General features: G+C 42.9%; 3 protein-coding genes across 4 annotated transcripts; 1 reads left to right on the forward strand and 2 right to left on the reverse strand.

The window, feature by feature from the left end:
* Window positions 1-7,940: 7,940 nt before the first annotated feature.
* On the forward strand, window positions 7,941-9,249 carry TSHB (thyroid stimulating hormone subunit beta). The gene is made up of 2 exons (XM_075262669.1): window positions 7,941-8,102; window positions 8,989-9,249. The coding sequence occupies exons 1-2, from the start codon at window positions 7,941-7,943 to the stop codon at window positions 9,247-9,249; spliced, it is 423 nt and encodes a 140-aa protein (XP_075118770.1).
* A 5,615-nt stretch (window positions 9,250-14,864) lies between these two features.
* On the reverse strand, window positions 14,865-36,526 carry LOC142194720 (mitochondrial glutamate carrier 1-like). Of its 2 annotated transcripts, XM_075264033.1 has the most exons (11): window positions 36,446-36,526; window positions 31,789-31,833; window positions 27,018-27,115; window positions 25,538-25,663; window positions 25,400-25,455; window positions 23,010-23,100; window positions 21,855-21,973; window positions 20,770-20,974; window positions 19,616-19,770; window positions 19,378-19,453; window positions 14,865-16,864 (listed from the first exon to the last, which is right to left on the reverse strand). In XM_075264033.1, exons 3-11 carry the CDS (start codon window positions 27,035-27,037, stop codon window positions 16,702-16,704), a joined length of 1,011 nt encoding a protein of 336 aa, XP_075120134.1. In that variant the 5' UTR covers window positions 27,038-27,115; window positions 31,789-31,833; window positions 36,446-36,526; the 3' UTR covers window positions 14,865-16,701. The 2 variants fall into 2 exon arrangements, with proteins under 2 accessions (XP_075120134.1, XP_075120135.1); XM_075264034.1 differs by lacking the exons at window positions 27,018-27,115; window positions 31,789-31,833; window positions 36,446-36,526 and adding an exon at window positions 24,801-24,872 and having other exon boundaries at window positions 25,538-25,597.
* A 47,644-nt stretch (window positions 36,527-84,170) lies between these two features.
* On the reverse strand, window positions 84,171-215,293 carry TSPAN2 (tetraspanin 2). The gene is made up of 8 exons (XM_075264048.1): window positions 215,154-215,293; window positions 156,415-156,520; window positions 104,581-104,678; window positions 102,411-102,485; window positions 101,238-101,333; window positions 98,577-98,657; window positions 97,790-97,873; window positions 84,171-84,399 (listed from the first exon to the last, which is right to left on the reverse strand). The coding sequence occupies exons 1-8, from the start codon at window positions 215,220-215,222 to the stop codon at window positions 84,334-84,336; spliced, it is 675 nt and encodes a 224-aa protein (XP_075120149.1). The 5' UTR covers window positions 215,223-215,293; the 3' UTR covers window positions 84,171-84,333.
* Window positions 215,294-243,123: the final 27,830 nt, after the last annotated feature.

Here is a 243,123-nt window from a genome sequence, read left to right on the forward strand (position 1 = left end):
AATTGTGGGTGCATGTAACCCCCATATATTCTTTGAATTCCCAGTGAGACAATGGCACTGTATACCAGTATTAAAAATTGTGGGTGCACATAACCCCCATATATTCTTTGAATTCCCAGTCAGACAATGGCACTATATACCAGTAGTAAAAATTGTGGGTGCACATAACCCCAATATATTCTTTGAATTCCCAGTCAGACAATGGCACTGTATACCAGTATTAAAAATTGTGGGTGCACATAACCCCCATATATTCTTTGAATTCCCAGTCAGACAATGGCACTATATACCAGTAGTAAAAATTGTGGGTGCACATAACCCCAATATATTCTTTGAATTCCCAGTCAGACAATGGCACTGTATACCAGTAGTAAAAATTGTGGGTGCACATAACCCCCATATATTCTTTGAATTCCCAGTCAGACAATGGCACTATATACCAGTAGTAAAAATTGTGGGTGCACATAACCCCAATATATTCTTTGAATTCCCAGTCAGACAATGGCACTGTATACCAGTATTAAAAATTGTGGGTGCACATAACCCCCATATATTCTTTGAATTCCCAGTCAGACAATGGCACTGTATACCAGTATTAAAAATTGTGGGTGCACATAACCCCCATATATTCTTTGAATTCCCAGTCAGACAATGGCACTGTATACCAGTATTAAAAATTGTGGGTGCACATAACCCCCATATATTCTTTGAATTCCCAGTGAGACAAAGGAACTGTATAGCAGTATTAAAAATTGTGGGTGCACGTAACCCCCATATATTCTTTGAATTCCCAGTCAGACAATGGCACTGTATACCAGTATTAAAAATTGTGGGTGCACATAACCCCCATATATTCTTTGAATTCCCAGTGAGACAAAGGAACTGTATAGCAGTATTAAAAATTGTGGGTGCACGTAACCCCCATATATTCTTTGAATTCCCAGTCAGACAATGGCACTGTATACCAGTATTAAAAATTGTGGGTGCACATAACCCCAATATATTCTTTGAATTCCCAGTGAGACAATGGAACTGTATAGCAGTAGCAAAAATTGTGGGTGCACGTAACCCCCATATATTCTTTGAATTCCCAGTCAGACAATGGCACTATATACCAGTATTAAAAATTGTGGGTGCACATAACCCCCATATATTCTTTGAATTCCCAGTGAGACAATGGAACTGTATAGCAGTATTAAAAATTGTGGGTGCACGTAACCCCCATATATTCTTTGAATTCCCAGTCAGACAATGGCACTGTATACCAGTATTAAAAATTGTGGGTGCACATAACCCCCATATATTCTTTGAATTCCCAGTGAGACAATGGAACTGTATAGCAGTATTAAAAATTGTGGGTGCACGTAACCCCCATATATTCTTTGAATTCCCAGTCAGACAATGGCACTGTATACCAGTAGTAAAAATTGTGGGTGCACGTAACCCCCATATATTCTTTGAATTCCCAGTCAGACAATGGCACTATATACCAGTATTAAAAATTGTGGGTGCACATAACCCCCATATATTCTTTGAATTCCCAGTCAGACAATGGCACTGTATACCAGTAGTAAAAATTGTGGGTGCACATAACCCCCATATATTCTTTGAATTCCCAGTGAGACAATGGCACTGTATACCAGTAGTAAAAATTGTGGGTGCACGTAACCCCCATATATTCTTTGAATTCCCAGTCAGACAATGGCACTATATACCAGAATTAAAAATTGTGGGTGCACATAACCCCCATATATTCTTTGAATTCCCAGTCAGACAATGGCACTGTATACCAGTAGTAAAAATTGTGGGTGCACATAACCCCCATATATTCTTTGAATTCCCAGTCAGACAATGGCACTGTATACCAGTATTAAAAATTGTGGGTGCACATAACCCCCATATATTCTTTGAATTCCCAGTGAGACAAAGGAACTGTATAGCAGTATTAAAAATTGTGGGTGCACGTAACCCCCATATATTCTTTGAATTCCCAGTCAGACAATGGCACTGTATAGCAGTATTAAAAATTGTGGGTGCACGTAACCCCCATATATTCTTTGAATTCCCAGTCAGACAATGGCACTGTATACCAGTATTAAAAATTGTGGGTGCACATAACCCCCATATATTCTTTGAATTCCCAGTGAGACAATGGCACTGTATAGCAGTAGCAAAAATTGTGGGTGCACGTCACCCCAATATATTCTTTGAATTCCCAGTCAGACAATGGCACTATATACCAGTAGCAAAAATTGTGGGTGTATATAGCCCCAATTCTATTGCTAGGGGACTTGCAGGGTATTTCTGAGGTGAAGGTGGGGGGGCACACCGTTGGAACGGGGATTTGGGGTGTATATATGGGGTATACGGGAATACACTGTCAGTGTGTTCCATTCAGGATCCTGGGAAAGCTGGGTTGCGGCGATTGAGCCCGTCAGTGCCACGTTACACTGACAAGCTTCTCCCTGGAATTGAAGTTATATGTAAGCCCAATATATTCTTTGAATTCCCAGTGAGACAATGGCACTATATGGCAGTAGCAAAAATAGTGGGTGTATATAGCCCCAATCCTATTGCTAGGGGACTTGCAGGGTATTTCTGGGGTGAAGGTGGGGGGGCACACCGTTGGAACGGGTATCGGGGGTATATATCGGGTATACGGGAATACACTGACAGTGTATTCCATTCAGGATCCTGGGAAAGCTGGGTTGCGGCGATTGAGCCCGTCAGTGCCACGTTACACTGACAAGCTTCTCCCTGGAATTTAGCTCTTACAAGAGCTGTTGGTTGTCTTCTCCTTCCTATCCTAGCCTGTCCCTGCCTACCCAGAATCTAACCCCTAGCTAACTGGACGGAAACCTCCGTCCTCGGTGAATTGCAAGCTCAGAATGACGCGAAGCTGGGCGGCGCTGTTCTTTTAAATTAGAGGTCACATGTTTTCGGCAGCCAATGGGTTTTGCCTACTTTTTTCAACGTCACCGGTGTCGTAGTTCCTGTCCCACCTACCCTGCGCTGTTATTGGAGCAAAAAAGGCGCCAGGGAAGGTGGGAGGGGAATCGAGTAATGGCGCACTTTACCACGCGGTGTTCGATTCGATTCGAACATGCCGAACAGCCTAATATCCGATCGAACATGAGTTCGATAGAACACTGTTCGCTCATCTCTAATCTCCAAGTGTTTTTTAGTGGTAATTTACCTGGTTTTAAAGGGATTCTATCATACAAACGTTATTTTGGGTGTTTTTTCTGAGTAACACGTCAGAATAGCCTTAAGAAAGGCTATTTTTCTCCTACCTTTCATTGTCTTCTCCGCGCCACGGTACGCCTAAAATTCCAGTTCTTATCAGTATGCAAATGAGTTCTCTTGCAGCATTTGGGGCAGGCTCCAGCGCTCAAACAGCACTGGGGGCGTGCCCAATGCTGCAAGAGAACGCTCTCCAACGCCGCTTCCATCTTTGTCAGCAATGGCCTCTTCATCCTCTTCTTCCGGTGAAGTTTCAGGCTTCTAGACCTCGGGCAGAGCAGAATGCGCATGCCCACAGGCCACGAGAAAATGGCCGCTTACAATATTGTGTAAGCGCCATCATGACAGTAATCAATGGAAGTGAGGGCTTAGCTGCTGCTTGAGCTTGAGACTGCTGAATTCCAGGCTGCTCTAATACAGAATTACAGACATACGGACTGGACAATTAACTCAAAACAGAGCCTAAAAGTATCTTCATGACCAGGCCTCATTTTTCAAAATTGACGTGTTACTTTATATGACAATAACTTTAAGACAATTTAACTTGCACAAATGATTTCAAGATTGTTCTTTTGTGACACATTATACTTCATGTTAGTGGTAAACATTGATCAATATTTTTGTATTTATTTATTTAAAAAAATCAGAAATTTGATTGAAATTTTGAAAAGTCACAATTTTTAAAATCTGAAATGCTCTGCTTTTCAAGCAGACAGTCATACCACTGAAATACATTACCGTATATACTCGAGTATAAGCCGACCCGAATATAAGCCGAGGCCCCTAATTTTACCACAAAAAAACTGGGAAAACGTATTGACTCGAGTATAAGCCTGGGGAGGAAATGCAGCAGCTACTGGAAAATTTCAAAAATTAAAATGGTCGGAGTTTTTGGGTGCAATAGTTTCTGGGTGCTGGGGAAGGGGAGGGGGTGTTTTGGTTGTCTGTCTGCCCCTTCCCTGAGCTTGAGGACTGTTTTGTCTTCCTCCACTTGGAATTCAAGTTCAGATATCCTATATTCAGCCAATTCTGGCTGAATATAGGATATCTGCAGTGCTCCTATTAACCCCTTCCCGACGGAACAGGAGCACTGCAGATCCTATATTCAGTAGACCGGGCACTTTCAGACACAGGGATACCTAATGTGTATGTGTTTCACAGTGATTTTCTACTTTTGTATGTATTCTAGGGAAAGGAGTGATTTAGAACTTTTTATTTTTTTATAAAACTTTTTTTTTCTTGCATTATTTTATGGGAGATTCTATACATTGATATTTTGGCTGGTCATAGACCCCCCTCCTAAATATATATATATATATATATATATATATATATATATATATATATATATAAATTTTCTTTTGCTGACTTGAGTATACCGTATTTTTCGGACTATAAGACGCACTAAGGTTTTAGAGGAGGAAAATAGGGAAAAAAAAAATTCTAAGGAAAAAAAATTGGTGAAATATTTAATAACCTAATAATATAATATTTCACCAATGTAAATAGAACCGGGGGCTTTCGGACACAGGGATACCAAATGTGTATGTGTTTCACAGTAATGTTTTTGTTTTATATGTATTCTAGGGATATGGGGGTGATTTGAACATATCTATCTATCTAATCTATCTGTCTGTCTCTCTATCTAATCTCATCCATGGATGGAAAGAGACACCCTGCAGTGAAGCTATGCAAGAAGAGAAAAAGGGGCGGGCCAGACGGGTGAAGGAGGTGTGGTTTTCTAAGCAAACTTGAAAACACGCCTCTTTCACCCGTCTGGCTCGTCCCTCCTTCACTGCCTCTCAGATCTTACTCCTGCAATGAAGCCACACTGGCAGGGAAGTAGGGGCGGGCCAGACGGGTGAAGGAGGCGTGGTTTCAAGCTTGCCGAGAAAACCACGCCTCCTCCTCCCGTTTGGCCCGCCCCTCCTTCCCTGTCTGTGTCGCGTGTTTGCAGGAGCCAGATCTGAGAGGCAGTGAAGGAGGGGCGGGCCAGACGGGAGAAGGAGGCGTGGTTTTCTCGGCAAGCTTGAAACCATGCTTCCTTCACCTGTCTGGCCCGCCCCTACTTCCCTGCCTCTCATATCTCGCTCCTGCAAACACGCGACACAGACAGGGAAGGAGGGGCAGAGCAGGCAGGCACCGTGCTGCTCTCCTTTTGATTCTCATAGACAGGACACAGACGCTGCACACGCTGCATTCGGACTATAAGACGCACACACATTTTCCTCCCATATTGGGAGGAAAAAAAGTGCGTCTTATAGTCCGAAAAATACGGTAAGTCGAGGGGGGCTTTTTCAGCACAAAAACTGTGCTGAAAAATTTGGCTTATACTTGAGTATATACGGCAATACCTATTATCTTCTATATCTTAGCTTTATATTGGAATACTCTTTTTATATCTATTTTATTTATTTTGGACGTTAGAAGTGTAACAGCAATTTTCCAGATTTACAAGAATATTTCCCAAACTAATTTTTTTGGGACCACTTCAGTTCTGAAGGGATTATAAAGGCCTATATATTAGAAACTCCCCATAAATAACCCCATTTTCAAAACTGCACCCACCAAATAATTCAAAACCGTATTTGGGAAGCTTGTTAACCCTTTAAACATTTCATGGAAATTAGCAAGGAGAGAAAGTTCTCCAAAGTTTGTTACACAATTTCTCCTGAACACAGCAATATCCCATACGTGGTTGTAATCTTCTGTTTGAGTACATGGCAGTGCATGGAACGGGAAGAGCACTATTTGGCTTATACAGTATAGTTTTCAGGTGGCATGTCACATTTGCAGAGCCCCTAGAGTACCAATTCAATGGAAACTCCCCTCAAAATGACCCCATTTTAGAAACTACACCCCTCATAAAATTTATCAAAGGGTATAGTGAGTATTTTTACTCTACAACTGTGTCACAGATTCTATTAGCATTGGGACGTAAAAATGAAGAATTGCTTTTTTCCAATAAGCCGTCCATTTAGCACCGTCCTGCCCTCATGCCCGACGCTACTGCTTAGCCATCCATAGGATTACGCAACAGCTTTTTGGACAGTCCTTCCCATTTCAAGGCTCCATATTTCTCCTTAACCTCAAACTTTCTAATTTAAAATATGCACAATATAAGCTACTCCAATATATTTTAGTAGCCATCCATATTTACATCACCTCCAACTGGAGAAAATGATTTCTCTCAGTGGCTGAGGTTGTGCGAGCAGTTGATACCATTTTACGACAAGATTAACTCCATTATTTCAGACATCCACCTAATCTTTGATAAGGTTTGGGCACCCTGGGTTTGCAGGTCTCACATCCCAGGCCTTCCATTTTGTCTCTAGCTTTAGTCCTGTGGCTGGATTGAGTTGGCACTTTGGCTGCCCTTGCCCTTTGTAGCGCTACTTTCCTCCTTTTTCTTCCTCGAGTCAGGTTTTTTTTTGCCTTTACTTTTCCCTTGCTTTATCCTTTTCCTTCTTTTATTTGTATGCTACCATTTGATGTTTGACATTGTCTTTGTTATTAAATGCCTACTTTTTGTTAATTTACCACTTGCCTTGTTTGAGATGTTATTTTCTATGGTTCTTATGGTACTGTAATTTAATAAATACCTTTGAAACTAAATAGTGAAGGAGTCACGGCGCTCACAAAAGCATCGCAGTACCATCAAGCAGCTGATCAGCAGGGACCCCGGGTGTTGGATCCGCACTGATCTCTTACATCTCTCAGCTGTTTCCCACAGCACTCAGCTCCCAGTATTGTGGACACGACAGGCTCTGCGCTGCTCATTTACCGCATTCTTGATAACTGCAGTTGTGTGTACTATAGGGTTGTATCTGTTTCAAGTATCTGAGATATTGCTGCAGTACTCTATAATGTCACTATCAAGAATATGCTGTATGGAGGGGGTAGGAGGCCTTATACAAAAGTTTGCCCCAGGGACCACAAAACTCTAGTTATATCACTGCACATGACAGAAAATGAGATATTCCTCTTAATTTTCTGCTGCAGTTTTCTGTTCAGGGGCCACCCATGGCGGGATGCTGATGCAGGGCATTGGCATTCAGATGGGGCTTCCTACTGATGATTGGGCCCAGATGAACGGGCCAGATGAGTCTCGAACTCTAGACTCCGTGGCTGAATAGCCACAGCATTTGTGGATCAAGAAAGACTATTTTTTTAGTGTCTAGCTGAGATACCTGCTTCTCATTGAAAGCAGCGGAAAGCAGACTCTGGCTCCGTTCCCACGGAGTAACGCGCTGCTCATTTAGACTCGTAAACACATATCAGAGCGAGGCGCTTCAAAATAGATCCCATTGACTTCAATGGGTGCCGGCTTACGCGCACTACACATTGAAATCAATGGGAGGCTTTATAACCCATTGATTTCAATGTGTAGCGCACGTAAGCCGGCACCCATTGAAGTCAATGGGATCTGTTTTGAAGCGCCTAGCTCTGACACGTGTTTACGAGTCTAAATGAGCGGCGCATTACTCCATGGGAACGGAGTCTCTGGGTGGAATCTGCCACTGATTCAGCATCAAATTCCTACATGTGAACAGTCCCTTCAGGTGGAGTCCACTTAATAATTCCCATTGAAGTGAATGGGAGGCAGAAAAATTTTGTAGCTAGGAAAAATTCCACCATGTGAATATACCCTATTTATTTCTATATTTGCTAATATATAAACATGTTTATTTTATAGGATGGCAACCATTTTCATGGTATCACTTCTCTTGTGCGTTGCTTTTGGACACGCTTTCTCTCTGTGCATGCTGACGGAATATATCATGTATGTGGAGAAGGAGGAATGTGCTTACTGTATTGCCATCAACACCACCATATGCTCTGGATACTGCAAGACAATGGTATGGGTTTATTGTCATATTTATATATGGCTAATTCTTATTGAGATTAATACCTAATATAACCTTAATATTTTTATACATAGAACAATTCAGTCTGAGATCAGTTTAGCTTTGGGCTATGTAGGGTATATGAAGAATTTTCCCAAGGGGCAGGTTTAAAGAGGACCTTTCACCATCTGGGGCACATGCGGTTTAATACACCGCTAGAAAGCCAACAGTGTGCTGTCGGCCTTCCCGTTCTGTGCCCCAGTGAAGAGCCATTGGTGCCGGTACAGTAGCTCTTCACTGTCTGAAGGGTGTTTCTGACACTCAGTCAGGAAGACCCTTCCTCACAGTAGCGTCTATTGTGCTGTACTATGAGAGCAGTGAAGAACGCCTCCCACCCCTCTTGACAGTACTCATCCATAGATGATTACTGGGGGGGGGGGGGGTTCAGAAGTGCTAATGACAGGATATCAGTATCATAAACCTAGAAAACCCATTTAAATGTTAATAAAATTGTTTTTGAAAAAAAAAAAAACCACAAGAACCAAGCTCTAAAGAATGCCCCGTCTGACAGTGCAGCGCTATGGACACTACTCTCAGGAGGGGCATTCCTCACAGTCAGAAATGCCCATCTGACACTGAAGAGCTACGGTAACGGCATCAATAGCTCTTCACCAGGGGCACGTAATGGGAAAGCCGATTTCTAGCAGTATACAAAACAGCATGTGCTCAAGGACATGAAGGGTCCTCTCTAATAACATTACAAAATATAAATCATGCTGGGTGCTCCCTCCCAACGAAACTTCCTATTAGCAATGGATGATTTGAGGTACACATATTTTAAAAAGTATTTGGTAAAAGTAACTTTCTTTGTAGTTAAGATTCTTATTATTTTCTACAGGATCCAAATGTGAACGGAAGACAACTAAAGACCATATCAAATCAGAATGTTTGCACCTACCATGAATATATCCACAAGACTGTCTCTGTTCCTGGCTGTCCTGTCCATGTAAACCCGTTGTACACTTACCCTGTAGCTCTGAGCTGCAAATGTGACAAATGTAACGCTGAGTATATTGACTGTGTACAAGACAGAATCGATTCCAATTATTGTACTAAACCAAGAGATCCAAAATATCTTCTCTACAAATTCCCGCAGTAATAGAATCAATCATTTCATGATCTTATGTGCCTTTTATGGTATTCACAGCGTCTTCATTTGATTAGATTACGGGATGTATACTTATATATTTGTATTAGTCAACTAGTTTGCAAGTTAGGGTGCCTGTACACGTAACAGTGTATACTGTACATTTATGAACTGCGCCACAAAAACTGCTGTGCTAAGGCTTCGAGGTGTGGTTTTCCGGCATGCAACACCTATAGATGAAACACATGAGGAAGAATTCATCCACCCCTCTACGCCAGTTATTTGTTGTAGAAGAGTGAAAGTGTGTCGCATCTTTGGCATGAGGCCCCTTCTTGTGCCAAAGAGGCAACATTCCCCATTCTATGGCTCGCTCACCACTTTCCATGAAAGCGAGCCAAGTGTGGATAGACACAGCTTGGGCCAACATATTTATTATAACTGATGACAATTTTGTGGTGTGAGTTGTAATGGAAATCTAACCTAGTTCCTATACGGTGCAAGCCTTTACTGTGGCATATGGGCAACTAGAAGCCAGAGCCTCTTCATAAATCAGCTGTGCCTTACGCCTGTTGGAGACTTTCTTAAGACTGGCGTATGAAATCGGACCCATGGTTTTTATGCTTTATCTGTGCTTGTCTTGCAGTCAGAAACTGCCTCTTTTTTGGGGCAAGACCTTATTTACAAATGAAAAGTAGGGTTATATTCACATGGCTTTCTTAACAGACCTTTGAAAGTCTGTAAATAAAAAAAAAAAAAAAAAAAAGGATGCGTCATATTTCTGGAACTCACAAATTCAACCCCATGAATAATTCCTGAAAACTTGCCACATGGATGCAAAACTTTGGAAAAAAAAGTAAAAACAAAAAAAAAACCTGCTTCTTCCATTTTTTTTTTTTTTTTTTAAAGATGGCCATGTGAATATAGCCTAAAGCAACATACATTATTTTCCAAACTTTCTTGATGTGTATGGGCACCTTTAAAGAAGACTAGAGATGAGCGAGTACTGTTCGGATCAGCCGATCCGAACAGCACGCTCGCATAGAAATGAATGGACGTAGCCGGCACGCGGGGGGGTTAAGCGGCCGGCCGCCGTCAAAGCGGAAGTACCAGGTGCATCCATTCATTTCTATGGAGCGTGCTGTTCGTATCGGCTGATCCGAACAGTACTCGCTCATCTCTAAAGAAGACCCATCAGCTGTCCTGACATGTCTGCTAAAGTATAATAGACATGTCAGAAGACCTGGTAGATCCTCTTCAAGGTGAATAGTTAATTTGGGAATACTTAAAATACATTAAATGTCTGGTCTCTCTACTATCTCTATTATAACAATATTCTAAAGCAAATCTTTTCAGAGATGTTCTTTGCTTCTTTCTTAAAACTAATGATTTGTTTGTTTGTTTTTTTATTTTTACGCATAGAAGGAAAAAAAGTCACTCTGGGTGCCGAGAAAGCATTCAGAGATACCTCACATGTACCAAATTTCTATGGGTTTTGCCACAGTAAGAAACTGTAGTGAGCAGGGTGTGTAAAAAAAACACAAAACAAAAACAAAACACAACTGCTTGCATAGAGCAGAAGGCAGCCACACATTTCATAAACACAAAATAAATGTTGCATTATTTCCAAATAATGGAGTTGTTAATTCTTAAAGGGTTTTCATGGATTTTACCGCTAACCAGGCTCAACCACTACAGAGTACGCCAATGTGCTTCCAGTCAGGCCCTGCAGTCAGCTGCAGTAACAAGGCAAGGACGCTACACAGTGTATGGTGCTGGTGTACACGGTATTAGTGTAGCATGTCTCCACACGTTTTTGCTCTAGTGTAGCATGTCTCCACATTCGAAAAACGCATTTTTACTTAAAAAAAGATCACATTTTTTGCTGCTCGAAATTTCCGACACTTGGAGCACTGAAAACCATAATATGCTTTTCCTCGATTTCCATAGGCATTTTTTGCTGCAGAGACCACGCAAGTGCAGCCTTGGGTTCCCAGCAGACAATGTTGTTGTTGTTGTTACTGCTGTTGATTAAGCCGTTGATCCGACAGAAGTAATCGATTTTGTTTGGCAAATTCAATAGCCAGATCTGCAGTCGACGTTGGATCCAAATATTTACAAATTCTGTGAGCTAAGTCCAACTGTCCGCAAGTGAAGATGTCCGACTTCTCAAGCGGACAGAAAAACCCGACATGTAGGTTTTTCTGTCTGCTTGAGAAGTCGGACATCTTTACATGCGGACAGGGAAGGAAGGGCACGGAGTGCAAAAGAACGCACCCGATGCCCATTCAAGTGAATGACAGGTGTCACGGACACAGCTAGTGTCCGCTCCTAATGTCCGTGACAGCTTTTTGAGCGGACACTACCTGTCGGACACTGACGGTAGTGTGAACGCTCCCTAAGCCTGGTATGTATACCTACTCTGCACTTTCGCGATGTGGAGAATGACAAGGGACCCCCAAAGCAGGCTTGCTTGGGGGACACATGGCGGCATGGTACCCCAAAATGTGTGGTAAATTAATAAAATATACTTTTTCTCCTCAGGTTCACTCAGGGAAGTAAAGATAGTGTAAGCTGTGCACTGCAATTCAAATTTCCCGCCTTTTTTCACTTACCTCAGCTGATGTGTAGTTCAGGGTCAAAGGTCATCACTAGGCAGATTTCACTGGTTCTTCTGGAAGATGTGGAGAATGTGGAGACATACTGCACTACGATACACATTATGTGGAGACGTCTGATCATTTTCACATGCTTTCGCGATGTGGAGACATGCTTCACTAATACCGGTGTACACTGTGCTGAAGTTCTGATGCAAACAGTCTGAACCAGAACTGGTCGTCTTTTACTCTGTGGGCTCTTCCGACGCCAGGGTATAATTAGTGGAGGCAAGGTAACAAACAGACTTCAGCGCTCATCCTTTTCCATCCTCCTGATGGACTTCAGAGTGTATAGAATACCACTACCACAATGAATGCTGTATACAAAGAGGTATTCATCAAATCATTGCTTCTTAGATCAGGCTCTAGACAAAGCATGGTACGTCAGCACACTGTATAACGCTGCATGGAACTCAAGAGTCACACAGAGAAATAACGTTCAAGTCAGACCATAATCTGATAGTATCTGCCAAGTCTTCTACTAACAAACTGGTAGTCCCCAAGCCAAATGGGATGTACACCCAGTTTTATAAGACTATGCTAGCTTGGATGACCTATATGACTCTCCTCTCCAAGGAGAAACCATACTTCAGATGCCCAACTTTCAAAAGGTCTCACATCTCAGTCAACCAGTACGGTTTGTTTTCAGCACGGTCTAGTTTGGCGTTCCTCCTAGTCACCACTAGCCACTAAAATGTGCTTTGAACATAAAAACATCCACAAAGTTTTATCATCAAAATGCGACTTTATTGTAAATCACATATCAGTAAGATGACATTTGCCTTACAATACAAAATAACCGATCGTTTTCCAAAACGAATGTTCACTGGATCTTGCCAGTCATTTTAAAGAAACTGTAAGGTTATGTTCACATCTGCATTGAAGTCTGTTTTGTGACTGTCTAGAGTGCGCATCTAAAATTTCAATTTAAAAGAACGGACACCCTGACAGATCCCACTACAGTCAATGGGGTCCATTGGGCATTGTGGTGTCCTCCCTTTAGCAATCCGTGTGTCAGTTGTTTTGGTCCTCTCAGAAAACCAGAACAGATACAGCAATGAAGATGTGAACAGCGCCAACCATATCTTCAGTGATACAAACTGCAGTAATCCCAGGATTTACAAAATACCCACGCAAAGCAAAAAAAACACATGAAAGGATATATACATAAATACTTTTGGTTTGCATTTATAACTATGTGTATGCCGCCAGTTTTTGTAAGACAGGTCTTCTACATACAAAAACACAACCATACAAATTGAAACAGTGTTAAGTTTAGAAACAACTGATACAACCCAGTCTGCAGCACTCTAATGAAAGGAGTCTGATATAATGCAAACACAACATTTCTTATTTTCTTAAGGCTACATGCTGTCAAACTTGTCCATGTGCCTGGTCCATGATAAAACTACACAGAAGACACATGGTCTGTACCTCTACGTCCCCAGCCTGGGCCGCAAAAATAAAAAAAAATACACCAGGTAGAGGATCTGTCCTTAGGCTCACGATACTACATGGGCATGTGTATGGGGCCATAAAGACAAATGAGTGTGGTAATTGTGAAAAACGCATCTTCCACACATACAAAGCACACAGTTATATGCACAGAGCCCAAGAAAAATATGTAAGAATTATTTGCGGTTGGAGTTAGGATTTTTTTTTTTTTTTTTTAGAAATGTTTCACTGATCCAGACATACTCTGCACCAGAAGCATCTTCCCAAGGCTCCACATAGTTACAAATTTAAACACTTTATGTTCACTTACGCTTGAAAGGATGTCATGGATTCACAGTATATACTACGTAGTACGAAGATGTGTACCAGCTGTCTGCTACATAGAACTCTCTACCTGAATTAGATGGATCAGAAAAAGCTGATTTACTTAGGACTCAAATTTGCAAACAATTAGACCAGCAGTAGGATCATTATACATTATTTATTAAAGGGGTTTTCCAACAGAGCCATCAATTTTAAAAAGCACTATGAAGCGCCCACATACCTTTCACGCTAAACCGATTTTTATTTTTCTGTCCAGGTGCGTTTACATTGAAAACATTCAATTTTCTAAAATCACGGCCTAGCACCGACATCTAAGCCAGCTGAAGAGTTTCTGACAACTCTAGGCTCTTATTAGTCAGGACTCAGAGTACATAGCACATGCATGTGTGAGCCTTTAGCTGCAGATGGGTGAAGGAACTGAATACTGAAAACCTGTAGGGCAAACTTCATGTATTTGAACTCTGCATGCTCAGAAGATGGAGACAAGGATCTGGCCCACTGTGTACGTGGTGTCAGTTCAAAGTACAACAGAATGGAGCACTGAATGGGGATGAATGACATGCACGCTGAAGCTGAAAAATTCAGTCTGGGTGGTATACAGTGACCCAGTATGTGGTCAAAGGAATTTATAGATATATTAAATTGCAAGTATATTGGAAAGTGGCTTTTAAGAAGCAATTGGTGGTCCCTGAAAAACCCCTTTAAGTAATGTAATGCTCTACATAAGCACCTCCTGTTCTTACAGAAATGCAAACAATGTTCATGAACATAGTTTTGTTGTGCTAAACATACCTTGAAAAAGAAATGAATTCATATTAGTGCAATGTTGCTACTGTCATATCAAATGGCACTGCTGTGGTCTGCATCCCAAAAAGGTATTTTGACCCATAGACTGCTGGTCTAACACAAACTCATAACATTACAGATTGTTGTGATGCTTCTAGTTTTGCTCACTGGACCTAAAATTGGTAAGGAAGTTGCAGCCATAAAACAGATACTCAAACACGGCCGCATTGCAGTCACTTGAATTTGTTACGGTAGTAAATAAGGCCTTAGGGTGGCATTTTTGTAGGACCATATACCCAGTGTAAACACACCCATAGTAAGAGAGGAGTCACATTTGCATTTGGGAACCAAATATTTAGCACCTAAAATGGGATTGAAATGAAGTTCTAAGAAAGTCCCCAAGGAAGGTTTTGTATATTTTTTTTTTTTTTTTAACATGGAGATTTTATTGTACTTTTGGCACCCAATATATAGCTGTTTAATGCAGACAGCATTTAAACTGGATGCACATTACAAATACATGTCATCATATGCAAATAGACCCAACAAAAAAAAAACAAAAAAAAAACCATATATATATATAAAAAATATTACATAAAAAAGGAGCATTGAAGTTAAGGAGTATTCATAAATACAAAACAAGGAAACACTATCATTTTCTGCTTGAGATTGAGAGCTTATCACTTCAATTTTATGGGATTTGGAAAAAGAACTGGTCTGGCTGGTTATTCCCATATGTGAACGTAGCCGAGATACAAGAACAGATGAACCTTACAGCTCAAGACTTGCAAAACCCTACAATATTTTTTCTATGTTCAATTCATTTGCTTCCATAGAAAAAAGTTAATAGGCTGTTTAAAGTATGGTGAAAAGAGCCGACGGCTAAAGCCATGGGGCTTCTTATAGGGAAACTGTTATATGGGTTCTCTCCTCAGAGCTCCCGACACCCTTAGTAAAGGGTAAAGCTTTGTCTGGGCAGACACTTCTCATGCAATAGAGAAAATGCAGTATTATATTGCAGCCATTACGATGGATTGAACGCATCCATGATGCTTAAACAGGGCATATGGCCTGGAGGTATTTTCTTTGTAAAACTGAAGTTTTTTTTCTTTTTTTCAGTTATTGTACAATTGTTCTCCAATTACACTAGGAATTGCTCATAGAGATACACTAGTGTAAAATTGCAATACATTTTCTTAAATTTACAAACAGTGAAAATATTTGCTTTTCCCAGAGTTGTCCATGATTTGTTTTTAAAACCCATCATTAGGATTGACTGTAAATATCTGAGCAGAAGAGGGTCCATAGGCTGGCCATAACAAGCAATGGCTGCTCGGGGTCCATCTAGTCTGTGTACCACACAGTACAAGGAACCGGAAGCACATAGCTTTGTGCCCTGAAAGGACAAACTCCCAAATAGCTGATCCATTCAGCTGGCTAGCCGTCAGTCCCCATTGATCAGAAATATATGGCCTAACCTAGTAATGGGCTATTAAAGAAAAGAGAAAAAAAAACAAAAAAAAAAAACAAACAAAAAGGACATCCCTTTAATAACCAGGAAGATTCCCAACACAGAAATATATACAAAGTATATACAATGCTAACCTTAATATTTTCCTGTAGCTGCACAGAAGAATATTCAAGTGTTGACATTAGAAATGTGTACTAAATATTATACAGAGTGGCGTTGGCCCCATTATCTCATTCATTTCCACGGACTTGATATCAATCTTTTACAAAAAAATAATAGTTTATAAGTTTTGGGAAAATGACTTGAATTTCAAGTACAATCATCCAGACCTATAACATTCAAAACACACTACACATACAGTTCTCAGCAATGGCCAAGCAAACTGTATGTGGAAGTTATCAGATCGTGACCCTTTAGCAAAACCCTCAGAAACCCTCTTATTTCTTCTTTTAACATACAAGAGTGACCCTCTGATATAAAAACAGGGAATGCATAGTAAACTGACAACTCCCCAAGTACCTATATACCCCTGACATGTCTCTACAGCAAACAAATGCTGCTTCACATTCGTAAAATATAGACAATGGAGGGCAAAAGTGCTATAAAAGCAGAAAGGAAGGGCTAATATCTATAATTTAGTTAGGTCCTGATGGTTCCTTTTGCTTCCCTTCCCCCCCCCCCAAAAAAAAAAGTTCAATACTATTTTCCAAGGTGATGATAAAAACACAATCTATGAGTGGTCAGTTTTCTTCAAGTCCTGTGGAATGCTTGAAGTTATTGGGATGTGAAGCTTCTGAACTGGGCAAACTCCACAACTGCTTCGCCCACACCAAGGAAGTAGACCACCTGAGCTATACCAAAAAGGGGTGCGATAACCAAGGCTCGACAGCCTGATCCCTTCAGAAAGGCAGATGGGCCCTCTTTCATCCAGATTTTCCTAAAATTGAGAAGAAAAAAAAAATAAAAAATACAAGATTAAAAGGATTTATGGCCAGTCTTCTCTGTAGCTGTCTAAAATCTGTTTTTAGCAAAACTGTATGGCAACGAGGATGGCAGGTTTCACGACTCATGAAATTGTAAAGGACTTTTTATAGAGTTCACATATTCACACATCCAAAAGCATCCCCAGCCAGTGCAGGAGATAAAGCTCTCACAATACAAGTACAACTACATGGCATATAAAAGTATATATTTAGGACACACGTTCAGTGTATATGTAAAATATGATCTAAACAGAGCATGAGATTAGTAAATATAACTTGAATAAAGAGTAAAGCAAATGATCACACAGACCTATCAATGGGTGCATATGTGATCTGATCATGACAAACATTTGTCATTCACTATTCTTTCCAAAGGTAAGTGTTGTGGACCGGGGGAGTTAGTGGCTTCCATACAGGTGCTCATCCCCAACACTCACAAGGGTCAGTTTTTATAGTAAACCAATTTTGCCATCAGTAAGTTTTAGGTCCTTGCAAGGCAATAGTGATATATATATATATATATATATATATATATATATATATATATATATATATATATATATATATATATATACATACATACATACATACATACATATACACACACACACCGTATTTTCCGGACTATAAGGCGCACATAATATACTTCGATTTCCTCAGAAATCGAAAGTGCGCCTTATATAAGGCTTGAAGCGGCGGCACGCGAGGAGTTAAGCGGCGGCCGCCGGCAAAGTCTCCATGCCGCTTCCATACATTGCAATGGGAGCACGCTATTCAAATAGTATTCGTTCATCTCTAACTATTTGAATAGCGCGCTCTCATTGTAATGTATGGAAGCGGCATGCAGACTTTGCCGGCAGCCGCTACTTAAAGGGATTCTACTAGAGATGAGTGAGTACTGTTCGGATCAGCCGATCCGAACAGTACTCGCTCAACTCTAGATTCTACCATTAAAAGAACTTCTTACCCCTGACCACGTCGGAATAGCCTTAAAAAGGCTATTCGTCTCTTACCTTTTCTATAGCCAGCGCCGCCTTCTCCCTGAGCTGTGTTCGCGCCTTCCGTGTCCCCGTCTGTGTTGTCTTCTTTGGGCCTCATGGATGACGCATGTGCAGTCGGCTCTGGCTGCGAGAGCCTGTTAGAGCCGACTGCGCATGCGTCATCCATGAGGCCCAAAGAAGAAGACAGAGACGGAGCTGCGGAAGAAGGCGGCGCTGGCTATGGTAAAAAGGTAGGAGACGAATAGCCTTTTAAGGCTATTCCGACGTGATCAAGAAGGAAGAAGTTCTTTTAATGGTAGAATCCCATTAACTCCTCACGTGCCGAACGCTTCCATTCATTTCAATGGAAGCGTGCCATTGAAATGAATAGAAGCGACTGGTACGCGGGGGGTTAAGCGGCCACCGGCAAAGTCTGCCGGCCGCCGCTTTCAATCACATATAAGGCGCACCGGACAGCGCTGCGCCTTATAGTCCGGTGCGCCTTATAGTCCGCAAAATACGGTATATGTGTATTAAAATAAAATTGTAAACATAGGAGTGGAAATCCACAAATCTACACACATTTTATATTACATAGCTTTTATTAAAAAAAAATAATTTATTATGATAGCATATAGAAAGATTAGATGATAGTTCAGGGGGGCAGAAAGAGTGATTGGATATCGAGGCATCATTAAAAAACAAAAAAAAAAAAACAAACAAACATTTAAAGAGGTTGTCCCACTCCAGGACCCTATCTATACTGCTTTATCAAAACTGCTTTGTTTGGCTATTATCTGAGATTATTCACTTCACTGATTACACTGCGTTTCCATAACCAAGGACCTGGGGATGATCTTATCTCTCTGCCCAGGACAAGTGATGTAGCTTCCTGCTCTCAGGAGGGAGGGGGAGCTGAGTGCTCGGGAGCAGCATGTATTTCTGAACTGTTTATCTCCCTCTTCCAGTTATCAGTCGGCTAATTGAATTTTGCTGCTAAGGGCTGAGACAGGGAGTCTGTTACCTCTGTATATAAACACAGACTTAAAAGTGAGTTTATCGCAAGCTGACTCTTGTTCCTGTAGCATGTAAATTTGGGATTCTCATCACCTAACAAATCCAGCTCTGCTACATCAGCTTCATATTGTGCATCTTCCAGTGATACTGTGCCAATTTATTTAAAACCATCCCTCATTACTGACTGCAAACATGTACTGCTATGAAGAGAGCTAGCAGAGCTGGCTTTGTCTGGGAGACAGCAAGTGAAACCCTGCCCACCAAATTCAACGAGAAAACCAGGAAGTTAACAGAGTGCACAGCACTCTGTTAGTTGGTGAACAGGCAAGTTGGGAATACCCCTTTAAGACATTTATGAAAGTCAGTGAAAAAAAAAATCCCCTAAAAAGGTGTTCATAGTCTTCTATAAGCTTGAAATGTATTTCCTATCAGTGGGGATACAGTACAGTACTCACAAACCGCTTCCTTACCTGGCACAATCTATAATTCCACTATAGGCCTCTTCATTGGCTCCTTTATGCAATGATTGAAGACGAGTCTTTATCACTAGAAAGGGAAATTGCACAGTTAAGATCTAACCTTACACCTAAAGAAAAGCACAGCAAGTCAGATATAATTTGTTCGTTAGTTAACACACACTGCACGTCTTGAAGGTCCACTATGGTTAAAAATAGATAAAGTCCACCCAACGTGTGAAATACACCTTACCATCACAAGGATTGACAGCCACAGCTGCTGTGGAGCCAGCAATACAGCCTGCGAAGAAGGAGTGATGAAATGGAGCCTTCCCGTCTGGAGATGACATTCCCAGTTTATTAAGGTGGGAGAACAATGGGAAATAGATCACTGAAAATGGAACATCCCTATAAGAAAACAGGAGTAAAACCTCGGATTAGCAGTGCTTATAACTCTTAGGCAGTCACCAATGGTTTAAAGGCCACTGTATTTATTTCAATTCAGAAATAAATTTCTGTGCATAAAACAAATGGATTTGTGATCTCGGCAAAATATACACGGTATATGTTAACTAGCAGGTAAAGTGACATTTATCTAGTAGAGACCACTCAGCAAAGTAATTGTTTCTGGTGACTACATAGTCACCGCGATCATGAAATGAGGAGAAACATGGGTATCAGGACCACCCCCCTCTAGTAACTCTGGGGGGACCTCTAGTGACCACACCTCAAATGCAAGATGAAATGCAGCTCAAATATCATCAATCCATTGGGGGTTGTCTTTCTATAGCTTTCAAGGTGTTCTTATTAGAGACTATCTCTGTCAGAGCTGATATAGGAAGACAGTCATCTCCATCTTCAGGTCCCCAAGAAATCTGCTGAATTTGCTTGGTGAAGCTGTGGACGGTGAGACATTACCCCCTACAGCAGCCACTGCAAAGGAAATGTGGAACGCAGCCAATCAGATGAAAGTAATATCAGGAAAGTGAAGTATGCCAGGGCAGCAGCTGATATAGAAGGCATCTGTTTGGGCTCATAGATGGAGGGGTGGGGAAGAGTCCACACGGACTACAGCTTTTCTTCATTGGAGAACCTGTTAATAGTTAAGCCCACCCAATCCTCCCCCTGAATAGAGTATGTACCATGTGTAAAACATGAGATCACTGTAAACGTATATGAGTAAAGCTATTCCTACCAGTATTCTTTTCCAAACCTCTTCAACCCCCCCCCTCCATGTAGAATGCTGACACAGGGATCTCTCCGCCTGCCTGCCTTCAGACCCCTACTGGCAACCAAACAGCTGGGGTGTGTAAAGTAAAAAGTTGAGCTTGGGTCTTTTCTTTCAAGCCCCTAATCTCTGTTAAAACTAACGAATTCTAAAAAGGATTTTGATCAATAAATCCATACCTCAACAAAGTCGCTCCCAATCCTTTATACAGTCCTTTTACACCCTCAGTCCTTAGAAGTTCAGTTGCAATCTGCTTAGCCGACAGCTTCTGTGTCACCATTGCCGGCCCAACATTATAAGCCCTTGAAAGTACAGGAATGGTATTCAGATGCTTTGCACTCTGAGAAAGGCTCTGGATCCCAGTAGCAGCTTTCTGACAAGATGCTGAAAAAATCAAAGTCATGCCAAATTAGTACAAAGGGTTTCACTGTACAGATCAAAGCAAAAAAGACAAAAAATAAAAAATAAAAAATGCAAAGACAACACTGTTATCTTGATGTTTAACCAGTTGCATTAAAATTCGAAACACAAGTTTTCTGAGATGTAAGATACGTTGGAGCTGTGATTCTGTTGGCGGATCCGTATATCTTATTCTCTGGACATTACGTGGGCTTCTGCCCCCTATTGAGCCATTCTGAGCAGAAGTCCAGCAATAGATTTCTGACGACAAGGGGAAGTCTCTATCTCAGCTTTGCTCCCAAAGTTCTGGGGAAGAAGACTGCTCCTTCATATGCTGACAGCAGCGAAATGTGTTATTGCTTTATTTTGTATGGCGGAGGCCTTTCCCCATGAATTAGATCTTCTCTATATGACAAAATATATACGCTCTATGGAATATCTTCCAGCTACTAGCTATGGAAGCACTGCTAACTTCTTGGTGGCCTGGACTACCTGGGACCAATACACTAACGGACTGATCCACCCCTTTTCCTAATCCATCTATTTTGGTTTTCATATCACTGCTAACCCTTCCCCCATACCTGCCCTTCCTCTTCGGAATGTCTTTTTATATAATGTTACTGAAAAATCCATTTAAATCCATTGCAAAGCAATTTATCACCTTCCCTGTGCAGTGCAGGTCCTGATCGGGAGGAAGGTGACAGAGAGACTCTCTCTTTGGTGTTCTTTGAGTATGTCCCCCATACTGCCCCATCAGACTCTGCATAAGATCATAACTAAAGCATCCAAAGTAGTTTTCTTAGCTTTTTATTTTTTTTATTTATTTCAAGTAAGTTCCTGTAAATGTGGTAGGAAGTATACATACCCAGTCTTCCTGCATCTTGCAACTGAATCTTCAGCATTTCCATAGGAGTGGTTATAATAACCTGACAGGTCCCAGCACCACATCCTGCTAACATTTCTTTGACCAGTGTAAGCTTCTTGCTAAAAAAAACAAAACAAAAAACAAAACAAAACACACAACATAAATAACATTTCTAATTTACTGTATCGAAAGGACACATCTACCAATGAGCTATTTTATCAGTGTCGTACAGTATCGTATAAAGTATTCACTGTGATGCTATTTTTAGCCTTAGAAAGACAGGTCCAAAGACCTTTAACAGATGGACACAGCGTCCAATTTCCCAGAGTGGAAAAAATCCTAAAGGTAGCTGTCAGTACATACTTTTACAATGTAGGTAATGGTCTGTTTGGTTTTAAGCAAACGAGGGAGAGGAAAAAAAACACGAACATAACAAAAACCAAAACACATTAACGCCCTACACTGCAGGAAGACTGGATTTTTAGGAGAAAAACTGGTGTGATTTATAATCACAGCATAGTAAATGAGAGTTTGATGTCATCCCCACATAGCAGGGGGGAAAGCACTCCATGATAAAAGAAAATGGCCATCATCTGGTAACAAGCATGATATTCTATCAAAACACAAACACTGAAAACAGATCAAATTCTGTAACTACTTACATCTCAATGATTATCATTACCAGCCCACCTAGTACAACAGTTTAGCCAGGTCCCCACTGTGTAATATTTTCAGCAGCAATGAATTTTGTCACCTTTGTAAGATCCTATCAATGATGCTGAATTTATGTAAAGAGAAGTATTTGCCTATCATGAGGGGGCATGAACAGAGTCAAATCTGTGTGACCAATTCTCCATTCACAGCAGCTGTATCACCAGGAATGGTCCCAGAGGATCAGACATTTACGGCACATCCCATGATGACATGATAAGACTCCTATAAGCATGCTATAAAAGAGAGAGCACTTCTGCAGTACCATTATTAAAGGAAATCTGTCACCAAAATTCAGCGGAGGAACAGATTCAAAAGGGTGATCTATCTATCCGAGTTGCTGGGATGGTATGTGCGTTCTGTTGGCAGACTCCTTTTGATCAGGTTTTAGAGTACCTTGGTTGGGAATTAGTCTATTAGTCTATTAGTTTCTAATTGACTTACCCATCTTGGGACAAGTGGTGTCTGAAAAAGTCATTGGCAGCCAATTTGATCGCCTTTTCTGGAGTTACTAGAGTCAAATTCACCGCAGCGCCTATAAAGAAAGCAGCCGTGTTACAAAGAGTAATGTTGAGCACTTGTAACTTTTTTTTTTTAAAATAATATTTATAGCATTAACAGATGCTACATTTAAAAAAAAAACAGAATCTTTGATACACTATGTATCTGGCTTGTCAAATAACATGTAATAGTGTGTGTGTTTCATGTCTCAAGCCATCTTCACGTGATAACATTACTAATGTATGTGCAGTGTAAAGTTGGCAAGTATAACTTATAGATTATTTCTGCATGTGCTTCAATTTATATAAGTGTTTCCACAGCTAATGATCTCAATTGTGCTACAGCGAAAGCAACATCTGAGGGGGGGGGGGATCTTAAAGTCTACCCTCACAGTGAGTGGTGTTCTAAGAGATCATGTGGTGTTCTCCAACTAGGCTATCATGTGAGTGGTTAACAGTCATTATTTCAGTAAGGTACTCTGGTACAAAACAATGGATGATAGAGGAAGAAAAAGCAAAGACAAGAAATAGACTGCATTAGTGAGAATCCAAGAAACAGGAGAGAATACAACAGAGAAAGAAAAAGGGACCGTGCACAGCTACTTATTTAAAAGAACTTCTGTCAAGACAGTTCATGAATTTTCCAGTAGGGGACAGTAGAATTCAAATCCAACAGCTAGGGCAGGGGTAGGCAACCTTCAGCACTCCAGCTGTTGTAAAACTACAGCTCCCAGTATACATACACGCTCTGTTATTGGAACTCCCATGGAAGTGAATAGAGCATGTCAGGAGTTGTAGTTTCACAGCAGCTGGAGTGCCAAAGGTTGCTGACCCCTGACCTAGACCATAACTCTCTGTAGTCTAAAAAGGAACTATTATGAATTTGGTGTGGGGGAGGGGAGTCGTGGCAAATGGGGAGTGCATTCACTGCGGCAGTCACTCAGTATACAAATAGAGAAGAGACAGTGATGGTCGTCAGAATGCAGGAGAGAATGCAGAATGCATTTTTATTTTCCAGCCCTCTCCTACTGCCTGCGTTTAGTTTTAAGATCCTGGGCAACCCCTTTAACACATTCCAGACATCTGCCATACATGTACGTCAGATGTCAGAACGTCAAGAGTCTGCCACTTCCCCCAAGTTACATTACAGTGAGCATTATAGAGAAAAACAAGAAGGTTTTGTTATCCATGTAACTTTTGTAAGTTTGAAGAAAACCCCACCCTGTGAGAACGGCTCTTGCTGCAGAAGTAGGATGGGTGATGGGAAAACCAACCCACTACAGAGTGCTGCAGGTAAAGAGGGTAGGGGGCTGAGAGCAAGATACGTGCTCTAGGGACCTGAAGGACCCTACCTATATAATAGATGAAAAGTGTCACCGATAACAACAGGGAATCTTGTGCCCCCTGCTGGAATTTTATGACAAGCATGCATCTGCTTTTTTTAAAGCCTATGGGACTGACAAAGATTGTACAGAGCCATCAAAGGCAAGTCCACTAGATATGCACCTGAATTACTCTAAGAATTGACTCCTGATCGCTAACATTCAATGAACTGTCTTGGAGAAGCATGGAAGAAAGTTAATACACACATAGGAAAAGCAAAAAAGCCAAGGCGGCCTAACTGATACAAAAAAGGGGGGAAAAAAATCCTTCACAATAATATATATATAAAAAGTAAAGCAAAAAAAATATATATATATATATATATATAAACAAAAGGTATTTTCCTAATTACAATTGGAGTACATTTAATGATCCATCGTGGCTTCGCCACATCGGCTAGCCCTCAAAATCCATGGCGATAGGTCTGCAATATGAAAAACACAGATGCAACAAACAACATTCTACATATAACAGTCTGGCATGTTAAATCTGCACTACTGAAATTCCTATGGACTCAAAAGTATTAGCATCCTACAAAGGTAAACATTGCATATATAGTATAGAAATTGCTAAGCTATTATTTTGTAATTGTGGTCAAATCTGCTACAACAACAAGTATACTATAATAATAAAATATCTAAAAATATAATTTAGCCACAAATGAGCAGGAATGTTTAAGTAGACAACACATTTATGTACATTTTAATATCAGGCAGCATACAGTAACAGACATGATGCACCAGTAAATATATCACTGTGTAACAAGCTTATGGTCACATATCATGTATGGCTATGAAGACTAAAATAGCTCCTTACACCAAATTATCCAATATCATAGTCAATCATTTCAACATAGCTTGATATACAATATACGTACTAGCAAGGTCAGTACATAACCTATTCACTATACTTTACTAGCTCCTTTAGGAGTCCATGAGATTAAAGACATACCTCTATACATTCCAAAGTATCCTTCCGATCGTATAGTCTTTCCCAAACAGTCCCATCTGAAATACACACAAGAGGGTTTACAAACATTCCCATGGTATACAGATTACACCTTTTGCTTACACCTTAGATTTTACTCACATGCTTTTGTATATTTGTTGACCGTTCCTCTGGTTTTGGAGCCTTGTCTTGGTCAAGTCAATTGGAAAAACGCAAGTCACACCAATAATTCCGGCAATGCCACCATTTATAAGCTTAGCGGGCAAACTAAAGGAAGAAATGTTCATACATAAGCTTATCAGCAAACAGTGTAACAACCAGACTTTTTACTATATTAACAACCACAGGTCTGTAAACACCTTAAGCTAGGTTCACACTATCGTTCAGGTTTCTGTTTGGGTCCGCTTGGGGAACCAAAAAAGGAATTGGCGGAGAGGAGTCCTGCTTGCAGGATTTGTCGCTTTTCATGTTTTAAGCAGTGGGGGGGGGGACGGAGTTCCCAAACGCTAGTGCAACCACAGCCTTATTGTGTTATATTTGCTGAAGGCATTTTACAATACACAATCTATATATAATAGAGCAGCACAGCAAATGCAGACGTCCAAAGAATCCAGGAACGAGCTATGGTAGATGGGGATAACCAGCACCAGAAATGTATACAGCCAGTTCTGTCAATGTATACAATAGAATTCAACCTGTTGCATCTAAATTGTCCATTTTACATTAGGGGAGGGTCTGTCTGCCCTGATAGACACACAGTTAAAGGACCAGATCTGTATGGACAGCTCAAGTCTAGCCAAGAAATAACACTATTAATAGAATATGAATGCCTGCTTCAGTCTATACTTTTTCTGCTCTAAATTTTATTAACATTTTTTAAGTTTTTGACAAAGCTGACTCATTTAATTCTGTAAATGGTCTCAGTTCTGAGATCCATGGACTTTACTGTAAACTGGCACTGTATGTGGATGGAGCACAGACCAGAGTCTTCATAGGATTCACAAGACAGTGTCACCCAAGAAGGTGCCAGATTTTTCTGCCTGATCAGTGTGCAGGGAGAGGGACTCTTAGCAATATGGTTATCTATGTTCCTAGGAGTCCCTGATTATAGTGCAGAATACTATGTCAATGGATGGCAGGGACTCCTAGCAGCATAAATAAGTGTATTGATAGCCACTTCTGTCCCCGCACAGTCTTCAGGCCGATACATCCAGAGCACACATGGACAGAGATTCATGGGTCAAACATGGCCATGCCAATCTAGGTTAATAGATAAAAAGAAGGAATGCGTCACCAAAATGACACTACAATAGAAGATTACACCTCTGTAGTGGATAGCCATAGAGATTCATTGTTGCATCGACTGCTACAATAGATAATGTCACAGCTTATAAACTGCCCTTCTCAGTACAGAACATATCGAGAAAACTCTCCCATAGACCTCAATGAGTCAACTTCAGACTATTGCTGCCTAGGGCCATCACTATGCTATAAAACATATCACTAAATGCTGTTATAAGAGCATTTACTTTACATTACATACTGATTTATGAAAAAAATAAAAGTACACTTTCAGATTAAATAAAAGATAACAGATAAAACCAAGTGATAAAGAAATTACCTAATCTGCTTATCAGCCATTTTCAAGTATTTTCTTGTGGAAAGCGAGTTTGGTCACAGGAGTACAGGCTCTCTACGGTGCGGAAGCCCAACTGCGCTCTACAAAGAGATGGTACAGATTAAAATACTTCAGCTGTCCATCTATAAATACACCATTGGCATCCACTCATGTAGAAAGATCAATGAACCCAATGACTCACTTACAGCTCACTGCACAGACCACTCATCCGCATGTGAATAAAGCAACTTGCATCACCCAGCTTAACAGATAAAGGGGTCACATGCTCTCTATTAAAGTACGTGGAAAACACAAACGTGCTAGAGTTGGCGTTTACCATGAACAATGACAGAAAGGGATTGCTGGTTTGGTCACAGATTCAGAAAAAAATATTAACCCTGTAATACCACCCACTGTCTACTGAAGAAACATGGCAGAGGTCCCAAGTCTGTAGCAACTTCTTTTGGCAACACTGCCCTAAAGCTCCTGCAATCTGACAGCTGGTAACCCCAAATAGATGACAGAAGCATTGTGTAACCTATCTAACCTCTTCTGTCTTCTCTTCCCCATCCTATTTAGTGCTCAATGAACACTATGTAGCAGACAGAGGTGGCAGCAATGCCCATAAACAGACAAATGTTTTGCCTCGCCCCCTGAAATTGATTATGTGAATGGACATCCGCCATCTCTCACCAAGCATGAGGTGTTTAGGGGAAAAAAAAAAAAAAAAAAGTTTGGGTATGTTGGACTTCACCACAACTTGCCTCTCCCTTTGGCTGGTCTTACAGGACCGTAATGCAAGTCCGCAAATGGTCCGCAATTGAGGGTTTTCAACTGCGGACACATTATATTCAATGTGGCCTCTTACACCACCGGATATTTTATCCGTGGTGTGGCCGCAACCATGGTCCGCAATTTATAGGCCATGTCCATAATGGCCGTGAATTGCGGCATTGCACGGACTTGCCCGTAGAACTCAATGGGCGAGTGCGGCAGGACATGGACAACTGCGGAGCCCATGTTGACGATCAGCAACTTGCGGACCGTACATTCAATACGGTCGTGCAAGACCAGCCTTTATTGGCACAGCTATTGGGAAGTTTTTTCCCGATACTGACTAAAAGCAGGTGACCATCAACCACCGTCCTGCTGCCTGACCGTCACCTCTCCTCCCCCCTCTCCACTTGGCTTACTCATAAGTGATACATTGCTAAAATGCGAACTTGTGAGATGATTTATGTTGTCATACTAAGCAGGATAGGACAGAGGTTCCCAATGACTAAGCCACAGACTAGTACAGGGTGCCCCCCGTGTGATGTACCCCCCCCCCCCCACTTATATTTTATTAAAGGGAGCTCTCTCCATATCACTCCTAACTGAGTGAGAGCCCCCTTCCTACCCACACTTTTATTAAGGGAGCTGTCCATACCACCAATAAATTATGCATAATATGGAGATAATATGCACTAATGTATTTTCTTATAAGCCACCCAATCACCCCAATCCTGCCCCGCCACTGAAAACGCCAACCCCACTGGGCCACGGGAAAATTGGCTTGCATGAAAGTGGGCCTTGCTACAACAAAAGGTAGGGGATTTAGAATATATTGTTTTGCATGGCTTGAAGAAGGATTTCTGGGGAAAAAAAAAAACTCCCAAAAAAACCAAAAGTAAATCTTAACAGGATTCTTAGGGTCAGTGCACACGGAGTTTATTGTCGCAGATTTTGATTCTGAATCCACCTCAAAATCAGCATCCAAAAAAAGCCTCCCAATAGAGCTCGAGAGCTGCCGAAACGCCGGAGCAGGTGGGTCATCAACACCAACAACCCGCTCATTATATGATGTTCCAGCAAGGTGCTGAGATGCCAGAACAATCACTGGCACAGTGCAAAATCAAGTTCAGTGGCAGGCCAGCTTGAGAGCTGCCGAAACACTGGAGCATGCGGATCATCGGCACCATCAACACGCTTATTATATGGCGTCCTAGTGAGCTGCTGAGATGCTGGAACAATTACAGGCACGGTGTGAGGAACAAGTTCAGCAGCAGGACAGCTTGAGAGCTGCCGAAATGCCGGAGCAGGCAAACCATCGACAGCAGCAATTTGCTGAATATAGGCGGATCAACAACGCCAACAACCCGCAGACGAAGTAGCGGGCAGAGGCTAGATGAAGATAAAGTGTGCATGCAGTAATTTTCCTTTCCTTGCAAATGTAAACAAACATGATGGAAGATGGTGTCCTTCATATTGTTTACATTAATATCAATGGGAACAGAATCAGCCCGTGTCTGTTCTCTGCAACAGTTTGTTAATATCCGTTGCTGTCATCTTATGATGTAAGACAGCAACGGACATTAGCAACAGCAGTGTGAATCCAGCCTAATTCTCTCACATTATAAATGGATAAAATACAAGAGACAAGTGTATCACTAATGTGCATGTCTTAGTTAAGTCACAGAACAGTTTGCGTGTCCTATCCTAATACCATATCAATGAATGGAATTTCTATCAAATCCACTATGAATAGGAAGCAGTGAAAAGTGCATGCAAGCCCAAATGAAGCTTAAGCGTCACAAAAACACCATGAAACAATGGGGAACTATAATCCGTTTAAAGTAATACCATTCATTGGACCAGAAAGTTAGAATTATACATGGGCTCTTCTAGCAAATGTTTTATTTCCGACAGTTAACTATAATTCAGTTATTCAGCCATCTATAAATGACCAGGACAGAAAACTCTGATACTTATTCTGCAAAAGCAGATCACACCAACAAGATATTAACAGGTTAAAAAGAAGAACATGAGCAAATGGGTTGTAAAAGACAGTCCTGCAATTGCATGTTTACCTGTGACCGCCCGTGTGTATCTTCTGCCTGTCCGCAGCAAAACAGTTTTGTTTTTTAACCAGACACAAAGTCCTGCATGTCAGACTTTGTGTCCAGTTAAAAAAAACAAACTGGTTTCGCCGCTGTCATGCAGAAGACACACACAGGCAGTCACTTTGCAAACCCACTCAAGTGAACGGGTTTGAAAACTGACTGCCAGGTTTCCGTCCCCTGTCCAGTTTCTCGGAGCAGAAGATGGAAAACCGCCGGATTGGCTAAAGCAGAGACCTAGCGCAGGTGTGAACCCTTAGCGTCCTACTTGCTCTTGCATGAAAAGTCTCCCCACTAATTCAGCCAATTCATCTGGGCCTAATTAGTGGCAAAAAAAACAAACAAACATGATTGCCCATGGAGAGTCAGGGCAGAAAGTGAAGAGGAATCCAAGGCAGATATCCTATTCAAGGTCTTCTTCATTTCCCCACGTCTGAAGGGCTTTTTTGGCCCCTTATCAAATATCCACAGGATAGGTCATTAGCATGTGACTCTGATGAACTGCAGTGACACTCCTATTACTTGAATACCTGATACCCAGAGGCTTCTAGAACGGCAGATATACGTGGGAATCAGGTGTCAGACCGTGACATATCATGAAAATTATATTTGAGGCTGGAAATCCCCTTTAGGCTGGGGTCCAACGTTGAGAAGATGCAGACATGCAACAACAAAAAATGCTGCATTTTACAGTACCTGCAAATTGGACACTGCACACATTGCAGAAAAATAAAATAAAATTCAGCAGCAGAAAGGCACACATTTTTGAAAATCGTAACATGTCAATTATATCTACAGAAGCACTGGCATTTTTTGGATATAGGTATAATAGGGGAAGAAAGTCCACTGAGAAAAATTCTGCTGACTTTCTGTGAAAAACACTTTCATGAGTTTCCACCGCGATCTTTTCCGCAGTGTTTTGTTTTGCAGCAATTTGCTTCATGGGGCCTTAGCCTCCCTCAAATGCCCTAGGAGCATTAGTGCCATAACAATCCATGACTGTGTAGGGAAAAAAAAAAAAATGACCGCTACTTGCTACTTTTGCAACTACTAGCTGTAGTTACAGAGCGCCAAATTCATTGCTGCCCACGGTCTCTTGCTTTACATATCATTGGAGTCCTTTGAAGGGAATGAGATGAAGGCACATGTTAAAGCAAGGAGGATGCTCCTTTAGGGCAGGATTAGGCAACCTTCAGCACTCCAGCTGTTGCAAAACTACAACTCCCAGCATGCATACATGCTCTGCTGTTCTTGGAACTCCCATGGAAGTGAATGGAGCACGTTGGGAGTTGTAGTTTCACAGCAGCTGGAGAGCGGAAGGTTCCCTACCCCTGCTCTAGAGCAATGCTATGCTAGATATGCGCGTGGTAGAAGACACATTCTGCAGAATTCTGTCAGTTGAGTTGCGTGCTCTATTCAGAATTTAGTCTATTCATTCATGGTTTAACTTCTTGGAAAAGTTACATCATTCTGTGACTGACCCATTGGCAAAAGGAGTGCCGCGCGCACACACACCAGAATGACTCAGCATCTGCTATGTCATGCTTCAGTCAGCCAATCATGAAGCTGCGTTACACGCTTCTCCAGCAGATACAGAATGGCTTCTTATACTTAGACACAAAGATCTGAAATAACTTAGCAGATCTGAGAGCAAAAAATTCTTACAGAATATAGCGCTCTCATTTAGTATGCCTAAAACAAGTAAGAATATGGAAAACTAAGAAACCTTTGGACTAATGTATACAACAAATTGTCAAGACTAATGTCAAACATATAAAGATGAAGAGTATTAATAAATTAAACTGTGCATAAAAAAAAAAAAAAAAAAAAAAAAAAAAATCACACCTGAGTGATCCTACAAATCCTACTTAAATAGATATAGTAATATTTCTTACCAAAAGATGTTTAGAGGTCAGGTTTCAAGATCCTTCAACACGGGCCTAAAACATAAAATATAAGTCATTGATATTTTTGAAGATACACACACTATATTATGTATATAAACAACAGAGTTCGCTGGAAATCAAGGAATTGCCGACTCTGCAGTTTCTTAACATTATTACAACAAATTAAACAAAACCATATGCTCAGAATACGCCAATCTAAAAGCAGCACCAATGTGTGCCAATACTACCTGCCAACGTGGTTTTCGGCATTGCAGACACACCATGTACACTATGTGGGATTTTACCCTTACAAGCATAGGGACCCATCAGTATAATATAAGTACCAGTTCCATTATATTCGAGAATGAAAAGAATACAAGAGATGACGACATAGCAGATTTCTTCTGCTCTTAATTTACATAGCATGAATTCTGTTAGAAATGGGATTTTTCACTACACCACCTTTCTGCTGTGAATCTATTTGGAACAGGACTAACTTGCATATTATTACTTTTTCCCCCAACTGCAACCCCCTCCCCCCAAAAAAAAAAAAAATTATGGTATACCTTCAATTATAAGACATTTCAGAAATGAATAGGACTGGTGAATAAAATATATTACAAAGTTTCTTACATTAAAGAAACATTCTTTGCGGATACGATTAAGAGTAAATCTACAGGGGAATAAGAGGATTTAAGTAACTCAACAAGGCACATTCATTGCTGTTGCTATATCCTTGTGGGGTTATATCAAGAAAAAGTTTTGGGTGTATACAGAGGATCCTGTGGACGTAAACAACTCATGGATGAAAGGAGTCCAGTTTATGGAAGTGGGATAACAGTGTTTGGTGTAATGTTTCATGGCACACCCTGGCTCTCTGGACTATCAGCCACTTGATGAGGCTGCAGTGTTTGGGGAAGCGCTGCAGCCTCTTCACTACTTACCAAGAACAGCGTTGTACATTTATATATATATATATATATATCAGCTGAGCTTAATATCAACAGCTCAACCCATTCAATTAAATGAGACTTAAATGCGACTATATACACTCACCGGCCACTTTATTAGGTACACCTGTCCAACTACTCGTTAACACTTAATTTCTAATCAGCCAATCACATGGCGGCAACTCAGTGCATTTAGGCATGTAGACATGGTCAAGACAATCTCCTACAGTTCAAACCGAGCATCAGTATGGGGAAGAAAGGTGATTTGAGTGCCTTTGAATGTGGCATGGTTGTTGGTGCCAGAAGGGCTGGTCTGAGTATTTCAGAAACTGCTGATCTACTGGGATTTTCACGCACAACCATCTCTAGGGTTTACAGAGAATGGTCCGAAAAAGAAAAAACATCCAGTGAGCGGCAGTTCTGTGGGCGGAAATGCGTTGTTGATGCCAGAGGTCAGAGGAGAATGGCCAGACTGGTTCGAGCTGATAGAAAGGCAACAGTGACTCAAATAGCCACCCGTTACAACCAAGGTAGCCAGAAGAGCATCTCTGAACGCACAGTACGTCGAACTTTGAGGCAGATGGGCTACAGCAGCAGAAGACCACACCGGGTGCCACTCCTTTCAGCTAAGAACAGGAAACTGAGGCTACAATTTGCACAAGTTCATCGAAATTGGACAATTGAAGATTGGAAAAATGTTGCCTGGTCTGATGAGTCTCGATTTCTGCTGCGACATTCGGATGGTAGGGTCAGAATTTGGCGTCAACAACATGAAAGCATGGATCCATCCTGCCTTGTATCAACGGTTCAGGCTGGTGGTGGTGGTGTCATGGTGTGGGGAATATTTTCTTGGCACTCTTTGGGCCCCTTGGTACCAATTGAGCATCGTTGCAACGCCAAAGCCTACCTGAGTATTGTTGCTGACCATGTCCATCCCTTTATGACCACAATGTACCCAACATCTGATGGCTACTTTCAGCAGGATAATGCAATGCCATGTCATAAAGCTGGAATCATCTCAGACTGGTTTCTTGAACATGACAATGAGTTCACTGTACTCCAATGGCCTCCACAGTCACCAGATCTCAATCCAATAGAGCATCTTTGGGATGTGGTGGAACGGGAGATTCGCATCATGGATGTGCAGCCGACAAATCTGCGGCAACTGTGTGATGCCATCATGTCAATATGGACCAAAATCTCTGAGGAATGCTTCCAGCACCTTGTTGAATCTATGCCACGAAGAATTGAGGCAGTTCTGAAGGCAAAAGGGGGTCCAACCCGTTACTAGCATGGTGTACCTAATAAAGTGGCCGGTGAGTGTAATGTGACTGATGAACATGAAGTTACATGGCCTGTGAAGTATAAATGGCACTTAGGCAGTGCTGATGGTCCAAACAACTGATCCACAGGGTTCCAGGTAACAAATCCCGCCTGTTCTATCCTCTGGCTGGGTTACGCTGGGCTCACACCAACATTCGGCAGTCTGTTCTCAGGTTTCCGTCTTCTGCATGCAGAAGTTGGAAACCTGTCATGTCGAGTCCGGCCGTGAGCACCAGTGAGCGTTTTATGCTCTCCAAGCCGAAACCGTTTTTTTTAAAAAAAAAATCGGACAGAGTACTGCATGTCAGACTGTGTCCGGTTTAAAAAAAAAAAAAACGGATTCGCCGCGGAGAGCATAAAACGCTCACCGGCGGGACACCTTTCAAACCCCTTCAAATGAATGGGTTTGAAAGAGTCCTGCAGCTATCCGTCTCCTGCTCTGTTTTGTGCAGGAAACGGAAATCTGCAAAACGGAGACCAGGTGCAGATGTGAACGAGCCCTTAAACTGACGGCCATCATAGTGATCCATCCTCTGCACTTGTGTCATGAACCTGGCTAAGTGCTTATAGAGGCAGTGCCCATGCAGTAACTACATAAGTACTGCCGCGTTGTAGAATAGACTTCAATGGGACAGTGCGGCAGTACCTACCCTAGTCACCACACTGTACAATGAGTGAGCACCATGGCTGTGGTGAGCAGCACACTGTCAGCTTTCCCGATCTGTGCCCCGGGTAAAGCGCTATCAGTGCTAGTACTGTAGCTCTTTACAGTCAGAAGGGCGTTTCTGACACTGTCAGGAATGTCCTTCTGTACAAGCAGCTCCTTTAGCGCTTTACAGTGTGAGCGGGGAGGAACGCCCCCTCCCTCTGCTCACAGTGCTTGTCCATAGACGAGTATTATCAGGAGGGGGGGGGCGTTCCTCCCTGCTCACACTGTACAGCGCAATAGGCGCTGCTGTGAAGAAGGTTGTTCCTGACAGACTGTCAGGAACGCCCTTCTGACTGTGGAGAGCTAAAATACCAGCACCGATTGCTCTTTACCCGGGGCACAGATCGGGAAAGGCTATTCAGGCATATCTTTAACTCATCCTACTAATATTATAAATGTGAAAGTTTGGATGGTTGTGTGTTTGTTCCTCAATCACGCAAAAACAGTTGTACGGATTTGAATGAAATTTGCCACATAGACAGATTGTAATCTCAATTAACACATAGGCTACTTTTTATCCCGATAAATGACATGGCTTCACGACTGTTCTGAATTTAATTTTCACATACTATATTACACTGTTCTTATCGCAACTTCTGAGAAAGCCAGGGTTGTTATCTCTCTGTGTAAACACACTTAACCCTCAGTGTTCATGCATTTGCATATTATCTGATCTGCTCCAGGCACTGCTGACACACTGACATGGGCAAACACCTTTAATCCATATTGGCACTTTGTCAATTTTAAACATGCCTGGAAAAAGAGAATCTAATTTGTCGCAAACGAGAGCTATGAAGGTAGCCTACAGTCAGACTTCTCCTCAACTGGAGCTGAGGGAGATCATTAATGCCAACAACACGCTCATTATATAGCGTTCCAGCGAGCTACCGGAACAATCACAGGCACGGTGCGAAGAACAACTTCACTGCCAGGCCAACTTGAGAGCTGCTGTTGAACGCCGGAGTCGCCGGATCATCAACGCCAACAACACGCTTATTATATGGTGTCCCAGCGAGCTGCTGAGATGCCGCAACAATCACGGCCACAGCGCGAGGAACGAGTTCAGCGGCAGGCCAGCTTGAGAGTTTCCGAAATGCCTGAGATGCCCCAACAATCACGGTGCGAGGAACAAGTTCAGCAGCAGGACAGCTTAAGGAGCTGCCAAAACGCCGGAGGAGGCAAACCATCGACGGCAGCAATTTGCTGAATATAGGCGGATCATCCACTCCAACAACCCGCAGACGAAGTCACGGGCAGGAGCTAGTAACCCATAAATCTGCTGATAGAGCCCCTTTAATATATAGAGAAGCTGTAAACGCTGTGTAGAGAATACAATTGAGGGTGTATTGGGGCCTAAAATAAGCCACAGAAGTTTGAAACTGCTTTCACCAATATGACTGTGACCCTTCCCCAAGATTTATTCACCATGACGTCATTCTCAGGACAGCCAATCACTGGCCAGAACAGTCATGTGCTATAGACCCCATCCTTAGCTGCCTTAGTTATGTGCTGGGACATAGGACAGACCTAAATGGCTGCTAACGGGGAACAATAACTGCACACCACACTACATTTAATTAGGATGACTGTCCCTTTAAGACGTAACAGAGCTGTGAGAGAAGCCGCGCTGCCCCGCACTGGGCTCATGTGCCATGTAATATAATAGACTCGGAGCATTACTCACCCAGTGCTGTGCTATGACGGGTAACTCGTGTGTATGAGGCAGCGGTCAGGCGCACAATGTACCGGAGCTCCGCGCTGCTCAGTCACCTAAAGGAGAAAGAGAGACTCTAGAGAATTCCAGAACTCCATACCGCTGGGGGCGTGACTAAGAACCTGCAACCAATCCCCTGCTTCCTAACCTAACAGCTGCGGTGTCGGATCCAATCAACAAACCTGTAATACCGGTTAAAGCCACGCCCCTTAGTGTACGGAATTTAAATTGTGTCTCTCAATCTATGTCCGCAGGGCTGAGGGGCAGGGTAAGTATTCCGTCCGTACATGCACACATTGGTGGGGGAGGGGAGCGCGTCCGGTGCTGTATCCTAGTATGGATGTCATGTACACATACACATAAACCTGCCATGGAGCTTAGCCACTAATACTGCCTCGCTTTGTAACTCAGCGGAAAGAGTTAACATTTGCAAATAAAGTAATTTACATGCAGCCAGAAAATGAAAAGTTAGTCATGAGTTAGATTCTTCCCGTCATACATCAATGAATTAGCAAGTAGACATTACCTCCCCTGATATGGGGGCCTCAGCTGCTGTGTTTGACTCTTGCAGAATTTGTGTATCCACCATAGGCTGTACAAGAAACAAAACTCCCTGGCCCTTAAAACCTGGAGCCCATTAGTCAAAGCAAACACTGTATATTTGTATTGCAATCTGCTATTGTTTAGTATACAGTAGTTACAATGTAGAAAGTTAGTGTTGATTCATCATATGGAGCTTATATGTGTAAGTGAATGGAATAGAGAAGAGCATGTAGTAAGCACACATTGTATACTGGCGTCAGATTGTAGTTACCTCTGCTTGGATACAGAGGAAAGGAATAACAGTCGCTGACCGAAGTGTAAATGATAGGTTTATTCTTAGAACTTGCTGATAGTGACGTGCATGTGAAACTGATTCCTAGAACAGTGTATTAGGCCCCATTCTCATCTGCGTTCAGGGCTCCCAGAAGCGGACTCCCCGAATGGAAACCTATACGCATTAAAAAGCTTTTACCTAGACTATAATGAGGTCCATGTGGTTTCCGTTCGGTTTCCGTCTTATAATAATTAATTCAAGGTTCACAACTGCGTTGGGGATTTCCATTCTTTGGGTCCCCAAGCTGACCCAAAAAAGTGAAACCCAATCCACTTAAAGAGGACCTTAGAGCTCGCTTTCACAGGTCCTCTTTAAAAAGTGGTTACCTGCTGAAACCCATGGACTCCATCCTACTAATATTATAAACTAGGTTCTGCCCACAACTTCATCTGGTTCTGCAGCAGGCTTGTCCTTGTTAGTCGGGAGAGCTGGCAGCTTGCTGTTACGAGGGAGCTGACATTTTATCAGAGGAATGAATAGACCAGCGTTGATTGGCCAGTGTACAGCATTCGGCCAATCAACGCTGGTTCTGCCGGAGACTCGTCTGTGAGGAGGCGGAGTCTAAGATCAGACCACAGCAGTCTCCATTGTGGTCCAATCTTAGACTCTATCTCCTCGCAGACGAGCCTCCGGCAGAACCAGCGTTAATTGGCCGAATGCTGTACACTGGCCAATCAACGCTGGTCAATGCACTCCTATGAGAAAAAAAGTCAGCCCCTCGTAACAGCAAGCTGCCAGCAATCCCGACTAGCAAGGACAAACCTGCTGCAGAACCAGCGTTGATTTGCCGCAGGCTCGTCTTTGCTAGTCAGGAGAGCTGGCAGCTTGTGGTTACAAGGGAGCTTACTTTTTATCAGTGCAACTGCAAGCGCTGTGCAGTTAAAGCGCACGGACCCCATTATAGTCTATGGGGTCCGTGCGCTTTAACTGCACAGCGCTCCTCCTAAACACTCTGCTCCTGCTACTTGTGGACTTGGTGACTCTCCTTTAGTCGAATAGAGGTTTCCCCTGAAACGAGCATTTTTCCCCATAGACTATAATGGGATTCGATATTCGATCGAGTAGTTGAATATTGAGGATCTACTCAAAATGAATCTCGAATCTTGAATATTTCACTGTTCACTCATCTCTACTCAATTTTTCAAAAAAACCAAAAAGCAATTCATACGTAGAATATACAGTCCTATGAAAAAGTTTGGGCACCCCTATTAATCTTAATCATTTTTAGTTCTAAATATTTTGGTGTTTGCAACAGCCATTTCAGTTTGATATATCTAATAACTGATGGACACAGTAATATTTCAGGATTGAAATGAGGTTTATTGTACTAACAGAAAATGTGCAATATGCATTAAACCAAAATTTGACCGGTGCAAAAGTATGGGCACCTCAACAGAAAAGTGACATTAATATTTAGTAGATCCTCCTTTTGCAAAGATAACAGCCTCTAGTCGCTTCCTGTAGCTTTTAATCAGTTCCTGGATCCTGGATGAAGGTATTTTGGACCATTCCTCTTTATAAAACAATTCAAGTTCAGTTAAGTTTGATGGTCGCTGAGCATGGACAGCCCGTTCTCAAATGATCTGAAAACAAAGATTGTTCAACATAGTTGTTCATGGGAAGGATACAAAAAGTTGTCTCAGAGATTTAACCTGTCAGTTTCCACTGTGAGGAACATAGTAAGGAAATGGAAGACCACAGGGACAGTTTTTGTTAAGCCCAGAAGTGGCAGGCCAAGAAAAATATCAGAAAGGCAGAGAAGAAGAATGGTGAGGACAGTCAAGGACAATCCATAGACCACCTCCAAAGAGCTGCAGCATCATCTTGCTGCAGATGGTATCACTGTGCATCGGTCAACAATACAGCGCACTTTGCACAAGGAGAAGCTGTATGGGAGAGTGATGAGAAAGAAGCTGTTTCTGCAAGCACGCCACAAACAGAGTCGCCTGAGGTATGCAAAAGCACATTTGGACAAGCCAGCTTCATTTTGGAAGAAGGTCCTGTGGACTGATGAAACAAAGATTGAGTTGTTTGGTCATACAAAAAGGCGTTATGCATGGCGTCCAAAAAACAGCATTCCAAGAAAAACACTTGCTACCCACTGTAAAATTTGGTGGAGGTTCCATCATGCTTTGGGGCTGTGTGGCCAATGCCGGCACTGGGAATCTTGTTAAAGTTGAGGGTCGCGTGGATTCCACTAAGTATCAGCAGATTCTTGAGAATAATGTTCAAGAATCAGTGACGAAGTTGAAGTTATGCCAGGGATGGATATTTCAGCAAGACAATGATGCAAAACACCGCTCCAAATTGACTCAGGCATTCATACAGAGGAACAATTACAATGTTCTGGAATGGCCATCCCAATCCCCAGACCTGAATATCATTGAACATCTGTGGGATGATTTGAGAGTGGGCTGTCCATGCTCGGCGACCATCAAACTTAACTGAACTTGAATTGTTTTGTAAAGAGGAATGGTCCAAAATACCTTCATCCAGGATCCAGGAACTGATTAAAAGCTACAGGAAGCGACTAGAGGCTGTTATCTGTGCAAAAGGAGGATCTACTAAATATTAATGTCACTTTTCTGTTGAGGTGCCCATACTTTTGCACCAGTCAAATTTTGGTTTAATGCATATTGCACATTTTCTGTTAGTACAATAAACCTCATTTCAATCCTGAAATATTACTGTGTCCATCAGTTATTAGATATATCAAACTGAAATGGCTGTAGCAAACACCAACATATTTAGAACTAAAAATGATTAAGATTAATAGGGGTGCCCAAACTTTTTCATAGGACTGTATATGCTCCTTTCTCATAAGATTAATATTGGCCTTAAGACCTAGAAAGTGAGATAAAGTATGTAAAGCCAGTTTAAGGCCTGCAGGCTGTATGGTTGTACAGTGCATAGTCAGATGACATATGTATGATAGCAATGCTACACATGGTATGTACAAATATTTGTACTGGATCAAAAAGAAAAGACCTTTGTATGACTTTGCTATTGTAGGCATAAAAATGTACAGTAATACTGGTATGCACCTCCATGGATACATTATTACGATTCTGTAAAACTAATTGACTGTGTCCTTACATATAGATACAAGGACTAGTGCTATGCAGCAAGATCTTTTACTGACTAGGTGGTTAGAGCATGATCACACATGTCATTATGTTGTATATATTGTGGGACTGTCACCTTCTTGAATGAAGGTATTCTACTTGGCCACCTTACGGCAACTAATTATGAGCTTAATGGACAATGTCTGTATCTGATAATTGCTGCTTGGCTGTTTTTAAGAGAAATATTTAAGAATATGTAGTCAAGCAGGAGGAGAGGAATCTGCTGGTATCCACACTAATGTGACTAATGTAACAAAAACCTACAAATTCTGACAAAATGCAAGCATTGATTGTGCAAGAATGGACTGCTATTAGTCAGGATTTGGTCCAGAAGTTGATTGAGAGCATGCCAGGGAGAATTGCAGAGGTCCTGAAGAAGAAGGGTCAACACTGCAAATATTGACTTGCTGCATTAACTCATTCTAACTGTCAATATAAGCTTTTGTTACTCATAATATGATTGCAATTATATTTCTGTATGTGATAAAAACATCTGACAAACACATAAAAACCAGAGGGCAGCAGATCATGTGAAAATATAATATTTATGTCATTCTCAAAACATTTGGCCATGACTGTAATACACAAAATAGACATAAAAAGTAGAAGGCCAAAGCCTTACAATCTATACCATCTTTAACTTTCATTGTTGCACTTCTGTGTTTTAACTGCTGTTACAAGCATAATACCGAATGATAATGAGACCCAGCACTCACTAATTCTTCCTGATGCTGTTTATACACATCACTCCATTAGACAGTAAATGGTAGAGCAGACAGACTATAACAGACTCCCTCCCCTAGACCATATAGTAGAAGGAGCCTACCATAGCCCATGTGCCTAATGGACTAAAGTGATACAAAGATGCAACTTGAAACCCATTGATCCTAATGCAAAATCTGTAAATGAGTGGCCCAGAAGCAACTTCTATCACTGCACCCCTATAGCTACACCCCTGGATGTGAATAAACAGTATTAAGAACTGTTGAGTGTTTCATTTTCACTTCCTTCTTTTGGCAGTTTTGTAGATTGCCACACAGTTGCAATACATGTGGGATGCTCTCCCCTCTTTCCTTCACTTCCAGCTGTAACTTTTGTATGATACAACATTTTTCCATGTATCTTTACCAGTGGTCTAACAAGTGTCTTGTAAGCCCGGGTGCAAACTTTTGTATGGGGCCAGGGCCCCTTTTCATTTACAATATGCGTAGTGGTCATGGAACAAGGCTTTCCCCTATCACTGTCATAGTGGTACCGGGCCACAGACATCTCCCAGTTGGCTGTGAGCCCTGTACCTCACCGGGCCCGGTCTCCCCTGATCTTTACAGATTACATGTTCTACTATTATGGGTTTTTTTTGCATGTCAGTGGAGTCAAGTACATAAATCCTTATAGCACATTGTTGCTCTTTTTAACATTTTTGTGACATTTATTTGGTATATACTTTTGCCAGCCTCAGTATATACCCCATCTCTTTTATTCTGTGTTATCTATACAGTGTGGGGAATCACTCAGGTAGATACTTGTAGCAGTGCAGGAAACATGGACACAGACACTGGATTGCACACAGGTTCAGGCTTTATTCACATGTAACGCATACACTGCTTTTGCAAAGCCACAGGATAAACAAAACAAAATCCTTCTCGGCTGAGAAACTAACTTAAACGTAAGGAAACTTTTCTGACTATACAGGAGACTGGCTTCCAGTCTCCCACCTTGGCAATAACAATGGTTGGCACAGTACCTGCTTTGGAGGTCCGGCCTGGACAGTTCAACTCTGTCTGTGTGGTGCCACCCTGCTAGTCTTCACACACAGACTGTTATTAGGGCCTGATTAGTCAGCTGACCTCCCTGGTGTGAGTTTTTACCAAACACCCTTTAGCTGCCTGGTTGGAATACACTTGTCTTCCCAGACTACACCCTTCACTCTCTCACACTAGATAGATAGATAGATAGATAGATAGATAGATAGATAGATAGATAGATAGATAATGTAAATGGAATTACACTGTAACTGAAAAGTTCTAAATTAATGAAAACTACCTTCTATTTTTTCACACTTTTGGCTGCCACCCTAGTTGCTTTTTCAGCTCAGACAAAAAACTGAACAGAAAAGACCGCGGAGAAATCGCATCACAATTTTTTTCTGTTGACTTTTGTTGACGTTTGTTTTGGTTGGGGTAGACAATAAAGGGTTAATTTTCTCCTTTCTGGGAGTTGAAGGCTGTTCCGCTAGTGGAAAAAAAGCTAGCAGAATCCATTGAAATCAATGTGAGGCTTTTTTTTCGGCACTGAAAATTCAGCGCCAAATAAAGCGCCATTTCCTCCATTTGAATGGACCCTTTAACTTCTCAATTCAGCTCACCAGAGGGCATGGCATCAAAGAATCTGAGATTGACACATGGGTGCGCCCTGGCTTCTGGGCCCAGATGCAGCTACGACCCATATAATCATGCCAGTGACAGCGAGTATTCAATATTGGGAAGATACTGAAATCATAGTCATGAGACATGGAGAGAAGTCAGCGCAGTGCATGCTACTGGATGGTTTTGCATGGCAACAACCTTTTTAACTGCAAAAACCATTGAATGACCGTATTTATGGATTTCTTCCAGCATCTCTTTCAGCCTTCAGTTGCATTGACCCTCTCTAACGCTCCAATATCCCTTATACAGTTTGTAACCTAACATTGAACACTATATTCAAGTTTAGGCCTGACAAGGAATTTATAGATCGGCAAAGTTTTATTTTGATCTTGTACTTGGTATTTCCAGCGAGCAGCTATGTATAGCAGGAAAGCACAGCTGCCTATGGCAGATAAAAAGGTGTAGCTGTTCAGTGGATATAGAAAAAACACTCTTTTCATCTGTCGGGTCTATAGACATCAGTGTAATTTATAATATGATGAATACCTAAAAAAAAAAAGTAATATAAAAGCAAACATTCATTTATATTTGCACATTTTCTTAGTATTGAATATACCTTGAGAGAAATCTTATTACAGTTTACCTAGAATTACCCTAAGGTATCAAAACGTCAGTGCGAGATTAGATAGATTAGATAGATGAAATATTTTTCAAGTATTGCAAAGCCTTTTGTAAAAAGAGTTTTATGATGATTAAATATGAGGCAGATTTATTTGCATTGTGTAATATTTATATTGTGCAAATTTAGGCTGCACGTCATGAAACACGTCAGATCATTTATCACAGTGACTGATGATGGATGATAAGTCTGCTACATATTTAGATAAATTACGCCTATCATATGACTTACTTTAGGATAATTAAAAAGTTGTGTCCCATTTCCTCTAAGTCATACCCCCTTTCCACTAAACCTGTGCCCCTTATCAGAAAAAAAAAAGTCTCAAACAGATAATAAATGTATAACACAAAATATATTCCAGTCCGCACTCCTGAGATGTCCTTTTTCTTAAAATTTAACTTTTAATTTTCCATATGTAAAAATGGGTAAATATAATACATACAAAACAACGTGACGGTGAAGACACAAAAAGTGTTTTAAAATCCCATTATTCAAGACCTGGCTGACGCGTTTCCGGGTGCGCTTTACCCCTTAGTCATAGCCTTCCGTTTCACTAACCTGCTAGGTTTTAAATACACAGCTAAATCCCTGATTACACCTGAACCACATCAATATGTTGGTCAATCAATGCCTACTACTGCACCATAGAACCACACAAAACAAAACATAATACCTAATACTTGTTATGTCAGTCCAGGTAGCTGCAACGGGGCTAAGGGATAGCAGTAGGGAATCTCGCCCTGCACTACTCCCACTAGCTATCCCGGTCCCTGCCTCACGGGTGTGGGTCGGCTGTACTAAGGCTAAGCCTGACCCCGACAGCTCCTCTCTCACTGATTCCGTAGGCCTAGAGGGAAGTGGGAGAAGGAATGCCCTATAAGACCTCTAGGGACTGGAGACTAAAGGGGGTCACCCCTAACGAACAAGTGAAGCTGCTACTGACAGGGACTGACAAGGGTGTGCACTGACTAACAACACAAGCAGCACACAGGAAAAATGTGGGAAAGGATTCCCCCAAACCAATATGGGAAGGAACCATACACTAGGAAACAAACACAGGGAAACTGAGTAGAAATCAAAGGATAAGGCAATTCACTCACACAGTCAATTATACACAGAGGGAGGATTGGTGAACACAGAAGGGAAAACACACAAACCAACTCGTTCACCCAAACCTCCCAAAAATCAACCACGGAACTTCCTCTATCCCAGAACACCACCTACTCCTCCTGCTAAGGCCTAGCTCTGTAAAAGCGACACTCAGCACAGAACCATGGGAGGCATGGGTTTAAATACAGAGTAGAGACCCTCCTCCCAGGTGCAAATGGGAGGACAGACTAATCAACCAGGAGATAAAGCTGCCTACCATCAGTGCGTACGTGCAAGTCAGAAGGTGTGCACCAATACTCACGACAGGACAACCCCGCAGCGCCAGGATGCCACCCCAGACACTGCGCAGCCAAAAACTCCCCAGGTAAGAAAAATAGAAATTAAAGAACCTAAATACTCCTAACAGGATCCTCCCCTCAAGGAGAAGACTCCGGATTCTCTAGGAGCATCCTTCTTCGGGAACTCCTTGTGGAATTTCTCCACGAGTCTGGGAGCTGACACATCCGACTCCAGGACCCAAGAATTATCCTCAGGACCGTATCCCTTCCATGCCACCAGATACCATAGCTTCCCCCGAACATATTTGCTATCCAGAACTCGGGATATCTCATACTCCCCGGACTCAGGAACTGGTGGAACCTTAACTGGAGACGTTCCCTTCTTGGCCTTCTTTAACAAGGAGACATGGAAGACCCGGTTTATCTTCCACCTTTTAGGTAGTTGCAGCTGCGCCGCCACTTAATTTACCATCTTGATGATCTTAAAAGGACCCACAAATCTGGGACCCAGCTTCTTGCTAGGAACCTTCAACCTGATATTCTTGGTGGACAACCAAACCATCTCACCAGGGAAGAACTGCAACTCTCCTCTCTTCCGATCCGCCTGGACCTTAGCCTGGTGCGACGCCCGCACCAGATTCTCTCAGATACGGGACCATACCCCTTGCAGCTTTTTAGAAAATAGCTCCTCCTCCGGAACTGGGGAAGAAATGGAAGAAAATACTCCGAAAACAGGATGTCTACCACCGGAGCAAAAAAAAGGTGTGGTACCTGTGGCATTGGAATCATGGTTGTTTACGGAAAATTCTGCCAGGGGGAGAAAGGCAGCCCAATTATTCTGGTTCTCTCGAACAAAACACCTCAAAAACTGTTCCACATCCTGATTCTTCCTCTCTGTTTGTCCGTTAGACTCTGGGTGAAACCCGGAGGAAAACGACAGTGTAACTCCTAACCTGCTGCAAAAAGCCCGCCAGAATTTAGCCACAAATTGCGGTCCCCTGTCCGAAACGATCTCCTCAGGAAGACCATGCAACCTTACAATCTCTTTAATAAACGCCTCAGATAGTGTCTTGGCACATGGCAGCCTGGAAAACGGGATCAAATGGCACATTTTCGTGAAGCGGTCAACGACTACCCAAATGACCGTGAAACCCTTAGACACCGGAAGGCTCGTGATGAAATCCATAGACAGATGAGTCCAAGGTGCCTTAGGAGGTTCCAATGGATGTAGAAGACCGTGGGGACGGGTATGCGACGCCTTGGCTCTTGCACAGACCGAACAATTTTGAACAAACTGCAAGACCTCCTTACTCCACCCTGGCCACCAAAAATTCCTAGACACCAATCTCATGGTCTCTGAAACCCCCGGGTGACCAGCAAGAACCGACTCATGACACTCCCTCAGGCGACTTTGTCGGAGAGTAGTTGGGACAAAAAGCTTGTTTCTAGGTATCTTGGAAGGTGCAGCGTGTTGCGCTTCGATCAAGGCCTTCTCCAATTTCGCGCCCAATACTGCTACCACCACTCCATCCCCAAGAATAGTGGCAGGCGCCTCTCGTTCCTCCTCAGTCGACATATACCGGGATAAAGCATCAGCCTTAACATTCTTTGAACCCGGCACATAAGTCACGTTAAAATGGAACCGCGCAAAAAATAGAGCCCATCTGGCCTGCCGTGCATTTAATCTCTTCGCCGACCCAAGATAAATCAAATTCTTGTGGTCAGTAAATACCTGGACTGGCCTTCTGGCCCCCTCCAGGAAATGACGCCAATGTTCGAACGCTAGTTTTATTGCTAGTAGTTCCCTATCTCCGATGTCATAATTCCGTTCAGAGGCAGAGAATTTCTTAGAAAAGAAGGCACAGGGATGTGTACCCTCCTCGAACTCCTGAGAAAGTACTGCTTCCACCCCCACCGAGGAGGCATCCGCCTCCACTCGGAAGGCCAACCTCTCATCCGGCTGTCTCAAAATGGGAGCGGATGAGAATCGCTTCTTCAGTTCTTCAAACGCAGCTAGCGCCTCTGGCGACCACTTAGCACAGTCAGCCCCCTTCTTAGTCAAGTCCGAGATAGGTTTCACAACCTCAGAAAATCCCTTGATAAACTGGCGATAATAGTTGGAGAACCCCAAGAACCGTTGGACCGCCTTTAGGTTCTCGGGTCGCGGCCACTCCAAGACTGCCCTGACCTTCTCAGGGTCCATCTCGAACCCCTTGTCCGATAGGATATAGCCAAGGAAACATAATTTATTGACCGTGAACACACATTTCTCCAGCTTAGCACTTAATTGGTTAACCCTCAGGAGATCTAAAACCTCTCTCACTCTCTCCCAATGAGTCTCCAAATCCGGGGTGTAAATGAGTATATCGTCCAGATAGACCACAACCCCCCCTCCCTATGACGGCACTTAGTACATCATTAATAAAATTCTGAAAAAACGCAGGCGCATTGGTTAGACCGAAAGGCATCACAAGATTCTCAAAGTGTCCTAGGGGTGTGTTAAACGCTGTTTTCCACTCATCCCCCTTCTTGATTCTCAGCAAGTTATACGCCCCACGTAAATCTATTTTACTAAACCAGCGGGCTCCCGTAATCTGGCTGAATAGATCCAAGATCAACGGAATGGGATAGGGATTCCGCACCGTGATTTTGTTAATCTCCCTAAAATCCAAACAAGGGCGCAACCCTCCATCTTTCTTCTTTACAAAGAAAAACCCCACTGCTACTGGGGACTTAGATGGGCGAATATGCCCCACCTCTAGACTCCCCTCAATATACTCTTTGAGCGCCTCCCTCTCCGGAATAGTGAGATTGTACAACCTTGTCTTGGGTAACACTGCATTAGGTATAAATTTAATCGAGCAATCATAGGTGCGATGTGGTGGTAATGTCTTGGCTGCCCTTTCCTCAAAGACCTCCCTGAACTCACATATTTCTTGAGGCAAATTGTCTATAGACAAAGACATAACGGATATGGGCAGACATCGACCATTACACCCCTGCCCCCAAGAAACTACTGACTCGGTCTCCCAGTTGATAATAGGGTTATGCTGCTTCAGCCAGGGCCACCCCAAAACTACTTGTGCTGGTAACTTAGACAACAAGAACAAGTCAATCTCTTCCCTGTGGCCACCCACAATAAACTCCAAACCCTCCACCTGTTTGGAGATGACAGCTTGCTGTAGAGGGGTCTTATCAATAGCCCACACCGGTATCTGAGATTCCAAGACCAAAGGACTCACCCTTAATTGCTCACAAAACTCTGAGTCAATAAGGTTGACTGCCGAACCACAATCAACCAAAATCCGGCACTTCTGCCCATTTACCCATCCTTCAAGGGTCAACCCGGCAGTCTGAGTACAGGAAATATGCACACCTCCCTCCTTAGTAGGTTTTCTCCCTTTACCCTCAATAGACCTGGGGTTATTACTCTCCTTGGCGAACCATTCTCTGGAGGGGCATACCCTTGCTACATGTCCCATCCCTCCACACACAAAACAGCGTACTGTGCGGGACCCTTCACTCTTGGGTCTTGCACTTCGCACAGTGGCCCCAATCTGCATGGGTTGGTCCCCCGGGTTCTCTCTAAAAACAGAGAATTGAGGAGGGCTAAGCCCCCCAGGACTCGTCTCCACGCTCCCGGAGGCGCCGTCCAACTCTAATTGCCAGCTGCATGGCCTCATCTAGATCTCCCGAAACAGGGTGAGAAACTAGATGGTCTTTAACCTGGTCCGAGAGCCCTGTCTCAAACTAAGTAGAGCGGGGTCATTCCAATGTACTTCTGCTGCCCACCTACGAAACTCTGTGCAATATTTCTCTATAGCGTGATCCCCTTGCACCACACGTCGTAGGTTATACTCAGCCGTGCGTACCCTGTCTGGGTCGTCATACAGTAACCCCATTGTGGAGAAAAACGCCTCTACAGTTAGTAAGCAAGCTGAGTCGGCTGGTAACGAATGTGCCCAGATGAGGGGATCATCTCTCAATAAAGTAATAATAATCCCAACTCTCTGTACCTCAGAACCGGAGGAAAACGGCCGTAGCCGGAAATACAAAAGACAGTCCTTTTGAAATCGGAAAAAATCTGACCTCTTACCTCGGAAGGGTTCAGGTAAGCTGACTTTTGGCTCCAGAGGCCGACCCACAGGGGCGCTACTCACCTGCCTCTGTATGCCCTCCACCTGAGAGGCTGTGTGTTGAGCCAACTGCTGTACTTGAGATACGCCAGAAGCTTGGATGGCATCCATTCGTAGCTTGATCCCCTCCATCTCAGTGGAAATCTGCTGCACCGCCTGGTACAACTGTTTCAGGTCCGTCATAATGCAAACAAACCTTTTTTTTTTTTTTTTTTTTTTTACCGGCTGAGTGTACTGTTATGTCAGTCCAGGTAGCTGCAACGGGGCTAAGGGATAGCAGTAGGGAATCTCGCCCTGCACTACTCCCACTAGCTATCCCGGTCCCTGCCTCACGGGTGTGGGTCGGCTGTACTCAGGCTAAGCCTGACCCCGACAGCTCCTCTCTCACTGATACCATAGGCCTAGAGGGAAGTGGGAGAAGGAATGCCCTATAAGACCTCTAGGGACTGGAGACTAAAGGGGGTCACCCCTAACGAACAAGTGAAGCTGCTACTGACAGGGACTGACAAGGGTGTGCACTGACTAACAACACAAGCAGCACACAGGAAAAATGTGGGAAAGGATTCCCCCAAACCAATATGGGAAGGAACCATACACTAGGAAACAAACACAGGGAAACTGAGTAGAAATCAAAGGATAAGGCAATTCACTCACATAGTCAATTATACACAGAGGGAGGATTGGTGAACACAGAAGGGAAAACACACAAACCAACTCGTTCACCCAAACCTCCCAAAAATCAACCACGGAACTTCCTCTATCCCAGAACACCACCTACTCCTCCTGCTAAGGCCTAGCTCTGTAAAAGCGACACTCAGCACAGAACCATGGGAGGCATGGGTTTAAATACAGAGTAGAGACCACTCCTCCCAGGTGCAAATGGGAGGACAGACTAATCAACCAGGAAATAAAGCTGCCTACCAGCAGTGCGCGCGTGCAAGTCAGAAGGTGTGCACCAATACCCACGACAGGACAACCCCGCAGCACCAGGATGCCACCCCAGACACTGCGCAGCCAAAAACTCCCCAGGTAAGAAAAATAGAAATTAAAGAACCTAAATACTCCTAACAATACTAAACAAACTCATCCGTAACAATCCCTATATAATACCCCTGCATAAATATACATAACCAATGTTGTACTTCAGATCTCATACCTCTATAAGCTCTTTTACTCGGGTACAGCCTTCCCGTCATGTTCTCTTAATCTTAATGGGTATTCGTAATACTCTATAGCAGGGGTCTCAAACTCGCGACCCGCGGGCCGCATGCGGCCCGGCAAACAGTTTTGTGCGGCCCGCAGAAGCATCCTACGACGCATAATACAGTTTAGGACAGGTCCTACGTCAGCGGTTCTCAACCTGTGGGTCGCGACCCCGGCGGGGGTCAAACGACCAAAGCACAGGGGTCGCCTAAAGCCATCGGAAAATACATATTTCCGATGGCTTTAGCCGCTGAGAAGCCGCGCTGCCTTTGCAGCAGGGAAGATCCTAGTGGAGTGAAGGACCTGTGATGACGTCGGGACCATGTGATCGGACTCTGGTGTGGGCAGAGCTACTCAGTACAGTGCCGAGTTACACAGGAAGAGAAGGCTGCAGTGAGTGGAGACTGGAAGGTAAGATGGAGGGAGGAGACAGCAAGTGTAAGCAAGGGGTGGGACGTGGATGCAAGCAGTGTTTGAGTATGATAGGAGGGGATGCAGGCTGTGTGTGAGCATGATAGGAGGTTCAGGCTGTGTGTCAGCAAGATGGGGGACATGAATCTGGGGGAAGAGATGGGACATGATTCTGGGGGCAGAGATGGGGGGGACATGAATCTGAGGGCAGAGATGGGGGACATGATTCTGGGGGCAGAGATGTGGGGACATGAATCTGGGGGCAGAGATGGGGGGACATGAATCTGGGGGAAGAGATGGGGGGGACATGAATCTGAGGGCAGAGATGGGGGACATGATTCTGGGGGCAGAGATGGGGGGGACATGAATCTGGGGCAGAGATGTGGGGACATGAATCTGGGGGCAGAGATGTGGGGACATGAATCTGGGGGCAGAGATGGGGGGACATGAATCTGGGGGAAGAGATGGGGGGGACATGAATCTGAGGGCAGAGATGGGGGACATGATTCTGGGGGCAGAGATGGGGGGACATGAATCTGGGGCAGAGATGTGGGGACATGAATCTGGGGCAGAGATGGGGGGACATGAATCTGGGGGCAGAGATGGGGGGACATGAATCTGGTGGCAGAGATGTGGGGACATGAATCTGGGGGCAGAGATGGGGGACATGATTCTGGGGGCAGAGATGGGGGGACATGATTCTGGGGGCAGAGATGGGGGGACATGAATCTGGTGGCAGAGATGTAGGGACATGAATCTGGGGGCAGAGATGGGGGGACATGAATCTGGGGGCAGAGATGGGGGGACATGAATCTGGGGGCAGAGATGGGGGGGACATGAATCTGAGGGCAAAGATGGGGGACATGATTCTGGGGGCAGAGATGGGGGGGACATGAATCTGGGGCAGAGATGGGGGGACATGAATCTGGGGGCAGAGATGGAGGGGGGACATGAATCTGGGGCAGAGATGTGGGGACATGAATCTGGGGCAGAGATGGGGGGACATGAATCTGGGGGCAGAGATGGAGGGACATGAATCTGAGGGCAGAGATGGGGGGACATGAATCTGGTGGCAGAGATGGGGGACATGAATCTGGGGGCAGAGATGGGGGGACATGAATCTGGTGGCAGAGATGCGGGGACATGAATCTGGGGGCAGAGATGGGGGACATGAATCTGGGGGCAGAGATTGGGGGACATGAATCTGGTGGCAGAGATGTGGGGACATGAATCTGGGGACAGAGATGGGGGACATGAATCTGGGGGCAGAGATGGGGGGACATGAATCTGGGGGCAGAGATGGGGGGACATGAATCTGGGGGCAGAGATGGGGGACATGAATCTGGGGGAAGAAATGGAGGGACATGAATCTGGGGGCAGAGATGGGGGGACATGAATCTGGGGGCAGAGATGGAGGGACATGAATCTGGGGGCAGAGATGGAGGGACATGAATCTGGGGGCAGAGATGGAGGGACATGAATCTGGGGGCGGAGATGGGGGGACATGAATCTGGGGGCAGAGATGGGGGGACATGAATCTGGGGGCAGATGAAGGGTGTATATGTAACTGGGGGAAAGATGGAGGGGGGACATATAGTTTATGGGTGACTGTAGGAGGATTATACAGTGTGGGGGCACATGAAAAATGAATGGGCGGAGTCAACATAAAAGTGGGTGGAGCTAAATTTGCCGCGGTGCGGCCCGCCGACTGGCTGGGATCTTGCTCTGCGGCCCACATGCTGAGTTGAGTTTGAGACCCCTGCTCTATAGTTTCTTTTTCATGAATGGAGCAATCACATGGTGTTAAAGATCCAATAAAAAGACACCTCCATTCATTGGTTGCCTAAGTCACGTGACACGAATTGACCAATGGAATATCCCTTTTGCCGATCTCATACACCTATATTATAACCCAACCCAAACTAGATATATTGGTATATGTTGACAGGCTTAATGCAAGATATCTAATTCCTTCCATATAAGTCCTCAAATTCAATGAAAGCCGTAAAAATTATAATTACAAAACATTCAATAAATGAACATTAAATCTGATCTTAAGTTGAGTCCATATGGGCTCCGGCTATTGAATTTGAAAATATAGAAAGCCTCCTTCTCCAACAGAACTTTTCTATCATTACCTCCCCTAACTGATTCTGTAATTTTGTCCAATGCAAAAAAACGCAATGATTCTAAATTGCCCTTGTGAATTGACACAAAATGCTGAGCTGCTCCTGATGCGCTTTCGGTCCCTAATTTAGTACTATCTCTCAGGTGTTCAGCTATACGGACCTTCAATTTACGGGTTGTACACCCAATGTAATCTTTTGTACATGTAGTACATCGGATACAGTATATAACATTTTCACTGGTACAATTTAAATGTGCCTTCACTTTCACTTTGAAGTCTGAAGCGCTACTGTTGAATTCAACTGAAAACAGTGCATACTTACAAACTCTACACTTCGGGTTCCCGCAGCCCCAAAAACCCGCATTGTGTGTATTGGTCTTTATATTAATCGGTAAGTAACTAGGGGATAGATCGTCACCTAAGGTTTTGCCTTTTTTCGCCACACAGCGAATACCCTTTTCTAGTATTTTATTGGAAATCGGATCTGTTTGTAAAATGGGTAAATTCCTTTTTATAATATCTGTTATTTTGTTATATTCCAAACTGTAAGGAGTAGAAAATACAACCTTTTTATTATCTAACTCATCTTTTGTTGTTCCTTTACTACCTTCCAATAGTTCTATTCTCTCTCTAAGTGCCACTTTGGACAAAGCTTTCTTTAATATTTCTTCCGAATAACTTCTATCCTTCAATCTGTTGGTTGTCTCCATACTGAGTTCAGCATAGGTTGACTCCCTACTGCATGCCCTTTTACATCTAATCAGTTCACCTACTGGTATACTATTTAGTGTATGTCGAGGATGACAGCTGTTACCTCTCAAAATTGTGTTGCCCGAAGAGGGCTTTCTAAACAATGTTGTGACCACAGTTTTTTCATCCACTGCGCCCGTGAGTTGAACATCCAAAAAATTAATATTAAATAAATCATGAACAAAAGTAAAACTTAAACCCAAACTATTATTATTCAAATATTTGATGAATTCTGGTATGGGCGCTACATCTCTGACCCAAACGATGAGTATATCGTCGATGTAGCGCCCATACCAGAACAAAAAAGAAGAAAAGGGGTTGGACAAACTAAAAATAAAATTCTCCTCCCAATACGCCAACACTAAATTAGATAAAGAGGGAGAAAATGGGGCACCCATGGGTGCCCCACATATCTGCAAATAATATTTTTGTTCAAACAAAAAATAATTATGACTCAATAGAAAAGCTGCTATGGAAATTATATATATCATTAGATAAGAAATGTGCTGCAAGACTTGTACGATAGATTTCTGGCCCAATTTTATTAGTAAATTTGACTCACTGTTCACAGTTGTTCCATCTGTACTTTTCTGTAATATATCCAAGCAGTGGTGTAACTAAAGTCTTGAGGGCCTGGGTGCAAACTTTTGTCCGGGGCCCCTTACCCCCTTCCTAGAGAGAATTCTTGATAGTGGCAGTTACGGGTGCTGAAGCGATATCTCAGATGCTTGAAAGGGGTACAGCTTTAGTACTGAAGCCCCCATTCCTCCCTCTTACTCACACACAGCCTATTCTCCCATATACCCTCTTGACCACACAAGCCTACACCCCCATTCCCCCCTCTTGATCTCACACAGCCTGCACACACATTCCCCCCTCTTGCTCACACACAGCCTGCACCCCCATTCCTCCTCTTGCGTTCACACTGCCTGCACCCCCATTCCCCCTATTGCTCACACATAGCCTGCACCCCCATGTCCCCCTCTTGCTCACTCATAGCTTGCATCCCCATGTCCCCCTCTTGCTCACACATAGCCTGCATCCCCATGTCCCCCTCTTGCTCACACAGAGCCTGCACTCCCATTTCCCCCTCTTGTGCACACACAATCTGCATCCCCATGTCCCCCTCTTGCTCACACATGTTCTCTTCTCTCCTCCTTACCTTCCATCAGTCCCAGCAGCTTCCACGCTGTCCTGTCCTGAATAGGTATAGCGGTCGTGAAACAAAGCTGTTCCGACCATTGTAGTCCAGGTCCCTGGCCATTCCCAGTTACCCCTCTGGCCCAGTCACAGTTGCACTACCTGCGACCAAGATCATTACGCCCCTGTATACAAGAACCACATTTTTTGGCATACAGAAACCAAACTTGTAAACAAATAAGAAGGCATCAAACTGTGGCAGGTTGTATCTTAAAGTCCCAATTAGAGATGGGTGAAGGGATTTGTTCTGAGCCCAGTGTGATCCGAATATTCCAAAAGCGAACAGTTGGGGATACATCTCTGATAAAATAAAATGGCTGCTGTGACACGTATTGCGGTAAATTATTATATATAATAGTAAAATAGTTGGAGGCCCTGAGAGATTAAAAAAATTTAATTATACTCACCTTCCCACACTTCTTTCCTGCCTCCTGGTCACATCATGCCCCCTGGGTAACCTAGCACACTGAAAGTGAGTGCCGGATGCCACTAGTAGGGTCAAAATAGGTGAGGGAAGTTAAGTATAAATTGTTGACTTTGGTGTGACTATCTCACTAGCTCTGTATGTGGTCCTCCTGATTCCCCCCCCCCCCTCCCCGATAGAAGATGCTGGGGGAAGGAAGCATTAGCTATTAGATATTCAGTTTCAATGCCTGATCCTTTGGTTTTGTTGTGTTTGCATTATAAGGAATGTATGATGGCATATTTGTTTGTACTGTAGGAGACCTGAATAAGACAAAATACACTAAACATCCTATGCATCTTCTTCTCCTACTAGGCACTTCCTGGAGTATGGGCGAGGAGTTATAGACTCCATTACTTCCAAGAAACTGCATTAATCAAATATATTCATCTGTCAATTGACTCCCATTCATATCAGCTATCATGAAACACACATACATGCTGCAACATCTAGCCGTCAATACAGGGACAAGTGTATTTCACCAATATAAACATGGAAAAAGTATCTTCTACTGTATCTGTATAGTGGTATGTACACATTATGCTTAAAAAGTTTCTGATACACAGTGCATCGCAACTTTCTATGTACAAGACTGGGTAACTAACTGCAGAATGGTGACTGATAATGCCCATGTGACGCCTGTCGATTGTCAAAAGCACCTACAAAGGGCACCAGATAATGGACCACAGAGCAATAGAAGAAGGTGGTCTAGTGTATTGAACCCCATTCTCATCTCATTCTCTTTCACTTGTGGATTACCAGGTGTAGCTCTGGTCTTTTACCTACTATATTTGAAGAATAGGAGTTCCTGACCCTGTCTCATGGCTACTGAGAATAGAGACATGACTGCATATGAATGGCTCTTTCCATTCACCTCTATGGGATTTCCAAATATATCCAAGCAATTGTGGGAATAGGAAATATCTGCTGCTAATGTCTTTGTGCAGAAATCACAGGACATTTTCAGGGGTCATGTGGAATACATGCCTGTAAGGGTCACAATAATATATCATAGTATCATATGGTGCCAATCCTATCTGAGAAAAAAACTGTCATGTGGCCCAATGTCATGTTTTATTAAATAAATGTTACACATTTACATTAGAAAGCACCAGAAAAAGCACAGCTTGAAATTGTGTAAATTATTTATAAAAGAAAATGCATTCTTGCATATATTAGTATACTCTGAAAGAAAGCCGTCAAGTTTTGGTCTTTGCTGTGGCCTCTGGCAGTCTGTCATATGTTGTACTGCTATGTAGTAAAACTAGTTTAACCTTCAGTTTTGATTACAAAGGTCAAGACTGAAAGCGATATGTAGGGGTTATGAGGTTAGTGTGTTAAGTCCATAAAACTAATCCAAAGAAAGCATCTGGATGTTCTTATGTAGATGTCTCCCATGTGCTCCATTTATGGTATTCCATTTGTTTGCCATTTTTTTAAGAGCGGGGCTGTCGTCTAGAAACAGTGTGGAAAAAGCCCAGATGACACAATTTTTCTATTGATGTCTAGGGAGAGATACATTATGCGTCACTCATAAAAGGCTTCAGTGGTTCTTGTTCTTGTATGGTATTGTACAGGTGGGACCGAAACTTCTATCACAGTTATTGCTGATGAAGAGGCAAGCTCCGGTAACACTGATATAATGACAATGATCACAGGTCAGCCTCCCTAACAAAATACATATGACTTTAAAAAAAAAAAAAAACTATGAAGAGGAGGAAAATCACTGGGTACTCCAGGCCGACAGAGGTCAGAGAATTCATCTGAAGCTGTCTGAGGCATTATGGAATTGATAGCAAAACAAAGCAGGGGAAATGTATCTTCTTTAACATACCAGGGTTGAGGGTCAGGCTATGGTTTCTTGGGCCTACTAAAAGTTTTTTGAGGACCCACCCTTCATCTATAGCTACGGCAAACTTTAACTTGACACCACAGTACGGTAATGTCATTTAAAAAAAAACATGCAAGGATTAGATATAAATGCTATATACTGTGAGATGAAAGCAAAAGCAGTATAAACAGCATGGTGGATGTCTTTTCTGATTATAGATATGTCTGCTTTCTCTTTCTCTTCCATCTTGACATTCATGAAGATCCTTGTAACCTACAGTACATAGTTTGCTATGTAAACACATTTGGATCCTCTGGTATTAAGAATATCCCACCCTATCTGGCAGCATGTATCTGCCCCTCACTGGCAACACTATCTCACACTGTCAGCTAGTGTAGAAATACAGCACATACACACATCAAGCAAATGCAGTCATCTTGACGCCTAAAATGTAGCTTCTTATAGTCGGATCCTGGTGCAGAGGTTAAGAATAGTTTTCGTCACAAAAGATCCACAAAAAATCCAGCTTCATTCAATTCAGCCTTACTCAAGATGTGGCTACATTTATAATGGCCCCATATATTGATAAGCTACTGTTGGTGCTCCTATATATTAATTATGCCTCTTCTGTGCCCTATATATTAATAATGCCCCCTTTGTGTCCATCATGTATTAATAATGTCTGCTTTGTGCCCCCCTATATTTGTCAGCACCCATAGCACCGGTAAATAGCTGTGAAAAACCGGAAAGGAGGAAGGAAGTGGAGCAACTTGGAAAGTAGGACGTAGGACTTGGGAAATAGCGGTTGGTTCTTATCAAGTGACCCAGGGTCAGAACCAACACTGAACCTCCAGGTCCTGCATAACGAAACCACCGGCAAAAGTAAGTTAAAGGGATCCTATCATGCAAACACATTTTTTATTAAGTAACATGTCGGAATAGCCTTAAGACTGTGCATGCCCACAGGCCACGAGAAAATGGCCGCTTACCTAGTATTGTAAGCAATTTTGTCATGGCCTGTGGGCATGCCCAGTGTTGCGAGAGAAGATCCGTGATTCTTATGGAACGGCAGCGCGGAGAAGACAATGAAAGGAAGGAGACGAATAGCCTTTCTTAAGGTTATTCTGATGTGTTAATAAGAAAAAAATGTGTTTGTATGATAGGATCCCTTTAAATAGAAGTCTCTTAAACACTTTCACTAAATCTTTGCTGAGGAGTGACTATTAAGTGACTGACATCATTCCAGTATGTAAAGTCATACTGTACATGGAGGCTTTAAAGAGAACCTTTCAACTTCTGGGGCACATGTGGTTTAATACACTGCTAGAAAGCCAAAAGCTTTCCCGTTCTTTGCCCCCGGTGAAGAGCTATCGTGCTGGTACAGAAGGATCTTTCTGACAGTCAGTCAGGAACGCCCTTCCTCACAGTAGCACCTATTGCTCTGTTCTGTGAGAGAGGTGAGGAACGCCTCCCTCCCCTCTTGATAGTACTTGTCCATAGACGAGTACTTGGTGGGCGTTCCTCGCTGCTCAGTGTCATCACTGGGCTGTAAGCAACAACCCCTCTTACAGTACAGAGCTATAGACACTACTGTGAGGAAGGGCATTCCTGACTGACTGTCAGAAACGCCCTTCTGACAGTGAAGAGCTACAGTACCGGCACCGATAGCTCTTCACTGGAGACAAAGAACATGAAAGCTGATAGTGCGCTGAATTCAGTGCACTGTTGGCTTTCTAGCGGTCTATTAAACCGCATGTGCCCCAGATGGTGAAAGGTACTCTTTAAGACAGTAAATAGGACCGCCCACATGACTACTGATCCTTGTGTAAGAAGAGATCTATATTGAATCATTTCTCATAAAATATATCAATCTGTTCTGCTCCTTTTGTTCTATAACATGATAAGATAAAATAGATAAAACTGCATGTAAAATGTGTTAAAGGGAGTCTGTCTATATATGTAGTGCTGGGCTTTTAATAGACGCAAAAACATGCATTTCTGGCCACAAACCAATGAAGAAAAAAAATAATAATCTTTTTATAGAATCAGTCTGCAAGCTCTTCAGAAAGGTCAGCTAAAGGAGTAGCAATGGATCGTGATTCCTATGGAGAGCGGCAACACTTGGAGCTGTCTGTAGGCAAATCTGGCAATATCGGTATATCTATACAATAGTTTGTGGATATAAAGGTATGTTTCCGATCCTATGAAATGTGACGCAGCATTATCATTGGTTTAGGAAGCAGTTTGGACCTGATAGACTTATATATAACAGATGATAATATAAGATGTATATAAAAAAGAGCTGGAATATTCTGGGTAAGTCAATGTCATCCAATAACTCTAGTTGATCTTCCATCTGCCATTGTAAAGCCCCGAGTCAAACAGTCATTAAGAAAGCATTTGTTATACAGGCATGTCATTGTGGTGAGCTCATGAGTTATATTATGTTTCATTAGAACAAAATGATCTCTCTTACATTACTGAAAGGTCATGTATAAGACGTGACGGACATGGGGATGATAACTCCATTCCAAAGGTAGAACTTCAGTCAGTGGGAAATTTCCATAGTCCATAGTGTGGAGTCAACATAATATGGACATGTAAGAAATATCTTAGCAAGTGTAATACAGTACTGTGTTTTCTTAACAACCTTTATGTCGAGAAGACTATTGATTTATAAAGATTTTTGTACTGGGAATAATTTTAAGAAATGGTGCAAGAAACAGGAAAACTGAGCATCTGTCATTTCCACCTTCTACTCCTTCATACAAGACTTGATACTACATGGGGCAAGCTCTTATAACATTCCATTATACAATGTTTACCAGTGAATAATATAATCATTTACATATTAAATTCTGCTACCTTTGTACATATGGATTGTATCAACCTGCAGAATACAGAGCCCAACAAATATACTATACTAATGTTTACACCGAACACAACAGCATTGTTTATGCATCAGATTAGTATTGTATACGCAACACAATGTTTAAGCTCCATTCACACAACAGTGACAAATATGTTTGTGAGAGCCTGAAGGACACAGCTCTTTCTGACCTTAAAGGGGTTGTCTGGGGAGTTAAAATTGCCTTAATTGATTCAGTGGATTCTTGATGATGGACCTAGGCGTTCCAGGCATTGTCTGACCTCACTTTATTATAGTCATCCAGCCCCCTATAGTATAGGTAAATTACCTGTGACATCAGGGATGGAGGGAGGGGGAAGAGCAACGTAAGGGTTCCATCATCAAGAATTTGTCGGACAATTAAGGTAATTTTAACTCTCCGGACAATCCCTTCAAAGGGTGCACTGCCATCTGTACAGTCTCCCCCTCTCCTTCTGTTTCTATCCCCCTTCCCTCATAGATTGTAAGCCCTCGCGGGCAGGGCCTTCTACCCTACTGTGCCAGTCGGTCATTGTTAGTATTATATCTACCCGTATATTTTGTGTATTGTATGTAAACCCCCCAAATGTAAAGCACCATGGAATTAATGGTGCTATATAAATAAATAATAATAATAATAATAATAAATAATAATAATAAAGGGTGGCAACCAAGTGTGCATTTGTCATAAAAACAGCAGCTATCCTTATAAGATGACATATTAATAGCGAATTTGCTGTCACTAACCTCCTCAGTTACGTTGTGCAGTGTGCTATTTCTCCATCACCACTGTTCTGGTAACACAAGCCGCTTAAGCAGCTTCTCTGGGCACTCTGGGTGGTCCTGCAACATGGCACACAGACTGTGCAGCACAGTGTTAGATGTACGATACAACTGACATCTATGGCTAATGGTGCAAACTCAGCTCCCGAATTAGTGACATTCCAGCACTGTAAATTTAAGGCAGTTTGTAGGGACATTATACTGTATGGAGGGGCCTCTGTGGCACATTATATTACATTATGTGTAAAGGGGCCACTAGAAAACAGTAGAGGCACTCTGAAGGGGGGCATTAAAGAGTGGGGGAAACTTGGAAGGGGAGGTGAAACTGTGGAGGCAACTAGAGGGGAGACATGAAACAGTGGGGGCAACATGGATGGGGACATAAAACGGTGGGGACAACCTGGAAAGGGACGTGAAACTATGGAGATGGAGGCAACAAAGAGTGGGGCTTGAAACTATGGGGGTAACCAGGAGGGAGAAATTAAATTGTAGGAGCACTGGGAGAGGGACTTTATGCTGTGGAGGAAGCAGGAGTGGATATTATAAAATAATGTCTGAGGGGCAACTGGGGGCAAGTTAATGTCTTGAAGGACAGGTTAATGTTTAATGCCACGACACGGGCATTATACTTTGCGAGGGCCACAAAGGGGCATTGTAATTTGTGGGGGTCAGGTATGTCTAAGTGTTGGTGAAGGGGGGGGCACTTATGAAACCTTTGCACTGGACCCACCAGTGTGTTAAAATGGCCCTGGTTGTTCATGTATTTGGATAGTGGCCATACGATACAGTTTGTATCAGACAAGCAATGGCAGTCTAAACTCTAATGTGTATTGCCAGCTTAAATTGTATGCTCAGACATTAGTTTTGTTTTCAACCGCAATTTACTTGACTTGACTGTATTTTGTTACTTACAGGAGACGTCTTCCCACATTTCCAGGCTCCATCATTTCCAGACATCTTCCCTTTGGACCGCCATGACCACTTCTTCTAGCTGTAACCTGACTCTGTAAAGTTTGCAACACAGACATCTTTGACTCCTCAATTCTCCACGCACCCAACCCCCATATATATACCTCTATTATGCCCCACAGTTGCCCACCCAACTCTATTATGCCACATGGTGGTCCACCCCTGAAATGTTATTATACTAGAGGGTCTTTTCAGACCTCTGAGTATAATAATCAGAGCCCCAGGGGAGGTGAGGGAACATAATAAACACTGTTAGTCACCTCTCCGGGATCCGATGTTACCCCTAGCAGGCTTCGGGCCTGTATCGTAATATCCCAGACGTCATGTGGTCTGCCACCACATTATAACGTTCCCCTCCAAATGTCCCATTATTAAGCCCCTCTCCTTGTGTCCCAGTTGAAACTGCCAGAAACTAGAGGGGGACATTAAACTGGGGCAGCTGGTGGTAATAAAACAGAACAGGAAGATACCCATGTAAACAAATGCAGAGATGCCAGATGTTCCCTTAGAAACCCAGAAATCACTCAAAACACTGCTAAAGGGATTTGGATGCATTTGTTAACCTATAAACAGCACTAACAGATCTTTTTTGAAAAAAAAAATATTTTTATCCCAGAAAACCCCTTTAAAAAGAACCAAAATATGTGAAAACTGTAGCAAAATATTGCTGTAAAATTTTCATCTAAAGCAAATGAAACAATTGATGTAAGGTATGTTTAGCAAGAAGCTATGGTGTATCTTCTGCTTGCCTGGTCTAGTTTTACCAACCAATCACCCTTTACGGTACTACCAGGGGGTAAGAACAGCTGTCTGTTGGTATGGATGGGTTGAGATACATCCACTAGGTGGCTTTATAGAGATACCTTAGTCTAGTTTTAAACTGCCGAAATTTAAGACTCCAACAGTAAATCTCCTGCATTGTTCCTGTTATAACCAAAGAGTTTGTATATGGGTTTTGGAAAGCCTGTTTATCCCCTTAAGCTTCGCTACGAGATGAAGGTTTTTATCTGTATTTAAACAAATTAAAAAAAAAACAGTAAAAGATGGGAGAGTAGGGCTTATAAGAAACAAAGGGTAAGAAAAAATGGTTTTCCATTTTTCCAGTGAAATAGGTTATATCAGAGACTGTTATATAATATAATCTTCTAACTTCTTGTTTTTCTGATGGTATCTTTACATTAGCACAGCTATACAGATTAAAAAGTGAAATTTAATAGCCTAAATAAATTAAAGGAATTTGATACTGAGGCTTAGGCAGGCAGACGGCAGATCACATGGTATGTGGTTTCCCAAGCTCAGCACTCTCAGCAAGGGGATAGCTATCATTGGATGCATATGCAGAAGCATGGGCACATGTATTTATGGTATGCATGTAATATAAATAAATACACGCTCAGAGCTCTTCGTGACTTCAAGACTAATGTGTTTGTAAATATGGTCTGCAGGTTTTTTTGCATTTATTTGTAAACTTTATGGTACATTATTTGTATAATTTTGACATGGGCTTTTTACATTTTGAGACAACACTTTAATCCCTTCCCAACATCCACCGCACTAGTACAGCGAATGTCAGGTATTTAAATATGGCGACCACTAATGAGTCAGGAGGCTGCCATAGCCGTTGAGTTTCTGCTGTTTTATACAGCAGAAACCAAGCGCTATTGCTTGTGATCAGTGCCTGCACTGATTGCGGGCATTAACCCCTTTGACGCGTGGACGCCACCATTTTGCCGAGGATCGCCGGCACCTAGAGCAAGCTCCGGGGCCGGTGTCCCGTTACCGTGACAGCCAGGAACCTTGTGTCTTTTTTTTAGTTTCTATTGCAGGCTACTCTATCCAGAGCTGGATTTTTCAAAGCATTTAATGAATGCAAAAATAAATAAATAGTAAAAAAAATAAATAATTAAAAGTTCAAATCACCCCCCTTTCCCTAGAATATATATAAAAGTATTTAAATACTGTGAAATACATACACATTAGGTATCCTTGTGTCCAAAACTGCCTGCTCTACAAATCAGTAAACACTGTAGCAGAAAAAAAAAAATCAAAAGTGCCAAAGCGCCGTTTTTTCACAGTTTCGCCTGGTACAACTAAAAAGGACACCTGATGCTGCAAAAAAAGATGTCCTATACATCCCCGTACACGGAAGTATAAGAAAGTTACAGGTGTCAGAATATGGCAACTTTAAAAAAAAAATAAAAAATTTTGCACAGTTTTGGATTTTTGTTTTCATAGCTGTCGTTGTTTTAGAATTTTGCAACAAATTATACTTTCTTTTTCCTGACATGTTTAAAAGTAGCAAACTGCCAATTTGGAGTAAAGGTGTTTTCCCATCCTGTGTGTCGGCATGTTGCCTGGAGCAGATCAGATATTATGCAAATGCGTGTACACAATCCACTGAGGGTTAAGTGTGTTTACACATAGAGATAACAGACCTGGGACCTGAGATAAGGGTGCTGCAAGAGCTGTGTAATATAGTATCCTATTAATATTGTGAGTTTGTTGGTTTGTGGGTTTATGTGTTTGGATGTTTGCATGTTCGGATGTTTGTTCCTCAATCACGGAAAAACTGCTCCACCGATTTGGCTGAAATTTTCCACAAACATAGTTAATACACCTGATTAAACAATAGGCTACTTTTCGTCACAATAGCGCACATACGTTTGTGCCAGGACCCCCACAAAACCCAAACTCACACCACCATCTCTGCAATCTCACACACTTTGGACCATAGCAAGCCACAAAATTCATATTGCCCTCTACAGCCTAGCCCCTAACCCCACACAATCTCATATATATATACTTTACCACTTTGCCCCTCACCTTAACGATACTCCAGGAGGCTCTCTTTAACCCTCCGGAGCAGCCATGTTTGCCGACCCCCACCGCTCTGACAATCCGCGACACCGCCCACCCATGTCAATACCCCTAGGCGGTCTAATAAATGCAAAAAAAAGTTTAAAAAAAGTTTAAAAAATATAAAATAAATAAATAAAAAGGATTAAAAATTCAAATCACCCCCCTTTCCCTAGAACACATATAAAAGTAGTTAAAAACTGTGAAACACATACATGTTAGGTATCCCCACGTCCGAAATCGCCCGCTCTACAAATCTATACAAATACTTTTCCTCTTCGGTCAACGCCGTAGCAGGAAAAATGGTCAAAAGTGCCAAACCGCCATTTTTTCACTGTTTTGATTCTGATAAAAATTTGAATAAAAAGTGATCAAAGCAATAACATTTCCCTAAAATGGTACAACTACAAAGTACACCCGGTCCCGCAAAAAAAGACGCCCTATACATCCCCGTACACGGACATATAAAAAAGTTACGGCTGTCGGAATATGACGACTTTTCAAAAAATAATTTTTTAACACAGTTTTGGATTTTTTTTAAGGGGTCAAAATGTAAATAAAACCATATAAATTTGGTATCCTCGGAATCGTAACAAAACACAGAATACAGGGGACATGTCATTTTGGTTGCACAGTGAACGCCGTAAAACCAAAGCCTGTAAGCAAGTCGCAGAAATGCATTTTTTCTTCAAATCCACCCCATTCTGAATTTTTTCCCTGCTTCCCAGTACATTATATAGAATAAATAATGGTGGCATCATGAAGAAAAATTTGTCCCTGGAAAAATTAAGACCTCATATGGCTCTGGGAGCGGAGAAATAAAAAAGTTATGGGGTTTAGAAGGAGGGGAGTCAAAAACGAAAATCAAAAAATGCCATTGGCGGGAAAGGGTTAACTTCAAATACTTCTGTCCCAAAGTCACTATGTAAAGTTTCTCACAACACCGTATATATAGCAGCTCTAATACAAATTAACTTCAACACAAAAGTCTGACATATTCTCTGAATTACAGCAAAAACAAGATACAAAGTTACATTTCATATCCCATACCTTATACACAGTACGAAAACCTTACCCACCCCTGTATATACCCACTTCTACAATCACCGCAGACGAAGTCGCGGGTAACAGCTAGTGTGAACATAAATTCATAACAGTCATGAAGCCATGTCATTTACCGGGAAAAAAAGTAGCCTATTTTAATCGAGGTTACAATCTATGTGACAAATTTCATTCCAATCTGTTCAGTAGTTTTTGCGTGATTGAGTAACAAACACACAAACATCCAAACTTTCATATTTATAATATTAGTAGGATTAGCGCAAAAATGATCTGTGAATAGATATTTTAAAATCTAAAATGCATCAAATTATGATAAGGAGCAGGAGAACAGCTTAGTAAGAGGTGAAGGAAATAGATCTCCATAATAAGATATATTGCAAAGGAACAGGTTTTGTTGCATACTTCTTTGCCCTTGCTCACAAGATCGTGGGGCTCAGCATCAGGATGCTGTATGTGAAGGCACATGCAAAGTTCCTGAAGCTGAAACATACAACATATGAACGTTCTTCATCACCTCTTTTTGTGGTAGGGTAGTCTATGGTACCCCTGGATCTTCTGATATGATGCTTCTGGGAGTGACATACTAAAGTGAGTATAGGCAAAACATTTTATGACTGGGAGTTACATAAAGGTTTAGTTTGGTTTGGGGCCTGTATAAGTATGTTCAAGGGTTAACTGATCAAAGGCCAGTATAAAGGGGTAGTTGGTTCTGGGGTTTGACCTTAGGTGTCTGGTCATAGGTCTGTAGTGTAAAGTAATTTGGGGATCTAATTAAGATAAGATAAGATATTCCTTTAATAGTCCCACAATGGGGAAATTTCAGTGATACAGTTTCATAGATGGTACAGTAGTATATAACAAGAGAGAGACACATAGAAGCTCATGGCAGATAGAGAAATCCTAGGAATCATAGCAACTAAAAAAGAAAGAAACACAGACATACTGCAGGATCATTTAGTGCAGATTGATGTTAATAATAATAATTATAATAATAATAATACAGCCGACTTGGTTGTAGGACATGAGGAGGGGGGTCACAGCATGTGGATATAACAAGCAGAAATTTTGCAGAGGTGGGGGACATATCATGATAACATGTGGTAGTTCCTTTGGTAGGTGGTGAGATCTCCTCATTTCCACCTTCTACTCCTTCATACAAGACTTGATACTACATGGGGCAAGCTCTTATAACATTCCATTATACAATGTTTACCAGTGAATAATATAATCATTTACATATTAAATTCTGCTACCTTTGTACATATGGATTGTATCAACCTGCAGAATACAGAGCCCAACAAATATACTATACTAATGTTTACACCGAACACAACAGCATTGTTTATGCATCAGATTAGTATTGTATACGCAACACAATGTTTAAGCTCCATTCACACAACAGTGACAAATATGTTTGTGAGAGCCTGAAGGACACAGCTCTTTCTGACCTTAAAGGGGTTGTCTGGGGAGTTAAAATTGCCTTAATTGATTCAGTGGATTCTTGATGATGGACCTAGGCGTTCCAGGCATTGTCTGACCTCACTTTATTATAGTCATCCAGCCCCCTATAGTATAGGTAAATTACCTGTGACATCAGGGATGGAGGGAGGGGGAAGAGCAACGTAAGGGTTCCATCATCAAGAATTTGTCGGACAATTAAGGTAATTTTAACTCTCCGGACAATCCCTTCAAAGGGTGCACTGCCATCTGTACAGTCTCCCCCTCTCCTTCTGTTTCTATCCCCCTTCCCTCATAGATTGTAAGCCCTCGCGGGCAGGGCCTTCTACCCTACTGTGCCAGTCGGTCATTGTTAGTATTATATCTACCCGTATATTTTGTGTATTGTATGTAAACCCCCCAAATGTAAAGCACCATGGAATTAATGGTGCTATATAAATAAATAATAATAATAATAATAATAAATAATAATAATAAAGGGTGGCAACCAAGTGTGCATTTGTCATAAAAACAGCAGCTATCCTTATAAGATGACATATTAATAGCGAATTTGCTGTCACTAACCTCCTCAGTTACGTTGTGCAGTGTGCTATTTCTCCATCACCACTGTTCTGGTAACACAAGCCGCTTAAGCAGCTTCTCTGGGCACTCTGGGTGGTCCTGCAACATGGCACACAGACTGTGCAGCACAGTGTTAGATGTACGATACAACTGACATCTATGGCTAATGGTGCAAACTCAGCTCCCGAATTAGTGACATTCCAGCACTGTAAATTTAAGGCAGTTTGTAGGGACATTATACTGTATGGAGGGGCCTCTGTGGCACATTATATTACATTATGTGTAAAGGGGCCACTAGAAAACAGTAGAGGCACTCTGAAGGGGGGCATTAAAGAGTGGGGGAAACTTGGAAGGGGAGGTGAAACTGTGGAGGCAACTAGAGGGGAGACATGAAACAGTGGGGGCAACATGGATGGGGACATAAAACGGTGGGGACAACCTGGAAAGGGACGTGAAACTATGGAGATGGAGGCAACAAAGAGTGGGGCTTGAAACTATGGGGGTAACCAGGAGGGAGAAATTAAATTGTAGGAGCACTGGGAGAGGGACTTTATGCTGTGGAGGAAGCAGGAGTGGATATTATAAAATAATGTCTGAGGGGCAACTGGGGGCAAGTTAATGTCTTGAAGGACAGGTTAATGTTTAATGCCACGACACGGGCATTATACTTTGCGAGGGCCACAAAGGGGCATTGTAATTTGTGGGGGTCAGGTATGTCTAAGTGTTGGTGAAGGGGGGGGCACTTATGAAACCTTTGCACTGGACCCACCAGTGTGTTAAAATGGCCCTGGTTGTTCATGTATTTGGATAGTGGCCATACGATACAGTTTGTATCAGACAAGCAATGGCAGTCTAAACTCTAATGTGTATTGCCAGCTTAAATTGTATGCTCAGACATTAGTTTTGTTTTCAACCGCAATTTACTTGACTTGACTGTATTTTGTTACTTACAGGAGACGTCTTCCCACATTTCCAGGCTCCATCATTTCCAGACATCTTCCCTTTGGACCGCCATGACCACTTCTTCTAGCTGTAACCTGACTCTGTAAAGTTTGCAACACAGACATCTTTGACTCCTCAATTCTCCACGCACCCAACCCCCATATATATACCTCTATTATGCCCCACAGTTGCCCACCCAACTCTATTATGCCACATGGTGGTCCACCCCTGAAATGTTATTATACTAGAGGGTCTTTTCAGACCTCTGAGTATAATAATCAGAGCCCCAGGGGAGGTGAGGGAACATAATAAACACTGTTAGTCACCTCTCCGGGATCCGATGTTACCCCTAGCAGGCTTCGGGCCTGTATCGTAATATCCCAGACGTCATGTGGTCTGCCACCACATTATAACGTTCCCCTCCAAATGTCCCATTATTAAGCCCCTCTCCTTGTGTCCCAGTTGAAACTGCCAGAAACTAGAGGGGGACATTAAACTGGGGCAGCTGGTGGTAATAAAACAGAACAGGAAGATACCCATGTAAACAAATGCAGAGATGCCAGATGTTCCCTTAGAAACCCAGAAATCACTCAAAACACTGCTAAAGGGATTTGGATGCATTTGTTAACCTATAAACAGCACTAACAGATCTTTTTTGAAAAAAAAAATATTTTTATCCCAGAAAACCCCTTTAAAAAGAACCAAAATATGTGAAAACTGTAGCAAAATATTGCTGTAAAATTTTCATCTAAAGCAAATGAAACAATTGATGTAAGGTATGTTTAGCAAGAAGCTATGGTGTATCTTCTGCTTGCCTGGTCTAGTTTTACCAACCAATCACCCTTTACGGTACTACCAGGGGGTAAGAACAGCTGTCTGTTGGTATGGATGGGTTGAGATACATCCACTAGGTGGCTTTATAGAGATACCTTAGTCTAGTTTTAAACTGCCGAAATTTAAGACTCCAACAGTAAATCTCCTGCATTGTTCCTGTTATAACCAAAGAGTTTGTATATGGGTTTTGGAAAGCCTGTTTATCCCCTTAAGCTTCGCTACGAGATGAAGGTTTTTATCTGTATTTAAACAAATTAAAAAAAAAACAGTAAAAGATGGGAGAGTAGGGCTTATAAGAAACAAAGGGTAAGAAAAAATGGTTTTCCATTTTTCCAGTGAAATAGGTTATATCAGAGACTGTTATATAATATAATCTTCTAACTTCTTGTTTTTCTGATGGTATCTTTACATTAGCACAGCTATACAGATTAAAAAGTGAAATTTAATAGCCTAAATAAATTAAAGGAATTTGATACTGAGGCTTAGGCAGGCAGACGGCAGATCACATGGTATGTGGTTTCCCAAGCTCAGCACTCTCAGCAAGGGGATAGCTATCATTGGATGCATATGCAGAAGCATGGGCACATGTATTTATGGTATGCATGTAATATAAATAAATACACGCTCAGAGCTCTTCGTGACTTCAAGACTAATGTGTTTGTAAATATGGTCTGCAGGTTTTTTTGCATTTATTTGTAAACTTTATGGTACATTATTTGTATAATTTTGACATGGGCTTTTTACATTTTGAGACAACACTTTAATCCCTTCCCAACATCCACCGCACTAGTACAGCGAATGTCAGGTATTTAAATATGGCGACCACTAATGAGTCAGGAGGCTGCCATAGCCGTTGAGTTTCTGCTGTTTTATACAGCAGAAACCAAGCGCTATTGCTTGTGATCAGTGCCTGCACTGATTGCGGGCATTAACCCCTTTGACGCGTGGACGCCACCATTTTGCCGAGGATCGCCGGCACCTAGAGCAAGCTCCGGGGCCGGTGTCCCGTTACCGTGACAGCCAGGAACCTTGTGTCTTTTTTTTAGTTTCTATTGCAGGCTACTCTATCCAGAGCTGGATTTTTCAAAGCATTTAATGAATGCAAAAATAAATAAATAGTAAAAAAAATAAATAATTAAAAGTTCAAATCACCCCCCTTTCCCTAGAATATATATAAAAGTATTTAAATACTGTGAAATACATACACATTAGGTATCCTTGTGTCCAAAACTGCCTGCTCTACAAATCAGTAAACACTGTAGCAGAAAAAAAAAAATCAAAAGTGCCAAAGCGCCGTTTTTTCACAGTTTCGCCTGGTACAACTAAAAAGGACACCTGATGCTGCAAAAAAAGATGTCCTATACATCCCCGTACACGGAAGTATAAGAAAGTTACAGGTGTCAGAATATGGCAACTTTAAAAAAAAAATAAAAAATTTTGCACAGTTTTGGATTTTTGTTTTCATAGCTGTCGTTGTTTTAGAATTTTGCAACAAATTATACTTTCTTTTTCCTGACATGTTTAAAAGTAGCAAACTGCCAATTTGGAGTAAAGGTGTTTTCCCATCCTGTGTGTCGGCATGTTGCCTGGAGCAGATCAGATATTATGCAAATGCGTGTACACAATCCACTGAGGGTTAAGTGTGTTTACACATAGAGATAACAGACCTGGGACCTGAGATAAGGGTGCTGCAAGAGCTGTGTAATATAGTATCCTATTAATATTGTGAGTTTGTTGGTTTGTGGGTTTATGTGTTTGGATGTTTGCATGTTCGGATGTTTGTTCCTCAATCACGGAAAAACTGCTCCACCGATTTGGCTGAAATTTTCCACAAACATAGTTAATACACCTGATTAAACAATAGGCTACTTTTCGTCACAATAGCGCACATACGTTTGTGCCAGGACCCCCACAAAACCCAAACTCACACCACCATCTCTGCAATCTCACACACTTTGGACCATAGCAAGCCACAAAATTCATATTGCCCTCTACAGCCTAGCCCCTAACCCCACACAATCTCATATATATATACTTTACCACTTTGCCCCTCACCTTAACGATACTCCAGGAGGCTCTCTTTAACCCTCCGGAGCAGCCATGTTTGCCGACCCCCACCGCTCTGACAATCCGCGACACCGCCCACCCATGTCAATACCCCTAGGCGGTCTAATAAATGCAAAAAAAAGTTTAAAAAAAGTTTAAAAAATATAAAATAAATAAATAAAAAGGATTAAAAATTCAAATCACCCCCCTTTCCCTAGAACACATATAAAAGTAGTTAAAAACTGTGAAACACATACATGTTAGGTATCCCCACGTCCGAAATCGCCCGCTCTACAAATCTATACAAATACTTTTCCTCTTCGGTCAACGCCGTAGCAGGAAAAATGGTCAAAAGTGCCAAACCGCCATTTTTTCACTGTTTTGATTCTGATAAAAATTTGAATAAAAAGTGATCAAAGCAATAACATTTCCCTAAAATGGTACAACTACAAAGTACACCCGGTCCCGCAAAAAAAGACGCCCTATACATCCCCGTACACGGACATATAAAAAAGTTACGGCTGTCGGAATATGACGACTTTTCAAAAAATAATTTTTTAACACAGTTTTGGATTTTTTTTAAGGGGTCAAAATGTAAATAAAACCATATAAATTTGGTATCCTCGGAATCGTAACAAAACACAGAATACAGGGGACATGTCATTTTGGTTGCACAGTGAACGCCGTAAAACCAAAGCCTGTAAGCAAGTCGCAGAAATGCATTTTTTCTTCAAATCCACCCCATTCTGAATTTTTTCCCTGCTTCCCAGTACATTATATAGAATAAATAATGGTGGCATCATGAAGAAAAATTTGTCCCTGGAAAAATTAAGACCTCATATGGCTCTGGGAGCGGAGAAATAAAAAAGTTATGGGGTTTAGAAGGAGGGGAGTCAAAAACGAAAATCAAAAAATGCCATTGGCGGGAAAGGGTTAACTTCAAATACTTCTGTCCCAAAGTCACTATGTAAAGTTTCTCACAACACCGTATATATAGCAGCTCTAATACAAATTAACTTCAACACAAAAGTCTGACATATTCTCTGAATTACAGCAAAAACAAGATACAAAGTTACATTTCATATCCCATACCTTATACACAGTACGAAAACCTTACCCACCCCTGTATATACCCACTTCTACAATCACCGCAGACGAAGTCGCGGGTAACAGCTAGTGTGAACATAAATTCATAACAGTCATGAAGCCATGTCATTTACCGGGAAAAAAAGTAGCCTATTTTAATCGAGGTTACAATCTATGTGACAAATTTCATTCCAATCTGTTCAGTAGTTTTTGCGTGATTGAGTAACAAACACACAAACATCCAAACTTTCATATTTATAATATTAGTAGGATTAGCGCAAAAATGATCTGTGAATAGATATTTTAAAATCTAAAATGCATCAAATTATGATAAGGAGCAGGAGAACAGCTTAGTAAGAGGTGAAGGAAATAGATCTCCATAATAAGATATATTGCAAAGGAACAGGTTTTGTTGCATACTTCTTTGCCCTTGCTCACAAGATCGTGGGGCTCAGCATCAGGATGCTGTATGTGAAGGCACATGCAAAGTTCCTGAAGCTGAAACATACAACATATGAACGTTCTTCATCACCTCTTTTTGTGGTAGGGTAGTCTATGGTACCCCTGGATCTTCTGATATGATGCTTCTGGGAGTGACATACTAAAGTGAGTATAGGCAAAACATTTTATGACTGGGAGTTACATAAAGGTTTAGTTTGGTTTGGGGCCTGTATAAGTATGTTCAAGGGTTAACTGATCAAAGGCCAGTATAAAGGGGTAGTTGGTTCTGGGGTTTGACCTTAGGTGTCTGGTCATAGGTCTGTAGTGTAAAGTAATTTGGGGATCTAATTAAGATAAGATAAGATATTCCTTTAATAGTCCCACAATGGGGAAATTTCAGTGATACAGTTTCATAGATGGTACAGTAGTATATAACAAGAGAGAGACACATAGAAGCTCATGGCAGATAGAGAAATCCTAGGAATCATAGCAATTAAAAAAGAAAGAAACACAGACATACTGCAGGATCATTTAGTGCAGATTGATGTTAATAATAATAATTATAATAATAATAATACAGCCGACTTGGTTGTAGGACATGAGGAGGGGGGTCACAGCATGTGGATATAACAAGCAGAAATTTTGCAGAGGTGGGGGACATATCATGATAACATGTGGTAGTTCCTTTGGTAGGTGGTGAGATCTCCTGCTGATAGTTCGGTATCTTGCATCAGCACTATTGTCCTTTTAACCACAAAAAATGCCCCAAATGTCCTTCATCACAAGCCCTCCTCCTCTTCCTTACCATAGTGTTCTACTGCCCCAAGGAAGTCAGAGACCATCCAGGTAGACATGTTGCTGCTCTCTTGCCAAGCTTCCATAACTCCTGGGGTAGGTGGGTGATGGTAGGTTCCCAGGTTGTAACAGTGTCCCACGTGTCCACAGTAATAGAAAGAAATACCAGTCAGCTGTAGCATCTTCACACATCAGCAATTGACGCCAGAAATCATCTCCTTGAACGAAGAAGTCCGCATTTCCATGTAGGTTTCTCTTCCATGCCGCATGTTGAGCCATGCTGTCCTAGCTGGGGGGATGGTAACAGGCACATGTGGAAACCAGCTGAACCAGGTCTTGAGTCCATGCTTTACAATGGAAACAAAAGGAACAAAAAAAAAACTCCACAGGGTCTTCCATTCGATTTATAGTTGCTAAATTCATAGTGCTAGATTGCTTGGTTACCGGATTCTTGAAGATACAGAGAAAAAGAGTGAAAAAGGAAAGAAAAGTTTGCTCCCAGCTTGGAGCACTGCATCAAGGCAGCCAGCCTCTCAGGGGGGCGGTGCCTAAAAAAAAAAAAAATTAGGAGTCTGATATAAGTTTAGGTTCTGGTTTAGATCTGAATTAATTTGGGGATCTAGTTTGGGATCTACTTTTGGGTTTGAATTAATTTAGAGGTCTAAAATCTGAGTTAATTTGGGAGTCTGGTTTGGCATTTCAATTACTTTTGGGGGTGATTAGGGGGTCTAAATTAATTTAGGGGTCTGGTCAGAGCATTGAATTCATTTTGTGGTCCAATTGAGGGTCTAAACAGTATCCACAGATCCCCTAGTAACTTTTCCTGGACACCTACCTCCCGTCCCTGGTTTTCCACAGATACCTTATCGAGTTGCATCTCTCCTTGGCCATTCTCCTACCCCTAGCCCACCCTGCACAGAGGTAGGGCCCCATTCATAATTTTGCTACAGTTACACCCCTGCTTTTGGAAATTAATTGTGCCAAGTGCAAACGAAAAGCTACATTGCAGGGAAATAGAAACTTGATAAGTATGGCATTATCGGTATTATGACAGTAAAAGGTTATTAATACCAACTTTACTGAAATTGTATAAAGCAAATATTGTGCTAAGTAACTGTTGAAAATCAAGGCTTGTAAAGACCTAGAAAATGATTAGTTTTAAAAAAAAAGTAAGCTAAAAGTGTCAGTGACATTGCGTTGGTACAAAATGAAGTTGTAATGGTGACTGTAATAAAGTGCAAGAAGGAAAATACAGTAAAAAGGTCCAAACCATTGACAACGTCTTAGCGATCCTCAGTGCTGCCCCATGTCACAAAAGTTGCACAATAGTCTCTATAGCAGCCACCAGCTAGGAGACATATACTAGGGGATGATGAACCACATGTAGCTCCTGAGAAACAAGCTGTCATTTTACAGATCTATTCTACTAACTTATTAATATATTAACATACATATTAACTGCACTGTAAGGTATGCAATATTTCATTCATATTACATCAGTTGGCCACTGAAAATTGGATTTGATGTTAGAGCAGTCAATTGCTGAGCACTGAAGAGTAGTCTGATAGAAAGCTGGCACGATATACCGAGGTCTTCGCAATGGCAAATACCTTGCTCATATTCTGTTACTCGCAGTCTATCTTTTACTTAGTTCTTGCTTTATATCTATTATTAGATAACATCATTTAAGTGTCACTAAAGTTTGGTTGATGCTAGGCCACACATTTGGAAAAGCTGTGTTTTTTTGTTGCAGATTTTTCTGCACTTTTTTGAGCCAAAGCCAGAAGTGTATTTAGCAGAAGATGGAAGTATAAACCTTCCTTTATAGTTCCCATTCCTTAAATTTGGTTCAGAAAACTGTAGCAAAAACTGTAAGGGTCAGTTCACACGTGAAAACCGCCTAGCTTATTTGTGCGAGGTAAAAAACCTCGAGGAGTTTTTTTGACGCTGTTTTTTGCATTCCGCGCGGTTTTTGACGAGGTTTTTGACGCGGTTTTCGCTAGCGGTTTTCGCTAGGGTTTTTTTTCCTATATGTGCTATAGAAACTGCAGGCGAAAACCGCGCGGTTTTTTGCAAAAAACCGCGCGGTTTTTGTGTGCAAAAAACCGCGCGGTTTTTTACCGCGCGGTTTTCGCCTCCCATTCACTTCTATGCAATTCTTCAGGCGTTTTCCGCCTGAAGAAAGGTCATGTCGCTTCTTCAGGCGGAAAACGCTAGGAGGAAAAAAAAAGCTAGTGGTCTACATAGACCACCATGTTAAAGGAGAGGTTTTTGAAGCGAATTCCGCTGTCAAAAACCTCCCCTTTGCCCACGTGTGAACTAGCCCTAACAAAATGCATCTTTTCTACAGCCTGTGGCCTCAGCCTGAATGGGGTTTCCCCACAAATGACAAATGATATTAGCAATCTCAGACATGTCAACTGGGAGTCCAGGTTTTCAGGCCCCCTCACCCAGTCACCCAATGACTAGTCTCACTCGGCTGCCGACTCATTAGGTTTTACTGCTCTGTGACATCTTCTAAGTGCAGAGAATATTAATGAGGAGGTTGCCAGGGGATCCTCTATTAATTTACAGTTTAACTTTATTCATTTTGTTCATTACGTATTACCCAGGAAACAGAACACACAAAGCTGTTAAAGGGGTATTCCCACCTCACATACTCAGCAGTCTTCACTCTTGTAAAATCTTCTTTCTTCCTGGTTTCTTGCATCATTTGGTGGGCGGGGTTTCACAGGCAACCTGCCGTTTAGCTCCGCCCCAAATTAGCGTGTAGCTCCGCCCACCCACATTGGACTATGAAGTACAGGCAGCAGCAACTCCATTCTGTGTTACATACAGAGACTGCCTGTCTCTGCCATAATGAACACAACTGGATTAGCTAGCCTGATAACTGGGAGAACAGAAGAAATGAAAGCAGCTCCTCTCCCCTATCTGAGTGCAGGACCTAGGTCACATGGTGTAGACACAGGATTAGCTAGATACACAGGCTCGCTCCCTGCACTTAGCCCCTCCTCCCTCCTCCCTGAGAGCAGCAGATACATCACTTGACTCAGGAGCAGCTAGGTCAGGGCTGTGGCCACAAAAAATTGAATAAAGTAAGATAGTGGACAAACAAAGCAGTTTTGCTGAAGCAATGTATTTAGGAAAAGTCTTACATCCACATTAACCAGCAGTATAGATAGGATCCTTGTGATGGGGCAACCCCTTTAACTCTACTAAGTCACAAGTTCTATTAGTTTCAATAGGAGTTTTTTTTCTTAGACCATACTGTACCAATAGTATTGTAATGTGCCTACATGATGTATTGCTATATGTGAATCACCCTGTGAAGGACTCTCCAAGGTTGATTTCTGCATTTAACAGCATATGTAAAAAAAAATGCTAGCATAGACTAGGATACTCAACTGGCAGACCGTGGTTCAAACCCAGACTGTGGCCACCAGCTTTCTTTTATCTTAATCTCCTGTCCCCAAGCCTTGATCCCTTGCACTAGCAGCAGCAGGGATCAGCAGTCATCCCTGGTGCCTTCACATGTGAGGGCTCTTGCACAGGCTCATGATCACTAAATGTTAATTATGTGTGGGGGCACTAATTATACTGTGGTGGGGTACTAAGGAGCATACCATGAGGACACACAATAATTGGGCATTATACTGTTGGAGACTAGTGCCTCCACCTCAGTATAATGCTCCTTAATGTCCCAACCAGCTGTATACTGCTCCCACTCACAGTATAATGTTCCTTAGTGCCCCATCAACAGTATAAGGCTCCCACTTACAGTACAATGTTCTTTAGTGCCCCTCCCCACAGTATAATGTTCCTTAGTACCAGCGCCGCACCTCCCATGAGGCGACCTGAAGCAACCACTTCAGGCGGCACTATGCCGGGGCCCCGGGGGAGGGCGGCATTTTTGCTGACCTAAGCCAGTCCAGGACAAGCTGTCCTGGACTGGCTTAGCGTCACCGAGCAGTGGATTGGGGCGGCCCTGTGGACGCAGCGCTGCTCCAGCGGCCGCCCCTCACGCTCAGGCAGAAAGCAGGTCCTCTCCCTGCCTGCTCTCTGCCTGCTAACGACGCTCGCTCCGCTTGGCCCTACCCTTTCTGACGTCCGCCTCAGGCGGCAGAAACCCTAGGTTCACCCCTGCTTAGTACCCCCACCCACAGTATAAAGTTCCTTAATGCCCTCACTCACAGTATAATGCTCCTTAACACTCACACCTATGGTATAATGCTCTTTAGTGCCTCCACTCTCAGTATAATGGCCTTTAATGCCCTCACTCACAGGATAATGTTCTTTAGTTCCCTCACCCACAGAATAATGCTCTTTATTGCCCCACCCACTGTATAATGCCCCTTAGTTCCCCCATCTACAGTATAAAGCTCCTTAGTGCCCCTACCGACAGTCTAATGCCACATTAATTGTCTCCTGTACAGTACAATTTCACATTAGTCACTCCTGGCACAGAATAATGCCACCTTAGTGCCCCCATACAGTAAACTGCCACATTAGAAAATATTTTTTCCTAATTTTTCTTGTCTAAACCTGAAGTACGTCTTATAGTCAGACACGTCTTTTTGTCTGAATAATACTGTAAATACTGGACATGTTTAGCTGCTGTTCAGCTCTGACCTTTACTTGATGGAGAAATAAAGTCAACGGACCTTTACTAAAGTAGTTGAACACCCCTGGTATAGACCATCAAGTATTAGATAAGTAAAGTCCAATACGCAGGACCTCCATCTCAAGGCCGGTGACAACATGTCTCTTGGTCACATGGACTTTCTGCAGCTCAGTCCCATTCAAATAAATAAGGCTGATCTGAATTACCAAGGTCAGCCGCTACAGCATTGTGTTTGGTAACTACTGAAAAAGATACTGAACTTCTTCAAATGCTGCAGCCCCTTCAATAAGCTGATCAGTGGGGGTTCTATGTGTAGGGTCTCCACTGATCTGACACTAATGACCCATCCTAAAGAGAACTGTTTAACATCATAGTCGCCATAAACCCATTTAAGTTACAACAAAAATGTAAACTTTTTACAATATAAGCTACATACCAATACATGGTCACTCGAAAGGAGGACATGACTCTTTAAATGTTACTAACAGTAATAACACATCTACTGTGACATGGGGGAGGCTCACCTGCCAATACAGGTCTCTTCCTAGAATTCACAGGCTCAAAGAAGGGTGGACATTTCACACAGTGTAGCTGCAGGTATATAAATGATTGATAGCGTCTGATATTGTTGTAACTAATGTTATAACTGCGCCATCTAGTGGCCAGACTGTGTATCTTTCAAAGAGTCCACAGATGTATTTGCCACACATTACTTCTGTATCAGGTGGGAATTTTCCTGCTGCATACAAAATGCATAATAAAAGCACAAGGTTTGAGGCCAAGTAAACATGGTGGGTCCTGGCCCCTTTTCATAAACATTTCCACATTAATTTTTTTTTTGAAGGACTCTAAAACGTGCCATCATTACACCCAGTGCACAAAAAAGTAGGAAGTACCACTAAAAAATACATGCTAGGATGCATCTACTATGGCTCCCAACACTCCCAAAACTACTGGACCAAAAGATACCAAGTAGCCAAGGGCTACAAATGCCTTCTGCCGAAGCAGAGAGGCAACACTGTTCAGTTGTCTCCCAGGCTCCCACCACCAGGACTACTCCTGATAATACTGACCACAAATGTCCCATCTACATTCCACCAGGGTCCCCGAGATATCATCTGTTTCACACCTATATCTCATGGTACTGGCTAGATGGGTGAGAGGTCATAAATATGGAATGGTCAGAAGAGTTATCATGTCTCCTTAAGGAAATGTTGCCTTTGATGCTGTATAAGTTAGTAAAATAAATAAAATAAAATATTAGGCCACCTATTAGCAAACTGGTGTTTATTAAACCATGTACGCCCTACTAAGAATTCTGGGAAAGGGATATGTAAATACGTCCTCCTTGCTGGAAAAAAGGGGAACTTGTTCTAGGACCAGCTTTTGGAAAATAGCTCCTTATCCAGGTGCATCTCAATAAATTAGAATATCTTCAAAAAGTTATTTTTTTAGTAATTCAATTGAAAAAGTGTAACATATTATATTATGTTATTACAAACAGAGTGAACTTTTTCAAGTGCTTATTTCTGTTAATGTTGAAGATTATGACTTACTGCCAAGGAAAACCCAAAAGTCATTATCTCAGAAAATTAGAATATTATATAAGACCAACGGTAAAAAGATAATTTAACACAAAAATGTTGGCCAAATGAAAAGTCTGTCCAGTAAATGCCCTCAATACTTGGTCGGGGCTCCTTCTGCATGAATGATGGCATCAATGCAGCAATGTGGCATGGAGGCGATCAGCCGGTGGCACTGCAGAGGTGTTATGGAAGCCCAGGGTGTATGATAGCAGCCTTCAGCTCATCTGCATTGTTGGGTCTGGTGTCTCATCTTCCTCTTGACAATACCCTATAGATTCTCTATGGGGTTAAGGTCAGGCGAGTTTGCTGGCCAATCGAGCACAGGTATACTGTGGTTATTGAACTAGGTATTGGTACTTTGGCAGTGTAGACAGGTGCCAAGTGCTGTTGGAAAATGAAAATTCCATCTCCAAAAAGCTTTTGGGCAGAGGGAAGCCTGAAGTGCTCTAGAATTTCCTGGTAGATGACTGTGTTGACTTTGATCTTGATAAAACACATTGGACCTACACCAGCAGATGACATGGCTCCCCAAACCATCACTGGTTGTGGAAACTTCTCACTAGACCTCAAGCAGCTTGGATTGCGTACAGCAGCCTCTCCACTATTCCTATAGACTCTGGGACCTTGATTTCCAAATGAAATGCAAAATTTATTTTTTATCTGAAAACACCTTTAACCACTGAGCAACAGTCCAGTTCTTTCTCTCCTTGGCCCAGGTAAGACACTTCTGGTGTTGTCTATTGGTCATGAGTGACTTGACACATTGAATGCGCCACTTGTAGCCCATGCCCTGTATATGTCTCTGTGTGGTAGATCTTGAAGCACTGACTCCAGCAGCAGTTCACTTCTTGTGAATCCCCCCAACCTATCAAGGCTGCAGTTATCCTGGTTGCTTGTGCACCTTTTTCTAACACAATTTTTTCTTCCACTCAGCTTTCCATTAATATACTTTGATATAGTACTGTGTGAACAGCCAGCTTCTTTAACAATGATCTTTTGTGGCTTACCCTCCTTGTCAATGACTGCCTTCTGGACATCTGTCAAGTCAGCAATCTTCCCCATGATTGTGTCGCCTACTGAACCAGACTAAAAGACATTTTAAAATGCTTAGAAATTAGGGTTGAGCGATTGTGTTTGGAAAAGATCGGATTCCGATCGGCGATCGAGAAAATTTCTCGATCATGATCGAAATTCAGAACACGATCTTTTTATGTGGGATCGAGATCGGTGATCTTTTCCCACAATACTTTGTTTAGCCTTCACACTGAGTATACGCTGTATACTCAGTGTGAAGGCTCCGCTGCAGGTCCATAGGAATGAATGGAAGCAGCCGACACACAGCCTTAACCCCCTGCATGCTGGCTGCCTCCATTCATTCTAATGGGAGACTAAACTAAACATCTGTAGTAGCTACTTACCTCCAGAAATGGCTGGTCCGGTGCCCGGTGTGTTCTCCTTCTGCCTCTTGCTGCCGCTCCAAGCTGGTCTTCTCGCTGCCCCGCCTCCTTAGTGTTTAAAGGGCTAGGAAGGCGGGGCTTGTGGCTTAGGAGAGTGTGGGTGGGTACGGGGCAGGGAGACGTGACGTCTCCCCTACCAGTACCCGCCCACACTCTCCTAACCCGCCCACACTCTCCTAACCTGGCAGGGAGAGGGCAGCGAAGCGAGAAGAACAGCGTGGAGCGGCAGCGAGAGGAAGAAAGAGAACACACCGAGCACCGGACCAGCCATCTCTGCAGGTAAGTGGACACCAGGGGGGACTAAGTAGCCAGAGGATTGAAAAAAAAATCCTCTGGCTACTTTAGTAGAATAATCTAGGACTAAAATCACGCCAGAATACCTCCAGACATTTCCAGATATTTTGACCACTATATGGTCATTCACAAATACTTAAAAACAGACGGACAAGTAAACTTGTTTTTTTTTATTGTTTGATACCCTTAATAATCAAATACATAAAATGGTCTCAATGATATACACGCATCTACTTTCTTTACAGGAACTTTACAGTAATATTGACATTTTCAGTTAAATAGGTTGTAATAGTAACTGTATATAAACATAAGGCCTCAGTCATCTTACACAAAAAAGGAGCACAGTAAATTTGCACAGTAGTAAATGACATAATGCTACATCTGCACTGTATGCTATGGCATGCTATGTGGCATTACTTCTTTAAAGGGCCACATTAAGCGGTCTACATCATTCACCCATGATAAAACCCCTGTGGGACACAGTGATGATCTGGCTTGTAAAGTATAGAATGTGCATATTCCTTATGTGATGTATCTCAATAATATCACATGATCGTGTCCAAATGACATTTTATAATCAATGGGATTTGAGCTGCAGTTACAGCATCCAGCCACTATACAGAGCATGGAGCTGACTGCTTCTGGGTCTGAACAGTGTATAGTATGGGGGTGAGCAGTGGCCCCGAAAAGATGATCCAGCCCCCCACTTATGACATCCTAAGGATAGGCCATATAAGAAAAATTAATGGACAACCCCTTTAATTTCTTATTAATTGCTTGCAGTTAATACTTCATCAACCGTTCCAGACCCTTCTGACCTCCAGAGCTCTCAGTGATTCTTCACAGAGCATCTACTCTCCCTCCAGAGATAACATTCACTTACAAGTGTAGTCGGCATAGAGATATTCACCTTTACCAGGTTTGTTGCAAAAATTACTCAAAAATTGGTTCCATACATCCGAATGGGGCTATTTCAGCAGCACATACAGATCATTGCTGCCCCCATTCAGGGAAATAGAACAATTATAGAAATTTCTGCAAGAAATATGCTGTGTGTGACCATACTCTTAGACTCATAGATCAAGAAGTCTTCACAGTAAATACAATATTGCATAATGGGTTGTCAATGATTAGAAAAAGGTTTCTAGAAACAGCGCCACTCTAGTCCTTGGGCTGTGTCTGGTAGTAAAGCTCACTCTTATTCACTCGAATGGGGAAGAACTGTTAACCCTTTCTGGACCAAGCGTCATCGATGCCCCAATGCTCAGGCCAAATTTATCACTTTGGTATGATTTACTTTACACAGTAATATCTTTTAAGTGGCTTTGCATATCTCAACTATTTTCACAATATTTTTTCAGGACAAATGAGGCTTGAAATAACTAGTCTTATTTGTTAAATAAGTTCAATATTCTTTTTGCTAGAAGTAGAAGAATGGTATAAAATGTGAAAACTAAAACTAAATTGTTTTTATATATAATATTGCACATAAACATGTTAAAATTTGCTTTCCTAGTTCTTCTGATCATAGGGGCTACACATTTATATAGTTTCAACATAAATACGGTTTTATTTTCAGCATGGCTTATTTTCTGGACCTCTGGTCCATGTGTAAATTAACCAGTAGTTTAGTATAGTAGAGGGCTGTGAACTACTTGTATTATCTCTGGCTAGGCTCCCTGCTGAGACAGAGCAAACACCATGGAAGTAGGTGATGGTGGGGGCTGGAAGGGGAGCAAGTTCTGCTAGCACCAAAGTGAATGTCTCTAAAGTTTCACTTTACTATCATCACTATAAAGAGTTACATTTTGTAGATAAAAGTGATGATAAAAGTCCTAAAAGCTTCCCTTATCCCGGTGTAACTACATCAGCATAGAGACACTGATCACTCCTACAGGAGCAGCTGTAAATCACAGGCGTGTGGACTTCAATTCACATACGTGCTGCACCGGGCATCAGTTAAAGCAATGTAAATAGCCAGATTAGAAACATCCAGGGGTTAAACTAACTCATGGACAGGAGTGGTACTATTTCCAGGGAGAAAGGAGACCCTTGTTTTCTAATCCCTTTCATAAAATATATGGCAGATTTAGAAGAAGTGATCTACCTTCTTGTAACTTTCATCTGAATTAGGAAGTTTGACTACACAGAATAGTTCATTTTGAAACTAGAACAAGATGACCCTCAGACCCCATGTCTGACCCAAACTACTAATGTTGCTGCATTCACAGCAGACTGCTATTGGAAGGTTGCTTACACATGGTGGATTCCTGTGAAATGCCGCTTGTAATCTAGTCATAGGAAGGACTTCTGACTCTCAGTGACAGGGCTGCATTTCATTCTGGTTTCAAAGTGGAACATTTTTCATGCCTAAAGCGTAAACGTGTATTTCTCTACAAGCAAATTCAATGAAGCTTTAGCAAAACTGTAGCTCCATAGGGAACATTTCTTTAACCGTTGTTTTCTAGAATATTGCATAGCTTTATACAAAGCACAACTTATAGCACTTTGCTTATTTTACATAGCTTGGTTGCAAAAACAGATTGTCCAAGCTGACGTGTCTAACAGTCCCTGTGCCAGCAGGTATCGCTTTATCCAGATTGGGAGAAGGCACATCAGGCGATCACAACATATCTCTTGAGTTACGGATGGCACAACAGAGGACCATACTGAAGATCATGCCAAAGATCTGGAAAAGAAATTTATATATAACATGTAAGTAAAAGTGATAAGTGATTAAATTGCCAATTTATTTATTTGTACACTGAAAAAAAAAGTTAAATATACGTGGAAAGATAATTCTTAGTATTAATGGCAGTTTCAAATAATCATTCAAATGTCATTAGGGTGTAGAGCAATATTGACGGCCACTATATAAATGGGGTACACAGGGACATTATTAATGTAAAGGTGCACTTAGCAGTTATTTTTTATTCTGGGGGGGATATCAGCAGGTTGGGGACTATGTGTAAGTGAGAACAATTTAGGTCATGTTGCAAAATATACATAGACAAGTCACAGCTGGAAGAAGTGGTCATGGCGGTCCAGATGGAAAAGACGAGAAGGTTGAATAGCAGTCAGAGATGTCACCTGCAAGTCACTACATTTGTCCTGTGCTGTTTTTACTTAAATAGTCTTCACAGACCTGTGTAGAGCCACTATCGACCACTATAGGATCACTGCATAGTAATAGTGGTGGTATACCTGAGCTGGGGGGCCACTTACACATGTTTTTCCCCACTGTGGTGAACTCCTAGCTGTGCCTCTCCATAGTTGTGATTCCTTGAACCTGTATTACTGCATAACTACACAGATTGGTGGTTTAGAGCTCCTATGACGTCTATAATGATTGCCACTGAGCTTCCCCAGAAGCAACAAACTAGTGGCCGATAAGATGAAGGGGCGATCACATTTGCATCCCTGTCTGCCCTTTGAGTTTCCATCCTAATCCCCGTAGAAACTGCATAGAAGACGACTTGCCAGCGTTCAGTTTGAAACCCCATTAATTTGAATTATTTTTTTAAAGCAAACCACCAGTGTCCGTATGTAACATATCTGCCGTGAAACTGATTTTTTTTTGCACGGACACAAAGTCCTGCATGTCCAACTTTGCATCTGTGCAAAAAAACTGTTTCACCGCGGAGAGGTTGCATACAGACACCGGTGGATTGCTGTAAAAACCCATTCAAATGAATGGGTTTTAAACTGACCACCGGCAAGCCGTCGACTAGGCAGTTTCTCTGGGGATCAGGACAGTATCCCAAAGGGCAGACAGGGACGCAAGTGTGAAGGCCCCCGAAATCAGTTTAGCAGAGGTGACAATTATGCAAATATGAAAAAAAAAATGTCATCATTAATTTGATATATCAAATCCCAAACCTGAACATCTTTGATTTATTGTTTTTTTTAGGATCAATAGGTCTTTTCTTTTTGTTGTCTAGACAGGATATATGTCTCACAGACCAGAAGACTTCAAATTACAACAAAAATGAATCATAACCACCCAGATGATAGTCAGTTTTATTACTTAGCGGTATTTGTGGTTTCAGACTTGAGTAATATCCAAAGGCTGAGCAATGGGATGGAATTAGACAAAAGTGTATCTAATACAGCAAAAATGTCTAATAAGGTAACCAAGGGCAGACATAGCCAGCAAAAAGCCTACGTATCAAGATTCACTGAGCAATGTGGAAAATATACCTAAAATGTTTACCTTTTTAATACATATGTAAAGGGTCAGAGAAAGACATATGTCCCAATATATTCAGTGCTGATAATGGGGAAAGACACTTTGGAGGAATTTTACTATTAAAGCCTTTTGGTTTCCAATAACTGGTGAACATACACTCACCGGCCACTTTATTAGGTACACCATGCTAGTAACGGGTTGGACCCCCTTTTGCCTTCAGAACTGCCTCAATTCTTCATGGCATAGATTCAACAAGGTGCTGGAAGCATTCCTCAGAGATTTTGGTCCATATTGACATGATGGCATCACACAGTTGCCGCAGATTTGTCGGCTGCACATCCATGATGCGAATCTCCCGTTCCACCACATCCCAAAGATGCTCTATTGGATTGAGATCTGGTGACTGTGGAGGCCATTGGAGTACAGTGAACTCATTGTCATGTTCAAGAAACCAGTCTGAGATGATTCCAGCTTTATGACATGGCGCATTATCCTGCTGAAAGTAGCCATCAGATGTTGGGTACATTGTGGTCATAAAGGGATGGACATGGTCAGCAACAATACTCAGGTAGGCTTTGGTGTTGCAACGATGCTCAATTGGTACCAAGGGGCCCAAAGAGTGCCAAGAAAATATTCCCCACACCATGACACCACCACCACCAGCCTGAACCATTGATACAAGGCAGGATGGATCCATGCTTTCATGTTGTTGACGCCAAATTCTGACCCTACCATCCAAATGTTGCAGCAGAAATTGAGACTCATCAGACCAGGCAACGTTTTTTCCAATCTTCAATTGTCCAATTTCGATGAGCTTGTGCAAATTGTAGCCTCAGTTTCCTGTTCTTAGCTGAAAGGAGTGGCACCCGGTGTGGTCTTCTGCTGCTGTAGCCCATCTGCCTCAAAGTTCGACGTACTGTGCGTTCAGAGATGCTCTTCTGGCTACCTTGGTTGTAACGGGTGGCTATTTGAGTCACTGTTGCCTTTCTATCAGCTCGAACCAGTCTGGCCATTCTCCTCTGACCTCTGGCATCAACAACGCATTTCCGCCCACAGAACTGCCGCTCACTGGATGTTTTTTCTTTTTCGGACCATTCTCTGTAAACCCTAGAGATGGTTGTGCGTGAAAATCCCAGTAGATCAGCAGTTTCTGAAATACTTAGACCAGCCCTTCTGGCACCAACAACCATGCCACGTTCAAAGGCACTCAAATCACCTTTCTTCCCCATACTGATGCTCGGTTTGAACTGCAGGAGATTGTCTTGACCATGTCTACATGCCTAAATGCACTGAGTTTCCGCCATGTGATTGGCTGATTAGAAATTAAGTGTTAACGAGCAGTTGGACAGGTGTACCTAATAAAGTGGCCGGTGAGTGTATAAGGAGGAGATCACTATCTGAGATATTGGCAAATGCTCATTTGTTGGGTGAGTGCATCTTATATGCAGCATGAAGCACATTGTGTTATTGGGCAATGTGATACTGGCAAACATTCAGTGTATTTGGGAGTGGAATTATAGGGAATTAATGTTCTTAGAAACGTGTAACATAATGCCTCAAGGGACCAGAGTCCACTCCACCACATAAGAAGACACTGCCTACCACTCTCTACCTGTGATATACATATGTATTTGAGCTACATGTATTATACAGTACTTCTATTTATACTACATGTTCTGTATTCTTCTCAACCTGAGCTACATGTGCTGCACTGCTATATGTCTTTAGCACCTGTACTATACATCTACTGTATTTACCTGTACTACATACACTCTACTGCTCTCTACCCATATTTCATGTATGGTACTGTGCTCTGCTTCTACTTATTGTAATGCTAGTACTGTACTTTCCTCTACCTGTACTATATGTACAGGACTGATCTCTACATGTTCTGTACTCTATCTGCACTATACCATTATCCACCTGTACATCTACTGTACTGTCCTCTAACTATACTACTTCTACCATACTGCCCTCTACCTGTACTATATCTACTGTACTGCCATCTAACTGTACTACATCTACCATACTGCCATCTAATTGTACTGCATTTACCATACTGCACTCTACCTATACTACATCTACCGTACTGCCATCTAACTGTACTACATTTACCGTGCTGCCCTCTACCTGTACTACATTTACTGTACTGCCAGATACCTGTACTACATGTACTGCACTGCCCTCTAACTGTACTACATTTACCATACTAACAAACTATATTAACCATCTAACTGTACTACATCTTCTGTAATGCCATTTACCTGTACTACATCTACCATACTGCTATCTTCCTATACTCCATCCACTGTACTGCCATCTACTGTACTGCCCTCTACATGTTGTACATCTACTGTACTGCCATCTACCTATAGTACATCTACCGTAATGCAATCTAGCTGTATTACATCTACTGTACTGCCATCTACCTGTACTACATCTACTGTACTGCCATCTACCTGTACTACATCTACAGCACTGCCCTCTAACCGTACTACAGCTACTGTACTTCCATCTACCTATATTATTATTACTATTATTATTTTTTATTTATATAGCACCATTAATTCCATGGTGCTTTACATTTGGGGGTTACATACAATACACAGAATATACAGGTAGATATAATACTAAGGGTGCATTCACACTACGGAACACCAGCGTGTATCACAGCCGTACACGCCGGCGTTACAACAGGGCTGCCGGACACTTCCCATTCATTTCTATGGGAGCCGGCATGCAAGCGCTCCCCATAGAAATGAATGGAAAAAAGCAGTCCATTCATTTCTATGGGGAGCGCTCGCATGTCGGCTCCCATAGAAATGAATGGGAAGTGTCCGGCAGCCCTGCTGTAACGCCGGCGTGTACGGCTGTGATACACGCTGGCGTTCCGTAGTGTGAATGCACCCTAACAATGACTGACTGGCACAGTGGGGTAGAGGACCCTGCCCGCGAGGGCTTACAATCTATGAGGGAAGGGGGTAGAGACAGAAGGAGAGGGGGAGAATGTACAGATGGGGGTGCGGTGATAGTGTTATTGGAGGTTGTAGGCCTTCCTGAATAGGTGAGTCTTCAGCGCCTTCTTGAATCCTGTGATTGTGGGGATCAGTCTTATGTGTCGTGGTAAGGAGTTCCAGAGTATGGGGGATGCACGAGAGAAATCTTGGAGACGGTTGTGTGAGGAGCGGATGAGAGCAGAGCGGAGTAGGAGATCATTGGAGGATCTGAGGTTACGTGTGGGCAGGTAGCGGGAGATGAGGTCAGAGATATATGGAGGGGACAGGGTGTGGATGGCTTTGTATGTTAGTGTTAGTAGCTTGAACTCAATTCGCTGGGCTATTGGTAGCCAGTGGAGGGACTGGCAGAGGGGAGCAGCTGATGAAGATCGGGGGGTGAGGTGGATTAAGCGAGCAGCGCAGTTTAGGGTGGACTGGAGGGGGGCGAGGGTGTTAGCTGGGAGTCCATGGAGAAGGGTGTTGCAGTAGTCTAAGCGGGAGATTATGAGGGCCTGGACGAGCATCTTGGTAGTTTCCTGGGTGAGGAAGGGGCGAATTCGGTGGATGTTCTTGAGTTGGAGGCGGCAGGAGGTGTTGAGGGCTTGAATATGTGGCTTGAAGGATAGTTCAGAGTCCAGGGTTACCCCAAGGCATCGGGCCTGTGGGACAGGGGTAATTGTGGTTCCATTAACTTTGATAGATGGGTCAGGTGGTGGGGCCATACAGGATGGGCTGAAGATGATAAACTCTGTTTTCTCCATGTTGAGTTTGAGAAAGCGGGAGGAGAGGAAGGAGGCTACGGCTGCTAAACAATCTGGAATTCCGGCCAGCAGGGAGGTAATGTCTGGTCCAGAGATGTAGATTTGGGTGTCGTCGGCATAGCAGTGGTACTGAAAGCCGTGAGATTCTATGAGTTGGCCCAGGCCAAGGGTGTAGATGGAGAACAGGAGGGGTCCTAGGACGGAGCCTTAGGGGACACCTACAGAGAGAGGGCGAGGTGAGGAGGTGGTGTGCGAGTGGGAGACGCTGAATGTGTGGTCGGTGAGGTATGAGGAGATCCAGGAATGGGCCAGGTCTGAAATACCAAGGGATGAGAGAATTTCTAACAGGAGGGAGTGGTCAACTGTGTCAAAGGCAGAGGAGAGGTCGAGGAGAAGGAGGACAGAGTAATGGCGCTTGGCTTTGGCGGTTAGCAGGTCATTGGTGACTTTTGTTAGGGCAGTTTCAGTGGAGTGCCGGGGTCTGAAGCCTGACTGAAGTCTGTCAAAGAGCAGGTTGGATGAGAAATAGGAGGAGAGTTCAGAGTGGACATGCTGCTCAAGAAGTTTTGAGGCGTACGGGAGCAGAGAGATGGGACGATAGTTGGCAGGAGAGGACGGGTCAAGGGATGGTTTCTTAAGTATAGGAGTGACAGTGGCGTGTTTGAAGGCTGAGGGGAAGGATCCATTGGTTAGGGATAGATTGAAGAGATGGGTTAGGGCTGGAGTAATGACTTCAGCGAGTTTGGGGATGAAATGTGACTGAATTGGGTCGAGCATGCAGGAGGTGAGGTGGGATTTGGAGATAAGGGAGGAGAGTTTTTCGTCAGTTATGGAGGAGAAGCAGGTCAGGGATGAGGAACAGTAAGTAGTTGGGTAGAGGGGTTGTCGGGGGAGTAGGGTGAGACTGTCTCTGATGGTGTCAATTTTAGTTTTAAAGTAAGAGGCAAAGTCGTCAGCTGAGATAAGTGATGTCGGAGGGGGGGCGGGAGGACGGAGGAGGGAGTTGAAGGTGGAGAATAGCTGTTTGGGGTTGCGAGAGAGTGAAGATATGAGTGTGGTGAAGTAGACCTGCTTTGCGGAGGTGAGTGCGTTCTTAAATGAGAGAACTGCTTCTTTGTACCTGAGGAAATCCTCCTTGGAGTGGCTTTTCTTCCAGAGGCGCTCTGCAACCCGCGAGGCACGTCTCAGTTTTTTAGTCAGGTCAGTGTGCCAGGGTTGTCTATTGATCGGTTGGGCTCTGGTGTATGTGTAGGGGGCTACAGAATCAAGGGCTGAGGTAATGGTGTTATTATAGAAGGCAGCAGCAGCGTCTGTGTCCTGGAGTGAGGAGATGTCAGCGAGTGGTAGGAGAGAGTCTGAGAGGGTGCAGGTGTCAAGGCGGTTGAGGTTCCTGCGGGGGCGTGTTGGTTTAGAGGTTGGGGAGTCTATTGGAGAGGAGAGGGCAGAGAATGTCAGCAGGTTGTGGTCCGAGAGCGTGGATGGAGAGTTAGAGAGGTTGCATATGGAGCAGAGGCGGGTGAATATTAGGTCTAGTGTGCCCCCCTTTGTGTAGGTGGCAGACCAGAGGGAGAGACCAAAGGAGGCGGTGAGGGACAGGAGACTGGAGGCGGAGGGGTGGTCTGTGTTAATGGGGATGTTGAAGTCGCCCATGATGATGGTGGGGGTGTCTGTGGAGAGGAAGTGTGTGAGCCAGGTGGTGAAGTGGTCGATAAAGGCAGCGGTAGGTCCTGGCGGTCGATATATGACGGCCAGTTGGAGGTTGGAGGGTGAGTAGATACAAACGGAGTGCACTTCAAAGGATGGGGGGATGAGGGCAGGTAGCGCCTGGATAGGGGCAAATGAGCACTTGTCTGACAGGAGGACACCTACACCTCCACCAGGTTTGTTGTTGGGGCGGGGGGTATGTGAGAAGTGCAGACCTCCATAGGTGAGTGCAGCGGGGGAGGCAGTGTCTGCGGGTGTCAGCCATGTTTCAGTGAGACAGAGAAATGTAAGTTTGTTAAGAATAAAAAGGTTGTGGATGTAGGCAAGTTTATTACATACGGAGCGGGCATTCCATAGTGCACCAGGGAGGGCAGGGGGAGGGGTAGGAGTGAGTGTGTTTGGTAGGAGATTTCGGAGGTTCCGTGTGCTAGCACCAGGTGTGGGGATTTGCTGGGGAGGTCCAGGGTTAGGAGATATGTCACCAGAAGTAAGGAGGAGTAGGGAGAGTGACAGCAGGTGTAGGTAGGAGAGGCTGTGGGGGGGTTGTATGTGTCTGGGGCGGAAAGCCTGCAGGTTTGTGAGGAGCTGTGCAGAGAAAGTTATATGGTGGGGTAGGAGAGAGGGAGAGATGAGGATTTCTTTCCTGACAAGGCTGGTTTGAGGTGGAAAAGTGGTTTTTACAAGGAGTGGGAGAACAACAGTGATTAAAATGAGAAGCATTTCTGTTAGAGCAGTTTACAGCAGTTAGTTTGTGTTACCTTCTGTTCCCTTCTGGTTCAATTCTGGTATAATTCTGAAGTCTACACTTAGATGCACTTGGATTGCATGCTGGATTGCCAGATAGTACATCTACCGTACTGCCATCTACCTGTAATACATCTGCGGCATTTCCCTCTACCTGTACTACATCTACTGTACTGCCATCTACCTGTACTACATCTACCGTACTGCCATCTACCTGTACTACATCTACCGTACTGCCATCTACCTGTACTACATCTACTGTACTGCCATCTACCTGTACTACATCTACAGCACTGCCCTCTAATCGTACTACAGTTACTGTACTTCCATCCACCTATAGTACATCTACCGTACTGCCATCTACCTGTAATACATCTGCAGCATTTCCCTCTACCTGTACTACATCTACCGTACTGCCATCTACCTGTACTACATCTACTGTACTGCCATCTACCTGTACTACATCTATTGTACTGCCATCTACCTGTACTACATCTACTGTTCTGCCTTTTGATTATTTACCAAAAATTAAACCAAAATGGAAAAGTCATGTGTGAGAAACTAAGTACACCCCATGAATCAATAGCTAGTAGAACCAACTTTAGTAGCACTAACCTAAAGCAATGGTTTTCTGTATTAGTATCTCACATTGTTCTAGAGTAATTCTGGCCAACTCTTCTTAATAATAAGAGTTCACTGAGGCTCGTGAGCATTGATTTATGCCCAGCTCTCATAAAGTCCTATCACAGTGTGTCCATTGGGATGAGGTCTGGTCTATGATTGGGTTATTGCAGCAACTTGATATTCTGTTGTAGATTTTCTGGTGTCCAGAACAGCTTTAGCTGTTGGATAGATGGTTTCTCATCTGACTGTAGAATAGATTTGTATACAGAAGAGTTCATGGTCAGCACAATGACTGTGAGGCGGCCAGATCCAGTGGCTGCAACACAAGCCCCAAATCATCTCCACCTCTATAGTCCACCTCTGTGCTTGATAGTTGGTTTGAGGTGTTTGTGCTGATATGTTGTGTTTTGGTTTTCACCAAATGTGGCGCTGTACATTGTTGCTACTCTACTTTGGACTTGTTTGTCCATAGGACATTGCTTCGGAAGTCTTGTAGCAGTGCTATGTTCTTCCTCCTGGCAACACTTCCAAACAAGCCATAGCTGCTATACTGTCATGTGCTTATCCTGAATCAATCGTATTAGTTTCAGTGAACATTTTGGTGACTTTGGAAACTGCATGCTCTTTTGACAATGTATGCTCTTTATTTCCATTGTTACCAAGTTACAATAGTGTGCTGGAATGAATTTATATTGTAACATGGGGGATTTCTGTACATAAATCATTATACTAGGTAATTTTTAATTGGTAATAGCTAAAATAGAAGTATAAATAATGTACACATAGGGTACCAAGCCAATGAATCTGAGTCATTTAAGCACATTACGACTAAGGCCCGGTTCATATCTGCTTTCTGGTTTCCATTTGGGGAGTCCACTTATGAACCCCCTGAACGGAAACCTATACACCTAAAAAAGCGGTTACATGTGGAAACCTGCGGACCTCGTAGACTATAATAGGGTCCATGTGGTTTCCGCTTGGTTTTCACACAAAACATTCAGAGAGAAAACTGCTGCTTGCCATGGGGTGCGGTTTATTGTAGATGAGTGGTATTTGACCATTTTAGCATGTGAGAAAGAATCAGAATTATTGATATATCTCCCTGTTTAATAACATCTAATAATCATTTATTTGCTTTGTGTAATTGCTTTCAATGTTGAGAGCTTTGCTTAGACCTGTTCACCAAGAACCTAGGAAATCCCCAGATTGGACCTGCCAGTGACAACAAATTGTTATTTGATGTCTAATTTCTCATGTACAACTCTTACAACTAGGTGTCACTGTTGTGCAAGAGGAAAACTCCCACTACTTGTCAGTCTGCTTTTGTAGGGTTATACTGAGCTTTTTACGTGTGCATATGTTTTTTCAACCTCCTTGTGCACCATACACTATATTTATGGTGCCGGAAGATTTAGTTCCCACATTGTAAATGTAATGAACACAGGTATGAGCTCAGGAGTCATGCGCACATCATCCATAGTAGGTGTTGGTTGTTACATACATCTGACACCATGCTGCAATAGCTGGGATCAGAGTTACAGAAGTTTTACAATTTATTATCTAAATCATCCAAGGAATGTAGGGTCAAGTCCCATAGTGGGGACTAAATAAAAATTGAAAAAATATTTCACCTCTAAAAACAACTCTGTAGGGACTGAAAAAAATTTGATGATTACAGAATATTATATGGTGCCTATAAAAATGTCAGCTCTTCCTATAAAAAAAAAAGTCCTCGTAAAGAAGAGGGATCCTGTATACAAGGCCATACATTGTGCTGAAGACCTATTTAGATGAGTGCTGAATAGGTCTTAGGCTAAGTTCACACTGGAGTTTTTTGGGGCGGAGGCCGCCTCAGATTCCAGACCAAAAAACAGCTATCCACGACTGATGCCGATGCAGTGTATACAGCGCACCAGCATCCAGTCGCGGAATTCCGCTCCAGATTAGGCCCAAATGAATGGGCCTAGTCCGGAAGGAGTGATGCGCCGCGGAAGATAGGGCACGACGCTTCTGTTTTACGCGAGCGGAACAAACCCGCTCACAGAAAAACAAAATGCCCAGCTCCCATTGAATTCAATGGGAGGCAGTATTTTAATCTGGAATTTGACGCGGAATCCGAACCAAAATCCGCCATGTGAACTTAGCCTTAACCCAACACCAGACATAAAAGGTCTCCTGTTATAGCAGTGGGAGCATATCCTGCTCCGAAGTAACAGGATGGGCTGCAGATTGAATACAGGATAGTACTGGAGAAGCAGAGTTGCTGAGGAAGTGAGGATGGCCATTGTAGGGAGGAGTTGTGTAGTGTGCCCCAGGAAGAAAAAGCAGGACTTAAAATCAACAATCAGTAGATGCCCCCCTCCCCCCATATGGCACAGTAATAGACATAGTGGGCCAAGTAGAGAGACATCGGTATGTGATGACTAGGTGACAGAGAGTCCTTTGCTCAGACTGGAGTGTATGTATTGGGCCATGGCCGCTGTTGTGAATTTCTAAGGAATAAAACAATCCGTGGAATACAATTGTTTCTATGGACTATGTTCTATTCTACCAAGTAGTGTGCCCCTGCACAGACATGTAACCTCCAAGACCTGTGCCATCTAATGCGCTGAAACACCCATTGCCATGATCTGTGGGGGCCCCAGTATTTTGTAATTATGGAATAAATTTGGAACTTGGGCCAACACCTTTAGTCTTATTCAGTGGGCTATGTTATTTCTTGGTTTAGTTGATAGGAAACACCTTATCTAGTAACTTCACTCTTGCACTGGTACTGTTCTAATTAAAAATCTGTCTACCAGTTACGCCAAGAATGTGACATGGATTGAGCACATGAAGAATCACTTGATCACTTTAACAGACACTAATATATTTTCTAACTTTTTAAATGTCCAAGATCTGCCCAGACAAGACATCATACCCTATTCTAGGCAGCTGGCTATTAACTATGGCACGGCTTCTCTATAGCTATAATATGTTGATATTATAGGTATATAGTTAGAATATGCTGATAACAGTTATACGCTGACATGCTATCTGTTATGTCTTTAGTACTGTGTGGACAACTAAAAACTAGGTAAAAAGAATTGCAATTTAAAATAAAACAGTGAAAGAAACAGAAAGAGAACTGCTGGAAATGATGAGGAGTTACATCGGTGCGCCCATCAGCCTACATCAGGTGGGGAAGGTCAAAATGCTTTGTAATTATGTCAATGAGTCAGTTCTAAATATATAGACAATGCGCAACTGTCTGTATGACCTGCTTACAAGTTTCTCTAAGTGAAAGATAAAGCTTATTTTGGAAAGAAATTATATTCACTCTTGGCTGGAAATGAGAGGTTGTCTATTAGTTTAAAGGAAACCTGTCAAGTGTTTTTTTTTCCACCCTAAACTTGCCCCTAGCATATGTAACATTAAGCGATGAGGTTTCCTATGGTGTAGGTATGGTAGGGTACCAGGCTGTTTTCATTTTGTTGTCACTGTATTCTTAATCTGAACTTTTTTTATTTTTCTAATGATGGAACTGTGTGAGGGATTGTTTTTTGTTGGATTAGCTGTAATTTCTATTTGCATTTTGAGGTATACTGAACCTCATGAATTGTCATAGAAATGAAGCGGCTCCAAGGCTCCAGAATATATTATACTGGGGGAAGGGTGTTCTTGGATGTATTTTATACTGTGTGGCCATTGTGGGGAGGATACTATACTGTGTGGGGTCACTGTTGTGCATTGTATGTGGGGGGGAAGGTAGTCTGCGGAACAAATGATACTGTAAAGTGCCTCTGTGGAGTACTATACTGGGGGTAACTCTTTGGAGCATATTTACTGTCTTGGGGACACTGTGGAGCATTATACTGGGGTTAGGTTTGGGGGAGCATATTATACTATGTGGGATCCCTTTGCTATTTACATTGCACGCCATCTGTTTTAAAGCAGTTGTGTGATGTTGTTCCTCTTTGAAATTACATTGGACAGTCATTATAAAACAGATACTGTGGGATGTAAATAATGAAGGGGTCACAATGTTCACAAAAGCACCACAATTTCTTCAAACAGCAGTTCCCTTCAACAGGGGTCTTGGGTGTTGGACGCCCCGCTCATCTCTTGGTTTTCAGGCAGTTAGGGCCCCTGCAGATCAGTTGTTTCCCAGACTACACAGCTCTTAGTATTGTTAACATGATTGGATCTGTGTTAGTTAGATCCCTTTCAAGTATCTGAGATATCGCTGAAGTACCCATATCTGACAAATTGGCATTGAGCCCACAAGACTTTGGTTAAGCCACTGGGTCTAGAGTGTATATTTATTGTGGAGGTTGAACCTAAATTTACTTTAGGGTCTGGCCTAGGTTAGATATATATTTTTAGGGCCGCGAAACAGGAGTGATACGGTTAGTCTTTTTTGAAAGACATAGCCTACTGTATGTAAATGGACGGCATTTGTTAAAAATTTCTGTAAATAAGAATTTTCCTGATATAGCTATGGAAATGTAGTGAATGACTAAGTGCATAAATATTGCTTATATGCTGTACTGTATACATAGTATGTCTGTATGTTTATTTTGGAATATAGAGAATGTGCTTTAGACTGTATGAGATTATTAAAGGGAATCTATCATTGGCTATAGTAATTTTTAACTAAGCATATATTTGCATAGGCTTTAGAAAGGCTATTCCAGACATACCTTATATTCAATAATCCTCCCACCCATTTTTGAGCCCGCTTTTTATTGATATGCTAATTAGACAGCACGGTGCACCCAGGAAGTTCACTGAGCACTGTCTGCTGTGTGTAAACAGGGGGAGATGAGAGCAGGGAAGGCTGCTGATGCTGATGGCGGCGACTCACCTACCCCTGTATACACATAGCAGATAGTGCTCAGTGAACTTCCTGAGTGCACTAAAACTAGTTGAGGAAGTCTTGGCGATGTATCATATTCTCAGCTGGTAATTTCCAACTGCAAGATTTCATGACAGTCCTACATTTTGATGTGCAGTAGTTCATAATGGAGGCTATACTGCGTATGTTGGACAGCTCAACTGTTTGGGTTTGGTAATACTCACAGTTATTCCTGCTGTAGCAACTGCAAGAATTCCCACAATCTGGAAGTGATAATGTAACACCTTCTCAATCTCCTGCAGGCAGTCCTGTGAAAAGCCAGATATAGACAGGTAAAGTCTTTCTCTGCAATTCTCAATAAATAATCCAAATAGTTTTTATATAGTTTATGCTAGTTCTCCCTGGTCTCCCCTGTGCATTGCCATAAAAAGAGCAGACCACTGTAAAAATATAACCAAGTCTGAGTCTTTTTTTTTTTTTTTGCAATTGCCACAAGGTTGCTTGACACCTTTATTCATAGAGAAATATTGATATTACCAATTCATCTGTGATTGGCAGGTGATACATACTTATACATACTAATCCTATGCGTATTACACCTCTTGTGTCACAAAGCTAAGAATATATCACTGGACACAGTACCACTGAATAAATGGGTTTCCAGGGAGCATACTTCTATGTCATACATACTAATATTATGGTACACCTTTCGGAAAGGATGCATGTACTTTAAAAAATGGTGAAATCTGATAACTCTTTGTTATACTTTTTACGCCAGTTTTCTAGCATACAAGAATTCGCCATTTTTCCAAAAAGGGTATGCAGAAATCTGGTGTAAATCATATGAGTTGGCATGCACATTATCATATAGGAGGCCCACCCTCTGCTGGCTCCAGGACTCTGAAGACTAGCTCAAGTAATGTGGTCTTCATAAATCTGCCCCATTGGTTTTGTAACTGGCTAAAGCCTGCAGGTAGAAAAACATCATGGGACAACATACAAGAAACCTACCTTGTGCTCCTTATGTTCCTCTAAGCAAAGGCTTTTCAAATTGTCTACACTCTTGGGGTCTTCAGTCCCGCAACATTTTGCCTGCAAGTATAATCAGACTCTTAAATATGAATGTTAAGTGTGCATAACATTATCCACATAGATCTGCTGAAGATACTGTAGTAATAATAATAATAATAATCATAATAATAATACATTTTATTTATATAGTGCCAACGTATTCTGCAGCATTTTACAATTTATATATACTATAAACCAAATTGCATCTAGTAACACACATCTGGTTCAGCCATAATACTCCACTATACAGATTTCTAAGTTCACTCTATGTTTTGTTACCACTGTGACGCCTATAGCTACGCCACTATCTATACTACGGAGAAATTCTGATAAGATTTCCTGTTTGATTCTAATCATACAGACATTTTTGTGGATTAAAATGACCAAATATGCCAATGTACCATGTTACTGTTAATATTCAAGTCAGGTAGGATATACATTCACTATACGGACAAAAGTATTGGAACTCCTACATGTTACACCTAATGGAGAAGTCATGAAATCCCATTCTTAATCCATAAGTATTAATATGGAATTGGAGCACAATTTGTAGAAAAAATAGCTTTAATTTTCCTGGAAAGAATTCTACAAGATTTTGGAGTGTGTCTGTGGGAATTTTTGCCCATCCATCCAGTAGAGCATTTGTGAGGTCAGACATTGATGTAGGATGACAGGACCTGGATCTCAGTCTCCATTCTAGTTCTAGGTCAGGGCTCTGTGTAGGCCGGTCAAGTTCATCCACACCAAAGTTATCCAACCATGCCTTGCTTTGTGCTCACAAAGCTACAAGCAGACAATTGTCCAAAATGTCAGGGTACGCTGACGTATTAAAATTTCTTTTCACTGTGACTAAGGGGCCTAAGCCAACCCCTTAAAAACAAGCCTTCCTTCTAGAATTTGGCAAACCCAGAATTGTCCATGAGACTGCCAGATAGACAAGCATTATTTGTCACTCAACAATACATTTTCACATCTTCAGAGTCCAGTAGTAGCGGTATGCTTTACACCACTCCATCTGATACAATGTGTAAAGTTCTGTGGAATACATTGGCGCTATATAAATAAAACATATTATTATTATATTATCTGACGCTTGTCAATTTGATTGGTGATGTAAGGTTTGCATTCTGCTGTTCGGTCATGGAACTCCATGAATATTCCCAATAGAGGTGGTTTTGCTATCTGCAATTTGGTATCTACGATGTGAGGCTGATTTGTCATGACTTAGTCATCAAAAATGTAGTAAAAGTCATGGAATGTTGCAATTATTGTCATAGGTCAGAATTGGAGATTATAGCGAGTCAAAGATGACGAAGTGGGATTTGATCCGAATTTTAGGAAATATTAGATTCACTTCGAATCCAGATTTCCTAACACTTCATGGTAAGGAATTACTCAGCTACGATGGGAGTTTTAACCCCTTGGGTGCCAAGAGGTTCAGCCATGCTACGTCCTCTTCGGCACCCCCTGCAGTGTGATCAGGGGGTGCTGTTGTGATTAAAAAAAAAAAAAAAAAAATACTGACATTCACCTTATCCTGGGCTCAGCATCCACTACGGAGCTCATCCAGCCGGTGACTGAGGCCTGTTTCCCAGCAAGCTGGCATAATGACGTCATCATGCTGGCGTAATGACGCCATTGCGTCCCATATGAACGCTGAGGCCCAATCACAGGCCCCAGCAGTGGCGTCTGCTGGACCTCACTCACTCACCAGCCAGAATTGCTCCAAAGTGGATGCTGAGCCCAGGACAGGTGAGAATCGGTATTTTTTTTATTTTTAACCATGACGGCACCCCCGAAAACATTGCGGGGAAGAAGCTGATCCAGATCCAATATATAATAATACCCCTGAGATGCCGCGGTCAGGTTTGACTGCGGCATCAAAGGGGTTAACACCAGTGATCAGAGCTCAGCTCCGAATGAGGGTGTTAGAGGACAGCGTAAGCTGTAACATACGCCTGATGCCCGCAAAGCAGGGTACGCACACAGTTTCGGTGTGCACACCATGCTTCCGCGTGGTTTGCAGGAAGTCCTTCGTAGGGGCAGCGCCATACTATTAGGGCGGATGTCAGGAAGGGGTTAACATAATTCGCTGCAAATTAATTTGGATCTAATTGAATAGTATCTGAAAATTAGGCGAAGCTGCCAAATCGAATTTTTGAAAAATTCACTCATCTCTAGTCAGAACTTCTGCCCCAAAATTGAGTTTTTAAGTTTTGGGCCCCATATACCACTTTCCTCATAAGGGGCATGGCGAGGGCTTAGTAGGGCTGGGACCATTGGCCCCATCAGATTTATTATACTAGTTTTCTGGTATAAATGATGCCAGAAATCTAAGTCAGCAATGATCTGCCACAGATTTCTGATTAGAAGCATGGATCCCACAGGATGTGCCTAATTTATGGCATAACATCACCTAGTCATAAGTTAGGCACAAACTCCAGCGTGGAAGGGATTATCAAGACCCTATCATTTCACAAACTGACATCCTATTACAGTGCGTCCCAATACTTTTCTCCATACAGTATATTGTGCTTGATGTTGTTACTTCTCCAAAATCCAGTTTGTTTCTCAGACAATCAGAACAAAGTCAATACTTACATAAGTATGAAAATCCAATAAAGTTGTGTTGTCTTTGTTATCGACCATAAAATTTTGGTAAGCCTCTGTGTATATTTTTTTCGCCTGATTAACAGCCTGATAAAAGAACATGATAAATAAAATCACATCCAATATACTCATCAGGTCACATTCTTGGCTTGGAAAGAATAGAAAACATCTCTATTTTAACTCTATTGTAGGCCCTCGCGGGCAGGGCCTTCTACCCCACTGTGCCAGTCGGTCACTGTTAGTATTATATCTACCTGTATATTCTGTGTACTGTATGTAACCCCCAAATGTAAAGCAGCATGGAATTAATGGTGCTATATAAATAAACAATAATAATAAATAATAATAATAATTCATCACACAGATTGGTATCAACCATGATTTTTACTGACACAAACATTGATATGAAAGGACGAAGCTGAAAATATGGGCAGGTATATTATCTGCTGGGTTTTACCATGATGGAATCTATGCAAAAAGAGCTACATGTATGTATATAACTCAAATGAGGAAGATTCTATCAAGATGAAGGGTCTAGTGTTTATTCAGAGAGGATTTGTGCTGAAAAGTGGAAACTCTCTAATGGAGCTTCACCAGTTACCCCTGGTTCACATCTGCATTCAGATCCGTATTCTGATTGGGGAGTCCGCTTGGGGACCCCCTGAACGAAAACCTATACGCATAATAAAGCGGTCACCTGGGAAAACACAGACCCCATAGACTATAATGGGAATCCGTGTGGTTTCTGCTCAATGTCCACATGAAACATACAAAGAGAAAAGTCCTGCAAGCAGCACTTTTCTCTCCACATGTTTTGTGCGGAAACCACAAGTACTTCATTATAGTCTATGGGGTCCGTGTATTTTCCCAGGTCACTGCTTTTCTTTGCGTATAGGTTTCAGTTCGGGGGGTCTCCAAGCAGACTCCCCGAACGGGATACCAAACGAAGATGTGAACCAGGCCTTACACACTTCATTCTTGCTACATATAACTTATGTACCTATAATAATTTTTCTTGCTCCTTGTTTTTCATATTGTGTTTCTCTAGTAGAGAACGGTTCTCTTTTATACTTCTTCTGCTTCCTGAGCGGATGTTCCCAGTGCATCTTATAGTTACATTGTATTTGACAAGCAGATAGTAACCCAGTGTAAAAAATATTTTACCTCTTGTTTCCCCAAAAATGCAATGACTCCCGCTGTAACTTCTGCAGCAAAAATGACCAGTAAACACACAAAGAACTGTAATAGAGGGGGAAAAATATTACTGGTAAAACAAATATACAGGTCAGCTATATAGACAGAACAATTATAATAGTTACTCCATAGCTCATATTTTCTCAGAGATAGGTATTACCTTGAAAATGAGGAAAACAGATCTATGCATTGTATGAGGTTAAGTTACACTTGTATACTAGGAAATGGTATATACTGTACATAATGATTTTGGATACTTCTTTTCTCTGGGTTCAGTAAGTTGAAATTAAAGCAGGGCAGGACTGGGGGGCAGACGCTGATCTTGCAAGAGAATACAGGCTGCAGTTAATAGTATAGTATTGTCAAGGCTTATCAAGGCAGTGTTATACAGTGTTGGCCAAAAGTATTGGCACCCCTACAATTCTGTCAGATAATACTCATTTTCTTCCAGAAAATGAATGAAATCACAAATTCTTTTGTATTATTATCTTCATTTAATTTGTCTTCAATGGAAAACCACAAAAAGAATTGTCAAAAAGCCAAATTGGATATAATTCCGCAGCAAACATAAAAAAGGGGGTGGACAAAAGTATTGGCACTGTTTGAAAAATCATGTGATGCTTCTCTAATTTGTGTAATTAACAGCACCTGTTACTTACCTGAAGCACCTAACAGGTGGTGGCAATAACTAAATCACACTTGCAGCCAGTTTAAATGGATTAAAGTTGACTCAACCTCTGTCCTGTGTCCTTGTGTGTACCACATTGAGCATTGAGAAAAGAAAGAAGACCAAAGAACTGTATGAGGACTTGAGAAGCAAAATTGTGAGGAAGCATGAGCAATCTCAAGGCTACAAGTCCATCTCCAAAGACCTGAATGTTCCTGTGGCTACCGTGCGCAGTGTCATCAAGAAGTTTAAAGCCCATGGCACTGTGGCTAACCTCCATAGATGTGGACGGAAAAGAAAAATTGACAAGAGATTTCAACGCAAGATTGTGCGGATGGTGGATAAAGAACCTCGACTAACATCCAGACAAGTTCAAGCTGCCCTGCAGTCCGAGGGTACAACAGTGTCAACCCGTACTATCCATCGGCGTCTGAATGAAAAGGGACTGTATGGTAGGATACCCAGGAAGACCCCACTTCTTACCCAGAGACATAAAAAAGCCAGGCTGGAGTTTGCCAAAACTTACCTGAGAAAGCCAAAACCGTTTTGGAAGAATGTTCTCTGGTCAGATGAGACAAAAGTAGAGCTTTATAGGAAAAGGTATCAACATAGAGTTTACAGGAAAAAAAAAAAAGAGGCCTTCAAAGAAAAGAACACGGTCCCTACAGTCAAACATGGCGGAGGTTCCCTGATGTTTTGGGGTTGCTTTGCTGCCTCTGGCACTGGACTGCTTGACCGTGTGCATGGCATTATGAAGTCTGAAGCCTACCAACAAATTTTGCAGCATAATGTTGGGCCTAGTGTGAGAAAGCTGGGTCTCCCTCAGAGGTCATGGCTCTTCCAGCAGGACAATGACCCAAACACACACTTCAAAAAGCACTAGAAAATGGTTTGAGAGAAAGCACTGGAGACTCCTAAAGTGGCAGCAATGAGTCCAGACCTGAATCCCATAGAACACCTGTGGAGAGATCTCAAAATGGCAGTTTGGAGAAGGCACCCTTCAAATCTCAGGGACCTGGAGCAGTTTGCCAAAGAAGAATGGTCTAAAATTCCAGCAGAGCATTGTAAGAAACTCATTGATGGTTACCGGAAGCGGCTGTTCACAGTTATTTTGTCTAAAGGTTGTGCTACCAAGTATTAGGCTGAGGGTGCCAATACTTTTGTCCGGCCCATTTTTGGAGTTTTGTGTAACATGATCCATGATTTGACTTTTTTTTCATTCTCTTTAGTGTTTTTTCATTGCAAGCAAAATAAATGAAGATATTAATACCAAAGAGTTTGTGCTTGCAATCATTTTCTGGAAGAACAGGAGTATTATTTGACAGAATTGCAGGGGTGCCAATACTTTTGGCCAACACTGTAACATTATTGTCTTTTGATTTTACAGACGGGCAGGATTGTTATACAAAATGAAGTGTTAGCACAGATGTAGAAATACAGTACATTGCTGAATGATCACATCTACTTTCTTACCGCTCCAAGCAAACACTGAGATTCCCGAGCTGCACCACAGCAACCAAAAAAACCGATAAGCATCATCAGAGCCCCGGCTCCTATCAGCACATAAAGACCTAAAGAAGACATAGAATAAAAACACAATCAACAGAAAATATATAAAGAAAGTTGTCTGGTTGTATAAGTTGTGTAATGAAAGATCAAAGGTTCCATAGTTGAACAATGTTAAGAAAGTTAAAAAAAGGTACAAAGGGTTAATCCTCTGCACTCAAGCAGAACTGGACACACCAACGTGTGTGAGCGACCCACATTTTCCTGGCTGCAGGGCTGGACTAGAGGTAACTGAGAGGATCCAAGACAAAGATTTCCCTATAACCCACAGAATATGTGTGTGTGATGTGGGAAGTCAGGCAGCCCGCTGACAACTATTGTCTGCACTGTCCAAGCAGATTCTCAAAATTATCTGTTGGGACGTCGTGGTATTTGCTTCTTCAGTATAACTGGTGCTTCACAGAAGCCTAAAAATAAAACATCCTGAAACTTTACACAGGTTGGCGAGGAACATCAGTCAGATTCCTGGAGAAAAGTGAATTTTAATGATTAACGATCCTTTTGTAACAAATCTGATATTTCATAGTCAGATGTCAGAAGCTTTGTTAATGTCCAATTCCTCAAATGAAGGGTCAGAAGAGCTGAGCTTGTGCCCATTTGGCGCTCATTGGCTCTCCTGGAGACCAAACAGAACAATATATAGACTTTCAGTGAACCCATACCCCATTCCATGGACTGACTTGGAAATGTTGTCTTTTTAAGACAATTCTGAACGCCATTATTTTAGCAAAGGGTTTTATGGATTAATATAAAAAAATTCCCAAGTCCAGAAAACACCACACTTAATGCTTGGTTCACATCTGCATTCGGTAATGCTGAACGCAACTGCAAACACTGTGCAGTAAAAGCACACAGACCCCTTAGATTATAATGAAGTCCGTGTGCTTGCCGTGCGCTGCCCACACGAATCCTGCAGACAGGAAAGTAGATGGTGAACTATTTTCCTGTTCGCATGATCCCTGCGGAGATCTGGCGGTAAGCACACGGATCCCATTATAGTCTATGGGTATTCCGTTCAGGGGGTCCTCATGCGGAATACAAACGCTGATGTGAATGAGGCCTTACCCACTATTGAAAGTATACTATCATGGTATATAGAATTAACTCAATAATTACCTTCTTTAGTAAATTCCATGTGCCTTGTCATATAAATAACAAGACAGATATATACTGAACCTCCACATAAAGGCCTCTATAGACCAAATATAGGACCTGATATTACTTTAATCAGTGAAAAGTGTGTGCCAAATACCAGGATTGGAAGCTATCCAACACTCTGTACGTGGTCCAAATCTTATATAGCTTGGGTTAAGGCATGACATTTATACAGTATGGAGGACAGCTGTATGTGTAGTGTTTCTGCAGAACCGATCAGAAGCGTAATGTGTCCCAGGGGATGTCCCAGGTCTCTGCTGTCTTCACACCCACCTCCTGCCAGTTACTTTGTGTCTGAAGTGAATGCTATTTTAGCCATTGGTGGCTAGTACATTTATTCACAGCTGCTGTCTGTGTCTGCAATATTAACTGTCAGCCATATAAGTTCTCCATTCACCCAATAAAATGGATTTCTTTTGCTTAAACATCTTTATAAGGCTACAACCTGCAGTAAATTAAGATATATTAAGGTAGACTTTAAGATTGGAGCTGTATGCAAATCCTCCTCAATGTACATTGCAGCAACTACTGGCATTTACAATGTTAAAGAGGACCTTTCATTAGATCGGGCACATGCAGTTTTATATACTGCTGGAAAGCTGACAGTGCGCTGAATTCAGCGCACTGTCGGCTTTCCCGATCTGTGCCCGGTGTAAAGCGCTATCGGTCCTGGTAAAGTAGTGCTTTACAGTCAGAAGGGCGTTTCTGACACTTAGCCAGGGACGCCCTTCTGCCCAGCAGCGCCTATCGTGCTGTGCTCTAAGACTGGGGAGGAATGCCCCCTCCCTCTCCTGATAATACTCGTCTATGGACGAGCTGTGTGAGCAGAGGGAGGGGGCGTTCCTCCCCGCTCCACAGTACATTGTGATAGGCGCTGCTGGGCAGAAGGACATCCCTGGCTAACTGTCAGAAACGCCCTTCTGACACTAAAGCGCTACGGTACCGGGACCGATAAGGTTCCTCTTTAAGGGCTCCTTCACATGGAGTTTACGCTCTGTGTATTCTGTCTACGCTCGGTGTATTCTGTACGTTTTGCACGTGTAAAAATACACGTGTAAAATGTAGTTAGCCATTGAGTTCAATGGCATGTTCGTATAACACGCTTTTTTTGCGTCTACAGGCTCAATCCCTTTAAAAAGAGAAAACACAGAAGCTTGACAATAAATGGCTTCAACCAACTACTAACCATGAGGGGGGAAAAAGTTTTTGTGTTATCATATTCTCTGGAAAAAGGTCAAATAATCCAAAAATCTTCCGAGGTATGTAAACTGTTTAGTGCAATTGTATAATTGACATGCTTTGATATCCAAAACCACAATGGTTTCACGTATTTCTCTGCAATGTGTGAATGGGATTCATTACAATCCCTAAAATGCTGTGTATTTTCCTGTGGCGTTTACGCCACATGGGGCCCCAGCCTTAAAGGGTTTTTTTTCCATATTGAAGACATATCCTTAAGATAAGATAATCAATATCTGGTCAGTGGGAGTTCAACCTACACAGATCTGCTGCTCAAAGTGGCCGTGGTGCTTCTGCTTCACAGATCAGTGATGTCACACGTATTCAACAGGCTCAGTCCAGTTCAAGTGAATGAAGCTGAAATGAAATACCAAACAGAGCCCCTACACCATGTACAGTTCTGTGATTGATATTAAATAAAGATGCCGCCATACTGAACACTTCAATGTCTTCAAACAACTGGTCTATAGGGGCCCGGGTGTTGGATCTCCACTGATCAGATATAGATGACCTATACTAAGGATTAGACATCAATATGCAAGTTCAGGTAATGGGAAAACCCATTTAAATCAAATTTTGGAAATTTCACAGTTTTTCTTTTATTAGTACTTTGTCAATTCTACCAATAGAGGGTGTTACAATATACAGAATCTGGGTCTTTTTATCTACAGAGAATTCACTGTCAATGAAGAAAATAATAGCATGGACTTGTACAGCCTAGAGGCGGTCTTATGGGCAATGGAATGGTTAATACATATATCATCTAATAATATTTCTATGACCCATTATTCCAATATACACAGATATATTTAAACTTCATACAAACTATTCCAAAGTTGTTCCAAAACATCTGGAATATGCTTGAAGGGTTTCCTATACTATGATGCTCATTTATCTTGTACAGCTCGGGGCGAAACATGAGAGATCAGCCTTATACAACTTATATAATTGTTTTACTGAATGCTAAACTACAATGTAAATAATACATGCAATATGTATTAAGCCATTTCACATATAGTTTGTGATTAAGACATTAAGACACTATAGTGTACATAACTAGGACAGGGGCTGAAATCGCACCTAAGAATAAGCCACAGTTCCTCTGGTTTTCAAGTACATAAATAATAATACAGTAAAATGAATCCAGAATGTGGTGGTTCAGAAATGATACTAGTAAGTGCTAAAACCTTTACTTTGGGTGCTACAGAAAGCCCCATGTGTTTGGATATTACTCATCTTGGTATCTTAGGGACAACCCAAAAGAATAATACTGGGAAACTCTTCTGACTCCCTAGAGTTTGCTGATATAGTGTAGAAATCATATGCAGCAAGCTGGAATATTCATTTTTGCAAACGTGTATAGAAAGATTACCAATTCCGTAATATGAAATCAGTACTGGAAACACTCAAAAGTCTAAATAATGACAGACATGATTTGGGAAATCATATCTGTTCAGCTGACAATCTAATGTGTATTGCCAGCTTTAGACTAGACAGTGTAACAATGCAGCAGATTTAACACAGTAGATATTGCTTGCAGGGCTGTGAAACTACCAACTCCTCTATTTTGCCACAGCCTGCTCCGACTCCTCCTCTGATTTCAACCCCTTCATAAACGACTGACAGCCATGGGCAGTAAGAAGCTCCTCTACTTCATTAAAAAGATAGCGGTTGCATTTATATGAAAGTAAATGTATTACAAACTCTTACTCCTCGTTCACATCTGTGTTTGGTAATCCATTCAGGGAGTCCGCATGGGGACCCCTCGAACGGATACCAAACGCAATTGCAAGCGCTGTGCAGTAAAAGCACACAGATCCCCATAGACTATAATGGGGTCCGTGTGATTGTAGTGAGATCTCCGCAGAGAACATGTGGACAGGAAAGTACTTCACAGTCTAATTTCCTGTCCGCATGAGTCGTGCAGAGATCTCGCAGCAAGCACACGGACCCCATTATAGACTATGGGGGTCCGTGTGCTTTTACTGCACAGCTCTTACAAATAAGTTCAGTAGTCCATTCGAGGGGTCCCCATGCAGACTCCCTGAACGGATTACCAAACGCAGATGTGAACAAGGGGTTAGGCTAAGGCCAGTTGTGCACAACCGTATGCTAGCCATGATCTATGATTGAACAGCACAGTTGGCGCACGGGTGGCACATGGAAGTAATCCACATGCCACACATGCACCGGCCGAACTTCTGAAGCCCCATTCATTCATTCACTCATTCAATGAATAGGAACAGCAAAAGCACGGCCGTAAAATCGGCAGGGACCTGTCCAGAGTTTAGCAGCCCAGACTGTCGTCCCTCACGCGGGACCGTGTAATTCAGGGTCATGTGTGCGAGAAGACAGAAATTAATGGGTCAGTGTGCTATCCGGGAAAAACCCGGATAGCACACTAACTCATTCCACAGTCGTCTGCTAAGGTCCCACGTAGCGAGTCACAGAAACTGTGGGAAAAAGCGTGGCAGAAACGCACTGTGGTTTTTCCTATATGTAAAATGCCAGCATTTCCGTAGGTATGATTGACATGATGTTATTTACAAAGACACAAGCATTTTTGAAATCACCGCATTTCCACTGCAGATATTTTTCTGCAATGTGTGCATGGGGTTAGCCAAAATAATGATTTTTTTTTTTAATGTCTCTGACTCCTCCCAAAATTGGTCTTACTCCAACTCTACGACTCTTACTCCACAGTCGTGGACATACACTGGCACATCAAATGAAGCAAAAAAAGTGTCTAAAATACAAGTTAGCCTAAGTCTGCTTTTAAAGACATACATGCTTAATATAATTAATGAGAGAAAGGATATCAAAAAGGGAATGGTGACAGGTTCCTGCTCAGAGATTTATTTCATAGCCTAAGTACAACTTGCAGTCTGTCCTCACTATAATTTAGAATGTAATGTACCCAGTAATATTTTATTGGCTCATACTTAAATGAGACAAATGCCTACGTCATATGCTCTCAATGTGATTAATACAGAAGAAAGGACACATCTAAGCCTTGCAACATGAAAACACAGAAATGACATCCAAAATGAAATAAAGTTCTGCCAAGAGTTTGTACATGAATCTTTGGGAGTGGATCCTATTACTTCTAAAATACAGAGAGAGGGAAAACAAGTTATACATTTCTATCATTACATCAATCAAAACTCAATGGAAATAACTGTTTTTGGTGTAAAAAAAATCACAAACTTGCAACTTTTTAAATGCCATTTGCGCCAATTTTTGTTGCAAGTGGCGTTTTACGCTGTCCACACCTTTTTACTCAAAAGAGGCACCCCTGAGGTTAACGATCAATTACACCAGTTTACTGGCATAAATGATATCTGAAATCTACACCAGCTATAAGCTAGAATAGAGTTCAGTGCAGTTACAGCACCAAAAGAGGCTTTCAAGAATTAAAACAAAAAGGCTAACTACAGATCTGATAAAAAATAAGCAATGCTCACCTATTTGTTCCCTTTCAAACCCCAAAGTACTATGATTGGAGGCCTAGGGGAGGTGACAAACATAAAAAGCATTGTTACTTACCGCTCCTGGGCTCTGGCACACTTCCTGCTATCTTCAGACCTCTTTAGTGATGTCATAGGCATCATGTGGGCCAAGCCAGAGTCGTGACACATAATGATGCCATGTGACCCATGTCTGTGCCGACCCAGAAGAGGAACGAAAGCATACAGAGTGCCCAGGAAATGTAAGTACAACTTTTTTTTTGGTTTGTCGCCTCCCCTGGGCCTCCATGAAAAGCGTTTTTTTGCAATAAAGCACAGCTATATAGCTCATAGTTTTGTGCGTTTCAGGCATCATTTATACAAGTAACTCCTGGCAGGACTCCTAGAAGACATAGTGATAGTCTTCATCCCTCTGGCTATATACAGTGATTGACAGCTCTCCTTGTGTAAGTGTAAGTAAGTAAATGTAAAATATTTGCCAAACATATAATATCCCTTTAATTCGAGCATGAAAAAAAATTGCAATTTTTGACATACGTGATTGTTCTTTAAACAAAATTATTCTAACATGCCGGGAAGATGTCGCATGTTACAGCTGAAAACTGCAACAGCTTTCAGATTGGTGTAGGTTTTAAAGAGTATGTCCAGTTATAAGCAACGTTTCATATCTGAATACTACAGGTGAATATAAGAAACTTTATAATATATATCTTTTCTTCTCTACTTTTCAGGGAGAAGAAGAGGGAGAAAAGAAACTTAAATATTTGCTGCTTCCTCACTCTGTTAATCTGATCTCTTTTAACACTACTGGATTGTGGATAAGGGGCTATTAATACACAGAATGAGAAAATAAATTACCGATAAATAACCAGCTGACAGGAGCACCCTACTCCATCCTCCCTTCTCCATAGAGCTGTATGTGTGAGGCAGAATAATGAAATGAATCTAATGTAAACAAGCAGACAGATTGAAGATAGGGCACAGGAGAACAGCTTTATAAGTGAGACAGGGAAGGGAAAGAGACCTCTTTAATAAAGTTATATTACAACATTTCTTATATTCAAATTTGCTATTCATTTATGAAAAGTTGTTTGTACCTGGAGACATGCTTTAATTCCAGCATATGGGATTTTCTGAGATGCATCTGCATTATTTAGAGGCTGGAGCCTTTTAATAATTCTGTAGCATTCTGCATAGTGATTAAAGGGGTTGTCCAGGCAAAAATGTTATACTTTAACTAGGCCGGGGGAGGAGAAAAAAAAAATCAAACTCCCCTCACAGCTCAGTACGGTCCTGTTGGTCTACTGTTGTCTTCCACTGGAAGTCTACGCCACCCAAGACCTCTGAGACCAATCAGTAGCCTCAGCAAAGGGCACATGATGTCACTATTTGCGCATATGATTTTATTTATATATTTTTTCTCCTCCCTGGCCTATTTTCAAAATATTTATATATTTAAGTATAATTATAAAATATATTTATTATATATAATATAATATATAAATATTTTTAAACATATGTATATCCCATCTGTAATTACACAAGCATACAGAAGTAGATACAAGTACATAGAAGACTTTTCCTACATTATAAGAGGTGAGAGTTGCAGAATCTTCAGACTTTTGTACAGAGCAACAGTTTGTAGATGTGTGTGTAATGAGAATAAGTTTTCTGAAACATTGGTGACCATTAAAGAAATCAGCCTCATAGTATTTCATCCCTTGTTTACTATTAATTATATATATATATATATATATATATATATATATATATATATATATATATATATATTTAATACAGACAATGTAACTTGAGGGATAGATGACCTTATTCTTGCTGAAAACCTCCCTGAGTTACATGAAACCTTATCAGCATATATGCTATTTCACATCTATTAATGGCCAATACAACAGTTTCTATGTAATCTGAGCCTCAGTAAATGTATTAGAAATTCAAGTAGATAAAAATATTCTTTTGCCTCTCACATGGAAAATGAGCTTCATGGGAAATTCTACCAAAGTCTTTGAAACGATTAATTACATGTCTTTCAAACATTTCAGGCCTATTTTGGAGCTTTCCATGTTATGCTAATGACAAATCACATTTAAAGCTTCGCTCCGAGGACTGGGACTCCGCTGCTTTGTTTAGATTTCCTGCCTGAAGTCTATCCTGACATGGTTATACAATAGTTACAAGATCATCAGATCTTCATATTAGATTTTCACTCCTTCCATGGGTCTTAAAGAAACATTCTAGGCAAACTCTGCACCAATCTTACCGTAATGAAGTCCCAGCGTGTCGCTAACTTCGCCTGAATTATTGAGAGGCATACATCCATACTGATAGGTGGTGCTGTGTTGTCATGTCAAACAGAACCATCTAGCTCATACACTGGAACCAAACCTTACTGGACTTGATTGAAGAGTGCAGAACAGATTTTAGCATAAAGAGTGTCACAGCACTCTAATACACAGTGCTTGCACTCACATCCAGAGACTCTGCTCTCTACTGTTTAAGATGCATCAGATTGCTACCCAGGACAACAGGGACCGGACAGAAACAACATGTGACCCGTTATTGCTTATGCAGTGAGTCCTCACACTGGATAACAGAGTAGTCATTGTGGGACACACAAAATAACTCCCCCCATGGTACAACATCTAGGTGAAAAAAAGGTTCTAACTGTCAAGAGAAGACAGGAGACAACACATCACATTACAAATCGATAGCAAAGTACCTCCAACAGTTTGCACAATGATCAAACTTCAGTCAGTAAAGCAAGCATAGCGCCAAGTATAAATTGGTAAACAGGGGTTGCTAACTCATCTAATGTAGAGACACAGAGTGTTGCCATCAACGGTCACCTACTTAAGGCTACTATCTAGAGTATGTACCCTGCACTTCAGAAGAGAACGTCTCTTATTAGGGAGAGATGGTACAGAGACTTAATAGACCTTGCATTTGCTGCTAAGAATTATGGGTAAAGAATATGTAAATATTTAAATTTACTTGAGAAAGGAGCCTAGAGTTCCGAAACTTTGTAATCTGTCATCATTATTAGTTAGCCATTAAAAAGGTATCAACTACTGAAGACTATCAAGTTTTTTTGTTTTTTTTATATTTCTTACCCACTGGCTAACACGGTACAAGAGCAAACATTTTCCTTATAGTAGCTACAGTTACTTTCCTAAGTATAACCAATGTTAGATGTAAAATGTAATTAACCTTTATACCATTTTGTCAAAAACAACTTTCAACCGTGGAAAACAGCTGTTTTTCTTTACAGCTCTATAACCAATAAATTTTAGTTTTAACTCATGACTCCTTTAATGCCTTTAAGTCTGGTATATGGTCACACTTGATCCAAGCATTTTTGGCCTTAATATACAGGTCAACTTTTTATCGGAGCTACTGAGTCTCAGGCTTTGAAATAGATACTTCATGATACTCGGAGACATTTAAAAGATATGTCAAGCATGTGTACTATGTGACAATCACAACTTGCTGCCAGACATTGTGTACAAAGCAGATACAAGTACATGGAGATTTCTAGCTGAAAGCTCAGACTTTTCTTAGTCATAAACTGTTTTCAAACACAAAATGAACAATGTTCTGCTGAGAAAATCTACAAAGAAATGTTTATTTCACTTTGTTTTTCTTGATGTTTTCAGGATTATTTTCCCCAAAATAATACACATATTTGGACACTGAAGAGAGCCAGACTGAGTGAGGATGCTCAGGAGAGCTGACACAAGGTTTGTATAAGTGTTTATTTTTAATGACTCCCCCTGGGCCTCCGCTTTTTATACTCTGGCGCTGCAGATATACTCACCCTGTTCAATGTATTCTTGATAACTGCATTAGTGGGTATGAGAGCTGTATCCCTCTGAAGATACCGCTGCAGCACCCATAACCGTCACTATCAAGAATTTGCTGTACTGAGGGGGTAGGGGGCCCCAAACAAAAGTCTGCACCTGAGCCCACAAGATTTTTTTTTTTACATCCTGTTTGTCTCAATGATTTGCCTTGTGGCTTGTATTTCTGCCTCTGGATCTGTTGTCTCCTGATGATCACCCAGCTCTGACCCATGCCTTCCTTCGGACCACCCCTCTGTGCATCATCTCTGGCACCTCTCTGCCAGTCACCTCGCCTCACTCCAGGGCTGCACTTTCATTTTCTTGCATTTTTCTGCATCTCAGGTTTAGAATTTATTTTATCCTCACAGATCTTGTAATTTTTAACAACTGCTATACCGAGCCTTCTACTTTTGCACACTTACGCCTCTGCTCTTATAAAATTCTACATTTCAGAAATCCTATACTATTTCAGTTCATGAGCGCTCAGTGCCAGAATATCCTCATTTACTGCCATTACATAATTACTAACGGACTGTTCTGTAACTACATAAAGACAAATCATTTTTCAGCTTTTTTTCCAACTGAATTTCACACAAGCAGTAAACACTAATTTTATAGCTGGAAGGGGAGAGTGATGAATTGGGCGCTCTGTTTTTCCATACGGTTTGAGCGTCTGATTTTAGTAAGGAATGAAGCATTTTTAGCATTTCTGTTACATCATTCCAGGCATTAGTTCATGTTAAAATCACTGTTACGCTTTTTTTCAAATTGCTCTCTAGACCCAGTTCTCAGCACGTGGGCTTCATTTCATTCCAGAATCTTGTCAACACCTCCGCCTCTAGTCACAATGTTTGGGGACGAGTATTCATCTGTAACGGACCATAAATTCTACAACAGTGGGGATTACAGACTGACCAGGAAGTCTCCACCGCCAGTCATAAGTCCCATGTTTATGTAAATGTCTCTGATATAAACCTCTTTCTAGACTAGTGTCAATTATAAAAAGGACACATTCGGGAAAGTACTTGAAAACAGCCAAACTAAAGTCCTTGTTATATTCCTGCCAAACTTTCATCCATGAGGAATAACTGGAGATGTTTTTGTTATTGTGTGCCTCTATTTAAGAACATCTGTCACCATGTTGTTTTTGGGTGTTTGATCAATCATTTTAATATATGATGTATTATGTGAGGGTTATGCGATCTAAGAAATCAGCATTCAGAATTGAATTTTATCTTTGTATGATAATGAATATTCAGTTTATGGATATTAGTCTCCTCCTATACCAGTCCTCATTCAAGATAAGCCTGTGTATTGTTGTGTGCATGCGTCTTCTTTTGTGTTTCTGTGGGTTGCAATAATAAAGTAATTGCGACGCTGTACATCACTTTCATTGGTATTGGTGAATCATCACACCCCTTCCTGTTTTGGTACTTTGTGCATATCTCCCGACTTTCGAAGAACACAAAGAGGGACAAAATGTGCAGCGCGCACCAGGGCAAATTTGGCTCCGCCCACTTTTATGTTGACTGCACCCATTCTCATTCATTTTTCATGTGCCCCCACACAGCATAATCCTCCTACAGTCACCTGTAAATTATATGTCCACCTCTCCATCTCTCCCCGTTTCATATACCCCCTTCATCTGCCCCCAGTTTCAAGTCCCCCCTCCAGCTCTGCCCCCCGTTTCATGTCCCCCTCCATCTCTGCCCCCAGTTTCATGTTCCCCCTTCATCTCTGCCCCCAATTCCATGTCCCCGTCCATCTCTTCCCCCAATTCAATGTCCCCCCTCCATCTCTGCCCCAGTTTCATGTCGTTCTTCCCTTCCCCCCTTCATCTGCCCTTAGTTTCATGGGCCCCCTTCATTATGTTCCCCCTCAATATTTAACACAAAAAAACATTGATACTCACCCTTCCCTCGCTCCACTGCAACACTCTCCGCAGTATCACTCACAGAGTTGTAGGCATGATGTGAGTGACGTCATCACATCGCACCTACACATCAAGGAGCCGGAGCACGGCGGTAAAGCAGGAGCTGAGCTGTGACAGCTCCTGCTTTACTCTCCTGTGCATTCAACTCATCTACGTCCTCCCGCAGATGAGTTGAAACCGGGTCATACCTCCCGCCAACCAGGACTGCGGGAAATTACCCCGATTACGGGAATGTCCCACAGAATCCAGGACATTTGGGAGGTATGACTTTGTGGATGATGGGCAGTGTGTTGATTTCCCCCTACCATCAGTGTTGCAGGTAGTGTCTGAGAAGAGCCTACCCATGCTGCTGCTTGTCTCTATTCTGACTATGCACTGACTGCAGCCGGGCCTCATGCTGAATACTGCAGTACCTACAAAATGGATGGAATTCTGGCTAAACTCATTCACAAGTTGCATAAAAATTTTTGTAGTGGAAATGTTATGTTTTGCAAATCGCAGCATATCAAATATACCTACAGAAACTGGCTTTTTAGGTATAGGTTTAATAGAGGCGGAAAGTCTGCAGAGGAGAACTCTGGAGACTTGCTGTGAAAAGAGATGCAGGAAAAACCGCAATTCACTTTTTGGCTGTAGCTCGATACATGGGGCCTTAGCCTATATTAGGAATTTTCCTGCGCCTTCCTGGGGTCAAGTCATAGGTTTAGTATTTGACATCTGTGCTAACAGAGTGCAACCACTATACAAACAGGAATACTGCCACGTGCTGCCACCAGACTGAAACTCCAACGCTGTCAAAAAGATAGCGAAAAAGGACCATTACCTATGGTCTGTGAAACTACTGTGAAGCAGATTTGTAACATTTGTGAATTGACCTGCTGTAGCTGAAAACTACCTCAATAATGTATTGCAACAAGTGTTCATCTCTTTGGGTAGACTGGTTTAACAGGCAGAGCATTGATTGTGCCAGGGAACCATATACACTCCGGAGGATCACTTAATGTGTCACATGAAAAACCAATAAGTTGGGGACACACAAGGCGCACTCCCAGCCTTTTAGCTAGTGCATTGCAAATCCTGATACCAATGCTGGTGCAGTACAAAAACTGGTTTCTACGGTTGAGGGGTGTCTGTCATTGAAATCCTGCAATGGCGCAACATCCTAAAATGCATAGCTACAAGCCAATGTCATCTACCTTTATGCCAGAAAAAGAGGTGTTTTTTTTTAGCCTTTTTGCCTTGGGATGTGTTTATATGTTCAGGATTCGCCTATTTCAAAACTGAAATGCATTTACAAGAGGATTGACAGAAAAAATTCTCTCTTGGTTTTCCCCAGATGGATCCGTGCAGGAATGCTTACTTTTCTCACGAATATTGTTTTCTGCAGCACAGACAAGAGTTCAAGATTCAATTGCATTTCATGTGGAATTTTAAGAGATTTAATGAAAATTTAGTAAAGGAATCCAAATATTGAACATGAAAGATTGTGTGCAATGAGCCATAGACAGCATTTGTCTGTTTTATAACAGGTAATGACAAGTTTCCTGTCATCACATCTGTGGTAAATGCAACTTCCTAAGGTTTCACAATATGTTTGTACTAATCTATATGACTATATATTGATATGTGAACTTATATGGATGTATGTATGTATATATCACACACCTACAATGCATGAGGAAGATGGTTCATTGTAATTCATACGCACGTAGATAAGGTTTCTATACAGTGTCAGTCGCATGTATGTACAGTTGTAGGACTGTAACATGACAGATGGATCACTTGTATGTGATGTTTCTGCAATGTTAACTTACATTACAGGCAATTCATTTCAATGCCTGCCTTCACCTTCGCCTTCCCCTCCTACCCCTCCTTTGCTGCTTATCCAAAAAAATAAATACTGGTGATAGAGTGGCTGTATAATATAATGGGCCACCTCTGCCAATAGGGTGGGGGGGCCTGCTATGGTTTATCCCTGTATGGTGACAGTCATGCCACAGTACAGGGATAAAAACATTGGTGGCCAGGCCAGTGGTAAAAAAAAATAAAAAAATATAAGGGCCTGTTCACACGGAGTAAACGTGCATGTATTTTGGCAAAATACACGTATAAAAATAAGACTCCCATTGACTTCAATGACATTTTACACGTGTATTTTGATGTGTTTTTTTACACGTGTAAAAAAATGACATTGAAGTCAACGGGAGTCTTATTTTTATACGTGTATTTTGCCAAAATACATGCGTGTTTACTCTGTGTGAACTGGCCCTAAGACCCACTAGGATTTGGCACTTTAACTATTTGAATTTACCACCAAAATCCAAATGGGCGAAGCATTGAAGAGACAATGTCACTACTGAAATTAATATCAGCCAGGGGCTTTTCATAAACTTGCTCATTTGAATTTACTGTCAAAGCAAGTGTACAGTACAAGCTCAAAACAAAGTGGGTGGAGGTCCGCTACCATATATTATACACCACCTGTATAACATATGAATTGATAGACAGCTAATTTTTTTTAATTTTTTTTTTTTTAAACTTTAAAATACAAAACTTCACCCTTCCCAACCCTGGGTTTAAACTACAATAATTAGATTGTCTGTACTATAGACTGCAATACTATTGCAGTTTATGGTAGTTTATTGTAGACTGTAGTGTATTGTAGTCTATTGTAAAATCCCTGTATAACTATTGAATAATCTCATCGACACATTGAGGGAAAAAAGATGTGTTTTCCAGAATGCAGCATGTTAATGTTAGCTGCGGAACTGTAATCATCTTCCCTTTAGATTTAGTAAAATAATAATAAACTCAGAGGAAAACACAGCAAAAACTTAAAGGAAAATAGCGTGGAAAAAAACACAATGCATTTTTGCTGAACAGGTTTTCCCCCTACGCCCGAACAGCAGCACAAGATGGGGTATTCCTGCCCCTGTGTACTGTTAGGACAGGTGGAACTTTTATTAAACTAACAAGTTGCCCTCCCATAAAGGCCCAGTAGACCTCCCCTTCCCTGTGTTTTTTTCTGTCCTGTTACCAGGACAGGTGGAGGGAGAGGTCTCCTCTCCCATCTGAATTGGGTGGGCCTCCGCTCCCCCTTGGGACTTACCTGGGGGTAGTGGGGGTCACCTTCTTAGGGAGTGCAGCCTCTGGTCCCGCGTCGTCGGCGCCATTCTGCTCTCCGGCGCCGCTCCCAGCCGCCTAGGAACATAGTTTCCTTTGGGCGGAGGGGGGAACCTGCCGGCGCCTCTGTTGTTCCGGCCGCGGACACTGTGTGTGCGCCGCGGCCTTCCGGCTCTACCGCGCAGGCGCGGGAGCCGCTTTGCGCATGCGCGCGGGTCCCGTTTCGTGGCCCGTACCGCGCATGCGCGGCCCTCCGTCCGGCGCATGCGTACCAGCGACCCGAGGCGCCGGATGGAGATTTCTTTAATTACAGGTAGGGGCTTGTGAGGGGAAAGGTTTTCCCCACCTAGGGAAGCCAGAAAGGCTTTCCTTTTTTGGCTAAGGTTGCCCAGTGTGCCCCCTGAGTTATTTGATTAGGCTGAGGTGGTTGGGGGCGTGGTCAAGGCCCTCCTCCGAATGGGAGGAGAGAATGCACAACCTGGACCTTGTGCGAACACTGCGGATTTATCTAGATCGGACACGCCCATTCCGCAGAGCAGATAACTTGCTCATTAATTTTTTGGGTCACAATAGGGGAAGTAAGGCATCTAAACCCACACTATCGAGGTGGATTAAAGAAGCTATTTCAGGGGCCCTGCAGGCACAAGGTCTGCCGGTCCCGGAATTTTTGCGGGCCCATGCTACTAGGGCAGTAGCCGCGTCTTGGGCAGAGAGACAATCTCTCTCGGTGGACCAAATCTGTGCGGCTGCATCTTGGTCCTCACATTTAACCTTTGCAAAGCACTACAGACTGGACTTGCACACCACCAAAGCAAAATCCTTTGGTTACTCGATCCTGTCTTCAGGTTGCCAGGATCGCCCTCCCTAGAAGGGGTATTACTCGTTAAATCCCCATCTTGTGCTGCTGTTTGGGCGTAGGGGGAATGGAAGATTATGTAGATAATCTGTTTTCCCTTAGCCCAAACAGCAGCACAAAGCTCCCTCCCTTTGACTTATGTTGGTTATACACGGCTATATTCTGTATGATGCTTGGAGACTAACACAGGGAGGGGGAGGTCTCCTGGGCCTTTATGGGAGGGCAACTTGTTAGTTTAATAAAAGTTCCACCTGTCCTAACAGTACACAGGGGCAGGAATACCCCATCTTGTGCTGCTGTTTGGGCTAAGGGAAAACAGATTATCTACATAATCTTCCATTTTTAGGTGTTTTTCGCTACATGACGCCTTAGCCATAGGCTGTATTTGATTAGAATTTTTCTTATTTATAAAGGAGAAGCCCCTGTAGTCCTAGAATTGGTGCAGTTACAATTGTATTTGGAATATACAGTCATGGCCAAAAGTTTTGAGTATGATACAAATATTATATTTTCACATGATCTGCTGCCCTCTGATTTTTATGTGTGTTTGTCAGATGTTTTTAATCACATACAGAAATATAATTGCAATCATATTCTGAGTAACAAAAGCTTATATTGACAGTTAGAATGAGTTAATGCAGCAAGTTAATATTTGCAGTGTTGACCCTTCTTCTTCAGGACCTCTGCAATTCTCCCTGGCATGCTCTCAATCAACTTCTGGACCAAATCCTGACTGATAGCAGTCCATTCTTGCACAATCAATGCTTGCATTTTGTCAGAATTTGTAGGTTTTTGTTTGTCCACCCGTCTCTTGATGATTGACCACAAGTTCTCAATGGGATTAAGATCTGGGGAGTTTCCAGGCCATGGACCCAAAATCTCTATGTTTTGTTCCCTGAGCCATTTAGTTATCACCTTTGCTTTATGGCAAGGTGCTCCATCATGCTGGAAAAGGCATTGTTGATCGCCAAACTGCTCTTGGACGGTTGGGAGAAGTTGATCTTGGAGGACATTCTGGTACCATTTTTTTATTCATGGCTGTGTTTTTAGGCAAGACTGTGAGAGAGCCGATTCCCTTGGCTGAGAAGCAAACCCACACATGAATGGTTTCAGGATGCTTTACAGTTGGCATGAGACAAGACTGGTGGTAGCGCTCACCTCGTCTTCTCCGAATAAGCTGTTTTCCAGATGTCCCAAACAATCGAAAAGGGGATTCATCAGAGAAAATGACTTTACCCCAGTCCTCTGCAGTCCACTCCCTGTACCTTTTGCAGAATATCAGTCTGTCCCTGATGTTTTTTCTGGAGAGAAGTGGCTTCTTTGCTGCCCTCCTTGAGACCAGGCCTTGCTCCAAGAGTCTCCGCCTCACAGTGCGTGCAGATGCACTCACACCTGCCTGCTGCCATTCCTGAGCAACCTCTGCACTGCTGGTAGCCCGAACCAGCAGCTGAAACACTTTTAAGAGACGGTCCTGGCGCTTGCTGGTCTTTCTTGGGCGTCCTGGAGCCTTTTTGCCAACAATGGAACCTCTCTCCTTGAAGTTCTTGCTGATGCGATAGATTGTTGACTGAGGTGCAATCTTTCTAGCTGCGATACTCTTCCCTGTTAGGCCATTTTTGTGCAGAGCAATGATGACTGCACGAGTTTCTTTAGAGATAACCATGGTTCATAGAAGAGAAACAATGATGCCAAGCACCAGCCTCCTTTTAAAGTGTCCAGTGGTGTCATTCTTACTTAATCATGACAGATTGATCTCCAGCCTTGTCCTCATCAACACCCACACCTGTGTTAATGGAGCAATCACTGAAACGATGTTAGCTGGTCCTTTTAAGGCAGGGCTGCAATGATGTTGAAATGTGTTTTTGGGGATAAAGTTCATTTTCTAGGCAAATATTGACTTTGCAAGTAATTGCTGTTAAGCTGATCACTCTTTATAACATTCTGGAGTATATGCAAATTGCCATTAGAACAACTGAAGCAGTAGACTTTGTAAAAATGTATATTTGTATCATTGTCAAAACTTTTGGCCATGACTGTAGAGAGACATCCCTAAAACGCCTCACAGGATTCAATCTTACTGTCTTGAAACATCACAAAGTACAACAGAATATTTATGAGATGCAAGATGAGAGTTAGACTATAGCATAAAAGGTCCCACTATCCGTACAGTCAGCACTATCATGGCATTTAATGACCAACATAAAGTAAAAAATGAGTACATGTACATTCTTTGTATTAGCCGAAGAAATTCTATGCTATCAGCCTGTTGTGTGGTGGAGACATCTGACTTTGCACACTCCACTATTTTCCATGCCATTAATGCCGCATACAGTACTTTGGACTAGTATTTATTTCATTAGTCTGAACCATCTCCTTAAATTACAGTTTTAATGATAACTTATTATGGCTCATATTTAATTCCGCTATTTAGTTCTATGGAAAATCAGCCTCTAAATGCTTACTAATTGGTGGTTTTGGCACAAATGGACATGTGATTTGGAGTTCATCCAGACTTACAGAAAAAATGTATTCTATGTAATATTTAAAGGTCTTTTCAGGCAGTTATAAATGATTTCTTCTCATATCCATAGTCTGTGCTGAGATACTTGATCTACAAGGTGTGCTGAGCCACCGGCTTCGACAAACACCTGTTTTTAGGCCTCATGTCTGAGGATGGCAGATCTCATCGCGAAAGGATTTTTTTTTGTAGCATGAAAGCAGTTGCCATGTGCTGGATGGTGGAGAGAGCAACTATCCTCTCCCAAAGGATGAAAATAGTAAAAATACTACCCTCCTATACGAAAACAGTTCTTAAAAATACTGGATGTGCAGCTAAATTTCAGCAGGTTTGGGGCATGTGATGCGCATCACTGTATAATTTTAAAGTTTGTAGGAATTCCCTGTCAGGCGCCAGGGGTCTTCTTACGAGTCAAAGTGTTGATCACTTATAAAAAGCATAAGGGCTCGTTCACACGGGGCAAGAGGGGCGGATTATGGCGCTGAATCCATGTCATAATCCGCCCCCTCACAATGGAGGTCTATGTAGACCGTTAGTGCTCTTTTTTCCGTGAGCGTCATGTTGCAGTTCATGGAAAAAAGAAGCAAACTGCCCTTTCTTCAAGTGGATTCCATGACACCACCCTCCGGACTAGGCCCATTCATTTTGGCCTAATCCGGAACGGAAAGCCACGACGGGATGCCGTGCACTGCACCAGTATCCCGTTGCAGCAGCCGCGACGGAATATGCACCACGGAATCCCTTTGTGAACTATCCTAAAAGAGACAACCAGTTGGTGTCTGGTGAGCTTATTTTTTTTTTTAATGTAGATTGTGAGCCCCATATAGGGGAATCGAACAAGGCTGCAGTGCTAACCACTGAGCCACCATGTTGCCCCAGCTGGTGAGCTTATTTGACTGTAGAAGGCTAAAAATTGACTGAAATTTTTTTTCAAGAATGTTTGTTCCAGTTTACCAGCATGTACATAAGCCCCTGGGACATTATTTCAGATGGAAGGATTATTCAGTTATTGTACTGTAAATCTAAAATGGTCCTAAAATGAAGATCAACAAGGGGACATTGCTGTTTGAAGGTTGAGGGTGTTCCCTGAAGCCAACTCCTGCCGCACAGACCATGTGACTTCATCCTCAATCACATTGCCTATTTACACTACCAAGCACAACCCCTATACGGATGTACCACACTGTGCTTAGTAAGGGCCAATTCACATGACAGAGTTTCAGCCATAAAACTTGGTTTGTGTGTTGGCTAGATTTACCGGCTTATGCACCTTATGCTGGGACACTTAGCAGTATAGTTATCTGGTTTTTATGACACTGCACATTGTGGGATGTGTAGGTAGCAGGAAACTCCACTAGACAGGAATTAAACATCAAACCAAGAAGAGTCTTCTCACTCCGAAAGCACAGACAGAAAGTTATATTTACAGAAGCAACGTAATGGGATAAAACATGTATAAATCTGCAGAGTAGACTATGAACCATTGGATTGTACTATTACTATATCTTTGTATCATTTTAAACAAAATCGATTGCGCAGTTTAGAGAGATCTGCTGCAGTTTGCAATTTAGATTAAAAAATCCAAAAGTAAAAAATTTAGTAATTTATTTATTTGTTTATTTTTGTATTATTTAATATTTGACTGGGATAGGCAATTGATATTTGATCGGTGTCCTGTCACTCTATCAGGGACCACCTACTTGTCCCTGCCTGGTACAACTACAGCCTAGTCACATGCAAGTGAATAGGACTGAGATGCATTAACAATCAACAACTGTATGTTGCTATTCCTGGGTAAATAATGAAAATGAACTGTAGTTACCACGAATTGGACCCTCGCCAATCAAATTAATGACAACTCCAAAATTCCTTAACTACACGTCAAAAAGTCATAGCGATACACACGCAAACAGCATGCCAAATGTACCAAAATACTGAAAGACTTCCATGCATGGATAAATAAGATATCCAAAATTAATCATATCACAAAATATACACAAGATGACATATTGAAAAGGAACAGATGCCAGACAGAATATACAAAGAGCCCCACTCCAGTGGACAAAATACTAAAAATAAATTGCAAACATTCATCAGTACAGGCAGCGCATTAATATAAGCCATGGATTATCCCAAAGATAAAAGCGATATAAAGGTTGGTGCATAAAAAGACTTAAAAAAATATTGCCGATTGAAAAATTTCTGATACATTATAATAGGCAATCACAAAAATATTTTTTGAGAAAAATGCTCAGAGGATAATTCACCAGGAAAAGTGCCAAACAGGAAAATGCAAAAGAGGAATTTGGTACCTAATGGGAATTAAGGTTGTGCCTATTACAGTGAGTAAACTATTGTCTTCCACAGTTTTTTTTTTTTTTTTTTAATGCCAGGGCCAGACTCTACCTCAAAGTCTTGGAGGACACCGTCCGCTATCTAACGTGGGCAGAGCTCACTTTATCAAAATGGGAGCTGAACTGCACTAATGCCGCCAGGGCACTAGGCAAAACATGAAGCTATCTGCTATCAGCTCCATGTACTGTGTAGTACAGTGGTACAGCCGATCCGTACGGGGCCAAAATGAGATATATCCTTTCAAACATTAAACTTTTATTAGGGCAACATGGTGGCCTTGCAACACTGGAGTCCTGGGTTCAAATCCCACCAGGAACAACATCTGCAAGGAGTTTGTATGTTCTCCCTGTGTTTGCATGGGTTTCCTCCCATTCTACAAAAAAAAAGACATACTAATAGGGAAAAAAATGTACATTGTGATCCCTACATGGGGCTCCCATTAAACTTTTATCAGTGGCACACAGCTGGATCTCAAACAATATTTCAGTAACCAAGGGCTAAGGGAGCACTTTTTTTTTTTTTAGTAAAAAACCAAGTCAACAGCACAGAAGAGAGAGGAATATACATTTCACTCCGCAACACTGGAGCCATGATACGTCACTGCATTGTCTTAGGGTGTAATAATATTTTTGACGGGCCAGGGGACACAGTTCTCCTTTAAATGTTTTCACTGACCAGCCGACATGAGACAATATAATATGAAGCAAACTATTCTTATTAAACAGGAAGAGAGATTCTAAACCTGATAAGATTAGCACCTGTTATGAAGAAAAGCGATGTTGCGTCTTAGTCTTAGCAGATGTACTTGGTTTTGAATAGGTTAATTTAATTTGCAGCTCCTGTTTCCTGGAAACTGACCAAATCCATTCTGGTGGCGCCAGCTCTCCTTTCTAACAGCTGTACACGATGTGCCTGCCTGAGGTCATTCTGATTTTACAGTAAAGAGATAGCAGAATTACCACAGAGGAGTTGGGATCCATTGGGAGAGTAACTGAACGTAAAATCCTTCTAGTGTACAGCATACAAGAGAGCAGATTGCTTATTGATACGTTGGGGGAGATTTACAGAGCAAAATGCACCAGAATTCTGTCATAATCTGCACCCAAAACTGTGTAACATGCTGTTCCCCACATTTATCAAGTGTTTGGTCACTTTTACAACTTGTAAGTAAAGGGGTGTGGCTTATCTGAAAAGGAGAAGGGGTTAAGATGTGATACCGTATGCCAAAAAAATGTGTCAAAATTACTAAACCAACTAATAAGTAATTAGTGTAGTTTAAAGACGTTGTCTAGGGTTAAGCTCTATATCCTGACAATAGGCCATAAATATCTGATCGGTGAGGAGCCAACAGCCAGCCCCCGCACTGAATCTGCTTCTGGCACCTCTCCTATATACTATTCAGGGCCAGAAGCAGAAAGTTCCATCCCCAGTATAGTGGCCAGGCACTGTCACTGAAGCTCACTAAAATTAGGGAGCTTAATTCCAGACAACCCCTTTAAAGAGGACCGTTCACCACCTCCAACAAGTCCAGTTCTTTACGTTATTTAATAGGCACTGCTCCACAGATTCTAGCACAGTTGGAATCTTTACTCTAGCCCACATCATTCCTGAGCAATCAATGCTGTTATCTTAGGTACCTGATATGCTACTGACACTAGGTTCACACTAGCGTCTGGTCTCCGTTCTGAGCTTTCCGCCTTCTGGATGCAGAAGACGGAAAGCTGCCAGACTGGGTCCGGCTGTGAGCGCCTGTGAGCGTTTTATGCTCTCCGCCGCGAAACCGTTTTTTTAAAATCGGACACAGTACTGCATGTCCGACTCTGTGTCCGATTTAAAAAAAAAACAATTTCGCGGCGGAGAGCATAAAACGCTCACCGCCGCTCATGGCCGGACATCTTTCAAACCCATTCAAATGAATGGGTATGAAAGAGTCCTGCAGGTTTCCGTCTCCTGCCTCAGTTTTGTGCAGGAAATGGAAACCTGCAGAACGGAGACCGGGCGCAGATGTGAACGAGCCCTTAGGCTCTATACTGTCAAGAGGGCAGTGTCAGGCAGGAGCAGATTCCGAGCTCTGACATTGGCTGCCTCTGATTGGAGATCTGAATCGCACACCCCTTCCTGATACCGCCCTTCTGACATTATAGAGCTTAAATAGTTTTTGATCGGGCATCTTGTGAATGGTGGGGCTAGAATTAAAATTCATATTGTACTGGAATCAACAGATTTCTATTAACAGATGCTAGGAACTTTGCATCGAAGTCAAAAAGTTCAACCGTGGTCTCATCCGACGAGAGCACCTTCTTCCACATATTTGCTGTGTCCCATATATGGTTTGTGTCAAACTGCAAATGGTGCTTCTTATATGTTTCTTTCAGCAATGGTATTCTCCTTGCCACACTTCCATTAAGGCCAGATTTGTGGAGTGCATGACTTATAGTTGTTCTGTGGACAGATCCTCCCACCTGTGCTGTGCATTTCTGCAGCTCCTCCAGAGTGATCATAGGCCTCTTGGCTGTTTCTCTTACCAGTGCTCTCGTTGCTCGTTCTGTCAGTTTCGGTGGATGGCCATGTCTTGGTAGGTTTGCAATTGTAGAATACCTTTTCCATTTTTGGATAATGGATTGTGCAGTGCTCTTTGCTTTAAACTTCTCCACAACTTTATTTCTGACCTGCCTGGTGAGTTCCTTGGTCTTCATGATGTGGTTTGTTCTCTAGCATTTTCTAACAAACTACTGAGGAATTCACAGAACAGGTGTATTTATACCGAGACTAAATTACACACAAATGGACTCTAAAAACTGATTGACTTCTGAAGGCAATTATGTGCACTGGATTTTATTTATGGGTATGAATACAGGGGGCTGAATACTTTTTGCTCATCACACTGTTCAGATTTTTATTTGATTACAATTTTAAAAACCATGTACTATATTTGTTTCACTTCACAATTATCTGCTACTTTGTGTTGGTCTATCAGTTAAAATCTCAGTAAAATACATTTCAGGTTGTGGTTGTACAGTGGCAAAAGTGGCAGGGGTATGAATACTTTTGCAAGCCATTGTATGTAAGATTCCTCTTGATTTTCATTGCAGAGGTGGCAAAGGTTGAATAGTCATTGAAATAAATAGGTTTCTTTTACTTTCCGTTCAACTTAATATATACTCTTTATAGATGCATGGCCATTCCAGTGTTAAAGAATACTGCAAAGAACAGCGACCAGCGAGCTTTCAATACATTGTATAAGAAGAGGAAACATTGTTCCTGAGCGGAGAGGATCCAAGCTATCAGAACCTTACAGATGTGGTTTTTTTGGAATATAACGTACTAGCTGGTACCCGCGACTTTGTCTGCGGTGATTGTAGAAGTGGGTAAATACAGGCGCGGGTAAGGTTTTCGTACTGTGTATAAGGTATGGGATATGAAATGTAACTGTGTATTTTGTTTTTGCTGTAATTCTGAGAGCACATGAGACTTTTGTGTTGAATGTAATTTGTATTTCAGCTGCTATACGGTGTTTTGAGAAACTGTACATAGTGTCTTTGGGACAGAGGTATTTCAAGTTAATATACTTCGATATACGACATTGTAAGATTTGTTATTTTCTGCCAGTACATGTACGTTTTGGGCACAGGATACTCTCGGGTAAGCCACATAAAGTTGTCCACGTGAGAAGCCTGGTGTGGCCAAATGTATTCCTGCTACTTTCAGCGTTTGTCCTTGGGATTTATTAATGGTCATTGTAAAAGCCAACTTAAGGGGAAATTGTAGTCGTTTGAATTGAAATGGGAAATTATTTGGTATAATTGGAATGCGTGGGGTTAACACACTGTCACCTTTAGCTGCTCCTGTAAGAATAGTGGTTGATATTGATATTTGTTCCTAGTTGTGTGACACGTAGCCTCGTGTCATTACACAATCGGGGTGCATCGAGATTACGCATGAGTAGAACAGGGACGCCAATCTTGAGTTCTAGTTTATGTGAAGGGACGCCGGGTAATTCTAAGGTGGGCAGTAAGGCAGATTGGTGACATTATTATCGACCGTTACGTGTTCGTGGTGTGTTGAAACGGTACATCGGTGACTTTGGCTCATAAAACCGCAGCAAAATTTGCAACCAAAATGCTGTGTTAACGCAACGTGGTGCTTCAGCCTTAGGCCTCCTGCACAGAAATGGCACGGATATGGTTTTCACTGACCTATAGATTAAAAATAAATTGACAGGGCTGCAAATACGGACAGGTGTAGGAAAGCTATAGGACATATATAGGACCTGCTCTATATTTTACAGCTCAATTTGTCCCGGACACACAGCTGCAAAAACAGGATCTATGTGTATGGGCCCATTGAAATTTACAGGACCATAGTTTTATCCACAATTGTAGATAAAAGTCTGGCCCTGTACATGACAGTTTAGTAACTCCATGTGCCTCTTATTAATAGCAATTAACCCCATCATGTCCCTCACATTAACCCTTGTGTAAGAGTTACTGATATGTGAGAGACTTGGAGGTAATAATTAAGTATCTTCATTATTGAGGACTTTTATTAGTACCTCCATATGTCTCACATATTAGTAACCTTTATATGAGGTACACAGGGGTTAATATGAGGGACATGATGGGGTTTATTCCTATTAATGTGAGGCACATGGAGTTACTAACACTAAACTAATAACCCCAAATGCCTGACATTAATGAGAATAGGAACTAAAGGAAGGGACCTATGTGTTTCTTACTTTCACTTTGCTAGCAGCTTCCTCTCCTCCTCGGGGAGCCTTTGCAGGATGCAGACAGCAGGAGCTATCACTATAGCAGGCAGAGACCTGAGCGATTAAGCTCCAACCCCTGGGTTTCCTGCACCCCTCTCATTGGAGGGCAGTAAGAGAAGGGGGGTTTCCTTATGCCTCAGCTCTAGCAGAGCACTGAAGGGACGCTCTGACTTCATTTAACTCTTGCAGGTCCTGTGCTGCTGGTGTGCCAGTGATATATGGCAGGAGTGCCACTCTTGGCACGTGTGCCAGGGGTTGCTGACCTCTGCTGTAGAGGGTAATATGAATTTTGTGGCTTGCTATGGTCTAAAGTGTGTGAGATTGCATAGATAGTGATGTGAGCTTGGGTTTTGTGGGGGTCCTGGGAAAAACGTATGTACACTATTGTGACAAAAAGTAGCCTATTGCGCAATCCTGTGTAGTAACTATGTTTGTGTAAAATTTCAGCCAAATCGGTGGAGCGGGTTTTGCGTGATTGAGGAATAAACATCCAAACATCCAAACACACAAACCCACAAACATCCAAACTCACAAACTTTCACCTTTATAATATTAATAGGATATACTCGAGTATAAGCCGACCCGAGTATAAGCTGACCCCCCTAATTTTACCACAAAAAAATGGGAAAACTTATTGAGTCGAATATAAGCCTACTGGAAAATTTCAAAAATCAAAATGGTTTTTGGGTGCAGTAGTTGCTGGGTGCTGGGAAAGGGGAGGGGGTGTTTTGGTTGTCTGTCTGCCCCTTCCCTGAGCTTGAGGATTCTTTTTTTTTTTTCCCCCACGTGGAATTCAGCCTGGCTGAATATAGGGGATCTGCAGTGCTCCTATTAACCCCTTCCCGACGGAATAGGAGCACTGCAGATACCCTATACTCAGTAGACTGGGCACTTTCAGACACAGGGATACCTAATGTGTATGTGTTTCATGGTAATTTTCTACTTTTATATGTATTCTAGGGAATTGAGGGATTTAGAACTTTTACTTAGTTTATTTTTTTATTATATATTTTTTAAAGCGTCTTCCCCCCCCCCCACTATTTTAAGGGAGATTCTATACATTACTATTGCGGCTGGTCATAGACCCCCCCACTAAAAAAAAAAATAATAATTTTTTTTTTTTTTTTGCTTGACTCGAGTATAAGCCGAGGGGGGCTTTTTCAGCACAAAAACTGTGCTTAAAAATTCGGCTTATACTCGAGTATATACGGTGAGTCTATCTGAAATACTACTACTAATAATAATAATTAGAGATGAGCGAACAGTGTTCTATCGAACTCATGTTCGATCGGATATTAGGCTGTTCGGCATGTTCGAATCGAATCGAACACCGCGTGGTAAAGTGCGCCATTACTCGATTCCCCTCCCACCTTCCCTGGCGCCTTTTTTGCTCCAATAACAGCGCAGGGTAAGTGGGACAGGAACTACGACACCGGTGACGTTGAAAAAAGTAGGCAAAACCCATTGGCTGCCGAAAACATGTGACCTCTAATTTAAAAGAACAGCGCCGCCCAGCTTCGCGTCATTCTGAGCTTGCAATTCACCGAGGACGGAGGTTTCCATCCAGTTAGCTAGGGGTTAGATTCTGGGTAGGCAGGGACAGGCTAGGATAGGAAGGAGAAGACAACCAACAGCTCTTATAAGAGCTAAATTCCAGGGAGAAGCTTGTCAGTGTAACGTGGCACTGACGGGCTCAATCGCCGCAACCCAGCTTTCCCAGGATCCTGAATGGAATACACTGTCAGTGTATTCCCGTATACCCGATATATACCCCCGATACCCGTTCCAACGGTGTGCCCCCCCACCTTCACCCCAGAAATACCCTGCAAGTCCCCTAGCAATAGAATTGGGGCTATATACACCCACTATTTTTGCTACTGCCATATAGTGCCATTGTCTCACTGGGAATTCAAAGAATATATTGGGCTTACATATAACTTCAATTCCAGGGAGAAGCTTGTCAGTGTAACGTGGCACTGACGGGCTCAATCGCCGCAACCCAGCTTTCCCAGGATCCTGAATGGAACACACTGACAGTGTATTCCCGTATACCCCATATATACACCCCAAATCCCCGTTCCAACGGTGTGCCCCCCCACCTTCACCTCAGAAATACCCTGCAAGTCCCCTAGCAATAGAATTGGGGCTATATACACCCACAATTTTTGCTACTGGTATATAGTGCCATTGTCTCACTGGGAATTCAAAGAATATATGGGGGTTATGTGCACCCACAATTTTTAATACTGCTATACAGTGCCATTGTCTGACTGGGAATTCAAAGAATATATGGGGGTTATGTGCACCCACAATTTTTAATACTGGTATATAGTGCCATTGTCTGACTGGGAATTCAAAGAATATATGGGGGTTACGTGCACCCACAATTTTTAATACTGGTATACAGTGCCATTGTCTGACTGGGAATTCAAAGAATGTATGGGGGTTATGTGCACCCACAATTTTTAATACTGGTATACAGTGCCATTGTCTGACTGGGAATTCAAAGAATATATTGGGGTGACGTGCACCCACAATTTTTGCTACTGCTATACAGTTCCATTGTCTCACTGGGAATTCAAAGAATATATGGGGGTTATGTGCACCCACAATTTTTAATACTGGTATACAGTGCCATTGTCTGACTGGGAATTCAAAGAATATATGGGGGTTATGTGCACCCACAATTTTTAATACTGGTATATAGTGCCATTGTCTGACTGGGAATTCAAAGAATATATGGGGGTTATGTGCACCCACAATTTTTAATACTGGTATACAGTGCCATTGTCTGACTGGGAATTCAAAGAATATATGGGGGTTACGTGCACCCACAATTTTTAATACTGCTATACAGTTCCTTTGTCTCACTGGGAATTCAAAGAATATATGGGGGTTATGTGCACCCACAATTTTTACTACTGGTATACAGTGCCATTGTCTGACTGGGAATTCAAAGAATATATTGGGGTGACGTGCACCCACAATTTTTGCTACTGCTATACAGTTCCATTGTCTGACTGGGAATTCAAAGAATATATGGGGGTTACGTGCACCCACAATTTTTAATACTGGTATACAGTGCCATTGTCTGACTGGGAATTCAAAGAATATATGGGGGTTACGTGCACCCACAATTTTTAATACTGCTATACAGTTCCTTTGTCTCACTGGGAATTCAAAGAATATATGGGGGTTATGTGCACCCACAATTTTTAATACTGGTATATAGTGCCATTGTCTGACTGGGAATTCAAAGAATATATGGGGGTTATGTGCACCCACAATTTTTAATACTGCTATACAGTTCCTTTGTCTCACTGGGAATTCAAAGAATATATGGGGGTTATGTGCACCCACAATTTTTAATACTGGTATATAGTGCCATTGTCTGACTGGGAATTCAAAGAATATATGGGGGTTACGTGCACCCACAATTTTTAATACTGCTATACAGTTCCTTTGTCTCACTGGGAATTCAAAGAATATATGGGGGTTATGTGCACCCACAATTTTTAATACTGGTATACAGTGCCATTGTCTGACTGGGAATTCAAAGAATATATGGGGGTTATGTGCACCCACAATTTTTACTACTGGTATACAGTGCCATTGTCTAACTGGGAATTCAAAGAATATATTGGGGTGACGTGCACCCACAATTTTTGCTACTGCTATACAGTTCCATTGTCTCACTGGGAATTCAAAGAATATATGGGGGTTATGTGCACCCACAATTTTTAATACTGGTATACAGTGCCATTGTTTGACTGGGAATTCAAAGAATATATGGGGGTTACGTGCACCCACAATTTTTAATACTGCTATACAGTTCCTTTGTCTCACTGGGAATTCAAAGAATATATGGGGGTTATGTGCACCCACAATTTTTACTACTGGTATACAGTGCCATTGTCTGACTGGGAATTCAAAGAATATATTGGGGTGACGTGCACCCACAATTTTTGCTACTGCTATACAGTTCCATTGTCTGACTGGGAATTCAAAGAATATATGGGGGTTACGTGCACCCACAATTTTTAATACTGGTATACAGTGCCATTGTCTGACTGGGAATTCAAAGAATATATGGGGGTTATGTGCACCCACAATTTTTAATACTGGTATACAGTGCCATTGTCTGACTGGGAATTCAAAGAATACATGGGGGTTACGTGCACCCACAATTTTTAATACTGCTATACAGTTCCTTTGTCTCACTGGGAATTCAAAGAATATATGGGGGTTATGTGCACCCACAATTTTTAATACTGGTATACAGTGCCATTGTCTGACTGGGAATTCAAAGAATATATTGGGGTGACGTGCACCCACAATTTTTGCTACTGCTATACAGTTCCATTGTCTGACTGGGAATTCAAAGAATATATGGGGGTTATGTGCACCCACAATTTTTAATACTGGTATATAGTGCCATTGTCTGACTGGGAATTCAAAGAATATATGGGGGTTACGTGCACCCACAATTTTTAATACTGGTATACAGTGCCATTGTCTGACTGGGAATTCAAAGAATATATGGGGGTTATGTGCACCCACAATTTTTAATACTGGTATACAGTGCCATTGTCTGACTGGGAATTCAAAGAATATATTGGGGTGACGTGCACCCACAATTTTTGCTACTGCTATACAGTTCCATTGTCTCACTGGGAATTCAAAGAATATATGGGGGTTATGTGCACCCACAATTTTTAATACTGGTATACAGTGCCATTGTCTGACTGGGAATTCAAAGAATATATGGGGGTTATGTGCACCCACAATTTTTAATACTGGTATATAGTGCCATTGTCTGACTGGGAATTCAAAGAATATATGGGGGTTACGTGCACCCACAATTTTTAATACTGGTATACAGTGCCATTGTCTGACTGGGAATTCAAAGAATATATGGGGGTTACGTGCACCCACAATTTTTAATACTGCTATACAGTTCCTTTGTCTCACTGGGAATTCAAAGAATATATGGGGGTTATGTGCACCCACAATTTTTAATACTGGTATATAGTGCCATTGTCTGACTGGGAATTCAAAGAATATATGGGGGTTATGTGCACCCACAATTTTTAATACTGCTATACAGTTCCTTTGTCTCACTGGGAATTCAAAGAATATATGGGGGTTATGTGCACCCACAATTTTTAATACTGGTATATAGTGCCATTGTCTGACTGGGAATTCAAAGAATATATGGGGGTTACGTGCACCCACAATTTTTAATACTGCTATACAGTTCCTTTGTCTCACTGGGAATTCAAAGAATATATGGGGGTTATGTGCACCCACAATTTTTAATACTGGTATACAGTGCCATTGTCTGACTGGGAATTCAAAGAATATATGGGGGTTATGTGCACCCACAATTTTTACTACTGGTATACAGTGCCATTGTCTAACTGGGAATTCAAAGAATATATTGGGGTGACGTGCACCCACAATTTTTGCTACTGCTATACAGTTCCATTGTCTCACTGGGAATTCAAAGAATATATGGGGGTTATGTGCACCCACAATTTTTAATACTGGTATACAGTGCCATTGTTTGACTGGGAATTCAAAGAATATATGGGGGTTACGTGCACCCACAATTTTTAATACTGCTATACAGTTCCTTTGTCTCACTGGGAATTCAAAGAATATATGGGGGTTATGTGCACCCACAATTTTTACTACTGGTATACAGTGCCATTGTCTGACTGGGAATTCAAAGAATATATTGGGGTGACGTGCACCCACAATTTTTGCTACTGCTATACAGTTCCATTGTCTGACTGGGAATTCAAAGAATATATGGGGGTTACGTGCACCCACAATTTTTAATACTGGTATACAGTGCCATTGTCTGACTGGGAATTCAAAGAATATATGGGGGTTATGTGCACCCACAATTTTTAATACTGGTATACAGTGCCATTGTCTGACTGGGAATTCAAAGAATACATGGGGGTTACGTGCACCCACAATTTTTAATACTGCTATACAGTTCCTTTGTCTCACTGGGAATTCAAAGAATATATGGGGGTTATGTGCACCCACAATTTTTAATACTGGTATACAGTGCCATTGTCTGACTGGGAATTCAAAGAATATATTGGGGTGACGTGCACCCACAATTTTTGCTACTGCTATACAGTTCCATTGTCTGACTGGGAATTCAAAGAATATATGGGGGTTACGTGCACCCACAATTTTTAATACTGGTATACAGTGCCATTGTCTGACTGGGAATTCAAAGAATATATGGGGGTTATGTGCACCCACAATTTTTAATACTGGTATACAGTGCCATTGTCTGACTGGGAATTCAAAGAATATATGGGGGTTACGTGCACCCACAATTTTTAATACTGCTATACAGTTCCTTTGTCTCACTGGGAATTCAAAGAATATATGGGGGTTATGTGCACCCACAATTTTTAATACTGGTATACAGTGCCATTGTCTGACTGGGAATTCAAAGAATATATGGGGGTTATGTGCACCCACAATTTTTAATACTGGTATACAGTGCCATTGTCTGACTGGGAATTCAAAGAATATATGGGGGTTATGTGCACCCACAATTTTTACTACTGGTATACAGTGCCATTGTCTAACTGGGAATTCAAAGAATATATTGGGGTGACGTGCACCCACAATTTTTGCTACTGCTATACAGTTCCATTGTCTCACTGGGAATTCAAAGAATATATGGGGGTTATGTGCACCCACAATTTTTAATACTGGTATACAGTGCCATTGTCTGACTGGGAATTCAAAGAATATATGGGGGTTATGTGCACCCACAATTTTTAATACTGGTATACAGTGCCATTGTCTGACTGGGAATTCAAAGAATATATGGGGGTTACGTGCACCCACAATTTTTAATACTGCTATACAGTTCCTTTGTCTCACTGGGAATTCAAAGAATATATGGGGGTTATGTGCACCCACAATTTTTAATACTGGTATACAGTGCCATTGTCTGACTGGGAATTCAAAGAATATATGGGGGTTATGTGCACCCACAATTTTTAATACTGGTATACAGTGCCATTGTTTGACTGGGAATTCAAAGAATATATGGGGGTTACGTGCACCCACAATTTTTAATACTGCTATACAGTTCCTTTGTCTCACTGGGAATTCAAAGAATATATGGGGGTTATGTGCACCCACAATTTTTACTACTGGTATACAGTGCCATTGTCTGACTGGGAATTCAAAGAATATATTGGGGTGACGTGCACCCACAATTTTTGCTACTGCTATACAGTTCCATTGTCTGACTGGGAATTCAAAGAATATATGGGGGTTACGTGCACCCACAATTTTTAATACTGGTATACAGTGCCATTGTCTGACTGGGAATTCAAAGAATATATGGGGGTTATGTGCACCCACAATTTTTAATACTGGTATACAGTGCCATTGTCTGACTGGGAATTCAAAGAATATATGGGGGTTACGTGCACCCACAATTTTTAATACTGCTATACAGTTCCTTTGTCTCACTGGGAATTCAAAGAATATATGGGGGTTATGTGCACCCACAATTTTTAATACTGGTATACAGTGCCATTGTCTGACTGGGAATTCAAAGAATATATGGGGGTTATGTGCACCCACAATTTTTAATACTGGTATACAGTGCCATTGTTTGACTGGGAATTCAAAGAATATATGGGGGTTACGTGCACCCACAATTTTTAATACTGCTATACAGTGCCATTGTCTGACTGGGAATTCAAAGAATATATGGGGGTTATGTGCACCCACAATTTTTAATACTGGTATACAGTGCCATTGTCTGACTGGGAATTCAAAGAATATATGGGGGTTATGTGCACCCACAATTTTTAATACTGGTATACAGTGCCATTGTCTCACTGGGAATTCCACAAATAATTTGGGGATTCATTCACCCTACATCTCAGGCTCTTGCCATATTCACCCAGGTTGTCAGTGCTGCACCAGCTCGTTCCCAGACAGCTCGGCCCGAAAAACGCGTTACCTATATAGAGGATTTGGACAATGAAGACAACATGTTCTAAATCTAATGTCTGCACCTTCTCCAGAATTAAAATAAAGGCAGCGTTTAACTTTCAAATAGCACTGCACAAAGGAAGAGCTTATCAGCTTGTCTCATGACATGCTACTGAAAAGTTTCATTTGTGTATCTTAATGTAAATATAGTTGTATAAGCTTTTTGGGTTTTAGGCACTGCCAAGTTATTTATTACCACCCACTCCCTTATAATGATGATGACGCCAAAGTCACTGTGGGTGTTCAGAGCTCACAGCTTTGGGTGACATTTGTCTTGCTCTCTGTCGGTACCAGCTGTCTTTTTGGATACCGTAAAGTTATGTTGACTTTATTAACAGCTATAGAAGCTTTAGCCAGGTTGTGACGGTGTGTAACCCTAACAACACTAAGTGGGATACACATTAATAGTCAGTCTATGTACGCTAAACGTATCACTGAAGTAATTTTTTTTCCCTCTCCCCTAATATAAGAAAGGAACAGACATTAGACCTAGACCGGGGTTCGAGGCTTGAAAAAATCCAGTATTATTTGTTCTTCATGATGTGAAATATGTGTTGAAAAGCAACCCAAGATGAAGTCAGCCATGTGTGCCAGTGTGTTACTTGGCATGCCTTTGCTGGCCCCAACTGTAAGGGTCACTCTCCATTTCCTCCATTTTCCACTCCCCTTCACACCATTTGTGGTGAAGCAATGGGATGCACTGAAGTGCACCCTCTAGCCTCGTGTGGGATAGGGACATCAGATGCCACTCCAACCCCCTCGTCTTCCTCCGCCAGCCAACGGTGCGAAGATGAGAGGAGTGTGCTCTGAATGTTTTCTGCCTAGCAGAGGCTAGTTCTCACTTACGAAAATGGCCCCACTTTGACCTGTATATCAGGCACAATGGTGTAGGTTTCAAAGAAACATGGCACCAACAAGTTGGAAAACGTGGGCCATGCGTGGACCGTGTTTGAGTCTGGCAAGCTCCAGATCTGCTACCAGGTTCCAGCCATTATCACAGGCGCAAAAATGCCAGGCCCCAGGTGTAGCAGGGAAAAAAAAATGCCATCTCAGCCAGGATGGCATCCCTGACCTCGGAGGCACTGTGCTGTCTGTCCCCCAAGCTGATCAGTTTCAGCACGGCCTACTGACATCTCCCCATGCCAGTGTTACAGTGTTTTCCGCTAGTAGCTGGGGTGGAGGTTGCAGCTTCGTAGGGTTTCAGTCTACTCCTGCCATGAATTTTGGCCTGGGAGAGGAGATAGGCCACCCCAGTTTGCACCCGGGGAACAGACTCCACCACATTCACCCTGCCTGTCATTAAAGATAAGCACTGCAGCATCCCTGACCACAGGCGCTTGTCCATGTGTCGGTGGTCAAGTGGACCTTGCAGCAAAGCGCAGAGCTCTGGGCCCGACTGATGTTATGGGACACATGCAGGCGCAAGGCAGAGACAGCACACCAAGAGAAGTAGTAACGGCTAGGCCCAGCATAGGGAGGTGCCCCAGCTGCCATCTGCTGACGGAAGGCCTGGGTCTCCAGAAGCATAAACAAACACCAACATCTCCAGGGCCAGCAGTTTATCGATGAGGCTGTTACAGGCTTGGGCATGGGGGTGGGTTGTATTGTACTTCTGCCTGCAATGAAAAGCTTGGGAAATGTGGAGTGGCTGGGAAGAGGCGCATGATGGTGCAGGCCAAAAGGGCGCATGAGGGTGAACTCCCCAATGTGTCAGAGATAGGTGTGTAGGTGTCCTTGCATCATATACTTGCACCATATTTGGCTTTGGAAGTTAATTTTGTGCCAAAAAGTGGTTAAGACAGCGATCCCTCAGCTACTCCCGTTACACTGTCTATTGAAGTTACCATCTGTGGAAGTGGACCACCATTTCTAAGATCCCAAAGGAAGCAGGCAAGAGATGTGCAGTTCAGAAAAAAAGATGAGAAAATAAGTTTAGGCTGTAGAGCACAGAGGGATCTGAGAGGACAGAGCTGGTGTCGGCCAGGTATTCCCACAACATGCGCCTATACTTGTCCCTCCTGGTGACACTAGGCCCCTGAGTGGCAGTAATTTGTCCAGGGGGGCCATTAACGTGTTCCAGACCTAGGAATAAGTCTTCCAACAGGGTAGAGTTTTGCATGCCTTTGCTTCTACCCACTGTTTTTGCTGCTTAGCTTCCCTCCACATCTACTCTGCTTTCACCCCTAAACATCACCCCAGTTTATGCCTTTGCTTCTACCCAGGTTTTTTGTTGATTTAGCTTCCCTCTACATCTACACTGCTTTAGCCCCTAGACATCACCCCTGTCCATGTGGGGTCGGTGGCCTCGTCATCCACCAACTCCTCTTCCAATTGCGCACTGCCCCCTTACTGCAAACCGCACATGACCACAGCTTGCCTTGATGGCAACTGTGTCTCATGATCCCCACTTAGGTCCAGACAAGTCGGTGGCGGGTCCAAAACCCCAAAATTGGAAGGAAATGGCAGATGCTGCAGTATTTCTAACACCTGTTCCTGGTGCTCGGGCCTGGTCTGTGTTGTACCCTGCACCCTGCTTAACGCATCTGCCATATCCGAAGTTGTGCTGAGCGCATGCTAATGTTTCGTGTCCAGTGCAATGGATGGGATGGGATTTCACATAAGTCTGCCACCCATGGCCACTCATGGTTGAGCAACTGAGGGAGTTGACTTTGACGAACCCGAGGGTTTTGGAGTTGGAACTACATCAAAGGTCTGTGCTGCTCACACACTCTGCTCAACACATGATATGTTTAGTGCCAGCAGTGTGGAGACGTCGCACAACAGCCGTTGTTCCAGCAGGTACAGGCGTTGTAGGAGTGCATAGAGGCTAGCAGCGGCAACTATACACTTTAAAAACTATCCGCACAAGCGCCACACTTTCACCAGTAGCTCAGGAACATTGGGGTACCTTTTTCAAAAGATTAGCAGCAATGAGTTAAAAACGTGGCCCAGGCATGGAATATGTTGCAGGCTGCCAAGCTACAGAGCCAATCCCAGGTTACGGCCATTATCACACATGACAACATGCCTGGGCCCAGGTGCAGTGGCAAAAACCACATTGCCGTCTCATCGAGGATGGCATGACTCACTTTGTAGGCAGTGTGCTGTCTGGCCCCCAAGCTGATGAGCTTCAGCACGGCCCGCTGACGTCTCCCCACACCAGTGTTGCAGCGTTTCCAGCTCGTAGCTGGGGTCAATTTAACAGCGGAGGAGGGTGGTGTTTCAGCCCTCCTCCCAGGAATGTTGTGTGGGGAGACAAGTCAGGCCACCACATTTTGCGACCCGGTCCACGCCTCAACTACATTCAACCACTGTGCCCAAATTGAAAGGTAGCGTCCCTGTCCGCATGCACTTGTCCATTCGTAACTGGTCACATGGAACTTTAGGGCTAAGCGCTGAATTTAGGGACCGCCTCATGTTTGGGGGAAAGTGCTGGTGTGGACGGCACAGTGCGGTGGCGCAGTAGACACTCTGCCCAAAAAGGGCAGAGTGTCCCCCAGCCGGGATTCCAACATCTCCTGGGCCAGATTTCTTGAGATGAGGCCGTTGAAGCCTTGGGCATGTGGGTGGGTTGCGCTGTACTTTAGCATGAAATGAAAGGCTTGGGAGATGGGGAGTTGCTGGGAAGAGGCGCATGATGGCGCGGGCAAAAGGAGAAATGGCAGGAAAAGGTGAGGATAAGGGTGAACTCCCCAAAGTGTCAGAGGCAGATGTGGAGGTGTCCTGGCTCCTGGTCTGGACTGCAGCGCCAGCCCTGTCAACAGTGGAAGAGGCAGTGGCCGCCAGGCCAAACGACGATTATCCTGCGCTTGCTCTCACCCACTGAGCCCAGGGCTTGCCTTCCAAATGATGGCACCCGCAAGAGGTGGTGAGATTCCTCTCCGCAGATCTCCAACCCATCTTGGACTTGCAAATTGCACTAAATTTGTCATGTAACTGACATGTATATGATGAGTCTATCCATTGTCTGTTCATTTTGGTGAAAGTCAGCCTGTCAGCTGACAGACAGCTGTGCTTGTCAGTGATGATGTCACCGGCTGCTTGTACCCCCAGTTTTTGCTGCTTAGCTTGCCTCCACATCCACACTGCTTTTGCCCCTACACATCACCCCTATCCATGCCTGTGCCTCTAGCCATAAGTCTGCCACCCATGGAAACTCATGGTGCAGAAAGTGAGGGAGCTGACTCTGAGGAACCCTTGGGTTTTGTAGCTGGTACTCCATCAAAGGTCTCTGCTGCTCACACACCCTGCTGAACATACGGTATCTAGGGTTAGAGCGTGTGGTGACCTCGCACAACAGTAGGTGCTTCAGGCAGATGTAGGCCTTGCTGGAGTGTATTGCGGCTAGCTCCAGGTACTGTAGACTTGGGAAAGTGGGTGTCCAAGTGCCGCACTTTCACCCTTAGCTCAGCTAATTTGGGGTATGTTTTTAAAAATCATTGCACCACTACATTGAACATGTGGGCCAGGCATGGAACGTGTTGGAGGCTGGCAAGCTCCAGAGCCCTCCAACAAGCTAAAAAACCTGGCCCCAGGGGCAGCGGGGATAAACAAATTGCCATCTCATCCAGGATGGCATCCCTGACCTCAGAGGCAGTGTGCTGTCCGTCTCCCAAGCTGATGAGCTTCAGCCCAGCCTGCTGACGTCTCCCCACACCAGTGTTGCAGCGTTTTCAGCTCGTAGCTGGGGTAAATCTAACAGTGGAGGAGGAGGAGGGTGGTGTTTCAGCCCTCCTCCCAGGAATGTTTTGTGGGGAAACAAGTCAGGAAAATTCTTGAAACGGGAGAGTTTTGCATCTTTGCCCTTGCTGCCTATGGACATCCCTTTGCCTCTAGCCACCATTTTCCCTGCTTTGCTTGCCTCCAAATCCACACTGCTTTTGCCCCTAGACATCACCCCAGTCCATGCCTTAGCTTGTACCCCCAGTTTTTCCTGCTTAGCTTGCCTCCACATCCACACTGCTTTTGCCCCTAGACATCACCCCAGTCCATGCCTTAGCTTGTACCCCCAGTTTTTCCTGCTTAGCTTGCCTCCACATCCACACTGCTTTTGCCCCTAGACATCACCCCAGTCCATGCCTTAGCTTGTACCCCCAGTTTTTCCTGCTTAGCTTGCCTCCACATCCACACTGCTTTTGCCCCTAGACATCACCCCAGTCCATGCCTTAGCTTGTATCCCCAGTTTTTCCTGCTTAGCTTGCCTCCACATCCACACTGCTTTTGCCCCTAGACATCACCCCAGTCCATGCCTTAGCTTGTACCCCCAGTTTTTCCTGCTTAGCTTGCCTCCACATCCACACTGCTTTTGCCCCTAGACATCATCCCTATCCATGCCTCTTCCCCTAGCCATAACTCTGCCACCCCTGGAAACTCATGGTGCAGAAACTTTGGTTGCTGACTTTGAGGAACCCTTGGGTTTTGTAGATGGAACTCCATCAAAGGTCTGTGCAGCTCACACACCCTGCTCAAGATATGGTATTGTAGGGTTTCAGCGTGTGTGAATGACGGACAACAGCCTGTGTTTGGACAGATGTAGGCCTTGCTAGAGTGTTTTTAGGCTAGCAGCGACTCCTGTGCACTTGCAAAAGTGGGCGCACAAGCGCCGCATTTTCAACAGTAGCTTCGGTACATTTGGGTATGTTTTTAAAAAACTTTGCACCACTAGGTTAGACGTGGGCCAAACATGGAACGTGTTGGAGGCTGGCAAGCTCCAGAGCCGCTACCAGGTTCCAGCCATTATCACAGGCGTAAAAATGCCAGGCCCCAGGTGTAGCAGGGAAAAAAAAATGCCATCTCAGCCAGGATGGCATCCCTGACCTCGGAGGCACTGTGCTGTCTGTCCCCCAAGCTGATGAGCTTCAGCACCGCCTGCTGACGTCTCCCCACACCAGTGTTTTAGCGTTTGCCGCTAGTAGCTGTGGTGGAGGTTGCAGCGTCGTAGGGTTTCAGTCTACTCCTGCCATGAATTTTGGCCTGGGAGAGGAGATAGGCCACCCCAGTTTGCACCCGGGGAACAGACTCCACCACATTCACCCTGCCTGTCATTAAAGATAAGCACTGCAGCATCCCTGACCACAGGCGCTTGTCCAAGTGTCGGTGGTCAAGTGGACCTTGCAGCAAAGCGCGGAACTAAGGGCCCACCTGATGTTGAGTGACACGTGCTGGTGCAAGGCGGGGACGCCACACCGGGAGAAGTTGAGATGGCTAGGGACGGCATAGTGAGGTGCCACAGTTGCCATCAGGTCCGGGAAGGCGGGAGTTTCAACAAGCCGGAACGCCAACCTCTCCTGGGCCAGCAGTTTAGCGATGTTGGCGTTCTAGGCTTGCGTGGGTGGGTGGTTAGCGGTGTATTTCTGCCGGCGCTCCAATGTCTGAGAGATGGTGGGTTGTTGTAAAGAAGCGCCTGATGGTGCCTTTGATGGTGCAGGAGAAGGAGATAAGACAGAAACAGGGGAGGATGAGGGAGAAGTCAACAAAGTGGCGGAGGCAGATGAAGTGATGTCCTGGCTCGTCCTCTGGAGTGCATCGCCAGCACTGTGAGCAGAGGCAGTGGCATGAACGGCGGGCGACGTTTGTCCTGCCGTTGCTGCCTGCCACTGATTCCATTGCTTGGATTCCAAATGACGGTGCATTGAAGTGGTGGACAGGTTGCTCTTCTCAGGGCCCCTACTCGATTTCGAGAGGCAAATTGTGTAGACGACACTATATCTGTCCTCGGCGCATTCCTTGAAAAAACTCTACACCTTCAAGAAACGTGCCCTCGATGGGGGAGTTTTTCTGGGCTGGGTACAAAAGGGAACATCTTCGGACATTCCGGGTCTGGCCTGGCTTCGGCAAAGCAGCTGACCTCTGCCTCTGGACATGTCTCTGCCTCTAGCTACCCTTTTTGGTGCTGCACCTGCCTCAACATCCACACTACTTTCCCAGCTTGACATCTGCCTTGTCCAGGTGGGGTCGGTGTCCTCGTCGTCCACCACCTCCTCTTCCAACTCCTGTCTCGCCTCCTCCTCCTGCACAATGCGCATGTCAACTGGCTGCCCTGACAGCAACTGCGTCTCATCGTCGTCGATGAGGGTGGGTTGCTGGTCATCCGCCACCAAATCGACCGGAGATGGAATGGAGGAGACTCTAGTGTTTGAGCATCTGGACACAGATACTCGTCTGTTAGGTCCGTGGAATCGCGAAATGGAGGGGCAGGTTGCGGTACAGTCAAAGGAAGGGAGAACAGCTCTGGGGAGCAGGGACAGTTGGGGTTATTGTTCTGAGAAGATTGGGAATTTTGGGTGGAAGGAGGACAAGACTGTTGGGTAAGAGGAGGTAGAGGCTGACTGGCTGGTGGACAATGTGCTTTAAGCGTTATCCGACAGCCATTGCAAGACCTGTTCCTGGTTCTCGGGCCTACTAATCTTTGTACCATTCAGCCTAGTTAATGTGGAACTTTTGTGCAAAGCGCAGAACTTAGGGCCCGCCTGATGTTAAGGGACACACGCTGGTACAAGGCTCAACTCACCCTAAGTGCCAAAAACACTGCTGGTGCAAGGCTCTACTCATGCCAAGGGCCTCAATCTCTGCTGGTAGCTCAGCTTAAGGTCATGTAACTTTGTTTGGAAGGGCTCATGTTAAGGGCTAGAAAAGTGAATTTTGGAAGGTCTTACCACATCACACACACACACACACACACACACTCACTCAAAATGACAGTTAAGGGTGAGGGCTTTTGGAATTCCCATTGCCTATTCCATTTGTGGTTGTCATGGGGAACGTGATTTAAAGGGGTGGTTGTTACTGTTTGTTGAGCTTAAATTGGGGTTTGTGTCCATCCATTTGGGGAGTAAAGAAGGTTTCCAGGTATTTTCCCACTTTGATAGAGGTTTTTTTGAATGTGGAAAGTGTGTAGTTGTTAGGCAGTGATGTTGGGGTAATAGAGGGTCTTTGGTGTGTTAGATGCCCCCAGGCATGCTTCCCCTGCTGTCCCAGTGTCATTCCAGAGGTGTTGGCATCATTTCCTGGGGTGTCATAGTGGACTTGGTGACCCTCCAGACACGGATTTGGGTTTCCCCCTTAACGAGTATCTGTTCCCCATAGACTATAATGGGGTTCGAAACCCGTTCGAACACACGAACATTGAGCGGCTGTTCGAATCGAATTTCGAACCTCGAACATTTTAGTGTTCGCTCATCTCTAATAATAATCATAATATAGGTCTGATAACAACCAATACTATATGTCATCACATTCCCTCTCATAACATTAATTTATAAGTGACTGTACAGTATAGTTTTAGTGTCAGTGTTCTGGTAAATGTGGCCCCAGGATTCTGACTGCACTCACAATTCATACATTTTGTAGGATTTACTGGCAATAAACCCTTCGTCCTCTAAATGTTGTATGCAGGAAGCCTACAGTGGATTATTATTCCATGTAATTAATAGAAAGCTGCCTTCCACTCCTGACACTAGAGTCCATTCAGCCCGCAGGTAATTAGACCATCACTTCCTGAGCTGCAAAGCAAGGTATTTGCTTCATTTTTATTTGGCCTATATGTACTCACACTGCATCCTGAGATGGAAAATGTGATGGAATTTCTGCAAGCTACACAGACAGCAAAAGTATTGCAGGGATAAAGGGTATTCTGTGTGGTACAGTGCATGAAAAGGGCCCTTATTCTGTCTCCTGGAACTAGTTTCCACTACACTAAACTCACTGCTATGTGGAATATTCCATCTACCGTTGATTTTGCCGTCCCTGCAATGTCTTCTAAGACTCATAGGATGAGATCTGCTGCCAAGAAATAACATATCCAACATTATCTGTAGCTTATTCTTACATAGTGTCAGGTAGGTAGAATGAATCAAAGTATTTAACATATTAGCAAGGCATTGAGTTGATATCTTTGGCAATACTTGTTTCTCCATAAGTGAAATCAATTATTAAAGGGATCCTGTGCAAGTGCAAGTGGTGCTATCTGTGTAGAGTAGGCCATAAAGCAGGAAGAGCTAAGCAGGTTGCTATGTAATATACGGTATATTCGCTGGAAAAGGTTCAGTATAACCTGTCAATTATTAACTGAAATTCCTGCTTATCTTAAGCCTAGAAATCCAGTGGGAATCCAGCCTAGTAACTGACCACTACCCCCGTCTGCATGCCAAATTGTCAAGGCAGTCATACCAGGCAGTCAATTATTGAATAGGACCGACCCCTGGGGAGGGTGGTAGTGAACATTAAACCTGTGACATAACTGAGTCATTGTCATTATAATATATTGAGTTGATATTTAAGAAAGCACCTAGTTAATTTTAATATAGTGTAGACACACTGGGCGGCTGAAATGCCATCTAGTTACAGAGACAGGCCAACCAGTATTGTTCATTCCTGGGTCCCATCTTCCCAATCACACTGCAGGGTCCCCAATCAGTTATCCTGCCGTGTCTGCCTGAAGAATCCCACTGTGTGGGCGCATATCTCTGGATCACAGGCGTAAGATTCAGACAGCAGGCTACCCCAGGTAAGAGCTAGGCAGCAAACAACTACCGGAAAATAAATGCTTTTTTCTATTTTTTTTTATGTAGATAGACACAGAGCTCACAATGTACTTTTTTTTTGTTCCCTATCAGTATGTCTTTTTGGAATATGGGATGGAAATCCATGCAAACACAGGGAGAACATACAAATTCCTTGCAGATGGTTTTCTGCCCTTGGCAGGCTTTGAACACCAGGACTCCAGCACTGCAAGGCTACAGTGCTAACCACTGAGCCACCGTGTGGCCCCACGGAAAATACATTTGTGTCAGCAACAGTTTAGGAAATTGCATATGAGTGGTGGGTAATATTTGTTTGCAGTTATATAGCGAGCCCTCAGAATTAATTTTATTGGCGGTTCCTAGTTATCCTAGTCCAATACTTCATAGACTTCTCCAAAACCACCTTTTTGAGACCACCCATTAATCCACAGTGGATTTCCTGAGAGATTTTCAGTTCACCAACTATCATACTTATTGGTCATCTCTTCTAAGAAACTGACCAGTTTTCAATTCAGTTCTAAGTGGTCTTCTGAAACAGGTTTAACTAAACTTCTATATCCAAATTTCACCTATAGCTTTTGGCCCACTGTGGCAGGAATATTTGCACTTGAGAAAGGGTTATCAGCCCAAAACGCGTTGCTTATTACTCAATAAAGAAGTGTTGCACTCATCTCCGGATGAGCGCTGTTCCTTGGCCTATTCCTTGAGGAGGCTGGTCTATTTGTTCGTACTTCTCTGATGTCCGTGTGGCGGTTTGGCAGCAGTTACCTTGGATCATTTACCACCAGTTTTATACATGCTCTTAGGGTTGCTGTGACATCATTCACAACCCCACCCGGTGAGAGGGCTAATTGTCTTTTCACTACTGTCGTATTGGGTTGGTTAATGCACAAGGATCCGCTCGGTGTTGTTTCTCCTTTTATTTTCTCGTACAGTGTCATATGGCACAAAAGAGATTAAAAATCATAGTTAAAAACCTCAGCCCAATGGAGGTCAGAAAAAAGAAGGCCGAGAATGTGACGTCTGCTGCAACCATTTAGGGGCTTTATCTATTTAGAGATGACCGAGTACTATTCGGATCAGCCGATCCGAACAGCACGCTCGCATAGAAATGAATGGACATAGTTGGCACGCGGGGGGTTAAGCGGCCGGCTGACGTCAAAGCGGAAGTACCAGGTGCATCCATTCATTCCTATGGAGCGTGCTGTTCGGATCGGCTGATCCGAACAGTACTCGCTCATCTCTATCTACTATATATAATTATGTGAACAGAGTCTCATATGTTTTCATACAAGTTGTATTATATAAGGGCAAAACATTAATGAAAATAAATTCTACATTATGTTCTATATGCTGTATGTGGGTGCCAGAGAAGACAAGTCCCTCAGGTTGTGGGTTCTGCATTTCACTGTTTTAAGAGGGACCTGACCTCTTAATATAGTCAGAAAACTGCCAACAAAATTCTCTTCTTTTCACTAAAGGCTACGTATCCCAGACGCTAGCTATAACATGGTCATAATGGGAGTATAAATACTGTGACTGCTTCTCCATAAAAACAATTTCCAAACACAAATTGAGTTATGGATTAGGCTGTACCACTTAAAAGACTGGGCTGGTCACTGATGGGTTGCAGAGAAGCTTTTAAGATGTTGCAGCTGCCAAAACACTATTTCCTTCACTCAACTTCAGTATGGTATCACTGAGAAAAATGGAAAATGAAACGTGAAATTTTGCAAAGGGGAAGCCATTAATTAAAGGGCCTTAGAATTTTATAGTAAGATACCCTTAGTAGGATTTAATATATGGGAAATGGTCCACGGCAATGATTTCCCTATACGAGACAGAAGCATATGTCCATTCCACTACTTGGCTTACCCTCAGTTATATCCTGTATTATACTCCAGAGCTGCAATCACAAGGCTGAAATCTCTCCGGAATGAACAAAACATAACCATGACTGCCCACTGTCAACAGAGCTTGCTTTGGATATGGAAATGGATTATTAACCCCTTCTACTGAGCCAGCAGAAATTCCTAAGTGTATATAGTATTTTAGATGTTAAATCATTTAAGAATCATTTCTGCAGTGCAGAAATAAAGAATAGGTTAAATTCCAGAAATGACTAAGTGCTGGCACTGACAAGTTTGTTTCATACCTCACATGGCAGGATGTGGCAGAAAAGTGTACATTTTATTATGTGGAAGAAGTGAAAATAGTCCTAACAGAGGTATCTGTAAAATGCATTATCATGCAGCCCCTGCACAGCGCCTTAAAGAATGAAAACAGAATGTCTTCTGGCGGCTGGTACAGAAGTGATTCCTCCCCAAATAAAATACCCGGTGGGTACACGGAACACACCATATAATACACTAATGAACATTAAGTTCTTTAACTCTCTATAATGAACTGTTATATGTCAAGCTGCACAGCTAACTTGGCATCCGAAGCCTATGACGTGGTTAGGAAAGTAAGTAGAGCTCAGTGCACACTAGCAGTATAAAAACATGTAGTTCTCCCAAGAAAGTTCCAAGTATAAGCTAGCCGGTATTGAGACTGAGGCTTTGTCTTTAAGGCATTGTCTTTAGGTTATAACACATACGCGCCCGTACATCTCAATCGCTTTAACTATTTTTCCATTGACTTATTACAAAAGGCTGCATAAACACTATCTAATGCTAGGTTCACACTAGCGTCCGGAGTCCGTTCTGAGGTTTCCGTCTTCTGCATGCAGAAGACGGAAACCTGTCAGACCGGGTTCGGCCGCATGCGCCGGTGAGCATTTTATGCTCTCCGCTGCGAAACCGATTTTTTAAACCGGACACAGAGTACTGCATGTCCGACTTGGTGTCCAATTAAAATAAAAACGGTTTTGCGGCGGAGAGCATAAAACGCTCACCGGGGCTCACGGCCGGACATCTTTCAAACCCATTCAAATGAATAGGTGAGAAAGAGTCCTGCAGGTTTCCGTCTCCTGCTCAGTTTTGTGCAGGAAACGGAAACCTGCAGAACGGAGACCGGGCGAAGATGTGAACGAGCCCTTTGTTTTACACAAGAATGAGTGTTTTTCCACTTTCTACTTGTTTTTACCATTTCTAACTTTCTTGAGTGTCAGTGAATTAAAACAGACTGATGTGGACAATGGCTTTACTTTCAGCTGAAACGTTGATACAATTGTGCCTAGGTAATATTCCGTGAGCTAAACTGTCCGGACACTAGACTAAGGCCCTATTCACATCTGCATTCAGGAAGTCTGCTTGAGGACTCCCCCAACGGAAACCTATACGCATAGGTTGAGAGGGGATCTAATAGCGGTCTATAAATATTTGAAGGGTAGTCATAGTGCAGATGGATCTACCCTATTTTCATTAGCACGGGGAAATATAAGAAGTAATGGGATGAAATGAATAAGAAGCAGATTTAGATTAGATATTAGGAAAAACTTTTTGACAGTGAGGGTGGTGAGTGAGTGGAATAAGCTGCCATGGGATGTGGTGAGCTCTCCATTAATGGAAACCTGGACAAACATTTAGCTGGGATGATTTAGGCAAACCTATTATTCTGGAGTTGGACTCGATGGCCCTTTGTGGTCCCTTCTAAAGAAGAAGAAGAAGGTGGGAAACATTAAAAAGCAGTTATCTGGGAAACCTGCCGACCCCATAGACTATAATGGGGTCTGTGTGGTTTCCGCTCGGTTTCCACACAAAACATGCGGAGAGAAAATTTTTGCAAGCAGGACTTTTCTCTCTTCATGATTCGTGCGGAAACCGAGCGGAAACCACACAGAACCCATTATAGTCTATGGCAGTGGTCCTCAAACTGCGGCCCGCGGGCCACATGCGGCCCGCCAAGCACTTCTGTCCGGCCCCGCCGACAACGCCGGCAGCTGTGCATTTATAATGAAGCTCCTGGGGAGCTCGGGCCAGGCCATGGAGCGCACTTCACTTTATGTATTGGAGGGCACCGCTCCCGATGTCTGTACCGACCTGCTCTGCTTCCGGCCCACTGTTTAAAAAGTTTGAGAACCCCTGGTCTATGGGGTCGGCATGGTTTCCTTTTGTACCTGCTTTTTAAAGGAGGACCATCTACTGTCTAGTTTTTAGAGACCAGAATGTGATCAATGGAGCCAGTGTCCTCAGTGGTCATGTGGCATTCTGCTGGCATCACTGGTCAGCCATGGAAGCCATGATACCAGTAATAAGTTACATGGCGGCTGCTTGTAGAATGAAGGGACCACCCTAGTGTGCTCAATTGGCGATGAATTAAAAAGGCGCGCATTGTTGTTTTTTTTCTGTTATTTTTATTTTTCAGAAGTTAGGTAACATCCTAAAATCTCTAGTAGGTTGTTCACATCATATGGTATCAATACTGATAAACTATGGACAGAATTGTGTTGATGGAAGGTACAATAATTTGGCTACGGCAGGAGCTGGTGACTCACGTTTAGTAAATTCAGGCTAAACTAACAGGTGGTTATGATGTTTACCTTGTTCCTAGGGTAACTCTCTCAGCATGGAAGGCAGAAACCAGACCTACGGGGCTTTTCTGACTATTTATTGGTCATCTATACTTATCTAGATTAGTCTGCCTGAAGATAGATTTCAATGTTTATGCCAGAAAATTCTTTACTATATTAATCTACTCATATGAATGAGAAAGTAGTGTAATAAGATCTAACTCAACTATTACTTTATAGAGGTGACTGTACAGTACATGACACAGCAATATATTCAGGGACATAGCGGCGATTAAATCATGTAATAAAGCGCTGCAGAAAAAAAGCACTTTTCACAAAAAGTGCAGAGTTTTCCTGCCCCAATCATACCTGTATGGAAAACGCCGGCGTTTCCGAAAGTATAATTTACATGCTGTGATTTACATAAACGCCCGCCTTTTTTAAAGGGATTCTACCATCTTCAGTGTCTTCCGGCGCAGGCTCATAACTTCTAGCAGAGCAGACTGCGCAGGTGCACAGGTCACGGGAAAATGGCAGTATTGTTAGCAGCCATTTTCCCGTGGCCTGTGCGCCTGCACACTCTGCTCTGCTAGGTTACAAGCCTTCGCCGGAAGAAGACATTGAACATGATGCGGCGGACGAAGAAGGAGGCGGCGCTTGGAGCCGCTTCTCTAGCAGCGGTGGGGACGCCCTCATCGCTGTTTGAGCGCTGGGGCCCACCCCCATTGCTGCGAGAGAACTCATTTGCATATCGGTAAAAAACAGTATTTCTGAGGAACGCCGCGGCGGAGACCACATCTAAAGGTAAGAGACGAATAGCCTTTCTAAAGTCTATTCCGACGTCTTATCCACAAAAAAAAAGTTTTAATGGTAGAATCCCTTTAAATCACAGGATTCATTGTATGGATGGGATAAGCCAGAATCCCATCCACTTTGCAGGTACTGTAAAACACTGCGGCATCTAGCTACATAGGGCCCCAGCCTTATTGATTTTTTTTTTCCCGCCTCTGATTCTCAAAATTGGCAGAAATACAGCGCGTTATCACAATGTAGGACCCTGGTCTAAAGGGCTATTCCCATTTTGAACATTTACAGGATTTCCAAGTAACATAAATGTGCAGGTTCTCACAAATTTCTAAGAGGAATTACAGAGGAATGGAATAGCGTATATTGTATATATACAATTATTTAATAAAACCAGATATATCCAGAGGGGTGACAGGTCCCCTTTATTAGGAAAGCAAGTTTCACAGCTTGAAAGAGAGGAAAAGGTGAACAAAATCAGATCAACTTAGTTCTTAACATAATGATGAGACAATGATGAGAGGATAGGCATGGGTGGGTGATAAAGCTGCACCAGAGCGACTGTCAGCCCCAACCCCATAACAACTGAACGAGCTGCTTACTAGTATCTGCACCACTCGCTCTGAGCACAGCTGTAGTATGCTATATTAGGATCTCAGGCAGCCTATGTGTCATTTGGAAATCCTTTCCTGTAAAAATAGCCCTGGCTACTCCCAACAACAGAAGCAGAGCGTTGAATATGTTTTTTTTAAGCCTGTTTTCACTACATGATCACTCCTAAAATGCTTTGCTTATCTAAAAATCATATAAAGAGATAAGGATTCCCCCTCATTATCAAGATGGTATTTAGTCTCCACAACCCTATCATAAGACAAATACATGTAACAGTATGTAAACTGACCAAGAGTATTAACATCTTATTATACGTTTCTGTACAGTTGTGAGACAAGACTGTTATCGCCTTTAGGATCTGGATTTCTGCATGAGGACCTATCCTTTCAATAGGTCATCAATATTTTCACTCCAGAACAAGCCTTCAGGCTTAGTAGGCCGCAGCAAAAAAGCGCTGTGAGTAAAAAACGCAGCACCAACGTTTTTCCGCATTGCTTTTTACAGAAAGTTTACAGAGGTTACTGCTCGTATTTTCTGCATCCATTATACCTATAAGAAAACCGCCAGAATAGATTTGCAGATTTTGCTACGGCATTTTTGCGTCAAAGCCAGGAGTGGATTGAAAAGAAAAAGGAAAATGTAAAGGCATTTCCCTTCTGTTAAATCCACTCCTGACTTTGGCCAAAAAAAAACTACAGCAAAATCTGCAACAAAAATGCTACGTTTCTGCAAAATATATAGGAGAAATATATAGGAAGCTCCTAAACTTCTCCATTCTGATCTATCCATCCATTTTGTTATAAAAATAAATTCTAGCAGAAGAGACGACGGAATTCCAGCAAACACCAGGCATGGATGAATAAAAAACTTGAACCTTTATTCTTCAATCCGTAAAAACCATTTATGTGGCTATTTTTTCAATATTTTTAATGGTATTAATTTGAGGAGGCTTATATATAATTTAATGTATTCTCTCTGTTCTGGTAGATCAGATATGACAGGACGGAAGGAAGTGAGTATACAGTATATACAAAGCAGTTGTTGGCATAACAAACCTTCCCTCTGATTACTGGGATTGGTTTCTTCCTGGCAATCACTTCATCAATACCAGGATGGAAGAGATCAAAGAACACAGAAATGTTAGAGACTGTTACAGTTTCACAGACGTTATTGAGGAGCATAGCCCCGTCCCAGAGGATAATAGGTCAGATGCATAGCCAGTCTTACAGGTGTGTATTTCGTTGCTATCACAGGATAGGTTTTAATCTTGGGCAAAGCTCTTTAAATCCTGCGCACTTTGCTGACCCTGGCCCATTGAGGGAGCGAAATTAAAATTTTAACAACTTTGGGCATGCATGCCACAGGAAACTATTCATATCCCACATCCATAGAAGTACATAGCTCAGTCATAGCCAATGCATATTGTGCATTGTCAGAAGGAGGGAAGAAATGTGCTATGTCCAAAGTCGCCCAGCCTTTTATATACTCTATATACAAATGTTTGGCTTTTTAACGTACTACCGCCAAAGATGAATTGCAAAATCCATATGTTACACATACATTCTTTTAACCCCTTCCCGCCGATGGCATTTTTTGATTTTCGTTTTTCGTTTTTGCCTCCCCTCCTTCAAAACCCCATAACTTTTTTATTTCTCCGCTCCCAGAGCCATATGAGGTCTTAATTTTTGCGGGACAAATTTTTCTTCATGATGCTACCATTAATTATTCTATATAATGTACTGGGAAGCAGGAAAAAAATTCAGAATGGGGTGGATTTGAAGAAAAAATGCATTTCTGCGACTTTCTTACGGGCTTTGGTTTTACGGCGTTCACTGTGCAGCCAAAATGACATGTCCCTTATATTCTGTGTTTCGGTACGGTTCCAGGGATACCAAATTTATATGGTTTTATTTACATTTTGACCCCTAAAAAAATTTCCAAAACTGTGTTAAAAAAATTTTTTTCTAAAAGTCGCCATATTCCGACGGCCGTAACTTTTTTATACGTAAGTGTACGGGGATGCATAGGGCGTCTTTTTTTGCGGGGCTGGGTGTACTTTTTAGTTCTACCATTTTCGGGAAATGTTATTGCTTTGATCACTTTTTATTCAAATTTTTATCTGAATCAAAACAGTGAAAAAACGGCGGTTTGGCACTTTCGACTATTTTTCCCGCTACGGTGTTTACCGAACAGGAAAAATATTTTTATAGATCTGTAGAGCGGGCGATTTCAGACGCGGGGATACCTAACATGTATATGTTTCACAGTTTTTAACTACTTTTATATGTGTTCTAGGGAAAGGGGGGTGATTTGAACTTTTAATTCTTTTTATATTTTTTTATATTTTTTTTAACTTTTTTTTTTTTTTTTTTGCATTTATTAGACCCCCTAGGGGTGTTGAACCCCAGGGGGTCTGATCACTAATGCAATGCATTACAATGCTAATGCATTGCAATGCATTGCAAAAAAGCATCCTTTCTTTTGCAGGCTGCATAGACCAGCCTGCAAAAGAGAGGATTTGCAGACAAGCCTGGGAGCCTGTACAAGGCTCCCGGCTGTCATGGCAACGGGACGTCAGCCCTGGAGCATACTCCAGGAGCCGGCGATCCCGGTCAAAATGGCGGCGCCCATGCGCCGCCGGGAAAATGGCGCCTCCGGCGCCTTTGATCGCGGCGCCGGAGGGGTTAATGCTTCCGATCGGTCCGGGGACCGATTGGAGGCATTAAAGCCGGTTGTCTACTGCTTAAAGCAGTAGACACCCGGCGGCTATGGCGGCCGCCCGGCTCCCGGGCGGTCGCCATAGTTACAGACCCGACATGCGCCGTACTATTACGGCGCATGTCGGGAAGGGGTTAAACATGACGGTGCCAAATATAATGTCCCATAAAAAATAATAGCAAACATCTTTCAGAACATGATAGTGCCACAAATAGCACTTTAGAAAAAAAAATTATAATACCAGACAAATGTTCCACAAAGAATAATAGTACAGTACAATGTAATGGCAAACATGTGAGAAAAAACTTACCAATAAAAAAGAATTCATATACATCTTTATCGCCTTCACTTAATTCTTTTATATTCCCAGAAAGAAGAAGCCACAACCCAATACCAATTATCGCTGAGCCTGCAAGCTGAAAACAAAGAAAAAAAAATTAATATTGTTATATAATAAATCACTCACGGAATATAAATTGTCTACAAAACAGATTTCTGTGCTGTGTAATCTGCAAAGAAGATAAAACATCCTAAACTTTTTTTTACTTACTTAGAAAGTAAAAGTTTTGTCATTTTCTACAATATAAACTGAACCAAAATGTAATGTACTTTAGAAATGTGTCTTTCACCATGAAAATTCTCTCTAAAGTTCCTGCCTCTAGGTGTCTCCCTTGTAGCTAATTTGGAGTTAACTCCTTGCTGCTAGGGAAAGCCTGTCCATAGAAACCATCCAAAAGCATGATGTCTTCACATTGAGTGGAGGGGGAGGCTCTGTTCTGTCTTCACGCAATGAATGTAGAGGAAGGGGTTTGATTCCCCCCACAGTCGCCACACACTTCTGCAAACTGCTTGCTGAGTGCAAAAGACACATTCTTCAACTCTCACAGCTTACAATGTAAGAAAAGTGTTCTATGTACTTGTATCTAATTCTGGCTGTTTACAGATATGATATTATTCACAAACAGCAAGAAGTTTTTACAGACAACGAGCTTCACTACAGTTTGTATGGCAAGTGAGCAGCGCGGAACCTAGAACCCCGACCCTTCTTCCCCACAAATCTAATATTGATGGCTAATCCTATATAAAGTGATTTATAATCCTATACATATGTTCCACCAAAATCCCAAAGAAATAAACAAGCATGATTCCACAAAATTCACAAAATCTTTTGCAGAAATTTGAATGCCATCCACAGATTTCTGCCATAACGCAAATACATTCACGCCAGTCGCTATGACATCATCAGTGCCGCGTTGGAAGCCAATAGCAAATGTTTTGTGCGAGACATTCTGGGTGTGGTAGGAATATGGCAGACAAAGAGACGAATGGGAGAGGAGCCCACTGACATTTAAGGAAGCTATGTGTCCCTGAACAGGTGAACAACATGCTTTCACTGGTTTGATAGGAGGTGCCATCTAAAAAATTGTAATATACTTTTGTACGTGCCAATTATACCATGTAAATTATACCTGCGGAAACATGTAGGTATAATAAGGGCAGAAAGTCCGTAGAGGAAAACTCTGTGAAAACGCTGAAGAAAAAAACGCAATGCATTTCCAGTGTAGTTCCATTTGCAGCATTTTTTTGCAGGGTTTTGCCACATTTGGTCTTACACAGATCTAGGCCATTTACCAGACAGATCTTTCACACTGCACTAAATTTGTGGCTCACACCTTAACCACAACTAATGATTTACATATTGTACATGCAGACAGTTTTTATGTTCAGATATTAAAGACATTATGTAATTCATAATTTTTTTTTATATAAATGTGATGTTTTCATATTAAATTTACAAAATGCTGTAATGTTGAAGCTCTCTGTTATAATACACCACACATTTAATTAGTAACGTACACAGAGACATTGTGGAAAGGAACATGGTAAGGCCTCCTTATCTGGATAATAGAATGCACTATACCTACACAAATTAATTTCAGTTATTAAAATATTCATGTTAAAGGGTACTCATGGGCTACCCTTAGGATAGGTTATCAATATCAGATCAGTGGAATCTGACTTTTGGCACTAACCAATTTCTGCAGCCGCTAGATGGGCACTACGTACAGAACTAAAAGCTGGCTGCTCCTCCACTTTGTAGTGGCCATGCCATGCTACTGCAGCTCAGCTCCTATTCTTCATTCTAGATCACACCCTGTGAGGCCAGCAATTAGGTAGAAATATCAGACTGATATCAGACAGTGAGGGACATGTCACACTGGGTGTGATTTAGTGAAATGACTGCATGACAAGATGAAGCTGCTCTCCGCCCCCTATGACTAGTTAAAGGGATTCTATCATTAGAATCCTTTTTTCAGGTCTACCACGTCGGAATAACCTTACGAAAAGCTATCCATCCCCTACCGTTAGATGTCTTCTCTATGCCACTGTTCCAGTGATATTCACGATTTTCACTGTATGTAAATGAGTCTGAGATAGCACTGTGGGCGGTCCCCATATGCTCAAACAGCACTGGGGGCATCCCCTGTGCTGCCTGCAGACTCTCCAGCGATGCGCTCCATCTTCTTCTCGCAACCGCCTCTTCTCCGCGTCTTCAACCAAAAGTGCCGACTGCGCATATTCAGCAGCCATTTTCCTGTGGCCGAATGGGCAATCGCGTAAGAGGACACAGGGAAATGGCTGCCACAAATGTGCAGTTGGTGTTTTCAGTTGAAGACCTGGAGAAGAGGCGGTCGCGAGAAGAAGATGGAGGGCATTGCTGGAGAGTCTGCAGGCAGCATATTTGCATACTCATTTGCATACGCTGAAATCTGTAAATATCACCGGAATGGCGGCACAGACATCTAAAGGTAGGGGAAGAATAGCCTTTCTTCCGGGCGGTCCCCATATAGCCTTTCTTAAGGCTATTCCGACGTGGTAGATCTGAAAAAAATGGATTCTAATGATAGAATCTCTTTCAGGTATATGCATATGCCAATCTATGATCTCAAAAATCTTATAGATTTTCACCAACAGGAATCTTAAAGAGGGACAGCAGAAGAAAGGTCAATACTTGATGCTGCACACACTGGGGCCAGTATAGGGTAGGAAAAACACCTGACAGGTTGCCTTTAATACAATTTGTTTTCACTAGAAAACCCTGTGTAATTTGTCCAGATTTTTCTCTTCTGTGACTAGCCTGAATACCGGTGATGATGGGATCCACTGGTTAGACATCCAACAATTTAAAGAAGACCTTTCATGTCCTCGGGCACATGCGTTTTTATATACCGCTAGAAAGCCAACAGTGTGCTGAATTCAGCACACTGTCGGCTTTCCCATTATGTACCCAGGGCATGAGCCATCAGTGCCATTACCGTTCCTGACAGTCTAACTGGGAACGCCCCTCCTGACAGTACTGTGTGTAGCGCTATACTGTGAGGGGGCATTCCTTACCGCCAGTACTATGCACAGTAGTGTCAGGAGGGGTATTCCCACTTAGACTGTCAGTAACGCCTTTCTGACAGTGAAGAGCTATCGGTAACGGCACCAATAGCTCTTCCCCCGGGGCACATAGCGGGAAAGCCGACAGGGCGCTGAATTCAGCACCCTGTCGGCTTTCTAGCAGTATATAAACCCCCATGTGCCTGAGGACATGAAAAGTCCTCTGTAAATAAGGTAAAGGTTATCTATCATTTAATTCATTGAAGGCAAATTTGTCATATTTATCTTTTGCAATACAAAAAGTACAGTCTGTATTGGATTTAATACATCAAACGGAGCAAATGGTCCTTATCTCTAGCAGACATAATGTTAGTAAAGTAAACATATTTTCATTTTTGAGATGTACTTATTAAACAATAGAAACCCCGAGCCCTTTCAGACCAAATCTAGATGTAACAATTTCATACAATCATTCACTTCTCTTAAAGTTATTTTCACCCTTTAAAAGCTGCAATTTCCATTTGCAAAACACGTCTTACATAATGATAGGTTAAAATGTCCTAGCGTGGAGCTTATGTCACCCCGTCTCCCTAGCGACACTGATATTGCTGAGACTGTCATCATTTTCCATGTAACATAGGTCAATTCCATTTTCAGAATTTCCAGCACCATTAGGGGATCCTATAATTACAAGTGTGCACCACTCCTACAAGTCAGTGGCTGCAAAATAAAAGATGTTCAGGCAATTTCTGGGTTTTCCGACAGTGTCTGCCAGTCTTTCCAACCTCACAGAACTGCTGGAATGCAATGTTTAATCTAGAACACAAATCTTCCTTCTATATATTTATTATTTTGCAGGTTAAAAGTATAAACTTTGTTTTATGGAGGATCAAGATTTAAATAAGTTTTTCCCTTTTCCATACAGGTCTGTTACTTACATTTGGGCATCCAGAGATTTGTAGCGACTTGTTTGAGACATATGAGTTCTGAAAACTGGGATAAAGGATGTGTGTAGGGACTTCACACTATGCCATTAATAAAACTGAAATATTTCCACCCCCGTGAATGAAAGATGTGATCTTTTCTGTTCTGTGCCTTACTTAAAGAGGACCTTATACCACGTCTGTCAAGTCTAGCTCTTTGCATTATTTAGTAGGCACTGCTCCACTGATTTAAGCACAGTTGGATTATTTTTCTCTAGTTCCCACCATTACTGAGCAATACGTGTTATTAGTCTTGGTGTCTCTACTGTCAGATGGCTGGTGTCAGGCAGGAGCAAGCAAAGGGTATGATTGTGAGCTCTGACACTGCCTGCCTCTGACTGGAGCTCTGAATCGCACCTCCTTGCCTGCCTCTGCATGATATTGCCCACCTGACAGTAGAGATCCCACATAGTATATCAGGTATCAAAACTAACTGCATTAATTATTTGGGTGGGGTGGAGACCAGGAAAAAATTCCAACAGATGCTAAGATCTGGAGTTGTTGGAGGTGGTGAAAGGTCTATTTGAACTTCCGATGCAATGCAGAGATATCCAGTGCACTACAACATTTTTTTTATTTCACAGTTGTATTAAAATTGCAAAAACTCTCCAAAAAATTATATATATATATATATATATATATATATATTTATTTATTTTTGCAGAATTTGAATTTACAGCTCAAATAACTAGGACCGGCACATAACTCTGTTGCCTTATGTGCATTTTAAACCTTTTCTGATCTAACACATTTTAGCCTTAAACCAGTAACATGTTATCTCACTCTCTGCATTCCTGCTTTCATAACTTTTAACATTTTATTTAAATGTAGCCTTATGAGATCTTGTATTTTGTGGGTACATAAGACTTGATTTGATCAATTTTTATTACTTTTTGTTTTTGAGAGGAGATTAACAAGAAACATCAAATCTGGCATTGCGTTTTAAGGTTTATTGCATTTATCATGTAGAATAAATGACATACTAATTTTATTACGGGTGATATCTCAAAATCCAGGTGGTCAAACATACTTGATCTTGCCCCCACAGCTCCAGAGTTAGAACCATTTAAAGTGACTGCTATCTCTACAGCCTCTCTGAACATATTCTGCATATGGTAAACTATAATGCAGCAGGGTTCATTTAGAACTATGTGTGTGTGTACATTTACATCCTCCAGAACTTTTAGGCAATGTAACAAGAGGATCCAGCTGGTTCTGACCTCAGGTCACATTAGAACCAGCACCACTCCCCTCAGTTGCTTCAGCTTTACATCCTCTATTGTGTTCACAGACAGGCTATGAATGAACCACTGGTGAATCCCTAACTGGGCCTCTGAGACAGGCGGGCCCCCACCTCAAACAAGATATTCTTAGTAGAGATGAGCGAACAGTGTTCTATCGAACTCATGTTCGATCGGATATTAGGCTGTTCGGCATGTTCGAATCGAATCGAACACCGCGTGGTAAAGTGCGCCATTACTCGATTCCCCTCCCACCTTCCCTGGCGCCTTTTTTGCTCCAATAACAGCGCAGGGTAGGTGGGACAGGAACTACAACACCGGTGACGTTGAAAAAAGTAGGCAAAACCCATTGGCTGCCGAATACATGTGACCTCTAATTTAAAAGAACAGCGCCGCCCAGGTTCGCGTCATTCTGAGCTTGCAATTCACCGAGGACGGAGGTTTCCGTCCAGCTAGCTAGGGCTTAGATTCTGGGTAGGCAGGGACAGGCTAGGATAGGAAGGAGAAGACAACCAACAGCTCTTGTAAGAGCTAAATTCCAGGGAGAAGCTTGTCAGTGTAACGTGGCACTGACGGGCTCAATCGCCGCAACCCAGCTTTCCCAGGATCCTGAATGGAATACACTGTCAGTGTATTCCCGTATACCCGATATATACCCCGATACCCGTTCCAACGGTGTGCCCCCCCACCTTCACCCCAGAAATACCCTGCAAGTCCCCTAGCAATAGAATTGGGGCTATATACACCCACAATTTTTACTACTGGTATACAGTGCCATTGTCTGACTGGGAATTCAAAGAATATATTGGGAATACAAATACCCTCATTTCTTGCTACTGCCATATAGTGCCAGTGTCTGACTGGGAATTCAAAGAATATATTGGGGTTACGTGCACCCACAATTTTTACTACTGGTATACAGTGCCATTGTCTGACTGGGAATTCAAAGAATATATTGGGAATACAAATACCCTCATTTCTTGCTACTGCCATATAGTGCCAGTTTCTGACTGGTAATTCAAAGAATATATTGGGGTTACGTGCACCCACAATTTTTACTACTGGTATACAGTGCCATTGTCTGACTGGGAATTCAAAGAATATATTGGGAATACAAATACCCTCATTTCTTGCTACTGCCATATAGTGCCAGTGTCTGACTGGGAATTCAAAGAATATATTGGGGTTACGTGCACCCACAATTTTTACTACTGGTATACAGTGCCATTGTCTGACTGGGAATTCAAAGAATATATTGGGAATACAAATACCCTCATTTCTTGCTACTGCCATATAGTGCCAGTGTCTGACTGGGAATTCAAAGAATATATTGGGGTTACGTGCACCCACAATTTTTACTACTGGTATACAGTGCCATTGTCTGACTGGGAATTCAAAGAATATATTGGGGTTATAAATACCCTCATTTCTTGCTACTGCCATATAGTGCCAGTTTCTGACTGGTAATTCAAAGAATATATTGGGGTTACGTGCACCCACAATTTTTACTACTGGTATACAGTGCCATTGTCTGACTGGGAATTCAAAGAGTATATTGGGAATACAAATACCCTCATTTCTTGCTACTGCCATATAGTGCCAGTTTCTGACTGGTAATTCAAAGAATATATTGGGGTTACGTGCACCCACAATTTTTACTACTGGTATACAGTGCCATTGTCTGACTGGGAATTCAAAGAATATATTGGGGTTATAAATACCCTCATTTCTTGCTACTGCCATATAGTGCCAGTTTCTGACTGGTAATTCAAAGAATATATTGGGGTTACGTGCACCCACAATTTTTACTACTGGTATACAGTGCCATTGTCTGACTGGGAATTCAAAGAGTATATTGGGAATACAAATACCCTCATTTCTTGCTACTGCCATATAGTGCCAGTTTCTGACTGGGAATTCAAAGAATATATTGGGGTTACGTGCACCCACAATTTTTACTACTGGTATACAGTGCCATTGTCTGACTGGGAATTCAAAGAATATATTGGGGTTATAAATACCCTCATTTCTTGCTACTGCCATATAGTGCCAGTTTCTGACTGGTAATTCAAAGAATATATTGGGGTTACGTGCACCCACAATTTTTACTACTGGTATACAGTGCCATTGTCTGACTGGGAATTCAAAGAGTATATTGGGAATACAAATACCCTCATTTCTTGCTACTGCCATATAGTGCCAGTTTCTGACTGGTAATTCAAAGAATATATTGGGGTTACGTGCACCCACAATTTTTACTACTGGTATACAGTGCCATTGTCTGACTGGGAATTCAAAGAATATATTGGGGTTATAAATACCCTCATTTCTTGCTACTGCCATATAGTGCCAGTTTCTGACTGGGAATTCAAAGAATATATTGGGGTTACGTGCACCCACAATTTTTACTACTGGTATACAGTGCCATTGTCTGACTGGGAATTCAAAGAATATATTGGGGTTATAAATACCCTCATTTCTTGCTACTGCCATATAGTGCCAGTTTCTGACTGGTAATTCAAAGAATATATTGGGGTTACGTGCACCCACAATTTTTACTACTGGTATACAGTGCCATTGTCTGACTGGGAATTCAAAGAGTATATTGGGAATACAAATACCCTCATTTCTTGCTACTGCCATATAGTGCCAGTTTCTGACTGGGAATTCAAAGAATATATTGGGGTTACGTGCACCCACAATTTTTACTACTGGTATACAGTGCCATTGTCTGACTGGGAATTCAAAGAATATATTGGGGTTATAAATACCCTCATTTCTTGCTACTGCCATATAGTGCCAGTTTCTGACTGGTAATTCAAAGAATATATTGGGGTTACGTGCACCCACAATTTTTACTACTGCTATACAGTGCCATTGTCTGACTGGGAATTCAAAGAGTATATTGGGAATACAAATACCCTCATTTCTTGCTACTGCCATATAGTGCCAGTTTCTGACTGGGAATTCAAAGAATATATTGGGGTTACGTGCACCCACAATTTTTACTACTGGTATACAGTGCCATTGTCTGACTGGGAATTCAAAGAATATATTGGGGTTATAAATACCCTCATTTCTTGCTACTGCCATATAGTGCCAGTTTCTGACTGGTAATTCAAAGAATATATTGGGGTTACGTGCACCCACAATTTTTACTACTGGTATACAGTGCCATTGTCTGACTGGGAATTCAAAGAGTATATTGGGAATACAAATACCCTCATTTCTTGCTACTGCCATATAGTGCCAGTTTCTGACTGGGAATTCAAAGAATATATTGGGGTTACGTGCACCCACAATTTTTACTACTGGTATACAGTGCCATTGTCTGACTGGGAATTCAAAGAATATATTGGGGTTATAAATACCCTCATTTCTTGCTACTGCCATATAGTGCCAGTTTCTGACTGGTAATTCAAAGAATATATTGGGGTTACGTGCACCCACAATTTTTACTACTGGTATACAGTGCCATTGTCTGACTGGGAATTCAAAGAGTATATTGGGAATACAAATACCCTCATTTCTTGCTACTGCCATATAGTGCCAGTTTCTGACTGGGAATTCAAAGAATATATTGGGGTTACGTGCACCCACAATTTTTACTACTGGTATACAGTGCCATTGTCTGACTGGGAATTCAAAGAATATATTGGGGTTATAAATACCCTCATTTCTTGCTACTGCCATATAGTGCCAGTTTCTGACTGGTAATTCAAAGAATATATTGGGGTTACGTGCACCCACAATTTTTACTACTGGTATACAGTGCCATTGTCTGACTGGGAATTCAAAGAGTATATTGGGAATACAAATACCCTCATTTCTTGCTACTGCCATATAGTGCCAGTTTCTGACTGGGAATTCAAAGAATATATTGGGGTTACGTGCACCCACAATTTTTACTACTGGTATACAGTGCCATTGTCTGACTGGGAATTTAAAGAGTATATTGGGAATACAAATACCCTCATTTCTTGCTACTGCCATATAGTGCCAGTGTCTGACTGGGAATTCAAAGAATATATTGGGGTTACGTGCACCCACAATTTTTACTACTGGTATACAGTGCCATTGTCTGACTGGGAATTTAAAGAGTATATTGGGAATACAAATACCCTCATTTCTTGCTACTGCCATATAGTGCCAGTTTCTGACTGGGAATTCAAAGAATATATTGGGGTTACGTGCACCCACAATTTTTACTACTGGTATACAGTGCCATTGTCTGACTGGGAATTCAAAGAATATATTGGGGTTATAAATACCCTCATTTCTTGCTACTGCCATATAGTGCCAGTTTCTGACTGGTAATTCAAAGAATATATTGGGGTTACGTGCACCCACAATTTTTACTACTGGTATACAGTGCCATTGTCTGACTGGGAATTCAAAGAGTATATTGGGAATACAAATACCCTCATTTCTTGCTACTGCCATATAGTGCCAGTTTCTGACTGGGAATTCAAAGAATATATTGGGGTTACGTGCACCCACAATTTTTACTACTGGTATACAGTGCCATTGTCTGACTGGGAATTTAAAGAGTATATTGGGAATACAAATACCCTCATTTCTTGCTACTGCCATATAGTGCCAGTGTCTGACTGGGAATTCAAAGAATATATTGGGGTTACGTGCACCCACAATTTTTACTACTGGTATACAGTGCCAATTTCTAACTAGGAATTCAAAATGCGCAAGGCTCCCGGAAAGGGACGTGGACGAGGCCGTGGGCGAGGTCGGGGGAATGGTTCTGGGGAGCAAGGTAGCAGTGAAGCCACAGGGTGTCCCGTGCCTACTCCTGTGGGGCAGCAAGCATTGCGCCACTCCACAGTGCCAGGGTTGCTTGCCACATTAACTAAACTGCAGGGTACAAACCTTAGTAGGCCCGAGAACCAGGAACAGGTCTTGCAATGGCTGTCAGAGAACGCTTACAGCACATTGTCCAGCAGCCAGTCAGACTCTGCCTCCTCTCCTCCTATTACCCAACAGTCTTGTCTTCCTTCCTCCCAAAATTCCGAAGCTTTACAGAACAATAACCCAAACTGTCCCTGCTCCCCAGAGCTGTTCTCCGCTCCTTTCATTGTCCCTCAACCTGCCTCTCCACGTCACGATTCCACGAACCTAACAGAGGAGCATCTGTGTCCAGATGCTCAAACACTAGAGTCTCCTCCATCTCCGTTCGATTTGGTGGTGGATGACCAGCAACCCACCCTCATCGACGATGATGTGACGCAGTTGCCATCAGGGCATCCAGTTGACCGGCGCATTGTGCGGGAGGAGGAGATGAGACAGGAGTTGGAAGAGGAAGTGGTGGATGATGAGGACACTGACCCGACCTGGACAGGGGGGATGTCAAGCGGGGAAAGTAGTGTGGATGTTGAGGCAGGTGCAGCACCAAAAAGGGTAGCTAGAGGCAGAGGCAGAGGTCAGCAGCTTAGGCGAAGCCAGGCCACACCCGGAATCTCCCAAGATGTTCCAGTTCGTACCCAGCCCCGAAAAACTCCCACCTCGAGGGCACGTTTCTCGAAGGTGTGGAGTTTTTTCAAGGAATGCGCCGAGGACAGATATAGTGTTGTCTGCACAATTTGCCTCTCGAAATTGATTAGGGGCTCTGAGAAGAGCAACCTGTCCACCACTTCAATGCGCCGTCATTTGGAATCCAAGCACTGGAATCAGTGGCAGGCAGCAACGGCAGGACAAAGGCCGCCTGCCGTTCACGCCACTGCCACTGCCTCTGCCACTGCCTCTGCCTCTGCCACTGCCACTGCTGACTGTGCTGGCGATGCACTCCAGAGGACGAGCCAGGACACCACTTCATCTGCCTCCGCCACTTTGTTGACTTCTACCTCATCCTCCCCTGGTCCTGTCTTATCTCCTTCTCCTGCACCATCAAAGGCACCATCAGGCGTTTCTTTACAACAACCCACCATCTCTCAGACATTGGAGCGGCGGCAGAAATACACTGCTAACCACCCACACGCGCAAGCCTTGAACGCCAACATCGCTAAACTGCTGGCCCAGGAGATGTTGGCGTTCCGGCTTGTTGAAACTCCCGCCTTCCTGGACCTGATGGCAACTGCGGCACCTCGCTATGCCGTCCCTAGCCATCACTACTTCTCCCGGTGTGCCGTCCCCGCCTTGCACCAGCACGTGTCACTCAACATCAGGCGGGCCCTTAGTTCCGCGCTTTGCACAAAGGTCCACTTGACCACCGACGCGTGGACAAGTGCATGCGGACAGGGACGCTACATTTCACTGACGGCACACTGGGTGAATGTAGTTGAGGCTGGGACTGCTTCCCAAACTGGCCCGGTGTACCTCGTCTCCCCGCCTAACATTCCTGGCAGGGACACGAGAAGAACACCCCCCTCCTCCTCCTCCTCTACCGCCTCCTCCTCCGCCACCGCCTCCTCCTCCGCCACCGCCTCCTCCTCCGCTGTTAGATTGACCCCAGCTACGAGTTGGAAACGTTGCAGCACTGGCGTTGGTAGACGTCAGCAGGCTGTGCTGAAGCTGATCAGCTTGGGGGACAGACAGCACACTGCCTCCGAGGTGAGGGATGCCCTCCTCGATGAGACGGCAATATGGTTTGAGCCGCTGCACCTGGGCCCAGGCATGGTCGTTTGTGATAACGGCCGGAACCTGGTAGCAGCTCTGGAGCTTGCCGGACTCCAACATGTTCCATGCCTGGCCCACGTCTTCAACCTAGTGGTGCAACGTTTCCTAAAGAGCTACCCCAATGTTCCAGAGCTACTGGTGAAAGTGCGGCGCATGTGCGCCCACTTTCGCAAGTCGACAGTAGCCGCTGCTAGCTTAAAATCTCTCCAGCAACGCCTGCATGTGCCACAACACCGGCTTTTGTGCGACGTCCCCACACGCTGGAACTCAACGTTTCAGATGTTGAATAGAGTGGTTGAGCAGCAGAGACCTTTGATGGAATACCAGCTACAAAACCCTAGGGTGCCACAAAGTCAGCTGCCTCAGTTTCACATCCATGAGTGGCCATGGATGAGAGACCTTTGTGACATCCTACGGGTCTTTGAGGAGTCCACAAGGAGGGTGAGCTCTGAGGATGCGATGGTGAGCCTTACAATCCCGCTCTTGTGTGTTCTGAGAGAATCCCTGATTGACATCAGGGATAACTCAGATCACACAGAGGAGTTAGGGATAGCATCCGATCCGTCACAGCTGGAGAGTAGGTCCACACATCTGTCCGCTTCACTGCGTTTAATGGAGGAGGAGGAGGAGGAGGAGGAGGAAGAAGAGTTGTCCGATGATGTGATGGTGATACAGGAGGCTTCCGGGCAACTTCGAATCGTCCCATTGTTGCAGCGCGGATGGGTAGACATGGAGGATGAGGAGGAAATGGAGATTGAACTTTCCGGTGGGGCCAGAGGAGTCATGCCAACTAACACTGTGGCAGACATGGCTGAGTTCATGTTGGGGTGCTTTACAACCGACAAGCGTATTGTCAAAATCATGGAGGACAACCAGTACTGGATCTTTGCTATCCTTGACCCCCGGTATAAAAACAACATCTCGTCTTTTATTCCGGTAGAGGGGAGGGCCAATCGCATCAATGCTTGCCACAGGCAATTGGTGCAGAATATGATGGAGATGTTTCCAGCATGTGACGTTGGCGGCAGGGAGGGCAGTTCCTCCAGTAGGCAACCAAGTTCTCACCGGTCCACACAAACGAGGGGCACACTGTCTAAGGTCTGGGACACCTTGATGGCACCCCCTCGCCAAAGTGCCGCCACGGAGGGTCCTAGTGTCACCAGGCGTGAGAAGTATAGGCGCATGTTGCGGGAATACCTTTCCGACCACAGCCCTGTCCTCTCCGACCCCTCTGCGCCCTACACGTATTGGGTGTCGAAGTTGGACCTGTGGCTTGAACTTGCCCTATATGCCTTGGAGGTGCTGTCCTGTCCTGCCGCCAGCGTCCTATCTGAGAGGGTGTTCAGTGCAGCCGGTGGCATCATCACTGACAAGCGCACCCGTCTGTCAGCTGAGAGTGCCGACCGGCTCACTTTGATAAAAATGAACCACCACTGGATAGAGCCTTCATTTTTGTGCCCACCTGTGTAAAGCACCCCAACATGAAACTCCATGTCTGTACTCAACCTCTCCAATTCCTCCGCATCCTCATACTCATCCACCATAAGCGTTGCACAATTCTGCTAATACTAGGCTCCCTCCAACATGATTTCCCCCAACTCTGCTGGTTAGAGGCTCCCTCCACCCTGATTTCCACCAACTCTGCTGGTTAGAGGCTCCCTCCACCCTGCTTTCCCACAACTCTGCTGGTTAGAGGCTCCTTCCACCATGAATTTGCCAAAACTGGGCTGTTTAGAGGCTCCCTCCACCATGAATTGGTCCAAACTGGGCTGGTTAGAGGCTCCCTCCACCATTAATTGGTCCAAACTGGGCTGGTTAGAGGCTCCCTCCACCATGAATTTGCCCAAACTGGGCTGTTTAGAGGCTCCCTCCACCATGAATTTGCCCAAACTGGGCTGTTTAGAGGCTCCCTCCACCATGAATTGGTCCAAACTGGGTTTTTTAGAGGCTCCCTCCACCATGAATTGGTCCAAACTGGGCTGGTTAGAGGCTCCCTCCACCATGAATTGATCCAAACTGGGGTGGTTAGAGGCTCCCTCCACCATTAATTGGTCCAAACTGGGCTGGTTAGAGGCTCCCTCCACCATTAATTGGTCCAAACTGGGCTGGTTAGAGGCTCCCTCCACCATTAATTGGTCCAAACTGGGCTGGTTAGAGGCTCCCTCCACCATGAATTGGTCCAAACTGGGGTTTTTAGAGGCTCCCTCCACCATGAATTGGTCCAAACTTGGCTGTTTAGAGGCTCCCTCCACCATTAATTGGTCCAAACTGGGCTGGTTAGAGGCTCCCTCCACCATGAATTGGTCCAAACTGGGGTGGTTAGAGGCTCCCTCCACCATGAATTTGCCCAAACTGGGCTGTTTAGAGGCTCCCTCCACCATGAATTGGTCCAAACTGGGGTGGTTAGAGGCTCCCTCCACCATTAATTGGTCCAAACTGGGCTGGTTAGAGGCTCCCTCCACCATTAATTGGTCCAAACTGGGCTGGTTAGAGGCTCCCTCCACCATGAATTGGTCCAAACTGGGGTTTTTAGAGGCTCCCTCCACCATGAATTGGTCCAAACTTGGCTGTTTAGAGGCTCCCTCCACCATTAATTGGTCCAAACTGGGCTGGTTAGAGGCTCCCTCCACCATGAATTGGTCCAAACTGGGTTTTTTAGAGGCTCCCTCCACCATGAATTTGCCCAAACTGGGCTGTTTAGAGGCTCCCTCCACCATGAATTGGTCCAAACTGGGTTTTTTAGAGGCTCCCTCCACCATGAATTGGTCCAAACTGGGCTGGTTAGAGGCTCCCTCCACCATGAATTGGTCCAAACTGGGGTGGTTAGAGGCTCCCTCCACCATTAATTGGTCCAAACTGGGCTGGTTAGAGGCTCCCTCCACCATTAATTGGTCCAAACTGGGCTGGTTAGAGGCTCCCTCCACCATTAATTGGTCCAAACTGGGCTGGTTAGAGGCTCCCTCCACCATGAATTTGCCCAAACTGGGCTGTTTAGAGGCTCCCTCCACCATGAATTTGCCCAAACTGGGCTGGTTAGAGGCTCCCTCCACCATGAATTGGTCCAAACGGGTTTTTAGAGGCTCCCTTCACCATGAATTGGTCCAAACTTGGCTGTTTAGAGGCTCCCTCCACCATGAATTGGTCCAAACTGGGGTGGTTAGAGGCTCCCTCCACCATTAATTGGTCCAAACTGGGCTGGTTAGAGGCTCCCTCCACCATTAATTGGTCCAAACTGGGCTGGTTAGAGGCTCCCTCCACCATGAATTGGTCCAAACTGGGGTTTTTAGAGGCTCCCTCCACCATGAATTGGTCCAAACTTGGCTGTTTAGAGGCTCCCTCCACCATTAATTGGTCCAAACTGGGCTGGTTAGAGGCTCCCTCCACCATGAATTGGTCCAAACTGGGTTTTTTAGAGGCTCCCTCCACCATGAATTTGCCCAAACTGGGCTGTTTAGAGGCTCCCTCCACCATGAATTGGTCCAAACTGGGTTTTTTAGAGGCTCCCTCCACCATGAATTGGTCCAAACTGGGCTGGTTAGAGGCTCCCTCCACCATGAATTGGTCCAAACTGGGGTGGTTAGAGGCTCCCTCCACCATTAATTGGTCCAAACTGGGCTGGTTAGAGGCTCCCTCCACCATGAATTGGTCCAAACTGGGCTGGTTAGAGGCTCCCTCCACCATTAATTGGTCCAAACTGGGCTGGTTAGAGGCTCCCTCCACCATGAATTTGCCCAAACTGGGCTGTTTAGAGGCTCCCTCCACCATGAATTTGCCCAAACTGGGCTGGTTAGAGGCTCCCTCCACCATGAATTGGTCCAAACTGGGGTTTTTAGAGGCTCCCTCCACCATGAATTGGTCCAAACTTGGCTGTTTAGAGGCTCCCTCCACCATTAATTGGTCCAAACTGGGCTGGTTAGAGGCTCCCTCCACCATGAATTGGTCCAAACTGGGTTTTTTAGAGGCTCCATCCACCATGAATTTTCCCAAACTGGGCTGTTTAGAGGCTCCCTCCACCATGAATTGGTCCAAACTGGGGTGGTTAGAGGCTCCCTCCACCATTAATTGGTCCAAACTGGGCTGGTTAGAGGCTCCCTCCACCATTAATTGGTCCAAACTGGGCTGGTTAGAGGCTCCCTCCACCATGAATTGGTCCAAACTGGGGTTTTTAGAGGCTCCCTCCACCATGAATTGGTGCAAACTTGGCTGTTTAGAGGCTCCCTCCACCATTAATTGGTCCAAACTGGGCTGGTTAGAGGCTCCCTCCACCATGAATTGGTCCAAACTGGGTTTTTTAGAGGCTCCCTCCACCATGAATTTGCCCAAACTGGGCTGTTTAGAGGCTCCCTCCACCATGAATTGGTCCAAACTGGGGTGGTTAGAGGCTCCCTCCACCATTAATTGGTCCAAACTGGGCTGGTTAGAGGCTCCCTCCACCATTAATTGGTCCAAACTGGGCTGGTTAGAGGCTCCCTCCACCATGAATTGGTCCAAACTGGGGTTTTTAGAGGCTCCCTCCACCATGAATTGGTCCAAACTTGGCTGTTTAGAGGCTCCCTCCACCATTAATTGGTCCAAACTGGGCTGGTTAGAGGCTCCCTCCACCATGAATTGGTCCAAACTGGGTTTTTTAGAGGCTCCCTCCACCATGAATTTGCCCAAACTGGGCTGTTTAGAGGCTCCCTCCACCATGAATTGGTCCAAACTGGGTTTTTTAGAGGCTCCCTCCACCATGAATTGGTCCAAACTGGGCTGGTTAGAGGCTCCCTCCACCATGAATTGGTCCAAACTGGGGTGGTTAGAGGCTCCCTCCACCATTAATTGGTCCAAACTGGGCTGGTTAGAGGCTCCCTCCACCATTAATTGGTCCAAACTGGGCTGGTTAGAGGCTCCCTCCACCATTAATTGGTCCAAACTGGGCTGGTTAGAGGCTCCCTCCACCATGAATTTGCCCAAACTGGGCTGTTTAGAGGCTCCCTCCACCATGAATTTGCCCAAACTGGGCTGGTTAGAGGCTCCCTCCACCATGAATTGGTCCAAACTGGGGTTTTTAGAGGCTCCCTCCACCATGAATTGGTCCAAACTTGGCTGTTTAGAGGCTCCCTCCACCATTAATTGGTCCAAACTGGGCTGGTTAGAGGCTCCCTCCACCATGAATTGGTCCAAACTGGGTTTTTTAGAGGCTCCCTCCACCATGAATTTGCCCAAACTGGGCTGTTTAGAGGCTCCCTCCACCATGAATTGGTCCAAACTGGGGTGGTTAGAGGCTCCCTCCACCATTAATTGGTCCAAACTGGGCTGGTTAGAGGCTCCCTCCACCATTAATTGGTCCAAACTGGGCTGGTTAGAGGCTCCCTCCACCATGAATTTGCCCAAACTGGGCTGGTTAGAGGCTCCCTCCACCATGAATTGGTCCAAACTGGGTTTTTTAGAGGCTCCCTCCACCATGAATTTGCCCAAACTGGGCTGGTTAGAGGCTCCCTCCACCATGAATTGGTCCAAACTGGGGTTTTTAGAGGCTCCCTCCACCATGAATTTGCCCAAACTGGGCTGTTTAGAGGCTCCCTCCACCATGAATTGGTCCAAACTGGGTTTTTTAGAGGCTCCCTCCACCATGAATTGGTCCAAACTGGGCTGGTTAGAGGCTCCCTCCACCATGAATTGGTCCAAACTGGGGTGGTTAGAGGCTCCCTCCACCATTAATTGGTCCAAACTGGGCTGGTTAGAGGCTCCCTCCACCATTAATTGGTCCAAACTGGGCTGGTTAGAGGCTCCCTCCACCATGAATTTGCCCAAACTGGGCTGTTTAGAGGCTCCCTCCACCATGAATTTGCCCAAACTGGGCTGGTTAGAGGCTCCCTCCACCATGAATTGGTCCAAACTGGGGTTTTTAGAGGCTCCCTCCACCATGAATTGGTCCAAACTTGGCTGTTTAGAGGCTCCCTCCACCATTAATTGGTCCAAACTGGGCTGGTTAGAGGCTCCCTCCACCATGAATTGGTCCAAACTGGGTTTTTTAGAGGCTCCCTCCACCATGAATTTGCCCAAACTGGGCTGTTTAGAGGCTCCCTCCACCATGAATTGGTCCAAACTGGGGTGGTTAGAGGCTCCCTCCACCATTAATTGGTCCAAACTGGGCTGGTTAGAGGCTCCCTCCACCATTAATTGGTCCAAACTGGGCTGGTTAGAGGCTCCCTCCACCATGAATTTGCCCAAACTGGGCTGGTTAGAGGCTTCCTCCACCATGAATTGGTCCAAACTGGGTTTTTTAGAGGCTCCCTCCACCATGAATTTGCCCAAACTGGGCTGGTTAGAGGCTCCCTCCACCATGAATTGGTCCAAACTGGGGTTTTTAGAGGCTCCCTCCACCATGAATTTGCCCAAACTCTGCTGGTTAGAGGCTCAATCCACCCTGATTTTCAAAACAAATGTTGGTGCCAACCTCAACTTACTACAAGGGCCAAATTCACTGCTGGTGACAAGCTCTCCTCACTGCAAGTGCCAAATACACATGTTTCAAGGTGTTTTCCTACTGTCAGAGAGGTGGTATTGAGTGTGTAAAGTGTGTAGTTGTTAGGCTGTGATGTTGGGGTAATAGAGGGTCTTTGGTGTGTTAGATGCCCCCAGACATGCTTCCCCTGCTGTCCCAGTGTCATTCCAGAGGTGTTGGCATCATTTCCTGGGGTGTCATAGTGGACTTGGTGACCCTCCAGACACGGATTTGGGTTTCCCCCTTAACGAGTATCTGTTCCCCATAGACTATAATGGGGTTCGAAACCCGTTCGAACACACGAACATTGAGCGGCTGTTCGAATCGAATTTCGAACCTCGAACATTTTAGTGTTCGCTCATCTCTAATTCTTAGTGCAACATTTCAACCAAGCTATGTGTTGGTATTATACAGTAGATTATTTAAGAAATGTATTTTATTTTAATATACTTTTGGCATATTGGAGGGGTCAGTGGTTTGTTAGAGAACATTAGTGAACAAACAGCATCATGAAGACCAAGGAACTCACCAGACAGGTCAGACATAAAGTTGTGGAGAAGTTTAATGCAGGGTTAAGTTATAGGATATCCAAAGCTTTGAGCATCCCAAGGAGCACTATTCAATCCATCATCCAAAAATGGAAAAAGTATTCTACAACTGCAAACCTACAAGACATAGCAGTCCACCTAAACTGACCAAGCAAGGAGAGCGCAGATCAGAGAAGCAGCCAAGAGGCTCATGGTCACTCTGGAGGAGCTGAAGATACACATCTCAGGTGGGAGATTCTGTCCACAGGACAACTATAAGTCATGCACTCCACAAGTCTGGCCTTTATGGAAGAGTGGCAAGAAGAAAACCATTGTTGAAAGAAAGACATAAGAAGTGCCTTTTTCCCACATGACAGATAGGGGACACAGCAAACATGTGGAAGAAGGTGTTCTGGTCTGAAGAGACCAAAGTTTAACTTTTTGGCCTAAATACGAAACACGATGTGTGGCAGAAAAGCAACACTGCTCATCCCCCTAAACACACCATCCCCACTGTGAAACATGGTGGTGGCAGAATCATGCTGGGGGGAGGGGAGCTTTTCTTAAGCAGGGACAGGGAAGCTGGTCAGAGTTGATGTGAATATGGATAGAGCTAAATACAATCCTGAAAGAAAACCTGTTGGAGACTGCAAGAAGGAGATTCACCTTCCAGCAAGACAATGACCTTAAACATACAGCCAGAGCTACAGTGAAATGGTTTCAAAGAATAATGACGTGTTAGAATGGCCCAGTCAAAGTCCAGACCTAAATCCCATTGAGCATCTATGGCAAGACATGGAAATTGCTGTTCACAGACGCTGTCCATTCAACCTGGCTAAGCCTGAGCTATTTTGTAAAGAAGAATGGGCAAAAAAACTAAGTCTTTAGATGTGCAAAGCTGGTAGAGACCGACCCCAAAAGACTTGCAACTGTAATTGCTACGAAAGGTGTCTCTACAAAGTATTGATATAGGGGGATGAATTCATTTGCATGTCACACTTTTCAGATTTTTATTAGATTAAAATTTTGAAAACCTTCCACTTCACAATTATCTGCTACTTTGTGTTGGTCTATCACTTAAAATTTCAATAAAATACATTTAAGTTTGTGGCTGTAAGGTGACAAAATGCGAAAAAGTCCAAGGGGTATGAATATTTTTGCAAGGCACTGTAGGCAGAGCGACCTGGGGGCCAGGTGTTGGTTTCGATGACATAACCATGGTCTGGAAAATACCTGGAATCCTTAGGCAAGGTATCTAAAACCCTTTCTGGAGAACCCTTATAAGAAATGTAATTGACAACATAATAGAATATTCACTTTATGGGCAAAAAAAAACAAAAAAAGATGTAATTGGATTTGGTAATATTATACACATGAAAATTAGCAAAATCTATTGTTGCAAACATCTATACTCTCTATATGGCTCCACAGCTTTATATACTATTGTGCTTTAGCAGCATAAAAGAAGTTATAGCAGTTGTGAAACTTGGTTAGTAATTGGCTTTTTCACTTTGAAATAACGTTGCCAACACCATCACTGGTATTCCAATGTGGCTTACGATGGAAAAGTGGTTGTACATCTCAATTTACTTTATAGAGCTTATAGAGCTTCATGTGCAGGAAATTGGTTGTTTGTCTAATCTGCCAATTTCCTGTACACTAAGCATATAGAATTAAAGGGAACCTGTCTCTGTCACATAGTGCATGCAGTCATATATATGCATGTTATACAATGTATAATAGCAATAGGATTGATACATAGTATTGTGCGAAAAAAATTCAGTATTGTATAATAACCCCTTAGGGATGCAAAGTAGTTTGTACATTAATGCTCATGCTAATCTAGTCCCTGGATGCCTTGATAACTATTGATAGCAACAAAACACAGCCAAGAGCCAGAAGTAATGTCGCAGGCACAGTCCCTTTGCCCGCGCCAATAAAGCGGGGAGTAGTGAGTGAGTGACAAGCAGAGAGAAACAGGCAATCTGGAGCAAACTGTAGTAAGACATTGCTGACCAGAGTTTTGTTTGCATCTATACTGCTCAGTCAAAGTGTTGTAAAGTGATAGATATCTTATGTTACCAGTAGCAGTTTGTGTCTGTGTTTGTTCTCACTCATCCCTCCCCCTCCATAGACTTCTATGAAGCCTACGCTTGCACCATCTTCACACTAAGGACAAATTCTCACTGAACTGAGTAGTTTACCAGGCAGGATAGTAACTGATACAGGAGAGAGAAGTCCTTTCCTCTGATAAGGTAGATTACAAAGTTTCTTATATTCACCTGAACTATTTATTTACAAAATAATTTGAAACAACAGGTCCCACCAAAATATGCCAATTGGACTGGGCTATAGTAACACCTTAATTCTTTTTTTGGCTATTCTATTGAAGATTTGCTGGTGTGTTTGGGATCATTGTCCTGTTGCATGTTAGGCAGATAGCCTCACACTTGACTCTAGAATACTCTAGTATACAAAGGACATGGTCAACTCAATGACAGCAAGGTGCCAAAGTCATTTAGCTCTAAAACAAGCCCAATGTTTCACCCCTCCACCACTGTGCTTGACAACTGGTATGAGAAGTTGAATATGATGCTGTGCATTATGGCCAAACATTTCTACTTTGGTCTTGTCTATTCAAAGGAGAACGTTCCAGAAATTTTGTGGTTTGTTCAGATGCAAATTTTCAAGCGAAAGGTGTCCTGTCATATTTTCCTTTTACAACGGAGAAGCTTTCTACTGGCAATCCTTCTAAACAAGCTATACTTGTTCAGTCTTCTTCAATCTTAACAATTAGTACTGTTATGAGCCTGAAAATCCTATCCTGGATGTTTGTGTGTTTGTTCCCCAATCACACAAAAACCGCTGAACAGATTTGAATGAAATTTGGCACATAGATAGATTGTAACCTCGATTAACACACAGGCTACTTTTTCTCCTGGTAAATGACATGGATTCACAACTGTTATGAATTTATGTTCATATATTATATTACACTGTTCTTATCTGAGCTTCTGAGAAAGCCAGGGCTGTTATCTCTCTGTGTAAACACACACTAACCCTCAGTGGTCATGCATTAGCATATTATCTGATCTGGTCCAGGCACTGCTGACACACTGACATGGGCAAACACCTTTAATCCAAATTGGCGGTTTCTCAATTTTAAACAAGCCTGGAAAAAGAAAATCTAATTTGTCGCAAAAACGAGAGCTATGAAGATAGCCAGAAGTCAGAGACTTCTCCTCGAGCGCAGCTGAGGGGGATCATCAACGCCAAAAACACACTCATTATATGACATGGCATCACAGAGAGCTGCTGAGATGTCGGAACAATTACAGGCATGGTGCAAGGAACAAGTTCAGTGCCAGGGCAAATTGAGAGCTGCCGAAACGCCGGAGCAGGCGGATCATCAACACTCACAACACGCTGATTATATGACGTCCCAGCAAGTTGCTGAGATTCCGCAACAATCACAGCCACAGCGTGAGGAATGAGTTCAGCAGCAGGCCAGCTTGACAGCTATCGAAATGCTGGAGCTGGTGGATCATCAACACCAACAACATGCTCATTATATGGCATCCCACCAAGCTGTTGAGATGCCGGAACAATCACAGGCACAGTGTGAAGAACAAGTTCAGCAGCAGGATAGCTTAAGTGTTGCCAAAACGCCAGAACAGACAAACCATCAACAGCAGCAATTTGATGAATACACTCATTATATGGCGTCCCAGCGAGCTACTGAGATGCCGGAACAATCACAGGCACGGTGCGAGGAACAACTTCAGTGTCAGCCCAACTTGGGAGCTGCTGAAATACCAGAGCAGGCGGATCATCAACGCCAACAACACGCTCATTATGTGGCTTCCCAGTAAGCTACTGAGATGCCGAAACAATCACAGGCACAGTGCAAGAAACAAGTTCAGCAGCAGGACAGCTTCAGAGCTGCCGAAATGCCGGAGCACGCAAACCATCGACGGCAGCAATTAGCTAAATTTAGGCAGATCATACACGCCAACAACCCGCAGACGAAGTTGCTGGCAGAAGCTAGTTTAATATACAAACTGAGACCGACTCCCCTGTTATTTCCTGCCTAGCTGTGCTTTAATGCTTTTTCTCCTTCTGTGATGTACTAATTGAAACCTAAAGGTAAATGCAGCGCTCAGGTTTTTGCAATTTCACCAAGCATTGCACTGTCTAATATTGAAATGAATTTTCAGTGAAGTTCACTCCTGAAAATTTGTCAACTGTCTTGAATGGTTTCTATTTGTAAATAATCTTTCTCACTGCAGAATGATGAACTTCAAATTGTTTGGAAATGGCTTTATAGTCTTTTCTCCATTTGATGAGCAACAACAATTGTTCTTCTAAGATCACTGCTGATGTCTTTCCTCCTTTGCATCGTGTAAAAACACGCAAATGCTCTAGACCAGCAAACTGCCAAAATTTCTGCTGTTATAGTGATGTTTACACTGCTGATTATGAGCATTTGATTAGCAGCATCTGACAGCAGTAAGAGTATACTTTATTTTTTACAGATTGCTTCAGCATTTTGGTCTAGTTTTTGGTTAAATAAATAATGATACTACGTAATTTGTCATTTGCTCCTGTTCATCTAATTTTAATTCCTTTTAAAGACCATTTGTTCTTTTACTATGTCCTGATACATAAAAACATAGAATTAAAATAAGGGTGGACTTTGATTTTGTCATGGCTGTATCGGTTCAGTTTCTTCTTTATAGCATGTTATCTGCAAATCAGACACCATGTTCAATGTGACAGGCTCCCTTAAAGTAAAATATATGTTTGTATCATATCAAAGCATTGCGATAAATTACCGTATTTTTCAGACTATTAGATGCACTTTTTTCCCCAAAAATTTTGGGGGGAAAGAAGGGTGCGTCTTATAGTCCAAATGTGGCCACCCGGCATCCGCTGTAATAGAGAGGCGGATGCCGGCGAGGGATAGACGCCGGCACTGGTGCCGGGGCCTGAGACATCACTGCGCTCCTCTGCCCTGCATGAAGCCAGCAGCGGCAGGGGCGATGATATTCCGCTCCTCTGTCCCCCCGCTGCATCAGCATCGCTCCTGCCGCTGCTGTCTTCATGCAGGGCAGAGGAGCGCAGCGATGTCTCAGGCCCCGGCACCTGTGCTGGCGTATATCCCTCGCCGGCATCCGCCTCTCTATTACAGCGGATGCCGGGTCTGTATTGGTGGCCCCTTCTCCCCCGGGGCCGGTCCCCACCGGCCCCATACCTGTAAAGTTGCAGGCCGGCTCCTGCGCGGCGATATCCCAGGAGCTGACCTGTTCGGGTGACAGCCGGGAGCCTACTGAAGGCTCCCAGGCCTGTCACTGCTATATTAGTATTGCGGCTGGGTCTATGACCAGCCGTAATAGTAATATACAGAATGTCCCATAGACGGCAGTACAGTTGTATTGCCGTTTATGGGACTTGCAATCAAGTGACTGCAGGTTCAAGCCCCCGGGGGGAATAAAATGGTAAAAAAAAAAAAAAAAAAAAAAAGCTTTAGAAATATATAAGAAAATGAAATAAATAAAAGTTCTAAATCACCTCCTTTCCCTAGAATATATATAACAGTAGAAAATCATATGTCAATCACATACACATTAGGTATCCCTGTGTCCGAAAATGCCCGGTCTACTAATAGTTTTCCTGTACGGTCAACGTGAACGTCAAAATTACAAGTGTTAAACCGCCGGGTTTTTTTTCAATACACGGTGATCTAAGCAATAGACATTCCCCAAAATGGTATAACTAAAAAGTACATCTGGCCCCGCAAAAAAAAAAAAAACACTCTATGCGTCCCCGTACAGCTGCAGGGTCACCTGTCAATGTGGCCTTGCAGCTGTTGCAAAACTACAACTCCAATATATTAAATATTTTACAAATTTTCGCTTCAAATTTTTTTTTCACTATTTTCCTCCTCTTATAGTCCAGTGCGTCTTATAGTCCGAAAAATACGGTACTCAAGAATTGATGCAGGTAGCAATATTGATGTTCTTTATCACTATAGAAAGTATAACAAAACAAAAAAAATTGTGGAAATGATAAATCAGATAATATAAACTGCAATAAGGAAAACAGATAATTGGGCAAAGTTAAGTAAATGTGTCAGCTCCAAAATCATGCAAAAAATTGCTGAGAACGACTTTTCTATGAAGATTACAAAAAAATGACAGGATGTTCCCTTGAGATTAAGAATAGTTGCTGATCATGTTCTGCCGTAACACTTGATAGCAGAGGCTAAAGTCAGTGCATCTGATACACTGGAGCGGTCATTTACTTGTGGACTATGTACAATGCATTGTATTTTATCAGCTACTCCTACTCCAGCTTTCCTGAGAGTCTGGAAAAAAACACAACAGGAAATAAAGTAGGGTTTAGCTGAAGTGAGATTACAGAAAGCGGGTTCTCTTCTGAGGCTCAGTGACTAGCGTCTATTGTTAGAGTGGGGTGGTGCAGAAATCACTAGTCCTTGAGAAATGAAACACAGGAAACCATGTTTCTCACACTGACAGCAAAAACACTTCAATGTCATAGCTTATTCTTTACAACATGTGAGAGCTGCCGTTTACTTACTTTACAGCTATGGTATATGTATACTCAGCGACATTCCTTACTCCTGCTCTAATATTCAGTGTGCAAACTCTGCAAACACAAAATTCAAGACATTTCTCCAGCAATATGTGAACACACCACCAAATGGCCCCAGGCACCTATTCCTTTTAGCCTGCCGTACAATTAGAAGCTATAGTTGTTATAATGTAACACAGAGCCTGATACAGATATGGAGTCCTACTGGATTTCTACAATTTACCCAAAAGACAGGCCTGGAAACAGAAACAAAAATCCTTTCCGACATTGGCCTAGCTTTAGGAAAGCAGAACATGGGACTGTACACCGCCATACAAAATGTAATAGCAGGTTCAGATACTGCATTGAAGTCTATGGGTCGGCACTGCACTACCTAAACCTGCAGCTACACTCTTGTATGTTGATAAGAAGTGCAGCTCCCCAAAAACATCAATAATAGAAAAGTGGATAATGGTTTAAAGTCCTAGAAAATCATGTCTGGGGTGGATTGGGCTTCCTATATATAGCCCAAAGTCTCTTGAGCATACTAGCGTTATACTGTGTCTCTGATTATCTTTTTCTGATCTTGGCTTTTCCCTTTGACTATTCTTCTGGTTCTGATTTGGTACTTCACTTCCCAATTGGTTCTGACCCTTGGCTCTCTTAATTACCCATTCTGTTAGTTTGTCTTGTCTGCGTTTTGTGTATTCACTTGTATTATAGGAAGGACTTTCGCCCATTTGTCCTCTACCGCTTAGTGTAGTTGAGGTGAGTAGGTAGGGAGAGGGGGGTAAGTCAAGCATCAAGACTCGCTGTCTCCGATGTTCCCCTTCCTCCCAGGTTCCACCAGCAGCTACTGAGGAATTGCTTACTGGGCAATTCCCTAACACTGGGACTGAAGCATTACCCTTATAAGATGCCAGACTCACACTTGCAACCCTCACAATAAGCAGACAGGATATATAGTATATGACTGGTTGGAACATTAGATTAATCTTCGGGCAGGCTATTTTTTTGTTTAAGAAAAGGATTGTAATGGTGAGTCAACATTTGTAAACTCTGTAATGGAAATAAATATCAGGAACCCCATGCATTTTGTGCTTAGCTCACATAATTAACGTTCTTTCTCTTATCCATATTATATACAGTGGTCAGATCATGTCATGGCCAAAGTATGCCGACTGTATGAATAACATGGAACTAGGCACGTATTACTGCATCACTTACAGTTCATTGCATATTATGATATTATCTTCATAATCCTATCTGCTACACAATCTGGGTAAGGAGAAGCAGAGAAGCCGTTGAGATTTAGGAGGTTAGATAAGAACTTCATGCAGTCACCCATATAGTCATCATAATTAGAACAAGACTCATTCATTGCTAGAAAAAGCTCAGCACGCAAAGTATGATCGGTCTCATAAAGACAACAGAAAGAAGAACTGAATGAGAAACTCAATATCAATTAACTTGTTTTGCAAATGTATGAACAAAAGGAAAATAGATTGGAAGAAAGCAATGGGCCTGTGCTAGAGGAGAGCTCTGCCAGCGAGACTCCTGCTTGCTAGTAGTGCCAGAGCGTCTGTTGTGAGACTACTGCTGAGTAAATTCCTGTAAGGGGTTTTACAAAGAGAAGGAAATTCTGAACTACAGTCACTTCTGTTCTGAACATCAGTCACTGTTTTCTTAACATCCTTGTTAACTGGGCTCTGTTACTAGCTGGTCACCCAACGGTACGGACAGTCAAGAATTCCTTCTAAAGCTATCCAAAATGCTAAACTGAGGCTTTTGCGCTGCCTATGTTATTTGGTCTGATACTATAGCAACATCAAAGACTAACTGAAGTTTTAATACTGTTTAGTACAAAACACAAACCACAGATAAAACACGGTATTTGCCTTTCACAGTCACAAATAAATCTCCTAGGGATTGGAGAAAACAAATTTATAACACCACGGGGAAATATCTTTAAATATTTTTAATATTTTTATATTATGGACACATACGACTAGGGTTGAATTTATATCTACGCTAGAGTCTTCTTTGAAGGAGTCCGTCGAAAATCTGAAGACATTTTTCTCCATTGCTTTCAGTTTCAGTTGACCAATAGACATTATAATTAATGGGTCGCCGCTCTTTTAGTTTCAAATATATTTATTGAAATATAGCAACAATATAACAGTAAGGCAGAGTATTAGCAAATGAAACATTCCTAAGAAAAAATGGATCACAGCATAGTAGGTAGACATGATAGAAATAATCCAAAATAATAGAACCTGTAGTGTAATATGGATAAAAATAACCAGTAACAAACAGGGAAGAGAAAAGAAGGGATGGGTAACACTATTGTACATATCTGATAGTGGTTGGGTTAAGGCACAGTAGAAAAACTGGAGCAGTGAGACATATTGACTGTTCCTAGAGTCATTCACCATCCTATGGATAGACGTCCAGAAGTGACGGGCCAGGAGCCAAATATGAAGGGTGTCGTCTGATGCGGTACAGCCCCGAAAATAAAGGGTTGAGACTGTAGGGTAAAAACTATGTAGTCTAGAAGGAACCAAATATGTTCTGTGTAGAATTTTCAAGGAGGGTTCCATTAGGGTGCCAACAATATGCAATACTCTATCCATTGGACTAGGGTTAAGGTGGTCTCTAAGTCCTGTTCCCTGTCATATAGCTCAATTTGAACTCAGGGGCCAGCATGTTCAGCAAACTGTATATAAAAGAGAGGGAACCTCTATCAGAACCTATAGAAGCCAATTCTTTCAAAACCAGTGGGAGTGATTGTAGGATTATGAGGGGCGAGTGAACATAAAAAGTGAAAGACCTGGATAGTCCTAAAGGCCTTTGAGGGGGGCAGAGTATGTGATAGAATGAAATCCTTGGTGGAGACCCACTGGTCACAGAGGAAATCGTTAAGAATCCTGAACCTAACCACGTGGTGAACATAAGTTAGGTCAGGGAGCATTACAATAGAGAGGAAGATCCTATCAATCCTAGTATGATGGTGTTGGGGAAAAATAGGTATAACCTCTCCTATTCCCATTAAAGTCACACCAAGCATCAGCAGCATTAAGGGACTGAAGAGCAGTAGGGATCCCTCCCTAGGCCTTAGAGAAAGGTTATCTGCAGAGGCGGAGGAGTGATCCAGTGTTTGCATTAATGGTGAAATTAAAATCTTCACACCTGATCAGTTTAGAGAAATGTAGCAGAGTGCATAACGGTAATACACAAAATGTTACTGGGGACTCATTGGGGGTGCAGCAGTGGACAAGGCATAGTTGTTGGCCATAAAGGTGACAGTGAATAATAATAATATACCTCCCCTGGGGATCTACATTTACAGCATTGACATGTAGGGGGATTGAATTACAAGCCAATACCGTCACTCCGCTGTTCTTAGATTGAATGAGTGTGTGGCCAATAAGAGCATAATGGGAATATAAAACTTAGGGAATGAAGAGGGTTTCCAGAATACAGAGGATATCTGGTAATTACTCATATTGCAGAAACGGCTTACAATGCTTCTGAGGGGAATTAAATTCTCTTACATTATGGAAGATGATCTTACACATGGGTAGAGGTTATGATAAAGCAATATATCAGGTATATTGAAAACGGCTGTGCAGGACAAGTAACTATAGTTAGTATTAGGCATGGGACCTAAGTGACCGTAGGTATAGGAAAAAGTTAGCACTGTAAAGGGAAAGAAACCTCAAAAGTAATATCAACAAATTCTGGACTAGTGTAACATCTCTGCCTGTTCTGGTCTCTGCGCCACCCTCTGCTCGCATGCTGCGGTGCAGGAGGCGTGTGCAGGTTGATAACTCGCTTAGAGTTTTTGGTTGCATTGTCTGAACACTGTCCTATTCCTTCACCTTGTTAATTGATTCTCCACCACACTCGTCTCCTTCACCTTCATTTCCCTCTGCTCCTCTAAGAGTTAAGTTTTATTTTGCCCTGTGATTGACAACCTGCCTTCCTATCAGGTTCAGGGCAGGTTCTTCCTCCCTATTTATTCTTTGCTCACATTCACATTGATGCTTGCTATTGCTTTGTGTGTGCTGGCTTTTTCTCTTGCTGTTTATTTGTGTATTCTGATTCTTGACCCCTGGCTTTCCCTACTGACTACTCTTTTGGATATCGATTTTGACACTACATTGCTCGACTGTTACTGACCCCTGGCTAGCTGACCTCCCTTTGTTGTTGTTTGTCTTGTCTGTGTTTTTTGTGTCACGTATATAGGAAGGGATCGTCTCCAAGTTGTCTCCTATCACTTAGGATAGGACCAGCAAGCAGGAGGGGACAGTGAGGAGTTTCAGTCCAGGGCTCACTGTCTCTTGTGCTCCTTCCTCCAGGGTTCAGCAGCTACTGGGGAATTGTTGTCCTAACAATTCCCTAACAAGTAGGGTGTGCAAACCAGGGGAGAGGCCATGGTGTGCAGCAAACCCTGTAACACAATGTAAATGACTAAGGGGGAGTCCTGCCCCTTGTCAAGTGAGCAACAAAAAGTGTGGCATTGCACTCCATCCTTTCTTAATTCTGTATTTTGGACACTGCCCCTGAATCTTTTTAAGCTCAGCTATGTCACTTCCTATATATTTGGTGCCAATAATCGTACTCAACAATCCATGTGTAATCTCACTAAGGATATGTTCACAGAATGTTTCCAGCTACATCAAAGCATTGGATGTGTCAGGAGGTGTATGAGTTCTGGTCCTCAGTGCCAGGATCTATTTACACATACGTAAACAGATCCCGGTGTGAAGATTGAAGCTCATCGTTGGATCCATCAGCCTCAGAATCTAGTGCTGTTTTCCCCATGTTTCTTTGTTTCATCTGTTCCCAAGATATCCATTTATTTCTAAATAAACACCTTTGCTCCAAAAAGCAATGACTCCCATTACCCAGGACCACTTTCCATTCCTTTTAAATGGCTATGAACTGTAGCACCACCACAATTATAATCGGCACATGCGCAGTACAGCTCTGAAGCCTGCGCATGCACCGGTTATCATACTGGTTCAGGTGATAGCTAAGCTACCTGGCCTTGCCAATCAGAAGGAAGGATGGATAGTGGTCCTGGGCAGTGGGAGGTAGAGCTTTTTGGAGCAATGGCAGCAACAGTCGCATACTTGTTCCTCCAAACACCTTATCTGCATTTTTAGAAATAAATATATACATTGGTAATGGAGATACAAAAAAACCATGGGGAACCTGATCTAACTAACTGTGGGCTGGGTCTGGTAATGGGCTCCATTTAACATGCCTCACATCAAGCACAAGAGGAGGAAACACATATACAGTGTATGATATATATATATATATATATATATATATATATATATATATATATATATCTATATCATGAAATCTATTAACAAAGGAATATCTGTTTGGGTGTGTCCATACCTCCTGAATCCCTGTCCACTTGTGATGGCTAAGCGTAAAACTGAGATATTGCCATCACTAAGCATTGAGGGTGAGCAGGGTTCCCAATGTATGCAGCAGATAAGCAAGCAAATTAGAGGAGTTTAAGAAAAAGATTATTTTTTCATCAGGACAATTCAATGGGGCAGATCTACTAATATTAGGGCAGATTTACCATTGAAAATGCTCCATTAAGTATTCACCACTTTCTTATAGTGTCTGTACCTTGACTAAGAAGTGTGTATGAAATCTGTATTTTCATTGATAAATATGTCCCATAATAACTCATAGTTATGAGGTACAATATTAATTGTATTTCCTGTTTAAGTCACAGATAACACATTGTGATTACATATAGAACAACCAATTCAGCTCTGCTGCATCTGTCAAACTTAGAACAGCTCCATCTGTTTCTAACGTACATTTGTCTATTACCTCTTCATCCTTCAGTGACACTATAACATCAACAAAAGGAAGGAAGAAGAAAATGGCTGGCAACAACAAACTCATTGTTTTCAAGTCTATGATTCCCTGTGGCACAATACATATCACGTTCCACAACATAGCAGCATATGTGGTGAGGTGAAGACCAGGTCCAGAGGAATTCTAACAATTACAAAACTTTATGGATGATAAGGCACAGGGGAATGGAGGCTGGCTCCAAGGAGTCACTGGATTTATTGCAGGGTAGAGAACCCTTACAGAATGGCTGCAAACAAGAACCAGCAGATAACGTGGGTATTATACCCCAAAGTGCTTAGGTGTTCATTCTCTGTAATAGCAATATAATACACAGACAATAACAGATTGTAAGCCCTTGTGGGCAGGGCCCTCTATTCCACTGTACCAGTCGGTCATTGTTAGTATTATATTTGTTTGTATATTTTGTGCACTGTATTTAAACCTCCAAATGTAAAGCTCCATGGAATTAATGTTGCTATATAAATAAATAAGTAATAATAATAATTCAGTATAACATTGTTACTCACCTCTATCCCTGTGCCTTATCATCTGCTATGACTCCCTGCTATCTCTATCATTAGAATCCCTTATTCAGTTAATATCACATCGGAATAGGCTTAAGAAAGACTATTCGTCCCCTATCGTTATATTTCTGCTCCGTGCCGCCGTTCCATTGATATACCGTTTTGTCCCGGTAGTCTCCAGACAGCACAGGGGGCATCCCCAGTGCTGCCTGAAGACTCTCCAATGACGCCTCCATCTTCTACAGCCGTCCCTCTCCACTGTGTCCCTCATGCAGTCTTCTTCCAGTGAGCCTGCGTTCGGAATCTAAATTCTGCACATGCGCAGGCGCCTCTGTCATCGGGCTTCGGGCAGAGCTGACTGTGCGTGCCTGTTCGGCCATTTTACTGTGGCCAAGCGTACTGTTCCTGTAAGTGGCCACAGTAAAATGAGTGTTTTAGTAGAGACGGAAGGCCCCCTGTGCTGTCTGGAGACTCATTTGCAAACTGGTAAAAACCGGTATATCAACGGAACGACGGCGCAGAGCAGAAATATAAAGGTAAGGGACGAATAGCCTTTTTTAACTCCTTTTTTGATGGAGCCTGGCAGGGATGTTGTTGCAAATGTCCTGGAGAATTAACCACAGATATTCTCAGGATATAGGCTTACTGAAATCTTTTTGTGTCTCTATGTAATCCCATGGAGACTGGGTGATGTTGAGATCAGGGCTGTTTGGTCACCATATCATCACTACCAGGACTCCTCTTCCAAAAATGATTGTGCCAAATATTAATTTGATTTAGATTTCTCTTATGTTCATTCACTAGATTTTGTTAACTAAACAAAGTTTTTAATGAACTATCAACTTCTATTCTTGAAAGCATTCTTACTTTGCAGCAATTTATCTATGCCTGCCTAAAAAGTTTTCACAGTACTGCATACCTTTTTTTTAAAATTATTTTTGGTACAATTTACACTCAATATAAATAAATATATAAATAAATAAACAAATAAATATCTCTATAAAAAGTGTGTTAGTAGACAGCCCTATGTGTTATAAAAGAATGAAGCAAAGTCACTTTGGTAGTCCAACAATTTATAAAATAGGGCAGCACAGTGGCTCAGTGGTTAGCGCTGCGGCCTTGCAGGGCTGGAGTCCTAGGTTCAAATCCTGCCAAGGGCAACATCTGCAAGGAGTTTGTATGTTCTCCCCGTGTTTGTGTGGGTTTCCTCTGGGTACTCTGGTTTCCACCCACACACCAAAGACATACTAAGGGTACATTCACACTGAGTAACGCCGGGCGTGTATGAGAGCCGTACACGCCGGCATTACAGCAGACTGCCGAACACTTCCCATTCACTTCAATGGGAGCGCTCGTAACAGCGGCGTTTACGAGCGCTCCCATTGAAGTGAATGGGAAGTGCTCGGCAGCCCTGCTGTAACGCCGGCGTGTACGGCTCTCATACACGCCCGGCGTTACGTAGTGTGCATGCACCCTGATAGGGAATGTAGATTGTGAGCCCTATAGGGGACAGTGACTGACAATATCTGTAAAGTGTTACGGAATATGATGACACTATATAAGTAAGCATAATAAATAGTGTAAGTGTAATCTTACTGCTGAGAAATTCAAGTTTTACTTCATATGTAAATGAGCTGTCCAGTGCACTCACAGTGGGGCCATACCTACTAGAGCACACATTTTACATTTTCTTTCATGGATGCTGCAAAACGTTGTCCATGGGACATGTCTAACTTTCTGTTTTGGGGTCAGCAGTTATGGCCCTGTGAGTGCACCAAACAGCTCATCTGCATCTTCAATAAAAGTTGAATTTATCCTCCTCTGGGTCTTCAATTATTATACTCTGGGGTCTAAAAAGACCCCAGAGTATAATAATTGTGCATGGGTGGTCCACGATGGGGCATAATACTGTGTTCAGGGGCCACTATAGGGCATAATAGTGCATGCAGGGTCCACTGTGGGGTGTAATAGTACGTGCAGGGGCCACTATGGGGCATAATACTGTGTGCAGGGGCCACTATGGGACATAATACTGTGTGCAGGGGCCACTATGGGGCATAATACTGTGTGCAGGGGCCACTATGGGGCATAATACTGTGTGCAGGGGCCACTATGGGGCATAATACTGTGTGCAGGGGCCACTATGGGGCGTAATAGTGACTGCAGGAGTGCAGTTTGTGCCCAAGTGTGGCGGGGTGTGGGGGGGAGCCATGTCAAATGTTTGTCTTGGGGCCCTGCCATTCCTAGTTACGCCTCTGAGTCAGGCATCAGTAGTACTTACAACCCCATTCTACAAAGAGTTTCCAGAGATTTCTTGGTAGCTTCTTCACCGCCCTCCTGACATCATCAACAGTAGGCAAATTCATAATTGTGCCATACTCTTTGAATTGTTTCACTTATACACTTCACTGTACTCTTAGGAATATTTAACAATCTGGAAATTTTTTGCAACCATCCTGTCTTGTATCCACACTAAGTCTTTATGGTACCCATTGCCAGGAAACTGACTCATCATCAGTCAGACCTTTACGATACAAGAGCATTTAGGGTGTATATAAACATGTGGGTTGATGTTTTTTTTTTTTTTTTTTTTTTTAAATCACAGTTAAATATTCTACTATAATTTCAACACATAAATTATGGCAAAACCTGCATATTACAGAACTATATTCACTTTCTGTCAATAAATGTAAGTGGGTTGATTCCTATTATAAGTTTTAGACATGTAGTTCTTTTTGTGCATGCCAATAGGCAGGATCATCAGTATGGATGTTGTTTTAGCCCAAAGAAATCAATATTTTTTTTTAAATCGATATTTCTATAATTTAGCAAAAAAAATGTTTATTCATTAAGAAAAATCTGTACAAATTTCGATGAAATAAGAACAACGTACATAATTACAGGGAAAATAACATAAAATAAAGGAATAAAAACTGAATTTTTTTTAAAAAAAATCTGGATTGTTTATGATTGTTTCGTATAAACTTTCATACAGTTTGAGTGAGTTTGAATATTCTCTCCTCACATTGTTTTATCTGCAGTGTTCTGAATAATCTTTTGGTGCTCGCACTGTATACACAGTATGTGTATTTAAGCATGTCATGAGAAATAAAGAACATTTTTTCCCCAGATTTTGCATCTTTATTCTCTACCGTTCTGTAGTTATAAAAATGAGCTGTAGAACAACAGCTATGTAAATAAATGATCTGCTTCGTGACCAATGGAAGTTCTATCCTAACAATTGGGCATAGCTGTAAAAACAGACACTTAGGAATGGGTCATTGAACCTACTAGCCCGTGATCTTTTGCATACTTCATGCATTGCATATGACAGGTTTATAAAGGCTGAATTTATGGGATATATGTTTTACAATAACACTGTCTCGCTTTAAAAGGGAAGGATTAGTACAGAGCCATCGAAAGCAGAAAGTTTGTCCGCGCCTGGTGTCCAAGAACACGGCTCAAACAGGAAAGTAAGAAGGATTCTGGGACGTCTGATGCCTCGCAGAAAGCTACAAATGTCAAAACAGAGACGTGTTTTGAGCTAGAACAGATATGTTGAGATGAGTGCAGGGAATAGGTCAGTTACTTGCAGGACTTTAGTACTCTGGTGGCACTGCCATGTTTTGTGCTGTTAATCCTAATAGGTCCACAAGGAGTTGTGATGGCAAGTACATTAGGTCAAATAGGGTAAAGCTTAAAGATGTGTCAAACATATCTTATTTCTTTCGCATTAATAGCAATGCATGAAGAAAAGATTCACAACTCTATAGCTTTTGTCTTAACCCTTAAGTACTATCATGGTGTCTATCATACACCACTACCATACACATATCATTATGATAGACACCATGATACAAGATAAAAGTAAGAGTAAGTGCACAGTATTGTTATGTAATGTCTGTTGCTCATATCCATCACAGGATAAGAACAATTGACCTTAAAGCTTATGTAAACTTTCAATTTTCTGGCAATATTTGTGTCATTAATACATTTTGTAATATTATTTTATTAATATATTTTATCTCCTTTCTGTGAAATCCTGTATTTTTTTTTATGTAGATTGTGAGCCCCATATAGGGATTACAATGTACTTTTTTTTTTTCTCCTATCAGTATGTCTTTTGTAGAATGGGAGGAAATCCAAGCAAACACGGTGAGAACATACAAACTCCTTGTATATGTTATTCCTGGTGTGAGTTCGAACACAGGACACCAGCGCTGCAAGGCTGACCACTGAGCCACCGTGTTGCCCCTTGAAAACCTGCATTTCTTTCACTCTTCCCCTTGCTTCTGTATTGAGAGATGTCCTACCTCTCGCTGAGTAACTGTATCAAGTAGGGGCTTACGGAAGATATAGAGAAAATGAGGGGAGGGGAAGAATAAAGAGATTAAGGATTTCACAAAAAGGACACAAAATTTGTTAAATTATATCACAAATTCTATTATTGAAACAAATACTGCCAGAAAAGTTGTCTGAAAGTTTAGTTAGGATTTAAAAGATGGACGCAGACAGAGCCCCTTCAATTGGGTGCCCATCTGCATTCAGCCACACGTAATAAACATGACATGGCTTATCTTAATTGTGCCTTTGTAAGATTTCAGACTGTCTCCATACTTTCTATGGTGGTACAATTATATCTGATTGTGGCAATTAACGTGTTAACTGTCAGGATTAGCAATTTATATGATGCAAGCCATCGTAGCACACGTATAGCTTATGTATTATAGCTATCCTCCTGCCAGTGATGACAAAGGCACAATGGCAGAGAGCAAGTGATCACTTAGAAGTAATTATACATTAAAAGTATGTAAACTAGTCTTGAGATGTTACTAGCATGAATCATGTGGACAGGAAAGTAGATAGTGAACTACTTTCCTGTCCGCATGTTCTGTGCGGAGATCTGGTGGCAAGCACACGGTCCCCATTATAGTCTATGGGGATCCGTGTGCTTTTACTGCACAGAGCTTGCAATTGCGTTTGGTAATCTGTTCGGAGGGGTTCCCATGCAGACTCCTCCAAACGGGATACCAACGCAGATGTGAACTAGGCCTTAAAGTGTAACTAAACTTTCAAACAACTTTTCATTTTCTGGCAGCATCTTAGATGGAACCCTTTTCTTGGAGCCCAAAACACCATGAATAGCACATAAGAGTCTTTCTCACTTTAGATGCTAGCGGATGAGTCTTTTTTGTTTTCTAGCACCTGAGAGGAGACTAGGATCCTGCTGTGCAACTTTTGGTGCTATTTTTTTCTTATATATCTACAAAAAAACCAATACTTTTCCATATTCTGAAACCCATCCTTTTGCATATAGCCTTATGACTAAATGGCTTTTTGACAATTTTTTTTATTTAGTTAACAACAAAAACAGCAATTCCTGAAAATTTTTTAAAAATAATGTGATATTTTAAAGGGAATTTTCAGACCCAAATCGAGTTTTCATAATGATGACCTCTCCACAGGCCCACTCCATATTCTCGTTTTACCATTATGACGTACACATATTTCAAAAGAGCCAGTTGTTGCAGTGAAGATAGGCCTTCAGCCACTCTTGCCACTCATATTCCTACCATACGCCCCCGTTCCACTCTTGCCACTCATACCTCTACCATACGCCCCCGTTCCACTCTTGCCACTCATACTACTACCATACGCCCCTGTTCCACTCTTGCCACTCATACTACTACCATACGTCCCCGTTCCACTCTTGCCACTCATACCTCTACCATACGCCCCCGTTCCACTCTTGCCACTCATACCCCTATCATACGCCCCTGTTCCACTGTTGCCACTCATACTCCTACCATACGCCCCCATTCCACTCTTGCCACTCATACCCCTACCATACGTCCCCATTCCACTCTTGCCACTCATACTCCTACCATACGCCCCCGTTCCACTCTTGCCACTCATACTCCTACCATACACCCCCGTTCCACTCTTGCCACTCATACCTCTACCATACACCCCCGTTCCACTCTTGCCACTCATACTCCTACCATACACCCCTGTTCCACTCTTGCCACTCATACCTCTACCATACGCCCCTGTTCCACTCTTGCCACTCATACTCCTACCATACTCCCCCATTCCACTCTTGCCACTCATACTCCTACCATACGCCCCCATTCCACTCTTGCCACTCATACCCCTACCATATGTCCCCATTCCACTCTTGCCACTCATACTCCTACCATACGCCCCCTTTCCACTCTTGCCACTCATACCCCTACCATACGCCCCCATTCCACTATTTCCACTCAAACTCCTACCATACGCCCCCGTTGTACCCCATTGCCTCAATTGCATAACAGTTCAAAGTTGTTTCCAAATCTACAAATGTGACATATATAGCAAAGATCACACTACTGTTAAATGACATATGCCTGTGGATTGAGAAATAGGTCTGTGTACATCAGATTTATAACTGACCACATACAGTACACTGACATTCTGTCACCCATATCAGGTTATCAGTACAATATCATATAGCTCATGTCCTCAAAGCAACCCACGTATGAAAGTAATACTCACTAGGGAAGCGAGAGATATTGGACAGGTTGGCAAAAGTGCTTCAAAACTGATCAATAATCCTGATAGAGCGATGCATTAGGCGGCAGAGAAGTGGCTAATGATCTGGCCCGGACCAAAGTTCATCTTGTCACTTACCTCGTGAAACAGGAGAAGGAGTAAGTAGCAAGTATACAATGAAAAGACATAATATTACAAGGTGAATTCCTTCAACTATGAATCATATGGAATACTTTTATAAGGCCTCATACATACAACTGTGTGGGGTTTTCTTTTAGTCCATGTGATACACGTGTTTTTAACCCATTTACTTCTATGGCCTGAAGCGTATGGTCATATTTTTCATGGGGGGACTGCAAATTCCAGGCAAGTCCTATTCCTGTACGTTTTGCAGTCTGGGCTTATTCATTTAGGAGTACAGGTCCATGAAAACCACTGACAGTACACAGATGCCATCTACATGTTGTCTGTTCCATACATGACACATAGTCATGAGCCTGCCGTCTAAGACTATGAGACTGTAACTCCTTTCCCACTCTGACAGACTCCGGAGCCTTGAACTGTGATCATTAAACTTTGTATTTCAACTTTACTCCAAAGTTTACACAAAGTTCCACCTGCAGGTCTGTATGTACTGTCCAGGTCTGCAAGAGCAGAACATAGGAAGCGATCTTGTGAGTGTATATATTGCAATTAGTTTTATTGTCATATCTGCCTATGGGGATGAAAGCCCAAGTCAGTAAAACATTGGTGTGGTGACTATTATATAGATGCTTAACGGGGTTGTCCCAATCATTTATTTATTTTTTAAAGTATTATTATTTAGGGGGGCCCATAAACATAACAAACTAGTACTCACCTTTCTCCGGACCTCCATTCCCACTGCTCGTATCTCCATTTGTCTGAATACAGCTCCCATGTGCCATGTAGATACTGCAGCCAAGCATAGGCCTCAGCAGTGACCTCTTCACAGACGGCACATCACAAGCTATTTGTGAAGAGGTCACCACTGAGACATGTGATTGGCTGCGGTGGGCTCTTAGCACAAATAGGACCTGTATACAGCAGAACAAAGATGCCATCACAGAAAACCTAGGCTCAGGGAGAGTTGAGTACTGATTTGTTATATTTAAGGGCTGCTAAGGAGCAGTGTTAAATTATAAACTAATGATATTAAAAAAAAAAAAAAAAAACCTTTAAAGGCAGCTGTATTATTATTATGTTTTTGTTCACTTATTATTCATTGCTTTGTCATGGAATATTATTATCTCCCAAAATACATATAATCATATTGTAGGCAATATCAGCATCTTCCTACCGCTGTATGCAGGCACTGCAATGGCAGTGAAATCTGTGTTGACTCCATATACTATATATCAATATGTATACACAGTCAGATCCTGACCAGGATAAGTGGCAAGCAATGTTAACATGTTGATCAACATTCCCCTACATCAGAATAAGTGCACAGGGAGATGAAAATGGCACTGGAGAGGAATGATCACTAATGCGGTGGTTTCTGTCCCATTTGGGTGCATTGAATATCGGCAGCACATCCCTGAATACACAGGTGCTATCACCCGGGCCAGAGAGTGTTTGCTCATAGTTCAGCTCATCCACAACTATCATTGGGAATGGTTCCTAGAAGCGCTCACTGCTGGTAATAGCCCTGAATATCAGTAGCTAAAGCCCAGCATAGTGGGCCGCAGCTATAAAAGATGCAGATGACCACTGCGGAAACGCATCACGGTTCATTCTGCAGTGTTTTTCACAGATGGTCCCCAGAATTTTCCCATTATACCTATACAGAAAATGCCAGTGTTTCCGTAGGTATAATCGACATGCTGCGACTGTATGGATGGGATTAGCCAGAATCCCATCCATTTTTCAAGTACTGAAATATGTAGCTTTTTTTGATGGCACGTTTTTTATAATGCGGAGCCACGGATGAATAGGGCTTTTAGTCTCTGTAACTTACAGGCTATCTGTGTGGACTCACATGTATTATGTGGGGATGCTATACATGCAGGGATGTTCAGGGGCACCATAGAAAAAGAGATTTTCCAAAATACTCACTGAAAAACCCAGTTATTTTTTAACCCCTTCCTGCATCAGCCATTTTTTTTTAATTTTTACTCCCTACCTTCCAAAAGCATTAATATTTTTATTTTTTCATTCACAGAGCTGTATGAGAGATTAATCTTTTGTAAGAAGGTGACAGAGTGTTGGAGTCCAGATATATCAGCCCCAGGTTTCTGACATATGTGTGGTCCAGGGAGGATCTGGAGTAGGCCTCAGCCCAGGTGTAGATCCTTGGCTTATTTCTGGGCCAGAAAAGGCTGCAGCTCTTGCATTGCAGTGCAGTTCCATGAGGTGAATGAAGGTGTATGGATCTGTCCTGTAACCCTGAGTCCAGTGAGACAATATTGCGGTTGTTTTGTTTGTGCGACTGGTAGTAAGCCGCATGTATAGTTAGGTTATCAGTTCTGTTTAGTTATTTGCTCAGACAAGAAGGTATTTATTTTGTTTTAGTTAAGACTGTATCTTGCTTTGCTCATTTTGTGCCTGAAGTCAAGGTTTATTTATTTTTCAGTTTTCTTCTAAATAAACCAGTTTGCTGCACATTTTGTGTCCCTGTCTTGACTGTTTAGGTCCACACCACTGCTTCTACTGAGCTAACTTCCCCACACTTACGCTGGGTTCACACCAGCGTTCAAAGTCCGTACTCAGGTTTCCTTCTTCTGCCGGCAGAAGACGGAAACCTATCAGACTGGGTCCGGCCGTGAGCGCCGGTGAGCGGATAATGCTCTCTGCGGCGAAACCGTTTTTTTTAAAAACCGGACACAAAGTCCTGCATGTCCAACTTTATGTCCGGTTAAAAAAAAAACTGTTTCGCCATGGAGAGCATAAAACATAGGAGGGTATGAAAGGACCTCTTTAAATGATCTGCTGCCAACACTTTAAGAGATCTTGTGGCATCCATACTTCGATCTTTCAGACCTGTTTTGGTGTCACAAAGGAAACCCACACAATGTTAGGCAAATGGATTAAATGTTATGGCTGATCAGCAAATTTAACCATTAAATTTAGACTTTGATAACACATATCATTTTGCAATAGTTTTTTCAATTATAAATTATGATGTCTCCGTTAATCGATATTCGGTGTAGTAAAATAATTAATAAAGATTGCTTAGACATACAAGCCTCCAGGCCTTTTTACTTGGGACAACATAACATTCTCATTATAGACTGAAGTCTTCTTAATAGATGTAATGGCCAATAATGACATTTCACAAATCTAATTTCCCATGTAAAATTAGAAAATTAGATTGTGGTTCCAACTCAAATCCATGCTTGTAAGCATAAAAGACAGTGTACTGCTCCGCATGAAAAATATCCGAACACACATCTGGACATGTCACAAATAAGAAAAAAAAGAGCCTGAATAAAAGCCGTGTTTAAAGGGGTATTCCCACGTCGCATAGTCACCAGTCTACGTTGCTGTAAAATCTTCTGTCTTCCTGCTTTGTTGCGTCATTGGTGGGCGGCGTTACATATGCAAAGCCAGGTCCTGCGTGCACGCTCATAGATGGTGAGACCAGTCTTGCCTTCACAATGCGAATACAGACCCGGCATCCGCTGTAATAGAGAGGCGGATGCCGGGGAGTGTAGACGCCGGCACAGATGCCTGCAACATTGCTATGCTTCTGCCCTGCATGAAGCCAGCAGCGGCAGGAGCGATGCTGTTATTCCGCTAATCCCCCCCCCCCCCCCCCCGGAATAGCAGCATCGCTCCTGCCACTGCTGGCTTCATGCAGGGCAGAAGCATAGCGATGTAGCGGGCATCTGTGCCGGCGTCTACACTCCCCGGCATCTGCCTCTCTATTACAGCGGATGCTGGGTCTGTGTTGGCGGGCCCTTCCCCCCCCAAAAGGGGTAAACTACACACCCCCCCTCCAGGCTCGCTCCCGTGCACTTAGCCCCTCCTCCCTCAGAGCAGCAGATACATCACTTGACTTATGACCAGATAAGTCAAGGGATGTGTAAAAAAAAAATGAATAAAGTAAGATAGTGGACAAACAAAGCAGTTTTGCTGAAGCAGTGCATTTAGGAAAAGTCTTACATTCACATTAACAAGCAGTATAGATAGGATCCTTGTGATGGGACAACCCCTTTAAGGAAAATTGAAATAACCACACAAGGGAACCCCATGAACTCACACAAACTATACTTTTCCATATACACTGGATAGGGGAATATGTATCCAACCACTAAGGGACTGATCACTGCGTAGATGGAGCAGTATTGTGCATGCATGACCACTGCTCCATTGACTTCTGTGGGGATGATTGAGATAGATGAATACAGCAATATGCCAGTTTCATAGAAGCGAATGTTGTGGTGGTTGCGCTACTGCTCAATTCAAACAGGGGGCTTAACTTGCAGTCAAATACACATCGATCAGACACTTAGGTTAAGTCCACACAGGGTTGTTGGTCCGGAACCTGAGGTGGAGGCCGCCTCAGGTTCTGGACCAAAACACGGGTAGCTGTGACTGGATGCCGATGCAATGCACCGGCAACCAGTCGTGTACTCCGCTCCGGGATAAAAAGTAGCCTATATTTTAATCGAAGTTACAATCTATCTATGTGCCGAATTCCATGCAAATCCATTCAGCCGTTTTTGAGTAACAAACATCCAAACACACAAACATACAAACTTTCACATTTATAATATTAGTAGGAAGGATATGCTACACAAGGGTGGAGTGTGTCTGTGCTTTATATACTCCATAATGTGCACTGTGTGTCATATTGATTCATGTAAAGAATGCAATATATAATAAGATGGAAATTAGAAATATTCTGATCTACAGTATTTCCTATTCATGACTGTGAAAGCTGATGCCATGTCTGGCATGGACACAAAAATGCATACACAATGACATGTTTGTTTATTGGAATTTTGATACGGCAAGAAAACTCTTAACACCTATTGTACAAACAGGAAATAAAATAAGAAAATCTACAACTGTAACACTACAAGCAAATAGGCGAGACAATTAACTAACAATAAATTATAAATGATTTCATATGTGTAAAACTTTCCATGTAATTACGGACTTATGAAGCAAAAAAAAAAAAAAAAAAAAACAGCATCCTGCATGGACTCCTCAGCTTGGGAGTCCCTAACAATTAAACCCATTCATCTGGGCCTCATGAGCAGAGGAAAGCAGCAATCCCAAAGTGGAAACTGAAGGGGAATTTCTTGTGGTTTTGGAAATCGCAGCATGTCAATTATACCAATGATATGCTGGTGTTTTCCGTATAGAAATAACAGAAGCAGAAAGTCAAATAATATTGATGACCAATTCATAGGATAGGTCATCAATATCCGATCCATGAGTACCTGCCACCCGAGACCTATGCCGATCACCTGTTTTTATTAGTTGCTCTGGAGAACAGAGCCTAAAGGAGAACATATCATCTTTGTAATAGCCATGCTAAGTTACTGCACATCATCTTCTATACAAGTGAATGGGAGGTCAGCTTAGTAATTCAGCATGGCCGCTATACAGAGAACAACTGTCTGCTTCCAACTCTGTTCTCTGTACAATGGCAGGGGTTCCAGGCATCAGACCCTTGCTGATCTCATAAGGATTACCTACCTTACTGATAAGTCATCATCATTTGTTTGGAAAATCCCTTTAGGCTAAAGCCACACATTATGGAAAATTTGCATTTTGTTGTTGTTTTTTGAGCCAAAGCCAAGAGTTGCTTCAAATGGAATGGGAAATATGAAGAACACTTATACTTCTCCCTTCTGCTAAAAGTATTCCTCAAAGTCAAAACATTAAAAACTACAAAAACGTTTAGATAATGTTAGTCGTGTGTTGAAACAGAACTATAAAACTGTATATACTTGATACTATGTTTTAAAACTGCACATTCAAGGATGTGTTACTATAGGTAGAAACGTCCCACCTATTTCTTAGGGTCTATTCACAAAGAGGAAAATGGTGAGGAATTTGGTGTGGAATTTCAGCACTGACAAAAAAGCCTCCCATTGACTTCAATGGGTTCCTCTTTCTGCTAGCAGGTTGCTCATGGTGTGGTCTGTACCGCAGGCTGCTCATGGTGTGGTCTGTGCCGCAGGCTGCTCATCCTGTGGTCTGTGCCGCAGGCTGGTTATTACTATGGACTAGGGGATCCTTCTGTACCTGGTAATGGTCTAATGCTGCAGGATATAAAGTGTATTTATACAGCTGGTTTCTCATCTAGATAAAGGCCGAGCAGGACACTCTGTGCCATAGTGCAAGGATATTAGCACCCGGCAGCATGGACCACATTTACACCACTATATAAAGTCAGAATCTGTTATGCAATGTACCGTATATACTCGAGTATAAGCCGACCCGAAAATAAGCCGAGACCCCTAATTTTACCACAAAAAACTGGAAAAACTTATTGACTCGAGTATAAGCCGAGGGGGAGAAATCCACCATTGCAGAAAAAAGTCTGGTCATGTGCATTGCAGCTTAGTAACTCCATGGGGATTACATAATTAAGGTCCTTCATTAGTACCCTCATGTGTCTCACATATTAGTAACCCTTATATGGGGCACACAGGGGTTAATATGAGGGACATGATGTGGTTAACTGTTATCAATGTGAGGCACATGGAGTTACTGAAACTAAATTAATAACCCAAATGCCTGACATTAATAGGCAGAGTAACTAAAGGAAGGTCTCTGTATGTGTCACGTTACTGTAGCTTCCTCACCTCCATACAGCAGACATCTTCCATAAGACACAATGAATCCTGGCCACTCATCTGCAGGGTAGATGCTAAATCCTAGTGTGCTAAAGGACCTCTGATGACGTCATGACCATGTGATCGGACTCTGGTGTGGGCGGAGTTACTAGGATTTAGACTCAACCTTATCTGCAGATGTTATATACCAGTGGCTACAGGACCTTTGATGACATCACAGTCACGTGACCTCATGACAAGCCAATCACAGAGCAGTAGCATTAAAGGACCTCCCCCCCTCCAGGTCCTTGCAGATTTCTGTGCCCCGTGGACCCTGACTCGTGTATAAGCCGAGGAGAGCTTTTGTAGAATGAAAAATGTTCTGAAAAAGTCGGCTTATACTCGAGTATATACGGTATTTATAAAAATCATTCTTGTGCACATTCCCGCTCTAGGATCCTTTTAGTCAATAAGTCGATGTACACTAATAAAACTAAAACAAAGGTTTTCTGGCATAAATCAGAATAATTTTCCTGACCTGCCCATTTTTCTGAAAAGTGATCTGGATGGTGAAAAATGGCAAGAATGGCAAATAGTTTTGTGCAAAATTTGTGACTTTTCATTTCAGAAACTGAGGCTGATGCATTACCCCCAGTGTACTTTAATCACCCCATACAGTAAATGTGAATGGGCTGTTAGTGGGGGCTCTGCTTTATGGAGTATACTTTTAGATCACCACTATCTGAAAAGTCAACAGTAAAGCTTTTCTATAAGAATTTTACACTACAGCAGCGATCAAGCTCATAAACACAAGATACTTCAGAGGAAAGACAAAGTAGCATTTTAGCGTTGTACATTACACGCAGACCAGCCGCGTCCTACAAAGCAGCGTAACAAATGCTATCACCCCTCGCAGTATAGCACACGTTTGCTAACCGGCCATTTCAGATCACTAGCCTAGAGGTAACATGAACGCCTGAGAATGTGACAGTATGCTCTGAATATTTACACAGGTTGCCAAAAGAAGGGAGGGACAGACATTTGTAAATACTTTTACAACTAGTATCTGAGGGTCCTGCCAATAAATCCCGGTGCCCTTCCCTTAAGTGATAGATTTTGTTAATGTACATTAAAAGTGCAAACTGCTATTTTTAGTCACAGTCGTGGATGTGTTTACAAGCCACAGTCTTTACAGACATTCAGTACTTGGTGTGCAGGGAGGGGGCCATTGTAATTCCTTACCATGAAAGGACTAGATACTTGTAAATCAGTATATATTCCTAACACATAGGGACAGCACAGCTGAATACACTGGCAGCTGCTCCATAACCTCAGATGCCAGACATCAGTTTAGGAAGCAGATGCAACAACACAAGCGGGCTGAGTTTATGCCGCACCTTAGCTCTTTAGTTTCTGCTGCTTGTGAACATGGCCTTAGTTTTTTATATCTGTACTTCATTTCACCTTCTAGTTTGTTTTAGCCAAAAACGTTGAATGTTTCCCAACAAAGAAAAGAAGGATATAGGTTTGCCTTGTTTCCTCTATTGAGATCTATATCTGTTTTCAACAAAAGCTGTAATTTTAGGGTATGTTCACACATAGGATTTGTCCCCTAATCAGCAGCAGAAAGCCATAATGGAATCCCAATGCCGCGTATCAGCATCCAGTCATGTCTAGACCGCAGCTAGGTATAGTAGCGGAAAATTGAGGGGAATTTCTAACCCTTTCGTCTTAGTTATGCAAGTATGCAGAAAGGGTTGAGCAGATCCTGAGATTTCAAGATTGATTTAAAAATCCGATTTCCGATAATTTTCCAGCCGATCTCGATCGTGATATTTGCTTGATCGCCAATCAGAATCCGATCTTTTCCGATCCCGATCCTCAACCCTAGTCAATACTTCTCTATGGAAAAAATCACTTTTAGGGTTGATCTTGAGATAACCTCCGATCTCGATCCCGCTGGAAAAGATCGGGTCGGAATTCCGATTGCGAAATTTACTCAATCGCCGATCGGAATCAGATCTTTTCCGATCCTGATCGCTCAACTACTATACTCCATTCCTGGAGTTTACACCTTAACCTGGTGCTCCAAGTGTGTTCAACCACTAATAAAATTAAAACTTCCAGATAGCAGTATGGTGTGTTAGTCTAGATCGGTGATGGCAAACCTTTTAGAGATCAAGTGCCCAAACTGCAACGCAAAACTCACTAATTTATTTATTGCAAAGTACCAACAAGTCAATTTAACCTGAATACTGTGCGGATCCACAAGTGCGGACATTTATGGACCTGCAAAATACAGTCGTGTAAATGGGTAATTACAAAGCTTTCAATTATAGAAACAATTTTGTACCGAATTTGGTATAATTTTGATCAATTAATGTTCACTATTTACATTGCACAGATCTGCTTTATAGTGATCATGCAATGTTATTATGACCTATAATAATATCACATGTTTACTATATAACCAATACTGTGTGATATACAGTCCTATGAAAAAGTTTGGGCACCCCTATTAATCTTAATAATTTTTTGTTCTAAATATTTTGGTGTTTGCAACAGCCATTTCAGTTTGATATATCTAATAACTGATGGACACAGTAATATTTCAGGATTGAAATGAGGTTTATTGTACTAACAGAAAATGTGCAATATGCATTAAACCAAAATTTGACCGGTGCAAAAGTATGGGCACCCTGATCATTTTATTGATTTGAATTCCCCTAACTACTTTTTACTGACTTACTGAAGCACAAAATTGGTTTTGTAACCTCAGTGAGCTTTGAACTTCATAGCCAGATGTATCCAATCATAAGAAAAGGTATTTAAGGTGGCCAATTGCAAGTTGATCTCCTATTTGAATCTCCTCTGAAGAGTGGCATCATGGGCTACTCAAAACAACTCTCAAATGATCTGAAAACAAAGATTGTTCAACATAGTTGTTCAGGGGAAGGATACAAAAAGTTGTCTCAGAGATTTAACCTGTCAGTTTCCACTGTGAGGACCATAGTAAGGAAATGGAAGACCACAGGGACAGTTCTTGTTAAGCCCAGAAGTGGCAGGCCAAGAAAAATATCAGAAAGGCAGAGAAGAAGAATGGTGAGAATAGTCAAGGACAATCCACAGACCACCTCCAAAGAGCTGCAGCATCATCTTGCTGCAGATGGTGTCACTGTGCATCGGTCAACTATACAGCGCACTTTGCACAAATAGAAGCTGTATGGGAGAGTGATGAGAAAGAAGCCGTTTCTGCACGTACGCCACAAATAGAGTTGCCTGAGGTATGAAAAAGCACATTTGGACAAGGCAGCTTCATTTTGGAAACAAAAATTGAGTTGTTTGGTTATAAAAAAAGGCGTTATGCATGGCGTCCAAAAAGAAACAGCATTCCAAGAAAAACACATGCTACCCACTGTAAAATTTGGTGGAGGTTCCATCATGCTTTGGGGCTGTGTGGCCAATGCCGGCATCGGGAATCTTGTTAAAGTTGAGAGTCGCATGGATTCCACTCAGTATCAGCAGATTCTTGAGAATAATGTTCAAGAATCAGTGACGAAGTTGAAGTTACGCCGGGGATGGATATTTCAGCAAGACAATGATCCAAAACACCGCTCCAAATCCTCAGGCATTCATGCAGAGGAACAATTACAATGTTCTGGAATGGCCATCCCAGTCCCCAGACCTGAATATCATTGAACATCTGTGGGATGATTTGAAGCAGGCTGTCCATGCTCGGCGACCATCTAACTTAACTGAACTTGAATTGTTTGTCCAAAATACCTTTATCCAGGATCCAGGAACTGATTAAAAGCTACAGGAAGCGACTAGAGGCTGTTATCTTTGCAAAAGGAGGATGTACTAAATATTAATGTCACTTTTCTGTTGAGGTGCCCATACTTTTGCACCGGTCAAATTTTGGTTTAATGCATATTGCGCATTTTCTGTTAGTACAATAAACCTCATTTCAATCCTGAAATATTACTGTGTCCATCAGTTATTAGATATATCAAACTGAAATGGCTGTTGCAAATACCAAAATATTTAGAACTAAAAATGATTAAGATTAATAGGGGTGCCCAAACTTTTTCATAGGACTGTAAATAGAGAAAGGCCCCACTCAGTACAATCTTCTCCACAGTGGCCCCCACACAGTCCAATCTGCTTCACAGTGGACCACACACAGGAAAATCTGCTCCACAGGGGCTCTGACACAGTACTATTTGCTCCTAATATCCTAACCTAATATTAAGGACATTTCATTTCAGTTCTAATTGTTCCTGTTGACAGTTAGGGTCCATTCACACGGAGGAAAATGGTGAGGAATTTGGTGTGGAATTTCAGCGCTGAAAAAAAAGCCTCCCATTGACTTCAATGGGTTCCTCCTTGAAGTCAACAGGAACAATCCGAACTGAAATGAAATGTCTTTAATGGCCTTAGAAGGGCATTCACACAGAGTAAACTGATTCTGCCATGATAACTAGCAGTAGAATCAGCGCTGATAAAAAGACTCCCATTGACTTCAATGGGTTCCGTTTAATGCGCGGAACACATTGAAATCAATAGGTTAAAAATCCTCTCATTGATTTCAATGTGTTCTGCACGTTAAACGGAACCCATTGAAGTCAATGGGAGTCTTTTTATCAGCGCTGATTCTGCCGTGAGTTATCGTGGCAGAATCAGTGCCACTTTACTCCGTTTTACCAAACCCTTAAGGAAGTTGTTGTTTGTGACTTTGTACAATAAAATCCAAGCTATTCAACTTTTATATCTGCCGGCATGCATTTGCTTCCTTGGCTACAAGTCTGATTGGATGGTCCCAATTCACACTATGTAGAAAACAATATAGATACACTGGCTTGAGAAGTAAGAGAAGTGTCCAGGTGTAACCATTGCACCAAGTGCTCAGAACATCCTCTTCTTTGTACTCCTAAATGTAGAGGAATTGCTAAGTGGTCAGACTGTTAAATAATGGATGCACTTTAGGTCTTTCTTCCCGCTGTGCCAATTTAACACCGTTTCCATCAGTCCAGTAAATACAAAGTGTATTGATGCAAAAGAACCCGTCTTTGTTACCAGCATTACTAACACATGATTATAGGGATATAAAGTAATGAGGAATGGGAAGCGTAGACCATATACAAAATGCATGCAGTCTGGGGGTATAATGTGCTGTAATTCTCCGATTTTCAAACATTTCTCTAAAATTGATGATGTAATATACTGTAATAGAGAAACTGACATATTGTAATAGAGAAACTATCACTCTATTACATTTCACATTTACTTAGGAAACTGAGATGCATCATATATGAGGCCAGAAACCCAGTCTAAATTCTGTATTTCTGGACTTAATCAATTTACACAGTGAATAGTTTCCAAACTTAGACAACCTTAACCCCTTAACGGGCTTTTTTCCAGCCCCAGCAGCAATTTTTATATGCAGGGTAATCATTAATATTGGATTGGTGGGGGTTCGAGACCAAGATCCCACACCGATCACCATTGGGGAACAGAGCTACTGGGAATGGGACTGGAAGCAACTCTGCTGCTGTTCAAGTAATAGGAGCCCGGTTCACCCTACAGTGGGTGGCAGCACATTGATGCAGCCTTGTGCCTACTACTTGAATAGGAGCAGAGCTGCTTTTGGCCCCATACACAGAAATAGCTTTTGGAAGCTGGAACTGATTTCTTACATCAGTATAAAAAAAAACAAAAAAAAACGTTTCAGCTAGAAAACCCTTTTAGGCCAAGGCTCCACGTATCGAGCCACAGATGAAAAACGCTGTAGAAAAGACTGTGTCAGAAACGCATTGTGTTTTCTTCTGCAGTGTTTTTCACTCTGCAGAGTTTTCCATGGGTATAGATAACACGGGCTGTGATTTACAAAAACACAATATTTTTGAAATTGCAGAATTTCAGCTGCTGAATTTTTTTCTCAAATGTGGGGCCCAGCCCTTAAAGTCACTTTTGGCCTTATGGGGCATTCACACGGCGTAACGTGGCGCTGATTCTGACACAATAACTCGCGTAAAAAATCAGCACTGCAAAACAGAATCCCATTTAACGCACATAACACATTGAAATCAATGGGAGGCTTTTTAACCCATAGAATTCAATGTGTTACGCGTGTTAAAAGGAACCCAATGAACTCAATGGGATTCTGTTTTGCAGCGCTGATTTTTACGCGAGTTACTGTGCCAGAATCAGCGCCGTGTTACTCCAAATGCCCCCTTAAAAGAATTCTGTCAACAGTAAATTAGTTAAATCTAATCAGAGTAAATTGTAGAGTTGATTCTACAGTCTCCAAATATTTCTCAGTTTTGAAGCCCCACTTATTGATATACAAATGAGGGAGAAAGCGCTTTGGGGTATGACTTATTTTGCCTGGGCTTTGGCCTCAATTTAGATTCTTAGTCAAAGCACTTGTCTTGTTCACGTATAAATAAAACTGCAAATTACATGAAAATGGGGATCCGAAGCAGTATGAGGCTAAGGCCCCACTGGGCGGAAAAGCAGCGCTAAAGCGCTGCGGGAAGAGCTGCGGCGTGAACGCATTGAAGTTCTTCCCGCAGCGCTTTCAACAGAAAGTTCACAGAGTTTTCCTCTTCAGACTTTCTGTTACAGTGATATCTATGGGAAAACCACCGGTGTTTCCGTAGATATAATTGACATACTGCGATTTTCAAAACCGCAACGGTTTTGGAAATCGCAGCATGTCCACACTGCGATTTTTTCCACAAAGTGGGCATAGGATTCGCATGAATCCCATTCACTTTGCAAGTACTGTAAAACATGGCGATTTTTACCACAGCGTTTCCGCCGCGGCCAAATCGCAGCATTTCCATCCAGTGGGGCCCGCGGCCTAACAAAGACATATTAGAAGACATATTACGTCTGTCTTTAATTCTTATCTGAGTGCATTGAGTTCTTACTCTGTACGCAAACATTATCAGTTTACAATAAAGTCTATGGAGGGGGAGAGAAAAGGAGAAAGACGGAGGTATAAGGTCATTAGGGAGCACTAATGGAGCATTATATTGTGAGGGGAGCACTGAGGAGCATTATACTGTGCAGGGGGGGGGGGGGTATTCGAGTTTGCCCACAGTATAATGCCCCATTAGTGCCCTCACACAGTAGGAGTCCGGACAACTGGCAGTCACACTCCACTTTCAGACTGTGGTCTGCTGACTGCACTGTCCACTCACATGCCCTGCATAGCTCTGATGGATCGATGAGGGGTAGGGAGGGAAAGAGCAACTATACAGCTTAGGGTGCATTCGCACGGAGGAAAATGGTGAGAAATTTGGTGTGGAATTTCAGCGCTAAAAAAAACCCCTCCCATTGACAATTCAAGTCAATGGGAGTCTTTTTTTTCAGCGCTGAAATTCCCCACCAAATTCCTCATCATTTTCCTCCGTGTGAATGGACCCTTTCTCATTGATCTGGAAAAGTGCTTTATCAATGCCTCTTCCAAACAGTAAGCAGGTGGTCAGGGGGTCCCGCAGGGCTAGCAGCTGGCTATGGATTATAAAATGCAAGGACTTTTTAGAACTGTTTTTCCTTGCTAAGGAGTGCATCCTGTAGTCTGAAAAAAAACGGTATAATAAAATGTTTATGAAGTGCTTAACTTTTTGACTAAATTTGATTTAAAAAAAACCAACCGATTCCAAAATGTCTTTTTTAACTTTAAATGTTACCGTGATAACCATAATGCATAAATAACAAGTTCCCTTTATTCTGCGGGTTGATATTACTTGTTTATTATAGGGTAAACTGTAGGGTACCATTCTGGGTTACATACAATTTTGGAGAACAAGTAACCAGAAAACACAATTTATGATGTTGGCTTTTTTTTTTTTTTTTTTTTTACTGCATTCATGAAGCAGGATAAATGATGCATCAGTCAGGGGGAATAAGGGGAATTTTTGGGTTGTATTTATGTATGCTATTAAACTTTTTAGGTGACTAGACTATGCAATATCCTGACTGCAGATATTTCACTGCTGTGTATTATGGATATCAGCACAATGACAGACAGCCTATTGAGCCCTGCTAATGGCAGGACCTCATAGGAGGACACTGATGACACACCCAGGGGGTCTTGATCTCAGATGTCGTGACAACGCATCGGCTCCCCCTGATCGCACCACTGGGAAAGTGATAAGCAAACACTAACTTTGAACAACCCCTTAGATGCTTCTGTATCTATTGACCATAGTACTGACCACAGTTATTTCTGATCGCAGGTGTTGCAGGGTGCTGTTGTACAGCGGACACCCATTTATACTAGAAGTAATTGGTTTTGATAACTATGTGCACTTTTCTGATCTGTTCCAAAATACTCGTATTGATCACAATCCTCATCTGTTCTTTTCTATGACTTCCCTTTAATTTCCAAACCTTCAATGATGTATTATCACTTATTTCTTCTATATCTCCATATGAAATAAAATCTTACATAGATTCCTCCTGCCCCCTTTCTTTTACCCCAATGTTACTATTCTGTCGGCCCTGTATCCCCTGCTCCTTATTCTGTTATATTCTATTTATAGACATGTTTCTTTTGCATCCTCCCTAATGTTCTCTTCTCTTCTTCATGACACTATTTCCATCTTTAACCCTGCCATGTCTGTTTTTTGCTGTGACCTCAGCTGTCCTTTAGCTGTGCTTCCCTCAGTTGTCACTGTCCCTCCAGCCTTGCCCTCATCTTTCTTTATCTACTGTAAGGGCGTCCAGCTCACACGGTTGGGGTATGGCAAGGACACGGGTCAGAAAGGCAGCAGGTTTTAAAATCCAGAGTGTTTTATTTTAGTGTCTCCAGCATAAAACACTATCAGCAAACAACAAAACAAAACCTAAGCCTGTCCGGCTCTAATTAAACATCAGCATGCCTGTCTGTGCTACAGCAGGTCACATAACATCCAATGCAGGGACCCAAACGGTACATACCGTCCCAGTAGTGCTTTGTCTCACTCTGGCTGCAAACCCTGTCAGCCCCCCTTTTACCAGGCTTCCTTCCCCAGTAATGGCGTTGAGGAAGCCTCAGCTGTGAGCACCTGGGACGAAGGGAATAACCCGTGGTGGACCAGAGGTGTGGACTGGAAGCCTCCCACTACCAACCTGCCCTCCAGTCCAGAAAATACAGCCCATGATATTGAAACCAAAAGAGCTCAAGCAGACTACGTTCTGCTAGAGCAAAAATTAATCGCTCTGCGTTTCCTTTATCTCACCTGGCTGAGGAAACCAGGCGGGATATACACCCCGTCCACCACTTTACCGTACACTTTACCACACTATGTACATTGTGGGCAGAATTCTTCCAGGTCACTGGGACCACAGATGTGACAGGTCAATCTATTGTCAGGAATTATTCTCACACATTCTCATACATTCTCTTACTGGCTTAACAAGTTAGATTTTCCTGACTGTGTTACAAGTGTATTAAGTCTTTAAAGGGTTACTGTCGTCTTATAAAGTTATGTGATATTACTAGAATATACAGTTACTTTATGATCTGTGGAGCACTGACCTCTGGGACACCTCAACCCCCATGATCCTTAGACTTGTTATCCTGCACAGCACCACTACTATAATCTGGCTACGCAGGGTACTGCAACCAAGCCCATTCACTTGAATAGAGCCATACTGCAGTTCCCTGCTCATTTAAACCTCACCCAAATAGTGAAGGGGACAAACCAGCACAATGTTCCCTTTACTTTTAGGATTAGTCCAAGAGGTCTGACTCCTACCAGCGATATGACATCACTTTATCATATGGAAACATTTGCTTAATGGAGAGCAAACAAAACCTTCTATAAACCATGTTAATAAAGCTTAATCCAACTTTCAGCTATATTCACTGAATGTCAATTCTCCAATATATTTAAGATGGGAATATTTTTATATTCAGAGGTTGAAGAGATGGATAAAAATGGATCCAGTCTAGACAGTCCTCTATGTGCAAAACAATTGAGCAGCCTGGACTCCCAGCAGATACATGGTAGTAAACTAGGCGCTGTCACAAGTATATAGACTGTGTTTAACATGAAATCTAGTTGTAATGCAGATTAAATCCACCAATGTATGGAATAGTAGTGTGACAGGGTGGCAGCATGAACCCACATCGGCATGCCAGTGCAGCAATATGTTATCTGAATCAGGACTCTCTTGTCACTACCCTGATTCTTTTTTTTTTTTTTTTTTTTTTTTGTAGATTGTGAGCCCCACATAGAGCTCACAATGTACATTCTTTCCCTATCAGTATGTCTTTGGAATATGTGATGGAAATCCATGCAAACACTGGGAGAACATACAAACTCCTTGCAGCTGTATTTTTGCCCTTGGTGGGACTTGAACACCAAGACTCCAACGCTGCAAGGCTGCAGTGCTAACCACTGAGCCACCATGTGGCCCCACTACCCTGGCTCTTCATTACCCTTTGTGCACAGTAACAATATACAGTGACATCAGTGAATATGTTATGACACTGTTTTATACAATCAGTATGCCAGAGGGTATTATGTTTAGACCCTATTATGCACATGTCAGAAATAGGGATTTGGTGGCAATGGAAGTCAAGTTGGATGGCGGATACTGAACACACACCATATCTTATAAGAAGCATCCACGTCAGATGAATGGTGAGGGAGGAGTACTGCCACCCTTACAGAACTCAAACAAATCTCAGAGAAGAGTAGCTACTGCCTACCCTACTATCAGCTGTATTGTGGGGAACATGGGCAACTGTCTTGTATTTGACCACATAAGTGATGTACACTATACTAGTGGGTATTGCAGCTGTATTCACATACATAAGTGATAGACATGATACTATTGGACACCATTTTATCACCATTACTATTGGGCACCATTTTTGGATTTGCACACATAGATAAGGGTACTGCAGTTGTATTTACAAAGACAAGCAATGTAAATTATACTATTGGGTATGAGTCTGATATTTTGTACAGACAAAGATATGCATTACACAATTGGGTACTAGTGCGTTATTTGCACACATACATTGTATACATTACATTATTGGGCACCAGAGTTGCACACATAGCTGTGGTACATTGTACAAGTCTACACCAGTGTCCTCAGTGTCCTCTCAGCACCATCCTGTCCCCTCCATACACCTGTAATTCAGTGTCCCCTAAACCGCATTCTGTCCTCTCCATATACCGGTAGCTCAGTGTCCCCTCAGCCCCATCTTGTCCCCTCCATACACCTGTAGCTCAGTGCCCCCTCATCTCCATCCTCTTCCCTCCATACACCTGTAGCTCAGTGTCCCCTCATCTCCATCCTCTTCCCTCCATACACCTGTAGCTCAGAGTCCCCTCATCTCCATCCTGTCCCCTCCATACACCTGTAGCTCATTGCCCCCTCATCTCCATCCTGTCCCCTCCATACACCTGTAGCTCATTGCCCCCTCATCCCCATCCTGTCCCCTCCATACACCTGTAGCTCAGTGTCCCCTCAACCCCATCCTGTCCCCTCCATACACCTGTAGCTCAGTGTCCCTCATCTCCATCCTCTTCCCTCCATACACCTGTAGCTCAGTGTTCCCTCATCTCCATCCTCTTCCCTCCATATACCTGTAGCTCAGTGTCCCCTCATCTCCATCCTCTTCCCTCCATACACCTGTAGCTCAGTGTCCCCTCATCTCCATCCTCTTCCCTCCATACACCTGGAGCTCAGTGTCCCCTCAGCACCCTCCTGTCCCCTCCATATACCTGTAGCTCAGTGTCCCCTCATCTCCATCCTGTCCCCTCCATACACCTGTAGCTCATTGCCCCCTCATCTCCATCCTCTTCCCTCCATACACCTGTAGCTCAGTGTCCCCTCAGCACCCTCCTGTCCCCTCCATATACCTGTAGCTCAGTGTCCCCTCATCTCCATCCTGTCCCCCCATACACCTGTAGCTCATTGCCCCCTCATCCCCATCCTGTCCCTTCCATACACCTGTAGCTCATTGCCCCCTCATCTCCATCCTGTCCTCTCCATACACCTGTAGCTCATTGCCCCCTCATCTCCATCCTGTCCCCTCCATACACCTGTAGCTCATTGCCCCCTCATCTCCATCCTGTCCCCTCCATACACCTGTAGCTCAGTGTCCCCTCATCTCCATCCTGTCCTCTCCATACACCTGTAGCTCAGTGTCCCCTCATCTCCATCCTGTCCCCTCCATATACCTGTAGCTCAGTGTCCCCTCATCTCCATCCTCTTCCCTCCATAAACCTGTAGCTCAGTGTTCCCTCATCTCCATCCTCTTCCCTCCATACACCTGTAGCTCAGTGTTCCCTCATCTCCATCCTGTCCCCTCCATACACCTGTAGCTCAGTGTCCCCTCATCTCCATCCTGTCCCCTCCATATACCTGCAGCTCAGTGTCCCCTCATCTCCATCCTGTCCCCTCCATACACCTGTAGCTCAGTGTCCCCTCATCTCCATCCTGTTCCCTCCTGCACCTGTAGCTCAGTGTCCCCTCATCTCCATCCTGTCCCCTCCATACACCTGCAGCTCAGTGTCCCCTCATCTCCATCCTCTTCCCTCCATACACCTGTAGCTCAGTGTCCCCTCATCTCCATCATGTCCCCTCCATACACCTGTAGCTCAGTGTTCCCTCCATACACCTGTAGCTCAGTGTCCCCTCATCTCCATCCTCTTCCCTCCATACACCTGTAACTCAGTGTCCCCTCATCTCCATCCTCTTCCCTCCATACACCTGTAGCTCAGTGTTCCCTCATCTCCATCCTGTTCCCTCCTGCACCTGTAGCTCAGTGTCCCCTCATCTCCATCCTGTCCTCTCCATATACCTGTAGCTCAGTGTCCCCTCATCTCCATCCTCTTCCCTCCATACACTTGTAGCTCAGTGTCCCCTCATCTCCATCCTCTTCCCTCCATACACCTGTAGCTCAGTGTCCCCTCATCTCCATCCTCTTCCCTCCATACACCTGTAGCTCAGTGTCCCCTCATCTCCATCCTCTTCCCTCCATACACCTGTAGCTCAGTGTCCCCTCATCTCCATCCTCTTCCCTCCATACACTTGTAGCTCAGTGTCCCCTCATCTCCATCCTCTTCCCTCCATACACCTGTAGCTCAGTGTCCCCTCATCTCCATCCTCTTCCCTCCATACACTTGTAGCTCAGTGTCCCCTCATCTCCATCCTCTTCCCTCCATACACCTGTAGCTCAGTGTCCCCGACCCCTCCATACACCTGTAGCTCAGTGTCCCCTCCATACACCTGTAGCTCAGTGTCCCCTCCATACACCTGTAGCCCAGTGTCCCCTCAGCCCCATCCTGTCCCCTCCATGCACCTGTAGCTCAGTGTCCCCTCCATACACCTGTAGCTCAGTGTCCCCTCCATACACCTGTAGCTCAGTGTCCCCTCCATACACCTGTAGCCCAGTGTCCCCTCAGCCCCATCCTGTCCCCTCCATACACCTGTAGCCCAGTGTCCCCTCCGCCCCATCCTCCCCACAGCCGTCTCTTACCAGGAAGATGAGGTTGAATGTGAGTAGCAGGTACTTGACACATCGCATGGATCCGCTCAGTCTCCCCATCCCGGCTCCAGCCCAGACCAGCAACAGATGTCACAGCTCCGAACCTCCTGCTCACACACTGCACGAGAACCACGCCCCATCAAGCCATAACCACGCCCTTCTAAAAGGTAACCACACCCGTTATTAAAACTTTCCGCCCACTGAGTAACGCCCCTTACAGCTCGGCTTGCCTAGTCTGGTGAAGGTTTCTATAATAGGCTGCCATTAGAGTGGCCACGCCCCCAGAGGCAGGCCAGGTCGGAGAGCAGACTGACAGGGCTCGTCCAGAGACACAGATGGCTGAGACGTTCAGGAGGCTGCAGTGCATAGAGCTGGTCAAACCGAGCTATGTAATCTGTGCTGTACACGAGTGTATTGTGAGGGAGGCTGTGGCTGGAGATGACCTGGAAGTGTGAGAAGAAGAGAAGCAAACACTGTCTGCAAATGTATCACTAGAGCGACTTTCACTGCATACATTCCCACGGTCTGGGGCTTCACCACTTCTAACTATATACATATATGTACACGATACATAGTACTGTATACAAAATATACTAACAACTATATACATATATGTACACAATACATAGTACTATATACAAAATATACTAATAACTATATACATATATGTACACAATACATAGTACTATATACAAAATATACTAACAACTATATACATATATGTACACAATACAAAGTGTGTACTATATACAAACTATACTAACAACTATATACCCATATGTGCACAATACATAGTGTGTACTATATACTAACAATTATATAGCTATATGTACACAATACAGTGTTACCTCTTAAAAAAATGTTTAAAAAAAGTTTAAAACATTTTGTATGAACACACACAAAAAAATTCTAGCATTTTAGTACTGCGTGACCATATTGACCAGGGCTGTTTTAACACATTGGTGGGCCCTGTGCAAGGGTTTCATAAATGCGCCCACCCCCATCATCATCACTTAGAAATACCTGAACCCGCTTGGGGACACTAAAATGGAAATCTAATCCACTTAAAAAAGCGTCTAACCGCAGACCCCATGGAACACAATGGAGTCTGCTGGGTTTCTGCCCGAAAAAGGAAGATTTAGGTCGGGGCTGCAGAAAAAATTGCGGCGTTTTACAGTGCAAGCAAAGGGGATGGGATTTATGCGAATCCCATGCCTACTTTGCGGAAAAATACGCCGCGCATACACGCTGCGATTTGCGTTGCGTTGCGGCTTTGCAAATTGCAGCATGTCAATTATATCTATGGAAACGCCAGCGGCTTTCCCGTAGATATAATGGGAAGAGAAAGTCCGCAGAGGAAAACTCAGTGAACTTTCTCTTCAAAGCGCTGCAGAAAGAACCGCAATGCGATCACACAGCGGTTCTTTCTGCAGCGCTTTAGCGCAGCAATTACGGCCCCTGGATTCAGGGATGGAAACCCCGAACATAGATCAGGCACAGATGTGAACCTAGTCAAGTAGGTCCAAGACTAAGGCTGAGTTCACACGGGGTATTTTCGTCAGGATTTTGAGGCCGTATCCACCTCAAAATCCTGACTGAAAAGATGGCTCCCATTGAAATCAATGGGAGCCAGTGAGTTCTTTTTTCCGTGAGCCGTTTGTTCCGGCTCCCGGAGAAAAGAATGGGCATGCTCATTCTTCAGGCGGAGTTCTATCTCCACACAACCTATTTTTTTGGAAAATTGATCTTGAAGCTTTGAAAATTATAATTGGTAAATAAATAGAGATGAGCGAACAGTGTTCTATCGAACTCATGTTCGATCGGATATTAGGCTGTTCGGCATGTTCGAATCGAATCGAACACCGCGTGGTAAAGTGCGCCATTACTCGATTCCCCTCCCACCTTCCCTGGCGCCTTTTTTGCTCCAATAACAGCGCAGGGTAGGTGGGACAGGAACTACGACACCGGTGACGTTGAAAAAAGTAGGCAAAACCCATTGGCTGCCGAAAACATGTGACCTCTAATTTAAAAGAACAGCGACGCCCAGCTTCGCGTCATTCTGAGCTTGCAATTCACCGAGGACGGAGGTTTCCGTCCAGTTAGCTAGGGGTTAGATTCTGGGTAGGCAGGGACAGGCTAGGATAGGAAGGAGAAGACAACCAACAGCTCTTATAAGAGCTAAATTCCAGGGAGAAGCTTGTCAGTGTAAAGTGGCACTGACGGGCTCAATCGCCGCAACCCAGCTTTCCCAGGATCCTGAATGGAATACACTGTCAGTGTATTCCCGTATACCCGATATATACCCCGATACCCGTTCCAACGGTGTGCCCCCCCACCTTCACCCCAGAAATACCCTGCAAGTCCCCTAGCAATAGAATTGGGGCTATATACACCCACAATTTTTACTACTGGTATACAGTGCCATTGTCTGACTGGGAATTCAAAGAATATATTGGGAATACAAATACCCTCATTTCTTCCTACTGCCATATAGTGCCAGTGTCTGACTGGGAATTCAAAGAATATATTGGGGTTACGTGCACCCACAATTTTTACTACTGGTATACAGTGCCATTGTCTGACTGGGAATTCAAAGAATATATTGGGAATACAAATACCCTCATTTCTTGCTACTGCCATATAGTGCCAGTGTCTGACTGGGAATTCAAAGAATATATTGGGGTTACGTGCACCCACAATTTTTACTACTGGTATACAGTGCCATTGTCTGACTGGGAATTCAAAGAATATATTGGGGTTATAAATACCCTCATTTCTTGCTACTGCCATATAGTGCCAGTTTCTGACTGGTAATTCAAAGAATATATTGGGGTTACGTGCACCCACAATTTTTACTACTGGTATACAGTGCCATTGTCTGACTGGGAATTCAAAGAGTATATTGGGAATACAAATACCCTCATTTCTTGCTACTGCCATATAGTGCCAGTTTCTGACTGGTAATTCAAAGAATATATTGGGGTTACGTGCACCCACAATTTTTACTACTGGTATACAGTGCCATTGTCTGACTGGGAATTCAAAGAGTATATTGGGAATACAAATACCCTCATTTCTTGCTACTGCCATATAGTGCCAGTTTCTGACTGGGAATTCAAAGAATATATTGGGGTTACGTGCACCCACAATTTTTACTACTGGTATACAGTGCCATTGTCTGACTGGGAATTCAAAGAGTATATTGGGAATACAAATACCCTCATTTCTTGCTACTGCCATATAGTGCCAGTTTCTGACTGGGAATTCAAAGAATATATTGGGGTTACGTGCACCCACAATTTTTACTACTGGTATACAGTGCCATTGTCTGACTGGGAATTCAAAGAGTATATTGGGAATACAAATACCCTCATTTCTTGCTACTGCCATATAGTGCCAGTGTCTGACTGGTAATTCAAAGAATATATTGGGGTTACGTGCACCCACAATTTTTACTACTGGTATACAGTGCCATTGTCTGACTGGGAATTCAAAGAGTATATTGGGAATACAAATACCCTCATTTCTTGCTACTGCCATATAGTGCCAGTTTCTGACTGGTAATTCAAAGAATATATTGGGGTTACGTGCACCCACAATTTTTACTACTGGTATACAGTGCCATTGTCTGACTGGGAATTCAAAGAATATATTGGGGTTATAAATACCCTCATTTCTTGCTACTGCCATATAGTGCCAGTTTCTGACTGGTAATTCAAAGAATATATTGGGGTTACGTGCACCCACAATTTTTACTACTGGTATACAGTGCCATTGTCTGACTGGGAATTCAAAGAGTATATTGGGAATACAAATACCCTCATTTCTTGCTACTGCCATATAGTGCCAGTTTCTGACTGGGAATTCAAAGAATATATTGGGGTTACGTGCACCCACAATTTTTACTACTGGTATACAGTGCCATTGTCTGACTGGGAATTCAAAGAGTATATTGGGAATACAAATACCCTCATTTCTTGCTACTGCCATATAGTGCCAGTTTCTGACTGGTAATTCAAAGAATATATTGGGGTTACGTGCACCCACAATTTTTACTACTGGTATACAGTGCCATTGTCTGACTGGGAATTCAAAGAATATATTGGGGTTATAAATACCCTCATTTCTTGCTACTGCCATATAGTGCCAGTTTCTGACTGGTAATTCAAAGAATATATTGGGGTTACGTGCACCCACAATTTTTACTACTGGTATACAGTGCCATTGTCTGACTGGGAATTCAAAGAATATATTGGGGTTACGTGCACCCACAATTTTTACTACTGGTATACAGTGCCATTGTCTGACTGGGAATTCAAAGAGTATATTGGGGTTACGTGCACCCACAATTTTTACTACTGGTATACAGTGCCATTGTCTGACTGGGAATTCAAAGAGTATATTGGGAATACAAATACCCTCATTTCTTGCTACTGCCATATAGTGCCAGTGTCTGACTGGGAATTCAAAGAATATATTGGGGTTACGTGCACCCACAATTTTTACTACTGGTATACAGTGCCAATTTCTAACTAGGAATTCAAAATGCGCAAGGCTCCCGGAAAGGGACGTGGACGAGGCCGTGGGCGAGGTCGGGGGAATGGTTCTGGGGAGCAAGGTAGCAGTGAAGCCACAGGGCGTCCCGTGCCTACTCCTGTGGGGCAGCAAGCATTGCGCCACTCCACAGTGCCAGGGTTGCTTGCCACATTAACTAAACTGCAGGGTACAAACCTTAGTAGGCCCGAGAACCAGGAACAGGTCTTGCAATGGCTGTCAGAGAACGCTTACAGCACATTGTCCAGCAGCCAGTCAGACTCTGCCTCCTCTCCTCCTATTACCCAACAGTCTTGTCTTCCTTCCTCCCAAAATTCCGAAGCTTTACAGAACAATAACCCAAACTGTCCCTGCTCCCCAGAGCTGTTCTCCGCTCCTTTCATTGTCCCTCAACCTGCCTCTCCACGTCACGATTCCACGAACCTAACAGAGGAGCATCTGTGTCCAGATGCTCAAACACTAGAGTCTCCTCCATCTCCGTTCGATTTGGTGGTGGATGACCAGCAACCCACCCTCATCGACGATGATGTGACGCAGTTGCCGTCAGGGCATCCAGTTGACCGGCGCATTGTGCGGGAGGAGGAGATGAGACAGGAGTTGGAAGAGGAAGTGGTGGATGATGAGGACACTGACCCGACCTGGACAGGGGGGATGTCAAGCGGGGAAAGTAGTGTGGATGTTGAGGCAGGTGCAGCACCAAAAAGGGTAGCTAGAGGCAGAGGCAGAGGTCAGCAGCTTAGGCGAAGCCAGGCCACACCCGGAATCTCCCAAGATGTTCCAGTTCGTACCCAGCCCCGAAAAACTCCCACCTCGAGGGCACGTTTCTCGAAGGTGTGGAGTTTTTTCAAGGAATGCGCCGAGGACAGATATAGTGTTGTCTGCACAATTTGCCTCTCGAAATTGATTAGGGGCTCTGAGAAGAGCAACCTGTCCACCACTTCAATGCGCCGTCATTTGGAATCCAAGCACTGGAATCAGTGGCAGGCAGCAACGGCAGGACAAAGGCCGCCTGCCGTTCACGCCACTGCCACTGCCTCTGCCACTGCCTCTGCCACTGCCACTGCTGACTGTGCTGGCGATGCACTCCAGAGGACGAGCCAGGACACCACTTCATCTGCCTCCGCCACTTTGTTGACTTCTACCTCATCCTCCCCTGGTCCTGTCTTATCTCCTTCTCCTGCACCATCAAAGGCACCATCAGGCGTTTCTTTACAACAACCCACCATCTCTCAGACATTGGAGCGGCGGCAGAAATACACTGCTAACCACCCACACGCGCAAGCCTTGAACGCCAACATCGCTAAACTGCTGGCCCAGGAGATGTTGGCGTTCCGGCTTGTTGAAACTCCCGCCTTCCTGGACCTGATGGCAACTGCGGCACCTCGCTATGCCGTCCCTAGCCGTCACTACTTCTCCCGGTGTGCCGTCCCCGCCTTGCACCAGCACGTGTCACTCAACATCAGGCGGGCCCTTAGTTCCGCGCTTTGCACAAAGGTCCACTTGGCAATGACGCGTGGACAAGTGCATGCGGACAGGGACGCTACATTTCACTGACGGCACACTGGGTGAATGTAGTTGAGGCTGGGACTGCTTCCCAAACTGGCCCGGTGTACCTCGTCTCCCCGCCTAACATTCCTGGCAGGGACACGAGAAGAACACCCCCCTCCTCCTCCTCCTCTACCGCCTCCTCCTCCGCCACCGCCTCCTCCTCCGCCACCGCCTCCTCCTCCGCTGTTAGATTGACCCCAGCTACGAGTTGGAAACGTTGCAGCACTGGCGTTGGTAGACGTCAGCAGGCTGTGCTGAAGCTGATCAGCTTGGGGGACAGACAGCACACTGCCTCCGAGGTGAGGGATGCCCTCCTCGATGAGACGGCAATATGGTTTGAGCCGCTGCACCTGGGCCCAGGCATGGTCGTTTGTGATAACGGCCGGAACCTGGTAGCAGCTCTGGAGCTTGCCGGACTCCAACATGTTCCATGCCTGGCCCACGTCTTCAACCTAGTGGTGCAACGTTTCCTAAAGAGCTACCCCAATGTTCCAGAGCTACTGGTGAAAGTGCGGCGCATGTGCGCCCACTTTCGCAAGTCGACAGTAGCCGCTGCTAGCTTAAAATCTCTCCAGCAACGCCTGCATGTGCCACAACACCGGCTTTTGTGCGACGTCCCCACACGCTGGAACTCAACGTTTCAGATGTTGAATAGAGTGGTTGAGCAGCAGAGACCTTTGATGGAATACCAGCTACAAAACCCTAGGGTGCCACAAAGTCAGCTGCCTCAGTTTCACATCCATGAGTGGCCATGGATGAGAGACCTTTGTGACATCCTACGGGTCTTTGAGGAGTCCACAAGGAGGGTGAGCTCTGAGGATGCGATGGTGAGCCTTACAATCCCGCTCTTGTGTGTTCTGAGAGAATCCCTGATTGACATCAGGGATAACTCAGATCACACAGAGGAGTTAGGGATAGCATCCGATCCGTCACAGCTGGAGAGTAGGTCCACACATCTGTCCGCTTCACTGCGTTTAATGGAGGAGGAGGAGGAGGAGGAAGAAGAGTTGTCCGATGATGTGATGGTGATACAGGAGGCTTCCGGGCAACTTCGAATCGTCCCATTGTTGCAGCGCGGATGGGTAGACATGGAGGATGAGGAGGAAATGGAGATTGAACTTTCCGGTGGGGCCAGAGGAGTCATGCCAACTAACACTGTGGCAGACATGGCTGAGTTCATGTTGGGGTGCTTTACAACCGACAAGCGTATTGTCAAAATCATGGAGGACAACCAGTACTGGATCTTTGCTATCCTTGACCCCCGGTATAAAAACAACATCTCGTCTTTTATTCCGGTAGAGGGGAGGGCCAATCGCATCAATGCTTGCCACAGGCAATTGGTGCAGAATATGATGGAGATGTTTCCAGCATGTGACGTTGGCGGCAGGGAGGGCAGTTCCTCCAGTAGGCAACCAAGTTCTCACCGGTCCACACAAACGAGGGGCACACTGTCTAAGGTCTGGGACACCTTGATGGCACCCCCTCGCCAAAGTGCCGCCACAGAGGGTCCTAGTGTCACCAGGCGTGAGAAGTATAGGCGCATGTTGCGGGAATACCTTTCCGACCACAGCCCTGTCCTCTCCGACCCCTCTGCGCCCTACACGTATTGGGTGTCGAAGTTGGACCTGTGGCTTGAACTTGCCCTATATGCCTTGGAGGTGCTGTCCTGTCCTGCCGCCAGCGTCCTATCTGAGAGGGTGTTCAGTGCAGCCGGTGGCATCATCACTGACAAGCGCACCCGTCTGTCAGCTGAGAGTGCCGACCGGCTCACTTTGATAAAAATGAACCACCACTGGGTAGAGCCGTCATTTTTGTGCCCACCTGTGTAAAGCACCCCAACATGAAACTCCATGTCTGTACTCAACCTCTCCAATTCCTCCGCATCCTCATACTCATCCACCATAAGCGTTGCACAATTCTGCTAATACTAGGCTCCCTCCACCCTGATTTCCCCCAACTCTGCTGGTTAGAGGCTCCCTCCACCCTGATTTCCACCAACTCTGCTGGTTAGAGGCTCCCTCCACCATGAATTTGCCCAAACTGGGCTGTTTAGAGGCTCCCTCCACCATGAATTTGCCCAAACTGGGCTGTTTAGAGGCTCCCTCCACCATGAATTGGTCCAAACTGGGTTTTTTAGAGGCTCCCTCCACCATGAATTGGTCCAAACTGGGCTGGTTAGAGGCTCCCTCCACCATGAATTTGCCCAAACTGGGCTGTTTAGAGGCTCCCTCCACCATGAATTGGTCCAAACTGGGCTGGTTAGAGGCTCCCTCCACCATTAATTGGTCCAAACTGGGCTGGTTAGAGGCTCCCTCCACCATTAATTGGTCCAAACTGGGCTGGTTAGAGGCTCCCTCCACCATGAATTGGTCCAAACTGGGTTTTTTAGAGGCTCCCTCCACCATGAATTGGTCCAAACTTGGCTGTTTAGAGGCTCCCTCCACCATGAATTGGTCCAAACTGGGCTGGTTAGAGGCTCCCTCCACCATTAATTGGTCCAAACTGGGCTGGTTAGAGGCTCCCTCCACCATGAATTTGCCCAAACTGGGCTGTTTAGAGGCTCCCTCCACCATGAATTTGCCCAAACTGGGCTGTTTAGAGGCTCCCTCCACCATGAATTGGTCCAAACTGGGTTTTTTAGAGGCTCCCTCCACCATGAATTGGTCCAAACTGGGCTGGTTAGAGGCTCCCTCCACCATTAATTGGTCCAAACTGGGGTGGTTAGAGGCTCCCTCCACCATTAATTGGTCCAAACTGGGCTGGTTAGAGGCTCCCTCCACCATTAATTGGTCCAAACTGGGCTGGTTAGAGGCTCCCTCCACCATTAATTGGTCCAAACTGGGCTGTTTAGAGGCTCCCTCCACCATTAATTGGTCCAAACTGGGCTGGTTAGAGGCTCCCTCCACCATGAATTTGCCCAAACTGGGCTGTTTAGAGGCTCCCTCCACCATGAATTGGTCCAAACTGGGTTTTTTAGAGGCTCCCTCCACCATGAATTTGCCCAAACTGGGCTGGTTAGAGGCTCCCTCCACCATGAATTGGTCCAAGCTGGGTTTTTTAGAGGCTCCCTCCACCATGAATTTGCCCAAACTGGGCTGGTTAGAGGCTCCCTCCACCATTAATTGGTCCAAACTGGGCTGGTTAGAGGCTCCCTCCACCATGAATTTGCCCAAACTGGGCTGTTTAGAGGCTCCCTCCACCATGAATTGGTCCAAACTGGGCTGGTTAGAGGCTTCCTCCACCATGAATTTGCCCAAACTGGGCTGTTTAGAGGCTCCCTCCACCATGAATTGGTCCAAACTGGGTTTTTTAGAGGCTCCCTCCACCATGAATTGGTCCAAACTGGGTTTTTTAGAGGCTCCCTCCACCATGAATTGGTCCAAACTGGGGTTTTTAGAGGCTCCCTCCACCATGAATTTGCCCAAACTGGGGTGTTTAGAGGCTCCCTCCACCATGAATTTGCCCAAACTCTGCTGGTTAGAGGCTCAATCCACCCTGATTTTCAAAACAAATGTTGGTGCCAACCTCAACTTACTACAAGGGCCAAATTCACTGCTGGTGACAAGCTCTCCTCACTGCAAGTGCCAAATACACATGTTTCAAGGTGTTTTCCTACTGTCAGAGAGGTGGTATTGAGTGTGTAAAGTGTGTAGTTGTTAGGCTGTGATGTTGGGGTAATAGAGGGTCTTTGGTGTGTTAGATGCCCCCAGACATGCTTCCCCTGCTGTCCCAGTGTCATTCCAGAGGTGTTGGCATCATTTCCTGGGGTGTCATAGTGGACTTGGTGACCCTCCAGACACGGATTTGGGTTTCCCCCTTAACGAGTATCTGTTCCCCATAGACTATAATGGGGTTCGAAACCCGTTCGAACACACGAACATTGAGCGGCTGTTCGAATCGAATTTCGAACCTCGAACATTTTAGTGTTCGCTCATCTCCATAAATAAATAAGTAAATCAGGCTGATTTTTTTTTCTGTACATAAGTAATGAAAGGAATTATAGGAAGAGTTTTTTTTGGTAAGAGAAAGTCTGCAGAGGAAAACTCCATGTACTTTCTTTTCAAAGCACTGAGGGAAGAATCGCAATGCGTTCACGCAGTGGTTCTTCCCGCAGCGCTTTAGCGCTGCGTTTACGGCCCATGGGGCCTTAGCCTAAAAGTCATTTTTTTGTCCCTAACACGTAGGAATAGCCTTAAGAAAGGCTATTCTTCTCCTACCTTGAGATGTCTTCTCTGGGTCGCTGTTCGGTATATAATCCAGTTTTAGTCGGTATGCAAATTAGTTCTCTTGCAGCACTGGGGGCTGTTTTATGCACTGGGGACCGCCCCCAGTGCTGCGAGAGAACTCTCCAGCGCCGCCTCCAAATTCTTCAGGAACGGGCTCTTTACGCGTCTTCTTCCGGCGGTGGCTTCAAATTTCTAGTCCTCGGGCCTAGGGCAAAACCGACTTACAATACTGTGCAAGCAGCCATTTTCTTGTGGCCGGCAGGCACGCGCAGTCAGCTTTACCCGAGGCCTAGAAGTTTGAAGCCACCACCGGAAGAAGACACAGGGAGAGGTCATTCCTGAAGAAGATGGAGGCGGCGCTGGAGAGTTCTCTCGCAGCATTGGAGATGCCCCCAGTGCTGTTTGAGTGCTGGGGACCACCCCCAGTGTTGCAAGAGAACTCAGTTACATACCGAAGAAAACCGGATTATATACCGAACGGCGGCCCGGAGAAGACATCTAAAGGTAGGAGACGATTAGCCTTTATTCGTCTTTATTAAGGCTATTCCTACGTGTTAGGGACAAAAAAATGATTTTTAATGATAGGATTGCTTCAAACAAAATAAATTGAGTTGTAAAAGCGATTTACATTTTATTCTAATTATTGTTAAATAATATCTAATTATTGTTTTCACAAACAATAATGATAATTGGAATGTCAATGCGTTCGGTATTCCGTTCAGGGGGTTCCCTATGCGGACTCCTCGAACGGAATACCAAATGCAGATGTGAACTGGGCCTAACATTGCAGTACTTGCAATCTCTTATGAGAGTTGGCACCTGGTGGTTGGATCACTACTGTAACATTGGAGAAAAATCCCTCTGATGAAGAACAGCTGTCAGTGTCTTCATCTATTGACGGGCAATATTCAGATCCAGATGTGCGACTAAGATCAGAGAATTCTTTCAGCAGCATCATGTGTACGCCTGCAAAACGCCATATTGGCCTCTTCAACAGAATTCTTCTGCCAAAAATGGATGTTTAAATCTGTGCATGCCCACGCCGATTCAGACAGCCGCTTTATTGGTGGAAGGATAGAACCTTTTTATTCTGAATGGATACGAAATTTGGAGATGGAACCATTTTGCATTCATGTTTTCTCAGTGAACATCACAGATAATGCTATACCACTCAAACAGCAAATAGATTGATGTACAAAGAACCTCATGCCACTATTAACTCGTTTTTTTTTTTTTTATGTAGATTGTGAGCCCCATATAGGGATCATTTTTTTTCTTCTCCTATCAGTATGGTTTTTTTTTTTTGTAGAATGGGAGGAAATCCACACAAACACGGGGAGAACATACAAACTCCTTGCAGATGTTTTTCCTGGCAGGATTCAAACTCAGGACTCCAGTTCTGCAAGGCTGCAGTGCTAACCAATGGACCACAGGGTTGCCCCCGATTAACTTGTTTTTGACAAAAAGTGGAGATAGAACCTTCTTGATCTAATTTGTCAACAGATACTAACAACTGGAAGTGGTGAAAAGTCTTCTTTAAACTCCAGAGAGATTTCAGGTTGCCACACACTGGTTTTTATCAATGTTTACCAGTTTGGCATGCTATTACTATGCAGAATGCATCTCTGCCTGTTCAGGAATCAGCACATAGCACATAGATGGTAATTAATGTGGAAGAGATCAGTGGAGTAATTTCTTTTCTGATTATTGAAAACTTAGGGAGCCTGCACACAGAGTTATGCTCCGCTCATTCTGAACGTAAAACTCGTTCAGAATAAGCGCGTAAAAACCAGATCCCATTGACTTGAATAGGTGCCGGCATACGTGCGCTACCCATTGAAATCAATAGGAAACTTTTTACGCGCGTATCACATTGAAAGCAATAGGTAAAAAAGCCTCCCATTGATTTCAATGGGTAGCGCGCGTATGCTGGCACCCATTCAAGTCAATGGGATCTGGTTTTTACGCGCTCATTCTGAACAAGTTTTATGTTCAGAATGAGCGGAGCGTAACTCCGTGTGCAGGCTCCCTTATATGCAGAAGTTCTATTTGAGAAGGATTATATGGACCATAACTGAGGACCAATGGCAGGAGATGATGGAGTATGTTCTGTAGGTGTCCATTAGTCAGGCACTTAAGCTGTCTAATTTAGGCTAGAGCTATACTGTGTCATGTGTCGCACAAAACATAGTCATAGAGAAGTCACGCAACTATAAGGGTCCATTCACACAGAGGAAAATGGTGTTTTATTTGGTGCTGAATTTTCCACACTGATAAAAAAAAAGCCTCCCATGGATTTCAATGGATTCTGCTAGCTTTTATTCCACTAGCGGATTTTTCTGCTAGCGGAAAATTCCGCTAGTTGAAAAAAAGCTAGCGACACCCATTGAAGTAAATGGGAGGCTTTTTTTTCAGCGTGGAAAATTCAGCGCCAAATGAATGGGCCTAGTCCGGAGGAGAGTGTGTCTTCAGGCCGAATCGTGAGGCGAAATGGCCTGAAGAATGAGCACCTCGCTTCTTTTTCCAGGAGCCAGCACAAGCTCCTGATTTCAATGGGAGCCGTCTTTTTGGTCAGAATTTTGAGGCGAATACGGCCTCAAAATCCAGAACAAAAAACTCTGTGTGAACTTACCCTCAGGGTGGTGACACACTATGTACCTGGATGAAGCTATAGTTGCATCCAGTCCTAGGCTACTATCACTTCAATGGAAAGCTGTGTTCACATAGTGCACTTTTTGCACAAAAGTAATAATGTCCCATAATATCTGACTGCTGATTGGGTCTTAAGGGTTATGCCGGAGTCATTATGCATCATGAAGGTAGCATAACCCCTGAGGCTGTACCAGTGGTCTCTGATGTCAGGCAGAAACGCCTTAGGGTCAGTTCACACAGAGTTTTTTGGTGAAGATTTTGACGCTGAATCCTCCTCAAAATCAGCCTCCAAAAAAAGAGTTCTATTGGGAGGCTTTTTTCGGAGGCTGATTTTGAGGCAGATTCCGTGTCAAAATCAGGACCAAAAGACTCTGTGTGAACTGACCCTAAGGCTGTGTGAACTCAGCCTTAGAGAACAAGGCGCAGAGCTGGAGTCCAGGGAAGGTGAGTAAGGCTAGGTTCACACTACCGTTGTTGATGTCCATTGCTTTCTTGCATCACAGGATGACAGTAACGGACATTAAACTGTTGCAGATAATGGACACAGACTAATTCTGTGTCCATTCCCATTGACACTAATGTAAATAACTTGATGGACGGTGTTTTCTGTCATGTTTGCTCACTTTTGTAGCGGAAAATAAAGTTGTGCATGCAGGACTATTGCCAACTCTTGGTTTAGACGTTCAGGACAAATGAATTGCTTTGTTATGGTTTTTCTATAACATCTTAACATCTTTATATGATTATATATTAATGTGAATTGTATATATTATTTACTGAATCTATGAAGCAACTCCGTCTGAACAGGCTGACTTCAGATCATGTGAAACTTGGTGGTTGGGAAGACAATGATGTGCATATTCCTACATGTTTGTGTAGACGATTACAGTAACCAGTCTTTGGGGAATTACATGATGGTGTATTGGTGTATTTTTAAATGTTATACTATAAAAGTTTTAATAAAATGCTACTCAGAATTGTCAAGTATTATGAAGCGTATAACTTGATTTATCATGCAGTATGTCTTATGCTCTGCTAGAGTTACTGTCAAGTATTATAGAGCATATAACTAGAGATGAGCAAACACTGTTCGGATCAGCCGATCCGAACAACACGCTCCCATAGAAATGAATGGAAGCACCTGGCACGTACGCTTTGCCGGCGGCCGGTCGCTCAACCCCCCGCGTGCCGGCCGCTTCCATTCATTTCTATGGGAGCATGCTGTGAGCGTGCTGTTCGGAACGGCTGTTCCGAACAGTGTTCGCTCATCTCTACATATAACCTATATGTTCATATATTATGTCGTATGTTTTGCAGGTCATATCTGCAGTTGATATCTGCTGTGATCTGATAATCTCTGATCAGGTATTCTACAGTATATAATCCTTATGATCTTGCATATTGCCCTATATATTTCACTGGTCTACATCAATTTCATTGACTTGACGGTAACATGTGATCTCAATGCAATTTGGAGTGCTGAATCCAAAAATCACATCTGCTTCCTCCAGTCAGGTCCAGCTTTCCCGCAAAATTCAGTTTACTGATAAACTCTTACCATAGCAATGTAACATTATATCATTTATTTTTAATGAGTAAGCAAATGGATAACAATGCACAAAGAAATTTGCTAAATAGGCCCAAAAATGCTGAATAAGCAGTAGATATAACTAATTAGAAGACAGCTTAATAAGCAGTTTGTATTTGCTGACGACAGCACTTCATGGTTTATATATATATATATATATATATATATATATATATATATATATATATATATATAAGCAGCGTGAAACTGACAACAGCATTCAGTCGTTCGCGAGGCTTTCAAGTCACAGCAAACTTAAATCTGTTAAGAATTTTAACTAGGTTTCTTTGTAATATGTTTTCCAGCACTCGAACAGTTCATGGACGATGCCTGAATGATCCAGACCTATTTTGCTACATTTGTGGTAACTTCACAACATCCAAGCAAAGGAGCGATATAACTGAATTTGTGTGTAAAGCTTATCATGCTTATTTTGGAGTGAAATTGGGAGACCAGGAAAAAAATTGGGCACCATCTAAAGTGTGCAGGATATGCGTTGAAAGCCTCAGGCAGTGGACTAGAGGTACGAGAAAGAGTCTTAGCTTTGGGATTCCAATGGTGTGGCCAGAGCCGCAAAACTATGTTAATGACTGCTACTTCTGCATGGTGAATATAGCAGGCATTACCGCAAAGACGAAATCTTCTATCCACTTCCCAAATCTATCCTCAGCTCTTAGACTGGTTGCTCACTGCGACGAAGTCCCTGTACCTGTCTACACCACTTTGGAAATTTCAGGCGACGATGAATTCAGTTAGTCCAATGTATCAATAGACACCGATGACGAAGATTTTGTGACCCCAGAAGTTGATGCCAAAATGTGCCAGCAATTTAACCGAGCTAAATTGAACAACCTTGTACGAGATCTTGATCTGCCGAAGTCGTCAACAGAGTTACTGGGCTCAAAACTGAAGCAAAAGAACCTGTTGGCACTTAGGACCACTTTTATGTATTGTGATAGAAAGAAAAATCTTCTGAAGTATTTCCATATGGAGGATGAGCTTATATACTGCATCAATGTCAAAGGACTTATTCAGTCAAATGGATGAGATTGGATTGAAATAAATTAGCTTTCATTCCCATTGCTCACTCTGTGGCTCTGAAGGAAACGTATGAACTATTCTCCAGAAAATTAAATACAATGATCATTCCTGGATTTTATGTGGCGACTCAAAGGTTATATGCCTGCTTCTAGGACAGCAAAGTAGTGCTTCTTATGCCATTGGGGCAGTCGATCAAAGGCTGAACATTACAAAAAGAAGGAATGGCCAGTGAGAGAGAATTTCAAGGTCGGTGAGAAGAATATCAAGAATGAACCACTTGTTAATCCGTTGTTAAAATTTTGTAACGGACAATAGTTACGAACATTGCTGATGGTCACCAGAGGTAGTGTGAACAACCCCTTAACTTTTATTGGGGGGGACCTTTATATGAAGGAAAATTTGTTAAAGGGATCCTATCAGTCAGACGCAATTTTTTGTAGGTACCACGCCGGAATAGCTTTAAGAAAGGCTATTCGTCTCCTACCTTTCGTCGTCTTCTCCGCGCCGCCGTTCGCCTACAATCCTGGTTTCTCTCCGTATGTAAATTAGCTCTCTCGTAGCACTGGGGGTGGGCCCCAGCGCTCAAACAGCACTGGGGGCATCCCCAATGCTGCAAGAGAATTCTCTCCAGCGCCGCCTCCTCTTCTTCAGTCTCTTCTTCCGGCCGAATGTCTATAACAAGATTGGCAGAAAGGCAGGGGGGCCTTAAAAGATCTTCTACTGAAGTTCTCTGACAATATGACTTAGCCAACTACTACAAGGTTTGCAATATGGCATTTCCAGAGAGGAGATTCTAGAGTCTGCCATTCATGAATTACATGGCTGAATTTAGTTTATTCCCTTAGATATTATTGCATTTATTTTAATCTATTGCAGTTTTTACTGTAGCAGGAATTGTACATACAGTCAGGAAGCAACAATATCCCATTATGGACCACTTTTCAGACCAATAATTTATTCAGCCTTCACCTGGGAAGACAACTGGAATACTTGTCGGAGGACAATGGACACGTGTTTCTACACCCATTCTTCCAACTCCAACATGGAACATCTGTAAAGTTAAAAAGAAGTAGTCTGTTCTCAGAACAAATTGGAATGCAGTCATGAAGTAATAATAGGAACAACGATGCCAGGCTCCAAGGGCCACCTGTAAGGGGTTTTCTGCTGTGGTTAAACAGTACACACTCAAATTCACCAGAATTTCCACCAAACTGAATCAAGATATCATGAATTCATATTGCAAGAGTTTCATGAAACAAGTTCCTCATTAACAGGCAAGATAATTTACTCCTAATTTTTTTGCTATGCCAAAACTAGTCAACTAGTGAAGACTGATCAAGGATGTAGCAGATATGAACAAGTGTATAATGGAAAAATTAAAAATGGAGACCATCTTATCACTTCTGTAGCCACTTCATGGCTTCCATACTTTTACGTCACACATACCTACATATGGCCAGTCTTCCGGTATTGTCATTTCTAATGCCTTGCTTTTGGCATCACTTCTACTCCAACAAGAGCAAGTGGTCTGGACAGCCAGACTCCATCTGCAGTGGGTATCACTAACATCCCCTACCTTGGTGATTGTTTCATTATAGTTCTATCATGACAGTATCTTTTTTCCTACAGTTGACTCTTCAGATTTCAGAGGAACTTGTTTCTTGATTTAGCAAAAGTCTTATCTATTTCCAGTTTAAAGAATAAAATTCCCAGGATGTAGAATCCATTCTCAATAATTCTCTCATTATCCACAGAGAATATAGCGCCCTCCATCTTGCAGAATATTACAGCGGAGACCCAGAGTTAATGCCCACGATCAGAGTGGACTCTGATTGCGGGCATTGTTAAGTTTGACCGCCCCCCCCCCCCCCAAAGTAGCACCACAGTCCCCAGGGCTGGTCAAAACCTCCTATAGCTACTGTACCGGGTCTCCGCTGTAATGTAATGTAAAATCCACTCTGATTGCAGGCATTGTTGAGTGTACCAGTCCATGACTTCCCCCCCCTCCCCCAAGTCCACTTCCAAAGCAGGGCAACTATCACCGGGGCCTGTCTCTACCAGTCCCGTACCTTTTTTGTTTCAGGTCAGCTCCCACATGGTGAGATAACAGGAGCTGACCTGTTCCTTTGACAACTGGGAGCCTTATGGAGGCTCCAGACCTGTCATAGGTATATTATTATTGAGGTTGGTCTATGACCGGCCTCAATAGTAATGTAGATAATCTCCCATAGTCTGCAATACGATGTATTGCAGGCTATGGGATGATTGCAGGTTCAAGCACCCTAGGAGAAGTTAATAGGAAAAAAAGTTAAATAACATATAAAAAACAAAACAATAAAAGTTCAAGCTCGCCCACTTTCACTAGAAACACATACACATTAGATATTCCTGTGTCTTAAACTGCCAGATCTACAAACTTATAAAAATATTTTTCCTCTATGGGAATGCTATAGCAGGAAAAAAGAAAACAAAAAAATCAAAGTATCGAACTGCCATTTTTTTGCTGTTTCACCTCTGATAAAAATTGAAATAAAAAGCGATCTCAAAAGTGTAACTGTTGTCCATGGAAAGAATTAAGGCCCACCTCGAAAATAAGCCCTTGCCCTTTTTGCCAGTTAAAAAAATAATATAAGACGCTGTCTTATTTTTGGAGAAACACAGTAGCATCGTGCATTGTAAATATATTACCCCTGTCCTCTGGTCAGTTGGATTGAGAAATTTATGATACACAGAAAATAGAAAATTAAAGTATGGTAACAAATAGGAATTGTTCAGCAGCATATAGTGAAGTAAGGATTTTGTGGGGAGGCTGTAGCACAAAACAGGGAATGATTACTATGAGAATGGCATTACCAAGAGATGACAATGATGGGAAGCTTGTGTGCACAGATATTCTGTGAATAAAGTCTTTATTGCAGTTTGGGACCAGATAGAGAAGGAAAGGGAAATGGAAATGCTGTTAAAATGTACAGATGTGACATGGCTTATGATTGTAAGGAGAAGTTGCACAGGGCGCACAAGTTGAACTTTTGCACCTGAGCCCATGAGCCTTTTATTACACCTCTCCACAGTATTTTGCTGGTGAGCAGTTTTGGCAGGACCCTATTTGTATAATTGGAGAGATTCAGGAAGTAGGTACAATATGTACAGTATTAGCAGTTAAAAGTGGGGCTATGGAACTCGAACTATTGAACTTGATGAACCTGAGTCTTCATCCAACTTCATTTCTTATGTAACTACAGTGGGTAAAATAAGTATTTGATACACCGGCAATTTTGCAAGTTTTCCCACCTACAAAGAATGGAGAGGGCTGTATTTTTATTGCAGGTACACTTCAACTGTGACAGAAAAAAATATCCAGAAAATCCCATTGTGTGATTTTTAAATCATTAATGTGCATTGTATTGTATGAAATAAGTATTTGATATAATAGAAAAACAGAACTTAATACTTGGTACAGAAACCTTTGTTTCCAATTACAGAGGTCAGATGTTTCCTGTAGTTCTTGACCAAGTTTGCACACAGAATAATCTTCCAAGATACAATATCTGTTTCAGCATCAACTGACAAATGATATTGGAAAAATAAAAATTAACTTTTATTGAACATGAATAAAAAAGTAACCAAAGTTACAGGGCAAAAGAATCCTGATCCATGAAAGAACCTAGGCATTTCAGGGCGTTAAAGGGATTCTACCATTAAACTACTTTTTTTTTCTAACGAACACGTCGGAATAGCCTTAAGAAAGGCTATTCGTCTCCTACCTTTAGACGTGGTCTCCGCCGCGCCGTTCCATAGAAATACTGGTTTTAACCAGTATGCAAATGAGCTCTCCGCAGCAATGAGGGCGGGCCCAAGCGCTGAAAGGCCGATGAGCGCATTCCCATTGCTGCCCAGAGCTCTTTCCTGTGCCGCCTCCTTCTTCTGCAGCAACTCCGCCTCTTCTGGCTTCTCTTGCTCTTGTAGTTCTATACAGGAGCATAGAGAGGCCACCCCAAAATGGCCGCCTCCTATATTGAACTGCAAGAGCGGCTACCCAAAAATGGCCGGCAGCCATTTTTGGGTAGCCGCTCTTGCAGTTCAATACAGAAGCCGGCCGGTGGCCATTTTGGGGTAGCCGCTCTTGCAGTTCAATACAGGAGCTGGCCGGCGGCCATTTTGGGGTGGCCTCTCTATGCTCCTGTATAGAACTACAAGAGCAAGAGAAGCCAGAAGAGGCGGAGTTGCTGCAGAAGAAGGAGGCGGCGCAGGAAAGAGCTCTGGGCATCAATGGGGACGCGCTCATCGGTGTTTCAGTGCTGGGGCCCGCCCTCATTGCTGCGGAGAGCTCATTTGCATACCGGTTAAAACCGGTATTTCTACGGAACGGCGCGGCGGAGACCACGTCTAAAGATAGGAGACGAATAGCCTTTCTTAAGGCTATTCAGACGTGGTAATTAGAAAAAAAAGTAGTTTAATGGTAGAATCCCTTTAAACCTTACATTGCAGCAGGGTTTTTTGGCCCACTCCTGTATACAGATCTCCAGATCTTTCAGGTTTCGGTGGTACCTCTAGACTACATTGAGTTTCAGAATGAGGAAGATTGGCAGTCATCTTATGTTTCTTGCCTCCTTACGAAGCTGCTTGTCTATTGTTCTGCTGCCCATCTCAGCCTTGTGCAGGTCTACAATTTTGTCCCTGGTGGCCTTAGACAGCTCTTTGGTCTTGGCCATGGTGGATAGGTTGGAGTGTGATTGAGCACAGAGTAGGTCTGTGAGAGCCAGAATTTTTGCTGGTTAGTAAGTGATCAAATACTTATTTCATGCAATAAAATGCAAATTAATTATTAAAAAAAAATCATACAATGTGATTTTCTGTATTTTTTTAGATTCTAAAGTTGAAGTGTAACTACGATAAAAATTACAGACCGTTCCATTCCAGGTAGGTGCGAAAACTTGCAAAATCATCAGTGTATGAAATTCTTATTTTCCCCACTATATGTTACTAAAAGATAAGCAAATGCTCACTAAATTCATTAGAAATCATATGAGTGTTTATGGTTCCTGTTTTATTTGTATTTCACAGGGCTTCCTTCCTGTCTTTTTATTGTGATACAGAATGTCACCGATTGTTAGTTTAGATAGTATATTGACAATAGGGAACACTAATTGGAGTAAGGAGACAGCCTAGTCCGAATACTATTAAAATTATTAAAGTTGATTATTTTGGTCTTTCTAATGTAGTGACATAATGCACAAAGTGATGTACCAATGGCGGGATACTGTACTGTATGCAGCAATGTACCAGTACTAAGTTATATAAAAGCTCTGAATGATATCATAGTACACAGTAGTGTCAAAATACAGGAAAATAAATACAATAATGTCACAGGGCAGAAATAATGCACACCGTGATGTCCCAGTACAGGAGATATACATAGTGATGGTAAAAGGATGGCCACTCTGAACACAGTCAAAATACTGGGATAATATACACAGGATGTCCCAGTGCAGACATAGTGCATACTTTAGGAACAACACAAGATCCAAGGAAAACTGGACCAGTTGCGCTCACAGGTAAGCAGTATAAATCCAGAAAAGTGGTACAAATCCAGAAGAGCATGAAGATGGAAACACAAGGGCATGAGACGTTTCAGGGAGCAAGTGTACACACAATTACCACCAGCCTGGTGTACTTGAAGAGAAGGTCACTGACGTTCTCTTCAAGGTGGTCACAACAAATTTTAATTTGATTTACATCTCTTTTGTTCATTTTGTAAATTGAAATAAAGTATTCTTACTTTGCAGCATTTTCCCACATCTGCTTGAACCGTTTGTACAATACTATACCGTACATTAATGTTCTGTACTAAACTGGTCTGATAGCTTGTGATGTTGTTAAGACTTCGGAAGTAATATCTCAATTATTGTGACCTTCACCAATTGGATCCCATTTTCTTCAGACATGTATACCATGATAGATATTAATGGAGTCCCAAGAAAAGAAAATGTCCTGTCTTTATAATAGAGAATCAATGTTCATGATCGTTGTACTCTTCTCCTATAGGACCCCATTGTCTTCAGACATATATACCATGATAGGTATATACACAGGCAGACATACAAGCCACGGGAGAACAGACTGTGCCAGCACTGTGACCAGAGGGCCCTAGAAGACGAGGCCCATTTCCTGCTACACTGCACCGAAGAAGAGGCCACTGTGGAGATCGCTGCCCAATACGTGTCCAGCTGTCACCAAACAAGAGGAAGATGAGACTCCACGGGTGTTAAGAGAACACCAGATGCCATGAAGAGGCCCAAAACAGGTGAGGGAAGGTGAGTAAAAATGTGGGGGTTTTTTCCATTTCCCTGGGCCTCCACCTATTATACTCTGGGGACCTAAGAGACCCCAGATTATAATAACTTCATTTCTGCTTCTATCCGAACTTGTTCAACCTGAAATGAATCAGAGGCTTGCCCATTTCTAATTGCTTTCTGTTGATTTATTGGACTGTTAAATTGAATTATGATTAGATTATTTGCCCTTCCATATATGTTTATGGATTTTGCAGGATAATTTTCTGGGATTTATTCTATGGATCTACATTATGCATTATACAATGAGCATTATTTTGTACATTTTACAAATAACGGTAAAACTGTTTCTTGGAATCGTTTTAACAGCTTCCTGCAAAAGGACATCCAGTACCATGAAGTGTTTTTACTGCCATAGATCATAATGGTAAATCCAGCAATTGACAAAGGTAAGAGAGCTGTGCCCATGCCATCAGCAGATGCCATTTATAATATACCTTTTTAATCCTTTACATTTTGCAGTTAATATAGACTGCTTTAACAGCCAGGATCAGGGCAACTTCCCATCCCAATGGTTTAACTCTTAACCACAAAACTAAATGGTTTACAAAGTTAGTCGACTTTACGATTGCCAATGAGTGTCAATGGATTTCTATAGCAGAAAAGGACATCTGCCTAACAGGCCATACCAGAGACCTGACCTAATAGCTTTTCTGTCGGTATTACAGATCCAGGCGATAATCCATTGGATTACTAATGGATGAATACCTATGGCAGCAAAGCAACACTGTACACTATATCCACACAGATTAGGCTATGTATGCAGCTCCCCTCACTCCCTGTTTTCTAGAGAGGGGGCTGAAGTTTGTTTCTTCCTATTACATCTGGTGACTTGTACTAAAGTCCTATGCGTAATTTATGATTGTTTTTTCCGTCATGTATTACTACACATAGATACTACATTTCCTTCATATATATCTCCCCATGGGGTGAGCTTTAGGCAGGACTTTATATAAAGGTTAGGGAGCGTTCACACTACCGTCTGTGTCCGACAGGTAGTGTCCGCTCCTAGTGTCCGCTCAAAATCTGGCACGGACATTAGGAGCGGACACTACCTGTGTCCGTGACACCTGTCATTTATTTAAATGGGCATCGGGTGCGTTCTTTTGCACTCCGTGCCCTTCCTTCACTGTCCGCAAGTAAAGATGTCCGACTTTTCAAGCAGACAGAAAAACCCGACATGTAGGGTTTAGTACTGTTCAATACTGTAAGTCCTATTTTTCTATTTTCACTTACTTGCTCTTTACATGCATTTCCCTGATCCCTACTTCTCCATCTTCCCAGCCATGTTCCCCGAACATAGCTGCATCCTCCTCATGGGGTAGACAAGTTGGTCAAGAAACCGAACCTCTACTTTGTATACTAGTTCTTAAGGCACTTGTTAACTCTCTAATCTCCACATTCCTGTCATGTGGTACAGGTAGTATTTAAAGAAATACTAGGTTAAAGTACTTGTTCTAAACTTGCCACATAGGCTTCTAAAATAACTTTTAAAGACCTTCCACTTACCTCTAACTTTGTCATTGTTGCTAGTGAGCAACATGACCAGGCCATCACATCAATCTTATCAACCCAATCAGCTGTATGTGGCACTTAAGCACTAGGGGGCATCAAACTGTTTGATGACCTTGGTCTTTGTGATGGATAGTCCTATATTACTAAATAAGTTACTGACAGCTTTATTGTGAAGTTACACTAGGGTCTCAACTGCGTTCAGGATTCTGTTCGACGGGTCCTCTTGGGGATGCTCTGAACAGAAACCTAATCTTCTTCTATCCTTGGAAACCTGTGGATCCCATACACTATAATGGGGTCTGCCAGGTTGCTACCTGAAAAGGGCAGAATGGGGAACAGAATACCCAAGCAAAGACCAGGTGCAGGTGTGAACCTAGACTTACTGTATATACTCCACTAAAGAGCATTGTGCACCTCTCTGCTTCTCTGAGGCACACGGCATTTCCTGTATGAATAGGAGGTCACACACAAATGCAGGTCTGTATAGGAGTCAGATTGGGTTTCTAATACACTTTTATTGTGAGTTTGACATCCTGTTGATACTGAAAACACTATGTGCATCAGAGGAGCAGAGAGGAGGAGAGCACATAGCTTTACTTTAAAGTAAGTTATTCAATAACATTACAGTAGACACAGGCTCATGGGAAGTGGTCACACACACTGGTGGAAGTGTGCGTAATATGGGGCTTACTTTGCAGTACACAATGCCACAGTCCCCAGCTGCCAATATACTGCTCATCTGGTGAACCTTCAGTTGCCCAGCCACACTGCCCCATACCCTCACAGGTTAACTCCCAAAGTTCTTCATAGGCAGGGTACATGTAGCAAAGTTTAACATTGCAAATGATGCATTATTTATATTGTGGTACAGAATGTTATCTCAACATATTCAATAGATTTCAATGGCTTTTGATGACTTCTGTGACAAGGTATCCCGACAAAATATGAACAGATATCAATGTAATGTTAAACTTGGCTACATCTGTAGATACAGGAGTTCAGTAAGACAGAGGTGATAAGCGGTTCTCCATTCCCTTAGCATCAGATACCGTTCTTACCTCCTAAAACCTATATCACAGTTAGTATGGTCTGGCTGGTGTCCTGATTTCGTGAATTGAACAAGGATTGCCAAGATGCCTCTCATCCCAAAGCTGTCCTAGCTGAACGTGCCACTGGACAAGTAGCAAGGCAACTCCTCTTCTGACTGCTGCACAAGCTCCCTCTTTCCAATGCAGGAATGGGACCTTAAATGGCATGCCCCTTGCTATCATGGGTATCCTGGGCAACGTCTGATGTCAGTGGATTGGCAATGCAGGAAAACAACACACAACTTCTTCTGCAGTTCAAACGATTCTGTTCCACCTGACAAAAGTGGTCATGTTGTCCAGCCCCTAGAAACTTCCCAAAGCCGTGATTGTATAATGACATCCACCAGTTCAAGTGACACATACCAAACAACACATTACATAGTGCAAGTCACATCAAACTTGTACAATATGCAATACAGTGTGAGTACACTGATTAGAATAAGCCAAGCCATGTCATACTGTGCCAAGGCCAAGACGCCGTCAAACTATATGCAGTGTGAACAGCGACTGAATCCTCCCACCGGTCAATCTATGTGACTACTGTGCAGACTAAGAGGAGAACAGCCAACTCTGCATCCACATCACCTAACATTGGAGAGCTTCTTCAATTCTTAAATACCTAAGTGTGTAGCTGAATTACTCTATAAGATTTGCAGATAAGAAGATATTTCAGTGATCACATTACACATCACACATCACATCTGTGAATAATAACAACTCATTATGTTGGCCATAGATTATGGATTTTAGCTCTGCCAAATGGATATAAAAAAAAATAACAGTTGTCCTACAGATGTGAAACAAGCACCCACCCGTACTCTAAAACATTGATGAGAGTGATATCCATTACACACTTAAAAGGTCCTTATTGATTCATTATTGCTGTAGGTTTTTATGAGCAAACCACAAAGTTGTACAGACAGGAAAAATCTCTTGATGAATTGAAGCATTAATGAAAGCAAAACAGTGGAGTAATGGGAAATATTATAGGGAAATTAGTTTTTCATTTTCCGTGTAATGCTAAATATTGGACACCAAGTTTCATTTTTAGATATTTTATAAAGACCTTTGTCTGATGTGAGGCACAAATTGGAAAACAGATGTTCTCAGATATACTCAAGTCTATTCCTAAACTGCTTTATAAGGACATTATTTAGAAATGGTATACAAGATACAAGTCCATTGGTGACCTGCTTTATATGTAAATTGTTTGGAAAAATCAATTAGTGAACTGCCATATAATTATTAAGGATTAGAGACATATTTGATACATATTGCATGAATTATGGTTTTGCTGGAATCATGATAGTACCAAATCTGTAATAAAAAGGGACATTTTCAGAAGGCTTTTCCCATTTTATTGGGATTGTTAGGCTGAGTTCACACGGGGTATTTTGATCAGGATCCTGACCAAAAGGACAGCTCCCATTGAAATCAATGGGAGCCAGTCAGTTCTTTTTTCCAGGAGCCATTTGTTCCGGAAAAAAGAACGGACATGCTCAGTCTTCAGGCGGAGTTGCCTCACGAGTCCACCTGAAGACACTCCCTCCTCCTGACTAGGCCCATTCATTTGAGCCTAATCTGGAGCGTAGTACATGACTGGATACCGGTGCACTGCATCGGCATCCAGTTGCAGCTACCCATATTTTGCCTTCGCCTCAGGTTCCGGACCAAAAAACCCTGTGTGAACCTGGCTTAGGGTTTTAAGTTTCCTTTAGTGGCAGCTGTAGGTAACTAAAATTTTGTCATGTCTATATCTATGCAGGGGATTCAAAACTGCTACAGAGGTGGATGGCACAAACAGGGTGGCGGGGTTCATTTCCATTAAGGGGGCATTCACACGGAGTAACGCCGGGCGTGTATTACAGCCGTACACGCCGGCGCTACAGCCGGCTGCCGAACACTTCCCATTCACTTCAATGGGAGTGCTCGTAAACGCCGCTGTTACGAGCGCTCCCATTGAAGTGAATGGGAAGTGTTCGGCAGTCTGCCGTAACGCCGGCGTGTACGGCTGTGATACACGCCCGGCATTACTCTGTGTGAATGTCCCCTAAGGGTACAATTAGTGATAACTATACAGGATGGAAGGGGATGTGGAAAACTGAATATTCCTCTATTACTTTACTGGAACATCAAAATGCCTGCATGTATTACTTTCTTCATACTGTGATTTCACAGTATACACTGATCTTTTTGTGTCTGCATCATCTCAGGGTGGTGACATCACTAGAGATGGGCGATTCGGTTTGCAACAAATATTCCAAATTATTCAGCTTTTAGAGAAAATGAACAATTTGGAATTTGTCTTGGACGAGCTAAAATGGCCGCCTACAGTAAATATTTATACTCTGGGGTCTCTCAATGATATGAGGATACAAAGATATCATTAAAAATTAACCAGCACAGAATTTTAGAACAAAACCAGAAGCAAAACAGTGTTCTAGGGTGAACATCTACTTTAAGGTTTTTTTTCTGGAAAAGATTGATGAGCGTGCATGTTCTATGGCTGTTATGACAGTCCAAGCATACCATGTGATAAAATTGATCTACTTCAGTGACTTATCAAGTGTGTTCCAAGTGTTTAGATAGATGTGAGTAAGAACTGACACGTATTAGAGAAAGTGACAAAGTAGATGCAGCCAATTTGCCTCCATGGCTTCTATAAAGAAGAGGCAGCGCACGTGCAAGCTATAAATCTGTCTACAGCTTGACTTGTGGGCACAGAAGTAACAACAGACAATATTGGCATGTTGCCTGTGCTGTCTAATGGAAAAGCACGTCTTGTATCTTTATAAAAATCAATAGCTCAAGTGCATAGACTGATTTAAGTTTGTTTGTCAGACTTGGTGAAATTGTGAAGATGACATAATACATTTTCATTATTGATCCCAGTATAATAGGTCTTGTATTTAAGCGATCCTCATCTTTATTTTAATAAGGTAAAGATGGATTTCCTATACAATTAAAGGGGTATTCCCATATTGAGTAATTATGGAATACCTACAGGACATTCTAGAACTATCTAATAGATGCAAGCCCTGTAACCCCCGCCTCATGGCCTATGTGAATCTGTGCATCTCTTTATTCACTTCTTCATGAGTTCTGAAAATAGCCAAACAGGTCTTGTGGGGTGTCCTAAGTAGGTAATGGTTAGTACCTAGCATTGTGGTCCAAGAAAGGACACATAGTGATCTAGCTTATAGGATCAAGGGCACCCAAGGCTCAAAGACGCATATGGGGAGTGAAGGCTAGCTTCTCTGGTCTGACCTCGCTTCAGGGCCACTATAGAACAAATGGCTGAGGAAGTTAATGCTGGCTAAGATAGATGTCACTACAACGGTCTGCAACAAAGCTCATGCGGTGTTCACACTTGTGCCGTGATTCCACCTAAATCCC

This window comes from Leptodactylus fuscus, chromosome 2 (genome assembly GCF_031893055.1).
Source record: "Leptodactylus fuscus isolate aLepFus1 chromosome 2, aLepFus1.hap2, whole genome shotgun sequence".
Lineage (NCBI taxonomy): Eukaryota > Metazoa > Chordata > Amphibia > Anura > Leptodactylidae > Leptodactylus > Leptodactylus fuscus.

What these genes read in the sequence shown, in the direction of transcription:
- TSHB (XM_075262669.1), top strand. Translation starts at nt 7,941, where the DNA reads ATGGCAACCATTTTCATGGTATCACTTCTCTTGTGCGTTGCTTTTGGA. An exon ending in CTGGATACTGCAAGACAATG is followed by an intron (nt 8,103 to 8,988) that starts GTATGGGTTTAT and finishes TATTTTCTACAG; the next exon opens with GATCCAAATGTGAACGGAAG.
- LOC142194720 (XM_075264033.1), bottom strand. Translation starts at nt 27,037, where the DNA reads ATGGCTGATAAGCAGATTAG. An exon ending in CAACAAATATACAAAAGCAT is followed by an intron (nt 25,456 to 25,537) that starts GTGAGTAAAATC and finishes TGTGTATTTCAG; the next exon opens with ATGGGACTGTTTGGGAAAGA. An exon ending in TTGGGAGCGACTTTGTTGAG is followed by an intron (nt 19,771 to 20,769) that starts GTATGGATTTAT and finishes GTTTTCTTATAG; the next exon opens with GGATGTTCCATTTTCAGTGA.
- TSPAN2 (XM_075264048.1), bottom strand. Translation starts at nt 215,222, where the DNA reads ATGGGGAGACTGAGCGGATCCATGCGATGTGTCAAGTACCTGCTACTC. An exon ending in TATTGGATTTTCATACTTAT is followed by an intron (nt 98,658 to 101,237) that starts GTAAGTATTGAC and finishes TTATACTTGCAG; the next exon opens with GCAAAATGTTGCGGGACTGA. An exon ending in TTGCTACAGCAGGAATAACT is followed by an intron (nt 84,400 to 97,789) that starts GTGAGTATTACC and finishes TTTCTTTTCCAG; the next exon opens with ATCTTTGGCATGATCTTCAG.